Raw genomic sequence first — 256,154 nt, 5'->3', positions numbered from 1 at the left:
ATTTATCACCTATTCAATTGAGTGATAACACCTATTCGAATAGGTGATATCATTTATTTAAAATGATTAGGTGATATCTCCTATTCTGTTGGGTGATATTACATATTCGAATGAATGATATTACATATGTAATGGATGATGTCGCCTATTTTAAATGGTTTATGTCACCTATTCAATTGGATGATATCACCAATTCAAAATGAATACTAGAAGGTGTTATTATACCTCAATATGATAATTCTATACAACACATTATCTGATTGTTCTAGACAGCCATGTGCAAGGGAGGATAAAACTTCATACCCCTTTGACAGCCTCGCACATTTTCCATAAATTTTTACGTCCAAGTAGACATAGTTTATAGTGACATCACAATAAATCCGAGTCATAGTTTGTAAGAAACAAGATATGCAGGTCTCTGATATACAGTTGAATTTCCTGATTTTGGTTGATACAAAAATCATGTAAGTGCTCTGCATTTAAGGCGAGAGGCAATACTAGAAATGGTTATCATATCACTGAATTTCATAGTTTGTACCTTCTAATACGTTGAAGACAAACAAGAAAATTTTGCAAGAAATAATTCCACCACATTGATGCATGAAAGGTGACGGTAACAAACAGTGATTAATCTCACAACTCCTGTTACTTACTTATGCCTGCTACCCCTCCTGGAGCATAGACCGCCGCCGAGATCTCCACGCGTCTCTATCCTGGGCCTTCTGTTCAATCTGTCTCCAGATATATCCCCATTTTCTAGGTGTTGGCATCGAGGTCTCAGCGTCACGTCTTTCTCGGCTGGCCTCTGTTTTTCTTTCCTTGGGTATTCTAGGTCAGTGCTCGTCTTGTGATGTTTGACGCTGGCTTACGGAGTGTGTGACCAATCCACCTCCAGCGTCGTCCTAGAATCTCGTCTTCTGCAGGAAGTTGGTTGGTTCTCTGCCACAAGTCTTTGTTGCTGATGGTTTTCAGTCAGCGGATTTGGAGCATCCTTCTCAGACAAGAATTTATAAAGGTCTTGGACCTTCTTGACTGTTGTCCTTCAGGTTTCAGTCCCGTAGAAAAGAACTGACTTGACGTTTGAGTTGAATAGCCTGATCTTGGTCTGCAGAGTCAGTTCTTTGGAGTTCCAGATGTTCTTCAGTTGTAGGAATGTTGCTCTGACTTTTCCTATTCTGGCTTTCACATCAGCATCAGTTCCGTCCAACTTGTCGATGACACTTCCCAGGTATGTGAAAGACTCCACCTCTTCTAGTATCTCATCTTCCAGCTTGATTGGTTCGCTGCTGATGGTGTTACTTGAGAATTTTCATCTTCCCCTTGTTGATGTTTATGCCTACTTGTGCTGAGGTGGATGCTACATTGTTGTCAGGTATGGGACAGTAGTGCTAGGTCATCTGCAAAGTCGAGGTCATTCAAGTTGCTTGAAAGGTGTCCACTGGAACCCCATAGTGTCGGAGTAAGTTCCAGAGGGTTTTCTTGTGCAGACTATCGACCGCCGTATAATGGCTGAAATATTGCCAAAACGGCATAAAATATCAATCAATCAATCTAGACTATTGAAAGTCTTCTCATGATCTTCAAAGTTTGTGTAGAGCGGCGAATTCCATTCCAATGACTGCTCAACAATGATGCGGAGGGTATCTATCTGATCTGTGCAGGACCTGTCTACGGAATCCTATTTGCTGGTCCCTTAGGTGAGCATCTACTTGGTCCTTAATTCTGTTCAGGATGATTCTGTTGAACACTTTCCCTGATACGGACAGGAGCGTAATCCTTCGGTAGTTGGTACATTTGCTGAGGCCACCCTTCTTAGGTATCTTTATAAGGTATCCCTCCTACCAGTCTGATGGTATCTGTTCCTCCTCACAGATCTTTCCAAACAATGGAAACATCTCTATAGTGGTGTGCATGTCCGCCTTTTATGCTTTTGCTGGAATACTGTCTGGGCCTGCTGCTTTGCCGTTCTTCAACTGCTTTATTGCCTTACATATTTTCTGTCTGGTTGGCTTGTTGCTGTCTATGAGGAAGTCTTCCTCTGCTGGTGGTGTGTCTGGTGGATTTGGTGGTGCTGGTCTATTCAGCAGCTCTTCAACATGTTCTTTCCATCGGTTGCGTTGCTGGGTTTCTTCCAACAAGTGTCTACCCGTCTTTGCTTTTCACTAACCTTTCTATCTTGCTAAACCTTCCGGACAATTTCTTTGTGGTGTTGTACAAATCCTTCATGTTTCCGTTTCTTGCTGCCTCTTCTGCTTCCGATGCCAGACTATCGATGTAACTTCTCATTACTTTTCATTACTGTCCTATTTGCTTGAGTACTCTTGTTTTTTTAGCCGTGGTTCTACTGTTATTTACAACTGCTTTCTTCTCCTTCCTCATCGTCTCTGCCGACAGCCATTCTTTATGCCGGTACCTGTTGGGCCCTAGAATGTCACTACAAGTCTCTGTCACTGCTTCCTATAAGGAATACAAAATTAAGAGTTGGGAAAACATGGAACCCAGGATATACTAGAGGTTGAATCAGGTGCCAAGGGGTAAGCATATCCTGTCGACCGATCACGCCTGCTGTGTGATCAGGTAAGCGGAGTAATCCGTGGTGAAAATCAGTGTATAAAGAACGACCTAACAATAGATATTGATTGATTGTATATTGTTTAACGTCCCTCTCGAGAATATTTCACTCACATGGAGACGTCACCATTACCGGTGAAGGGCTGCAAAATTTAAGCCTATGCTCGGCGCTTACGGCCTTTGAGCAAGGAGGTATCTTTATCGTGCCACACCTGCTGTGACACGGAACCTCGGTTTTTGCGGTCTCATCCGAAGGACCGCCCCATTTAGTCGCCTCTTACGACAAGCAAGGGGTACTGGGGACCTATTATAACCCGGATCCCCACGGGACTTAACAAAAGATATGAAACATGTCAGACAGCATTTGACAGGTTGTATTGGAGCAATAATTAATTTGATGTGCGCATCAATTCGATTCTTGTGTTTAATATTTCAATTGATGCACACTTCAATTATTTACCACAATTATTCAAATGATGCGCGCATCAAATCAATTATTGCTTGCAATAATTCAATTGATGCACGCATCATTTCAATTGATGAGAACAATAATTGATTTGATGCGCACAATAATTGAATTAAAGATATCTTTGATTATTTGCGTTTATGTTAATTTGGTGCTCCACAGAAACCAACGCATTTATGTAAGTACTCAAACAGACTGAGAACAACAGACTGTAGACATTAACTGACATCGAGGCTAGGCTTGAATGGACTGGATAAGACGACGTGACGTCAGTATTTGGTGACAACACTAGCATGATATTCTATTCACAGACAAATCAAAACCCGACTTGTATAGAGCATACGAAAGCCTATTAGTATCATGTACAAAAAAAAAAAAGATAAATCCACACTCCATAATCTCGTAATTACGAGAAAATATATGTATATAAAGCTGAGCTGCACAACTTCTTGGAAGAGTTTGATACTATTTGATACTATTTCCCTCTATGTTGCTTGATCAGCAAATCGAAATGATCTTATTCAAAGTGTGTTTGACATGTACATTAATATCTCGTGTAGGATTGAGATTTATTGATATAAGTTTGGGTTTTTATTTATTGATTAATGTCATCATATATCTTTAATGATCAAATCATTTCGTACTGGTTACTTTTAAAGATATTGAGTACGCGTGAGGTCGAGGTCGAGAGATTCTTCAATTATTTGAAGATATCAATTCATTTGATGCGCGCAACAATTTGATTAAAGATCTCTTCAAATAATTAATGATATCTTCAATTCTGAATTATTGAGCGCATTAATTGAATTGATGATAGCATTAATTCTTCAGCTGAACTGATGCGTGCTTTAATTGAATTAATGATCTCTTCAAATCTATTATTGCGCGCATTATCAATTATTGCTCTCGTTAATTCAATTGATGCGCGCATTAATTCAATTGATGAGAGCAATAATTGAATTGAAGCGCGCATTAATTCTTTGGATGAGAGCAATAATTGATTTAATGAGCGCATTCATTCAATTAAAGAGAGCAATAATTGAATTGAAGATATCTTCAATTCAATTTGGTGCTCCATATACATGTACATGCATGCTACTAAGATAGTAAAAACAAAAGGTGCACTTAAAGCGCTAGATAGTGGTTTGTTAAAATAATGATATATTCTTATTATACATATTTTAAATTGAAATTTATCAATATATAAAATGAAACAAGTCAAACATGTAATCATTTAATGAGATTAACAAAATGGCGATCACGACCTTCATTGAAAAATGGTATTGGAGTTGCACAAGAATTCCCAATGGTCTGTCTCCAACGACAGTATGTACCGCGATGCAAAACATATGCCTTGTCTCGGCCCATATTATCATGATTATTGTTGGCGACAATATGTAGTACATCTTGTATATGTACCAATGGTGACAATATGTACCGTGAGGGTACGTGCATATCGTAGCCGAGGATGATGTGTGTGAAACGGCAATACATGTATGTATCATCACAGTGTGCACTCAACGGCGGAGTTACACGAGTCTTGAACTTTCATACACAGTTACACTAAGCATTATGATAGTTTAACTTTATCATTAGCTTATATTATCGTAAAACTTGTGAAAATTTAATTCATCTAATTAATTGATGGTGCAGAAACCTACAATAATAAATCGTCGCTTTCCTTCCTTTGTATTTTAAATGCATGAATAAACTTTCACTCGGTAAGTTAACTTTCTAAGAATTCTAATGGTCTACTTGGCATACTTTGAATCGAAAATGATTTCTTATATTTAAAACAGCATCCAAAACACATTGACGAAATGAGGAGAGGAGAAGTCATATAAAGAAAGATATCAAGTGACCAATATTTATATTTCTAATATTTTTCGAGATAATTATCTCGTAATTACGAGATCTTTTTTCATAATTTCAAGATAATTATCTCGTAATAACGAGATCTTTTTTCATAATTTCAATATAATTATCTCGTAATAACGAGATCTTTTTTCATAATTTCAAGATAATTATCTCGTAATTACGAGATAGTGGAAGGTGAATTAATTTTTTCATATGATACTAATCGGCTTTCGTAGCTTTCATAATTGCATGTTCAACTAAGGAAATTAAATTTTCATTCATAACATAAATAATTGTCGTCTGTCATGAATCCAACGTGTGTTAAAAACGGAACATTTTTAAACTCTTCTTGATAACTACCATTATAATTCTTTTCAAATTTGGTATGAAGCATCTTTGGGACAAGGGGGACATGAATAAAAAAATTCCAGGACCCCTGGGGCCTTAGCAGCGGGGTAAAAACTATCAAACATTAACCAGTTTTCAAAAATCTTCTCTACAACCACATATCTGTAAGAAAAACTAAATGCATAGTGATGTAAAGTAGGAAGGCCTCTACCAAAACTGTAAATTTCATGATCCCCAGGGTAGGGGTTCTGACTCCAGGGCGGGGCCAAACCTGTTTTACCGTTTTTATGTAGAAAACATTTAAAAGACATCTTCTTTAATGCTATTGATACTAAATTGAAACTAAATGGATATTTAAAATAAGCAGGTAGCCCTTTACCAAAATTGTAAATTTCATGATCCCAGGGGCAGGGGTGTTGTTTCAGGGTGGAGCCAAACTGGTCAGTGATTAAATGTTGAACAATTGAACATTTTTAACTTCTTGATAACTACCATTCCAATTCTTTTCACATTTCAAAAGCATCTTTGGGACAAGGGGTACCTAAATTGTAAATTCCAGGACTCCTACACTCCTTAGGGGCGGGGCAAAAACTTCCAAAAGATGATCAATTTTCATAAAACTTCTTCTCTACAACCGCACATGTGTAAGAAAAACTAAATGCAAAGTGATGTAGAGCAGGAAGACCTCCACAAAAACTGTAAATTTCATGATCTCCGTGGTAGGTGTTCTGACTCCAGGGTGGGGCCAAACTTGGTATAGTATTTATGTGTAAAACATTTTTTAAAAATCATCTTTATTGCTATTGACACTGAATTTAAAGTAAATGGATATTTAGAATGAGCAGGTAGCCCTTTATCAAAATTGTACATTTCATGATCCCAGGGGTAGGGTTTTGGTATTAGAGTGGTGCCAAAGTGTTCAGTGATTAAATGTGTTAACAACCGAGCTACCATTCTTTTCAGATTTTGGAAACAAGGGGATATATATTGTGAATTTGAGGACTCTTGTACCCCTGGGGTATTATGGGCAGGGCAAAAACTGCCAAAACTTGACCAATTTTCAAAAATCTTCTCTGTAACCACACATGTCTAAGAAAAACTAAATGCATAGTGATGTAAAGCAGGAAGACCTACCAAAATTTTAAATTTCATAATCCCCAGGGTAGAGGTTTTGACTCCAGGACAGGGCCAAACTTTATATATAGTATGTTTGTGTAAAATAATGGAAAAAACCATCTTTTTAATGCTATTGATACTAAATTGAAACTAAATGGATATTTAGAAGGAGTAGGTAGTCCTTTTCTATGACTATTTATTAAAAAAAAAAAAGTTATATCTTTAAATTAAAGAGAAATTTCTTATTTTAAGAGATATCTCTCTAAAAAGATATATCTCTTTCACTCAGAGAGACATCTCTTTTACTTTTAGAGATACCTCTTACACTTAGAGAGACATCTCTTTCACTTAGAGAAATATATCTTTCTCTTTGAGATATCTCTTTCACTTAGAGAGATATCTCTTACACTTTAAGGTATATCTCTTTTAATTAGAGAGATATCTCACTTTGAGAGAAATCTATGGTAGGCCCTTTTACTATTTATTCGAAAAATAAGATATCTCCTTATTTTAAAGAGATATCTCTTATTCTAAGAGACATCTCTTTAAAATGAGAGATATCTCTTAATTTTAAGAGATATCTCTCTAAGAAGACATTTTTTCACTTAGTGAGATATCTCTTTCACTCAGAGAGATATCTCTTTTACTCAGAGAGATATCTCTTTCACTTTAAGAGATATCTCTTTCAATTAGATAGATATCTCTTTCACTTTGGGAGATGTCTATTTCACTTGAAAAGATATCTCTTTTATTCTGAGATATCTTTTTTATTTTGAGAGATATCTCCTTCACTTATAGAGATATCTCTCTAAGAATTCCTAGAGAGATATCTCTCATAGTGTAAGAGATATCTTTTTAATCGTTAAAAAATAGATGTCTCTCAAAGAGAACGAGATATCTCTTTCCAATTTTTTTATTAGTTTGAATACTTAAGGAATTCTCCCTAAACCGGAAGCACGCCAAAGTAAATCTTACCATGATTACTGCAATCCTGGGCGAAGATTTTGCGTTTATCGCATGTGAAGTGTATACAGGTAACAAAAAACAAAGACAATAAATTGATAAAATGTGTGAGCTTGACTGGATTCACATTTACAGTTATACCAAATTTTGTTTCCCCAAACATTTCTTCAATCTTTTCCGCCATTTTTACACTAGAAGTATTATGATTGGTTAAAAAATAGGGTTACGTCATATTAATGGCGATGCAACAGGGAGAAGTCATTATGATCACCGGGGGGAAAGACATATCTCTTATTGAAAATTTAAAGAGATATCTCTCTAACTTAAAGAGATATCTCTTTTTACATTGATAGAGAGATATTTCTTTACATTAAAGAGATATATATTTCTCTTTGAGAAATATCTCACTAGCTTTAAGAGATATATCTCAAAGAGAAAGAGATATTTTCCTAGCGTAAAGAGATATCTCTTTTGATTTAAGAGATATCTTTTAAGTTAAAAAGATATCTCCCTAGCGTAAAAAGATATCTTTCTAACTTACAGATATCTATACAACTAATAGAGATATCTCTCTAGTGTAAAGAGATATCTCTCTTATTTAAAGAAATATCTTATTTTACGAATAAAAGGTAAAAGGGCTTGCCATACTTTTCCAAAGTTTTTAATATCATAATCCTAGGGGGGTTAGGGTTTTGGTTCCAGGGTGGAGTCAAAATTATTATAGCGATTATTATACCCCTGCAAACAACGTTTAAGGGGGTATATTGGAATCATCATGTCTGTTCGTCTGTCTGTAGACATGATTTTGTTTCGTGCTTGTTCTAAGAAATTAGTCCATGGATTTTTCTGAAACTTTATACACTCATTACTCACCATATCTAGATGTGCACCTGGTATTTTCATATTGATTGGACAATTCTTCTTCAAGTTACAGGCTTTTTTTTCTACTTATGGACTAGTTTTTATTTTATTTTTTAAAAGGGGGAGGTTGAGTCTCTTTGTCTGGAGAATATTTCAAAACAAATTAAAAGGTTTGAATCAGACCTTTCACATACACAGTGAAATTACATTTATGTACGGTACATTTTTTTTTTTTATTTTTTTTTTTCAAGTTTCAAGATTTTTATTTATGAAACAAGACAAAAACATATACAAATATACAAAACAAATGAAATACATGTATAAGATACAATGTGTATAAGATATGGTTATTATTTTACCATGGAATCAAAATAGATACAGTATATGTCAAACAATTGTAGTTATTAATTTACATCAACATAATTTCAAGTGACGGAATAATACTGCGTAAGAAACATATTTGGCAGTGTGTGTATAATAAAGATAAGTTTTTGGTTGTTGTTTTTCAAAAACGCCCCGCTGCCACAATGAGTCCACACATATCACGACAGTTCATATCCGACTCATTGGGCAGCTCTATTAGAGGACTGACCCTCTGAATAGTGGCTTCAGATATAACACAAGTATATATAATACACAGATATACACATGTATACATACATGTGCGTGCATAGATATAATAGCAGTAGTAAAAATGTTTAAATTTTATGTTAAAAATTTTGATATAAAGAATATCTATAGATTGGATACAAAATTTTGAAAAAACTTCTGTTCTTTTGTTTTATATAAAAACCTGAGAACTTGACAGTGCGATCTCAAGTATTCCTTGATGGAACGAATAACAAAATCACTCGTCTCATCAACCTGCACAACTCTACAATACATCTTACATTTATAAATTCTAAATGCAATAAAAGAAAGAAAATAGTTATATATCTTTATCAACTCAGTATTATCCAAATAAAACCCAACAGCAATATGTTTCCAAGTAATTGTGAAATTAATACAGGTACTTGCGACCTTCCATATATGTCGTACATTAATACAATCAAAAATAAGGTGTTTTGTGTTTTCGATTTCATTTCTACACAGTTTACACTTATTTGTTACAGTGTTGTTCCATTTGCTAATAAGGAGATTATTACTCAAGAAGTTGTGTATTAGTTTATAATTAAACTCTGCTAAAGATTTGTCTTCAATGTATTTAACTTTCAATAAAAATATTGATTCCCATTCCTTTTTATCTGTTATTTGGAACTCTCTACTTAACCTTGTAAGCGAGGGTTTTTGGAATTTATGCTTTATCAAAGTAGAATAGAAAATTTTAGTTTTATGTTGTAAACATAAATTTTTATCAATATTTTTGGTTTTAATGTAGGGAATTTTAGAAAAATCATATCCGAGTTCAAATTTTTTGAAAATATGTCTTATCATCTTATACTCGCATAGCCAGTTCGTTTTCTTAGTAAGACAATCATAAATTTGTTTACCTGATTTTAATAGCCCATCCTCATTAAAAATGTCTTTAACATATAAAATTCCACTTTTTATCCAATCATCAAAACATATTGATTTACCTTTGAAGAGAAAATTTGCATTTGACCATATTGGCTGAAGAAGGAATTTTTCAGTGGAGTTAAGAGTTTGGTTTGTGTTGTCTTGACAAAGGTTGAAGCAAGAAAACACCTGTTTATAAAACACTGGAAAATTTTTAAGAATGCCATAATTGTTAGTTGATGTTTCAGAAGTCTTAACTAAATAATCAATGTCAAGATTTAAAGTTTTGCTGAAACTTTCTGCATATTTTTTAATGATATGATTACTTGTAATAAGGCGTGGAATCCACATGGCCTTTAGGGCTTTAAGTTTAGACTCTATATCGACTACACCTATCCCTCCATCTTTAATATCCCCTATCAATGTGTTCCTTTTGATTCTATCTTTTTTATTCCATAAAAAATTAAATATCAACCTATTGATATCTTTTATAAACTTAGGATCGGGTAATTCTAAAATGCTTGCAACATAAGTCAATTTTGATAAAGCCAATGAGTTAATGATTGTACATTTTCCAAATAATGATAGTTTTCTTCTCTTCCATGATTCAAATAACATTTCAATTTCGTGATATATTTTCATCCAGTTTTTATTGTAACATTCAATCTTATCTTGACCTATATGAATACCTAAACATTTTACGGCTTTCTTAGTTACCTTTATTCCCTCTACTGTTTCAAGCTGGTTTCTCAGGTTTCCGAGTAAAATACATTCTGTTTTTGTGAAATTTATTTTTGACCCTGCTAATTCACAGAAACTTTTAATGGTGTTTATTGCATGTTTTAGAGAATCGGTATCACTTAAAGCCAGTGTCATGTCGTCTGCATGTTGAATATTTTTAATTTCATTTTCTAAGTTTTTATTTTTAAAACCGTGAATCGAATTATTTGATTTGATTTTATCTGATAGAATTTCTGCAACAAATAGGTATAAAATCGCAGAAATTGGACAGCCTTGCCTAATTCCCCTGTGCATCTGGCATGTTCTAGAGATCCAGCCATTATTTTTTAAACGGAAGATAGGATTTTTATAAAGTATTTTAATCCATTTAATAAAATTAATTCCAAAATTAAATGTTTCTAGAGTTTTGAACAGAAAATTCCACTCAACTGAATCGAATGCTTTCTCAAAGTCGAGAAATAATAATAAGCCCTCTTGATTATTGTTTTCCCAGTAATCAAAAATATCTAATATTAATCGTGCGTTGCTTCCTATAAATCTTCCTTTTATATATGCTGTCTGTTCGTTACTTATGTAATCATCGACAACTTTTTGTAAACGACGAGCAAATATGAATGCAATTATCTTGTAGTCTGTATTTGTAAGGCTAATAGGTCTGTAATTTTTTAATAGGGATTTCTCTCCTTTTTTGTGAATTAATGATATTACAGCAAGTCGTTGGGAAAAAGACATTTCATTTGATAAAAAAATTTCTTTAAGCATTCCAAAAAAAAGTTCCGATAACTGATCCCAAAAACATTGATAAAATTCAGTTGGTAAACCGTCTAGACCTGGCGATTTATTGTGTTTCATACTCATAACAGCTTCTCGACATTCATCTAAAGTTGGAAATTGGTCACAATTATTTCTCGCACTCTCAGATAAACATTTAATATTGCTATTATTTAAATAATTCTGAATGTCAGAAGAATTTATATTTTTAGTATCATACAGATTTTCATAAAAATTACACATTTCACTCAAAATATCTTCATCAGTAGTTAAAGTTTCTTTTCGTTCGTTCTGTAGTTCATTAATAACATTCTGTGATTGATGCTTTTTTTCTAGACTTAAAAAATACTTGGTGTTTTTTTCTCCTTTGTCGATCCACTTAGTGCGTGACCTAATTTGAGCTCCTTTTGCTTTTTTATCATACAAGTCATTTAATTGCGACTCCAAGTCTCTCTTTTTATTCATATCAATTTGGAGATGTGGGAGAGATTCTATTTCATTTATTTCTTTTTCAATGTTTGAAATTGTATTCTTAAGATTTTTCTGCGATTTGATTGAAAAATGTATAGAAAGTAACTTAATTTTATGTTTTAAAATTTCCCATTTTTGCGTGTTTGTTCCTTGTGAGTTTTTTATATTTTGTATAATATTTACAATTTGGTTTTTATATTCGCTACTTTTTAAGTAGGAAGTATTTAATTTCCAGTAACCTGTTCCTCTCTTGTTATCGTGTATATTAAGATTAAATCTAATTGCTTTGTGGTCAGACATTCTGGTTCTATTAGAATGAGTTCCTGGAATTTTCTGTAGCATGGGAGATTTGCATTTATTTAGAAAAGTTTTACTAATGAATACAAAATCGATTCTACTTTTGGGTATGTCAGAAGCATCACACCACGTGAAACCATCTGTTTTATCATGTTTACTTGTCCATAAATCGACAAGATTTAACTGAATTATTATGTCATTTAACACTTTAGAGCTTTTATCTGAACAATTATCTATTTTACAGTTGAAGTCCCCACATATAATAATATTGGATGAAATGTTCGAGTAATTATTAATGAAAGTTCTTAATCTTTTGAAAAATTGGATTCTACATGATTCATTATTTGGTGCATATATATTAACTAAAGTCAATTCTATGTCATGTAATTTCACGTTGATTAATAATTTTCGTCCGTCTTTTGATCTGTGAGTATTAAGAATATTAATGTCTAATCCATTTTTAGTCAGTATTGAAACACCTCTGGTAAATGTTGAATCAGAAAAGCAGTGTATAGCTTTTCCATACCATGAAAAATTATACAACGATTCGTTTTCTTCAATGAAATGCGTTTCCTGTAAAAAGGCAATATCTATTTTTGAATGTTTTAACCAATTATAATATTTTAAACGCTTTTCTTTGGTATTTAAACCTCTTGCATTAACAGACACAAATTTAAGGTTGTCCATGCTTCAAACAAAAAATTCATACTAAAGAAAAACATTTCTATTTACCTTAAACAGAAACAAAGACATTGTCCTTTTTAAATCCGAGTTAAGGGTTTGGATATTATGCGAGCACAAAATGTAAGGTGAAATTAGCCCTTTCCGCCGCGATTTTTAGAGTCAAATGCATTTCCTTTAGGAGATGCCGTTTTGGTTCCCGAGACGACACTCTTCATCTGTGTGAGAGTCGCTTGTTGAGATCTGGTTCTCTCTCTTGGGGTATTCTGTGTCTGTGTGAGAGTCGCTTGTTTAGATCTGGTTCTATCTTTAGGGGTATTCTGTTCGAGATTTATTTGTTGAGATCTGGTTTTCTCTATTGGGGTAGTTTGGAGAGACTGAGGACGATTTGGAGGTTGGCGGAGACGCGAGGCAATTTCTGAGAGAATGCAGCCAAGTTTGTTGGTGCCTGGCCAAGCTTCAGCACACGTGTGAATGGTAGCATCCTTGTCCAGCCCAGAAGCCCAGAAATCATCATATGTGGACTCAACAAACACATGATTCCTTTTTTGGGTTTTGAGAGAATCGGCGAAAACCGGAACTTGTTCAGCTTTGGCCTCTATAATTTCTGTCATAATCTGGATTTGGTTTAACGAAAAACTGGGTGACGGCAAGACGTGTTTCCCAATTTTTTTCGCATCTAGGGCAGATTTAGCTATTTGTATTGCTGAAGCTCTCTGTAGATCACCGCTACGCATCGCTTTCACGTATTGAAAGGCGTGTTCTGCAGACTTATGGTTTACACCAAATAACTGCAAATCACATGGGAAAAAGTTAGACAAACAGTTGTCTTGGCCAGCAAAAGGAATGACGTTGGGTGCTGATTCAGTATAGTATTCACATTCATGGTTTCCAGGTTCGTGACCTTCGGATTTGCAAATTTTGCAACGCTTATTGTTTGGGCATTCCTTAGTGTAGTGGTTTTCCTCCCAGCAATTCATACACCGTGGAGTGCGTTTGGTGGACGGTTGACCGTAGTGGTAAATAGTACATCTTAAACCGGCACAAATAGCTGTACGTGGAAGGAATATACCTTCGTCTAGCGCTTTGGTATAAATGAATCTATTACCGTTAAGGATGCCGGTCATTTTTCTAGTAACCGGATGACGAATTTTTTCGTACTTCAGATCACTGGTGAGAGTAAGATTGAATTCTTGAAGCATTTTGATTACTTCGTTGTCATCAACCGATAGAGGCACGCCTTTGATTGTTATTTTCAGAACATTTTCAGTAGGATTGGATATCCCCGCTGAATAAGGATTCGTGTCGTATACTCTCACATTTTTACTTCTAAGGTCTATTCCCTCTGTAAGAAGTTTTGATCTACTTTCCATTGAGCCGACATATATTCTCCAAAGATCTATGTCTTTTTGAACGCATTTGAAGTCATTTATTTTGTTTCCAACGGAGATCGACAGGTCAAAGTCTGAAAAGCGTGTAGATCCAAACTGAATTTCTCCGTCCTTACATTTTGATTTACAGTGAATGTATGAATATTTCATTTTCTTTTTACATATGATTTTTTGTCATATTCTAGCCATGTTTAAACCGTGTACCAAACCAAGAGAAAAGATAACAAACCATTAAATTCTCTGAAAGTCCCATTTATTGGTATAGTGCATCACAGGAAATATTTTAATATTTGATTGATTCGTTTTTGGAGGGGGTGGGGGTGGGGGGGGGTGATAAAGCAACATTTTCCATAAAAAATATACTTAATGACCATATGATTAGACAGCTTCTGGTTTGATTTGAGGAAGTCTGTTTCATCCATTATGTGTGGGGGGGGGGGGGGGGGGGGGGTATTAGTCCAGTTCTAGAAAGGACAGTTCTAGTTGTCTTTATCATTTGAGAGACTTTAAGTTTGCTAATACGGTATTTTAGGAAAAACAGAAAATGACGTACCAAAATTGTGAATTTCGCAAGCCCAGAGTTTTGACTCTAGGACGAGTCCAAATTACTCGTATTGTTTTGATATTACTTAATATATTATATCATGTAAAGGCTTTCATCAGTATACGCAATTTTGAGGACATTTAAGAACACATCTTGTTTTATACTTTTGCTGAATATTAGCTTAGATATTCAGAACCGGATTTCTTTTTTAGAGTAATTCGTAGCCCTTATCTCCTATTCTCGAAATTGATAAAATATGTTAGCTAGACTGGATTCACATTTACAGTTATACCAAATTATGTTTCCCCAACCACCCCTCAACCTTTTCCGTCATTTTTACACTAGAAGTATTTTGATTGGTTAAAAAATAGGGTTATGTCATATTAATGTTGATGCGACAGGGAGAAGTCATTATGATCAACGGGGGAAATTCTTAAAGAGATATCTCTCTAACTTAAAGAGATATCTCTTTTTACATTTATAGAGAGATGTCTTTTTATGTAAGAGAGATATCTCTTTCTCTTGGAGAGATATCTTTCTAGCTTTAAGAGATATATCTCAAAGAGAAAGAGATATATCTCCATAGCGTAAAGAAATATCTCCATAGCGTAAAGAGATACCTCTTTTGTTTAAAGAGATATCTTTTTAGTTAAAGAGATATCTCTTTTGTTTAAAAAGATATCTCTTTTGGTTAAAGAGATATCTCCCAAGCGTAAAAAGATATATCTCTAACTTACAAAGATATCTCTACAACCAATAGAGATATCTCTCTAGTGTAAAGATATATTTCTCTTATATATAGAGATATCTTATTTTACGAATAGATAGTAAAAGGGCTTGCCATACATCTTAGTAAAACTATCGAATTCAAATCTATATTTGAAAGTAGTGTCATCAAGAATTGAACACCATTTGAATACGAACAATCTAATGGACAGAAAACAATCTGCTTATCGTTCTTGTCATTCAACGGAAACGGCTATGTTGAAAGTCCATCATGACGTGGTGAAGGCACTTGACAATAACTGTTGTTGCATTCTTGTTATGTTAGATCTATCAGCCGCCTTCGATGTGATCGATCATCAGATATTTTTTCAACGTCTCGAATTTAGTTATGGAATAACTAGCTCTGCTTTATCTTGGATACAATCATATCTGAGTGACAGATGTCAGCGTGTAGCCGTTGGTTCCGAACTGTCTGAATCCCAGGAAATTACGATTGGAGTTCCGCAAGGTTCTGTGTTAGGGCCTCGGCTCTATTGTTTGTTCAGCAAACCGATAGGACAAATATGTGATCTTCATGACATGGACTATCACTGCTATGCTGATGACAGCCAGATCTATATTGTAGTCGAACCGCGTCAAAACTGGGATGATGTTTCGAATAGGTTAACACAGTGTCTCTCAGATATCCGTAAATGGATGTGTACTAACCTGCTAAAACTAAATCAAGATAAAACATAATTAATGGTGTTTGTCCCAAAACGAAGCAAATACGATAACAATAATTTCAACATAACTTTCGATGGAAACATCATTTGTGATACTGAAAGTGTGAAAAATCTCGGAATGTATCTCGACAAATCCCTTACAATGGAAAAACAATGCAGTTCCGTTGCAAGATCATGTTACATGCATCTACGTCGGATAGGCAGCATTCGACCGTTTATAACTGATGATGCTTGTAAAATTCTAGTTAATTCTCTCGTTACATCGAGGCTGGACTATGGTAACGCTTTATTGTATGGAATCAACAAACAATTCACAAACAAACTCCAGCGAATTCAAAACACCGATGCAAGGATAATTACACGGACTAGAAAACACGATCATATCACACCTGTTCTGATCAATCTTCATTGGCTTCCCGTTGATTATCGTATCCAGTACAAAATTCTCCTTTATGTGTTTAAAAGTCTCCACAACCTGGCTCCAGGATATCTAACGGAACTCATTATTCCATACAACCCGACAAGAGCCCTGCGTTCAGAAACCGCAAATCTATTAACTGTACCATCAGTCAGAACAAAGACCTACGGTGAACGCAGATTTGACAAGGCTGCATCCAAACTCTGGAACAATCTGCCTAGCCAGCTCAGAAACGACTAAAATCTTGAATGTTTTAAATGTCTGTTAAAAACTCATCTTTTCTGTCAATCCTATAACCTTTAAATAGCTATGTACTGTTGAATTTAATGAACTTTGGGCACATTTGTGTTTTAGATTCCTTTGAGTGGTTTTACTTGTTTGTTTTTCATATATTTAGGACGTTGTATGTTTGCATCATATTTTATACTTTAAATTGTCTTGATTTGTACTTTTTATCCATTATGACGTAATGTTGCATTCATGCTTATATGTGTAAGGATTATTCGTTGTGTATTCTATTGTTTTTCTTTTAATTATCAATTGTAAATTTTAGTATGTTGTACAGCGCTTTAGAGTATTTTTAGATAAGGCGCTATATAAGTGTACTTTTATATTATTATTATTATATTATTATATTATTATAATTTATTGTCTTTGTTTTGTTTTTATCTACGAGGGCTGTTCGATATGTAACGTGTATTTTACCACAGCGTGATAACGCTTTGCACGATTTCGTGGATGATGATACTCTTGAATAGCTCTATTCAATACCTTTCCAACGGTATAAACACGAACTTTCAGCTCCACAGACTTTTAAACTTATAGTCATTTCAATAGAGGCAGTCGTTGACCACTGTTGTAAAAATGGTTGGGAAAAGGGTTGAGAATATTGAAGAAATTGAGCTTATACAAAAGTTCACACAAAACTCGGTCATTCGGTAATGCAGATTTTTACTGAGTTGGGGGAAGTATATGGGTCTGATAAGGTATCTTATGAGACAGTTCGTAGGTGGAGAAAGAAATTTCTGACTGGCACAGAGTCCGTCAAAGTTGCAGCAAAATCTGGCCGACCTGTGACTGTAACAGGCAAGGCAAATGTCTCAAAAGTCCGGGAAATAATTGAAAGTGATGGCAGATATACGATTCGTGATATTACCAAAGCTGTTGGCATATCGCTATCGCGGGTACATTTCATTTTAAAGCGTATTTTGAAACTACGAAAGATTTCTGCCTGATGGATACTGCATATATTGACAGATGACCAAACATGGGTATGAGTACAAACCGCTAAGCAATTGCTCAAAATGTTTCCCAAATTCAATCAAAGACAATTTGCAAACATTGTTACTGGTGACGAAACATGGGTTCGCTATTTCGAACCAGTAAGAAAAATTGGAAACAAAATATGGCTAACTGAACACGGTAGAAGGCCTGTGGTTGCCAAAAGAACCATAAGCACAAAGAGGGTTCTTTATTGCATATTCTTCTCATGCGATGGTATAGCCGTACAAATTCCGGTGCCGAAGAGCAAAAGTGTTACAGGTCGGTATTACCGAGACTAAAAAACCTCAAGAAATATTATCATAAACGACGCCCTGTGTCAGGATTTAGGCATGTTCGTCTACTTCATGATAATGCTCTATCACATACATCGGAGCTTGTGAAGCAATTTTGAAGTCGGAGAAGGTTACCGTCTTGCCACACCCACCATACTCTCCAAATACATGTATAGCCCCATGGGACTTTTTCCTTTTTCCAAAACTTAAAAAGTTACAAGTCCCGACAAGCCCATGCCTCAGCCATCAGTCAGTGCCTCAGAGGTCTACCTAAATCAGCGTACCGTGACGCATATCACAAATGGATTCAGAAATTGAAATTATGCATTTCAAACCGCAAAGAATACTTTGAAGGGATGTAATGTTCATTTCACCATTTGAGTCGAATGCTTTTGAGATATCGTACAATACACATTACATATCGAACAGCCCTCGTATATACACTTCACATGCGGTAAACGCAATTTATTCGCCCAGGATTGCAGCCATCATGGTAAGATTTGCGTTGGCGGGCTTCCGGTTTAGTGAGAATTCCTTAAGTATTCAAACTAATAAAAATATTGGAAAGACATATCTCTTTCTCTTTGAAAGATATCTCTTTTTCAACGATTAAAGATATATCTCGTATACTTTGAGAGATATCTTTCTAGGAATGCTTAGAGAGATATCTCTTTAAGTGAAGGAGATATCTCTCAAAGTAAACGAGATATCTTTCAGAATAAAACAGATATCTCTTTAAGTGAAAGATATATCTCTCAAAATGAAAGAGATATCTCTCTATTTGAAAGATATATCTCTTAAAGTATAAGAGATATATCTTTAAGTGAAAGAAAGAGATATCTCTAAGTGAAAGAGATATCTCTCTAAGTGAGAGATATATTTCTCTAAGTGAAAGAGGTATAAGAGATATCTCTCATGTTAAAGAGATGTCTCTTTGAAACAAGATATATCTCTTTGATTTAAAGAGATATCTTATTTTTTGAATAAATAGTAAAAGGGCTTGCCATAAAGATGATATACGTGATTAAGTCAGGGTTGGGTTGTGTGGGTTTTTTCTGTCTATGATTTTTTTTTACCAAAGTACTGCGGGTAGGAGGATCAAATTACAATTACAAATAAACGATAGATATTTGAAGATGGTTTAAAAAATGCAGTGTACATACATGTGATTACAACGTGCAAAGAAAAACACCGGGAATTTTAATTCTTCATTTAAGGTCGATTTCTATCCGACATGGCTCTATTATGTCTCTGGTATTACACAGTAAACATAAAGATCACGTCGACCCTGAACTGTTTATGAAAAAATACACACTGTACATTTGATTACTACGTGCAAAAATAAGGGTAAAAGGTATTACTAGTACTTTAAATTTCTTCGTCTTTCTGATTATGACGTAACATGAAATAAGATTGATTTCTATCGATATGATTATCATACAATCATTTCTATGTGAATACTTTAAGCCTATGTACTATTTATGGTTCTTGGTAATAAACAACACAATACGTAGCGCGTAAGTATTAATGACCCTTTTAATACTCTAACTGATTTTAAGAAAGCCAGTGTCCGGTGGATACTTCGACCATAGGACGGGGTATTCTCAAATTAATTTACTGACCATTAACTCGATCGACCTGTATACGTGCTTGTTATGGTAACAAGTATATTTATTCATAACAGTCAAAACTTGCACGCCCTGGGGAAACAGGTTGACTAATATTTATTACCAAAATTGTACATTGTACTTTTAGAATAGAGAAGGAGAAATATATACAGGTCGGATATGTGCAAGCTGTGAATAGCGCGCACCAGAGTTCGTCAAATCTACTTGCCTCCGTCTGCCTTCTCTGGACAGTTCTACCGCAACATTCACTTTGGAACTATCGTATAGGTTTGCTCTCTCGAGATGATTTACACCCCATACAATGTGTGTAGTGCAGAGGAGGAGGTGTGCGAAGTGTTTCGCAATCTTCACACACTGGATGACAAAAGGGCAACTATTTTAGTGATTCTAGTTCTTGTAATGATTTTCCCTCTTATTACCAACGGGGTAGTCTTATTTATTTATATCCGATTCAAGTGTTTGAGGAGAACCCACGATAAACTGATTATCACCTTAGCCATTCTTAATATCATCATCGTTCTAAGTGTACCCTTTTATGCATCGTCCATCATTTTCCCAGAGTATGTTCTGACCAATAAGCATCTTTGCCTTTTGAATTTTACTGTGTTTCGCAGTGGAATTCTGACTTCGTTGTTTGTTTTGCTGGGCCTGGCCTTAGATCGACTAGTGTGTATCATCATTCCTTGGAAACATCACAGAATTAAATCTTGCCATGTGATTTCATGGAACGTCTTTTCTTTTATTTTTGGATATGCGTACTTTTTACTTCCGTTTTTTGGATGGAATAACTGGAACACGTACGGAGTGTGTACCATGCACGTCTTTACCAATTCATTCCGCATAGGAGCGGAGGCGTTAGTCTTGTGTCTCTTGATCGTCAATTTGTGTATTCACTTATATCTCTTCTGCATTGCAAAAGAGCAATCAAAGCGAATCGACTCACTTATCAAAAGTGTCCGACTTCAACACACCGGAAAACGAGGGTTTCGAATACGAAAAGCACTTGTGACTGTCTTCATGCTTGCTTTCATGTCGACGTTATGCTGGCTACCTCATATACTTATCGCATGTTTTGTTATTTACTTCAAAATGAACTTTATACTCAAACAGATTTTAATGGAGGTGTCTTACATTCCCGTCCTGCTTAACTCTGGTTTTAGTCCGGTCTTATTCAGTTATAGAAACCGCCACTTTCGCTCGGCCATCAATTCTTTTTTTTGGCAGGGAAATCACGAATGTGTGTGCTGAATGTCACGAATGTGTGTGCTGAATGTCATGGATGTGTGTGCAGAATGTCATGGATGTGTGTGCGGAATGTCATGGATGTTTGTGCTGAATGTCACGAATATGTGTGCTGAATGTCATGGATGATACATATCATTACAGTAATTTTCTGTGGGGAAAAAGTGTAAATGCTAGATAGCTTTGTACACGTACATAATATCAGACTGTTGTAGTTTCTCAAATGAGATAGTCCGGTGGCATTTTGTACAAATGAAAACTACATATCAAAACACATACTAGTGTTTTCAATTAAACTTTGTAAGACTAAAGAGATATCAATTCTAGTAGACCTGTACGTATGAACGTTTTCTACAGTCAGTTTTAAAGCATGACCATGAAAGACACGGTCTAGACTGACACTTAAGTTATATTGCAGCAAAATAAAACATACAGAATTATGTATCTATATATAATAGTGTGACTAATTTTTATCATATGATTAATCCTATCATTTCTCCTATAATTTATTTTGGGGTTGCCTTCCCCTTTAAAACGAATAAATTCTACAATATTTATAACACTACAAATCAAATGCGCATCCAGCTGTGAAAATGGATAGGCCTAGGTAATTTTTAGAACTATATCCATCATTTCAGAAATTCATCAAAACCCAGGTGTGTTTTCTATTTTTCTTTGTCAGAGCGAAGTTCTTTTATGTAAGTAATGAACAGTTAGCGTATTGTAGAAATAATAAAAGCTAAACATTCTTGATAACCATTCTCAGTTTTAGTGGTTATCGTCCTCTGAAGCTACTATATGTCGTGTAGACAAGAAAATGTTCTCTGCATAATATTTTATTAATGTATGATTATTTGTTCTCACGAAAATGATATTATCTTACTCTCCTGTTTGACGTTAATATTACTTGATAAATTATTTTTCATATCATTATACATCATGGCAGACTTTATATAACTTTTATATGAAATATTTGTGTTAACATATTTTGATGTAATGAAATATGCAAATCCAACGCAGAAAATTAAACTTGCTCTAAATGTTGTATGTTTTACAATGGATTAAATAGTAGCATTCTGGTCTATCCTAATTTTATTCTAGAAAGTTACCAATTGATCCTCTCCGATATTCTGATGTCGCTAATACAAAGCGTATGATGATTAGCGACATTAGAATATAGGAGCGTTAATAAAGAAAGAAATTTCAGAAAAGATTACATTAATGTAGATACAGAATATGGGTAAATAAGTACATATGATTTGCAAATCAGGTGTAAACAAAAGTAAATAGAGAATATCAGTGTTGTACCAACATATGAATGAACTAGAGGGATTTTTGCAGTTTTATAGCATCACCTCTTTTTCTGAAGTTTTGACTTGATACTCACCCAATTTGACAATAACTGGTTTGTCTTCATTAATATCTTTGGATAAAAATTTTGTTGAGCTTGGGTATATCATGAAAAAACAATATTTTTCTCTTCAACATAGAATGGACAATCAGTAAGGAAATGTAATTCATTTTCTATACAATTTAAGTTCCACATTTCACACATTCTTTTGTTTCTTTCTAGAACAAATTTCTGACCAGTAATGCTTTTTACATATCTTCCGCTTTCAATTCTTAAGTCATGTGCACTTATTCGGAATCTACATACAGTTTTTCTTAATTCTAGAGATTTTATAAACACGTACTTTTCCATTTAATGGATGTAAACATTTTGTATGCTACTGGAAATGTAAACGAATGTGCGCATCTAGATATAGAAGTACATATAATTTAAAGAATTTATAATTCAAAGTATCAGGAAATATGAACGGAGTCGAACTTCCCAAGTTCTGTCTACTCTACCGCACGACGACCTCAGACGGGCATATTCCCCGATACTCAGCCAATGAGCTATGCTTACAAGTCTTTAGGTGGAATATTCACAAGTCGTATGGCTTATCGATATCTGTTTATCCCCATATACTTATGTCATGGTGACTGTGTGATGCTTGTTCCTTTTCATCGATTGATTAGATTTATTGATTAATTGTTTACGTCCCGTCGAGAATCTTTTTAAAATCATACTGCGACGTCACCTGCTGTAGGTGAATTACCACACATTTAGACCTATGCTTAGCACTCAGGGTCGTAGTAGCGGGGGTTCTTTAACATGCCAACTCCTGTCGTCGCGTGACCCGTGATTCTCTGCATTTATAGATTTTAAACAGGCTTTTGATACTGTTTGGAGAGATGGACTCTGGTGCAAACGTCTGAAAAGTGGAATAAACGGTAAATGATTCACATATATATGTACAAAGATATAAAATCAAAGATATGTGCTAATGGCATATTATCAAAATATTTTAACTGCAAAATTGGAATTCATCAAGGAGAAAACTTATCCCCATTTTTGTTCTCATTATACATAAACGATTCACAGTTAGCGTTGGACGAATTTCATAGCTATTTCTAAACTATGGAAACTTACTTTGACAATTAGTAAAACATAAATTGTAATATTTTCAAAAGGTCGAAAATCATAATGTGTCTTCACTTACAATGGTTTATATGTTGATAAAGTCAATGAGTTCAATTATTTAGGAGTCATTTTATCACGATCTAGTTCATTTTGTAATTACATTACAAGTAATATGAGATTATTAGATTTACCATTTGAATGTCAGTTAGATTTATTTAATAAAGTTGTGGTGCCTGTTTTACTATATGCATGTGAAATTTGGGGTTATGAAAATATTGATATTATTAAACGTGTTCATTTACGGTTTTTTTTAAATGCATACTTAATTTAAAAAGTAGACACCAACTACAACCCATCACCTTCCTGTTGAGGTAGGCAGATGGAGTAATATTGAAAGGGATGAACGTTTTGGTACATTGTGCAACTTTAACCGGATTAGAGATGAATTTCATTATATTCTGGAATGTAAAGCATTGTGCAAATTACGTACAACCTCCCGAACGTTCTATCACTGAGCTACCGCAACCAGTCAGTCGTTTGGATACTTGGATTTTGTTTATGTTGGTTGAATTGCTTGGCGTTGGGGGTTAATACCTCTAAAATATATCAAATGATATCATGTGAATGGTGTAGGTATATTTTCCTATCTTTTTCAAATATCAAGAATCTTATATCTTATGAAATTTGTCAAAAGTACAATTTTACTTCGTAGCCCGATTTCAGCTGATAAAGAATGATTACGAGTTCGGAGTACACGAAAGGTACAGATATCTTAGACAAATATATGTAAATCTTATAATTTATTTATCTTGGAAGAAATGTTAAGCACGAAGATTTTTGGATTGAGCCAAATCGCATTGATTTAGAATGCATGTACTTTTAACATTTTTAATTCAGTGGATTCTTGAACTACATATTACCGGTCGACAGGGGATGCTTACTCCTCCTAGGCACCTAATCCCACCTCTGGTGTGTCCAGGGGTCCGTGTTTGCCCAACTCTCTTTTTTGTATTGCTTATGGGATTTATGAGATTGATCACTGTTCGTTACCTTCATCTTTCATATCGACAGAGACATGTTGTAAATGTCTCTGATATTGACGTACATTATTATGCTCTGCAAATGAAACAAAAATGTTTATACTCTTGTAAAAATTTGAAATTTGTCATTTGTTGTAAAAATCAAGTTTTGTTTTTTGCTTACAAAATTTCGTCAAAATGTTGTTTATCTTTTCTTTTCTTTATCCAAGTTCTTCAAAAGCATCTCACAGCAAATGATAGAGACGAACTACTTTTTGTTACCTTTGTGGTGACTAGTTTTGACCTATATAAATCAACGCGTTTCTATATTTGGATTGTTCTTACACATATCAACATTACTTTTGCGGAATTCTCTCCCAATGGCAGTTTTTAGATCCTGGAGGTTCTCAAAGTTGGAGTATATTCCCTGCCCTTCCAATAGCCCCAGAGAAAAAAAAGTTAAATTAATCGGAAAACCATGTCCTGTCGATGATCTCCGTGTTGTCAGTCATCCATTACGCAAACGAAAGTCTCAGTATAACACCAATATCCTTCAAATGTTGCATCGCTGACAGTGTGTAGGGCAACTCTCAGGTGCAAACCTCCTTAAGATCAATTAACTGGATATTTTTCCTACGTAGTTCTAATAACGACTTTCACAATGATTTGCACTACATCTGTAGCCCTCTAATTTGAAAGTGGCATTTTCACATAAAGTCATATATCTATGGTACCCCATTGATACTTTTGCAATAAAAAATATTGCTGTCCTATCAGTGTTGAAAATTTAAAAAAAAGTTGAAGTCCTATCAATATGTAAGCCAAAAAATAAAAATTGTGTCCTATCGCATTTTGCACCGGTCCCAACTTCCCGATAGATATTGACCGGTCCCTAATAGCGCAATTAAAACACTTCTAATGAGTAACGTTTCCTGATTGGTCTTGTGGTGGTGTCCATCACTCTAGTTCCAACGGCTTTTTGAATATTGTTCGTGAATCTGAACATCTCCAATGAATTCTTTGGTTGTTGGATTTGGATCCTTTATGCTGCACTATTAGATATGTCAAGTATTCTGGTCAAGTATTCTGTTCTCCATCTTTTTGGGAACTGTTCAATAATTTGGAATTACAATTTTGCGCATTTTGTAATACACACGTGATTAAATGAAATACTCGATCTCCCTGGAGCACCGACATTACCGTATGGCAGCGTGGATTTGATAGTATTACCGACATTCCGAATTCAGAATCCATCACCGTTCAGTGTTACAGGAGTAAAGTTAAAAAAAGGGAATGAAAGCAAAACTAAGGTTCATATTTGCCTATTTACTAGAGCAGTTCATTGACAGATAGTAAGTGACTTATACCCAAGAACTTTGTTCTACAAGCTTTCCGTTAATATGCTCGCTGATAAACATGCCAAGTCTGATGGTTTCGGACGTTGCTCTCTTAGTCTTTTTTATTATTATTAGGATTATGCTGTAGCTGCCCATACTACTGTATATCACTAATTCAAAAAGAAAACCCAGACTATAGGAACTCTTTAATGAAAAGGTGAAGATAACGAACATTGATCAATCTCATAACGCCTATAAGCAATACAAATTAAGAGTTGGGCAAACATGGACCCCTGGAATACCAGAAGTGGAATCAGGTGTCTAGGAGGAGTAAGCATCCCCAGTCTACCGGTCACACCCGCCGTGTTAATACTCGTAAATTGATAAGAGGTCCACAAATCTTATTTGTCACCCGAGTTAGTTAGTCAAAAGTATCACTAGTATCACTATGAAATTTATAATATTTTTTTTTTTGTTCTGCATAGTTTTATATAGAATCAGGAAAATGAAAGAAGGCTTTCAAATGAGAAAGACATTCAGTCACTATGACCATTTTGCCCAACCCTGGTACCAAAACCCCTACCCCAGCTAGGGATCTTAAAATTCTAATTTTGGTAAAGAATATATTTCAAAATTGGTCAACTCTGGGGTGCATGAATCCTGAAATATACATTTTATGTACCCTTTGTCCCAAAGATGCTTCAAACCAAATTTGAAAAGAAATGGAAGTGTGGTTATCAAGAAGAATTTAAAAATGTTCAATTGTTAACGTACATGTATGACGGGAGTCGGTCCATCATGTACGATGATGGACGCAGACAAATAGCAATAGGCCACTTAGTAACTCCGGTGACCTAATTAGAATTAATCATTGTTACAAATACTACTGAGCTCATACACATACGTGTATAATTAACGACAAAACAACTAGAGAGTTTGAGTATTGCTTAATGATGTATAATTTTTTAAGGAGATGTGATGAAAACTATTTGAGTCATCATGTCGCATAAAAAGTGGACGACAATGTGATTATCAGGAGATAAAAAATCACGACAGTGGATTCTACATTTGAACGGAAAATTTAGTGACTGTTTTTATTTTGGTGTTTTCATACCTACACGGTAAGCAATGCAGCATTAACAACGATACGGAGTTAGTTTAACAGTCAAATCACTTATCTGTAGTGAACAGTCGTGTCACTTTTAATAAAAGTATACATTAATTGCTGGAACCGGCCGAGGTTGAATGTGAAATTATCAGCTGAAATTCTTCACCTTCACCTATACGTAGTCTGGTTGACCGTTGGGGCACCACTGTCGATTTTGCAACCAACTTTCTCCATTCCTCGCGGTTCTCAGCTTTCCTCAATACGGTGTTCCTGTCAAAGCCAGTCCACTCTTCCATGTTGTCTTCCCATCCTTTCTTCTGTCGTCTGCCTATTAGTCTCCGTCCTTGTACCACTCCCTGCAAGGTAGTCTTAACCAGTCCAGGTGATCGTGTGACGCGCCTATATCACTTCAGTTTGCGTCTTTTCACTGAAGTCAGAAGGTTTTCATAGGACCCGATAACGTTTCCAATTCTGGTTTTCACTACCTCATTGGTTATGTGATCTCTACACGAGATACCAAGAAGTTTGCGGACACATCTCATCTCCAGTGTCAATATTCTTCTTTCATTGTCTGCAGTTATGGACCACGTTTCACATGCATATATTATTACATTCTACCCAAACGAAAAACAGAGAAGTCTGTCTCTGCACGGAATTGTTTTGCTTTTGGACGCTTATCTTATAAAGGGGTCCGAGTTTGTCCAACTCTCTATTTTGTATTGCTTATAGGAGTAATGAGATTGATTACTGCTCGTTATCTTCACTTTTATAGGAGTTATGAGATTGATCACTGTTTGATCTCTTCACCTTTGTATAAGATTTGTATAATATTGCAACGTTTTACACGACATTTTCGTGTTCGTGATTATTTCATTTCTAACAGCTGGTACCTGGTGTCTGTGACATTCGATGGCTGAATAGGTGCATTCTTTCGTGTAGACATCCTCTTCTCCTTTCACATATCTATCGTCTTCCTTTTTGCACTTGCATAGAATAACGATGTTGATTGTCCGATTCATCTAACCTGGTAGGGCAAAGTAACCTTACGAGTATTTTACTCACTTTTTCGGTTATGACAGGCCTTAGAAAACCACAAGATTTCTCCATGTTGGATGAAAAGGTAAAGATACGAACAGTAATTAATCTCATAACTCCTTTAAAGAATACGAAAATTAAGATGGGGGCAAACATGGACCCCTGGGCATACCAGAGGCAGGATAAGGTGCTTAGAAGGAGTAAGCATCCCCTGTTGACCGGTCACACCCGACGTGAACCCGAACCAGTATTGGTAGAATCATTTAATATGTACTCTAGAACAACTACCAGAACCAGTATTAACAGAATAATTTAATGTGTACTCTAGAACAACTACCAGAACCAGTATTAACAGAATAATTTAATGTGTACTCTAGAACCACTACCAGGACCAGTATTAACAGAATCATTTAATGTATACCCTAGAACCACTACCAGAACCAGTATTAACAGAATCATTTAATGTGTACCCTAGAACCACTACCAGAACCAGTATTAACAGAATCATTTAATGTGAATTCGTAGGTAAAAGGGTATATACTTTAGTTTTCCCTTTACGATTATTTGAAGATATCATCAATTCATTTGATGCGCGCAACATTGAATTAAAGATCTCTTCAAATAATTAATGATATCTTCAATTCTGAATTATTGCGCGCATTACTTGAATTGATGAGAGCATTAATTCTTCAGCTGATTTGATGCGCGCTTTAATTGAATTAATGATCTCTTCAAATGAATTAATGATATCAACAACTTTGTAAAAAGGGATTGTATTATGTACGGTACATACTCAGTACACAAAGACCTGCAGGATAACCGCATTACGACATGCAGGTATTTTATACAGGACAGGCACGTACATGTATGTAGCATAATTTTTCAACAGGGGGAGTGGAAGCCGGAAAAAATCCCTACACCATTGTCTAAATTTCTTGACGAGCATATAAAAATAAATAAATGGATACATGAATAGATAAACCAAAAACATAAAAAAGTTCTTCTTTAGGACAATCAGCACTTAAATTCTCCAAACTCGGGGTGGGGATGCGGGAGTAACGTGCAACCTTTGAAAAATTCCGAAAATAAATTTTAAATTCAGGTTTGTGACATGTATTAGCACCGACTCATAAATAATCTCAAACTTCGACTTCTTAAAAAGGGGGAGGGGTTGTGCACCTTTCAATACATGTACACAAGTTCAATTCATAACTTCGACTTTACATTTTTATATTTCAATACTATCATAAAATATGGGAAGGGTCACCAAATATATCTTTTAACATTAAAAGGTGTTGAGAAAAGTTGGGGGATGGCAACACCCCCTCCCCCTATTCTACGTGCCTGCAGGAAACACGTTTTATGTTCTATGGTTGAACACCCCAGGTACCGTGAAACCTCACAGGCATTACTTTCTAATGTGATTTCTCACTAGACGTTGCCCAGTGTCTGATCGGAAACTTCTTCAGTCCGATGAGAAAACGGCTTGAATGTGAGACACATCAGCGAAAAAAGTGTCGGTGCCGATGGTGTAGTTTTCTATGCGTGATCGAGGCGAGACAGTGTACGCATTATTTTTATAATATAAATAGAAAAAATTCAGTAACAATTAATTTAGATCATATAACGCTGTAAATATATGGTACACTGTTTTATCAATATATTCACCGTCGCAAACCACGCCTAATGTACATACGTACGGTACTCCCGGACTTAGTAAGCGTGACTAGCGCGGATGCAATGTACATGTATTTGGCTTATTGTATTATAAACGAACTAAGCTATTGACGCATTTATGATCTACTGAACAATATTATATTAGAATTTGGAGAGTAAAGGTATTAATTTCTATAGGCATATGGTTGTATGTATTGTAGGTTTATAAATCTTGCATGTATATTTGAACTTGTACTGCTAGTTTTCATGATATCATTACGTACATGACGTAAATATTGTGATAGTTTATTGAACAATTTTTCTATTCCACGGGAAGAAAAGGATGAAAAACTCATTTTAGCGATTTATGGGTTATTGTGTTCCCATGGCAACCATAACATCAGATCATACTACATAATTCAAAACTTAGTGTAGCAGTTTACTGGTTAATTTGTATTTTCATGTGAAGGAAGGAATGAAAAATCAACAACAAAAATGTACCGGAAAAAAACCAACAACATATTTTTGTCATTCATGGACTCATTTAGTTGCCATGGTAACTGTAAAAATTCGTTACACTGCATAATTAGAAACTTATTTTTTCATTTTGAAATTTTTATGAGTTATATTCTAAAAGAAAGTTTTAATTTTCATTAAAAATTTTCTTCAAGTTTTAAGGAACATTTTACAATAATTACAGGCAGTCTACTGTAACTTATGCGCATCTTGTACTTCAATGTTTATGTACATGTATAATTATATTTACAATAAATGACACTTAATTTCATGAATGCATGTAATACATGTATATGAATACAACTATTCCTAAAATTTATTTAAATGATGGCTGATAAAGATTCAATTTGTGTGTTTTAGGTGACGAAACTGGTGAAAAAACACATTTTTGGGGATCTGTGGGGTATTTTTGTTGTCATGGCAACAGTTACACCACATTTTAGTGCATAATTAAAATCTTCAAGTTAACTACCAGAAATTTTCGAGTTTTCCTTCAAAGCAGATACAAATATTTCAAATTGAAATTAAAGCATTTTCTAGTCACATTTTCGTAATATAACCTATGCATATTCTGAAAGGAAAAATCTTGAAGATTTTAATTATGCACTAAAATGTGGTGTTAAATTAAGATAAATATCTAGTTTGTTTGAATGCCGATTAGGTAGTGTCACCCCCTTTGGATGTTGTTTTTATATATCCCATCATACAGTTTTCAACTTCAATACTATAATTTATTCAAAAATTTATATTTTCACACTGAGAAAATAACAAAAGTTATATCTTCACAAAATAACAACCACTAAAAGAGGTAAACGGAGAGAGAGAAAAAAAAAACCCAACAAAACAACAAAATAGGTGAATGCAAGGTGAAGATAACGAACAGTGATCAATCTCATAACTCCTACAAGCAATACAAAATAGATAGTTGGGCAATAAACAGAAAATTCAATGTTATATTGTTGGATATAGAATTTATTTCAAGGATGAGACAAAATGAAATGATCCCAAATCATTTGTAATCGACAAAACATGGGAAGCGTTCATATCAACTTAAAGCTGATTGTCATTAACATTTACTGCGGTACTTAAAGCTGATTGTCATTAACAGTTACTGCGGTACTTGTTTTTCTTCTCCATCCCAGTACTGCGACCACAATAGCGACCATGGCAACTGTGCCAGACACACCGGCGATGACGTTGGCAATCAAAGTGGAAGTATAGGCTGCAATACAATGCATATCGAGGAAATATTAGTACTGCTTCATATCCAAAAGTCCGTGGAATTCTTCCATAACTTTTTTAAACAGATATAATTCCAAAATTATTCCAGTCTAATTAGAATTATCCTTTGATCCGCTCATCTACTATCGCTACACCTATGTGTAGCGATAGAAGATGAGCGGATCAAAGGATCTAATTTTGATTAGATTGAAATTATTCATAATAATATCTAACCTACTTTAAATTTTTGTACGAAATGTTTTAATGAACTCTGGACATTACCGCATTGACAGTTTTCATAGAAACGGATGTTTAATTGAACCTATCTGTAATTGAATTAAACATAATTCATTTAGCCCTATGAAGATATGTACAAATATTTGAATGTGAAAATCGTACCAACCTTGTCATTTATTAGATACATGTACTTACCTTTATCAGAAACAAACAGAAGAGGTCCCATCGACAGTAAGTGCGAAGGTTCAGAGTTGAGGTCACGCTTGCTTCGACTGCTGGGTGTACAATCCGGGGTACACTGAGAGGTTGCTAGACAGACAGAAGCCTGACAATGGATGTAGACAACATTAGACTGACTAGAGGTAAACTCAAATGCACTCAAACTAAACCTCGTCTCATTGACTGGCGACGGAAGAAGGTGAACAAAGTTGACTTTCGGACACCTAAAGAGATGAAAAATGTAATCATCAGGAAAGACTTCTCTTTCTCTCTGGAATATCTGTGGTACAGGTGTTCAATAATTAGAGAAAACGTTCACAAATACTCGTGGGCGTTATCCTAGGAATTTATTTTTCTCTAATAATAAATGTATTTCTAATTCCTTTGATTGTCTGTATTTTTTCTATTTGAGGGGCCAAAGTAGGTCCTATATAGTTCTTTAGCATTGGTTTTTAATATTTCACTAAAAGTAGACCCTATATAGTTCTTTTGCATTGGTTTTTTAATGTTTCACTACACTAGTTGAGATAAGATTAAGGAAACTGACTTACCCATTTTCTATTAATTTTATAAAAACGTTATCATATGGAGTAGAAGTTTTCGTTGCTATGCAGGTGTCAAGGTGAAGTCCCAATTCAGCTGCGCCAATATTTTGCAGCGCAACTTTAAAGAAGATGTCAGAATTAAGTTTGTGTTTCCTCGGATAATTAGATTCCCCTAGTGCATGCCTGAACTGGTTTGTCTCAAACTGTCGCATATCTATATCCAAATGTCCAAATCGCTTTTCATATACGCGCACCTGCTGTCTAAGTGGTTGATATGACGATAGTGTCATTCCCTTCCTAGGATAGATACATTTTACTGGAATAACGTAAGGGTAGGTCCCGAAGTTCAACAAAATATTTTGTGTTATTAATGGATTGGCGTTGATTTCGTTTTCAAAGATAACGTTGTTTTCTGTCAGCCTAACAGTCGTTCCACATTGTCCATGCTTAATAGTAGAGATATAATGAGTACTGTTTTTGGTGATGCTACAGTTGGGGTCTAGCCACGTGACCCGTGACGGAACTGTGAAGAATTGTTCAGGAAGAAATACCTCTATGCTATCAGCATTGCACAGAATATCAGAACGTTCTACTGTCTGTGTGGTGTTGTCTACAATATAATAATAAAGATTTTGTTTTACTCCATGAATAAGATACCTCATACATCTATGTCTATTAATGACATGCGTTAACAAATACAGACTGTTGCATGACTATATCGTAAATAATGAAGCAGAGGAGAATATGCAGGTATAAGATGAAAGAAAGCATGCAAGACGATCACGACAAGATCGAAAAGACGGTTTTGAAAAATATCTCTATGATCTTCTCTGGAAAAGGCCGCGAGACTGTGATGTAGAACTTAATGGCGCTGACATTTCGAAAATACTTGTTGATTATAAAGACCCTCCTGGTGTATAAAACTGAAAAAATCATAATGGTGCATAAACAAAGGAATTAGTTTTTGTACATTTCATACAAATTAATACACAACAATGAATTAAATTCAACGTTTAAGAAAAAAATCACCACTTGCATACACTTATGCTAAGAGTTAGACAACTTACCAGTTTGCTTTTACTGAAGTCAGTTTCTCTCTCCGTGGAATGCCGTTCGACTTATCACTACCTGTTCGTTCTACACTAGGCATGATTCTGTATTATCGTGTAATGATAGGCTCCCCAGTAACACATCTACGGCTTACGCATTTATCTACAGTATCTACAAGGCTTGTGCATCAAGAGACCTTCCCATATAAAATGCGCAGTGAGTGACGATTACATTGCGAATCTTGACCCTTTCCTGTCTTATAAGGACTTTTATTTCCTAAAATTACCACTTGACACATAACAGGGGCACCTGTGTACAATGGCGTTCAGTATAAAAAGCTTGAAACGATAAGGACATAGAAAATTAGTGTTTAGATTTTCATCCCCTGTCGAGAGAAAAATATCAGAATTTAATACACAAAAAAAAAAAAAGAAGAAAAAAAAAAAAGCGAGCAAGGTATACCAAAATCGTAGATGGCTGCCTGACTGACATTTGGTGTCGTCATTTGTTTATACGTCCTTCCGAGAATTTTTCACTCATAAATCTAACTGTGTCTCGGGACAGGTCCTCACCGACTTCCATATATCGTAATGTAGCATCACTCCGAAATTCTTTTACAGTTTTCTAAACAAAATCTGATTTCTGAAATTGGAAATACATGTGTACAAATCATGATATAAACACTACATGCACATATATCAAATGCTTTATAGGACATTAAAAAGATTATTTTTTTTTTTGCTTTGTGTCATGGTGCGGTACTTTTTCTTTTGATATTAGCCATACTGCAGAAATCAAACGTACAATAACCTCCAGGGGGCGGAGCTTAGCTGTACAATAACTTCCACGGAACCGTACTACGACTTCCAAACTATGAACACAGAAAACAGCCATTTTGTAACATTAATCAATGATGAAAACAAAAAAAATACAACATATAAATAAATTAAGCATAATTGATTTGTTCAACTAGACACACAGTGGCGGATCCACTGGTATTAGCCAAAATACTCAGACATTTTGGGTGCCAAATCTGGAGTTTTACTCGCATTATTTCTTATTTCAGTATGTTCTGTGCGGGGTTTGAATGTTTTCAACCTTATCATTTATATATGCCAGTATTGCAAACACGGGGGCTCTCAATCTGCCACTCACAAGTAAATATAATGCATGTAATGATTCTGTACTACAATGGTAACGATTCTCAACTGCAAAAAGAACGTGTTGTATGTAGCTAAAGCCTGCGGAATACTATTAGTTACACAGTTAGTTAGTGACCTGATACAGAAAAATACTTGGTGTGAAAAGAAAACCCGTACACGGATTTGTTTTTCACACCATGTATTTTTTCGTATCAGGTCACTAACTAACTGTGTAACGAATTTATCACGTCGTATATGTGGGGGTCTATATCATACAACTTATCGCTTCGCCAATTTGTCAATACGGATTTTTCTCGCATGATGCTTTTTTTTCACGGCGTCATGTGACCAAGATCTGACCAATTGGATTTCAACAATTTTGTCTGAGGCGTGATAATAAATATTTTGTGACCAATCCCTCATCCGCGCTTTTTTGTTATATTTTATCATGTATATAAGAGAAAACATAATGTCATCCAAGTCATTTTGAAACTCTAAAAGGTCAATGTCACCGATCTCCATGTCGAATGTAGCGACTAACTTGACAACCCCATACGTATGACGTCACATCGCGAGCAACTTTGCATTGATTCATGACACAAGACATTTACATTACTTTCTTTCGTTAATGGAATTTATTGTACAGAGGGGCGTGGCAGTTAAGTCGCGCCCCTCTGTACAGTAAATCGTATACAAACGAAAAAAAGTAATGTACAATGTAAATATAACTTGTATTTTGTTGCTTAGATACAAATTCTCTGCTTTATAAGTATTTAAAACAAACATTGATTAAATTCTTTCCAAAGCACTTGGTCTTTTGTTTATGTCCTAACAGCAACAAGAATTTACCAACACAACCACCCTGTTTAATTGACTGAATTTTGCTGCAAAGTCTTGCATTGAATTTGGTTGGATTGTTTTCCTTCATGCAACTGACAATGAACGTCACTGGGTCAGCATCTCTTCAGGCAGGAACCTCCAAAAACACACCCAATACTCCACATATCTGACTAAACATTACCACTTCTTCGATCAAGGAGTACTTCAGAAGTCTGACAGGATGATATTCCGGGTTGTGTTGTTCCAACTGATGTTGTAATCATAATTGTTTTCATGGTTTTGAATTTGCTTATTCCAAGGTCACACAAACGAATTCTTTTAAAATCCCCCGATACCAGAATGTTTTCAAGTTTAATGTCTTTATGGATGATAACTGGAACATGATTGTGTGTCATGGCCTGTTTCTTGCAATGTAATGTTTAGTTTCACAAGAAAGTTGTTTCCTCATATTCCTCACCAAATATGACATCATCAAGGTATTTTTCCATCATTTAACTCTGAAATCATAAACATGTGTTTTTTCCCCCAAGACATCACGTGTATAATGTTTGGGTGTCTTACTGTACTGTGAACTGCTCATTCCTGCTGAATGAATGGCTTAGCTAGTTTCATTCGTTTTACTTGTTTTTCTTTGACTGCTACTTCTGTACCCAGTCACTCTGCCTTCTTCCTGGTTCCAAATGCTCCTCGACCAAATTCTTCACCGAAAACTCTATCTGTCATTGCTATCTTTGGTAAATAACAACATTCCATATCCATGACCTGGTGTCCCTGCTCACTGGCATCTGACTGTTTGTACTAATGAATCTTAAATGAAGTTACCTGCCTACTTTCAAATATCGGTAGCTATTCTGATTTTTCTGAAACTTGTCCTGAGTGAACTATCATAATTCTGTTGATAAAGGAGCGTAATCCGCATTTTGAATTGAGACTTCCCTCGCGATAGTGTTTGAGGGCACTATTTGCTCTGAAGGAAGAGCTGTTCACAGCATTTGTTGAACAAATGCTTTCAAGGGAGTCTGTGTGTCCATAGTGTTCAGTGGAAATTGGTTCTGTTTATTCTGTAAATTGTTCCAATGGAGTTGTCATAGCAACATTTTAGTGTAAAAGTGCACATAATATTTTGACATGTGTAATTCGGTCCCGCTGCTACATGAATCTGTATGTAGATAATTTGCTTGTCCGGATAAATATGACCCTGAATATCCTGACCTTGTTGTATTTGCTATTGTAGAGACTGCTGATGTTCCATGTTACTCACAATAGTTGTGTACCTACTGAAATTTATGCGGAGAGAAGTTTCTTAACAATGCAGCTATTAACTTGTATACTAATTGAATATTCTCCTGGACTTGTAACTTTTAACATAGATACATTGGGTCCCTCAAAACATAACGCTCCGTTTCTGAACCACTGGTAGTTTAGGTGCTGATTATATGTACCCGTGTTATTATTCCCAATACTAAGTCACCATCAGATGTCCCATTGATTTCATCTGGTCCATTATGGCGTGTAAAACGTTGCAATATTATACAAATCTTGATTTATATATGCGAAAAATCTTGATGTATATTCGATAATCTTGATGTTTATATGCCTCGATAGCTCTTCTTCAGGAAAAAGGTTAGGCCCGCGACTCCTGCTCATGTCTAGAGTACGTTGTCGCATGCGAGTGGTGTAGCGTCAATCTTTCTAGAATGTGTCTACCTTACTTTTGAAATCATTTATGTCCTTCACAGCAACCACCCAGTTGTTGACATCTCGTGGACCAAACGAATGCTTCCTGGTGTTGAGTCTTGTAAACTTCTTTTCCAGCTTAAGCGAGTGACCCCCTAGTTCCCGTTAAGTGTGACAGATGTAGGAACTCGTCCTGGTTGATGTTTTCTTTGCCAGTCAGGATCTTATACACATGCATCATATCTCCACGCTGTCTCCGAAAGTGCAATGGCGGCAGTTTCATACTCTCAAGTCTCTGTTCATAGGGTAGATCCCTCATGTCTGTACAAAGTTTGGTGGCCCTTCTCTGTACTCTTGTCGTCTGCAAACTGGTGTAGTCGTGGTGCATTCCCATACTCGAGTATAAGCGTTTGATGTTTGATGATATTCCTGTCCCTGCCGACAAATGTTCGCTTGATGAGGCCTAGGGTTCTATTGCCTTTGGTCACTGCCTGGTTCACATGTTGATGGAATGAGAATTTGTTATCAATATGCAAGCCTAGATCTTCCTCCATGTCTGCGAAAATCTTGATGTATATTCGATAATCTTGATGGTTATATGCGTTAATCTTGATTTGTATTCGATAATTTTGATGCTTTGATTTACATTGTCGAATATGAATAACAAACTCCGCCATGGCCGGTCCAAAGCCCGGATGAGAAGGGAGGAGGGTTGTGCGCAGGGCCAGCAACCCTGCCATGTAAAAAACCAAACCCGCTACAGAAACCAACACTGAGGAACTTGGAACTGGGGAGAGGATAGACGCTACCCAGGATACTGGATCCATGACGGATGACAGCCAAAGCCGACAGGACACTGACATCCAGACGGCAGACGTTCTCACCCCTAAAGACGTATGTAGAGTTGGATGCTGGAACGTACGCACCCTCTACCAAACAGGAAGGCTAGCACAAGTCATCAAGGAGATTGAGTTGAATAACATCGAGATGCTAGGAGTTTGCGAAACGAGGTGGACTGGAAGTGGAAATGGATCGGACATGTCCACAGGATGGGAGCAACATCAATCCCAAAGATCGCCATGAGATGGACACCAGCAGGAAAGAGAAATAGAGGGAGACCAAAGGAAACATGGCGGCGATCAGTAGAGAAAGAGATGAAGGAGTGTGGATGGACTTGGGGCCGGATTCAGAACATGGCAGCAGACAGACAGAGATGGCGATCCTCAGTGAAGGCCTTATGTGCTTCCTAGCACGAAGAGGATTAAGTAAGTAAGTAAGTATGTGAATAACAAGATTATTAGTCCTCTACCGACGAAGTTGAAAGGGACTTTAGGTTTGTGCTCCGTCCGTCCGTCATATCAGTTTTCCGCAATGCTTTCTCTGTTCTTGCAGATATTTATTTGATATATTGCTTTGCTATAACAAGTAACAGATCAAGTTCGAATTCCGTCTCGGTTCATAGATTTTACACTTAGTTATGGCCCTTGGACTTAGAAAAATAGCATGAATTATCAGTTTTCCGGACTTTTAATGTTGTTGTACTTGCAAATATTCATTTGATATTTGGTACATTGCTTTGCCATAACAAGTTACAGATCAAGTTTGAATTTCGTCTCGGTCCATTTGTTTTTCACTAAGTTGTTATGGCCCTTGGACTTAGAAAAATAGCATGAGTTATCATATATACCGGTCGGTATATATATACATGTATATATATCGGTGTTGCTGGCAGAGTCCGACGGATAGCCTAACCGATACAGTCGGTGTCAGCGCAGCTGCAAGAGTTGCCACGTGTCGCAGTGCTCAACCCACCGCTTAAGGGGCTCCACTCCTGATTTTTTGTTGGGGTTAACTCCCCTAGACTTGGACTCTCTCGAGCCATCTACACGGCAGTGGAGCTATTTGACCCATAGTTGGGGATCTGGTTTGTATGCATCCGGGCGTGTCCATACGCCGGTTGGCCATGCACGCCGCACGATTAGGGGTCAGACCTCCTCCGAGTCCCATGAAATCTAGCCTGGCTACAAAGTGTAGCCACTTGACGTGAGTCGCAACGGGGCACTACATAGGACTTGCTGATAGGGAGGCTGTGTACTGGCAGGGCAAGACTTACTCACTCGACTTGCCCATTTGCGTTGCTGCAAGCAGAAATGCTAGCCAGCGGTGGAGGCTGAAAGCAAGGAATGACAAGCACATAGACACTACGCCAACACACTAGACGCATCACACCAGCCATCAAGACTGGACACCCCAGGATCTCCATATCATCTGCCCAGGCCCGCACCTGGAGAGGTCACTCTAGCTGGAACCTACACGTTCTTCTGACAGAGGAAGAAAGCAGATGAATCCAGGATTCACGGCGTGGGTTTGCAGTAAAAAACTCCCTGCTGTCCAGTATACAGTTCCCAACAGGGGGACAGAGAGACTCCCGACCCTGCAGATGGCTACAGGTTCGGGTGTAGTCAATTTTTTGTGCGCCTACGCCCCAACTTTGAGCTCCATTGTAGAAAAGAAGGACCAGTTCTATGATGCCCTTGACTTTATCGTCCATACCATACCCAACAAAGAAGCACTCTTCATCATGGGAGACTTTATGCGGAATTTGAAGCCTGGTCTTCAGTCATTGGACATCATGGGATTGGAAAGATAAACGACAACTGTTAGAGACTTCTCGGGCTGTGCTCCAATAACAACCTGGCTGTGAAGAACACCTTCTTCCAGCACAAAGATAGACACAAAGTGTCATGGCGCCATCCACGATCCAAGCATTGGCATCAGCTCAACATGATACTGACCAGGAGGGGGACCTGAACAATGTGAACACCAGAAGCATGCACAGTGCTGACTGTAACACGAACCACATACTAATCCACTCCAAGATCCACCTCATCCCACACAAAATGCACCACATCAAGACCAAGAGCCTCCCATGCATCAACTAGCTGAGCCTCGTGCAGTTCCTTTTCCCAGAGACTACATGAAACTTCAAGAACGTCACTGGAAAAAAAAAACTCCAGGTGACACAGCTGCGGATGCAAAGAGGAAGCAAATGCGTACATTCCTATACCAGGCTAGAGGCCCTTGGGAAGAAGGAGCATCGGAACGAGGACTGGTTTGAGAACTGGGAAGAGATGGAACTTGCAATTTAGGTCAAAATGCTGCGCAACTAGGATATGAGAACAACCCGTGCCAGGCCACAAAAAACGCACTCAGGGTTGCCCGCAGCAAATGCCAGCAGACAGCTTGGTGCTGCACTTATGACTACTGGCTCAAGCTAAGCCAGAGGATACAGGCAGACGCAGACCACGGCAACACAGGCGGTATGTATGCTGGCATCAAAGAAGCCATGGGCCCATCCACCACCAAGAGTGTCCCGCATAAGACCAAGACAGGCGAGAATATCACCGACAAGAAGCAGATGGAGCGTTGGGTAGAGCACTACCTTGAGCTCTACAACACGCAAAATGTCGTGACCAACGCAGCGTTCAGCGAGACCAGCCAGCTACCCACTCTGAACAAAGAGCCAACAACAGAGGAATTTGGCATGGCCATGGACTGTCTCGCAGCCGGCAAAGTCCCTAGCGAAGATGACATACCACTAGAGCTGATCATGGTGGGGAATGAAGAATTGATCAAGGACCTACACAAACAGCTCTGCCTGTGCTGGAAAGAAGGCTCTGTACTATGAGACATGCGTGGCAACAAAATAGTGACTCTCTACAAACACAAAGGCGACCAGGGCATCTCCTTGTTGAGCAATTTCGGCAAAGACTTTGCAAGAGTCATTTTGGCCTGACTGCAGATCATAGCGTCAAGAGTTTACCCTGAATCTCAGTGCGGATTAAGGGTATCGACATCAACCATCGACATGATCTTTTCAGTGAGACAGCTGCAGAGTGAGCTACAATGGCTTAACATCAGACCTGTTCCCCATCATCAGCAGAGTCATGCAGGGCTGTGTACTCACCCCAACCCTCTTCGGGATCTTTTTCTCGATGCTCCTGACCCGTGCCATTACAGAAAATAAGGATGGAGTCTACCTGCACATGCGATCCGACGGCAGGCTGTAAAATCTGGCCAGGCTACTAGCCAAGACCAAGATCAGGCATGTCACCATCAGGGTGACCCTCTTTGCCAATGATACTGCCTAAGTAACACACACCAAAGCACTCCAGAGGCCGATTGACCGCTTTGCTCTTGTGTGCGATGAATGTGGCCTCACAATCAGCATAAAAAAGTCTGAAGTGATGGGGAAGAGAACTGACCTCCATCCTCCTTACGAGCATCCATATTGGGAGTCAGGAGCTCAATGCAGTTGACAAGATTTCAGTACTTGGGGTCCAATATCAGCGCAAACCTCTGTCTTGAGTCAGAGATCAACTCCTGGATTGCCAAAGCAGCCGCAGTGATGTCAAAGCTACACAAGAGAGGGTGGGCCAACAACAACCTGATGATGAATACTAAGATGCAGGTGTACAGAGCCTGTGCCTTGTCCACACTCCTCTACTCTAGCGAAACTTAGACATCATCCACCGCCCAGGAAAAGCAACTGAACAGCTTCCATCTGCGCTGTCTAAGACGCATACTCGGGGTCAGATGGCACGACAGAATCCCCAACATTGACGTGTTGGAGCGCGCTGGACTGCCCACCACCTACACCCTCCTGAGTCAGCACCGCCTCTGCTGGCTAGGCCACATTTGCAGAATGGAGGATGGCCAGATGCCTAAGGATCTGCTGAATGGGGAGCTCTCAGGAGGTTCCAAACTCCTAAGGTTGCCCCAGATTGCGCTTCAAAGACACCTGCAAAAGGGACATGAAAAGTGCTGGAATCGACACTCAGTCGTGGGAAAGCCTTGCAGGATACTGCGACTCCTGAAGAGCCACTGTGCAAAGCGGCACCAAACAAGCTGAGCAGAAGCGCATCAACTGCCTGAAGAAGAAAAGAGCCACCCACGAGTCCAGCTCCACAGACCAGGTGGTGACAATCTACACCTGTAACCTTTGCGGCAAAAACTGCCACTCCTGCATTGGCCTTCACAGCCACACGAGGAGATGCAGCGACTGGACATGGCTTAACCTAGTGTAACCATTGTCTCTTGAGATGGAGGGAGTCCAACGATGACAATATATATATATATATATATATATATATATATATATATATACACACACACACACACACACACACACACACACGCACCATATAAGTGCTAGTACTGTAATAGAGACATACACAGGATTCAAGAATTCACTTTATGCTGTTATTTTTATGACAATATTGTTTATTCAAGTTCTTACATCACAGGACAACATTTGAAAGTACATGTTCCTTATATAGAAGTGCTACTTGTTTACAGGAGAAAATATGTAGTCTATTGCATTCCTCTCTTGATGTGTTATGTCTGGGTGCCAGAGATCCACAATAAACACACACCGAGAACCATCCTCCTCTCCACCCTTGTGATGGACTTCATGGGCAAAAGAGTCATTGAACAACAAACATTCTCCCTTCTCCCATTTTCTCTGTTGCCCAGACACTGTCAGAGAACACTTATCAACAGTTACTAGCCCTGAAAGACAGAATGTGACAGTATAGTGTAAAACAATAAATTAAAATCATTCAAAATCAATCATTGGTTATAATCCAAAGTAAAGAACTGACTGACAATTTATTGGAGTCTGTATTTTCAAAGACATACAAAACAGAAATTAGCAACTTCCCCAAGTCTCGTATTATCTCACGGTTCCCCGTTTTTCAGGAAAATTGCACACATATTTAAATTACGCATATCGACTTAAGAATGAAAGATATCAAGTTCACACTTTCCAAATTTTATCACTAAAACATTAAAAATACAATTTTTATATATGTCTATGGTATTTTACAATAGTTAATTGAACTGTAAAAGAGTTGCCCCTATCTATAATATAGAACAAACTAAGGATTTAATTAGTCAAACTGATAAATCACATATAATTTCTATTATACATCTTACACATTTTCAGACTTTCAATAATTGGAAAGTTTTTTTAAGGCAAGTCTGCAAGTGTCACAACAAGAGGTACTGTGAGCAATGCTCACTAAGAATACCCCCTACCCCAATCTCCCATAGGTGTTGTTATAAATTACCTCTTTTCCAAGTGTAAAAAAGAAAGGGCATGACAAAACCTTGGGTAGTCTCTTCTCTACGAGTGCACTTGACCTTTGACCCCAAAATCAATAGGGAAAATTTTTGTCCCATGGGTAGTCCATATGTATATGGTGACTGTCACTGTAGGTGGAAAGGATAATGCTTTAGAGCCCGGAACCATATTGCTACTTCGATATCAGTGAGCTTGACCTTTGGACCCCAAAATCAATAGGGAATGTATAAATGATGTGATTGATCTCTTAAATTCAAATATCTTTAATTATTTACAATGATTTTGTATAAGGAATTAATTCTTTTTAATAAAGAAAGCAACAATTCAATTAAATAGATCATTAATTCAATTGTATATATGTTGAATTGAAGATATCTCAAATTAGATAGTTGCTCTCTCTAAAAGAATAGTTGCACGCATCAATTGAATTAATCATAATGATATCATGAATTCAAATGAAGAGAGCACTAATTCAAGTATTGCACACATTAATTGAATTGATGCACGCATTAATCAAATTATTGCCATCTTCAATTGAATTGTAGTGCTCATCAATTCAATCGTTCATATCATCCATTCATTTGAAGAGAGTAACAATTCAATTGATGTGTGCAGTAATTCAGAATTGAAGATTTCATTAATTACTGTATATGAAGAGATCTTTAATTGAATTGTTGTGCATATCAAATGAATTGATGATATCTTCAAATAATTACCGATATCTTCAGTTCAATTATTTGAGTTTATGTTAATTTGGCACTCTATATTGCCTAATAAAAATTGCGAGTTCTTTAAATAAAAGAATAAAAAATCATACTTTATTACAAGTAATGGAAAATAATGTACATGAATTTTAAACAGGGTCATTCAAAACATCACATCAAATTACATTATGAATATGCAAGGTAGAGTCCAAACACATCTTTTCCAGAAGAAAAATGTTCTAAACACTGAATCTGTTTTTATTTCAGTGGAAAGATAGTAAAGTTTATGCTAATCCATTCTCTCAAATTCAATTCAAAGTAACTCTATGGGCACAGGTATTGCCTATTCAAACTTGCCAATCAGCCTCTTTATCAGAATTTCGATAAGCCTAGTTAATAAAAAATACTGAACCCAGACATTTGTGGGGAGTATACAAAAAATATTGACATGATGAAGACTAGCACTCAAAGTATTACTAAATGCTCTTTCATCACAGAAAAACGAAAACCTTGAAAGCATGTTGACATGTTTTTCAAGCTGTGTTTTCGTTGTTCATGTTGTTAATAGTCTCAGCTATATGTACATGTAACATAGACACTCAACTACTTTTGTTGTACAGTAACAGTCAATTTTTTCTTTCTAACACTTAAAATGACAAAAGTGTAAAATTACTATAGAATATGATATATCGATAAAAAGAAAGAAATATTATAAATAAAAGATGATGTAAAATTGTAAGATTGTAGTGTTTTTAGGGGAGGTTACTCTGTCAAGTTGTAAATTGTCTGTGCTATTTTACACTGACATATTAATGTTCAAATTACCAGTACTACTCTACAGTAATTTTAAGTAGCATCAAATATATATATTACACATATATTTATTGCTTTTAATGACTAATGTCCACAAAAAAACCCCCACCATTTTCCATCTTTTTGAAAAAGTTTGTTATATTCTGGGCCATGCACTCATGATTTTCCCAGAAAATGTAATATTATAAGCGTCATAAATATCTGAGAGGCATAAATTTAAAAAGCTGGGTTATAGCTATCTGAATTTAAAAACCTGAAACAGTAATAATTGTATCACACACCTAAATGGCATCTAATTCGGATATTGGTTGGTCCATAGTGTCTAGATATTGTTGTTCCTGGGTTGACCACAGAAAACAGCACATTTCCAAACACATTCCTATTCATTACATTCTTTAAATTGGATAGCAGGGCAAATGTTCTTTCACATAATGTAACATTATTTTCCACCACTTTCCCTTGGTTAATGAGATGAAATACACGCCAGTGCCCATTTGGGGTGTCATTCTTCAACCAGAGATGCTGATACTCTGGCTCATTTACTGTCAGAAAATCTGAAAAAATTGTTTCCTTTTTCCCTTCTAACATTTTAACATCATCTGCTAACTTTTCACATGAATATGGGTTGTAAAACTCTTCAGAGTTTAGATCTTTTAGATCGAAAACCTGAGGATTTGAACCCCTGTCATCTGACATATTTCCACTTGAGTTATGTTTCGAATTAATTTGCAGAGATTTTTCTATTCTTTGTGTCCAACCTACGAATTCTGTCTGAAGTTTGCACAGTTGTTTATATCGCTCACAAGCTCTCACTATAACTTGTCGATACCGGATACATCTAACACAATTAGGGTTAATGCAAGATGAAAATTCACTACTGCTATATATCAACTTTCTTTTATATGACCAAAATTTATGTGAAAGGTAAAATACACATAAAGAACAGAAAAGTACTATCCCAGCAAAAAGATACTCGTAGTAGTCGTGCGGCATCGCGTCGTGTACTCTCCAGTCTACTTTCACTTTCGATGCGGCATCCGGAAACCTGGGGTCGGTGTAATGACCTGATAAGTGTAATGACCTGATTGACCTGATGGGGTATAATTCAATCTCCGCTGAAGTATATATCAAAAAGATTATATTTTAAGATTTGTTCTGATTAAATATACACCTTTCTTTCATATGATAATGATTTTAAAAAATTATATGCGTCTTAATGCATTATAATTCATAATTTTCAAACCCGAGGGGTGTAATGACCTAATATTTAGTGTAATGTCCTGATGGGACATTTCTACAAAAATGATATATTTCTACGATGTTTTATGCACCCAAATCAGTTATGTATATGAGTTGGTATATATCTTATGATATTCAATTATTTTTTTTATAATACCCGGTTATTTTTTATTATTTTAGATTTCAACTAAACCTAGGGTGTAATGTCCTGATATCGGAATGACCTGATGACACGATAGAGGGTTATAGAGTAATGTCCTGATGTGCTGTTTTTATAGTAGACAAAGCTTCTTTCGGCGTTATTTGTTTTTATATTGAATATTTTCACAAACATTAATTTTTTGAAATGATATTTAAAAAAAAAATCGAAGATTTATAAATTAACGATGGTTATTTGTTATTTTAAATTTGCAGAGGTGTAATGACCTGATATTGGAATGACCTGATGAAAACTGTTACGAGTATTATTGATAAATTCAAATTAAAGGATAGATTTGTTTAATGTTAATAATGATATGTTGATTGCATAATTTAGATAGTGATAGTACTGAGCGAAATGAAACAGTGGACAAAACATTTGTTTCCTGAATTATATATCAAATAAATATGTACATTCATATGTTCATGTAGCTGGGAAAAACATTGACCAAAAACATGTAAGAAGTCAAAAAAACTTTTTAAAAAATAATGTTTCAATTTCTGCTTGTGTGTAGAATGAAATTAAACAAAAACTATTTTATTATGCATGAATTTCCAAATTGGAACCATACAGAATTGGCATCCAATGATTTTGAATACTTATAATTTGGAGAAGTTAATAAAGGAAAATAAAGTATCCAATCCCGATAGTCCAAGTGACGCAAGCTAAATAATTTGGCAATTGTGAGTAACTACCGTTTACCTGGCTTATTTCGACTTCAAGGCTGAAATACTGCGATGTAAAAACAAATTAATTTCAATTTAGCAATTAATTTTCAGAATATCAAAGGCACATCTTTAATCGCTGAGGTTAAAGTATGAATGGTAGTAAAGAATTCGGTAACATCAAAAATAATTTAAACTATCACGTCAAATACAGATAACAAATTGCAGTTAATATTGCAGTTTTATACATATCTTGATTTATATTCGATAATCTTGTTATTTATATTTGAAAAATTGAACAAGATTGTCAAATATAAATCAAAATTTCCGCATATAAATATCAAGATTATCGAATTCAAATATCAAGATTATCGAATTCATATGAAGTAAGATTTGTATAATATTACAACGTTTTACTTGGTAATTTTTCATTAATATTTTCAAAAGAAGAACTTGAATAATAATAAACACTGTTCATACGATAAAAACATGTATAACTCTGGTATAATTCGTAAATTATACATATCTTATATTGTCATGCATCGTACATGTGTATGTCATAACATATATTGTTGTGATTGTGTACTTATCTTGATTTTTTTCTTCTTGAATTTTGTATGCCCAACATAGCCCAGGATTGGATGAATGAATAAATAATTAAGATAAACGTTAGAAATAATAAATGAAAAGTATTACCTAAAATATTGCATGCGACGCACAAACAAATAATTTCAATATACCAATTTTTGGAATAGCAAATATACTCCTTTCAAAATGCCGAAATTAAAATAATCTTTATGAAAACTTTAGAAATAATCAATATATATAAATACTACTTCTTTCATATAACTTTCAAATCAACTTGTTAAAGTAATAAAGCTATACGACACGTCTTATCAGGTCAATCTTCATCAGGACATTACACCGCAGAAAATCTCATCAGGTCATTCTTCATCAGGACATTACACCACCGCGGAAGAAAACTCGTTATAATACTCGTTTAAACAATATTTAATAATTATGTTTTACAACATATTAAATATAACTATTCGTACAAAATAATGACTACAAAAAATAAAGATATACACTTAACATTACAGCTCAGATTGGTAAAATACTTCATCAGGACATTACACTAATTATCAGGATATTACACCCTTCGCTTTTGCTAAATGCGATAAAAAGGGTATTAAAATAAATTCTTGTAATTTCTTCTTTTCTAATATCATAAAGAATGATAAAACAAGATATAAGAAACAAAAATTATTTCAATACAACGTTTATTTCCTTAACAATATTACTTTATACCCCATCAGGTCAATCAGGTCATTACACTTATCAGGACATTACACCCACCCGGAAACCTGCACCGGGAACCAGTCTAAAATCGACCTTGACATCCCTCTATGTACATTAGATACGAATCTCAGTTAGTCAATATATCTCAGAATGCCTTTGAAAAAGAAAGGAAAGAAAAAGTAAGCTTGATTTCTCTTACATTTTTATAGAATCTGATAAGTTTTTACTTTAGAATGATAAAACATAAAATTTAAAAGGCAGATCTACATCGGTGAAATTCAACAGCTAGAATTTACTCGGATTTTTTTAAATTTGCGTCTCTAGTGATTAACATTGTTCTATTTCGTCCGTGTGTCCGAAACACTGAATTTACATAACTTTTGTAATTTGTACTACAACAGTTTTCAGTCAACTTTATTTAAAACTTTGCACAATAATAATGATAATTATTAAATAATAATTTTTATTTTTAAAGTCGGACATACATAATCAACAAATGACATTAACTATATACTAGCTATTTTACCGACTTTCACGGATGTTTGCGCTAGGGGGCCTTTAAGTGGGAGGAAACTGGAGTACCCATAGGAAACCCACAATGCAGTGTCACACATCACATTGGAAATGCACCAATGGGATTTGTCACATGTATTTATCATATTGATAGGTAGCACTTACTTACTTACAGCCCATGACGCCTTGGGCGTATGGGGCAGTAATGAGGTTTCTTCATCCCCTTCTGTCAATGACTAGCTTCTGAAGTGTGCCCTAATTCCTTTCGTTGCTAGGTGCCTTTGGGTCTCCCTCTTTTCCATTTTCCCTCTGGTGTCCAAAAGAGCTGTTTTGATAATACTGTCTAAATCCCTTCTGAGTATGTGACCAATATGCAAGCACTTTCCATTGTTCTCTGGTGATGATTGTGGCTCTGTCCTCTTGATGGCATCTGTTGAGGTCACGTTTTGAGATAATATTTGGACAAAATATTCTAAGTGTTCTTTTTGGGGACTTGTATCAAACATTGACAGCTTCTTTAGGTCACTCTCCATCATTTGCCAACACTCTAACACCTATAAAAGGATGGGCAGAATGTATGATTTTAGTTTTGTCCAGATGGTGTGGTGGCTGCTTTAATAGGTTCCTAAAACTGTTCTTGCATTTGAGAGTCTCTGCTAGATATCTGTATTTGATCCACCATCTGTTGTCACTTTATTACCCAAAAAGATGTTAATCAGTACTTGGGAGGATACAATTGTTTACTGTGACCACCGATATACTGTTTTCATTCAGGGTCATAACCTTTAGATATAGATCACCTGTAGTTGAGGGTAACATTGAAAATTTTCACCCTAAGAAAAACCATATATACATGTATATTATAAAACACCACAAGGGAGGATGCTCAAACCATCCAACACTCACTGGCAGTACCTGCATTGGATGCTTGTATTTCACTTCACTCACTAGCAATACCTGCATTGGATGCTTGTATTTTACTTCTTTGTAAATTGAATGCACAATGATTAATAACTCCAAGATGATATGTAACCACAAGGCCATTTGATACTTTAACTTTCTGAATCACATTCATTGTTATTTTAATTCAAACTAAAATTACTATTCAGGTAATTTTCAGAACAATATTGTTGAATGGTATGTCATGCTTTGAAATTGTCTAACAATTGACCGACATTCAATTTTTGATTGACTAATCACAGGGGCTAAGCCCGTTTTGGGCCCAAACTCTGTGATACCATAAATATAGAATTCTATATTTATGGTATCACAGAGTTCAGGCCCAAAATGGGCTTAGCCCCTGTGTGACCAATGACCTGAGTTTACTCAGATGAAATCTTATACATTAGTTTGGAGTTAAACCACTGTGCATAATTTACATAGGTATAAAAGTAAGTATATAGCCCACAGAAAGGATACAGGTATCAGTACCAGAAGTGGGTTGGAAAAGGGGTGGGGGTGTTTTGAATCTGTGGATCTCTCCTTCCCTTGTGGTGTTATAGTTAATATCAATATAATCAATGATTATATGTAAACAAATCTGCCTTGTGCACACCTCTTATTATGGACAGACTGAAAAATATTTGCCCACTTTCTCTGTGTTTACATTTTAATCATGGCATGCTGGCAGCTGTGGGGGTATTCTCTGCTGAGAATATGCCAGCTCATTGTGTTGTCTCCCTGTCAAATGGGGAGAGACAATAAGAAAGCTGTTTTTCAATCAACATCATTTGTGATTGCTTACACTTTAGATAAATTAATGTATACCTGTTGTTTTTGACACACCATGTATTTGACTAATGATTAAACTATGGTTAGTGATGTGTGGTGATGTTAAACTATGGTTAGTGATGTGTGGTGATGTTAAACTATGGTTAGTGATGTTAAACTATGGTTAGTGATGTGTGGTGATGTTAAACTATGGTTAGTGATGTGTGGTGATGTTAAACTATGGTTAGTGATGTGTGGTGATGTTAAACTATGGTAAGTGATGTGTGGTGATGTTAAACTATGGTTAGTGATGTGTGGTGATGTTAAACTATGGTTAGTGATGTGTGGTGATGTTAAACTATGGTTAGTGATGTGTGGTGATGTTAAACTATGGTTAGTGATGTGTGGTGATGTTGTGGCAACTTATTATAGTTACATGCACACACAAAAAAAACCAACAAACAAAAATTAATGAAAAAGACCTTTCATAATTCAAATTGCACAAAATTGGTGTTGTATTATATATATCTATTATCAAGGATATTTCCTTATTTCCAGACCCAAATCAGCCAAACGCAAGGATGGAGATAAACTGGATACTACTCCTGGGGTTGATGGCGATCCAGGAACCTTGATTGCAGATGGTACAACTGACCTTGGAAAAGAGGGCAAGAAAAAGAAAGGGAAAAAGAAAAAGGCAAAATTATCCAAATCGGAGAAAGCTTTGGTAAATATAAAGAATTTGATTAATTACATGTTGACAGTTCTACCACATAGTGGGCAAGCGCAGCAGATTGCACAAATTCAGGGTGCAAACTTTCCTCTGTTGGATTTGCCATTTAAACTTTAATATATGACATCAAAACAAAAATTGAACATACACCAATCTGATTAGAATAAGATCTTTGATCTGCTCCATTATTGTTATGTCGCTACACAGATCTTATTTTAATCAGATTGAACATACACAAAATGTATACAGAGATGGTATAGCATTTGAATTGAATGTTTCTCCGCCTACATAAGATTTTAAATGCAATTGAAATTTCAGAGGGACTGTTTGCAGAATATTATGCACACGACTTGACTTGGACTGGTAGGGGATATGTATGTCTATGTAATACTGACAACATGGTTGTTTTTCTTAAATCATGATGGCCGGTATATACTTTGTAAATTCTAGGAAGGGGTCTTCATTGACCCCCCCCCCCCCCTTTCTAGATCCACGCATGTGTTAAAATTTAGTAGAAGGTTGACCTTCTAAGTTTGAAATTTAAAATGCTCCTCTTAGATTAGCATGTTTAATAAGAATCTAATATGAGCTGTAGCTTAATTGATAAAATAATAGATAAAATAGAAATACATTGGCTATCTAAATGAAATTTTCTCTCTTTCCTCCTCTCTCTCTTTCCTCCTCTCTCTCTTTCCTTCTCTATAGTCCCGTTGGGATCCGGGATAGAATAGGTCCCCAGTAGCCCTTGCTTGTTGTAAGAGACAACTAAATTGGGTGGTCCTTCGGATGAGACTGCAAAAACCGAGGCCTCATGTCACAGCAGGTGTGGCATGATAAAGATCCCTCCCTGCTCAAAGGCCGTAAGCACAGAGCATAGGCCTAAATTTTGCAGCCCTTCACTGGCAATGGTGATGTTTCCATATGAGTGAAATATTCTCGAGAGGGACGTTAAACAATATACAATCAATCAATCCTCCTCTCTATTTCACACACACACAGTGCAACTGAGGACCAGATTATACAATTTACACCAAGACATCAATATCATGTTTGATTTAATTTTGAAGATTTTTATTAACATGTCTTCTTGTGAAATTGTAGGAAAAAATTGAAAAAGCAACTGAAAAGCTGAAAAACCAGAAGGAATTTTATCATAATTTCATTCAAGAGATGGATGCATGGTTAGTTAGGAATGCGGATAAGATTGTAAAAATGTTCAAAGAACTTGATGAGGATGGAGAGTGTATCATTACATATGATGAGTTTAAATCAGGTATGTAACCACATAAACAAATTAGAATTATACAGAATGTGTTTTCAGGGCTGTGCCCATTTTTTTTTTTTTTTAAATTCAACAATATCTCCTAAACTTTGAATAATGTTGCACTGCATGTTGTTCAAAATTAAGTATACTTTGAGCTATGGATGAAGACCAAGTAAAGCGAGTTTGCCATCATGTATCACTTAAGTTGACAAATGTTGTCTTATGATGGAAATGAAGAACCTTGGTGGACTGTTCTGTTATATTGTCTTATTCCACCCAGAATTGTTCTGTCTGTGATAGGAGGGATCAGCCCCCATCCCACCCAATATTGTTCTGTAATGTGAGTGGTCAGCCCCCATCCCACACAATATTGTTCTGTAATGTGAGTGATCAGCCCCCATCCCACCCAATATTGTTCTGTGATGAGGGATCAGCCCCCATCCCACCCAATATTGTTCTGTGATGAGGGATCAGCCCCCATCCCACCCAATATTGTTCTGTAATGTGAGTGGTCAGCCCCCATCCCACCCAATATTGTTCTGTAATGTGAGTGGTCAGCCCCCATCCCACCCAATATTGTTCTGTGATGAGTGATCAGCCCCCATCCCACCCAATATTGTTCTGTGATGTTTTTGATCAGCTCCTATCCCACCCAATATTGTTCTGTAATGTGAGTGATCAGCCCCCATCCCACCCAATATTGTTCTGTAATGTGAGTGATCAGCCCCCATCCCACCCAATATTGTTCTGTGATGAGGGATCAGCCCCCATCCCACCCAATATTGTTCTGTAATGTGAGTGATCAGCCCCCATCCCACCCAATATTGTTCTGTGATGTTTTTGATCAGCTCCTATCCCACCCAATATTGTTCTGTGATGAGTGATCAGCCCCCATCCCACCCAATATTGTTCTGTAATGTGAGTGATCAGCCCCCATCCCACCCAATATTGTTCTGTGATGAGTGATCAGCCCCCATCCCACCCAATATTGTTCTGTAATGTGAGTGATCAGCCCCCATCCCACCCAATATTGTTCTGTGATGAGGGATCAGCCCCCATCCCACCCAATATTGTTCTGTGATGAGTGATCAGCCCCCATCCCACCCAATATTGTTCTGTAATGTGAGTGATCAGCCCCCATCCCACCCAATATTGTTCTGTAATGTGAGTGATCAGCTCCCATCCCACCCAATATTGTTCTGTGATGAGGGATCAGCCCCCATCCCACCCAATATTGTTCTGTGATGAGGGATCAGCTCCTATCCCACACAATATTGTTCTGTAATGTGAGTGATCAGCCCCCATCCCACCCAATATTGTTCTGTAATGTGAGTGATCAGCTCCTATCCCACACAATATTGTTCTGTAATGTGAGTGATCAGCCCCCATCCCACCCAATATTGTTCTGTAATGTGAGGGATCAGCTCCTATCCCACCCAATATTGTTCTGTGATGAGTGATCAGCCCCCATCCCACCCAATATTGTTCTGTAATGTGAGTGATCAGCCCCCATCCCACCCAATATTGTTCTGTGATGAGTGATCAGCCCCCATCCCACCCAATATTGTTCTGTAATGTGAGGGATCAGCCCCCATCCCACCCAATATTGTTCTGTGATGAGTGATCAGCCCCCATCCCACCCAATATTGTTTTGTGATGAGGGATCAGCCCCCATCCCACCCAATATTGTTCTGTAATGTGAGTGATCAGCCCCCATCCCACCCAATATTGTTCTGTAATGTGGGTGGTCAGCCCCCATCCCACCCAATATTGTTCTGTGATGAGTGATCAGCCCCCATCCCACCCAATATTGTTTTGTGACGCGAGTGATCAGCTCCTATCTGTACAGAATTTACCCTGGACTGTATGCCATGGCCCCTAGGTTGCATATGTTTTACTACCTGGGAATATATAACTTGATGTCACAATACATTGAATCATGAAAAATATCTTCTAGGGAACAAATGTCATTAAAGTTTTTCTTCTATGCACACACACTTCATTTACTCCAGCTTCAGCAGAGTGTACAGAAATTTACACCCAGCTTGATATAACTACAATGTAATTAGAACTCGTCTTACAAGCTACATATGAAATAATACATTAACTAGTACTTGATATTTCTTTAAATGTGGTACATGCATTTTGTCAAGATAAGCTATTTCAATTTTGTATTGTTTTGAAATAGGTATGTTTGACTCAGGAATAGCCCTAAATGATACACAAGTGCATCTCCTAGCAAAGTTGTTGGACCGAGATAACAGTGGTGAAATTGACTATACAGAAATATCTAAAGGACTGCAATATGCCAAGTAAGTATAAAGCCTGGATCAGCCTCTGTTAGTTAGGGAATCTTAAACCTATAAAAATGTAGCTCAGTGTATGTTATCAAACTGTATTGTGTTACGTAACCAGACTTTGTGCTCATCTGTACACATCTTGGAAGTGGCACATTGTCTTCTCTGAAGGCACCCTAAGGACCAGTATGAACAATCATGGTACCTTATATGATTCACAAGGTTAAGAGGGATATTTAGGCCTTTTGAAATAGGTCTTGTTTTGTGAAATCATATTCCTGGATTTATTTCTGGTTGTATCATTGATTATTGATTGTGTATTGTTTAACGTCCCTCTCGAGAATTTTTCACTCATATGGAGATGTCTGTTGTAACATTTGATTAGATAAACGTGTAGGCATACCGGTAATATAACTGTAATATAAAGAATTTTTAATATATATATAATTCTGTGATCCTGAGAACAGCCTTTTTTATTGTAGAGAATTGGAGGAGATAGACAGAGAGCAGGAGGAAGCTGAGAAAATCCTGACAGTACTGCCAAAAAAAAGCGAGAAATGTCCAGGATGTAAAATGGGTATAGATGAGCCCTACAGAAATAAAAACCCCAAGTATGTATTACTGCCAAAATTGAGGTCCATTTGTGTAAACAAACTTTTCTCCATCAGAAGTATTTGCTACATTTCCTCACTAACAAATTTATCTGTTGTCCTGAACCCATTAGATCAATGCTTGTTTGTATTGAAAGTTTCTCCATCACAAATATAATAGGTCATGGACTGCATAGCTACTTCACAAATAATATTTAGTTTATGGGAAGAAATGTAGAATTATCATACATGTAACACAGAATATTTGCTTTTCCTCATGATTTACATGCTGTGATATTCAATACAGGTTCATATGGTTAGAGCTAAGACTTGTGACTTTTGATCGAGAACTTCGGAATCACCCAGCACATCTGGAAGTGATGGTCCAGTCAGATGCAACAATTTACAGCATTTTGCAGTTAATCACTATGGAAACAGGAATTCTATCCACAAAGCTGTCAGTTTTCTCGGATGATTCCCGCAGTAGGGAAGCCATGCTCTTCCCTGAGGCCACCCTACAAGAGCTGGGTTATGAGGGGGACTCTTATGATGACCCCCAAGAAGTGACTCTATATTATGACTACAAAGTAGAATTTACAGAATGCCCAATTCTGCTATGTGATCACTACTTAAGAGATTTGGCAGATGATTAGATATTTTAGGGTGTCTATTTTTAGATCTTATTTATTGTACTATTCAAAGTTCATAATGTGGAAGCTGACAAAGTTTTTACATTGTTGTCAGCATTAGACACTAACCATAATAGACTGACCATTATAGACAAGAGAATTGTCCAGAGAAATGTACCAGTCCCACTGCATAGACAGTTGGTGGAGTCATAAAGCGTCAAAAGTGGCTTCCTTTTTTGCTTCCATAAAGAAAATAATGATAATTCTGCAATAGGCTTATAGAGTGTAACCGGAATCAGTATATCAGGGCCAATAACTCTGTGATTGTATAAAGATATTGTTAATTCTGGTTCAAGAGATAGCTTAACCTGGGCTGCTGAAGAAAAGGGATTCCCAAACTATGGTTTACATGTCTACATGCACTTTTGAATGAAAAGACCAGTAAAGAGTTTTTAACAGTTGATTGGAGTTGACTTTTGTATAAATAACAAGTTGTAAAGGAATAACAAAGTGTAACAGATGTAGAAATCAATCAAAAATGAATACTGTCAAAATAATTACTTTGATGATGTCGCTACTGGACTTCCATACTTCTGAAAAATCTACTTGTAGACAGATGCCACTTTGTGATAAAGGAAAATCCTGGTCCCTAGCTCTGCAAAAATCATGCTTAATTCATGCTAACTAAAGAAAATTCAGAACATTAAAACCAGAGATCATATATAATATATGTCTCTGATCAACTTAGAGGGTGAATATACCACACATGAAGTAGGCTAAGATGGACCAAACACGAAATTATATACCCAGAATTCTATTCTTTAGGATTAGCCAATCAAAACCAAAGAAACTGGGTTATTTTTCTTATCCAATCAGAAAACAGCTAACACTGAAAAGAGTGTTAACCTGAATGCCACTTCCTTCCTAATACCAAACAATATACATGTACATTATGTAGAATGCATGCATAGACTATTTCTAAACCGAAAAAATTACAAGAAAATAATTAACTTTAAAGAGAGTAATTGTCTTTCAGTGCAATGATAAGGTGACTCCTATATCAGAACTATAACTTGAGGAAACTATTTGTAAATATTTCTATGAACAAGAGTATAATTTTAGGGTGAAAAACTGTCAAAATAGAAAAGTTCAGGTTGAGTTGCAGTTTATTAGTAAGATTTACTATATATATATATATATATATATAAAGCACTAAATAATCACAACTAGGTACTGAAAATTTTCACCCCAGCCCGGGGTCGAACCAGCGACGTACGGCACCCACCGTGGGTGCCGTACATCGCTGGTTCGACCCCGGGCTGGGGCGAAAATTTTCAGTACCTAGTTGTGATTATTTAGTGCTTTATATATTAATTAATTGATTTTCACATGTATCGTTTAGATCCTAGGGGTAAACGTAAGGTTGGGTGTTATAATTGTTTGTTTGTGCTTTATATATATATATATATATATATATATATATATATATAATATACATTTACATTTGTATATATATATAATATATACACACATGTATATACTTATTTTAAAAAGTTTGCAAAACATGGGTTGGTGTTAAACTGTATATTTTGTTAATTTTAAAAGGTCAGAACAGATTTACTAGGATAAAGTAAAATAATATATATAAATTTTTTACAATTTACAGAGAACTGAAGAAAAAGAGTTTACCCTCTCTGTTTTGTTGAATCTTAGGAAGTTGCATTAAAGTTTCATTTTCATAGAAAATACTGGGTATTAATTTTACATTTAAATTATTTGAGGATACATTTAGGGAATCAATATAAAGTAAATCTTTCACTCATGATTTAAATTCATTGTGGAAAAGAAAGCATTTTGTAATATCATACTTTGATCAGAATTTGAAGATTTTAATTTGACCATTCTCAAGTAGTGTTTCATCATTAGTTTGTATATTTTAATGGTCAGTGGATAAACACCAAGTTCTAGTTTAATAGCCAAGTTAGAGGGTTTACTATGAACTTCTAAACTGTTTTTCAAAATGAAATTTTGGATTTTTTCAAAAGGTGCCTTATCTGACTTCAAGTTGAATGTTAAAATCAGAGATCTAAATTTCTGAACTGTATGTCAATATCAGGACAATCATGGATTCATGCAACTTTAACCAAACATTACTGGACAAATTTGGCTTTCTGTGCTCCTTTTAGTGCTCTGAGGCCGATTTTAATGTACCATTTGATGTAAATATGACACCAAGATATTTGTACTCATTTACGACTTACCTCTACCACATTTTCATTATAGTAAAATTCTCACATAGATTGCATTGGTTTTTTTTAATTAGAAAAAGTCATGACTTTGGTTTTTTTCAAGATTAACTTTTAGTTCCATTTGGTACAGTATCTATTTTTAAAATGTGTTTAACCTATTTTGCAATCCATTAGCGTTTGCAGTTTATAAAACTAAAACTAAGCCATCTGAAAACAACAATATATGATTTAGTTTAATACCACCAAGACTAACATGATCATAAAGGTCCTCATCAAAATAACTCCTAAAATCACCAATGAAGACATTGAACAGGGTGGGACTTAGATGATCTCCTTGTTTAACACCAAAATTTACATTGAAAGGTTTACTACACATTGAAGATTGTTTGAAGGTGTATTTTGAGTTTTCATACATATTCTTTAGAAGTATATATAATTAACCACCTATAAATATACATTTCATTTTTAAACACCAAAGCAGGCCTTCATAAAGAGTGAAATGCTTTAGAAAATTCACAAAGCACACATATACATTTTCCTAAAGGTTCTAAAGATATTTGTTCATTATGATTTAATGATGAAAACATTATAAGTGGTTCTATAACCTTTTCTAAAACCTGCTTGGAAAGGCCTTAAAAGGCCGTTAATGGACTCTAGATGATCAGTAAGTGTTTCTTGGTTGAATAGTTTACAAAGACAACTGGTTACGCTTATTCTACTGTAGTTATTACAATTATTTGGGTCACCAGGTTTCTGAAGAACTGAAATTAATGAAATGTTCCATATATCTGGAATTACACTAGTACTTAGTATTTTATTGAATAATTCTATATGGGTGGGGAGTAGGGTATTGGATCCTGTTTTGATAAACTCATTGAGTATCAGATTTTTCTATTTTTATGTTTCCCAAACAAAGTAGTTACTATTATCATGTTATAAATATCGTTTTGTTGTCTTTCCACATCGAAATAACAAAAAGACGATAAAGTGTAAAATGGCACAAATCAGCCCCTTGTTGTGAATATATTGTCCAGCCGTGTTGTGTAAAATTGACGATTTTTAATTCGCACTACCCATGGAGGAAACTGGTCATTAATAAAATGCTTACTTTCAATTTATAATCTATTTCTTTAGGGGGTTTGGCCTTGGCTGTTCCCTGAACCCAGATAGTGCAACTTCCTTGTGCGTTTCATAATGTACCCTAAAGCCGAGAGCGTGATAAAGCTGTGGTATCACTCGGCTAAAATCTCAACAACTTGACCATTAGTCAGATACGAGGTAGCTATGAAACCGTCTACATCTGGCTTTAAGTCTTGCTGGTACATGATCAGTCCCTTTCTGGCGTTTATTAACGACTTTCTTGTACGGTTTACAGTTTATCAGCACGTTAATGCACTAGCAGTGCAGCTGAGAACGATGCCGCACACAAGTGTAGTCATCCCTCTCTCCATGTCTTCTGTTGCCGTGGAAAGTGTTGTTCAAATGATCGGAAATGGCATCGTATATTGTATGTGCCTGTGTCTCCGACCATCAGCAAAACTTGCCAGTTTGATATTTAGAGGAGTTAAAAGTTTCGTACAACAAATTACTGGAGTCGACCCGACACATCTGACCTGTAATCAGCCGTGTTATATCATGGATTATACCTATATATACATCATTAACATTGCTACATATATTCTGAACGGCATGATGATGCTCATCACTTTCCTGATCGTGTTGACGATGATGTTCACTCTTTTGCTCACCCCTTTTGTGCCTATCGTGTTAATCGTTACTGTTGTGGTCACTCTTCTTATTGCGTTGTCTCTCATTGCCGTCATTTCACAAATGATCAAGAGTCTTTCTCGTGCTCTCAGTACAATTAAGAAGACGATTGGAATAATTTTGCTTACATCAACTGGCGGGATCTTTATGGTGTTCGCATCATTTATATCATGCGTTGTGGTACTGTGCTGGATATTTATAATATCCTCCGTGCAGATCATTTGCTTCGCTTTGTCCGCTTTTATGATTCTTTCACTTTTTACAACAATTCTTATTTTGACAATCATCGGAAAAGCCATGGAAACCAATGCGGAAGAAGCACAAACGGATAAAGCTAAACTATCTCTGACTTTCTCTAAAACGTGATATTTATTGAAAGCGTTCACGTCATGGTAGTTCATATACTGAGTGTTTATTTTGAGTTCACATCGCATTAAAATATACACATTATAATGATACATGTATAACAAATCAAGGGGAAAAAAATCTACGATGTCACTTTCCCGAATTCATAGTTCTTTTTTGTTTTTGTTTTTTGTTTTGCAATGCTAGCTACCGTGGGTTAGGTTATGAATTTTTTCTGCAATGCTAGCTACCTTCATCACCCGATAAAACAAGAAAGAAAGCATTTCATTGTGTAAGTGACTAATACAATTTATAGAAATATCAAAGACAATAACATTGGAAATGTAAATACAATTATTTATTGGGACAAACACAATTACAATAATTGGCAAAGGCTCATTGAACATCATTAAATGATGTTTACATAATTTTTATGTAGTCGTAGGTAATTGACTTCTGTATTCAAAACAGTCTCTAATAAATTTCACAGTAATTTTCAAGACTTTATGTATATCACTGTTAAAATATATCTGCAACATGTATCTTTCATTGTCAATCGAGACAGGCTATTAACAAACAAGTTGATGGTGCAGGGGTTTCAACAGTGAGTCTCGTTTAAAGTCATCATTTCGAAAATTCTATGGTCGTTACATCATCGGAAACCCTTGGGTTCCCGACGATGTGGTCGTTATAACAATCTACTTTGCCAATACAACCTACCATTGGGTCAAATCTGTCTGACTTTATTGTTATGCCGTTTTTGGCACAATGATTTTGAATACGGATAACTCCGTTTGCCAGATCAAGATATAGTGCTCACGGCGGGTTTGACCGGTCAACAGGGGATGCTTACTCCTAATAGGCACCTGATCTCACTTCTGGTGTGTCCAGGGGTTCGTGTTTGCCCAACTCTCTATTTTGTATTGCTTATAGGAGTTACGAGAGTGATCACTGTTCGTTATAGTCCTAATTGAGGATTCCATAGAGAAAAAAATATCTTCTGGTGTCGATGTCATATCGACTTTGTACGGTGGAATACCATAAAGACACTAATAGGAGATTTGCTTGTAAAGTATTGTCTAACACAATATATCATTTCTACAAGTTCAGTCATTGTCACTAACTACAGCTGCAGAAGAGGAGCATTTTTAAAAAGTCATATAGTGGACTAAAGAAGAGAATAATTTGGATCCTTCGAACTGGGGCTTATCAGAAGTTATCACTGCTTTCAACAATTCTTGTATCCGTTAAATATAGATTACCAGTCGCCCCAGATAAACTTTTGAACGTTATTCGCTGTAAATGCAAGGCAAATTGTGACACTAACCGTTGTACTTGCAAAAAAGATGGACTGAACTGTACTGCAATTACTTAAATGATCACTAAAATAATTACCAGGCACGTAGCAACAATGGATTTACCCCATTTTATCATTACATGCAAAGTTGGTTATTTTTTACGTACAGATGTCGATCTTTAGACAGATTGATTGCCCTCCCTCCTCTTTTTAAAAAATAGCATTGTCATGAACTGTACACAGCGAAAGTGTAAAACTTTTATCGATAAATTGAACCGAGAGAACAACCTTTGCCACCTCCCCCCACGATAAAGGCTTTCGAACTTTGGATTAAATTTACTTGTCAATTTTCAGGCAATATTGTGAAAATATCCTCACCCCCCCCCCCCCCCCCTCCATTTTGTTAAACGATGCTACATGCCCGATTTATTTAGCTTTTAATTCTAGGCGTCTATTGTTTTTAAAACCGACTACTTTCTGAAACTATCAGTATTAATTGCACAATAATTTGGATAGAACTAAACGTCAAATACGGCTATAACCCCCCAACCCCCCCCCCCCTTCTTTCCCAAACTCTACAATTTGACGAAGTGCGCGTATTAAAAATTTCTTTATAAAATCGAAGAAACTGAACCATGTTTCGTCATAGATATAGTACAAACTGTTAAAACTCAACTCAATAAAGAATTTGTAGCGTAAGCTTAACGGTTTGTTTCAAATACTATTCATGTGAAGCTTAGGACCGGAATGGTAAGCGCGCCTCCAACTTCCGGTGTAGGAGAGTAACTGCAAAAATGTAGGCCATCTTTTTAACAGACCATTTTTGAAGGGGCACTTGTTTTGTGTTAACAGTTTATTTTAATTAATGCATAAATCTTGATGTGGTAACTCATATATTAGCGGAAAAAAGAAACTGCATTATAAATTTTTTCTATATTTATAAAATCTAAACAATCGATAAAGGTGGTATTTTTGAACAATATCGAATAGTATCCGACTCATTCGGGGACTTTTTCATGGTTAGTGAACACGTGTTGTTTATTGAAGTGTTCGTACGCACGAATTTTACTGGCCAATACTCTTTTGAGTAAGAAGTGTAAAAGGTTTGTTTGGACACTAATCGTTAATGAAAGCACTTTAATTTTGACAAAATTTACCCTTCTGCCATGCCACAACTCATCGAAAACCAACGTAACGTGCTGTTGGGATGCTTCAAGCTGGAATGGCACAAAATATCGTAGCAAGACACTTTGGAGTTCATCGGAACACCATCCAGTCATTATGGAGGCGTTTCCAACAATCTGGTAACACTCGGGATCGACCACGTTCTGGGCGTCCTCGTGTCGAGAGGACAACCACATTAGACTTGTGCACCTGAGAAATCGTTTCCAGACGCTCGTAGCATTCCTGAACTTCGACCAATCAGTCCAAGAACTGTGCGTAATTTGTCTGCGCGAGCACAACATCGGACCAAGACGTCCAGCGGTGCGCCCAATACTGCTTCAACGTCATCGTATAGCTAGACTAGCGTGGTGCAGACATCTGCGATTCAGAATACAGGACTGGGCCAATATTCTGTTCACTCATGAATCCAGATTTCATTTGGATAGCCGTTGTAGAGTGTATCGTCGCGTTGGGGAGCGGTACCAGGACGCTTGTGTTGTGCAACGTCGACAATTCGGTGGAGGTAGCGTTATGGTGTGGGGTGGAATAACAGCACGTGGAAAGACCCCTCTACAAATTGTCAATGGAAATATCACCGGCGTACGCTATCGAGACGAAATTATTTAGCGCCATATGATACCCTTCATAGAGACAGCAAAATCACATCACTCTGTAGCATGACAACGCAAGGCCACATGTTGCACGTGTAGTCAGGGACTTTTTTGTTCAACAGAACTTGCCTTGCCTTGGCCAGCTGTTTCCCCCGATTGAGCGCGTCTGGGATGAAATGGAACGACGTCTACGCCGATTACCAAATCAGCCAGTGACATTGGTTGATTTAGGCCAGGCTTTAACCAACATCTGGAACATCCCTCAAGCATTTCTGAACACTTTAGTGGCATCAATGAGGCGCCGCTGTCAAGCATGCGTGAATGCAAATAGTGGTTACACGCGCGATTAACTTTGTTAATTTAAAGCTGACATGAATTAATAAATATAGTATAATTATATATGTCCGCCATATTTCTCTGCTAATCCGCCATATTAGTTGGATATTCTATTGTTATATGTATCAGGGTTCGCATGGTATATAAGGGGACGAGCGTTGCTACGCTTCACTTCATATCCGTGTCTTCGATTTACCTGTGCGGGTAGCTTCGACAGGTAACACGTACATCTCCGATACTAATTTATAGGACATCAATAAGAAATGAAATCACGTTTTGAAACACCACGCAGTGCTCAAAATTACAATAAACATATCGTACAGTAGTAAATCATTCTAAAAGCTTTGGATAAATAAATATAGAATGCCTTTTCTTTACGTGAATGTGCGTACATTTGCAATAAATATGTCAAAACTATACAAAAACGCGGAGAAATATTTCATCTGTTATCTATTGATGAAATGGAATAAGCAAAGGGTATAAAATCTATACCATTCACACACAAGCAAAATGCAAATACATAAATGCTACTGTACGTATAAAGAAGACATGGTCATGTATGCTCGCCATGAAAAAGCATCGAATGCGGACGACTATTTACCTGGGTCTACTCGTAGTATCAGTAAAGGACCGCAGATGTACGTGTACACTTGTCGAAAATACTCAAAGTAGTAGTAAAACTCCCTTTATTAGCATAATCCATGAAACAAAACGATACACTCCATTTGTATTCCAACATTAAAACATTGTTGTGACGTCAGTTCATTGTTTTGACAGTACTTTATTTTTCATACTGTACTGAACATAGTCCAGTATTATTAAGAGCAGTCCAGTATTATTAAGAGCAGGCCAATATTATGAAAAATACTGGACTGACAGTAAAAACCAGGAACAAAGACCACTCTTTGTTGTTCGAGAAAACATATTTATTATTTATCAAATACAATATTCAAGGCATGAAATATTCCAGTAAATTATACGAAATGAGTGTTTCATGAATAATCCGATACAATCCGGATATGAAATCGTTAAGGCACCACAGTTATAAATCCATGTCACAATCATTCATTTAAACACATGCACATTAAAGTCGCAAATTCACTGTTACATCCCCGGCAGTGATGTTTATTTCTTTTCTCGATCCGAAGGAAACACTTTCATTGAGCTTCACTTTTTTCGGCTCCGGCGGGGACACTGTGGACGGTTTCTGAATTAAATCACTAGCACTCTGTAATTGTTCATCGGAGGTGCGAATCGCAGATGACATGACGAATCTTTTATTTGCTCTCAAATGATGCTGCAGTGATATGATTATTTCATACACTGTATTCGGATAGTACTCTTTTCCTGCCTTATTTCGTACTTCAAGAATAAAGAATTTCAATGCCGAATTCAAATGTTCATTTGACATAGTCAGAAGTTCGCCGTGCCATTTCCGCGCGTTTTTCCAAGAATTAAAGACGCTCACTGCCCAACGTGTCTTGTTAATGGTATTGACAGGTTTGGAGTTCAAAACAAAGTCTTGTACATCGTGTTCCTGTAAAGGCAATGCAAATCGCTCGAAATTGTCCACTTTCTCTATTTCCTGTGAGGCCTGAACTAAGAGGTCATTGTCTGCATCTGATATATCAGAAAAACAGTCACTTTTAAGGTCAAAGTTCAATTTAAAATTTGGTTTCTTCCTTCTTTCTTCCTCTAAATCCAGAATATCATTCAAAATAGCATCAGAATTCTCGTCTGCTAAATCCGTAGTAGTATCGCGAAATTTATTTTGAGTAAGAGGGTAGTCATCATCTGAGTCCATTTCTTCAAGACACCCGGACTAAATGCTAAAAGAGGGATGCGGCTTCTGTTTTTATACCAGTTATAAGCCTACGTGTCAGTATCATATTATTAGGGTTCCCAGAAAGGAACGTAGGAAATCAATGTTTTGTTTTATCTAAAACATTCTTTCCGAACACCCTTTACGTCCCCTCATTCACCCAAAAAAGAAAACCTGTTTTGTTGAGTACAGTCTTCAGACAATAGAAGCGTTCGAATCGCTTTCCATGAAGAACAAAACCCTGTTTTGAGGAGTACCGTATTATGACAATTGAAATGATGAGCTAACAGTTTTTTGTGAATTAAAGACAAGATTTGACCGTGTGTGCCATTAAAGTTTATGAATTCCTAATATATCAAAATCATTAAAAACAAATCAGAAACGAAAGGTGTAAATATATTTGTCTATACCAATGATTATTTGTACGTGGGTTTTGTGTGTGCGTTTAAATGCATTTGTTTTTAGATAGAACAATGTTTTAAGTAAGATACAAGACTCGATGGTCTATTGTGTCAGATACGGGACTGATCACTCGCCGCTACGCGGCTCGTGCCAGTCCCGTATCTGACATAATAGACCATCTTCGTCTTGTATCCCTTACGTAAACAACATTGACCATTGTGCAGACTGCGACACACTTAGCCCGTGCCGATCAGCTATGTTCAATCAGGGGAAGTATCAGAGTAGAATATTTACCCTGTATAGTGCATGAATCCTTATACCGTATGATTTACTGGTCAGAGTATTGCAGATTTATAAATCAGGAAATCATTTAGGTACATAAATTGTTTGTGCATATATAATTTGCATATACAACACTGTGCGAGTGTATGGGATGAGAGAGAGAGAGAGCGAGAGAGAGAGAGAGAGAGAGAGAGAGAGAGAGAGAGAGATTCAAACGATGATCTTGTAATAATCGCGCTCTTATTAAGACAAATGATATCGTTAATTCAATATATAAGAGAACAGTAACTCAATATTGCTCTCATTAATTGATAATACAGATTTATTTGATTCATTTAAAGCAGGCAATAATTAAAAATTAAACACATCTTTAACTAATGTTATTTTCAATTACTTCATTTTATGCTAATTTGGCGCTCAATAGATCTTATATATCTATGCCATTTTGCGTTATTACATTCTGCGTTGAACTCGTATCATATTTATTTATTTATCATATTATGCGTCGTTATCAAGCAAATAGAATCAAGGGGAGGGGACAAGAGTGTATGTCCCCCACCTTTGATAACAATATCCTTTTTTTTTTTTTTTGTTATTTCGTAATGCAAATAAAAGATATATTGGGACCCCCCCCCCCCCCCAACTTGTTCCAGTTTAAAAGTTCTGATATAATAGTAGAAGGCACACACCACCACCAATTAAGAAAATGAAGATATTATGAGGCACTCATAGTAGAGGACTCTAACCACCCCATCCCACCCCCAACGATTGAAGAAAATGAAGTGTAAAGAAAAATTATTGAGGCAGTCAAAGTACAAGACTCTTTTCACCCTTCACCCCCACATTAGGACTTTGAACATCCGATAAAACATCTTGGTTTGTTTGAGTTTTTTGTTTTATTTTATTGCTGTTTTCGTTCATCTTTCTTAATTATTTTGAATGGCAAGTTTTAAAGGATCCAATTTTCCATTTTTTTCCTTCATGTTGTACCCCCCCCCCCCCCCCCCATGAAAAATGACGATACATGTCTGGTTATTACATGTACATTTTGCTTTTCAACACATGCATGCATGCATACTAATTGTATGGTGTAGAATTGCACCCTTTACCAAGTTTTCCTTCATTTACACAGTGTAAGGAATGGTAAACCAAAATCACAAAACAAAATGCATAAAGGCCAAAATAGTTTTAAGCGTAGGAACTTCATTCACGAACACATAAATACATGTATTCAGAAAAATCGCATGCATGCATTGCAGGACTATAGCATATGTGTGTTTTAACGTATCTGTAACATGCCATAATGATTACTTTCAGGCTTGAGTGTAATTCATAAATATTTTCATTTCGTAGATCTGGCACAATGGATATATTCTGAAAATAAACATACCGCTGTACGTCGAAATTTCAAATGTATTCGATAAGATGTTAGTATTCATAAATCAGTAAAATTCGTGTTGAGGTTTTATTTGATATGATACAGTGTCAATCTACTGTAATGCATTAGTAGGATATGCAAAAGGCAAGAGTATAAACATTTTCTAGTATCGATATCTATATGATCACGAAAAAACGTTATATAATTTATATCCGGATCCATATGCCGATTTCTATATCAATAAAAACAAAGCTGCATAGTTTGGGGGAGGGGGGTTCTAATGAGTCTGATGAAATTAAAAGAAGGAACCCCACATTTGCATTCAAACTAGATGTACTTCAAAATGAATTCATTTCTGCTCTGACTGAAAGCATGATTCTAAATTCGGAAACGAATCTTGCATACAAAATAATTAATAGGGGAACACATAAATTCGAGCTCCTTTGGAATTTAATGAAATGCAGATATGCACCTTTCTTTCAACACGAATTGATATGTTGTTTCAGGCACGTATACAGGGGGTTGGGGTGGGCAGGGAGGCTGGGCTGGTCTGCTCTCCCCACTTTTTTGACAATTTACTTTTTTCTGTTATTCTAACATACAAAGTCAGTATTTTCTACATGCACAGTTTAAACTAATATTTTTTTTAAAATTTGTAATGAATTCAATTATAAGCATCAACTCCTGTAAGTTTTCAATATATTGTCAATCAAATTTTTTTGAAAAGCTGGAAATTTTTAATGCTTGTAAGCTTACCATTATATCAGTGATCAATTTTCTTTCCTTCTGTAAAATGATATACTGTACATCGAAGTAGGACAGTCTCTCTCTCCTGTTCAATCAATGAATATGGACATAGAGACCGTAAATAATTATGTGGTTCTCAAAGAGACAATAAAACTATATTTTCGTTTATACATTTCCTTTTACATGCGTCTTTGTGTAATCAACTGTTTATTATGGATTGCAAATGTAATACCCGCATTTTCAAACAGATGTATATTTTCGATCATTATTTCCTTATTTGTATATCCAAGTTTGTATATGATCATCGATAAATTTCGCAATATATCCAACCCACAGGGGCTAAGCCCGTTTTGGGCCCGAACTCTGTGATACCATAAATATAGAAAGGGGTCTAACTCTGACACAGATAAAAAAAACTAACCACTCGCTTCAAATGCCTAAAAAAATCTTAAACTAGGTAAGCTATGCGTAATTTGTCGTTTTCCTTGCATAGATTAATGTTTTAACTACTTGCATGCCAAATTTCAAGTCACTGGTTCTTAAAATAACAAAGATATACGTCATCGTTCTCTCGATTTCACTTGTATATTTTTACTAGGACATTTACCGGTCCAGGTCACGGAGTCGTTTCTCGCCTATGACAGTGGAAGATTTCGGACCTGTCAATTAAAATTTCACATCAATTATACGCTACTTACTTCCTCATATTTTAATATGTTCTTCGTGTAGACGTTACACGACTTATTTTTCCTCAGCAGCGTCAACTGTTGACAAGAGCTGCCATTTTAATGAATAAACTAAATACTCGAAATGTCTAAAACTTTAAAGAAGGGGAAAATGGGTAATAATAATCTAAATGAAATAGAATAAACAAAAACAAAAAATTAAAAAAGCCAAGAAATAATGTTCAATTTCCTTCTCTAAGTGCAATATCACAAGAATAATGTTTTGATAAGTTTTAAGGTATTTGAGATTTTAAGTCTATCGGGTATTTAGTGCGTTCATTAAAACGGCAGCTCTTGTCAACAGTTGATGCTGCTGAGGAAAAATAAGTCGTGTAACGTCTACACGAAGAACATTATTAAAATATGAGGAAGTAAGTAGCGTATAATTGATTTGAAATTTTAATTGACAGGTCCGAAATCTTCCATACGAGTCTGAATTTCGCTACTGTCATAGGCGAGAAACGACTCCGTGACCTGGACCGGTAAATGTCCTAGTAAAAATATACAAGTGAAATCGAGAGAACGATGACGTATATCTTTGTTATTTTAAGAACCAGTGACTTGAAATTTGGCATGCAAGTAGTTAAAACATTAATCTATGCAAGGAAAACGACAAATTACGCATAGCTTACCTAGTTTAGGATTTTTTAGGCATTTGAAGCGGGTGGTTAGTTTTTTATCTGTGTCAGAGTTAGACCCCTTTCTATATTTATGGTATCACAGAGTTCGGGCCCAAAACGGGCTTAGCCCCTGTGATCCAACCAGATGCTCAAGTGTATATGATTAGATTCCCGATTTCTATAAACTGCAAATCCTCGACCTGACAAGCATTCAATACAGGAAATTTTTTCGACTGACATCTCCCCTGATTGAAGACAACCTGTTTGGCACGGTTGAACTGTGTCGCAGTCTGTATACTGGAATGACAACGTGTTGTAAAGTTCTAACGAGATAAAATGGAGTTTATCATTTTGTTTCATGGATTTATCAGAATAAAGAGAATCTAATATTTTCGGCAAGTGCACATCTCCGATACCTGTTGAATAGACGTTCGTATTTGATACGGTTTTTTGGGGGGCGAACATGCCATGTGCATTACATAGTATGCATATGGCATGGACCTGTATTTTGCAAGAATTGATATAAATAATATATTTTATGCTCTTTGCTTATTCCATTCTATCAGTATGTAATTAGCAATTGATTTCTCCGCATTTATTTCATAAGAAACTGCAAATACTTGCAAGTATGCAAGAAAAGCTTTTTTTGGGGGGCATTTTTTCCTAATTTATCTAAACTTTCGGAATGTTGCATTGGTATACAATGAATATTTTGTAATTTTGAGCAAAGCATGTTTTAAAGTGTGATTTTTTTTGTTTCTCATTCCCTATATAATACGTACACCCTCATCTTATCCGCCATATTTCTCTCAGGTAGCCTAATTTACGCTACCTGTATATACCCCAAATGTGATTGTCACACCCGAGTGATTTTTCTAGGTGGACTCGACCAGTACACATTTCCATCTTATCCGCCATATTTCTCACAGGTAGCCTAATTTACTCTACCCGTATATACCCCAAATGTGATTGTCACACCTGAGTGATTTTTTTTAGGTGGACTCGACCAGTACACATTTCCCAGATAGTAATTATTAATTCATGTCAGCTTTAAGTTCGAATACCAGTGTCTTTCGAGTGTGCCGAAATTGACGTTATCATTAATGGATTATGAAATGTTGTAACGAATACATTTGTTAACAGTATTACAAAAAAATAACATTTGTTCAGTGTTATTTTTTCATATATTAAATAATGCAGTTTCTTTTCCTGCTAGTGTATATGCCTAATGATCAGGAAAAAGTATTTTCTTCCAAAATCCAGTTAACGATTTTTGTTGGAAAATGAGAGTTTCAGCCCATATAAACTTAATATCAATTACCATTAAAGATATTGTTTTACACTTGCACATTATATGCCAAGTTTGGCCCCGCCTTGTAGTCAGAATCTCTACCCCGGAGAAGTGAAATTTATAATGTTGGTAGGTCTTCCTGCTCTTTATCAATATGCATTTAGTTTTTCTTAGATGAGGTTATAGAAAACTCGTAAATTCACGAGTTTTTGCCCCGCCCTTGCAGGATTCCTGAAATTTAAGTGAGGGTGGCGGACCAGACAGACAAGTAAGCTCTCCGGAGAAAATAAAACCAGAGATTTCATTATATTTTGGTGTCAAAAGCTATTTTTAAAAAAAAAGAACATATTAATATGAAAAGTTTCACAACACAATGGAGGAAAAGCTCACTCTATCTTTCAGATAAAACTGAACAAACCAACAATATTTCGCATTTCTTTATTCGAAATTCATCACATCCTCCCAATTCAGTTACATATCAAAGAATGGATTTCACTGTCAGAATGTGAATGTTTACGAGAATCAACAGGACTAAGGTTCTTACACTGTCACGGTCAGACACTGGCACAATTACTAAAGTCTTACCAAGGAAATAATGCCGATTCATAAACATCTGCCTCAATAAGCAAATGACCGTGGACCACAACGCTCACCCGATTCGTCTTGCTTTCATTATATGAATCTTCAAATGATCACAGCTGTTTTTCACTGGTAAAACTGCTATAGTTGTTATTCATGTTAAAATAGCAATTTCTAAATGTTCTTGAAAAAAGTTCATGGCATAACCTCATGTCAAAAGCAACCCGTTTTTCTCCTTTCAATACATTGTCAAAATTAAATATATATTCCTACCATGAATAAACAATCACAATTTCTCACAGGAAGTACAATCAAACCCAGCAATACTACCGGTAGTTTGATCTTTCTAATTATTGTAATAAATTAAATTTGGTTCATTCTGAGGAGGTATAGTTGATGACATCGAAATTTTTCGCAAAATAAAGGTTTTCTAAAATTACTTTTGGTTGTAGTCATGGCATATCCTATTATAAGCAACCTTTCTGTGCTCCTGACAACATAGGGTGGATAATCAAGTTTGCATAATTATTGGCCAGCCTCCTCGCAGTATGAAGAAAGAGACGTTTCAAGAGTGTGGTTTTTTTTTTTTTTTTTTTTTTTAGCTCAGTACTACAAACACAGGTATACTAATACAAATGTACACTAGCATCAGTTCCCCCTGGTATCTCTACCCAGCATCCAAGCCTGAAGAATTTCTTTATTTCTGAAGAAGGCATTACACCTAGTACATCTATGCACAGAATGCCAGGTTTTTAGTCCTGTAACATCACACCTACAAGTTTCAAATATTTGGTAGAAACCTACTTAGTGTTCAATAAAAGAATCTTATAATTTTTCGTAACTTTTAGTATTTGATCATTTTATCCTATAGATAACTACAACCCCTTAAAAGATGCCATAAATTTGGAATAAGACCCACTGCATATTATAACAAGATGTGTTTGTGAAACATTGATGCTCCTATGACCAAACTCAAGGTCATAAATTTTGGTAGGAAAGAAAGGTCTTCTCACAAAACAGACGCCAAAAAAAGTTGATCACTTACATGAGATGTGTAATGGATGAGCTGAAAACACAAATTCAACTTTACAATGCATAATAAATCTAAATGATTTATAGTCCCTGCATGTTTTAAGTTCATATTACTGTACAAAGCACAAGACTTTATTTTACAACCAATACATTCAATCAGTCTAGCACACCTGCGATCTACGCTGGAAGGTAAACTCAGACTGTGGTGTGCAAAAGACAAAAGTTTACAGATTGGCTTTGCCCTAAAATCAAGCATTACAAATTCCTTTAATTTCAAATCTGAACTAGATAGCACTTAGAAAGCATGTATTTCTGTCGATCCCATCATCCAGAAATGAACACATTTAAAAGTTCAACAACATATTTGCTCTATGGTTGTCTTAAACCTTTGACCTTGAAATGAAGATCACTACTGGTCAAGGTCATAATCATATTGCCTCTGAAGTTTGATGACTATCAGAAATGAATGCTCCACCATCTTTTGACCTGAACATCAATGGGGGCATCTAGATGTTGATCTGGAATCCCAACGAAATATATTTGCCAATATGATCATACACTGTCTGACATCCATATTCCAGCGGATGTGCCTCTAATCAATTCTTCCTGGACTAAAATCCTACAGATCAATTATCTCAAGAACAAACTGGTAGAAATATTTCTGATCGAGGTAATTGATGCATACATATCTTATTTGATTTTCGTTTTTAAATAAAAAGATACATGTGCTTGTGAAACATGCCAACAATTGCACAAAAGTAAGAAAAGCATTGTCACAAGGACTATACCCACTAAATACCAAAGCTTGCTCTCCATTTGAGAAGTGGACAAAGGTCAATGAGCATAATACTTCTGTAAAAGCCCAATATCAAATCAAAGCCCTCTTGTAAATCAAAAATTTTCCAAATCAAAAAACTACAAAATTCCAAATTTTCAGTTCCAAGAACACAAAATGAAATGTACAATAAGCTACCAGAGAGGAGGAGGAGGAAATGCCAATTACATTTTTCTAGTGATGGTGGGCATGTGACTCCATGATTTTTACATTGAAACTGGCAATTTAGAAAAAATATTCTATGGTGAGGGGCAATCTGTCACAAGCCCAAACAAAAAATATGTGCTGTACAGCTGTAAAATGCCAAACATTAATAAAGGGAAGCAACTACTCAAACACAAAAGCTTAATTTTGCATGAATTGTACTCCAAGAATTTTCTTCTTCTTCACTAACTGCAAAGCTTTATGCCAGCTTACTTTAACATTGCACTTTACTTACGTGAAGTGTTGCAGTTCATACCCTCATGTATTTTTGAATTAATGAAATAAATTTTTATATTTATAACCCATTTTCACTACTAACAGAATTCTTAGCCATTCAAATAGATGTACTATATTCATCACGATTGTTAACAACTGCATCACATTGGAAATGTACATATTTGAAAATGATGGGTGGTCAAGGCACCAAATAAGTCATGGCCTTTCTTGCCCAAAATGATCTGGAGAGCCTGGCATTAAGATTTTTACTAAACAAACTTTTACATAGGAAGCCAGTTTGTATTCATCAATCAACATTGTTATTTGTTAACACACGATAATCATCTGAGAAATATAGTGTAGTTAATAAAATTAATATAATAATTGAATCTACGATACTGGACTAATCATGAACACTTGTAATTTTCAATGAAAATGACCAAAAACAAAAAACAAAAAAAAAATTGAGTACATGATTACCAGAAGACTTTTTCTGGGGGTTCTTTTGGTTGTGGTTGTTTTTTGTTGGTGTTTTTAAATGTTAATCAAGAAATGGCATTTCCCCATCCAAAATAAATTGAAATGGAATAGCTCCAACAAAATAAATTTACAATATACTGTAAACCAACTTTTATTCAAACTTTATTTCATGATTTTCAGTGATAAACTGGTTTGTGTCTACAAATTTTTATGAAGATTATCTTAAACAAATGCAAGACATTAATGTACTGGTTTGTGGTGAGAAATATCTTCTTGCACACATTAAAAGTTGGTTTACAGTACCAAAAATAAACTTTTTGAAGAGTTATTAACAACATTTTTGTCTGCAATTTTTAGTCAAGGATTACTTTGTATGAATAAATATAACTGTTGCTGTGTCCAATCCTTCATAATCTAGTCCTCCTCTTCTTCAAAAGAAAATACATTCGTAATCCCATGCAAGTCTCACTGTGCAAATGTTTACACTAACCATGTATGCAATAGCACCATTATCTGTTGCATACAGTCTGTTACAAATTAAAGAGCATTATGACAGTGCTGTTGGTTACACAGTATCAAGTTCATTTATTGCAACTGTTTGCCACTCTTACTAAATTGCTTCTTCAGGTGACAATAGTCGCTAGAGTTGAAAATATATCACAAAGTTTTCAAATGGGGATTCTCTTTGGAAATTCACAGAAACTGACAGTACATGAAAACATAATCTTCCAAATGTTTGTCGCCATTAAAGGACGCTCCCCAATCTAACGTCAGCTGCCTTCTTGTGACCCTATCTTTTCTATCCATGTTTTCATTGTTGTCTATGACTGTGCTGCTGCTTTCTGAAATACAAATACATTATGGTTATAGCAAACACAAAGAAAGCCACCAGTCTTAAATGGAAACGAAACATTAAATGTTCACATGGATAATTAAGAATCTATGCCGTTTCCAAACTGCTCATCAGTGATGCATTTCTTAATATTATTGTGGAATAGACCACTATCTGTGCAGACAGCTGTGTGCAGGCAGATCATAAATGGCGTCCGGTAAATCTGGCCAAGATGAAAGATGATTTTCATTTTGTTTTACCTGTCCTTTAAAATTGACAAAATTAAAAATATTATAACAATGTGTGACTTATTTATATACTAAACAAAATTAAAAATATTATAACAATGTGCGACTTATTTATATACTAAACAAAATTAAAAAATATTATAACAATGTGCGACTTATTTATATACTAAACTGCATTCACTATTATTTGGTTCTGATATATAAAAGATGGAGAGTTCATGCAAGTAGAATGATGGGTGGAATTAAATTTAAATTAATTTTCATCTTCAAATTTACCTGTAGTGTTAACTGCAAATAATAGGAGAAAATGGTAACTGACATTGAAATCATCAACATTTTCTCATAAATTTTCATATACAGTGCTCCCTTGATATATTGCCACCCCTGCTGATTGCCTGAAAATCCAAAGGAACAGATTTCTCCCTATGTTAACACCCCCTTTATAATGCCATATGCCACTTATTTTTACAGACAAAAGGTCAAATTATATAGTTTACCCTCAATAATAATGCCGATTACATAACATTCCTTGGTAATCACACCTGTACATTGAGAGCAGTGGGGGTGAAGTGTGACAGGCTGGACAAGGTAGTCAGGTTAATTACAAATAACTGCTGAATTAAAATCAAGATTATCTATATGTTTATACAGAAAGGAGACAAAATAAATTTAGGGAATTGAATTTCTTTTGACTGTTCAGTGAATTGTCAGTAATGGTGTATCCGTCATAATGCCACCCCCTCTTTATTGCCCAAATTTGTCTTGAACAAAAGTTGGCAATATATCGAGGGAGCATTGCAAGTTTGATACCAGTAAGACAAATCGTGGCTGAGATACATGGTTTTAAAAATGAACTGTCAATATTCGTAAGATTTAATCATTAATGCAGCATTGGCAGCCATATCATGGCAAAATTTAAGGCAACAGCTTAAGGGTTAAAGAAGATATCATTTAAATGCTTTCCACATAAACCTTGACAAAGTTTGGCCTTGCTCTGGAATCAGAACCTCTAATCTGGAGATCATGAAAATTTACAATTTCGATAGAGGCCTTTCTACTCTACTATGCTTTTAGTTTTTCTTACAGACATATGGACTTTTTGGTTGTATAGAGATTTGAAAATTCGTAAATTTTTTCCCTGCCCCTAAGGATGCAGGATTCTTGAAATTTACAATTTATATCCCACTTGTCCCAAAGATGCTTTAGACCAAATTTGAAAAGAATTGGAATGGTAGTTATCAAAGAGAAGTATTTTTTCCCTTCAATTATTGAGACATTTAGTCACTGTGACCATTTTGGTCTCACCCTGGTACCAATATCCCATACCCTAGTATCAATAGCATTAAAAAAGGCATTAGTTAATGTCTTACACATAAACAAAGTTTGGCCCTGCTCTTCAGTCAGAACCTCTACCTCTAAAGCCTGAAACGATACGCCTACTCAACGATACATATTTTAATACTTATACCACAATTCAATATTTTTAATACATAACATTTCAAGGAAGAAGTTGGAAATAACTTTAAAAGCAAACTTTCCAAACCGCCAGATGCCTGTTGGCTCTGTAGTTTAGACTGATTAAATGCAGTATTGTTTTCGCCAGACCTGAGGCTGACAAAAGTATATCGACGGATGCCATTTTTTCCCTTATGTATGTAAAAATAATCAGTACAGGTCAAGCTCAATGTATTTTACCAAACCATTCTTAACAAGAGGCCCATGGGCCACACCACTTACCTGAGTCACCGTTACCCATATTTAATGATTTTTTCCTTAATATTTGCATGTAAAACTTTGATCCATATTGTTGCCCTAACCTACCCCAGGGGGCCAAGATGTTAACTTGAATCTGCACAATGTCAGAAGCGTTCATGTAAATGTAAACCTTTCTGGCCCAGTGGTTCTTGAGAAGAAGTTTTTTAAAAGATTTCCCCTAAATATTTGTATGTAAAACTTTGATTCCCTATTGTGGCCCTCCCTCATCTGGGGCCATGATTTTAAACTTGAATCAGCACGAAGTCAGGAAGCTTTCATGTAACTTTGTACTTTCCTGGCCTAGAGGTTCTTGAGATTTTTAAAGGTTTTTGATTTTCCCTACACTGTATATTCACGTGTTAATTTTTATCCCCTATTGTGTTGTGGTCCTCCCCACCCACCCTTGGGGGCCACGGTTTTATCAAACTTGAATCTGTACTATATCAGGAAGCTTTAATATGAATTTCAGCTCTTCTGGCCTAGTGGTTTTTGAGAAGATTTTTAAATGACCCCACCCTATTTTTTGATTATGTTCCCTTTGAAGAGGGCATGGCCCTTCATTTGAACAAACTTGAAAACCAAGATACATTTTGCAAGTTTGGTGGAAATTGGCCCAGTGGTTCTGGAGAAGATGAGAAAAGTTTACAGATAGATGGACAGACAGACATCAGGTGATCAGAAAAGCTCAGGTGAGCTAAAAAGGTAATCAAAGAAAGGCATTGTCACAAGGAATATGCAATTTGAAATATGTGAACCCTATCCCTCACCATTTAAAACTAACGAGCAATGTTAATGTTTTGGACAGAATGACAGGACAAAAACAATACGTCAATCTAGGATAAAAAAAAACCCCCAAAAAACCAAAAACAAACCCACTATTGAAGTGTTTTGTAATTTCATATTTTTATAACTAGTTCATTGCAAACTTACCCTATTATTGTTTCCCCTTCTTTCTATGCCTGCTGCTTCATAGTCATAATCATAATCCACCCATCCCTGACTTCGACTACCACCGCCACCACCACTGGATCCACCTCTACTGTATGATGGCCGGAAACCTCCTGCAAAATAGCTCGAGTACATCAACATCTATGCAAAACAAAGACATGACTAAAACCAAGTATACAAACACACACATGGCTCATGTGCATTTTAAGTCTCTAATCTCTAAGTGTGACCTAACCATTAGGCAAAACCATTTGAACTTAAATTGCTTTGGTTTAGAGAAAACTCTCTCCTACTTTAATCCCCCTAAGATATTGCTCTTTGGAGAGTTATTGTGCTTAACCTTAAATCGCTGTAACATAATATGTCCAGTCTACAGATGAGAATTACAGGGTGTCAAGGCACTTTTAGTCAAAACAAGAGGCCCACAGGCCTTATCAGTCATCTGAATACTAGTGAAAGAGTATTACTACTTCCATGGGCTATGAAATGCCTGTTCTGAACATCTAAGCTAAATTCTAATGTTCACCAACAGTATAAAACTAGATGTGTTCTTAAAACTTCACTGCCCTCAAAAGTGCATACACTGATGAAAGGCTTTAAATAATAGGTGTATTAACATTAAAACATAAAAAAATATGACTAATTTGGGGTACCTGTAAAGTGCGAAGCGAAATCTACCGAAACGAAACGAAATCTGCCGAAACGAAACATTGTACATGTATAACCGAACTTTTTAAATTATAATAGTTAAAAATGGTATCTTAGGCCCCTGTGAAAGTTACCACATATAAATAAAATTCGCCTCCCCTTTGATGTAGGCTTTGGGCTTGACTGATACAAAGTTTTAAAAGTTGGAAAGGGGGGTGAGTAAGCACAAAGTACATATCTGAAGTTGATTAAATACCATGTGAAATTAGTTTCGGATCAATAAATTTCAGAATGGAGGGTTACAGTCTCAGAGGTCTGGGGAAACACACTAAACGAGGGGTGGGTCACCGGCGTTGGATCCGCCTTTGGGTATAGATACATTGTTTGAAGCAGCTGGTGTCTGAGAAAGTTGAAAGCAGGAAGAGCTCTTAACCTCTTATTTTATCTCTAACTGCTGAGGTGCGAGTACTTTCAATAATGAAAAAAAATTAAATAGTATACCATATTATATGAATGCAATTCGGTAAGATATATATACATGTATTATTAAAATTATTATTGATATGTAGTGAGTCTAAAGATAACTCTATACATTTGGGGTATTGCTAAGACGTGGAATTGAAAACGGGACGGAAAACGGAATTTTTTTAATGCAATAATATCAGGAGGAGGTCAACATTTTGTAAAATCAAAAGGCTTATGAACAAGGGAAGCATAAATTACAAAGAGAACGGGAGGACATACTCAGAATCCACCGTTTGATATACTACATACAAATACACAATATCCACATGTATACATAGATTTGTCTTTAGAGCAAAAAACACTGAAACATGTATTTATGCCAAAACGCAGATCCAGTGCCGGCGACCCCAACCTTCGTTAAGTGTGTTTCCCCAGACCTCTGAGACTGTAACCCTCCGTTCTGAAATTTATGGATCTGAAACTAATTGCACATGGTATTTAATCAACTTCAGATATGTACTTTGTGCTTACCCCCCCTTTCCAACTTTTAAAACTTTGTATCAGTCAACCCGAAAGCCTACATCAAACGGGAGGCGAATTTTATTTATATGTGGTAACTTTCACAGGGGCCTAAGATACCATTTTTAATTATTATAAAAGTTGTACAATCTGTTTCGTTTCGGTAGGTTTCGTTTCGTTAGATTTCGTTTCGCACTTTACAGGTACCCGACTAATTTGGACTTATCCTTAAGTCATAACCCTGGGTTGTGAAATTCACCATTTTTTGTACATCCTTTTCTGTTATTCTTAAGTACTTAGATTTTATATAGTATCAGCAAACTTACACAAATACTATATACTTGAAATATGGCCATAACCCTGGGTTGTGAAATTCACCATTTTTTGTACATCCTTTTCTGTTATTCTTAAGTATTTAGATTTTGTATAGTATCAGCAAACTTACACAAATACTATATACTTGAAATATGGCCCCACCCTGGGGTCAAAACCCTTACTCTGAAGAAAATCAAATTTACAATTTTGGTAAAAGACTACCTGCTCTTTCCATTTAGTTTCAAAACCCTACCCCGGGGGATCATGAAATTTACAATTTTGGAAGAGGCCTTCCTGCTCTACATTACTATGCATTTAGTTTTTCTTACATGTGTGTGGTTCTTCAGAAGATTTTTGAAAAGTGGTCATTTTTGCCCTGCCCCTAAGGCCCCAGGGGTGTAGGAATCCTGAAATTTACAATTTATGTTCCCCTTGTTCCATACCAAATTTGAAAAGAATTGGACTGGTAAAGTTAAAAATGTTCAATTGTTAACGCACGACGGACGAAAACCAATTGCAATAGGTCACCCGAGTTTACTCAAGTGACCTAAAAATATAGGATTAAAGTTTTTTTTGTTTTTTTTTACAGTTTATATGGCAAATATAGGGATTTTTATTAAAGGATTTGTATAAAAGTTTCTTTTCTGCATAAAATCTAGCACGCACAGTATCTTACTGGAGAAGAAATAATTAAACATAAAACAAAGACAAAATCCTTTCAGATGTGGAGTTTTCCATCCAATAGACAGTTCTTATACAATCATCATAGTTATTCTTTTCATAACAATCTAATTAAATATCAATCTAGCATCATCTCCTGGATTTAAAAAAAAATAAAAAAAATAATTCTTGAAAATAGGACCGTCATTTTTTTGGGGTTATAGAGGGCTTCATATGGATTTTAATGATTTATAGGAAAAATATAGGAACCTTCGAGTTTATAGAAAAATATAGGAATAAATAGGGACTTGACACCCTGACAAGATATTGATGACCGACCTCTAAAGCATTTGTTTGAATCCGAGTTTCTTAAAAAAATCATATAAGAAAAATCCGGATAGAAATGGTTGTTCAAATCCGTCGTTCATGTAAGCATTTGTATGACTGAGTGCAAGTTAAGAAAATCCCTAAAACGCATCAAAGATGCCTATGGCAGATTTGCAGTTTGGAAAATTATGCACGCTTGCATTCACGAAGTAAAAACATGCACATATTTAATATAGTTTAAGTATGAAGCTTTGAATGGCCGCAATAGGTATTTAGTGTGATAATGACCTTGACCTTTGGATTTCAAAAGCAACATGAATCTTGAATGTCATCAGGATTTGAAGTCTGATAAACACGCACCAACAAGTACATGTATAAAAGATAGAGGCAAACTCAAATCTACAGTATATAGTGAAAAAGAGACCTTGACCATTGGACCTCAAAATAAATAGGAACCTTCCTCTTTTCGATGTGATCAAAATATGCAAGTCTGACAAAGACACACCAAGTAGTATGAAAGTTAGGGATCGGACAAGCTCAAATCTATGGCTTTAAGTGACAAAGTGACCTTGACTTTTGACCTCAAAAATAAATAGGAACCTTCCTCTTTTAGATGTGATCATGTTATGTAAGTTTCACAAAGATGCCCTTAGTAGTATGAAAGTTAAGAGACCAGACAAGCTCAAATCTATGGCATTAAGTGACATTGACTTTTGACCTCAAAATAATTAGGAACCTTCCTCTTTTGGATGTGATCATGTTATGCAAGTCTCACAAAGATGCACCAAAAAGTATGAAAATTAGAGACCGGACAAGCTAACTGTGGACGCCACCCGCCTGCCCATCCTTCGCCAATTTAAAAGCCGAGAGTTGCTATGCAACTCGGCTAAAAAGTGAATAGTGCATCATCGTATAAAACAGATATGATCATGGTTTATAAATCACCACTCGCTAAGATTTTTGAGTGTCCAATATTTTTACAATGTACTTGCATTTTGTGAGTATTTCTCGCTAATTTCGAGTCCTGCACGGTGACCCACCCTCTACCCAAGATGTATCAGCTGATAGTTTGATGATTCTAGGTCTCATAGTATTTGAGTTACTAGCCGGACCAACTGACATGATTGTCATACCATAATACGTCCCGTCTAAAGACGGGCGTATAAAAAAGTTACGGCCTGGACAAACTATGTATGAAAAATGGAAGAATTCATAACAAAACACTTCTAGGAAGGGGAGATGAAATACGCAAGATCGTAAATATCGAGTTAGCGGAACTCTCTTGTAAAGAAGTCCAGAAAAGCGTGTCGATCTTGGGCATTTTTTGTTTATTCAAAACATGGGATCGGAAGAGGATTTAATATCTATGTGCCTTCCACAAATAAAAGCATTTTTAAATGAAAGGTGTGTAAAAATGTCTGGATACAGGAAAAACGAACTCCTGAATTTAGCTCGCGAAGCTATATATTTTGACGCAAGCTCTTCTCAGCTTTGGAAATTTCCTGGCTGACAGCAGCGGGGGGAAAAATCCACCACATTTTCATTAAAATCTATCATTTGTGGATATTTCTGCGTATTATGTTTCTTTCTTAAATCATTACTACAGTCTTATGCAATGCAATCATAGTGCACCATTGTTAAAATCGGGTGGATCGATCACGACAAAAGTTGCAGAACTGGTATTATTTACGAACATGCCCAAATTCTCGCATACTCTGGGTCTCGCGAGACTTTGAAAGGGGAAAGTAAAAATTAAAACCAAGATGGAAAAAGTAGTCGCGATCTTGCGTATTGTTTCTTTAAAAAAATCAACAGATTATCTTTAATTTTCTCTTACCTCTGAATCCTCGATAATTGCCTCGGAAGTTATCAGAACGATAACCATCATTTCTGTATCCTCCACCTCCTCCTCTGTTTCCTCTAAATCCTCCATAGTATCCCCTTCCTCTGCCCCTAAAGTTTCGACGGGGGTTATCTGACATGCCAAATGTCTCAACATTTAACTTGCGTTCTTCTCTCCAACTTGGGCGGGTTGACTTCCTGAAATGAAAACTTTCTATCAGTGTAAGTTACCTAGCATCACATAAGGACCTACAATAAGCTAATCATTGTTCATTTGAGCAGCTGCATGTACCAATCATGCAAGTCTTTAATCAACATTCCAAGTGGACATTTACATTCTATTAAGAGAAGAAACATTATCCTCATAACTTTAAATTTTTAAAGTGTCCTTACCAGCAAACGTAAAACTTTAAATTTTCAAAAGAGGCCTTAACAGTGAGGTGAAGGTAGAGATTTTACATTTCGTTGGATGTTACAATGAACTTGAGAAAGAAGTACCAATGTGAAAATTCAAAGAGCTACATCCTAAGACAATTTTGTGCTCTTTCTTGGTTTGATAAAACAATGGATTCACAAAAATTAATAGGCAAACAATGTACATTACCACTATTTCTTTACAAAAATTCAAAATGTACCAACCCTTTGGCACGCTCTGTTGCTTCACAACTTATGTTGTCAAAGAAGGATTTGCTTTTATCATAATACAATTCATCATCTTCTTCTGGACCCTCCTCCTCCCCATTTTCCACACTGTCCTCCTTTTCACCATTGACAGATTCCTTCTTTTCACCTGAAAAATTTGTTTGTATTAACTAATCAGGAATTTGTTTATTCTAAACTTTGGTGCTGTGCCATAGACTTCCTATTAATTGTTACTGATGCAGGACTAGAAATAATAATTTTTATTCACTGGTCATCAAGACACATCAGCTGAAAATGCATGTTCTTAGATATGTTAACTTGGAACTTCTCCTTAGACTCGTTCCTTTGTGTAAAGTGTAGAGGAATCATTCAAGGATTGCCGATTGTATACTCCACTTAAGACAACTCACTCTTAGAAACATTCGTTAATTCAGCTTCATTGTGTTACTTCATGGTACAACTTTATAAAAAGTGAATGTACATGTGATAAAAACTTCAGTGATTGGGAAGGCCAAAACGGCCTATGGGACTATGGCCCCTCGGTTCAAGTTTTCAATGGGCCATTTTCAATAAATAGCAAATGTGCAGTAGAACATTATTGTTTTAATTGAAAATCTGAACCATGACCACGATCTTTTCCACCGCTCTTGAAAATGTTTCTACTTTGTTTCAATGTCCCCTTCTCAATGGTATCATTGCTTTTACAGGCATTGGTATTTGAAGACGGTTTCTCGTTTTTTGGGGATGTCCCCCCCCCCCCCCCCCCCCCCCCCCACTTTCTGTCGTTTCTATATCTGTCCTTGGACTTCCGAAACTTAAACGCTAAAGTATAAGCATGAGAAGACGTGATGAGATGTGATGCAAGTAGAAATAGTTTATTGGTTATCTATTTTGATTTGTATTACTTCAACCAATGAGATTCGGTGTATCAGAATACCTAGGAATTAAAAATGAAAGTACAAAAATAAGCAAGTCGTACCCAATTCATTCTAGAGAAGAAAAAAACACCTTAAGTTACAATTGATAATGAATGCGCACTTTGGCGCATTGATTAGATAATTTAATGCGCCAATTTTCACCTGAATGGGACTATGGCGCAGGGCGCATGGCTTTCCCAATCACTGAAACTTGTACACACACCTCCAATATTTACTACCCCGATCAAGAAATTTTGATGTTTTAAAATCAACTTGCCCCAAGAGCACATGTTCTTTACAAATCACTAGCCCTAATCCATAATTTACTGGCCTTGGACCATGGGCTATATATCATTCTGAGCCCTGCAGTGATGACCGTTTCAGATGTTCTCCAAACTGCTCTCCAGCGTTCGAAATTGGTTTAAAACTTGGTATAGACCACAGGTCTATGCCAAAACAAGATGAGAAAGACCTCATCGAATTGGCATAGACCGCAACATTGGAAAAAAAATCATCACAAAAAACCATTTTCATTTTCTTCTAATGTACTTGGAAAGCAAAGTTTCTTTCCATTTCTATAACAATATCCTCCTTTCCTCATAGCATTTATCAGATGTCAACTGACCATGTAAGATCCTTTGGGATAACTTTATTGCTTTAAATATAGAAAATCGGCATAGACAATTTGGTCTATCTCAATTACAATTGGCATAGACCAGTGTCATTTAACATACTCGGTCTATGGTTAATTTCGAACACTGGCTCCCTACCTCACAAATAGGTAATTCGTTTATGCTTTATACTCTTTCCTGTATACCACTTTCTAATATGTTCCAGTAATTCTAATCAAATTGCTCAGTAGACATTTATATTATAGAAACCATATAAATCTTAATCTCTTTCCTTTCTTGATGGGAAAGCTATGAAAGCAAAGCATTCTGTTAAAATTCTTTTGACATAGCTGCAGCAGCAAGAAACTAACAAATAAAGTCTATATTACTTTCAGATACGGTTTCACTTAATTCATATGAATATACCCCATATGCATGTAACATTTGACTGATTTTCTAGTCTAGAGCAGTGCACAACTCTGATGGTAATGTATTGAGGTGAGAAACCAAGGCTGTGGTTAATATTTGAAACCTTAGGGGCCATGTGGGCCCCTTACTTTCTAAAGTCTACGGGCCCACAATTTGATCCAAGGGCCCATATCAATTACCAGTAAAGACCAAATAACAGAATTTATTTAGTGACAAAGCATTCTGTTTGCCATGTATAACACTCATGTCCAATTAACAAGCCTATTCTACGAATACAATCTTGATCATTTGTTCTCAAATTTATGGAAGTAATGGTCTGTTAGTGTTTTTCTTCTGGGGTTTTGAAATCTACACGGCTAGTCTAGGTCACATATATGCTTGATGTAACCTGTGCTTAGTATCTGTTTTGCACAAAACACGAATAATCTTGGTTAGTAAAACATTTTATTGAAAAGGAACGTACATCATAAAATGAAAACGTTCCTGGATAAAATTTGGTCGCTATTTGGGCGAGGTGATTTTTAATATCTAATCATCCACAGCAAATATTACTCGCATTGGTGAGTGGTTATCCACAACCCTGTAAAAAATATATCAAACTAGTTCTAATAATAACGAGGACCATTACAGATGTTCCCCATTTACAAAGTGGTGCCATTTTGTTTGATCAAGTTCTACTGAATTGCTACATCTTGATGCATGCAGAACCTCCACAAGTGGAAAAGTTGTTTATGATTTATAAAAGTTTGTGAAAGAGCGAATCCATCAATCAAATAGGTGTGGGACAAAGTGACATCTGTGTCTTTCCTGCTTTACAGACATCATAAAACGCCCCTGTGCCAGAAAACTTCCCCAAAGAATCAGAATATTAACTTTCTATTGATTGTTTTAGAAATGAACTTTAGAAGTCTCACCTATTGTTAATTTCTCCTTTAATTCCCGTTCAATCTCATCTTTATCGAATTGAGCATTTGCCTCCTCAAAGTCGAACTCGCCCTCAAATTTAAGAGGTGATTCCACTTTCCTGTTTGACTGATATCTGCCTCGAGATGACTGACCCCGCTGGTTACCCCTATTAGGCCCTCTCTGTGCTGTGTTACCTCTTGGTGGTCCTCCTGTGTTTGGAAGGATAATATTAATGCAACATAATGTTTTATCATGAAAAGTCCAACTGTAACAGGTTTTTTTTTTGCACTACTGATGTACACATGTTAAATTCATTCAAAAATATGAAGATTTTTTTTTTAGTTAGGTCCCCCCTAAAATAAAGTTAGTTTCTCAAGCTAACAATACATAAATCAGTATACATTTCAAACTTTTTGTGATTTTATTTTGGCATATATTCTTCTCTACCATGTCTGCTCATGGAAGGGACAAAGTAAAAATTAGTGCAATGTCAGAGGTATGAATCAGCAAGAATATCAGATGTACGTCAGCTTTTTAGTAAGAATGCATAACATGGAAAAAGAAAATGAGCGACCACTACAGGAGTCCTGATATTCACAATTTATGCCCACCTCGTCCCATAGATGCTTCATACCAAATTTGAAAGAATTGAGAGTGATAGTTATCAAGAAGTTAAAAATGTTTAATTGTTAAGTACGACAAATGCTGACCAATTGCAATAGGTCACCTGATAAAATATGAAACATTTAATTCATTGAAGACCAAATCACATACAGATGTACATGCTATTCACTGTTTGAAAAAGTTGGTGAATTTTGTTCAGAAGGTGCAATCTACATTATTTAATATGAGTGTTTTCCATTTTAAAATATTCATAACTTCCCAACACCCAATTTCAGAGCAATAGTACATGTACTCAATCCCAATTCCATCATTTTAATGACTTCGTATTGTGCTTAGAGATTTAGGGTTTTCTTTCCACCCTTTTCTACCATTTCATTTGAAATGAACACCCTTGGTTTACTATGTAAAAACAACTCATTATGATTTGCTAAGTTCAACAGATAATATTCTTAGTTCATCCAACTGTAAAAACTTGATCCCATTAGACCAATTATATTCTCGAGATCTCGACACGCTTAATCAGTAACAGTGGATTTGGAAACCACCTATCATCATTCCGAGATAAATCCTAGATTAAAGTAATGTAAAAATTCAAAATTGCTGTTATTCAAAGGGAAAAATGGTGGTTTGGTATGAAATTTCATGAGTGCTGACAGCATTACACAGGTGGCTGCTTAGTTATATGGGAATAAAATGACTATGAGACAAGTGACCAATTCACAGAGGTGACTACTATGGCAAGTTTGACTGCAGATGGGTGTAAAAAAAATAATAAACTCAAATTCTAGGTTCCCTGCATTTCATAATCAATGGATTACACTTACATTGAATGTCGTTAAAACTTGAGACAAAAATTCAGATGACAGTGCACGTACAGAGACAAGGACACCAGTAAAAAAAAATTCTCAATTTGACTTCCTGTCCTCTATCAATGTTTCTACAGAATTTAAAAGGTGACTGACAAGTTTACATTTATGACACAGATTGGACATCTTTTGATCAGGGAAGCTTTTTGATGCTCTGGCTGATGCAAGTTTAGCAATAAAACATAGTACATATCCCCAGATCACACATTTTGGTCAATTTACCGTAATAAGCATGTTTATCTGCAGGTGCTCCTCTTCCACCCCTTGGACCTCCTCTCTCAAATCCACCCCGTCCTCCCCTGGAGTATGTATTTGAAGACTGAGGTCTTTGCTGTTGGTTTTTTCTTGACCTATCTCCAATTTGATGTTGACTGTTGTTCTGTTGATTTTGTAAACTGTGCTGTTGTAAACTTTTCTGCGACTTTTCTGGACTCATCTGAAAAGTACACACAATTATATGCCTTTTCATAACACTAAATTCTTTTAAAATCCCCTCATTATGATGCAAGCATTTTCATTCAATGGTACTGTTTGTTCAAACTCTGAACCTACACAATCAGTCATCTTCTCTATAAAAGAGTTGGTGACCAAAGAATTCTCGCCCCTTACTTTCAATAGCAAAAACAACAAGAGACCCACAGGCCGTATCAATCACCTGAGTAAGTTAAAAGTATGGATGTCAAAATGAGTAAATTTCTTAGTCGATTATTGATAGCTTTAGTCGAAGAATATTTGATTATTCGAACTTTTTAAACCACTGTTACAGTAATGTTCCTTTGTACATATATAAATATATACTGTTCAGCATAACTTACTCACATATTTACGTACCTTTACCAACAATCAGATGCGCATAATACAAGCTACTTCAAGGCATATTAAATCGAAATTTAACGTTAAAGATGTTTTAAACAAGATGTGTTTGTGAAACACAAATGCCCCCGATAATGGCCAATTCCGAAGATGGCCAAGGTCACAAGGGCAAATATCTTGGTACCAGTAGAAAGATCTTGTCAAAAGAAATCCTCATGTACAATATTAAAGCTCCAATATTTACCATTTAGAAGTTATGACCTAATGTATTTTTTTTTTTAAAAGTAGGTCAAATGTCAAGGTCAAAAGGTAACGGAAAGGTCTTGTAACAAGGAATACTCATGTGAAATATCAAAGCTCTATCACTTATTGCTCAAAAGTTATTAGCAAGGTTAAAGTTTTCAAAAAGTAGGTCATACTCCAAGGTCAAGGTGTCAAAAATGTTGGTACCCAAGGAAAGGTCTTGTCACAAGGAATACTCATGTGAAATATCAAAGCTCTATCACTTATTGTTCAAAAGTTATTAGCAAGGTTAAAGTTTTCAAAAAGTAGGTCAAACTCCAAGGTCAAGGTGACGGGGTCAAAAATGTTGGTACCCATGGAAAGGTCTTGTCTCAAAGAATACTCATGTGAAATATCAAAGCTCTATCTCTTATTGTTCAAAAGTTATTAGCAAGGTTAAAGTTTTCAAAAAGTAGGTCAAACTCCAAGGTCAAGGATGTTGGTATCCACTGAAAGGTCTTGTCACAAGGAATACTCATGTGAAATATCAAAGCTCTATCATACTGTTCAAAAGTTATTAGCAAGGTTAAAAGTTTTCAAAAAGTAGGTCAAACTCCAAGGTCAAGGGGTCAAAAATGTTGGTAGCCACAGAAAGGTCTTGTCATAAGGAATACTCATGTAAAATATCAAAGCTCTATCACTTATTGTTCAAAAGTTATTAGCAAGGTTAAAGTTTCAGACAGAATGAGAGACAGGACAAAAACAAAATGCCCCCCAGTCTTCGATCTCGGTGGCATAAAAATGAAATAAAGATTGTCATACAAAGATGTTGAGGGCTTTACCATAAAGAATCTTTATTCAAATTATGAAAACCCTACCTTAAATAATTCAGGAGATATTGAATAGGTTAATTCTTTTAAAGTAGGTCAACCTCCAAGGTCAGAAGACAGACTTTAATTGTAGGGCATAAAGCAAATATTTGCATTTGATTTAGTGTGGCCATGCTACTTTTGAAAAGAATATATTTTAACAATTGCTTGATTAATTTCCTGTATATTCCCATATAAAATTTTGATCCCCTATTGTGGCCCCACCCTACCCCCGGGGACCATGATTTGAACATGTCAAGAAGCTTTCAAATTTCCTCTTATATGACCCAGTGGTTCCAAGGAAGATTCTTAAATGACTCCACCCTATTTTAACCTTTTTAAAAAGATAATTTCCCCTTTGAAGGGGTCAAGGCCCTTCATACAAACTTGAATCCCCTTCACCCAAGGACGATTTCTGCCAAGTTTAATTGAAATTGGCCCAGTGGTTCTGGAGAACATGATAGTGTGGAAAGCTTTTGGCTCAGATGAGCTAAAAACAATAGGGTACCTGTAAAGTGCGAAACGAAACCTACCGAAACGAAACAGATTGTATGATCGAACTCTTTTAATTATAATAATTGAAAATGGTATCTTAGGCGCCTGTTAAAGTTTACACATATAAATAAAATTCGCCTCCCCTTTGATGTAGGCTTTCGGCTTGACTGATACAAAGTTTTAAGAGTTGGAAAGAGGGGGGTGGGGTGGGGGTAAGCACAAAGTACATAAATACCATGTGCAATTAGCTTCGGATCCATAAATTTCAGAACGGAAGGTTACAGTCTCACAGGTCAGAGGAAACACACTAAACGAGGGATGAGGTCGTCGGCGTTGAATCCGATTTTGGGCATAAATACATGTTTCAGTATTTTTTGCTCTAAAGACAAATATATGTATACATGTGGATATTGTGTATTTGTATGTAGTATATCAAACGGTGGATTCTGAATATGTCCTCCCGTTCTCTTTGTGATTTCTGCTTAAAATCCCCTTGTTCATAAGCCTTTTCAGTTTACAAAATGCCGACCTCCTCCTAATATTATTGCATTAAAATAAAATCCGTTTTCCGTCCCGTTTTCAATTCCCCGTCTTAGCAACATCCCAAATGTATAGAGTTTTTCCATTATTGAAAGTACTCGCACCTCAGCAGTTAGAGATAAAATAAGAGGTTAAGAGCTCTTCCTGCTTTCAATTTTCTCAGACACCAGCTTCTTCAAACAATGTATGTATGCCCAAAGGCGGATCCAACGTCGGCGACCCCACCCCTCGTATAGTGTTTCCCCAGATCTCTGAGACTGTAACTCTCGGTTCTGAAATGTATGGATCCGAAACTAATTGTACATGGCATTTAATCAACTACGGATATGTACTTTGTGCTTACTCCCCCCTTTCCAACTTTTAAAACTTTGTAACAGTCAAGCCCAAAGCCTACATCAAAGGGGAGGCGAATTTTATTTATATGTGGTAACTTTCACAGGGGCCTAAGATACCATTTTTAATTATTATAATTAAAAGAGTTCGGTTATACAATCTGTTTCGTTAGGTTTCGGTAAATTTCGTTTTGCACTTTACAGGTACCCAAAAACAATATGCCTATCCTTTAAAGGGGAGACCTAATAAACATACTTTCAGTAATTTATGGGGAAATCACATTTCATTAATTATGGAATTGGATGGATTTCTTCAATTTGCCAGTTTCAAGATAAGGGTTTTTTTTTTTTAATAGGAGGTACATTTATTGGAACTTTGAAGGCCGAAGTGGGATAGAAGGGGGAAGATGATAAAATGTATTAAAAGCAGCTTCTCTTTCAGTATCTAAATGTAGGAAATACAAAATACTATCGAAACAAATGCTATACTAAGTTGGAAACATAAATACAATGTCATATTTGCACGTAACATCCTGGATAACAGTCTACGCAAAAGACATCGGACTGTCGGACCTGACCGATGTGCAGTTCCTCAGGTCCGAAGTCTCAGTGTCCGGTTTAGAGCTTTATCATTTTGACGTGGAGTCATTTAAATGTTTGTTATGAGCAATAAATATCACAAATCCAACTACGTCAATGAATGTGATTAAAACCGCATGCAGTTCTCCAAGTTGCGAGTAAAACAGTTGCATTTGCGACCAGAAAATCGATTTTGCGACTAGAGATTATTGTTAATTCCCATTTTCGCGAGTGAAAATTTAGGCATCCAGTAAATTTTTTAATCGGGATTGGAAGTCTGAATAAATATTTTTCAATCTCGGTCAAAGTAGCGTTTGAAAGAAATCAAGATGGCGGGTAAATGAAGTTTAGAGCACACATTATCAGTAGTAAAAAGCAGATGCCTCAGCCTAGTACATGTAACGAAGAAAGTCATGAATCATGCGGAGAAAGTCCAGCATCTAAAGATGACATAGCAGTGCCTAAAGAAAAATAAGTAAAGGAAGAACCCCAGTCCTGAAGGAATTTTCGTGGTTGATATACAAAGATGGCAAAATGTTTTGTAAAATTTGTGAGGCCAATCAGCCAGCAATGTCCACCATTTCTGGACACCCATTATCCGATTTCGCCACGACCGGGTGCACATCTTTCAAACGTGGAAGTGTGACTATTCACAGTAACAGTCATCTTCACAAGTCAAGGGTTATTGATTCGTTACCTCGCACTATTTAAAAGTTGGGCTCAAGAAGAAGGATGACGCAATACGCTAAAATAAATCAGCCAATGGGCTTTCTTGTTTCAGATGAAAGTTTGGTAAGGGAATAAACAGAAAGTAAAAAATGGCGTCCGTTGACGAAAAGATATGTGAAAAACATCAAATCGATCATTTGACTGAAAACCAAAAGCTTTCGATATCATGTATCAGAGAAGGAAAAGATGTTTTTATTGGGACTAAAACCGGCAGTGGTAAATCGCTATCTTACGAAGTTGTTCCCATTATTTTGGACAATTTGTTGAATTTGTCAAAACAGTCGACAAACGTACTTCGACAATCCATCATTTTCATTCGGCTCATATCCCAAAACCTTGTCTAATTGTTTCTTCAAGCAAAACAACTGTTTCTTTTTTTGTCTTAGTCTAAGTAACAAGACAAATTTTCCACTCAAGAAAGAGGGGTAGAAGACCCAAATGATACTTCCCCAAGCAAGAGTACAACCAACAGTACAAAAATGGCACAACATATGACCATTAGACCTTCAGGGCAATATCTGTATCATGAGAAAATCCAGAAAATTATTTGACATACTTCTAGCCCCAAAGTAGGTCACGGTGCACCAATCAAGTTGAAGTGTGAACTGATCATGTATTTTTCTGAGAGGGAGGTTAGAAAACTCAGGGCAATACCTGTATTCATAATGAAAAAATTGGTTGACCTACTTTTACCCCTAAAGTAGGTCGTGGTGCCAATCCAGCTGAAATGCAAACTGAACAAGATTTTCCTACTAAGTGATACTATGACCTTGGACCTTGAGAAACAATAGACATTTTCCTCTCATTATAGAGATCAAATGTGCCAAGTTGTAAGATCCTGGAGCTTGCAGTTCATTTGTCTGCAAGGTCCAGACAGATGGACAACTCCATACCATAACTGACCCGTCAAAAAAAAAAAAGATAAAAAAAGATGGGTGTATACCCCCACTCCAAAATAGATCAAAAGGTTGGAGGGTGGATGGGCATTTGCAAACCCCTTCTAGATCCGCCATTCCCTGCATAAAAGATTTAATCTTTAATAAAATAGTAATGCTACTATCATTTTAAAATTAAGCTACTATGCACAGGCCTTATCGGTCACCTGAATACTAGTGAAAATGTATCACTATACTTCCATGGGCTATGAAATCTAGAAAAATTTTCCTGTTCTGAATATCTAAGCTAAATTCTAATGTTCACCAACAGTATAAAACAAGATGTGTTATTAAAACTTCACTGCCCTCAAAAGTGCATACACTGATGAAGGCTTTAAATAATAGGTGTATTAACATTAAAGCATCAAAATATATGACTAATTTGGACTCATCCTAAAGTCATAAACCTGGGTTGTGAAATTCACCATTTTTTGTGCATCCTTTTCTGCTATTCCTAAGTATGCATTTAGATTTTATACAGTATCAGCAAACTTGCACATAAATACTATATACTAAGTTTGGCCCCACCCTGGGGAAAATCAAATTTACAATTTTGGTAAAAGACTACCTGCTCTATCCAAGTATCAAAAACACTAAAGAAAATGTTTTTATGTGCTTTACACTATATAAGTTGGCCCCGCCCTGGGGTCAGAACCCCTACCCTGGGGATCATGAAATTTACAATTTTGGTAGAGGCCTTCCTGCTCTACATCACTATGCATTTAGTTTTTCCTACATGTATGTGGTTCTGGAAAAGAAGATTTTTGAAAATTGGTCAATTCTGGGCAGTTTTTGCCCCATCCCTAGGGCCCAAGGGGTGCTGGAGTCCTGAAATTTACAATTTTTATGTCCCCCTTGTCCCAATGATGCTTCATACCAAATTTGAAAAGAATTGGACTGGTAGTTATTAAGAAGAAGTTAAAAATGTTCAATTGTTAACGCACGACGACGGACGAAAACCAATTGCAATAGGTCACCTGAGTTTACTCAGGTGACCTAAAATTCTAGTACCCATTCAAGACCCATGGTTACTGTTTCGATTATTGGCCATCATCAGTCTGTTAGAGTCAACCTATGCTGCTGATTAATCAATTCTAAACTGATTTAACAAAACTAACATATATTTATATGCCATTGAGCAAGTTTTACCTGTGTTCCTTGATCAAGAGTTGGTGATTTGCGATTGGACTGAACATTTGGAGGAGTTGGACCTCTTGATCCTGAAAATAAGAAGACAATACCATGTAATAAAGTATCTTGCTCATAGTGAAACACATTCAATGTGTTCACTGTTCATATCAAAATTTGTGCATATATGTAATACTGCACAATAAAGACCTCACTGTTATTAGTAATCACTCACTCATTTCATTATATCCTTTTTTCAGTTTAGGAGTAAATTGATTAACAACCAACCTTCCAAGTCAAGACCAAAACTGTCATGGTCTTCCAACTCATGCTTTTCTGTAAATCAGTGAATAAGTGTAATAAACAATCATTTTCAACTTTGTGCTGAACTGTTAATGAACATCTTCACCTTCACCACTGATTAAACTGACAAAAAAGTGTATTATCATATAAACAAAACTGTTAACTATGATTATCGACGAAGAAAGTTTTATAAAATTCGAACTTGGTAGCAACAAATCTCATGACAAGAATTCCTCATACAATGCTGAGCCTTTTATTCATTAAGCCCATCAATACCATTGGAAAAAGCAAACACTGACAGTCATGTGTGTAACAAAGGATAAAGAAATAGCAATACCCATCTATTCAAATGCAGCAAATTTATTTGATGACTACTTGTAACTTCAGAGACAATATAACAGATCACTCTCTAATGCACCATGTTTTTTTTTAAATTATTATCCTGAATAGCAATACAAGGTACAGAGCAAAGGACAAAGAAATGAAACATATATAATTCAAGATACATGAAGCTTGTGTATAATTAAACCTTTACAAAACGAGGCCCATAGTTCACATTTTTCACCTGAGCAACAACATCTTTGCAAGTAAACTTTAGCCCCCCCCCCCCCCCCCCGGTGTGAACAAATTTGAATCATTGTTTTCATTTAATAAATTGGGTGGGGAATATCAAAGATTTCAAAAAGAATTGTCCAGCATATTATATTGTACTTTAAACCCTTACTGTGATCCAACTCTAGCCCTGCTACAGTCAAGGTTTTAAACTTGGAATCTAAACTACATGGAGCATGCCTGAATATCAATTGGGACAAATTGTGGGTCTAATCAAAGATTTTTTTTTAAAAAAAGATCCCTACCACCCCTATGTAAAAGCCTTTTACCCATTGTGTGCTATTCTGATACTTCACTTAAAATTGCATATCAGTTTGAGAATTTGTACCCTTGTGGGTCTTGTTGAGAAGATTTTTCCTATTCATTACAAAGTAAAATCCCCGCCATGACCTCACTGACCCTTGAAGGTCATGATTTGAACACACCATCAAAAAGGAAGCTTTTAAGCCAATTTCGGTTTTTCCAGAGCAAAGAATCCTGGTAGTACCTTTTAAACACTTTCTTCTTTGGTTCTTTATTGGAACATACAGCACTCCCTCAATATATTGCTAACTTTTGTTCCAAGACCAATTTGGGCAATAAAGTAGAAATGGTTATAAAATGAATTCACCATTACTGACAATTCACTCAGCAGTCAAAACAAATTCAATTCTGTAAATTTATATGGTATTTAGGGGAGGGAGAGCAATATATTAAGGGAACACTGTATTTGAATCCCTTCCATCCCAGGATGCTTTGTGCCATGTTTTGCTTGAAATTGAATCTTGAGAAGACTTTGAAAATGTGATTGATAACACATGACAGACAAAACTTTGATCAGAAAAGCTCACATGAGCTTTTAGCCAGGATCTGTCCACTTTGCATAATAATTTGTGTTAGGATTAGTGATGCTCTGTGGTTGAATTGTTGGATGAGATGCCAGAACTTAGTGCTAGTTGCATGCAAAGCTGGAAGTGGATGCCATGTACTACCCACCAGGGCGTCGTATAGCTTGTTGAGAACCCACTTGTATGCTCTGATCCACTGTAGGGGAAGCACGGTTAAAACTGGGAGATGGACCTCGGGAACCTGCTTTCAAATTCAGCATTTTTTAACTCCTGCCTTCCACGTACATATAGCTGTTATAACTTGTATCACCAATGACAACAAAATCTAGTTAAAATATTTTGTAAACTTCACTACCTGATTGATTTGGGATAGTTCCAAAAGGTTGGGGAGCTGCTCCTGGTGCTTGACCATATTGACTATACAACTGAGGGCCGCAAAAGTGTTGGTAAGTGGATCCTCCAAAACCGCTACCGCCACCACCCTGCTGTTGATAACCTGATGACGTTGGCTGAGAGGACTATACATGAAAGTTAAACATAAAATACATTGTTACTACCAAAAGTCAACTGATCTACTATGCATACTTTTATTACATGAGATATAACATGGTATAACTTAATCAACAGGCCCATAGGCCTTATCAGTCACCTGAGTACTAATTCAAAGTATAACTATTTCCAAGGTCTACGGATCTAGAAATTTTTTCCTGTTCTGAATACCTAAGCTAAATTCTAATATACAGCTAAAGTACAAATATATAATTAGAGGTGCGCGGTATTACCGGTATACCGGTATTTTTCTGGTAGCGGTATGTACCGTGGTACACGAGGCGAAATACCGGTATATTCAAGTCTGATAACTCTTAACAAAAATATAAAATTCAAACAAGAAAAAATAATTAAAGAAATTTGTGTACACAGTGACTCACTTTATCTACATAGATCCCTCGTTGTAATGTAATGAAAGGTATGTCTAATAACTGCACACAATCGGTAAAACATGCGAAGTATAAAACGCGATGATTTGATTATTGATGATGTGAAAACAAATCAAAATTAAAGAGAAAAATAATAGGAAACATTTCATTAAGTAATTATTTTAATATACAAGGTAGATTATAAAAAATGTTATTATGTTGTTTGGTTTATGTGGGTCAAATACCATTTCTGCTTATTAGGCAAACCCCGAATAAAAAATAAAATAAAATGGCCGATGCAGACTTGTGTGTTCGAAACCACCGTTCTTCGCGCGAGTACAAATTCCTGCCGATTATGAGCGTCGAGTTAATGGGTTTGAGGTGCAAGAATATAGGAATTGTGGTCGAAGAACAAGAACACATTCGTGCGCACATGTTCTGGACAGACGTATCCAACAGGTAAAAGTTCTCGTCATTCCCGACTCCAAGTGTAAGAACTTCTAGACTTTGAGATCGTGTCAAATAAATTCCACAGGTTTCCCCCTATTAGTTATTTTGATAGTCGTTCCAGTCAGTAGTCCAGTCACAGTCGATTCTAGTCATGATACAGAGAGACTACTATATTGTATGTACAAAATAAGCTAACTTTTATGTATCGATTATACTTTTGTTCTGTTAACTGGTTTCAAAATAGATTTAAATAAGATATTTTCCTTATTATTTATATTTGAATAAATTAAGTGCAATTTACAATCAATAAACTAATAACTGTTCATTATTTACAATAAATCGCAACTAAAATCCACTAAAATTGAATCATAAAATTAAAAGATTAAATCTGCGGTATACCGTGGTATGTACCGCGGTATTTTGCAAATACCACGGTATTTATTTTCTGCGGTACCCAACTCTATATATAATTATACATAAACTAAGATGTGTTCTTAAAACTAAAATGCCCTCAACAGTGCCTATACTGATGAAAAGCTTTACATAAAATGTAACATAAATACAATGTGACTAATTTGGTTTTTCTTATATCAAAATATTTCCACACAATACAACGCGTTGCATCGCAAGATCTCAGTGTCGTCGGCCATTGTAAACAATTAAAGAATTATTGCCCGTTCCGGAAAAAAACCCAATCCAACAAAACAAAGATTAAAACCGGTATGTCAGATTTCAGCCATCGGTAGCAATCTAGCGACGATTTTTCGATGGTCGGTGACCATCGCTGAATCACTATTGAGAACTATAGTTTTAAATAGCTTCACCCTATTTTCACCTTTCTTCCCCTTGAAAGGAATCTTTGGCCCTTAATCTTAACAAATTCTAATTCCTTTACCTACGAATGCTTTATGCCTTTTTTGGTTGAATTTGGCCCAGATGTTCTTGTGAAGTCAAAAATGTGAATTTTTTTTTTACTGAAAACATACAAAATTTGATCAGAAATGTACAGCTGTTCAATAAAATACACAATTCGAAATACCTTAACTATGGCAGGATCTTGAGGTGGCATTGATGCTTGCAAGGACTGTGCTTTTGGAGCCTCACAAACATGAAGATCTTTTATGTCACTGCCTCGAAAGATGATGTACTCAAAGATTTCATCCCGTGGTGCCACAGGACGATCTGTTGGCCTGTCCTCTGTACCAAATGATCGAACTGAAACAAGAAAGTAGTGTTGTCCAATCAGTTGAAAATCATAATTGATTAATCAAGAGTATTGGTTCAGTCGTCGCAAAAACTAACTAACCAGACGCTACTAGATTTCATGCCGGGCTAGTAAAATCCTGAGTACGCACTGGCCTGACGTGCTAATAAAAATATGACTTATATATGGTACAAATTGTCTTTAGAAATAATCGGAGATCAAAGTCTTTAAAATGCTTCAGTCAGGGACTCTACTCTAATACTTCGACGAGCGTCTCGATGACATGATAATGGTGACTAAGTAAAAATAAACACTTACACCATGAATGCTTTTGAAATTTTTTAATCGGGAGCAAGAGACAATTTAGCAAAGGAAAATCCGATGTGGTGCAGAATAATAAACAGAAAATTTACAACACAGAATAGAGGAAGAGATTTTTCCTGGCTAGTAGGTTCAAAGTTTTCGTGAAGACTGTTGGTTGACTCCAGACGACTGATGGAAATGGTACCATTTATCGGTACCAGATATATAAGGGGGAAAATGTTGACAAGAAACGATCTAAACGTTTATCCTCAAATTTTCAATAACAAAAGCCTGTCCACTTATTTGCAAGTTCAAGTAAGAGCATTTGTCATTTCTTGTTAATGTTTTCTCAGTGTTAAGTGACTAGGCATATAAAATTTCTTATGTTTGAGCTAATTTTATCTATGATTTCTTTAAATTTCCAGACTTATAAAGAAAATATTGTTTATGTTCTGTCATTCATCCCAATGCCAAAAAAAAAAACACTGTAGATTTTTCCCAATTTAAGACTAAAAATTTAAAATTCACTTGCTGAAAAATAAACTGCTGACATTGTAATTTACTTAGTCTGAAATGTTATACGAGTTAACTAGTTCACTTTCGGTATTAAATCGAAAGTACATATCATGGCAGGGTTGGGCGGTTAAAACCGCCCCGGTTAATAGTCCCTAACTGGTCAATTGTGATTTAAACTGGCCATTTTCCTATTTTTGTACATTTCTTCCATTATATGTATCAATATTGTTGATTATTATTTTTCATTAGATAATCAAATGTAATTTCATAAGTTTAATATATTTGGTTTGCTGAAACAGACCAAAATATCTTCAGTACCTACCAGAGGGTCACAGTTCTATAGCATAGCTTGACAATTGGAGACAGACCTGTTAATGCATGTACCTGAGCACAGTTGACAGGTGTTAATAAGCATAGGCTGGGACCAGATGATAAGTGTGTGTGTTATTGTTATGAAAACATTACCAACCCACCCCTTCAAATGTTTATTCAACAGTTAAAATGAAGATTGATGAAACAATACTTAGAGGCAGTTCTTGTTAAACTAAGGAATTTCAACAGAAACTTTTACATCTTCCCCAATTCAACAGTCATTTGTACAGTATTTAATATTATGACTTATAAGTATATTATAAACTGATAGTGCATGTTATGAATTCTGGACTCGCGCTGCCCATCGCATTTGTCGCATTTTGAGGGAATTTTTTTTCCAGTGCACCGCACAGCCCTACTTTCTGTGTTCGAAATTAAAGCTTAACCCGGAATTCATCTGTGAAATATTAAGCATAGATTGATATCCATCTGGCATTAAATTATGCACTTCTGTTGACAAAAACCCATTTGTCATTAATATTTTTCCAAGAAAATAAAAAATAAAATCCTCCCACCCACCCCATACTTTTTGGTGACCCTGGATGATAATCTACTAATAAGTTGAATTGGCCTAATGTACAGAGAGGATGTGATGCCAAGTAAAGCTACGAGAGATTTTAAAGCAGCAAACAGAAAGAGAACATTATATTTTGTTAGATATGAGTGATAATCATATATATGATTAAGACTCAGTATATCAATTTTACAATTATTTCACTGTGGGCCAGTAAACTTGGACATTCCACTGGTCCAACTAACCAGCAAGTTTTCGTGAAGACTGAATTGAACAAAATTTACTAAGTGAAAGGGGCATAACTCTGCCAAAGCAATTTTGACTGGAACACGAATCTGCCCTCAGCATATTTCAATAAAAAATATTTATAAAAAAATATCTGTATAATTATATATGTATGTCTGATATAATGAGCAAAAACTACAAATTATATGAAATTTTCAAAGTTCAAAGAACAACTGTCAACTTTACAATGTAAAAAAAACTATTTAACCAAGAACATATGTAACTGAATATACCAAATTTCAGTAAAAATGTGCTTGCATAAGCATTATAATACGTTCTACAAGTAGCAAGATACATTTCTTTCAGTTGGAATTTTGCGAGTCAAAAGCATGCATTTGCAAATTCAGCTTTTACTTGCTTGAATCAAATTGTACACATTATGTAATATAGATTCACTTGGTGTTACAGAACCCTTATGCTGTGTCCTTGATAATTATAAACAATTCTGCTTGCAGCACGAATTGAAATGTCAATTTCCTTTCATGCTGCGGTCGACTGGGGAGTCTGACAAGTGATTAAAACATGTTGTGTATGTCAAAGGAACACTAAATTCGCAAAGAAAATGCAATTCCTTCTACGTTTCAACTTGAAAGAGTAACCATGAGTAAAGTAACATATTCATGCATATGCTACACATTTCAGTGCAAAAGATCAGGATACCTTTGTTTACTTATGACAGCTGACCAGTTTGAGATTCTCGTAGATTCCGACATAAACCGCGCGTCAAGAATGACAATGGTGACATTGAATGAATTATTCCTTTATCTGATACCAACTTCTCTACAAACAACAGAATACTGCAGTTAAACCTAAAGAAAATGTTACTCAAAGGGTACCTTTACGTACCTTTCGCTAAAGCAACAGTCGATTCATTTGGATCAATAGTGTATAATATGCCCTCATAACGAATTCCTGCCTTCGATATGAGGCTTATTTTACTGCCAAGATATGGAATCCCCCCACTCATGACGCCTTATGACATAAGCGTCCACAATAATGGAGGATGGCGGCCGATTTTCAACTTTGTGTCTATCGTCCGTAGTCTCTATCAGTCAAAATGGCGATCTATTATGATTGGACGGTAGATGGCGCTAAACTTCAAAAATACTTCCCATAATTCTTGCGACAGAGCATGCGTACTTCAGTTTAAGTTGTGCTGTGGAGTGAAATGGCGACCACGAACACTCTCGACGATATTTTGTCAACAGAAATCGACGAGAATGCTGTTAATGCCTTAGTTGGTTCTCTGGAGTCACAGCTAGCCTCCACAACACACAAGGACACTGCACATTCTATTTCTGATGCTTCTATGAACAATAACCACATAGGCAATGCGAGTGCTCCGGTAGCATGCACTTCAACTGTGTATTTACATAGCATCCCAACATCAGCTCCGAAAAATATGACAATTCAAAATAATGTAGCATTGAATAATGCAAATATATCTCATCTAAAGGCATCTCAGTCTGAGTCTCAGTTACTAGGTTTAAATTCTATTGTGTCAAATGTGAATTCCAATGAAGGAGGAGATCTGTCAGTTAATGTCAATAGTATCAGAAGAAACTCGCCAGTGCCTGTGAATCATGTAAGAATTGTTTCTCAATCACAGACCATCACAAACTCTCGTAACTCGCCATCTCCATCTGTACCAGGACAGCTTAACAATGTCAGTGTGGCAAGTGTTCGTTCATCAACACCAAATCAAGTTGTAATAAACAATGGACAAAGTGTACCAAATGTGAACAGTAATGTGAATTCTGCAAATAGTGCTCATTTTAATACAGCTGATCATAAACCTGTTATACGGTCTAGACATAACAGTCCGTTAAACCAAATTTCTAGTCAGGATGTGAAACCTAGACCTTCTCAAATAGTGAATATTAAACATGAACCTTTGGGATCACCTCAGACGGGGGTGTTAAATGTGAAACAGGAGACAGGATCTCCAAGCTCAGGATTCGGTGTTAAACAGGAGCACCAATTAGCAATACAACCTGTGCCTGGTGCACCACACAATGTGCCTCAACCAAATGTTCAGTTAGTGCAGGGAAAAGGACAAGTTGTTACAGGAAATGCAAGTGTGATCACAGTTAGGACACCTGGGCAAACTCATCCATCTCAAGTTGTTATGCAACCTCAAATAATTACAACTCAATCCTCTAGTGCACAGATGCATGTAGTGTCTGTGAGTGGATGCACTGTTGCCACTCGTCCAACAGGAACAGTTCAAATGACTCAAGGCAAAAATATGAATCCCAGAATGGCAACTGCATCTTTTAGACCTCAACAAATTAATATTGCACCGAGACCAGGAACAACGGTGTGCTTTTTTTTCTTTGAATGTTATATATTAGTGGCTTTATCTAGACTTTTAAGCTCTGAGTCTCATAAAGTATTTTATTTATGATGAGTGAAACATGCTAGCAAGCTTTTTGATCGAGAAGTTACAAAAATGTTTAAGAGTAATTTTCTAGAATCAGGAATGATTAAAAATTCGTGAACAATAATATGTATAGTGTATTTCTGTAAGTTTTTGTCAAAAGAGGAAAGGTACCTTTTACTGGTAGTAAAAAGAACCTTGATAAATTCCTTGAAATTCATTAAAAACTTTTACAAAAGTCAGTAAAAAACGATATATTTGACTTGAGATTAACCAATAGGCCAAAATGAAATATATGTGTGTTTCCTATTTCGCTCCCCCTAAAATAGGTAGGGCAGATAGCTAGGTAAAACATTTGATTAAAACAATGTTTTATTTGAAATCTTAGTTTTTGATACACTTTAAATACGTAAATGTCTATTATGTACATGATATACATTACAATTACTTTTTAAACATTTTGAAGATCAATAGTAGTCGAAATGTAAATCAGAAAAACTTGAACACAAAAAGAACAAAATTCCAGTTTGAAAATTGCAGATTCTGTCAATATAATCTTTAGGGTTGGCAGCAAAAAAGTAGGTAGGGTTGGGAAATCAAAAACATGCATATATTTTATTTTGGCCTAATTCATATTAATTTTCCAGTAATATCAATATCCTAGATAGGTTATATATTATATCAACAAAACGTGATATAATGAGATTTCATGTTTTTTAATTACTTTGTGACTGGTAGATTTTGGAAATTTTCAGTTGCTATATAAATATTGAAATTTTAGTAATTCAATATGTTTGGTTTGTATGATAACTTTTAATCTTAGATTAATATATTTTTATGTTATGATTTAAGTGTGTCTGTGTGGCTTCTCACACTTCCAACTCCATCGACCATTTTAAATTGAACTAACCACAAACTATTCTTTAGAAATACATTGTCATAATATAATAATAATGTCCTTTATTTAAACAGGATAGCACGATTAGTTTAAAACTAGTTTGCATTGTGGTCCTGAAAACATATACACAGACAGCAGTATTATACAGATACAATATAAAATAGTATACATGGTATATGAAGGTATGTTGTATACATACATGTATGCTATTTACATATTTAAAACTGAAAATAAAACAAAATAAATAAATAAACAAATAAAAATAAAACTGAAAATAATCAAAAACAAATCTATATGGTTTTAATTTCCCGAATGAACAAAATTTCTAAGATAAGCTGATTTAAAAGTTTCCAATGTTGGGCAATAGTTTAAAAATTCTGGCATATTATTCCATAACTGCGAACTGTAAATTGTTAAAGATCTTCTAAAATATTGTGTCTTTGCTCTCTGGATATATAATGAATTACTTTGACTTAATCTGGTAGATCTACTGCTAATTTCATGAACATACTGAAAAACATCTAAGTAATCGGGGGTTAGACTATGTAAAACTTTGAAGACAAGAATGATAGTTCTATATACAAAATAGTCTGACAGAGGCATCCATCTAAGTTGCTGCATCATTTTTGTTGTAGGTGTATAAAATTTTTTAATGTTGAATGTTCTATGAAACTACGGATCTATATGTTGAATTTTATATATATATATCAGACCTGTGCTTTCGTAAAGCGGTAATTACGTGATGGACAACCTAAAAGGTTTCAATATTCCAAAACAGCTACATGATTTATTTTCACTATCAAGCAAGTTTTTGTCACATGATTTGCAATATTGTACAGATATATAGACTAGTGTGCAGTTAAATAATGGGTTTGGCACTCTGTGCTTAGTATAGGTCTACAATATATATACACAAAGCTTTTGGATTCGAATAGTTTTGAAATTATTAACTAGATGCTGTCATAGACAATAATACCCACACATAGCTGTTTACCTCCTTAGTACCTGAGTAACTAACCATTCCACAATAGTTTTTCTAAAATTATTATAACAAATATATATAAATGTATCAAATTGGACATAAAATGCTCAGGTGACCATGTGGCCTATGGGCCTCTTATGTAAGTATTTCATATAATGAATTCATTGTCAGTCTGTATTTCTGAAATGAACGAATTTGATGAAGAATAAATTCAGTTTAAGGTCAAACATGACATTTTTGCCAATTTTTTTTTAAAAAACTAGTTTTTTCATCTTCTCAATATGATGAATCCTTGTATGATTTCCGAAAAAGGTTTAATTTTATATTGTAGTAATATTATTTTATATTGTCCTGGTTAGCTTAGTGTGTAGATCACCTATTAAACTAGTAATGCAAGGGTCCTGGGTTTGATATCCAATTGATGCAGAGTTTTTATTCTCCTTCTTTGCTACAATAACTTAGTAATGTTCACAACGTCCTGTAATACACAAGCATTGACCTTACATTTTTACTTGCCACAACTGAGAACTATCGTATCAAAATATATATGCTATGTCTATTAATAGTACCCCAATTTTTGGGTAGAAACAAGAAAGGATGCAAGTGAACTGTACTTATTTGCCATGGAAAATTAAGAATTTGTGTATTTCAAAATATTATTTAGTTACTATATAAAATGTAAGAGGAGTTCTGGGAGTGTGTTTTTTTTTAAAGACAAACATCATTTTCGGTCCCAGTGGGCCTCTTGGATGAAAATTCAGAGTCTTTATGACTCGTCCTCAGGCCACCACCAATCATATTCCAAAAGATTATTTGGCTACTGCATAAAATGTCGGACCACTATTTTTTTGTAGAAAAACATTTTTTGACACCCAGTTGGTCCCTAGCATGAAAATAAAACTTCTGAATCCTTATTACACATCTACATAGGACACCACCAATCATATTCCAAAATATGAATTGGCTACTGCATAAAGAAATAAGGTGTTTGAGGAAGAAGATAGTGTGAAAGACGGATGGACGGACGGGGGGTAACAACAATCTACCCAAACTTTCTATAGAAAGTGCAGGTTCAAGTAGAAAAACATCAGATTCAGGTGCTACTGAAATCAGAACAAAGAGAAATTTTTGAAATTTCCATACTAGTAATATAGACCTTTTCTACTCACGTTGAGAGGGAATCCAAACTTTGTAAAGCATTTGTTTTCTTAGCCGCTGTTGTCTTGAAGTTATATATGTGTAACATAAGTGAATAATTGTGCTTTTTAAATACTTATAATTTTGTTATGAAAAGGAGTTTTTTGTCCATAAAAGTGCTTGTGTATATTTACAAATTTATGTCAATGATTTTAATATTTAGGAGTAATTTAAGCACTGAAAAGGAATACTCACTACACAGTGCTATCTTTAGTTGAGTCGGACTCTGCCAGTAGCCAACAATGTATCATAGGACTGTGTGTATATAAATACATATATATATATGTATAATATGTGTGATATTGCGTAAGCTGTGATGAATAAGTGAAATGGGACTCTTTCATTTGAGTTCTTCATACACTGTGATTAGATTTTGGGAGACATGGAAGAGTTTGTTATACTCTTGTTTTAATGACGTTTTACTTTACATTGTAGCAAAACACAATTGCACTGCCCCCTGGTGTTCAGATACCTCCTGGAGCTCAGCTGGTCAGAAATGAGCAAGGACAGTTAGTTTTTGTCATTCAGCAACCCCCAGCTACCAGTTCAGCAACTGGCCACCGTATGTTTGTACGAGTAAGTGTAATAAATACTTAGAAATCATTGTATGGGGAAACCATGCTGGAATTCCTTTTCCTTGGATCTAAAACCACAATAAAATGTACAATTTATAACTATTCATATGGACTAGAAAAAATAAACAGATCACCAACACATCATGAGATTGCATGAGTAAATTTATTTGATTGACCAGTTTCGACCGTTGGGCAGTTGTCATTAACTGCTAGAAATGGTATAACGTTAAATTGAACAACAATGTCAGGTACAATGTGACATGCACTTAAAACTAAGGTGTGGATCTCGGACGCAACATGAACTATTGTTATAATAATTGGATTTATTTCTGAAACAAAATAAATTTTATTCTTTTTACTGAAGTAGAAAATGTGGTTGACTTTGCTACAAACAAACAAAAAAAATGCAGAAGGGTTTGTACATATCAATTGTGGATTTGCTTAACGAGGTTGATTTATACATGACATGACTAGTTTACCCTGTCTCTGAAGTTTTGTGTAAGAAAATGTAGTACAGAAATGTGATGTTCATATTATGTGATTAATTGAATAGTGCATGAATTGTAACAGTTCTGTTTCTTATTTCTGTTGGAAGATCATTTAGGCAGATTGTTCCAGTGGATTTGTTTTGTTGTTGATTGTGTAGGTGCATATGAAAATGGCTTTTTGGCTGGTATGGTAAATTGTGATTGGCTTTCAAAGAAAGTTTCCCATTTTGGAGGTTTTTTCCCCTACAATTTCCATGGGGCTGAAACAAGTGTAGAGTTTAGAATTTACAAGATTTTTAATTATCGTGTCCCCTTGTTCTTTTTATAAAATAAAGATTTTATATAATCATCACAGTTGAATTTTAACATATTTTTGCTATAGCCTTCAAGTTCTGCAAGCCCGGTTCGCCCTCAGCAGATTGTGACAATACAGCCCCCCAACTCGGCCATCACACCGCAGGGGATTCCACGACAGGTTCATCTTAGTACTGTTGTCACCACTGCTACCCCTGTACCTAGTCTGGTCCGCACATCAGCCCCAGGCCCAGCCATTCACACAACGCCATCAGGTAAAAGTACCACTACTGCAAAATTTCATAAAGTATTTTATTTGTTGAAGAAGTTTTAACGAGGATCCAATTTTAGTAGTTTCGGCGAGTTTGCTGAGATAACTAAAATTGGATAATATTAGGCCAAAATAAGATATATATGTGTGTTTTCAATTTCACTCCCGAAAAAATTAGGTAGGGTAGGTAGACAAAACATTTTATTTTATTGATTCATTTTTATTTGAAATCTTAGTTTCTTTCAAATGTTTTTGCCTCTGATATCCTTACAAATTGTAATGATAGCCATTTCCTGATGAATTCACTGCAGTTGTGAACAATGCATTTATGAATTATGATAAATACATTACACTCAAGGGTCAAAAGTTTCTCCACAAAATGGCCGACATTATGTTCATCACTCAGTGATGTAAAATTTAATCTCTGATCTTCTTCTAATTTTAGCAATCCCGTAACTTTAGGTTTTTTATAGGTTTCCAGAAGTTATACTAAAATTAGAGTTATTGCTCTTTTATTTACTCAACGTCTGCTGCTTTCAAAATGGCTCGAAGAAGAGAATTGTGTGGTAACTTGAAAAATGCTATTGTTAAATTAGATGAAGGAGGACATATCGTTTGGAAAATATTTACTATGTTAGGAATTAATCCTGCAGCAGATCAAAAGTTTTTAAAACTATTTCGACCCAGGAATTCTGTAGAAAATAAGTGAACGACCTAGAAACTGATGCAGCTTGTGAAGACATAACGTAGAAAGAATTTGAAAGAAATAGCTAACGTTTTAAATGAAAAATCGCCTGTGAAAATTAAGTGAATCAACTTTTAGAAGAAGAATGATGTTCTATGGATTTAAAAGAAGGGTTGTAAAGAAAAAAAACTGTCTTAAGTAATATCAATAGATTCAAAAGGAGGGCATGGTGTCGTACAAAACTGCATTATACCATTAACAATTATTGGGAAAAATAATTTTCTCATACGAAACACAAGTACTTAATTTCATGTTTGGAAATGCATAATGGTATGAACTGCTTAAGCACTTCATGAAGCATGCCATTGTGAAGCATTGCCGTTCATACCGTCATGTATTTTCAAAAATGAAATTTATTTCTTAAATGTTGCTTATCGAAGGTTGATTGAATATGTCTGTTGTGTATTTCAGTAATATATCTGTCTATACGAAAGTCACCAGACCGTGGTTTTTTGTTTTTTTTTTGCGGTAAAATTTGGGCCGGTAGAAAAAATCTGGATACAGGACCGATTGTCCAATGAAAAAAATACCACCAGTTGCCATTTTTTCCTTCTCACTGCTTTTAAAAACAAGTTTTGAAATTAAAAGAATTTGAAACCTCATAAATTTGCATGAATTAGAACATTTTCCCTTATGATAATAAGATATATATATGCTTTGCTAATCTGTCGTTATTTACTACAGGGCTCGAAATTAATATATGCCCGTCAGTCTGTGACTGGTTAAAAGTCTGGCGGACTGACTGACATTTGTTTTAGTCAGTCTGATGGGACTGGTTAATTTTCTAAAGCATCATTTTGGAAAATATACTTATGAAATTTCTTCGATCTGTAGATATCAGATGAATCTGATTCGTAAATATAAATCCCACATTTATGTGTTACAATATTGTCTGAGGCATATTGAATTAAATTTCATTTTAATAATATTAACGAAATATGTTAAATTATTTCTGGAAAACTCTGGACTGGTAAATTTTTCTGCGGACTGGTTGAAATTATACCCCATCAGTCCGACTGGACTGGTGACATAAAAAGTTAGCTTCAAGCCCTGTACTATATTGATTTCACCCCAGCACTGATAGAAATGTTACATGTCATGTAAAGGTAAACTGCAGTGATCCGGTGGACCATATTCTTTTGGTATTTGAGTAGTGAAAATGCTAAATTCCAACACAGTAGTGATTTAAATCTCTGTTGGATAAAAATCCACATGTTCACTTGGACGCCATATTTGTTGTTTTTTGGTGTGTGTGAAATCTAAACTGAACCGAAATCTGGAATTTGTAATTGAATCGAATGGTACTGAAATTTTCATTACACCAAAGCCCTAAATTATTTCCTTTCCATGCAATAAATCACATTAAGCCCCCCCAAAAATTGGTGTGTTTTCGATTACGTCTTGAAAAAAAAAATAAGGGTCGGCAGTGATTTTTTTGGGGCCAAAATGCCACCGATATTCGGCTGTTTCCCCTCGCTAAAACTAGCTATTTTTCCCCAATTATATACATATGTTTTTCCCAATTTCAAATCTAGGGAAATTAGGCCATTTTATAAAAAAGGTTACCGTATATTGCTGACAAAGAGTAAATACGTTTTTTTCTTCAATTTTATTCTCCAAACCACTGCACATGCAAAGTGTTTTGTAAAGAATATGTAAAACAATAGAGGCATCCATATAAGCAGATATGCAGCAAAGTATATAGTTTCCAGATACACATTAAGCCATGATATTGTTGACAATTTAGTTTGACTGCCATTATATGTAGGGTCAGGCTAATAACAGGAAGTGGCCAACAGTATAGGGTTTTTAACTAAAATCCGAAAAATACAAGCAGGAGAGACATTCTGGAAACTTGATTATTAATATGATATTTACAAGATTATGGGTACAAATGCTGGTGAATTAATAATTTATTATTTGCTTTATGAAATTAGACAATAAGTAAATAATATCTATATACAAGGTGTGACTTCCAATACATATTTAATGTTAAATCATGATTTATTTTATGATTTTAAATCAAATCTGAAATAAACCTCAAACAAAAAAATTGTTATTTGATTATTTTATGCATCTTTACCATTTTAATTTACTATGAATGATTTTTCCCAATTTGAGGAAAATGTCGCTAATTTTTCCCAATTCAAAAGGAGGGGTGGAATTTTGAAAAACAAAAAAAAATCACTAAATTCGGTAAATATTTGCCTAGTATCACCGGGGAGGAAAACTATACACGATACATTTGTGAGTACTGACATGTAGCATCAAGTGTTCAATATTGGAAAAAATACTAAAATAAACCGAAAAATGATATTTTGACAACTGATTTTACCCCATTTAATATTGATTGCATGTATATCTGTGTAGATCATTTACTTGCAGTAAGCATGCATGATGCCATTTTGAAAAATTCCAATAATTTGAATATCGAGCCCGAACTTGTTAGATTTTTTTTTTTTTATTTGAGAGACTGGAATTTATCCGGAAAATTCGAGTTGGGAGAAAAATTTAGGGTCGGTCAGGTAATCGGAAACACACCCTTTTTTTGTTCGGCCTTATACACTTCATAAATATTTCAATTTTCTTTTTTAATTTGTTACAGTTGATTGATATTCCATAAATCTAATTCTATTGGGAAAAGCTTGGTCTGGTAAAAAAAAAAATAGCTTGGTCTGGTAAAATTTGTATTTTCACCAGACTGTTTGTCTTGTAAAAATGATTGACTTTCGCTAAGACTGATATATACATGCTGTATGTATATGTCTAACATCAGTAAAATAATATAACATATAATGAGGCACTAAACTTTGATTTTATTAATTATTATAGATTTCTACTTATAGGTCATGTAGGTTTCTTCACTGAGTTTGTAATCATTCAATACATGACATGCATTGTTGAACCAATTTCTTCATTTTAGGTGCACCTCAACAACCTCCTGACAATGTCAAAAAATGCAAGAACTTCCTTTCTACTCTTATAAAACTGGCTCAAAGTCAACCACCACAAACAGTCAAGAATGTTCGAGAGTTGATACAGGGACTTATTGTGAGTAATACTTAGGATAAAAGTAGACAACTCTTGTATGTTTTAAAAAGAGTGGATATAACTTTCTTCTTCTTTTTTTTTCGTAGGATGGAAAAGTGGAGCCTCAGACATTCACAGAGAAATTACAAGTAGAACTTCGTTCATCACCTCAACCATATTTAGTGCCATTCCTTAAGGTAGAACATTCATTTGCACATCTTTATGGAAGTAAAGATCAAACATTGTCAAAATCATAACCATCATTACTAATGTCTTGTAGAAAAGTCTGCCAGCCTTGCGCCAAGCATTAATAGCCAATACCATGACAATAGATGGAGTTAAGGCACCTCCTATGGAGGTCCTCCATCCTGTGGTATCCATGGCAACTCTAGTCCACCCTCCAGTTCCTCATCATCCGTCCACTCAACATGCAGCTGTGCGAGGCCAACATATTGTGAGTTTATACAAATGCTATTTATTTGAGCTGTGTTAGTTGAAATGATGCATGAAGACAACATATTATCAAACCTGAATTTGGGGGAAATACCACATTATATTCACTCCACATACAGGAAATTAGGATCAAATGGATATGGATAAACTCAGTTGTCAATTCTGCACACTATGTCATGGATAGTTGCAACTTGGGAATTGTTTGCCCTTCAAAAAATTGTAATTTACCTAGTTTTGTAGGATGACCTTTTTTGTGAATTTTAATACAGGTATCATCATTGTGACTTCATGAAACTTCTTACCTAGCTGCAATCTGTAGAACTGTAGCTCTCTATTACCAGAGAGACTATATCACATATATACATTGTACGTTACCATGCAAATATATCATGTTGCATTGAATTCAAATTATTCACACTTATTTATCCCCATGGCCAAGATAGGCCCATAATTATATTTCACATATGAAAATGCAATTTGATACATAGGAAAATGCAATTGCTCAATTGAGCAATATGGCCCATGGTCCTCCTGGTATGTTGTGTAATACTATTAATGAATCTCTATTGAAGTCAATTTTCTTGTAATATAAAGTCAATGTAGGCTGGAAGCAATCTTTTCACATTTTACCCAACAATGATTATGGGTTAACTTATCTCAGGGTTAACAAAGTGCATTTTGAAAATATGCATTTTAACATCATTAGTTGCTGTTATATGATGCAGCTTAATAGCAAACCAGTATATTTGATATGAATTGTTTTGAAGCCGATAAGTCAAATCAATAAGCTTACAATGATATTACAATGATACAGTGTGCGAAAGTAACTTTGAAGTCCTATAGACTTTCTGTCCGTAGTCATTTCATTTCCTATAGACCACAACGAATTCCTGTAGACCGAAATTTAACATGCAGTATTCATTGTAATCACAGGGGCTCGTCACGAAATTTTTCTCTTATTAAAATTTGACATCGTCTATTCTATAAAATTTACAAATAAATGTAAATATAGAATAGAGAGGGTCAACCTGTGTTGTTATTAAAAAATAAATAGCCTAATAGACACAAATTCGATTTGGTAATTCGTTCATAGTTTAATTATATTCTTTTTCAATATTTCATGCATAAGCTTTTCAAATAGAATTTCGTTTTCTTTTTCATTTTGTTCTGACCAGCTCAGTTTCACTGTCTGATTCTTCACCTAAGTCATTTCTACTACGTTTCATTTTCTCATAATTTTCTGCGACTTTAGCCTTGCTGGAACTTATTGTACTGACTGCTTTCAGTTTAATTCCAGGGCGTGCACTGATTGCTTCTCATATATATTTAATAAGCGGTGGAGAACTAGTTTTTTACTCAGAATTCCTATCTAGACAAGTCGGTCTATAGCTATTTCGATCGTTATAGACCGTCTCAATTTTCTATAGACATTGTCCATCAGTCCATGGTTAATTTCGCACACTGATGATATTATATACTGTAATACATTCTATGGTAATGTTTTATATTCTTTGATACAACTCTACATTTGTTTTCCAATTAGATTGGAATTCCCAAAACTGTGACAGCAATCTCGGGGAAAACACAACACCTACCAGGTGTGGCAGGCATATCTGCTTCGTCTCAGTCACGAAGCAACACCCCACATAAAGAGAAAACCAAGTACGACTCTCTCAAGTAAGTATTCCACTGTGCCAAGGGTAGAAAACAGCACTATCTTGCTACTCTGAAGTCCTGTATTAATTACTCACAGATTATAAGCCAATACCCACAAAATCCACAAAAAATATGACCCGACAAAATATAAGGATTCTGTAGTATATACAGTGAGTCTTGGTAGAATGCATATTACTGATATGGCTACCATTTTAATTTTAGATCTATGCATGAGGTGGCATGGTATAAAATCGTAGCAATGTATCATGGGCATCACCATTTTGTATTTTAGCTCTCTTGGACTGAAAGTTCAAGTGAGCTTTTCTGATCACCTTTTGTCTGTCTGTCTGTCCATAAACATTTCACCTTTTCATCTCCTCCTCCAGAACCTTTGGTCCACTCCAATTTCAATCGAACTTGGTACAAATCATCCTTGGTTGAAGGGAATTCAAGTTTGTTCAATTGCCCATGTTCATGTCCATGCCCCATTCAAAGGGGAGATAATTACGAAATAGCAAAAGAAAAAATCTTTTAAAAATCACAACCGCTCAACAACGTCAGGGCCAAGGTGACTCAGGTGAGTGATGTGGCCCGTGGACCTGTTGTTTTGTAGAAGCAAAAAAATGAAAGCCCATTAGTGGTATTTTGAGTGTAATAAATTGGGGGCAGCAGCCCCCAATAGTTACTGAAATGAAAGGAAAATATGCCTTAGTCATCAAATAAATCCATGCTAGCATTCATTTGGTCAGCATTGTTGTTAGTAGCCAGTGGCCAATGGTTGTTTTCTTTAAAGTATTTTTTCCTGATACAGTATTCAATTAAGTAAACTGTCGTAATGCTGTTTTTGTGTCCAGGTTTTTGGTAGAGATTTTTTAACTGCATTCCATGTACACTCAGTTATAAGGTTTGTACATGCTCCAGTCTCTATATTTTTAAGTGCAATGGAATGGTCAGGTTTACAGTTAGATGTGTTAGCCTTCTGATTTAAAATTGGCATAGACTTTCCAACAGTCAGACAAGATAACAGTTCCAAACTCCACTAATTTCTTGATATTAAAGAAGAATTAAAGTGTTTGCCGATCCTATCCTCTACACATCAAGGAAACACTTTTTGGACTCCCTTTCAATCTCAGCAAACACCGTCCACTCTCTTTCCACATTGATATTTTCTCTTGCCAAACTAACTCGAGACTATCTCCACATGTTTTCCCAATCCACCGATCTTCTCACTGTCTTGTTTTAAATGCAAAGACAAACCTCTCTTGCAAAGTTTTTCCAGTTCACAATAATGTAGTGTCTTCCAATCCTTTGAAGTAAAGTCCCTGGATAGCTCGTAAACCCAGTAGTAAGTTAGCTTCACGGCCTGCTTGAGTAGCAAATAGATACCCGAAAACCAAAAGATCCTTCTCTTGCAGAATATTTTTTGTTACAATGCTGATTACTGCACATCTAAACAATACTGTCCTTACTTTTAGATTTGTCTTCCACTTATTTAACATTTCCATCATTACAAGAGTCACATTTACTGCTAAAATTTCCCAGAAATACCAAATTTTGCCATAAATCTCCATTCACAGCAAATTTCATACAGATCATCATAAACAAAGGGCATGATACTGCTATCAGCTGCTTCACTGTTTGTGCTTCACAATGTCATGACTTTGGAGTGGCTGATAGGATGAAAGAGAAAGGTGTTTTGAAAATGCTTTGAGTTTCTTTTTTTGCATTTTATTGCCAATTTAACAATATTGCTGATGCATGACTTTGATATAGGAAGAGCATGTGTTATTTCCATGTTTTTTGTACATATTGGTAAAGTGCAGTTGTCCCATGAGTCATTTTGCTCTGTTGTGCTAGTTTAAGCATACTATCGACTAGGACCCATAATTGTGCAATATGTACATACTAAAGGATGCATTCACTTCTAGAAAAAATTGTTATAGATCATCATTTGTGTGTAGCAACTCATTTTAGTGTTTTGGCCCGTAGGCCGCTTGTTTCGATAGGAATGGTATACCAAAATCATGTATAAGTTTTTATACATATGTAAAAAATTTCAGTGAAAATTTGAAATGTTGAAATATTATTTTTCATACCATCTTCTGCATTACAGGGATGATGATGATATAAATGATGTAGCTACCATGGGTGGTGTCAATCTGTCTGAAGAGAGTAAGAATATCTTGGCCAGTAATGCAGACTTCATTGGAACACAAATTCGTTCTTGTAAGGATGAGGCTTTCTTGCATCATGGCCCGCTACTCAGCAGAATCACAGCAATAGGTATTGATCATTTTGTCTCACTTTAAACACATGTAATGTCAAAACTATAGACTCATAGGTTTCCTGTCCATCTGTTGATCAGTCAAACTTCTTTTGCATACTTTTTAGCTCACCATATCCTGGTTGAAAGCTCAAGTGGTTAAATGTTAAAAAATCAACACTTGTCCACAAGACCGTTGAAATCAATATAGAAATGTCAGAAGAGTCTTGGGCTGAAATTTCCTGTGTACAGTATTTTGATGACATTCTACATCCAGTGTCAATGACACTTGCAGGACCAGTCACAGTAGCTTAGTGGCTAGCATTCACTTCACGACTAGAAGGTTGTGGGTTCAAGCCTCGCTCATACCTTGACTACATCAAACCTAAGACGTAAAAAATGGGTAGTGAATGCTCCTTTACCAAACACTTGTTATTTAGAAGTAAGAGCTGTAGATAATTCTGATCCTTAAAATCCAAATTCCGTGGCAGGCATTAGCAAGATAAAGAACTCTCATTGCCCTGAGCACAATGCATAGGTCAGAATTTGTGGCACTTTATGTACAGCTCGTGACATCTTAATAAGAGTGAAAAATTCTTGAATGGGTATTGCATCTCAAGCAACAATCCAATTCCTGTTTATTTTCAGAAGTAATTGGAAAAGATGGAGAATTTCCAAAACTTATTATCCACAAGATTTATATAACATTTCAATGACATTTGTATGAATTAAATATACACAAAGAAAAAGGCTGTGTGTTGGGAGGGGATTTCTTACTTTGTTTTGTTCAACATAGACTGTTTGGATGGAATGCAAGGGTATGATTTGCCAAATTTATAGTCAAGCTTCTTCAAGTAGCATAAAGTCTATTTTTTCATTCCATGACTAGGGGGCCAGAGCAGAGCCATAATATAGCAATTAAGAAATTAAGAAATTTCATCTTCTCTGGTTCACTGACTTTCCTGCAGCGAAACAAAACCTTATGAATGTTTGCAACGTCTCCATGACGTTCTTTAACAGCACAGTTTTCAATAAAAAAAAAATCAGTGTCACCCTCCTCATATTTAAGTAACTGTTGTGATATCACAGTGAATTGTGTGAGTTTCTACAAATAGAGATTTTGTTCAATAGGATTATGGACAAATTTTGAATCCAAACATGAAAAATTTATGTGCTTTGTGAACCAAATCCTTTTCACCTATAATCCAAGCAGTTTCATTTTGATACACAAGGATCTAACAACAGTGCATTGAGAGCCACATTCTGCTCACCTGAAGAACTGTTAACACATTATTTTATGCAAGTAATAATTGATTGTGGTAATTTGCAAGAACCCTCATCACAAAATCAAAATTCTTGCATTTATTTATCTGTGATTTGTTTAAGTGATGTGTGTCAAGAGAGAGATCTTGTGATCTTGCATTCTTGCAAATTAACATTGATCAGTAACTTCACCAAATTAAGTACTTAAGAGTATAAGGACCCAACAGTATTGAATAATCATTTGTTTTGAGCCAATTAGAGCATGACTTACTTTGTCAATTAAATTGCATGTAGTGCGACTTTTCAACTTTCTGTCCATAGTGTTTCCCCCCCATTTGTTTATGATTATTCATAAGCTTTACTGATATCAGACAAAGAGACTGCTTTTATAATTTTATGGATTTTCCTTACAGTTTATAAAGAAATTGGTATTCATATTATATTGATTAAAGAACTGAAACATTGCTTTGGAAACAAGAAATTGAGTATGTGTTTTGTGGTGTCTTCTACAGCCAAAAAGCAGGGGTTAGATGACATCTCATCAGATGTTGCTAATCTGGTTTCACATGCGACACAAGAACGTCTTAGAGATCTCCTGGAGAAACTCGACACCATTGCTGAACATAGAATAGAAATATACAAGGTAAGCAACAGAGAATTAGTGAAATCTATTTGCTCGACTTTATTGATAAGGACATGGATCCACTTTAATTTGATTGATCTTAGCCTTACAAAGTTTGATCCTTGCCTTTACAAATATAGTTAACATAAAATCATGCCTTAAAGATGTGGCTATTGATTCACTACAAGGTTAGGTCCTTTCCTTACAATTAAGGCCATTGATTCACTAAAATGTTAGATCCTTATCTTACAAACAAGGCCAGTGGTACTTAAAGTTAGATACTTCTATAACAAATAAGGGTATTGATTCATTTTATTAAAATGAAATCTGCTTTTCAAATATTCATTTCAAGTTAGATCCTTGCCTTACAAATAAGTTTATTGATTCATTTTAAGTTAGATCCCTGCCTTACAAATAAGGTTATTAAGTTAGATCCATGCTTTACAAATAAGGTTATTGATTCATTTTAAGTTAGATCCATGCCTTACAAATAAGGTTATTAAGTTAGATCCTTGCCTTACAAATAAGATCATTGATTCATTTCAAGTTAGATCCATGCCTTACAAATAAGGTTATTATTAAGTTAGATCCCTGCCTTACAAATAAGGTTATTAAGTTAGATCCATGCCTTACAAATAAGGTTATTGATTCATTTTAAGTTAGATCCATGCCTTACAAATAAGGTTATTGATTCATTTTAAGTTAGATCCCAGCCGTACAAATAAGTTTATTGATTCATTTTAAGTTAGATCCTTGCCTTACAAATAAGATCATTGATTCATTTTAATGTTTGTGAATTCCCTTACAAATAAAGTAACTGTTAGATAATAAAGGTCAAGTTAGATCTGTTTAGTACATCAAGTAAAATTATTGATTTACTTTCAAGTGAAATTTTTGCTTTACAATAAAGGTCATTGATAAACTTTTTAGATAAATCTTTGTTGTATGAATAACATTATGGATTCAACAAGATTTCTATAGTCTAATCACATGTCATACACATTGGAATTAGTAACGATTACATTTTAATTGTTTTTCAGATGAATGAAAAGTTTGAGGCTTCTAATGATGCCAAATCTCAGCTGAAGTTTCTGGAAGAGCTTGATAAACTAGAGAAGAAACGTCATGATGACCAGGAGTGGGAAAAAATCATGAAGGTGGCAAAGGTAAACTTAGTTTTGAACATTAATGTAGGTTGATTTCAGGATCATTTCAGTGTTTATGTTACACATCAATACCTATCATCAATAGATTAAGAAAATACTGCACAGATACAAGTATATGTTAGCCTTGAGACTTTCCCTAAACAACATATTTGATTCAATTATTCAGAGTCGGTCAAAAAATGAAGATCCTGAGCAGCAGAAGATTAAACAGAAAGCCAAAGAGGTATGAGATACCCTTGTTTGTCCTCTTTATAAAATGTAGCTATTTCAGGTCACCGAATAACTCAGGTTGTCTATTGTGATCTGTATTTGTCCATTTAAAAAATAAATTTTATATATGAAAATACATGAGGAGAGGAACTACGACATTCTTTATGAAGCATGTTAGTTATTTGTTGTTTGATACTCAGGAAAGATAATCATAAAGGTCTATAGACATTTTGTTTAGCTCCCCCCTAGTTAAAAGCTCAAATGAGTTTTTCTGATTCAAAATTTTTCCCATTCGTCTGTTTACAATGAATATTATGATTTACCCAGAACCACTTTTCCAGTTTTTGAGTTGACACACATATTGAGCTTCTTTTTGGCATGGGACGCATCTTTTTGGATTGTCCTCTTCACAGCCTCTTTCATATGCAATTGCATATAGTTTGCCAGTACCTAATGGCTGTATTTGTGCAGTTGTTTTAAGTAACTGTCATGCACATTGAAATAAAAATATTTTGAATATAACATACTCTTTGTTCGCTAGAAAACATAATGTTGTAGAATCGGTGGCATGTCAGCAAAAGCTTCAAACAGTTGGAAGACGAAAAAAAAAAACAACAAGATTTAAAAGCAGACTCTACCTGCTTTTCATTCAAGTTTTAGATGTTTTGATTAAATTTTGTGTGATATCTTCAATTCAAAGCTTCACAATAGCCATGAAAGTCTGATTATTGTCAAAAATTTCCAAATATGATATCAGACACACATGTTTACGTATTCATGCATGCACAGAGGATTTTGGGAATGGAGACTTTGTATTGTGTATAGTGATAGAGACGTTATATTGCATTTTACTAAATATTTCCATCTTATGTAGTGTAGTGGTTGTATTAGATTTCATTTCAATTATGGCCCTTTGGGTACAGGAGGGGAACACAGTAAGGATGAGGGTGTAATAAACAGATAGAGGAAAGGAAAAATATGTATGTAAAAAAAATATTTTTAATCAAATAAAATCAGATATAATAGATTTAAGCTTGTTTAAACTATGCCCCTACTAAAGAAGTCCAAGAATTTCCTTATATAGGGTTTCAGTGCTTCAGAGTCACTTTTCTATATGAGCAGTATGACTCAGGTGAGTGCTGTGGCCCTTGAGTTCTTGCATAAATGATTTAGAAATTACATATAGGTAATTTTCTTGATGTCTGATTTTCCTAATTATTTAGATTATCTTCCTTATCTCAAAGGATTAGTCTTTGTCTTTGTACCAAAAAATGCCATGACAGTGTCTGAAATTGCTTCCCATTTGGTTACAGTTACAACAGGCTGAGATTGAGAGGATGAGGCAGGAAGAAGCCAATCAGACAGCCCTGGCAGCTATTGGACCGAGGAAGAAGAGGAAAACAGACTTTGGAGAAATTAGTGCAGTAAGTCTTCAAAGATTTCTCAGGCTGGGATGTTTCTGCAACCACATTACACATTTTACATGTATTCTGTAGATTAGGTTAAAACCCCTACATGGTTGTCATTTTGTGAACTCATGAATAATAAAATTCTGGTTCAAATCTTACTAAAGAAAAATACATTTATTTCTAGACAGTCACTTGGTTTATCTAGAAATTGCCAGAAATTCATAGCTTGCTTACCCAAGCCAATGATAAAAATTGTAATTGTGGGAATGTTTTTGAATAAATCCCTCATAGATCTGAAACATCCATGACAGCTTGGGTAGGTTAGTTAATCGATTTACATGGTATTGTCTAGTAGAAATGAAAATCAATAGCCTTACTTATTTTACTTGCATGTAAATGTATGTATTAAATGTATTATATATATATATATATATATATATCATACTGAATTTAAAGACCAATACATCTGGGAAATGTTATATTGAAATTCCTTTTTTATGCCCCCGTTATCAGAAATTCTGGGGCATATAGTTTTTGGTCTGTCTGCAAAAACTTTAACCTTGACCATAACTTTTGAACACTCAGTGCTAGGACTCTCATATTTCACTTGTGTATTTTTTGTGACAAGACCTTTCTTTTGGTACCAAAATTTTTGACCTCATGACCATCACATTGGAGTTTGATGTACTTTGAAAATCCTTAACCTTTGAACGCATAGTGCTAGAGCTTTCATATTTGACTTGTATATTCTTTGTGAAAAGACCTTTCTTTTGGTACCAGAATGATTACTTTGCTACCATATGGGGACACCAGTGTTTTATACATGTCTAATCTATCATATGAATAGAAGTAAAGAGGTGATTGGAATCTCGGTCACAACATCATTTAAAGCTGAAGTGTAGAATTATTACACAATTATATATTAGAATCTCTGAAAAGAACCTTTGAATTATTGGTTCTATATAATTTTAATTTACAATGAATGTTATATGACTGAAGTGATCAATAAACATCTTTATTTTAAACTGTCAAATTCATAGTCTGCCGTACCAAATTGTAAATAATTATATAGTGTGTGTTCACTAGAATAAAATTTTGCAAATTACCACTCCTGGCAATGTAAAAATAAAGTTTCCTGGAATTTTCCTGATTAACAACATAAGGTGAATTGTATATTATTTCTATTTTTCCATCCAAATATTTTCTTTTTTAAACTATGGTATGAATACTATAGATTTCTTACATGTCTTATGTGAGTACTAATATCACGGAATGACTTGTAGACATCAAATCGTGAAAACATGCATTCATGAGTGATTGATGAGGTTTTACATTTCAGCAATATAAAATTAAAAGCGAGTGATTTTATTTTGCGAGTGATGCTCCTCGCTAAATTCTGTGATAATGAATTGCTCGCTTATATTCAGGTATCTACAGTATACACCTGTAAAAGGAAACAGCATGCTGAGGAGATCTATGTTATTATGTTCATTGTTTATTTACAGACTAGTACTGGAGGACTGAGTACCAGTAATGGAGGCAGTTCTTCATCTTCCAAAAATGTAAGATGTATACTGAGCATATTGTGCAGTGTCACCCCTTTAGTTACTTCCACACTGCAGCAGAGGGTCAACAACTCTGTATATTCTCATAGCCACACTGGTGCATGCAGTGATGTACAATGAAGTTTAATTCGGAGTTATCACCCTTAAACTTCCATTCAGCACTCATCCTCTACCTCATTAATATTGAACACTCTCTTATCTGTCTGATAATGTTACTCTCATCCACTGATTGATAATTAGGTTAATCTACAGTAATACTCGCTATATTCCAGATTACAACACTCAAGGAGTGCCCTCAGCTTAGTGGTTAACCGAATTTTCCACAATTCTTGTGGGAATGCCTTAAATGCAATAAATCTTTTAAAGTAACTGGAGTTTTAATAGCAAAAGAAATCACACAATGGTAATCACGCATGTTGAGAATTATTATTTCTTCGATTATGAAATATGAAAAATGAAGTAAAATTTTATAGAGTGCAATTTTTAGATAAATATTTAATTGTTTATCACTGGTTTCAGTACAAGATATTCATCTCTATTGATGTCACTAGATTTGTCAAAGCGTGATCATTCGAGCATCTCTAATCCCCTAACAGACCAGGAAATTTACACACTGACTGCCCGGGCTAGTCTAGGTGTGAATGACTGATTATCTTGAGAATCACTATTGAATAATTAGGAGTTTATTATGTTTTTGTCAAAATTTTTAGGATGTAATACCAAGTTGTGGCATCTTCGGACAATGTAATAACCAGTTCTATTTTATATAGCTTTGTTAAAAAATGGTTTTGTGCTTTATAATTCCAACATAATAAATGAGGAACGTAAAAACGAGGTTCCTCTGTAGTTTATAACTTTGACATTTATGAAGACCATGCACTATTAAGTTCAATTAATTCATGCCAAATATTATGACCTGTAAAAAAATTTTGTTATTTCATTTTTGAAAATTCATGAAGGTATGATCTGCAACACTTCATGCTGGCATACTTTTGATGAAGTGCTAACCTGCTTAATTAAGTATGCTGGTGTGAAATGTCACAGGTCATACCATTGTATATATTATTTCTTGTCTTTACATTCTACTTTCATTTTTACCAGAATATAGACATACTATAATTATCAAGTAGTTCTGTAGTAATTTGAACAATATTTTATTCACAAATATGGGAATGGGATCTGTGTTCATTAATCAGGGGTGTGATTTGCTCAATTTTCGAAAAAATGAAACACTCTGGATTTGATCTAAAGTGGCAGAAAATGATATTTTTCCAGGTAGGGTGAGGTGTTTTCCTCCCTTTTTGACCAGTTTTCCTCTGATTTCTGAGGAATTTATGTGAAAAGGGCTCTCATTACAATTTTTAAAGATATTAAAGGCAAAAACATCAGGGCTGAAATGATATGCTCCCTTCTTGATACGATACATACTGCAATACCTATGCCACAATTCAATATTTTCAATACGATACAATTTACAGAAGCAACCAATAATAACATTGACGAAAAATTTAATTACGAAGATTCAGAATCATAATTTTAAAAGCAAAATGTTTCCAATCTGTCAAACGGTGAGATACCTGATGGCTCTGTAGTTTAAAAAGTTCATTATTATTTTTGTCAGCCTCAAGGCGAACAACAGTCTGAACGTTATTCAATGCTATTTTATCCCTCTTGCAGGTAGAAATAATAAGTACAGGCCAAGCCTGATGTATTTACTGAACCCATTTGTAATAAATGTCTGGAATCGAACATTGAATCAAGTGTTTATATTGAACAGTATCGATATTTCGGTGAATCGTTTCAGCCCTATTGGAAATGTAAATATTACATCATATATTGTAAGAAACATGTATGTAGACATGCATTTCATTATAACTCTTAAATAGCACCTTTAATGTTTGTACTGTACAACTATGCAACATATTTTCTTCGATAGTGTTTTTAAAAACTGAAATGTTTTAAATGTGATTTGTTTTCCCTCACAGACAAGCACACGGCAGCGAATCAAAAGAGTGACATTGCGAGACGTTTTATTCTTGATGGAGCAAGAGCGCTCTTTGGGAAAATCAACTCTTTTATACAAAACATTCCTCAAATGATGAGTATCCAGAGTTAGGAAGGTCCAAGACATAACAGAAGGCTATAAGGCATTCAATTTAGAAGTGTGGGATGTTTTCTGTGAACGCAGGGCACATATTTTTCCAAGTTTTCTAAGCTTTGATGGACAGAATGGACTGCACTTCATTGTGTAGACAAACTGTAACAGGAAACTAGGTGATACAGTCCTATCCAAAGAGGACAGTCTTTAGAGGGATGTCCAGGTCACAGGATCCATGGAGTAAGCAAACCAAAAAGTGCTGAGTTTTTTCAGCTGTAAAACTACAAAAACACGATCTTCTGTGAGGGAATCGTTTACAGTTCTAAAATGCGAGAAAGACTTGTGTGAAACAATGGGTGATAGACAATTCGGGTATTAGAGAAAGACTTGTGTGAAACAATGGGTGATAGACAATTCGGGTATTAGTTTATTTCATCTGCTGAGTCTCCTTCACATATCCAAGCTCTCCGTTCTTAAAATCAGCATGCTAATACTCATATACTGTAAGTTTGTGAAGTGCTGTGTGAGGGTAAATGGTTTTCTGCTACATGTATAAAGCCTTTAGAAAAAAAAATATTGTTGGGCATTTTCTGTAAGGACTATTCAAGGAAAAATTCATTGGAGGGGTGGCATGCCCAAATCTCATGGTGTGAATGGGAGCAGTTTTTGTTTTATTCCCGAGGGGTATCAATTTGAAATATTTTACCCCTACAAGTGAAGGGAGGGATAGTTAACCCTGTCTCTCTAACTAGCTGTCTGTTTTGCATCTGTGTATAGGCCATAGCTTTGTTACAAAGAGACATTAAGTGTACATATTTTGCATAAAGATTGCTTAAAATCTGAGGGGATGTCATAACCTTTTTAAGAGCAGTCTTTTCCTTCTACAAGTTATTTCTGAATTTAAACTAGAACTTATATTAAACATAAAAACAATTTCACAATGTTTACAAAATTTGGCAGCTAAAGGGTATTAGGGGCAATTGTACAAAGTCAAAATTTAAAAAATGCTATGTATTTCCAAATATATAACAGAAAAACTCTGTGCTTGATCATAATGAGCAAAAATACCATGAATTTCATAGCTCTTGGAGTCAGGGATTCAAGTGCTAAGATGGTGCTTTGTAGCTCATTTAGTGAAAGTGCATTGTTTCTTATAAGTAACTCTTATTTGACTCGTGCATATTAAACAACCAAACTGAATCATAATACTATTGAACATGTACTGAACTGAAACTTATGATCCCTTCAACTATCGACAGCTGTTCTGGTCTCATGATTAGGGTCTATGGCTCTTAAACTGAAATTGCATTACATTTTTATATGTCCGTCTATAGATGAGACGTTTCATGGTACAGCAATGTCTGTATGTCCGTCCATCCTTTTGGGGTTTTCTTTTTCAATTTTTATTTCTTTGTCACATATCAAGCTGAAACTTGCTACTGTATATCGCTTCTTTGTGGGTCATTCTAGATCATGTTGGAATTTTGATCGATTTCAACTTCTTATGGAGGAGTTTTGCCCCTTTATTTGAAAATTAATTTTATTTGGAGAGTGCATAATTTATCTGGCTAACTCTTCAAGTGATGACCTTCTTATTTTAAAGTGTTTGTATGGGTATTGAAGATGTGCATGTGGCAAGCATTTTGATTTTCTTCAATATTTGAGAAAATTACACATTGTTGAACTTGGTCAGTTTTGAGGAAATATTACTTAGAGAGTACATGATTTGTCCATGTAACAAGTGAGGATCTTTTTTTCTTTTTTTTTTTGCAGAGTTTTTAAATGGGTATTGAAGATGTGCATGTGGCAAGGATTTTGATTTTTTTTCCATTTTGTTGAACTTAGTCAGTTTGAGGAAATATTATATTGGAGATACATTTGCCAAAGAGTTTGTCCCGACTCTAAACTTAACGGTATGAAAAAAACTAGAAAATTTTCTCAGTTTAACTTTGTAATGAACTGTTATTAGAAGTTCATGCATGTCGCAAAGGTTGCATATGATAATACATTGTGTTGTGACCCAGAAGTTAAGAACCAAGGTAATTTGACCATCATCACAGACATTGGTATATTTATTACAGGCTTGAACTTTGTAATAGAAAGACACTAGAAGCTCATATTTGGCACAGAAGTTGCTAAGGGCTAGTATGTGATGACCCTAATTCAACTGGTCAAGAACTATGTCCCCCTTCCACCCAAATACAAATATTTGTCCAGGTTATAGCTTTGTAATGGAGAAACATCAGAAGAATTACATTTAAATGTCCCATTTGACCATAAGATGAGTTAGGAAATTCAGATCAGAGTTCTTGCACCATCAACATGCAATACTTTTAATTTAAGCTTATGGGTATATTGTAGGTGGGGTGTGTGTGTGTGTGTGTGTGTGACAAAGTAAAAGCATGCAACCTCTCCAAAAGAAGTTTGACTGAAATCGCCCTTAAGTAAACACAAGTTATTGTATACATGTATATATATGTATATATATACACACTCATAAAAGGATGAGAAGCAAGTTCTAAAAACTTGTGGGTTCTTAAGAGAGAGGTGTATATACCCTTAACAGATTAATTATTGTGTTCAGCAGGAAGGTTTTGTACAGAGGACAAAAATTCATTCCTCTTTTATGACCACACTAGATTTAAAATAAGCAAATAATGTAAATTTATGAAAACTAAACCATTTTTGAAGGTAAAACAATATCAGATCATGTCTTGTATCAATACATATCCATACATATTAAACTATTTCACATTTATGTGCTAAGATATGATACTGGTAGGTTAGGTAAACAGACAGTCAAGTGAAGTCCTTTACAGTGATGGGCGTTGACAGAGTTGGCAGGGTTTTGACTTCATAAATGAAAAATTCTGACTTCCAAGTATGTTCCGGTATGTACTTCATACCAAATGAAAAAGGAATGGGGAATCTGTTTTTCATGTTATAAGTAACTTTTTAAAAAATAATTTACAGAAAAATGGGAGAACTATATCGGATACTTTGTACTCTGTGATGCAACATGTGATAATAATCGAACAAATTGTGATGAATGACATTTCCTGAGTAAGATGATCATTCATTCAATGGTACTTACACTGATTGAAGAAAAGAACTTACAAATACCACCCTAGTACATGATTTTAAAGTTTGTAGTGTATACAAAACCATGGTCATTTGCTATTTCTTCAAACAAAAAGTCTTTGTTAAGGACACTTTATACAAGCAAAGAAATGGAAGCATGGGTTGATTTATATTTTTTGCTTAGTTTGGTTGTAATAAGTACGAATATGAAATATTAAGGGACTTATAAATTTTCTATGATGTTCAAAAGTCGCATTATATTACCATGCTCTATTTAACTCTATACAAAATCCCCCACTGTTTTGGACATAATTGAGAAATCATGCAAATAAATTACATTCCATAAGGTAAACTGTTTTCATTTTCACCATCTTTGGAAAAAGTCTGTTTGTACCAAGTGTCGTTTAGCTAGGTAAATGAAATAGAATAGCATGACTTGATACTTTAGTTTTAATCGGGCAGCATCAGTTTGAAACCTTTACACTTGATAGAAAAATATTTTCTGCAATAAACCGACTAATTTTGAAAATCTTGGAGGTAAATTATCATGTTACAAATTTGGTAATTTTCATCCATAAGCTGTGATCATTTGTGTATGTCTGTAACAAGTCTTATTTGTTATAAATACAAAAACTCAAAAAAATAATAATTTTCATTTATAAACTGAATGACAAAAATTAGCAGGAACTTTCCTGCATATCTATTACAGATTTAATCACTTTGCTCATTGAGTTGACAAACACAGAGAAATAAAATTGGTCTCAGACTGACTTAGTTTTCAGATTGACAAAGTGTGTTGTGGGAAACATTTGGCAACAAAGACTGCTTGAAGAGACATTTGAGAGATAGCAGTGCTTTGCTAATTTGAATTGCTGCAGAGTTCTGAAGTCTGCATTTTAATTTTATACTGTCAAGGGGTGTTATAAACTGTTGTATTACATTTATCAGTTAATACAAGAATTGTGTATGTCACAGTAAATGTGTGTGGGAGTTTACTATATATCTCAATGTGTGTAATCACAGTTGTGAGTGTACTATGTTTCACCATAGTAAATATCAATTGTAATGATAATTTATTGATAATGGTGTGTACAAAAACTTAATGTTGTGCATCCTGTGTTTTGTACAGATACTTTTATATTTTATACAGTGTTACATATTTTGAAAGCTAATTTTATTTGTAAATATCACTCATATGACTGTCATGTGACATGTTGACTACACCCTCTAAACATCTTGAACAGTAGGTTTTATTTATGAAGTATTGAATTTGTATCCAATGATATGAGAGTTGTCATTTGTTTTACAATATATACTAGAAAATTATGTGAAAATTTAGTTTTCCAGTTGATTGGATATCTGAGGAACTAATAAAATTTAAATGCTATATATAGATTGTTGCTGTTATTTATGACAATGGGATGTTATGATATTGGAATGAAAAGAATAGACTGAATGACCAGCTGTAGTCAATTCTTTATGTGATTGTGTGATACTTTAAAAGAAATGTAGACATAAATCTGGCTGGAAAATGCACATTGGAAACACTTTAAGAACTATTAAAAATTTACTTAAAGTTCATTATATACTACTCAAAATTTGATAAGGATCACTAGGTTATATGTGTGTAATTTACCACTAACATAACAAATGACATAAATTTGACTCAGAAACGTGTTTACTCAGGTTATGAATGAAAATTCATGAACGGCATGAACTTTTATCAATACGGAATGCTTGAAATCTGATAACAACACCAAAAGGCATTTCATTACAAAAAGTTAGCAGCAAACCAGAGAAAGAATTACACAGTTTTTGGGGATAGTCCATCATTACACTTAGTTGATGAAGTGTCAATACGGGGTATGGCCTTCCCTTGCATCAATGACGGCTTGACAACGTCGAGCCATGCTGTCAATAAGCACCCAGATGTTTCCAATGGGAAGGTTCTTCCACGATGGCGTTTCCGAGCTCTGCCAAAGTCGTGGGTTGTGCTCTACAGTGTGAAAGGGCAACCTGCAGCATGTTCCATACATGCTCAATCGGGTTCAAGTCCTGCGAGCGCGCTGGCCAGTCCATATGGACAATTGTCTCCTGCTGAAGGTACTGCTCCACCACCCTGGCGCGATGAGGACGGGCGTTATCATCCATCAGGATGAACTCGGGGCCAACAGCACCAGCGTAGGGTCTGACGTAAACATCGAGGATCTCATCCCGGTACCGCACCCCCGTCATTGTTCCTCTCTCTTGGACATGAAGATCTGTTCTTCCATCCCTGCTGATTCCACCCCAGACCATGATGGAACCACCATTATAACGGTCATGGTCGCCACACTCGGTGCCTCCTGTCTGTAAAGTCCAAACAATACCTGGACGTATCGGTGAACAGAACTTGAACCCAATCATTCTGTGTCCAAGTGACATGATCTTCAGCCCAGTCCAATCGCATGCATGTCTGTCCATATATTTCACGCAACTCCATATTTTAGTAAAGTTGAGACAAAAGGATTGTCATTGCTCTAAGCCAGCACCCAACTGTGTATTGCAAACATGAATATTAATTTGAAACATGTCAGGACTCCCAGTAAAAGTGTTAAATCCCCTGAACTTAGGTGAAATAAGTGTTTTTTGCATGTGAATTATTATGCCCCACTTCAAAGAAGAGGGGCATATTGGTTTGCACCTGTCGGTCGGTAGACCACATGTTGTCCGCACAATATCTTGAGAACCATTCACTTGATCGTAATATTTCATATGTGGGTTGGTTATGAAAAGAAGAGGACCCCTATTGTTTTCAGGTTAAAGGTCAAGGGTCGATCTACTCTGGACATAGGAATATAATGTCTGCTCAATATCTTGAGAACCCTTTGCTTGACAGACATCAGACTTGGTACACTGGTACATCTTAAGGAGTAGATGACCCCTATTGATTTTGAGGTCACATGGTCAAGGGTCAAACTGGACATAGGAATATATTGACCACTCAATGTCTCGAGAATCCTTTGCTTGACAGACATCAAACTTGGTACACTGGTATATCTTTAGAAGAAGATGACCCCTATTGATTTTGAGGTCGCATGGTCAAGGGTCAAAATGGACATAGGAATATACTGTCCGCTCAATATCTTAAGAACCCTTTGCTTGACAGACATCAAACTTGATACACTGGTACATCTTCAGGAGAAGATGACTACTATTGATTTTGAGGTCAAGGGTCAAACTGGACATAGGAATATACTGTCCGCTCAATATCTTGAGAACCCGTTGCTTGACAGATATCAAACTTCGTACATTGGTACATCTTCAGGAGAAGATGACTACTAATGATTTTGAGGTCGCATGGTCAAGGGTCAAACTGGACATAGGAATATACTGTCCATTCAATATCTTGAGAACCCTTTGCTTGACAGACATCAAACTTGGTACATCTTCGGGAGTTGATGACCCCTATTGATTTTTAGGTCACTCCACTCTTGACATAGAAAGATATTGTCTGCTCAATATTTTGAATTGATGATACTACTCTCAATTAAATGATGTTTGTGTGTATAACCCTTTTTCAATTTTGCACCATGGGGGGCATATGTGTTTTACAAACATCTCTTGTTTTGATGGTGAATTTATCAATTCTCTTCATAGGAAAGCTAATACATTTATCAAAGTACATTATGAAATCAGAAATGTAGAACGTTATGAATTTTATACGCCCATCATTAGACGGGATGTATTATGTTATGGTGCTGTCCATGCGTCCGTCCGACTGGCTGGCCGGCTGTCTGTCCGGGGTCATGTTTTCCGGACTTTATTCCGTAACGGATGCATGTACAACTTTGAAATTTGGTCACAATATCTTCCTCAAGAATTGTAAGAGTGAGTTTGCATTTCAGCTGGATTGGTCCATCCTTGACCTACTTTAGGGCTATAAGTAGGTCAAACAGTTTTCCAGACTTTTTTCATTACAGATACAGATATTGCCCTGAAATTTACACATAAACTTCCTTTCAGAGGAATACAAGTTCAGTCTGCATATCAGCTGGATTGGTCCATCTGTCCGTGACCTACATTAGGACTAAAAGTAGGCCAAACAGTTTTCCGGGCTTTTTTTCATTATGGATACAGATATTGCCCTGAAATTTAGTCAAAGGCTTCCTCTTGGAGGAATACAAGATCAGTTTGAATTTCAGCTGGATTGGTCCATCCTTGACCTACTTTTTGGAAAAAATGGGTCAAACTGTTTTCTGGGCTTTTTTTCATTATGGATACAGATATTGCCCTCATATTTAGTCAAAGACTTCCTTTCGGAGGAATACAAGTGCAGTTAACATTTCAGCTGGATTGGCACACAATGACCTACAGTACTTTAGGGGTAGAAGTAAGTCAAACAGTTTTCCAGATTTTTTTGGTATGGTCACAGGTATTGCTCTGAAATTTAGTCACAACCTCCCTTTCAGAGAAATACATAATCAGTCAACATTTCGACTTAATTGGTGCACCATGACCTACTTTAGGGCTAAAGGTAGATCAAATGGTTTCCTGGACTTTTTATCATCACAGATAGATATTGCACCAACATTTTGTTTCAACCTCACTCTCAGAGAAATACATAATCAGTTCACATGTCAGATGGATTGGTGCACCATGACCCAATTTAAGGCTTTTCCATTCAGAATGTGTGTTGTATCAATTCAGAGTACACAATATGCTTCCAGGTTGAATTTCACTGTCCGACGGGTGTATATTGTACCGTTTGTTGAATTTCACTGTCCGACAGGCATATATTATTTTCTGGTCTGACATTTCCGTTGTTGTATGTAAAACTTTAAAATATTATTTGTAGATGTTGCATAAGAAAATATTTAAATCAACTTGAAAAGTTTCAAAATATGTAAAATTTCATGTACATTTGTGCAATTTAATAGTAATGTGTGCTGAACAACTGCGATAAATATGACGGAGATTGTCCACGTAGTCTGCATGAAAATCTTTCTATCATTCATGATTGGTCCATTTTTATACTTTACACAGGATTCTATACTTACAGAATGTATGGAGTTGTCCATTTCCTTTTCGACTAAAAATATATTCCAACATGATTTTTAGGTCACCTGAGTAAACTCAGGTGACCTATTGCAATTTGGTCTGCGTCCGTTAACAATTGGACATTTTTAAATTCTTCGTGATAACTACCATTCCAATAACAATGCACTTAGTTTTCCTTATACATGTGGGGTTCTATAGAAGATTTTTCAAAATTGGATACTTTTTGCCCCATGCTTAAGGCCCCAGGGGTGTAGGAGTCCAGAAATTTACAATTTATGTCCCCCTTGTCATTAAGATACTTCATACCAAATTGAGAATTGAAATGGTAGTTATCAAGAAATTAAAAATGCTCAATTGTTAATGCATGACAGACAACGACCAGAATTTACTCAGGGGACCTAAAATTGAAATTCACCTCTTATGCATACATTCTACTTCACTTCTGTTGGGATTCGCAGTCATTATACATACTATACCAAAGATTCATATGCACATTGTTCACATCTGCATTACATTCCTGAGGACCTGACTACCATTACAGTTAAATAAGATATTGAAGCAAAAACATTTGAGATGTAAATACATGTATCAATATTTGATAAATGAATGAATTCACCCATAGCGTAACCAAAAAAGTAAATTTAAATGCTCAACCAATCTTCTCGAGTTTGATTTAACACTACATTTTATTTGTTAGAAGATGCATGTTTCAGTGGTAAATGTAAAGTGGAGATGACAAACAGTGGTCAATCTCCAATGTAATTAGATTGGTCAATCTCATAAATCCCATTAAGAATACAAAATAAAGATAGGGCAAACCAGGGGTGGAATTGGATGCCTAGGAATAAGTATCCCGTTGACCTGTCGCACCCACCGTGAGGCCTCTACCTTGATCTGTTAATGGAGTAATCTGTAGTCAAAATCAGTAAAGAATGGCCATACAATTGGTATAAGACATGTCCCATCAACTCATTTGTCAGTAGCTTGCCTCAATTTAAAAATTGATCATATGCAGAACATGCTCTTGTGTATCGAATCCGCTGAGAGGCAAACACTATATGAAGGTGTACACATAATGGGAAGCTGATGATTAAGGACCTGAAGTAATCCTGTTTGTCATAAAGTTGAGTTGTTAATTTGCCATTGATGTCCATGTTCAATAAAATATCTAAAAGTGAAGCAGATATGGAAGACTGGTGTCTTCTCTTTCGAGTTAACTAGGACATATCAAATTGACACATGGATGAAAATAAACATTGTTAATAGGTAAAACATCACTGATGCATCTAAATGTCTATGAAATTTTCAAATGCCATCAAGTAGGACAAAGAGAAATTTAACTTTTCAAAATACATTTTTATTTAATTTCTTCAATTGCACATAATACATGTATATAACTATAATCAATTACTTCCAACATTTTTGAACAATGACAAGTTTTTGTATACTTACATCATTCATTCACACAATTTTCATCAAAGATTAACAAGTTATAGTTGCTTACTAAACAATTGATGCCGATTGGCTGCCAATTTAATAGTAGTTTTAATAACATCTTATTCTTTAAGATAATAACATACACTTCAGGAAGAATCCTATAAAAGATTCTGTATTACAACCAGTGTACAAAAGAATCAGAATGTAGTCTTAAAACAATCTTTAATGTAGATATCCCCAAGTTCACAAGGAGACAGCTCCAAACACTACAAAGGAATTGTAGGAGGAGACAGCTCCAAACACTACAAAGGAATTGTAGGAGACAGCTCCAAACACTACAAAGGAATTGTAGGAGGAGACAGCTCCAAACACTACAAAGGAATTGTAGGAGACAGCTCCAAACACTAAGGAATTGTAGGAGGAGACAGCTCCAAACACTACAAAGGAATTGTAGGAGACAGCTCCAAACACTAAGGAATTGTAGGAGGAGACAGCTCCAAACACTAAGGTATTGTAGGAGGAGACAGCTCCAAACACTACAAAGGAATTGTATATGACTGTATCCTTCGTATTTTAACAACTCTATATCCTTCTCTGTAAACTTTACATTCAATAAGAGTTTCAAAATACCATGAAAAGTAAATACGGAAAGCACCCCCTTGTTGACAGATCTGTACATCAATATTTTTGTTCTAGACATTTTGAAACTGCACTAAATAACACTTATTGCACTAAATAACACTTATTATACTGCATTACACACACACATAAGGAGTATCAAATTTTTGTTCAAAAACAGTGCATAAATATCATTACCCATGGATAAGAATATTTGGTCACAGCCCCAAGGGAACAAGACATTTGTGAAACACTGATGCCACCATACGGCAGCAAGGCAATTCTAGTATTAAATGACTTGTCACAAGGAATACTCATGTGAAATATGAATGTCCTATCACAAAGCATTCAACTGTTACAGCAAAGGTTGAAGTTTTTCAAAAGTAGGTCAAACTCCAAGGTGAAGGTTATGAGGTCAAACATTTTGGTACCAAAAGAAAGGTCTGTTCTCAAGGAATACACATGTGAAATATGAAAGCCCTAGTACTAACCGTTCAAAGGTTATGGCCTTTGTTAAAGTTTTTGCAGACAAACCAAATATCATATGCCCAATTTTCCAATTACGGGGGCATTAAAATTATGTGGGTTACATGGCTTGATAATGGATATGTTTTTTTATGTAACCTACTATATAAATCTTCGTACTGAAAATTAAATGTTACAGATATTGAAACTAATGTTAATTTGATAAGCGATATGTCGATGTGATGTCACAATTGTGCAATTATTTTTTTAAAGAAGCATGGACATGATTTTTTTTTTTGAAATTATGAATCTCTCTTTTCTTTTCTTTTTTTGTTTGTTATAGAAATAAAGATCTTTCATAAATTGGTGGATTAGAATTATTCCTACACAGGATACACTTCATATTTATGTAAATTGTATAAATTTGTAAATGCTGTGTTCATATCTTAGTGAAACGAGTGTGCGCTTTCATAGGACTATAAACAAATGTCTGTCATCAGCCAAGAAACCTCACGTGGAGGTAAAAACACCAAAATTTACAAAAAAATTATGTCGAAAACATTCAACACAGATTAATGATAAATCGGTTTAGAATGGGTGTACAAAAGAAAAAGAACTGAAAATTTCACCATTAAAGCTTTTTTCCTCCCGAAGCTGTCAACTTTTGTGCCATGTTGATAGTTGAGTCGTACCGTAACACTGGGCATGAGCCTTATTTTGAAAATCTCATATACATGTACATCTTTTCGTCAGCTTTTGGGGTTTGCTACTGTTTTAAATGTAACTTTCATTCTAAATAATTTAACTTATCAAAATCATGTCCATGTTCCTTTAATGCTTGCATGCTGAGGTCTTGGCCAATAGTTACAAATATCTGTCAATAGCCATAAGATCTCGGGCAATATCTAATATTTACATTCCTCCTGTATGAAATCCAAGTTTCTCAGGAAAAGACAATTATTTCACTATAATTCATATAGTGGGTTATGTAATAAATTTTGATATAAACATAAATTTGATCTGTAACTCATCAATATACAATACAAATATATGTAAGCATAGTCAAAATAGTCTGGAAAACTTCTACAAAATATGACTGAAGGACAGATGGATGGAAAGCGGAAACTGTATGCTCGGTCCATTGGGGGGGGGGGGGGGTTCATAAAAAAATCTACATGACTAGACATTCCTGGTCTTAGGAAGTACTTAACCATGATATGGTTTACAACTAACAAATTGTAACAATTCAGATACAAAATGTACCTGTCACAGCTTCAAAAATTCTTTATGCACATAAAAACACATTTTTATTGCATGCATGAACGATTAATCTTCAGCATATATTGATAAACAATATTGTCCAACAATATTTTGCCTGTCCATATATGGAATGCTGTTCTGGTCAATTATCATGACACCATGGTCTGGTCAGTTATCATGGCACCATGGTCTGGTCAGTTATCATGGCACCATGTTCTGGTCAGTTATCATGGCACATGGTCTGGTCAACTATCGTGGCACATGGTCAGTGAAGCACATCCATTTGGTGCCTCCAGGGAACGATAGCGACTAAAGAAATGAGAGACAATCCTCACAAGTTCCATTGAATATTTTTCTTCACACTTTACAATGCACTGAAAAATAATTTTTAATAGTTTTATTTAGAAGTACATTACATGATTTCATTTCAATAACTAACAGTGAACTGACTTTACTCTGAAAAATATTGCCAACAGAAATCTATTTTCAGATAAACAGAATAAACCACATTGATATTATATATCATACATATAAACTCGGAGACAGGGTCACTTCCATCCTCTGATCGTAGTGAGCCTGTGATATCCTTGCATTCGATGAGAGGTAGAAACAGCTGGCCAAACTCAGGGGTATAGGGTGGGGCAATAATGTCCAGAACCTAAAAGTACACAGGGATGTCATTTCTCATCTCACTATTATAGAAATAGCTTTCTCCCATTTATACTGCTGTGTGTTAAAACACTCAGATGGGGTATAGTTTTGATATTCTTGATCCACGATTGTGTTCTCTTACTATGAGCTTTAACTCTGCTTGAAAGTTTTGTTTCACTGTTAATACTGCTGTGAATTTTACATGCACAATAAATGTTGATTTTATTTAAATATTCAAATAAAAAACATTTGCTGATTGAAACATAGTCCTTGGACACATTTTAGAATCTAAATATTATTTGAAAGAGTAATGAACTGAAAGATTGTACAATGGGAGAAAAAGATTCCACAATATATTGCAGAAATAAACTTAAAGAGTTTAAAAAAAGCCTGAAACTAACTATAAAGTTTTGTGGGACTTCTGTATTGGGGCAAAAGGTCCTGGACCAATAGATGGATGAAAACTAGATGTGTTGAAGTGACATGAATGCCTCTGCCTAAGGGTCATAACTCTGCCAAAATATATCTGACTGGAACCAAATAAGTTCTTAACCTGCTTATTCTCATGATATATCTATATCCCAAATTTCAATTCAACATGTCCATGTATGACTGAGATGATGATTGGAAACTGTGATATGTTTTAATTCTTCAAAGTCCAAGAGGTTCAACTCTTCCAAAAATTATTGGACTGGAATCAAATATGAATTTGACCTGCATATTTTCAAAAATGTATCTATATCCCATAATTCAATTCAAAATGTTCATGTATGACTTATATAATGAGCAGAAACTGTTACTTGTTTAAAATTTTCTAAATCCAAGGGAAATTACTCTGCCAAAATTTATCTGACGGGGGTCATAATGGCAACTGAGCCGGGTATTCTTATAATGTATCTGTATCACAATGTTCCTTTTGTGGTGGAGGCATAATATTAAAGGATTATTGCAGGGTTCTTACCTCAGTAACAAAATGTCTAATGAGTGAAATATCTGTGTCCTGTTTGTCGAGACAGTTCTTGATGTAGGTCACGACAGGAATGACAAAGCCTCGGCTAAACAGGTGGACCATTCGGTCAAGCACTGCCTTCTTCAGCTCCAGCTGCATATACATGTAACATGTTCTATATCATACCTCTGAAGATTTTCTGTTTATATAAATGTTTTTGCAAACAAATCAGCTGCTTCATGTGCATATAAATAGTTTCAAGAATATTTTCCTGTTAGGTGAATACCATTAGTCTTGAAAAATACTTAAAAACAAAACAAACAACAGGCTATTAATTTGTGACATCATTTGAAATTCATGTTGCCTCCTGTATCAATTTCATTTTTTTTTTTTTTTTTTGGTAGTTTAATTCAGGTTCAGTATGATAAAATACCCACTAAGGGATTTACTGGCTATGCAAATAATAGCAAGTTTTTGTCCTCAACAGCAACTATAAACCAGCTATCGTTCTCACAACCAGTAGATAGGTACGTAAATAGAGGAGAGTCAATGTTGGATTTAGAATTTATTTCACGAGTGAGACAGGATTTTATTGATATTTACATGAACGTGAAGCAAGATTACCAGTGTAATACTGAGCTTGATTGGAGTTAATAGTTTTATAAATCGAATTTGGTGTTGTCACTGAGCTTGCTTCACCCACACTAGAACTTACCCTAAAGAGAACTTCTAGCTCCTCAAATGAAGATTCAAACACTCTAATGAAGAGATCTAAAGCTTTTTGGTGAAGGAGAACATGGTTTGTGACAATCTGTAAAATATTTACATTTCACACTTTAATACTTGAAGATTTGTGCACTACCTAAGGATGCTTGCATATGAATCTGACTAACCATACCCTTGCTGTTCTTAATAAAACTTTTAAACGTTTACCCTATATATTCCCCTGTCAAACTTTGATCCTCCATTATGGCCCCACCCTACCCCCTGGGAGCCACGATTAGAAAAATATAAAAATGGGAACTAACTGAGGATGGTTTCAAAATAAGTTTCATCCTTTTTGACCCCACTATTTTTTCATTATTTCTTAATTATCTGCAATAAAAGAGGGCATGGCTTTTCCTTTGAACAAAATTGAATCCCCTTCACCTAAGGATCCTTTAATGGAAGTAGCCCATTGGCTCTGAAATTTTTTTTTTAAATTTTAAAAGTTAATGGACAGACGCTGGACAAAAAGTGAACAGAAAAGCTTACTTGAACTTTAAGTTGCACTCAGCAACTGAGGCAAGCATGGTAGTTAGCATCCCTGCAAGTTAGGTACATGTAGAGTCTAAACTGTGACCAAGTCCTAAAACTTAACCTAGAAATTTTAACTTGGTCAATTATCTGGAATATATACACAACGCCCAACATCTACAGTAAGCAAGATTACTAAAATCCATAAATACGACTTCATGCAGTTTGATCCATATTAAGCCTATACTGCAGCAGAAGGACAGAGTTGGGAGTCAAGTAATAGATGGTCACAAAATAGAGCATACTGTTTGAGACCTTACGTGCAGCCCAGTGTGAGGAAGATTAAGTATTTGGGAATGGGACCAAGTCCCAATACATACATATGTACTTTATTATGTTCCAAAAACTGTAACTTCATCAGCAGGATGAAATTAAACAACTGAACTTCACCCTACAAAAGGTTCAGCAGTGACACTTTTATTCTATGTTGTCATGTATATGTATTTTTAGTTCCTTATCAGTGGAGCCAAAGGAGACTCCAAGTTTGTTTTTATTTTCATTACATTTTATTTTCATCTTATTTCATTTCATTTATTCTTATAACCAAACAAGGCGTCAATGGGTCACATCGCTCACCTGAAAAGTTACATTTTCCTCCCCATAAAAATATTAGCAACCCCCCCCCCCCCATCCCTGTAATCATGCAGAGTATAGTGTTGAATCTACACTACAGAAGGATTCTTGCATTTTAGTTTGACACATTGAACCCTTGTGATTCTTGAGAAATTGATTTTCAAGGAATTTTCAAGTACAATCTCATTTTTATGTTGAACCCAGAACTCCGAACCTGATCCATGCTAAATAATGATGCTTGCATATCATTTTCTTTTTAATTTGCTCTTGTGGTTCTTCCTCAGAAGATTTTTAAAGAATTGTCCTATATGTTCCTATGTAATACTTGAAATCCTTCTGTGGTCTGATCGAGTCACCATTGGGAATGAAAGTAAAAAGAAAAAATCGTGGTAAATAATAAAAAATAAAATCTGTATATCACTCACTTCATCGATAAGAACAAGGTGTAATGGTGTGTGGTCTGTGTTGAGTTTGAAATAACTAGCATCTGACACAGTGTAATCCACCCAACGTAAGACTCCATAGGCAATCACAGGAAATCTGTTAAATTCAAAGCACAGTAGTGGTTTAAGTTATCTTTTTAGGATATACATATGATTTTAAACATTATTCAGTTTCTCGGCATGATCTACAGTCACCAAATTTCATGGTATGCCCTCATGCAAACCAAGTTAGGGGGATACACTAGATTAATCATGCATGTATGTTACACTCTAAATCGTCGCCCCATCCCAAATTGTTGCCGGTGATGATTTGGGATGACATTTCACCCCAAATCGTCACCCGGCATCCCAAAATCGTCGCCCTAGCACACTATCATTAGGGGCGACAATTTGGGATGTACTATAGTACACCCCAAATTGTTGCCCGTCCTAAATCGTCGCCCATCAATATTTTATTGACGTTTTTAGGATAGATTACACAGAAGTTATTTTATTGTACCCCTTCTTAAATGGGGGAAGGGGGGTACATAGGTTTCATTTGTTCTGTTTGTTTGTCCGCACTCATATCTCTGGTGTTTGTCGACTTATTCAAGCTATTGGGCTGAAATTTGTATGTAGATTACAAGTGACCCTCTGACATGCCTCCCCAAAAATGAGAATTCTGGAATAAGTTTAAAGCGCTGCGAACTGTGCACAATTTTCAACAACTCTGCAATATCTCTGGTGTTTAATATCTCTGGTGTTTGTGAACCGATATGTGGGTTACATGTGTTTCTGGCATGTGCTTCCCGTAACATGAAATCTCTTGATCGCGAGCTCAAAGCACCAAGAGCTGTCATAGTGAAGTATTTTCAACTGTCACTATGGTGTTTGCGAACCGATTGAGCTGAAATTTTGTATGTAGGTTATATGGGACTAACACATGGGTTTCATTTCATAGAGAGAGAGAGATAGAGAGAGAGAGAGAGAGCAATGACTTAAACAAAATATTGAAAAATAAAGAGGAAGGATGGGTGTTTCTCGAGGTTTTCACGAGTGTCCAAATGGTGGGAGAGTGTTCAAATGGCTGCTAACAGGCGTAATCTAATATAATCTGAAGTCACCAACAAATCTGCAGTGCACAAGACCTAACAATCCCATGATCAACAGAATGACGCTACAACAAAAGGCAAAATGATTTAATGTTGGACCTCTCTCTCTCTCTTTCTCTCTCTCTGGAGGGCTGAACGAAAAACAGCCATATAGACAACGATACCACCAACAACAAATACAACTCTTTCAATAGTAACAACACCACTACCAACTAAAACAACAACAACAAATACAACTCTTTCAATAGTAACAACACCACTACCAACCAAAACAACAACAACAAATACAACTCTTTCAATAGTAACAACACCACTACCAACCAAAACAACAACAACAAATACAACTCTTTCAATAGTAACAACACCACTACCAACCAAAACAACAACAACAAATACAACTCTTTCAATAGTAACAACACCACTACCAACTAAAACAACAACAACAAATACAACTCTTTCAATAGTAACAACACCACTACCAGCCAAAACAACAACAACAAATACAACTCTTTCAATAGTAACAACACCACTACCAACCAAAACAACAACAACAAATACAACTCTTTCAATAGTAACAACACCACTACCAACCAAAACAACAACAACAAATACAACTCTTTCAATAGTAACAACACCACTACCAACCAAAACAACAATAACAAATACTGTGATCATGATAAATCTTTTTAAAAATTATACAACAGAACACGTAAAAGACGAAGTAGAAGATTAAAATGTCTTGCTTATTAGGTCCAGAGAACCTTTTGCGGTTACAGCTGGACCACAGAAGAATAAAGAGGAGGTGGGGAGAAGGAGTTAACAAACAGGGCCAGTTTGTATGTAAATGATGCTTCCAAATACTTGCAGCAAGGGGGACGACAATTTGGGATGTGAGGTTATGCCTAAATTGTCACCGGCGACGATTTAGGATGGGCGACAAATTGGGGTGTTACATAAGAAACCCCAAATCGTCATCCATATCAAATCGTTGCCGGCGATAATTTGGGGTGTAACACATGTCTATCACTGCTGTTTGATTTTCCCCTAGTGTTTGTGGAAATGTTATATACCATGTAATTCTATGCACTTAGTATTTTCAGATTGATTCAAGAGTGTATGAAACAAAACAAAAATCCTTTATGGACACCAGTACATTAAACTTATTTCTAAACTAAAAATAATTCAAATTTTATCCTTTTAATCAAATGTAAATTCTCTTTTCTTGTTTTACAACAACATTAAACCCTTCCCCCAAAATATGCTTCAGATTTGCTAACCAAATGATAAAACCAGGAAAAACATATTTCTGATATGCATGTAAATATTCTAAATCTAGACATGACTGGGTCAAGTCCCCTTCCTATAAAAGCTTCAAATCAGATGAAAATTCTGATAACAAAATTTTAATTTTGATTTTTTTCAAAATGAAATATTAACACATATGAAATTAAGATCTTTGATCTGTTCTTGAATTTGATATGATGCTTTGTTTAGCATTGGAAAAAATTGAAAAGGTGTAAAGTAAGAATTCAAACTTTTGTCAGTATTTGAAATAAAAATATCTTATGGTTTGAAAGTGTCCCAACTATTAAGGGTAAAGGCCCCATTAGGGCAGGTGTTGATTAAATGGTAAGAAAACTAAGGAAGAAATATTTGTAAAATAATATACCCCTCTTCCCCACATCACAGTATACCACACTATATAGTGAAGAATGAAATCTGCATGGTGAAAAAGAAAAACAGACGTAATTTCTGAAACTTCAGACCCAAGATGCATAACAAGGACTTCCAGTAGAAACGGTACAGTAATGGTGTGCTTTTTGTGTAACATGTAATGCAGACTTTTTAGTCCTTTCCAATGATATATTGTCACCCAGTGTTGTATGATACGACAATCAGATGTTTAATAATCATAATCATAAATGATTTATTTCTTCAAGTTTTTATAGTTGTTAGGTTCCTATAGCTCAGCATACCAAAGGTCAAGGTCACTACCAAGTTAGACAAGTTTTATGTAGGCATGGCAGTTAAACACAAAATACCAATCGGTTATAATATTTTGCACACCATTACTTTGTTGCTAAAAGACATTCATGTACTTTTTATGGAAAATAATTTTGTGAATTCAATAGACAAAAATGTAACAAAAATTACACATTTATGATATCATTGATATGTCGCTCTTGATAAAATGAAAAGCATACTTGATATTGAGGAACAGTGTACTGATGTCCGAGATAAGCTCAGATGAGCTTTTGTTCTCTGCACACAGAGCTTGGACTCGTTCTAAAGCCTGAGTTGTCGGCTTTAGCTCATCCTTATTGATACTCTTCCTTTGTCCCTACGAGAGAGGTACAACAACATGACAAAACATTTACTGTAGGGCAGAAGTACAGGCAGGAATTCTTGTGTAGTTGGTAAAGTAGAATCAGAATAAGAGTTTTAATAGTTATTTGATATGGTTTTATTATATACTGTAACGCAATAATAATATTGACATAATTAAGAAAACTAACAACTAAGACCAACATTTTGACTGCAGATAAATTTTGTAAAATGACTTCATAAAAATTGAACTTTGTATGATTTTGCTGTTTACAGAAACAACAACAAAATAAATGGACAGAATGAATCAGTAAAATATCCAGGTTTGTATCTTCATTGTTAGTTATGCTCATGTGATGTTTTCCAAGGTTTCTGTTAACATGCACTATTTGTACAGTTGTATCAGAATTGACAGACCAAGTCCTTTCCCATAGCATCAGCAATGATGGGACAATGTTTTACTCAGCAAAGTGCCTTGAGAAATAACATTCTGCATTTAACACCTTTGAACATACATCAACTAACCTTTTTATACACTTCAGTGACACTTGCTGCATACGACAGGACAAACACATACTTAGGTTTGTGTTCAGGATTCACTCTGGATGAAGGTTTAAAAAGGGCATCAATTAAAAGCTCTAAAAATATAATAAAAGAAAGTTCATCAAAATATAGAAATTTTCCCTGCATAGCATGTACATTGAGCAACTTTTATGTGCTGCATGTTCCAGCTATTACTCTCATCATTCTGTGATATTCAGTTACACTGATGATTTGCATTAAAAAAAATTTGGTTTGCTGAAATTGAAAGTTGCACAATGCATGTAGGTTCCAAACTTTTTATTAAAATTGATAAAACATTCTTTACAACACAGAAATATTTATACTGGGAATTACAGCAAGACGCTACAGGGCAACAATAATCAATGACTCAAGTTTGGGAAACTAATAGAGGCCCACGACCTGTCACTGGACAACTACATGTATATAACAACCTGTCTCAGGATGTCACTGGACAACTACATGTATATAACAACCTGTCTCAGGATGTCACTGGACAACTACATGTATATAACAACCTGTCTCAGGATGTCACTGGAGGAATAAAATGTAGGTGTACCCAGGAATTCCTTATAAGCAAGTTTTACTGCCATCTGATTTATCATTAACTGGCAGGATTCCAAATGCTTTAATTACCTAGAAAAGCTGGAACTCGGATGAGATCGACAGGGGGTGGATTCATTTCCATGTACATTTTGTATAACTGGAATAGACAAAAGAACTCAATCAGCTTCCTATTACATTCATTCATATTTAGATAAATATCGAATATTTTTATCAATACATCATTCAAATTCAATGTTGTATTTATGACTGTTGTATATGTGAAACCCAATTTTTGTGGTTTATGGGTATTTTGTAGATAAAAAGTTAATACTCTAATGGAAGATTTAAATTCATTTTTATGTCCACTGTACCATGACCAGCAGCAAAACAATAATTTGACAATATGATTTGCTCTGATATCCATGAAAATAACTTACAATGGTGATATCTGCTGGATTGAGAGCATTCCTAGACAACATTGAGGACAGAGCCTGGCATGCACGAGGGTAAGCTGCAGCCCCACTAAGGGCCAGGGTTATAGGGGTCACATCCATCTCCCTGTCAGAAAATAATTTGGTAGTTAAACCCTCCATATCAAAATAATTTGGCTATTAATATACATGATTTTTTCAAATAATATAAATTACTACTGTATGAGTTCTTGCATTCAGTATTCAGCAAAATTGCTATAATACTGTGGTGGGCATACAAACTGAATATTAAACTCTATTCCATTTGTATGCCCACCATGTTATGATTATAGCACTGTATTTTTTCAAAATATTTTAAGTCCTATTTTAGTGTTTTTGTGTATATTACAGGTTTATCGTAAATCAGTGCTATCAGTGTCTCTTTGTACAATAATACCGATATATATCTTTATACTGATCATAAATTAATGCTATCAGGTTCTCTGTAAAATGTCCATCCATATCTAATTTTGGTGCTGATCATAAATTATTGCATCAAAACAAGACTCCTGCTAAGATAAGGACACACACAGTATGTATTTGTACTGCTGATTGGATGATGAATTCAACTGAGGAAATCCATGTACTCATTTAGAAAACAAAGCTGCTGATTGAATGATTAATTTAGCTGAGGAAATTCATGTACTCATTCAGAAAACAATAAGCTGCTGATTGGATGATGAATTGAGCTTAGGAAATTCATGTACTCATTCAGAAAACAAATAAGCTGCTGATTGGATGATGAATTGAGCTGAGGAAATTCATGTACATGTACTCATTCAGAAAACAACAAGCTGCTGAAGTTCCTCTGACCTGGCTTGGGCACTTTTCTGTAATTCCTGACACAACCGCCTAATGTTAGATCCACCCTTGGTCTCCTGGGCCAGAATGTGCATCAGCACCTGGCTGTATAGATAGGTGTGTTCACCATGACAAACCATTTTCTGAAGAGTATAATACAATACATTGTTAAAACTTCAGTTTTGAAAGCTAAGCAGAATGAGGTATCAAAGTACGGCTTCTTTCTGAATAAATACAGATCTATTATGTTACTATTGACTACAGTAGCATCTCCAGTTTTTGCATACAATTCCTGAGAGAAATTAATAAATAGTTATCTTCAGTCATACTATCTAAACTAATCTGCAAAACTCTCCAGAGTCTGAAATTCTAGAGATACCAGAATCCTCAGTTCTCGCTAGAAACAGAAAGCACAAGTACGTTGTATCATAACACACAAATATTACAGGAAATCGTACATACTGTGAATTCTGGGAGGTTTTTAGTGACAGTCTCCTCTCCTCCCTCTAGCATTCCTGTGATTGATGTTCGAAGAACCCGAGAGAAAACCTCAAGCTGGTGGCAAGCTGTGGAGACAGAGGTAATCTCCCCTTGGTAGCCAGCATCAGATATTAACTGCAGAAAAAAAAAGAGAAATATCATTCCAAACAAATTCATTCAATCTATAGATTACAGGGATATTCTAGTTCTGGTATAATTTGCTCTGATAGTTTATTCTGCATGGATCATGTTCAGCTCAGTATAGCCACAGTTACTCTATAGCTTTAACATTCCAAGTAATAAAAATTGTCACCTTCACTGTGAAGTTAAGCATTAGGCAGTCTGGATACTCCTCTGCCAGCTTATAGAACAGTTCTCTCCACGTCGGAAACTCAATCATTTCAGCCAGCCAGGAGGGCGTCTGCACATGTTAAACACTGTACTGTTACATTCCCTCAAATACAACCCACTGTGCTTTCATTAATTTTTGTGGGCATCAAAATACATGGTTTTATGAGTGATTACAACTTTGTTGACTCATGAATTAATGTACAGCTACCCTTTATTCTTTCATCTTAAAGAAGCAGTATTTGCCAAAGTCACATTTGTCAATTGACTTGCCATGAGGAACAATTAAGTAATATTAGAATTCATACAGTCTGCAACCTTGTGTTGTCATTTTGCCGTAAAGTTTTCTTTGTTTATTCATTGTAGAGATATTTTCATCATTTTCACAGAATTTAACCAAAGCATTTTTCTTCACTCTGAGGTTTATTTTTCTTTATTCCATATATATTCACATACTCCAGAAATTTAACAATGGTTCAGATTTAAATAGTTTTCATTGCCTTATATACAGCTAACACTCCTTTTCAAAAAACTCAGTACTTTGTTGATTACTTCATCCTAACCACAAGAACAACAAAATTGCTGAAACCAGTTTACATCATTGATACACAAGTTTACATCCTATGAAACAAAAGTTAAATCATTTACATACCCTGTTTAAGCTCAGCTGATAAAAAAAGACATTAATTCACAATAGTCTGTTTTTCTTACCTCCCCCTCATCAGTAAAAATGGAATCAGCCTTCTTTGGATCAAAGTGTTTCATAATCATGGACTTTAAATGATTTTCTACCATCTCTTGAACAATTTTAATATCCACACCTGCACATAGCAAATATTGTTCATTATTATTACTCCTACCTATTCAACCAGGTATTCATTCAAACAAAAATAAGAAATTCCGGAAAGACCACGTTTACTTATTATATTTTATTTGCGAATGATATGTACTGTAGGTAAGAAATATCATACACTAGCAACAATTACGATCAGGTGTTATTTTATCTTTTATATGGCTCATATGAACAGAAAATTCGTCGTTGAAAAAACAGCGAGGATGATAGTAACAGAAGGAATGATGATAGTAACGTAAGAACTTTCGTTACTATCATCCTCGCTGTTTTTTCAACGACGAATTTTCTGTTCATATGAGCCATATAAAAGATAAAATAACACCTGATCGTAATTGTTGCTAGTGTATGATATTTCTTACCTACATATCATTCGCAAATAAACAATACAAATAGATATAAGTAAACGTGGTCTTTCCGGAATTTCCTTCCGCCATCTTGGGATGATAGTAATGATCGTTACTATCATCAATTTAATACCAGTGATCAGTGCAAATAAGTGAAAATTCCTTCGAGACAAAAACTTTTTACTAGAAAATTGTTCACCTGTCAAATAATTCCTCTAGAAAACACAGGTCAGATACAGCATCCAAATCATAAAATGGTTGTGTAGTTTGCATCAAGTATGGTTAATAGTTTGTAATTGAAAATAAACCTTCTTAAAAAATTCAACCGGCTGATCATAAACTCCAACAGTAGTTCTCCAAATATTCTGTTCCAATGAGTGAAAATTTTGCTAAAAATTCATCTCCAATTAACAATATTCCTCTATCTGATTCACTGACGTACTGAGCCATACCTGCTTGGATGAGCCACTCGGCTAAAAGGTTTACAGTCTGGGCAACAGCTGTATAGTTGTCAGACAACATCTCCACCACTTTTTCTGGGGATCCACCAGCTTGTAAAAATCTGAGGGAAAATTAATTTCAATTTAAATGTCCACATATAACTATTTCCATGTACTGGTACTTTATCCTGATAATCTATATAATATGAATACAGATTCTATATCCTTGTCATTGAGGAGTTTAATTTTCCATACTATTATACAAAAAGAAAATACACATATTAAAAAAAAACATGTCCACAGAACGTGAGTGCAAATGGAAAAGATTTTCGAACTGGATCTGTCATATTCAAAAGTTTACTATACTTTTGCATTATGAGAAATCAAGTAAAATTTTAAAGAAAATAATCATGTACAAGTTTCTTCTATCAACTTGGATTGACCAATGAGAATGCGAAATGGAATTGATGGCTAAAGTTACAAAATGCTTTGAATATTAATCAAAGGTGATGGTTGTCACAAATTCAGTTGTAAATCAAAATACAGTAAAAAAAAAAAACCACACGGTTACAGCAAACATGTTTATAACAAATTCATGCTTAGTGAAGTGATTTTTATTCCCTGCAGTGTTAAAACATATTATAAACTCAGACATAACACAGATTTCCTCAAGCTACTTACCTTTTCAGTGTGCTAAACACTCCTGGTTCCATGATGTAATCTTTACCAGAAAACAAATCCAGGCATTCCTGTTGTGCAGCCAATTTCTCCTCTTCATCTTCTTCATCTTCCTCTGGTGACTAGGCAAAGAAAGAGTTTCCTAAGACTGTTAAGTTCGTGCAAAATGGACATTTGCTCAGTTACACAAATTTTAATACATTATATGAATTTCATATTGAAATGCCATGCAATGGAACAAAATTTGTACAAGATGCCCACGGGCCATATCACTCACCTGAGTCACCTTAGCCCATATTTAAAGATTTCCTTACTTATTCGCATGCAAAACTTTGATCCCCTATTGTGGTCCCACCCTACCCCCATGGACCATGATTTGAACAAACTTGAATTTGCACTATGTCAGAAAGCTTTCATGTAATTGTAAACTTATCTGGCCCGGTGGTTCTTTAGACTGAAGATTTTTAAATGATCCCACTCTATTTAGCATTTTTGTGATTATCTCCCCTTTGATGGGGGCAGGGAACTTAATTTGAACAAACTTGAATCATCTTCACCCATGAGTGATCATGTACCAAATTTGATTGAAATTGGCCCAGTGGTTCTGTAGAAGAAGATGAAAATGTGAAAAGGTTACGACACCAACAACAGACAATGTAAAGTTTTGATCAACAAAGCTCACTTGAGCCTCGGCTCAAAATAAGATAATAATATTAACTTAAAGTATTCAATGCAAATGTATAATGACCATTTTTCACATCTAGTAAATGGATGGTGGGAATCATGGTATCATTTTGAAGGGTTAATCAAATAAAAAGAGTACGAATTTTCAAAACTTGGATTTCTGCTTGATTTATTTCACCTAGAATTTTACATTGAAGTTTATGATAAGAGCATGTTTTATCAAAATGTTTTTAAAAGAAATTAAATTTTCATACAAATTTCTTGGTAAAAAGTTACATACAATTTCTCTTAATATGAAATAAAATTAATCATTTACCACACACATTTTTAGAAACTTATATTTTTCTTATTTTTACAAAGGGCAGATAACTCTACAAAAAAGTCTTTAGTGCAAAAAGATCAGCTTCTAAAGATGCAAATTTGATCCACTTCACTTTCATAATCCTTTAACAATAAACATTTCTTATGCTTTAAAGCATTCAAAATTGTTCATTATTCTTTCCTTATACATGTATATTGAATACTTATAATGTAAATGTGTTGATAATTTCGATCATGAATAAACAAAAAGTAGGTCAACATTTAATAGAAATACAGATACTCCAGTGAGAAATGACATGGATCACTAAAACGCTTTAAAAATTTACAGCAAAGTTGAAATTTATTGCAAGTGCCCAGTCTACTTATATGCAATGTCAAGTCGAACGTGCAATGCATTGATGAATTGAATTGGAGTATCGAAAAGTTTGTAACATTTAGCGAGAAAAGAAAGGACTCCGACTGCAATAATAACAATAATCGATGTATGACAAAATGAAGAGAAACCAGGAATATCTCATATCATGGGAGGAAACTTGGACATGGCTTTATTACAATGAATAACAGATATAAATGAACTGATTGATAAAATTTCTCTTAAATAGTAAGATATATTTGATCAGTTAGGTTTTCTTAAAAGCAGGTCAAACTCCAGGGTGAAGGTTAAAAGTTTTTTTTCAAAAGGAATGCATATATATGAAATATGAGAAGTCCTATCATTCAATATTCAAAAGTTATCTGTAACACTAAAGTTTTAAAATTGGGGTCAAACACCAAGGTCAAGATCATAAGGTCAAAGACATGTCAACAACAAAAAAAAACACCATAGATACAGACCAAAAACTTACAAAAGCAAAGATCAGAAAAGTTGAGTTTGCATTGCAAGATGGTGATCAAGGTACACAACTTTTGTGATCTGTTGATATGTCTATTAGAAAGAAAATTTTTTTTTGTTTAGAACAGACTATTTCAGCATGTAAATTACTCAATTTCACATTAAATGAAAAATGCTAGAATAGTGCAGATGGAAACCACTATCATTGCACTTAGTATAGTCCTTTTGCCTAGGACTAGAGACATTGTGATTTTATGGTCTTCAGTACAATAATTACTATTAGCTTTTCATATTATATTCAATCAAAGAGTTGTGTTTATTTCGAAGTAAACAGTTACAATCTTGGTCATGCCTTGAAATCCACATTTGAATGATCTCTCCCTCCAGACACATATTTGTCAATGTATGGGAATAATCATATATGTATCAGTGCTGAATTAACCTCCTGAAGTTCTATATAGTACTGTACTGTTTTGTATCATGGACTCCGACAGAAATTCTAGATTGTTTACCCCCTGAAAGTCAGGGTGGAATATACACAACACTACAACTGTCAGTTGAAAAGCTCTACAGAGCTTGTATTGGTTTGTTTGAATGTGTATAGTGCTGACTTAAAGTAACTACAAGTCGATCACAATCTTTTGATTTAGCTATATAGATTTATTAAGCTATATAGCTTTATAAAGCTATATCAAATAGCTTGATTTAGCTATTTCAAATCTTTTATCAAATCAATTTCTAAAAGCATTAAAGTCGAATTTCACTGAATGAACATATTTCATTCCTTGAATTCCATCCAACACATTGTAAACAAAAAAATAATTCTTAAACTATGTCCCTTAGGAAGAATTTTGATTCACAATTGTCAAATGTTTAGGAATATTAAGTTGTTGAGCAACAGTTATCCAATTTTCAGAATAGAATAAAAGTCAATGAGAATCAACAGAATAATGGGTTGGCAATCAATTTACACAATGTAAGGTCACCATCCTTTTCTATGCTTCAATGCACACAGGGTAGTGGATAGTTAACAACACAAAATAAATTCTCTTTTCATGAGAAATCTTAAAACGACGTAGTCAGGGTTGTCACTAGAAATTCTTGAAGACGAGTCCTGGACTCGTGGTTAATAAGTAGCTTGAGTCCCACGAAAATTTAATGAGTCCCATGAAAATTTGATGAGTCCCATGAATATCTAACGAGTCTTTTTTTAAATATAAAACAATTAAAATGGAAGCAGTACAAAATATATAAATTTTAATGATTTATTTTTAATCATTCGCGACTTGGCCTCAGACATCTAATTATCCACGCCAACAGAATTATTTCCCCGAATCTCCTATCATCACAACAACTCTATTCAATATTGAAAAGCATTTTAATCAAATTATTATTGTGATAAAATAGATGTGTACTAGTTTTGTTTGCCGATGATCTGAAAAACCTACCAAGTTTAAAAACTATACGCTACTTTCGATTCCAATAAAAATGGCTACCGGAAGACAAACATTTTTATTTTAAAATTGATCCCGATTTGTAAAACAAACAAATAAATAAAAAAAAAAAAGAGTAAATAACTGCCAGTGGCAAAACGTTCTTCATTTTGCATGTTATCTAATTATCTTTTGAATTTTATATTATAATTCGCACCTAATTGACTGACGCTAAACAAACAAATATTAAAGTCGGATTGGGACACTTAACTCAGTGGGGTATTATTTCTGTTCACTAGATCGTAACATTTTACCTAGATTTTTTCCTACTATGAGTTTTAACTAATACACAATATCAGGGCTTCTAAAAAAAATTATGATTTATCTGTGACCGTCACTGACGCGTCCGTGGGACTCGCCATATCAGACAAACTTGCATCCCAATTGAATTTTCTGCGTCTAGGACGCATATTCTTGCGCTAGTGACAACCCTGGTTGTATTGTTATGAACTCTGATTGGAATAATGTTGTCACAAGTATAAACACATTCAAAAATTATGCAACCTTTTGGCTTTAACACTGCACATGAGAAATTCAATTTATACTAGCTTAATCAAGCTATTTCAAATAGCATTATAAAGCTATATATCTTAATGCTATATCGCTTAATCAAGCTATATAACTAAATCAAGAGTCTAGAGAGTGTGCTGGACCTGTACTAACACAGAGTTAACTGTTGAGTAATCGTTAAGCAAGCCAAAATAACAAAAATATGAATTACATCATGTCCACCTTCCCACATGTTCTCCTCATCATCCTCATAATCGTCCATTATGATTACAAAAACAGATTTAATCTGAGGTTGTTTGTACTCAAACTACAAAGACCGCCTGAGAGCTGCCATCTTGAAAATTTGATAACTTGTTCGTTATATTTATTGCGATCTATTTATGTTATTAAATTTTCTAAGAAAAACAAAAACAACCCATTTCAATATTTTTATAGTAAAATCCTTTAATTGTAGGATTGTATGCTGACATTTTTTTGTGGCTTTTAACTTAGGCCTAATCTCTGTATCTCGAAACACCCTGGTAAAACTTAACAACGTGCTTTGTTGCCGGTTCGGAGAAACCGAAAGCATATTGTGACAGAACGGTGATAGATCAAACATAAACATTAAATAAGGTAATGTTACCAGTTAAGTTACCTGTGATATTTAGTCACTGACCTTTCTACCAGTGTCGTTTAACTTCGAAATTCCCACAATTCATTAGATTAATTCATCGTCAATGTTGCACCGCAGGGACTTGTCACACATAATAATGTACTAATAGGGTGCATAGAATCACCGAAATTACCAAAGAAATGACCGAAATTATCAATAAAGGGACCGAAATTACCCCATTATATGTTAATTTATATACCATCTAGTCACACATCTGATCTGATTTCATGAAGATTGGTAACGATTTGAAGGAATTGTTTCCATAAAACCGATTATTGTTAGCGAACTATAAATAGGGCCTAGCCAGTAAGTTCCAAATGGCAATTTTAAATTCAGGACAAATATTTTATTTCATTTATTTATAACACTTTATTGTATAAATCAATACCATGAATACGATATATTTAAAACATGGGAAAGAACTTGTATTTATGCTTCACATTAATCGGTTTAATGACCATAATTCCTTCAAATCATTATCAATCTTCATGAAATTTGATGTGTGACTAGATGGTATGTAGATGAACATACACTAAGGTAATTTCGGCCCCTTTATTGGTGATTTTGGTCATTTCTTCGGTGATTAGTGGTAATTTCAGTGATTCTATGTAGCGGTATTAATATGTCTTACGGTGTGACCGTGTTTGAGGGCGAAGCAAAAAAGTATTGGCATTAGTATCTAGATCCATAACAGGACAAAAAATATCTCAAAGTTAGCACCTAACGTGTGAAGACAGCTCAATCAAAGTAGAGCATCGCGTTCAAAATCATACGGCCTCTCACCTCTGGTCGGCGTGGGTTCGAATCCCGCTCGTGCCGGTAAGTGAGAAAGTTTCCCTGTTTACTTCCAGAAGGTCGGTGGTCTCTTCCCAGGTACATTGTGTCTGTGTTCTCTCTTCCACTAATAAAAACTGGGTGCCACCAGATAAAAGCATTTGACACCGTGCCACACCATAAGCTTCTTCAGAAACTGAAAGCTTATGGAATACAAGGCCGCCTACACCAGTGGATCCAATCATTTCTATGTATCCGACTGATGAGGGTAGTTGTCGAAGGGGAGTGCTCAAAAGAAGCCACGGTGGACTTGGGAGTACCCCAGGGTACTGTATTAGGCCCTCTCCTATTCCTTTGTCATATAAATGACTTACCTGATACAGTGCAGTCTATTTCCGCTTATTCGCCGATGACTGCTTGCTATACCATGAGATAACATCACACAAAGACCACCTAATAATGCAGCAAGACCTTGCTAACCTGGAGCAGTGGGCAAAAAAGTGGGGGATGCATTTTAATGCCACTAAATGTTATGTGTTTAGTATCCGACAGAAGTCTACATTCTTTTACCAGCTAAGCGGAACCATCCTCAAAAGTGTACAGACTAACCTGTATTTAGGGGTCATGTTGTCATTAGACCTTAAATGGACAACCCATATAAATAATATAATTATGTAAGAAAGCAAGTACCACACTAAGCTTTCTGAGACAGAATCCTTGCCACAGCCCTTCACCTACTTGTAGAACAGCATACATCTTCCTAGTACGTTCTACACTAGAATAAGGGGCTATTATATGGGATCACTTCCTTCAATCGGATATCATCAAGATGGAGAAGATACAAAGGAAAGCAGCTCGTTTTATTACTGGAGACTATAAGAACCGGACCCCAGGGAGCATTACCAACATGCTGAAGACCTTAGATCTTCCATCTTTACAAAAACGAAGGAAAGAATTACGCCTAACATTCCTAATCAAGGTGGTTGTGAAGGGCTAGTACCAGCGATACCGCCTGATACTTACTTGGTAGCAGCCACCAACAAACGACGAATCAAGGCCAAGAAATTTACTGACTTTGAAACACGGAACATCATCCATAGTACCAACAATAGCCTTTGTTTCAATATACCATCGTGTAACACACCTATCAGAAGAAACTCATTCTTCATACTACAGTCATTGACTGGAATGAACTGAGTGACCACCAAGTGTGTTCAAAGACTGTAGAAGGCTTTAAATCAAACCTTCAGCGTGAATAAGATTTGCATGCGCTCTCTCATTTCCGTTGATCATGTGCCAGGAGTGGTGATTCAACGTACCTATACAGATACAGAACTGAAAAATTGTTGAGTGTGGCAGAAAACAGCAAAACAATCAATCAATCTAACGTTAGACATTTTGATCCGCCTATTCGATGAACGCGGGAAACTCAATGCAACTGATGTAAACAGTGCATTATGATGTCATATCCAGCATCGGTGTTTAGCAAATTTACAAACATAGGAGACATGGTACAATCGCGTTAATCGAGGAGTGATTATATATGATTAATAAAATAAGATTTACATGCTTTTATGGATTTTATGTAACATCTCAGAACGACGTGAACATGGGTACACAAGATTCAAAATGGAGAAATACATGTCCACGCGCTAGTATTCGAATCGACGCCATTGGGTCTGGGATCAAAATTTTCAAATTCCATAGGTATAGTTTAATTTTTCATTAGTTTTCTATATTTTCCTTTTAAACATATATATACGTGTTACCTATAGGGAGAGCTCCGCTCTCGCGGCCCTTCGGTCTGTGAGAGGGCTTCGCCCTCTAATATTTTGATGATACCACTGTAAGGATGAGCGCAGATATATGACTACGTCAATATCATTTTATGACCAAGATGTAGATATTTTGCTTTATATACTGTTCTTAGTTAAAACACAATTTAACTTTATCTAATATATATCTTTATACTAACGTTTGTATAATTCTTAGCACATAAAACTGCTGCATTGGTTTGAAAACACTGCACAACAGTCTGTCGACTTGTGGAAATTGAAATGTGGTGATTAAGTGCCTGCTGAAGGCCATTTATCAAATTTTGAAACACTAGATTAAGTTTTGAGGGATTTTTTGCTCTGAAAGGTAATTTAAAGCTTCAATTTGAAATACCAATCATTTGAATTAATTCAAATTAACCGAATAAGATAACCTTAGCAATTTTTCTCAATGGTCATATATTTCTGTTGTACATTTAATTACTTTCTCCCATGATGTAGGAGAGATTTTCAAGATACAATAGACACAACTGGAATTGAACTGGTGATTCAATGACTTTTCAGTTAAGTACCACTGAGGTACATAATCATTGATCATGTTGATAGAACAGGTCTTACAACACTATATTTCATAGTTTAGACATATCTCTTCTTATTTTTTAAATTAACTTATGAATAGGTTTATGTTAAAAATGTTGATGTAATACATCCTAGTATTAAATTCAAATACAAATTACTAAGTTGTAATTACAAAATAAGATATTTCATATTATTTAAGAGTTGTGGTAAAATTTGAGGGAGACAAAGAGTATTAATAAAATGATAAGATGGCTGTGTTAAACATCAATAAAGTATAACTTGAGAAGCAAAATTATTACTTTTCAAAATATACTTGGCACCAACACTGCTGGAAACATACCAATTTTGATGATCCTAACCTTATTATTACTATTCCATTATGATTACTCATAAATGTATGACTTTGACATTGAAATATAATACCGTAGTAGACATCTTCCTCTCACAATGGGAAACATGTTTACCAGGTTTGATTATCCTAGCTTTATTAGTACTCTTTTTTTTATCCTTCCCACAAGGTGCTGACACATACCATTATATGATTTTCGATTATGTGTATATTGATTATCCTTGCATTGTTAGTACTCTTTCTATCTTGTATCACTTTTAAATCACTTGAGATTATCTTTATGTAGATGTAAAAGTACATGTTTATGCTCTGCAAAGACTGCATGAATAAAACAAGCAATGGAATCGTGTGGAGTTGTCTTAACTCCTGGTGTTATGTCGTGATCTATTGAATATATGTGACAAGTCTCTGTGATTTCATGAGAACTTTTTGTTTTACTTGTAGATAGGATGATGTAAAGGTTTGACTTTTTTTGTTTCAGAAACAGATGATGTAAGGATTTGAAATTATGTAATGGATTTTCTATGGGAAAAGCTCAAATTGGTGAACCCAAACCACTTTATATTTTTGTTGCTATGTGGTGTCATCGCTTACCTTTTCCGAGCCAGTGACTCGTACAATCTGAAACCAGTATGGAGAAAAAGAAGTGAACCACATCATTTCAGAAACAAGTTAGTATTCAGATTCATTCTTTGTATAGAAATCTATTTGTAATTGTTGCTCTTTGTTTGTTCAGTACCTTGATACACATGTGTATAATTATAAATATACATGTACATACTGATATCTTATCGAAGTATTTAGAAATTCTTTTTATTTATCTTGCCTTTTTGCATGTCTTTATAAAAAAAATTATGACGTAAGATGTGAAATTTACAGTGGTTGATCTAGTAATTTTCATAGATAAAATCTCTGTTAAAATATAATTGTTTTACAAATCTTTTTATTTTGATATATGTATTAGAAAGTTAATATCGACACTCTGACAAATTAGAAGGCATCAGTCATGTATTTTATTTAAGGCAATGAAAGGAAATACATGTCATAAATAAAAACAAATACCTAGTATGTGATAATTTCAGCATGAATTCACTTCATATGTGACTGATCCAGTTTCAAGAGAATATCTCGGGGATTATTTAATATAAAAATTATTTTACTAACTAAGTCTAACCCACTTGCAAAATGTATGTAAAAATTTTGTGGGCCCATAGAATTGGTAATTTTTTCTCCCACATGGTGATTGAATTCTTCATTGAGTTCTGACAATTTGTTACTTTTTGGATCACTGACACTGACTGCTGTTAATTTACCTTTGTTAGGTAGTAGTAAACTTATCAATGGGTATCTATATGTAAATCTGAAACTGTTGGAGCCCTTATGGCTAACCCAAGTTCTCAATATACAATAATGATTAGAACCTAACAGAAATTAGATGTAAAAAGATCTCCAAAAGCAAAGATTATCATTGTCTTTCATTAGGTATGCCTTACTTAAAAATGTATTATGAAATTTCATCGGATTTTGTGTACATAAGGACATAAAAGATCATCTTGAAACAGGATTCTCAAAGCCACAAAAAGATAGAAAATTATAATCCCGCAGACATATATGTAGTTTTTGTGTTGCAATTGTGGAAATGTTCATCACATGCCTAAAAACTCGGAGGTTTTTTTAATATGTGTAGTAACAGAAAATTGCATAATTAGATATACTTTGTACATTGAAATTCAACATCACCAGTTGCTAGACTGATAAAGAGTAAGGGAATAGGGGCATTGGTCTTCATATACAAGAAAATTGAATTTAAAGATTTTTAACTTTGTTTAGTTTAAAATTATAATGACGATACTACAGTGTCTAAAATTTTCACATTGTACAATGATATAGATGTTAAAGCATTTACACAATCAGCAAAAGAAATGCTAGTTATTCCTCCTCAATTTTATGTACAGGATATTCCCAACACTTGAGGATCGTCTCCCTTCACCTATAATTACTGACCTGGATGGCGATGGAACAAATGAAATTCTGCTGATCACTCATGACTTTAAGTAAGATAATTAAGTTAACAAAATTTTTGTAATATAGATAACCTATATTACATGGGGTAGAGTTACTTGAACAACCTGTGTAATTTTTGTGTGTGTGTGGGGGGGGGGGGGGGGGGGGGATGTTCATGTAAAGACATTCTTTTCAGTGTTAAAGCAATTAATTGGGTAACTCTAGTGTAACATTTTCTTTATTTACTAACTATTCCTAAAAGTAGTTTGCTTGTTTCCTACAGGTTAAATGTCCTGGCTTTACCTGACCCAGTCAGAGAAACTGACGATGATGATACACTTCCTCACATTGTCATTAAACAGAAAGCCGTCTTACCAATTAATGTCTCAGAGGTCAATCGACCAGTTGCTATGGAAACGGGGTTTACTGTTCCTTATAGTTCGATGATGCAGATAAGAAAACAGGTGAGAAGAATGGGAATTAAAAAGGACTAAACTTGAATGAAAGTTCAGTGCAGCAGGCAATAAGAGATCGTGGTTTTGTAAGTTGGCAATCAAAAATAGTATAAATGAAGAATTTGTTGGGTTTTTTTTTTCCAGATTGTTGTGGTTGTAACAGATGATTGGCAGGTTGTGTGCTACAACCACAAACTGGAGTTACTGTGGCACAAAAGACTGATGGATGTTAGTCGTGTAAGGGAGACATATACGATTAAAGCCATGGGGATTCTGATTACAGCCCACAATGTGAAGAAGAAAGACACGGGACTGGTTATTGTGGGTGGAAGCTTTACCCACCTACTGCACACCTCACCAAATGCCGCACCCGAAAAGTAAGAATTTGTTACTACTGGGCACCTCACCAAATGCCGCACCCGAAAAGTAAGAATTTGTTACTACTGGGCACCTCACCAAATGGTGCACCCAAAAAGTAAGAATTTGTTACTACTGCACACCTCACTAAATGGCGCACATGAAAAGTAAAAATTTGTTACTACGCCTACCAAATGGTGCAGCAACCAAAAAGTAAGAATTCGTTACTATTGGGCAACACATATTACATGAAAAATTTTCAGATACCTTCTCTTATGATGGCATTCACATGGCATCCTGGATGATGCCTCAATACCAGAGTGATCACAAATACCTGTGTAGAGCATCACAATGTGTTACATCACCTGTACCCAATTTTGTATTGGTGCCACAGAAATTTTAAGTTTTGTGAGTCTTGCAAGGCAATTAACAACTGATATATAAGATGCATACATTTACCAAAGTTTGTCAGTAATAAATCTATGCTATTTCATTTTTCTGTAAAAGCACTGACCTTTCAGATTGACATAAAGCATATATAGTACAAAATATAAATACACTGTATAAGGAATAGATGTCTAGGTTGGTTGTATTATGCAAGTTAGCATGGGGCGATTTCTGCATAATTGGCAAATCCGATTATGTGAATTACATCTTACTTTCAGTATGTATATACTTCCATGATATAAACAAATTAGACATTTATTCCTTATATCATGCAAGAGCATGTTTAATTTAGTATAAAAACATTCTTTATACCAAAAATGTATCACGTTTCTATTTGTAATAAGGATTCCAAAGATATTCATGCTAAGCTATTTACAAGTACATGTGTCGCTTTTTCTTGATAATTAATCATTTCAAACTAGATGTTGATACATGTATGTGCAGGATCTCTTGCAATTACTACTTGATGTAAAAGCTTTTACCATCGGTGATGCACAAATAAAAGTGAGTCTACAGTATCATGAGATGTCAACGTTTTAACACATGATTACAGTATTACATGTAACTTCGTTTTCGTTTGTAATTTGCACGTGCTTTGTCGTTACAGTGGGAGTAAGATGGAGGAAAAACATGGAAATTCTACTGATGACAATACACTGAGTCACTTCAGCTCTTTTGCTGTAAGTGCGGCAGACGGCACTGTCAGGTGGCATCACTTACCCGGGGATTTTGGAGAAATAGCTACCAACATCAAGGTACTGCTACCTGATAGAATTACTGGTATTTCATTGTTTATTGTGAATGTAACAACTTATGGTAGTGTACAATATGATATTATTCATAAGTTGAATTGGGTTTTTTTCTCCAGTGATAATTAATGTTAACTGAATTTTTGATAGGATATCCATGGAGATCATCATTGGAAGCTAGCCTTGAAAAGACACAGGCTGCATGTTGGGGAGGCACCCTGGTCAATGTATAAGGAGGAATTTAACAATTTTACAGTACGATCAGATCTATTCAGAATGAACCATACCCTGATTTTTAATAGTCAGATAGTAATTGGTCATCTGTGTAATCACTTTGAGCCAAATGAATGACTCTCCCTGACATTTTAAAGACTTATATACCAATATCACTGCCATTTAAAGAAAGCAACAGCAACAATATATGTACTTGAAAGTCATTTTGTATGTTATTCATGACACTAGAATCCCAGTTCAGGACTGTAAATTGAAAAATAAAGATACTATTTTCCTTTTTTTTTTCCCAGATCATTTTCATCTGTTTAAAAATAAGAATTTCTGTTTGCAGCCTCACTTGTGGGTAAATCTTGCTGACACAAAGCTGACATTAGGGCAAATTAGAAAATCAGAAGAGGGCAACCAGCAAGAGCCCCCCTCCTCACACAGACTGGCCTTGACCCCAGAGCATGTTATAGGGTATGCCTATGGTGGACATCGACCTCACAGTAATCATGAGCATGTGGAAAATCCTAATGCTGTTGTTATCCACACCCATAATGGTATAGAAGTCCTGAACCTTTTGAGTGGTCAGCCAATCACAGAGCTCCGTCTGCCGGGGGATGGGGCAGTGTATCTAGACATTGATTCAGATGGAGAAATAGAGCAGATCCTCTGGGGTCAGCAGGATGACTATAGTCCGTGTTACGTTGAGATCTGGCGGATTAATCCAGTAAAGGAAAGGCTAGAGCAGATTCCAGTTTGTCGGATCACTCGTTTGTTCTTCACTTCCTCGTGGGCCTATGATGAAGATAACCTTAAAAAGATACCTCCAGTTATTTTAAAAAGGTATTTTCTGAAATGTTTCATTAATCACAGAAATTGTTTAATTCTTATTCTTTCTACTCAATTGGGCATGGACACAATTTGGGTAAAAGAAAAATTACTTAGATATTCAATCAATAATATGAAAGTATATGATATATGTAAAACATGCAACAAACCTAAATTTCACAAATTGATGTAAAGATATATTTGAGACATCTAAACTTTTCATTTTCAAAACAAGGCATGAGCTCTGTTAATGTTTACATGTTGCGCAAGTCAACTATCAACATGGCACCAAAGTTAACATCATCAGTGAAAAAAGCATTTATACCGAAAATTCTCAATTTTTACCTTCTTTGTGCATGCACCTTGAATTGATTCATCATTAGCCTATATTGAAATGTTGCATATATTTGATATACTTTTTCAGAAATCTTGGTGTTCTTTCCTCCACATGTGGTTTCTTGACTGATGACAATCGTTTGTTTACAGTCCTATGAAATGCGCATACATTGTCTCACTCTAGATATAGACCATGCTTTTTACAAACACATTTTGTGAAAAAAAAATTATATAAATAAGTAGTGAATCTTGTTTAAAAATAATTTTAATTCACTTATTTATAAAAACATCATTTTTATAACAAAACCAAAAAAAATTTAAATTTCAAACAATCAAAAATTGTTCATTCATTATAAAATTCATCACAAACATTATGTCATTTGCATTGGTTTGGACATGCTTCAAATTATATTATCTTAGCAGGTATACAAAAAGCCATTAAAATTTCTAATTATGAACTAGATGTGTCAATTGGATATGAATGGCCTCACCTGACAACGAAGTAAAAAGGGTGTATAGTCGATGAATTACCATGTCAATGATAACAAATCAAGTTTGATCTGTAACTCGTCGCATTTATACTGTAGAATCATTTAAATTCGTGGGGGCCAATTTTCGTAGATTGCTCAATTTTTACGGGTTCATGGGGACGTAATTTCGTGGATTTACATATTTGTAAGAAAGATAACTCTGGAATGTCTTTATTCGTTGAGGACGTAAATTCGTGGGTGAGGGGTACCCACGAATTCCACGAAAATTGAGCCACCACGAATTCTAATGATTCCACAGTACTCCGTAAATCAAGTCAACATCTGCTTTTTTGAAATTCTTAAAGTACATAGAACATAGCACTGCTGAAAGTAATTCAGTGAAGGGAAGCTTAAACTTGATCTGTAATTTTTCCATGTACAACTATACTTCAAAAATTAGCTTAGTATTTGCAACCACAACAAAAAGGAGTGGAGGGGGGATAACTGTGAACTCTATCAGTTATGAAAGTCAAAGGGTTATAACCTCTGAAACTATGTCAATCACAGCAAAACCTAAAATCAGCTCAATATCTGCAAGCATAGCAATACAATATCTAGAAAACTAAGAAGTAAAGAAAATATTTAATTCATAAAACTATATAAAATATTGGAAATTTTCAAAGTCCAAGGTCCTGAACTCTGCTAAAGTCAGTCAGTAACTTTTCAATATGCAACTACAAAAAAAAAAATCAGCTCAGAATTTGCAACTATAGCAAATTTAAAAAAAAACACCCAAAAATTGTAAACTTCTTGAAACTATCAAAATCCAAGAGCTGCGTTCAAGATCGTAGAAACTATGTAGTTCTAGATAGTGTTATGAAATTGAACGAACATCTAAGCTAGCCCTACGTAGGGATAACAAGTGTTAATTCTTACAATGTGTTCAATAGATCTAGACATCTAGCCTAGCAGCAAGGCTAGCCACTACAATCTTGAACGCAATGCAGAACACCACCGAAATAAGGTCAGTCAAAGCAAAACTGAAGTTGAGCTTTCACTATCAACATATAACTTCTCCCCAAAAAATAATGCAATATTTACAAGTACATAGCAAAGGAGTCAAGAAAATAGTGCTACAGTACATTGTATGACATCAAACTGTGAACTGAAGTGCAAGGCTCATAACTACAATGAAAATAAATCAACCGACAGTAAGTGAAAATTGAACATACAACTGCACAACAAGCTCGTTAACTGTAAGTATAGCTAAAAAGTTTGGAAAACATCTAATTATGGACTGACAGGTGGACAGAAAAGCGCAATAGTACTTGCACAAGCCTTTTTAAGAACAATCCTTTCTCTAGGACCCTTCAAGAATGTATATAATATCAGTAAACAACTTGGTTGATTCTTTTGAAATTCAAAGCAAGATCTTTGTACCCTTCAGTGTTGCAAGGAAAACAGGACTTATAAGATACTTGATGGGTCACCATCTGCCCAAATTCTCGCATAAATTTGACATCGTCACATTTGGAGGAGTGGGCAGAGTCTCTTCCTGGGACCGGGAAGGAAATGCAAATTGGCAGGTAAAAAAAACTTAATTCTTTTAAACCTTTTTTAAGAAATTTGTATTCTAGAACAGGATTACTGTAAATGAACAGTGAATATTGTGTATCAACATATGAGGAATGATACTGTTGTTTATCTGGTTTATGCTATTCTTTAGGCTGCTACATCAGCTAACTGGGCCAGGGCTTCAACAGACATGAAAAAAGGCAAAGAAACGGATCCCTCATCTTACAAACAATTTATGGAGGAGTTCTGGCCTAGTCGAGTTCTCATGTCTATACCTGTGTATGGACAGAAGGTATCAACTAACAAATACTGCACAGTGCCACAAACTTCTATTTGTTTTACTACTTCTATTTGTTTTACTATATACATGTAATAACTTTCACACCATTAACAACACAATTCAGTTTCTGGTCTCAGTGTCTTAATGTTTTCCTGAACAGCCATACATAATATATGATTGTAAGAGCACCACAAGGTTTTCGTTACACTCTTATAAAGGATTATACATGGAAATGAGGGGCTAAAGTTTCAGTAGTCATATTTCTGCAATTGTTGGACAAAGTCTTAAAAATCATGGATAGAATTTATGTCCAGATGTTTTGTTATAAATGCTTTAAAGAAGTATACTTTTAAACTTAGATTCCTGGGTGGCCTAGTGGTTTAGGTGTTCGGTAATCTTACACTTAAACTAACCTGTTCCTTTGTGCACAGGATTTTCAAACCGTAATGTGGCTGATGAAAAGCTAAACAAAACTACAAGAAAAGGGGCACAAATGCACAGCATGTAATAAGTAAAAATAGGTCAAGGGAGGAAAAGAACTGTTATACAGTTTGACTTCTCTAAAGTAAATATAAAAACTCATGTAGCAACTGTCATGATATTTAGGCAAAGCTAAACACTCGAATTATCAACCAAAGGCAAATGAACTGATGAAATCTATTAAAGGTGCTGCAGCCATGTCAGAAAAAGACAGAGAGCTAAGTAATGTCATATGTAAAAGGGTTGTTTTGTGATATGAATGCACCTATGAAAATATTGTACTGTTCATCATTCCACACAGGAACATGGTTCATTGATTAAAGAACGACTCATATAAATGTCAGTAATGCTAAACTGCGGCAGTTATTTATCTTGGTTAACGAAACATTAAAAACGTTGGCCTTACATTAAAAAATAACATGCCAATCTATGAATGGAAACCGGTGTTTTTCCTTTAGATTTCTGAGTCAGCGGTTTTGTCAGCAAAAGCGCTATACCTCTTTCATCGCAAAAATGAGTTTAGAATGATTTTACAAACAAAGGTTATTTTTCATTCATTTAATTTTACATGTTGCATTCTTTTTCATTGGTTGAAAAATGACTGGAATATTGTATCTAATGGAAAAAAAATAAATGGCTGGAACTACTTTCTATTGGAATGTTGGGGATTCCTCTGGATGCTTCATATTTATATATAGATTAGGGAATCCTGAAAAGAAAAACTGAACAATTCTATCGATCTATATAAATTTATTAAACAAAAACAAACAATTATCAAATATAAATAATGATTAATTATGCAAAACGAAATAAACATGGCTATTTGAGGACACCCCCCCCCCCCCAATATAACAACACACATCTGCTTCTGCCACAGGCGGTATATATATCCCTCTGATCAATCATATAACAGCTTTTTGATAGAAATTCAGAGGCCTGTGGCTTCTGCAATTCTGGGCTGAGAGTTAAATGTATTCAACTGAGGATGACAATAGTCCAGTTTGCACCTTGCAACAACTTCCTTCATGTCACGAACCCAAATACCAGATACACCGCACACTGCCTCAGAAATACTGCAATATTGTAGCCCTTTAAAACGACTATGGTTTCGAACTCTGGCATAATATGTTCTTCCACAATCCTGCCAGCCACGGTAAATATCAAAATCATAAAAAAAAAGCCAGGAAAAAGTCAAATATTTCAGACTAAATATGTTTATGAGTGGGCACCAAAACGAGGCTTCCGTACGACATTACAACAGCTGTGACGCCTTAAGAATTCACTGATAAAACTCGAAAAACCCTCTGTAACACTCACTTGTCCACCTGGAAGCCGTGACAACCCTCAAGAGAACCCTACCTGGCATCCCACATCTTGATTATGCACGTGTCCCACACTTTCCGTTAGTACCGACATCGAACTTTGCACTTTATTCCAGTTCTACTCAACAAAATTCCTGCAAATTTCTCTCAACAGGACTTATCTCTAACTCATCCTTTTAAAACTGCATTCTTCAGTCCACAAGAAACCCGTTTTCTCAACAGTAAACAACAGTTCGTGGAAGTTGCCATTAGGCCTAACGGATTTAGGGTTTTTTTTAAGTTGTGTATTCACAAATTACTACGCCCATCTCGAAATGACTTAGAATGTAGTCCAAGAATAACTCGTTAATTCAACTCAAATCAAATAATGTTTTATCGTATAAACTCAATGTTTTAAAATATTAAATGATAAGGAATGAATTTATTATTTTTTCGTTGGATGGAGGAATTCCATGGAAAAAAAAGACAGAAAACTTTTGCATCATGCGCTACGCGCAATGATGCAGTTTTCCGTCTTTTTTTTCGTGGAATTCCTCCATCCAACAAAAAAATAATAAATTCATTCCTTAAATGAAATATATAGCATAAATCACGAAAGATGACTCATTTATGGCACTACACTATACTTTGCATTTTAATGTAAAAAATATTTCTTATCAAGCAATGTGAACAAGCAATGTGAAGAGCATGTCTCATTTGTCTTAAGACTGTTTTAAAAGTTGTTGTATTGCAAATTGTACTGTAAAATCTCTATTTTCATGGGAATCTATTCATGTTTTTTGTTGTTTGCAAAGCTTTAACAAACTACCCTGAACATTTGACCCCTGAAAATACTACTGTAAACAAACTATTATCTGCAATGTATACTTTGAATTCATTAGGGAATGATGATAAACTGATCTGCGACATTAAATTTTCATATTTTACGAATTTTGTGAGTCTTTAATGCCGTTACAGTGCATCACTCCCACTTTATGAATAATGTTACAAAGTGCTTTATACACCTACTTGGCTTTTTCTGCCATCCTTTTGTGTCATTGGCAGTTATGACACAGACTTGACAGCATTTCCTTACATCAATACTTTATAACAAATATTTTACAAAATTTCAATCTTTATACTGTCCAGCAGCTTAGAAAAAATAAAATGAAAAATTTTGGTAGTAGCATCCACATAAATCTTAAGTTATAGTGGACTATTAAAGAAATGATATAACTGAGTTGTTCACCTGTATACAGTAAAATTCAAATAAAGCGAACACGGATATAGCGAATTTTCAGATATAACGAAGTAAATTTCTATTCCCCTTGAATTAAAAGTGAACGTATAAATCACGTTTTATAACGGATTTGTTTTTTATTTGTTGTTGTTTTTTTCATTTTAAACTCCTTGTGATTTGTAACAATCGCTTTCCATTGCCATAAAGGATCCACACTTATATGAAATTTCTGTTTGTATTTTTTTCAAAAGAGGTTGTTAACGCAAAACAATACCTACACATAGGTGTCGGTATTGTTTACTATTCTCATTAATTTGAAGTTTGATTGCATTTATTTTATCGTACACTCCTTTATTTGTGTAAAGCAACAAGTAAATGACAACTGCGATAGACTGTTTGTATGTATTGCACATAATTTTGCTGACATTTTTCTTCAATCTAATTAAAATCAGACTTCTTAGAGCCGCGCCGGATACTTTGCATAAGAAGATCTGACATAAACCGATTAGGGGTCATGTTCAGATGAACCAGCCAATCAGCGCATTGGCTTTGAAACCATCGGTGTTTACATTTCAAGGAAAACTGCTGCAATTGTTTGGTTTGAAAGAAAACACATCACAGTTAGATGTGACGTCACAATGCACCGTTTACGTCGACTGGCGTTGTATTCCTTGCGTTAATTAAGTAAACTATTTTGAAAACTATTCAAATCGTACCCATCCCTATTCATACATAAATCGCAATTCACAATTAATTTTATTTCGGTGTATTTTATATTGTACGTCTTGTTGTTTGTATGAATGGAATAGATTCGGCATTATTGCGAAAGTTTAGAATTCCTTATGTGAGAACAACAATTTTATAGTGTGCAATAAACTTCGTGGGAAAGTGATTACTGCAACTTGTTTACGAATTGCCAGGAACCGCCTGAATAGCCATCATTGTCTGTATGGCGCAATCTGACTGGCTGATAGTTCTCATGAATATTCCAAGCAAAAGGTCATGTGGACATGACCCCCAATGGGATTATGTCAGATCCTATTATAGCGATTGTGAGCGTATCCTAGGATCTGATTTTAATTAGATTGCATTTTTCTTTTGACATGTTCTTGCGTGACTTAATCATGAATTATCATATATAAATCAGTGTGTATTTTTCTTGTATATAATATTTCTTCTTGAAAATATACAGGCTTAATTTCTCTTAGAGACTATACAAATGCAAGTATATCGATTGCTGCTTTCTTATACCACTGATATACATTTGTAGAACAAATCAGTTTTATAATGAATTTGTTATATTTAATTTATGAATTCACTATAAAACGTATAGCGAATTTTTATAGAGTTTCCGCAGAAATTCACTATATCAGAGTTTTACTGTACCATAATATTATGATATTTCGATCATTACAGCCTTCATGTCAGACAAAGTCATAATGAATGAATGGTTCATGACAATAACTATCTGTGAGGTTAAGTTTCTTGCAAATTTTACAAATATTTTTCATACACACATAAAAGTTGGTTTTCAGCTGTCTATAGAATGTCACTTAAAACTTTGAAAAAGTAGAGGGATTGATGAGATTGTATGATTTCCAAATATGTTTTATGAAATTCAGAATGTGGTGGCCCTGAGTGGTTACTCTGAGTTTGTCCTGATAGACCTGGTGAATGGTAACCTCCTGGCAGAACACTCCCTTCCCTGCCACCCCACAGCTCCCCTCATTGTGGGCGACTTTGATAATGATGGAATCAATGATGTTGTAGTCACGTGCAGTCTTGGGTATGTAGAGAATCATTTTTTGCTGCTTTCTATACTAATTTGTACAACAGTAATGTATTCATCAGAGTGAAGATTTGGGAGACATATTGTTATTGCTGAGCATGTCTGTTTGCAGCTTTAACCTTAGTCATGCCTTAACTACCTTAAAAGACAGAGACTTCATACTTGGGGAATTGAAAGGTCATACCCTAACAGTACATACCGAGTGTAAGGGGGTCAATGTAAATGTGTGGTATCTAATACATACCGAGTGTAAGGGGGTCAATGTAAATGTGTGGTATATAATACATACCGAGTGTAAGGGGGTCAATGTAAATGTGTGGTATCTAATACACACCGAGTGTAAGGGGGTCAATGTAAATGTGTGGTATCTAATATGTTGGTTTCAATTTGTACTACCTTGTTAGGTGGAAAATAAAATTCTCCAAGCACTTGATTCTGTGACTTATTTACATGAGTATGGGTGCTTTTATTTATCAGGTACATAGGATTTTCTCTGCATCACAAGACAAACCACATCTTTACTGCCCTGTATGGACTGACAGTGTTTAGTCTCATTATCCTCCTTAATTGGTTGTGCTCACCTCAGTCATTTTATGGAGAGGATGAAGAGGAAGATCTCAGTGATGATGAAGGCAATGATGACTGAAATGATGATAATGATGATGAAAGTGAGAACATAGTTAAAGTGGAAGAAGACGCAGGTTGTAAGACATTAAGACAGAGAATGATATGGAGTCGTGAGGGAAATTCATTTGTGTGATGTTATTTGCAATTTAACTACCAGCAGGACAGTGCAACCAGAAAGAGAGAGAGAGATTGTGTGAGAAAATCACCGTGCTAGGAGACAGTACAGTTACAAGAAGACATGTCTCATGCTTGTTTAGCTCACCTGAGCTGAAAGATCTGATCAAAGTTTGTCCATCATCTTCTTCATCAAAACCACAGGACCAATAAACTTAACTTGGTACAAGGTATCCTTATATCAAGGAAGTTCAAATCTAATCAAATGAAGGACCAAACCTTTGAAGGGGAGATAACTATGAAAATAGTAAAAGGAAGATGGAGCCATTTAAAGCAAGTCTTCTCAAGAACCACTGGGCCTTATAAAAACTTAAAAAATAATCACCTCCTTATATAATGTGGTGGCATTCCATTTTTTAAAAAATTATGACCCCAGAGATCAAGATAAGGTCATAAGAGAAGTTAAAATTTATATGGATCAAACCTTTTAATCATAATATCTACAATATGTCCAAACAATATGCAAGTACCCCCCTGTGGATTCAAGTTTGTTGAAGTCAGGTTGGGGCCACAGTCAATCTAATCAAAATTAGATCCTTTGATCCGTTAGTAGGTGAGTGGATCAAAGAATCTAATTTTGATTAGATTGGGGCCACAGTACAGTAGGGACTGAACATTTTACATAGAAATGGAAATTATAGGAAAATGTCTTTTGAAAAGTTTTCTAATGGTAACACTAAAATTTGTAAATACGATATGCATGCCTCCTCCTGTAGTATAGATTCAACGCAGTTACATTAGAGGACAACCACTCCTCAGTCACGGAATCAAGACCACACAGACATATATTACATTAGAGAACAACCACTCCTCAGTCACAGAATCAAGACCACACAGACATATATTACATTAGAGGACAACCACTCCTCAGTCACAGAATCAAGACCACACAGACATATATTACATTAGAGGACAACCACTCCTCAGTCACAGAATCAAGACCACACAGACATATATTACATTAGAGGACAACCACTCCTCAGTCACAGAATCAAGACCACACAGACATATATCACATTAGAGGACAACCACTCCTCAGTCACAGAATCAAGACCACACAGACATATATTACATTATAGGACAACCACTCCTCAGTCAGGAAATCAAGACCACACAGACATATATTACATTAGAGGACAACCACTCCTCAGTCACAGAATCAAGACCACACAGACATATATTACATTAGAGGACAACCACTCCTCAGTCACAAAATCAAGACCACACAGACATATATCACATTAGAGGACAACCACTCCTCAGTCACGAAATCAAGACCACACAGACATATATCACATTAGAGGACAACCACTCCTCAGTCACGAAATCCACACCACACAGACATATATCACATTAGAGGACAACCACTCCTCAGCCACGAAATCCACACCACACAGACGTGTATTTCTCAAACCATCAAAATTTTGACTTAAAGAAAATAACTGATAACTCACGAAAAAAATCTTCTCAAGAACAAGAAGCATCTTCATGTAGTGTAAGGATAATTTCATTAAAAACCTGGGTCCTAGAGACTTAAATGGGGACAGCAAGAGGAGTTCTGTATTACATAAGATTGTTTGGGGAAATGTTATATAAAAGAAAAATTCTTAAGAACATTGGTAAATCATATGTATGCATCCTTAAATAATTTAGATTAAATATTTTTTTTAACAAACCATGCCTCCCTTTCCCAGGGCAAATGGAGTAACTATGAAAATGCAGTAAATGTTTACGCTGGAATTCTTTTAGAATCATCTCTTCAACGAGTTGACGATATGATCAGACAACATGATACTCAAACACGTATAATGCTAGGTAGTATACTAGCTTCAGTTTGGTTTGAAATTTGAACTTCTAGGCCAGAGTTGACCTGTAGTAGAGATCCCCAAAATATTTTGTGGGAATTTTTAAAACCTTTCCATTTATAATAAAGTAATTAGTTTGTCAAAATAGTATACAAACTATCTGTAGTGTATGTAGATATTCAATGACAAATCTTCAATACAATTGTTGTTCAGCCATTCAGTTTTCTAGTATATGAATCATTTGTTTTTATGAATAAGGTGATTCATTGTGGTCCATGGACCTATTTTTTAATATGTTTTGTAAAAAAAATTGTAATACATGTACTTACCTTTGGGCTAAGTAAAGTGGCATTTCATCTGATACTGCATTATGACTTTTTGAGGAAAAAATTTAATAAAACATTCCTGATTACTGTTATTATCACTCAGCACTCACTAGTCTTACTTATGTCAATCAATAAATTATGAAATATACTGGAAATAAGCAATGAGATTCGGTGCCTTTTAGAACTAATGTGTGCATATAGTATTAGTAATGATAAACACACATTTTGCAGTCATTTTTGAAAACAAGAAAATGTATTTCTGTTAACTTGAACTAACACAAAAACCAATCTGGGTTTTTTTTCCAGAGATTTTTAATCATCCTTGATTAAAACACTAGAGATTTGTGTACTGTGTTCTTTATTCATTAGTGAAAATTCACAAAGGCTACAAAATTAAAGGAATTTGGAATGAGAAAAGGAATTATATAGGTTTTATCCACATGTTTATTACACAATTCAGATAATTATCTCAAAATCTTAATTTTGATGTAAAGGATTATTTGCAGCTGTATTTTCTGCCCCTTCTAAATTTCATTTTGAAAAAACTTTTTTGGCCATTTAAAGGTCAAGTACGGTGATTTTCCTAAAACTTGACTTTTACACAGAAAAATGTCTGTCGTACACTTATGGATTAATTTCCATGGCAATTTTGATAAAAATCACTTGGCGTGAAGTACACGGCGCTATCAAACTTTTACCTGAGCGATCGATAAATGTGTCGTGACGTGAGTTATCTCTCGTAGCTTATGACATCATCTGAGACAACTTTCGATTGCATTGATAGGGTTTTATAGTGTTTACATAGAAAAGTCCTGTATTTATGGTACAATGTGCTGCTTTGAACTGCAATGTCAAATCGGGACAGGGATTAAGTATGTTTCTTTTCCCAAAAGACCCTAAATTTCGAAGAATTTGGACACTGAAACTGAAAAGAGACACTGAGATTTGTGACAAGCCACAAGGATCAGTGAGTGACACTTTAATTAACGAGGATCAGGTTTCCATCAACCCCGACGCATCATCCTGTTTGACTATAAACAAAATGCAAAGTGATGATTAACTGGACATCCTACAAAACAAGTGGAGGGATGTATTTTAATTATATAAAAAGTTCAACCCAAATTTAGGGGGGATGCAATCCATCCCTCTCTACATCCACCACTGAATGCTTTAATGCGACATTGTATTCAATAGGTTTGCGATTGCACATAAATTAATGTCACCCATTACCTAGTTCAAATTGATTTTATTTCTTTCATTAAATGAAATATCTTTTGAATATTGTCGTACTCATACTATATTTATAAGGGACTCATCATTTCATTTCTTCACTATATACATGTATATTTTGAAAAAATAAAATATAGTAAAAATCGAAATGAATTCAATTTAAAAAACCCATTTTGATAAAACCTTATTTATTAGGTCAGTCCAATTTCCAAAGCTTTTTCTTCAAGTTCATTATGAAAACAAGTACAAGTTTTTCCTTTTCCTAATATGGTTTTAAGTACTACAGACTGTACATTAATTAATATATCATGAATCAATAAGGCAAAATTTCACACCTCAAAATGCTACAATTCGTTAACTTTGTGCCGTAATATTTCAATTTCGCATTTGACGTGTGTTGTGAAGAAATTACATGTACTAATAGGCCTAATTTACATTTTATGATATTGTATCTACATGTAGATGTTTTTCTTTTTTTAAAAAGGGGGGGGGGGTTGTTTACAAATAACGTTGTGCACAATAAGTTTTTTTTCTTTTGTTTTTTGTTGTTCTTTTTTCAAAAAGGCATTTTTCAATTAAATATATATCTAGCTAAACACATTATAATCTGAATCTGATCAATCTCATACCAGTAAATTCCTTTAAAAAAATACAAACGTGAGAGTCAATCTAGTTAAATACACTCACAATCGCTACAATAGAGTATACGGCGAGTATCTATGAAGTCTGATTTTGATTAGCCTAGATTGTGTAAAATACAAAGGTTATCTTTTGATAGAACATTTTTTCCAATATCATTCCCACTTTTCTATGGACTGGCTCGGTAAATAATTTCTAACTGAGATTCCTATGAGATATTTGTCGAACATAGACTATCGGATGGTTTCGAAACGGGTGCAGGTACAAATATAAAAGGTTGAATCCCTAAACTCAAGTGTATCTACGGTATTTCACCGTCACTATCCATGGTGTTGCTAAAACTGGCAATTTCTCACAGAAATTAAAACGATGATATACAGGCGTAAACAACTACAATTGTCTCAGATGACGTCATAAGAAAGGGCGATAATTCCTTCATTCGTTTCTATAAACAACGATTTTGGAATAGGTATTTTGCGCATTTACCTGGATTTAAAAAAAATAATAAACACATCAATAAACTTTTCAAAATGGTTTTTAATGAATTATAAACTTTATTTTCAAATCTATTTTTATTACACTAATTAACCTTTAAAATTTATGAATACCACCTTGTTTCAACACAGTGAATGTTTCTTTGTATGGTGTCACTATTTAGTGGTATTGATATTCACTAATGAATGTCTAGTTTGATTGTATTATGGAGATGTAAAAACATTAGAGGCATAGGAGTAATTTCTGTGTTACCACATGCTTCCATTATTTATATACTTCCATAATACAAACAGACTAGACATTTATTGTGTAAATCCTAGCACAAAAATAACTAAATGATGCAGAGACTTCATATGTCCAGAATAGTCAGACCTGTTTGCTATCCTTCAGGTATCTCACAGGTAAGAATAATTCAATATTGAAATTATATCTCTCCTCTTTCAGGGGGAGACATATTTTTGTACTTTCTGTCTCTGCCTGTCCATCTGTCACAAAATCTTGTGAACACTTCTCCTCCTAATTAAATGGCTAATCGGATAGACTTGAAACTTTGTACATTGCTTCATTGCCATTTGTAGATGTGCATATTGTAGGGACAGGAGGATCCAATTATTTTCCTAAAAGTTATAGTGGATCTAAGAGGGGTGGAGGATGTAAAAAAAAAAAAAAAAGAAAGCTTGTGAACACTTCTCCTATATGGCTTATCTGAGAGATTTGAAACTTTGTACAGTGCTTCACTGCCATTTGTAGATGTGCATATTGTCAAGACAGGAGGATCCAATTGTAACAGTTATAGTGGATCTAAGAGGGATGGAGGATATTAAAATTGCTTGTGAACACTTAATTCTCCACCTATATGGCCATTTGCAGATGTGCATATTGTAGGGACATGAGGATCCAATTGTTTTCCATAAAGTTATAGTGGATCTGAGGGGTGGAGGGTGTAATATATTTTGTGAACACTTCTCCTATGCGGTTATGGGAATTCATAATATCTATGTTCCTGCTCATGCTTTCTCCATACCATGCAGTACATAAAGGGGAGGGGGTTTCATTTAGAGCACTTCCAATTTGGGAAACAGGGGAGACATTAGTTTTTCATAAAAACAATCCCTAGTTTGTTAATATTCTCACATTGCATAAAGGATGCCTAGGCTATATAATGATGCATGCAACAGGACAGTGCAGTTACTGTTGGCTGGAAACAAAACACTGTGGCAAGAGCTTTAAATGACCACAAAAGCAGATATCTTTTCTCTACGAATGCCTTAGACTGGTACAGCTGCGAACTGGCCGACTGAAGTTTACAGCTTCTCATTAGGATCGTTTCATGAGGTTACAGCACTTACACAACCGGTTTAGAACTGCACAAAGAATGTAAATGAGACACTAAGAACACATTATCTAAGAAGAAGCTGAGAGACTATGCTGAGGTGTCTCCTCTCCTAAGGCATCAAGCTGCATCACGTTATAGTGGGAATGCACCCCAATAGTCATTTACATGAATTATGTCAGACCCCAATAGTCATTTACATGAATTATGTCAGACCCCAATAGTTGCAGGGACACCATCCAAGTGTGTTCTTTGCAAAGGTGGAACTAACATTGTTCTCTTCTCTGATTCAAGTCAAGATTCATGCTTTACTTATCAGATGGGCTATGGCATGTTTTTCAACATCACGGTGAAAGTAGCTCTGCAACCTGTCATTGTACCGTTTGTCCACCAGCACAACTGAATTTCATCAATGCAATGTTTGGTGTTGTGTCGTGCAATGGACTATATTCACCAAAGCAATGTCAACACGTTACCTTGGCCCCCATAGCAGTACTGATTTCTTGCCAGTAGAGCACATGTGAGACATGTTAGATTAATGCATTCAAATGTGCCCAAATCCACCAGAGTTTCTACCTACTTTATATCAGGCACTTCTGAAAGAATGGTAGACCATATATATTCCCTGTGGCACAAATAAACTGCAACGAAATCCTATGTATAGCAGAATTTGAGCAGGAACCAATGCTAATAGGGGCATATTCATTATTTCAATGGCTACCACCGCTTCAGCTTGACATTTTTTGCCAGAGTGATGATTACTATATCTCAAGTCACTGTGTTATCCAGTAGAATAAATTGTGTATCTTCTATTGGTTATAAAAATTAAACAATATTATTATTGCAATTAATGCATTTTGTTCTTGGTATCTTTACAAATTGTATCGATAGCCATTTCCTCATGAATGCGGTGCAGTTGTGAACATTGAATTATGAATCTTGATAAATACAGCATGTCTATTCTAACAGCTGGGAATTCTTGAAGAAATGAAAGTAGAATGTAGATATAAAGAATAAATTTCATTTTGACTCACCTTGGCAGAAAGCTCAAGTGGGCCTTTTGATCACATTTTGTTTGGTGTCCATCTGTGAACTTTCTTCAGAACCACAGGGCTAATTTCAGCTAAACTTATCACAAAGCCTGCTTGGATAAAGAGGACTCGAGTTTGTTCAAATAAACGATTCACACCCTTTTTCAAGAAAATATTTATAAGTAAAAATTTTGTGACATCTTTTAAAAATCTTACCATGGGGCCAATTTCATTTAAACTTGGCACAAATCATCCTTGGGTAAAGGGGTTTCACAAGTTTGCTCAAATGAATTTAAGGGCCATGGCTTCTCCAGAGGGGAGATAATCTAGAGGCAAAATAGGGTGGGGTCATTTAACAAGAGGCCCATATAGGCCTTATTGGTCACCTAAATACTAGTGAAAAAGTATCACTATACTTCCATGGGCTATGAAATCTAGAAAAAATTTACTGTTCTGAATATCTAAGCTAAATTCTAATGTTCAGCAACAGTATAAAGCAAGATGTGTTCTTAAAACTTCACTGCCCTTAAAGTGCATACACTGATGAAAGACTTTAAATAATAAGTGTAATAACATTAAAACATCAAAATATATGACTAATTTGGACTCATCGTAAAGTCACAACCCTGGGTTGTGAAATTCACAATTTTTCATATATCCTTTTCTGCTATTCCTAAGTATGCATTTAGATTTTATACAGTATCAGCAAACTTACACATAAATACTATATATACAAAGTTTGGCCCCACCCTGGGGTCAAAACCCTTACTCTGGGGAAAATAAAATTTACAATTTTGGTAAAAGACTATACCTGCTCTATCCATTTAGTTTCAATTTAGTATCAAAAGCACTATAGAAAATGTCATTTAAGTGTTTTACACATAAACACTATATAACAAGTTTGACCCCGGGGATCATGAAATTTACAAATTTGATAGAGGCCTTCTTGCTCTACATCACTATGCATTTAATTTTTCTTACATGCATGTGGTTCTTGAGATGAAGATTTTTGAAAATTGGTTATTTTTGGGCAGTTTTTGCCATGCCCCTAAGGCCCCATTCGTGCAGGAATCGTGAAATTTACAATTTATGTTCCCTTTGTTCCAAATATGTTTCATACCAAATTTGAAAAGAATTGGAATGATAGTTATCAAGAAGTTAAAAACGTCTATTGTTCACACATTTAATAACTGATCATTTTGGCCCCACCCTGATACCAAAACCCCTACCCCTGGGATTATCAAATTTACAATTTTGGTAAAGGACTACCCGTTCTTTCTAAATATCTATTTACTTTCAATTTAGTATCAATAGCACTAAAGAAAATGTTATTTAAGTGTTTTACACAGAACCCCTACCCCGGGGATCATGAAATTTACAATTTTGGTAGAGGCCTTCCTGCTCTACATCACTATGTATTTAGTTTTTCTTACATGTGTGTGGTTCTTGAGAAGAAGATTTTTGAAAATTGGTCAATTTTGAGCAGTTTTTGCCCCGCCCCTAGGGCCCCAGAGGTGCTGGAGTCCTGAAATTTACAATTTATGTCCCCCTTGTCCCAGTGATGCTTCATATCAAATTTGAAAAGAATCGGACAGGTAGTTAAAAGAAGAAGTTAAAAATGTTCAATTGTTAACGCACGACGACGGACGAAAACCAATTGCAATAGGTCACCCGAGTTTACTCAGGTGACCTAAAAATCTTCTGATGATATTTGGTTGTTTTACATCCTGTCGAGAATTTTTCATTCATATTGAGACATTAACAGCTGTAGGTGAAATACCACAAATTTAGACCTATGCTTAGTGCTTGCAGCCATAGCAGTGAAGGTTTTTGATGTGCTATTCCCTGCCGTGACATGGGACCTCTGTTTTTAAGGTCATATCTGAGAGACCTGTAATTCTCACTTCTAAATGTTGAGCCTTTGGCAAAGGAGCAATCACTATGTTTAAATTGCATCTTGGGTTTGATATGGCCATGGCACAAGCAAAGCTCAAACTCACGACCTCCTGGTTACGTGAACATTCTACCTGACTAAGTTACTGCGACCTGTTAATGACAAGAGCCACTTAGACAGAAAAGTACATAAAAGCTTCCTGACATAAAGCAGATTCAAGTTTATTCAAGTTAATTAACCCCCTAAGTTTGGGTGGTGCCACAATGGGGTATCAAAGTTTTACATGTGGATAAATAGAGAAAACAAAATATTTGAAAATCTTCTCAAGAATAACAGAGACATGATTAGTCATACTGGTATGCAAGCATCCTCAGTTGGTGCAGATTCTAGTTTATTCAATTCATGACCCCAGCCCCAGCTAGGTTGGGGCCACAAAAGGTTATCATAGTTTTACAGTGTTGAGTCACAAGAATTAAACCTTTGTGTCAAGTCTGAACTCCTAGTAAACTGTCACAAGCAATCTTTGTGTCAAGTATGAGCTGCTAGTGTCTCTCCATTACAAAGTAGTGGTCCAGACATTCATTTCAGTTTTCTTTTACTAGTGTCTTTGACCTGGAGGCCTTGAATTTAACACAAGTCTGGAAGCTCCATAAAAATTGCCGCAAATTTTTTTCTCAGATGTTCAGGAGAAAATTTGGTGCATTTCCATAATATGATCCATACAGCCCGCCTTGCTACACTCTAATCATGATAATTCACCAGGGCGGGGATGTTATGAGTGACATTACATAGGTATAACCACAAACAGAAAATCATACTTGCATGGATTTATTACCATAATAAACTGACTAAATATTTCTGCATTTCTTAAAATATTTTGAACTTGTATCAGATAAAAATATAACTTGCATTGTTTCTGTACAAAGAAAAAACAAGATGAGTGAGCTAAGTACTGCATGGAATGTTACAGAAGTGTTCAATATACAACAGCAGTAATAGCTCACCATTTAAAATAATCTTACAATACAAGACATTAAATGATTTACAATGTCTAACAATGTACTTCAAGTAACAGAAATAATACTTCATAAATAATGAATAAGTACTTATTCAGTATCATATATGAACAAAATTTAAGATATAATTTCGAAAACACAAAAATATGCAGCTTTGCATGTAATGCTGAATCAAACTGACAGGAGGTAAATCCCCCCCAATCACATATACAGGAAGCAAGTCACCTCCCCAATGTGCAGAAAGGTGGCAACCCCCCACCCACAAAGCAAGCAAGCTCTCCCAGCTGTAATGAAAGCAAGAGATTCTATGAACATCCAAAATAAAATGACAAAAGCAATACATTGAAAAAATTTGTACAAAATAATCTGTGTATTTTCATTACTTTATAAAGTGGTCCAAGGAACATGTTACCTGCACATGATTTAGATTAATTTTACTGTTACAAATTACCTCATCCTAACTAACATCCAAATATACCATTAATGGAAAAAAAAGGCTCCAACAATATTCTTTCAACACTCTAATATCAGAAAGTATATATATAAAAAAAAGTGTTCATTCTATGACAGATTTGTTAAATATCAAATTGAAGAAAGACTTCACTCAAATTATAAACTGAAAAGCAAAATCATGTCACTTTACAAAATATACTGAAAATGAGTTTGACCTTGAGAAATAACCTCTTCTTCTCACCATGGGAAATGTGATTATCCTAGCCTTCAATTTGCACTCTTATTTTTCCTTCTATTTTGGTTGAATATGTGCATTAAGTTTGATTATCACATTATTTTTTTTTAGAACTGTTTCTGTCCCATCTTGTGTACATAAAATTACACATGTAAATTCAACCTTTGGTCTAGAAAAACTACAGCCTTCTTTCTCTAATCACTGGGAACATGTATACAAAGTTTGATGATCTGAGCCATACAAGGACTGCTTTTATCTGACCCACAAAGTGCTAACAGACAGACAAGATAAACACACTGAACCATATCAATATACAATCATCCACGACAGGTGAATAAATCTTAATAAACAAATAATAATACAGCACCAAGCTTGAACTCCAACATATATCTGTGACCAGCACATACAAAAAGCACAACATATTTAGACTACAACCTTAAGTTAGTAAAGGGAAGAGAGATAATAAATTGGACCAGACTGGGATTCATACTCAGGACCCCTAAATCTCCAGTCAGATGCATTACCAATTGAAGTATTTGATCACTGCCAATCATACTGATCTGACCAACACATTCCTCCCTGCTTTAATGTCTTCGCCATTGAATAAAACCAGGCTCTACCCTGGCAGGCAACTTCACCTGGTAGTTCCTGTGGTAGTTAAGGAGGCAGGCAACTTCACCTGGTAGTTCCTGTGGTAGTTAAGGAGGCAGACAACTTCACCTGGTAGTTCCAGTGGTAGTTAAGGAGGCAGGCAACTTCACCTGGTAGTCCTCGTGGTAATTAAGGAGGCAGGCAACTTCACCTGGTAGTTCCTGTGGTAGTTAAGGAGGCAGGCAACTTCACCTGGTAGTTCCCGTGGTAGTTAAGGATACCAAATGTAACAGGAACAGAGCTGGATAAAATCTATGACCCAGACCATGTTTCAAATTCATGCACTGTAAATCTCTAGTCAGGTGCTCTATTACCTGGGCTATCCACCATTGGAATGCCACATCCAACTGCCATATTCCTTTTCCTTAATTATCCTGCTCTTCCAATGCAAGCATTATCCTTTCCAGCTACATTTTGGTGTCATGACTTGCTTCTGGAATTGACAGTTGAAAATGTCTATCAAGGGAGATCCTAGTTGGGGGAGGAAGGCAAAAAAAAAAAAGAAGTTTAATGTGGTGGTCAAAAAGGTTTGGTTTGCCTGTGCTCAGCTGTAAAGCAACTGCCTTAAAAGATTCAGGGGAGTACGAGTTCAAATTCTGGTCTAGTCCTTTGTATTTCTAACTTCGCTATTAAAAACTCTCAAGGAAATATTGGTTACACCAAAAATATTGTTCTTTTCTGGTTTCTTCAATTTTGTTAAATGATATTGTTAGAAGCAAAGCAATGCTATGACATGGAACTTGAATGTACAAACCAAAGACAGACATGTTGAAAATAACACAACAAAGTAAACATAAAGGTTGTTAAGAAAGTTTAAAGACAATGCTGATAGTATCTTACTCATCTGATATAATTACATATCAAATATTTACAATTTTTTTCTTAATTCTCTTCACAAGAATAAATATATGAAATATTTTTTCATACTATTTTTCACAACTCGTGGTAATTATGAACTTTCTTTACATATCCCTTGAACATGTACAAATATGATTTTGAGCATTTTGAATATATACTTAAGGTAACCCATACTTGCACTATTACGGGTTGAAATTAGAAAAAACGGCATTTATTTCCTTTTAATATAGTTCAGTTTAACTAAACCTTAAAGAAAATGAATATGTTGCCATCAGTTTTTCAACATCATAAAAACTTGCTCAAATGACATAATTTTAATCTTAACAGTTTCCCAAAAAATGTTACTTTAAAAATCTATATAAATTTATTTGTGCACATCAGGGAAATCATTGTAAAATGGACATACAATATAGAAAATACCCAAATAAGAGTTACTGCCCTTGGCAACATTTTAAAATGCAAATAATTGATTATTCATTAAAAAAAATATTAACTTTTTAAGTATCTTATACTAAATCAGATATTTTATTGTATCTCTTGAGTAATACTGCTACCAAAGATACATATCTATAAAGATAAAAGGTTGATTAATTTGTAAAAACTTATGACATCACAAGTTACCTTAATTTAGTGAGATTCAAGTTGGAGCATCTTTAGTGCTAATGCAAGCTAGAGTTCAAATATGAAATTTTCTTTTTAAAGCTGTATGACCCGATGTTCATGTATTATTTTTGTACATTATTACTTTAAAGCAGATTGATTACTTTATAAAGTTAATAACTTTCCCTTAATTACATGCTTGAAAACATCTGCATGTAAAAGAAAACTGAGAATATTATTTAAAAAGTAAATATAGTGTGGTACATATATAAATCATCCCATAATAGACGTCTATAAATTGACCCACGCACGTCAGGGGAATCCCAACATGATGTATTAACTCATACGCAACTGTCTAGTTTTAAGGCTGAAAGAGCGTAAAACAACGAATTACTAAGAGGTATTTGATATTTTTATTTCTATTAAACCTATGGCACGGTACTGTTGTAACAAAATACACAGCTTTACACAGATGAGACCACTGATGATCTGAAAGTTTGAACTGGTCACGTGACTGTCACTTGAAATGGTAGAGTGACGTGGTTATTTGTAAACATCGATTTAAAATCAAATAATTTAGGTTAAAACAGGTGAAATAATGTATGATATGTCATACAGCCTCATAACTACATACATGTACGTGCGATGATTTATTTGCGTTTTTACGAGATGGAAAAAAATATTGGTAATTCGGACCATACAGCTTTAATATCTTTATCATAGTAGTTCTAATTCAAAATTAAGCCAAATAGTACAGCCTTTCCAACTGGGTTAAATTTTAAACAAGCTAAAACAAGTATACATATATTTATAAATTTTCTCTGATTAAAATAGTCTAGCTTAGTATGGGTTTCATACAAAAATACATAAAGATATGAAAAGTGTGTGGACATCACTTGATAATTATAAATGGAATGAATATCCTGGAATTTGGTTCTTAGATGCATACCTTCACACAGAACATGACTGCATCACATTGAAAGAGCATGTGGTGAAATATTCAAACAAAAACATCTTCACTGTCACAAACAAAGGTAAGGATATCGTTATTTCTTTCTTCCTGAATGTTTGACAAGTCTGGATGGGACTGAGTTTGCCGTCTGGCAGCCTGGTTGTACCGACGTCGGGTCAAATCTCCTAATGAGGCTGATGCTTGTATTGGTGTGTTAGAACTTTCAGATGATCCTTCATTCTTGTTTTCTTCCAAGTTCAAAGGTTGTAAATGTGAATGTATGGGGAGATTTCCTACTGAGCGTGACATAGGTCGATCTGCATCTAGAAGGCATGGCTGTCGAAGGGCATTCTCTTGTCTAGTGTTTCCTATTGGCAGACCACTGGTCAGTCCTCCATTGGAATGGTCAGAGTTTTCCATCGCTAAGCTACTCCTGGAAGTAACACACTGTGTGATTGGCAGGTGTTGTAAGGACATAGCCATCCCTCTCCTGTCCTCAGTCCATCTCTCTAAGGAATATAGGTTGGCAAGGCTGGCTGAATTTGTCTTTGGTGGTGAATTTTGTGAACTATCATAGTCCTTAAAAGCTTGATTCAGTGTGCCCCTATTCTCTCCATTAGTGAAATGGTCCTCACTAAAGAGCAAATTCTTTGAGCTGCTATCAGATGCTCTGTTCCTTTGATTACCTTTTGATTTTGTTTGATTTCCCGCCCTATCACCCTTGTGATGATTTGCGCCTTTGGAGTAAGATTGACATGGGGGAGAAACCGAAAATTGGGGAGACATCTGACTTGATGTATTAGGGGAGTTCTGTGTTTCAGTGAAATTTACTTTCCCTCTGCCGTCCTCCCTCTCTAACATGTGTCCTTGCTTCTGGGGTGGAATTCCTCTTCCACTGACTGTTGGAACTGAGTGACTTTCATGTGGATTTCTCTCTGAAGCTTCTCCTACATTGTTCTTATGTCTGTGGGAATCAACCTTTCTTCTGTCTATTTGCCTTCTATCTTTTGCTTGACTTGGAGCCCGCTCTGTAAACTCATGCTCAGTACTCTCCCTGTTTGGAGACCTATGATAGGGTACCTCTGTGTAAGTGGGACTGTAAATTTGTGAGACATTTTGGTTCAATGAGACCTCAGTAGACGACTCAGAGCTGTAAGACATACTATATGTATGATTCACTGGTCGGATTTCTTCACTTTCTGCGGATGAAGTGTTGGATGCTTGGGTTTCATTGTTTGGCAATGATCGGTCTAAGGTACTGAAGTCTGGTGGGGGATACTCCTCTTCAGGGTACTCCTCTTCAGGGGGGTCTGGAATTTGTCCAATAGCTTCATGGTATGTGGGGGGTTTCAGTATACCATTTTCACATGCCTGAAGAGAGTGTTTAATCATTATAAATCTTAAACAGAATGACTAATTTAATGTACACAAAAATGAAATGTTAAAGCAATCAATGGAAACTTTAATGAAATGTATAACAGAAAACAATATTTCCATGTAGCCTACCAGAGGAGGCTCTTCGTATGGTGGACTCTCCAGGGCTTCCTCATAGGTTGGAGGGAATTCTGCAGGTCTCTGTGTTTGCCTATTTCTACGACCTCCTAAAGGGATAGAACTTTTCATTACTGTATATACATGTTAACGGTATATAGAGAGACTGTCCATGGAAAAACTAAGCAGAAGCCAATACAAGCATATATAAGTGGCACATGGTATAATGATAATACTTTAAATTTTGTTTCTCTTTGAAGGTGACTGGTCTCCCCTGTCTAACTTATAATGCTATACAGCAGCAAACAAAAAATAAAACAATAATGCAACAACAGCAAACAAAAAATAAAACATATAATGCAACAGCAGCAAACAAAAAATAAAACATATAATGCAACAGCAGCAAACAAAAAATAAAACATATAATGCAACAGCAGCAAACAAAAAATAAAACAATAATGCAACAGCAGCAAACAAAAAATAAAACAATAATGCAACAGCAGCAAACAAAAAATAAAACAAACAACAATTCTGTAGATGTAAAATACAGTGTATTAAACACTCAAATAGATGTAAAATACAGTGTATTAAACACTCAAATGGATGTAAAATACAGTATATTAAACACTCAAATAGATGTAAAATACAGTATATTAAACACTCAAATAGATGTAAAATACAGTGTATTAAACACTCAAATAGATGTAAATTACAGTGTATTAAACACTCAAATAGATGTAAAATACAGTGTATTAAACACTCAAATAGATGTAAAATACAGTATATTAAACACTCAAATGGATGTAAAATACAGTATATTAAACACTCAAATAGATGTAAAATACAGTATATTAAACACTCAAATAGATGTAAAATACAGTATATTAAACACTCAAATAGATGTAAATTACAGTGTATTAAACACTCAAATAGATGTAAAATACAGTGTATTAAACACTCAAATAGATGTAAAATACAGTATATTAAACACTCAAATAGATGTAAAATACAGTGTATTAAACACTCAAATAGATGTAAAATATAGTATATTAAACACTCAAATAGATGTAAAATACAATGTATTAAACACTCAAATAGATGTAAAATACAGTGTATTAAACACTCAAATAGATGTAAAATACAGTGTATTAAACACTCAAATAGATGTAAAATACAGTGTATTAAACACTCAAATAGATGTAAATTACAGTGTATTAAACACTCAAATAGATGTAAATTACAGTGTATTAAACACTCAAATAGATGTAAAATACAGTGTATTAAACACTCAAATAGATGTAAAATACAGTGTATTAAACACTCAAATAGATGTAAAATACAGTATATTAAACACTCAAATAGATGTAAAATACAGTGTATTAAACACTCAAATAGATGTAAAATACAGTGTATTAAACACTCAAATAGATGTAAAATACAGTGTATTAAACACTCAAATAGATGTAAAATACAGTATATTAAACACTCAAATAGATGTAAAATACAGTGTATTAAACACTCAAATAGATGTAAAATATAGTATATTAAACACTCAAATAGATGTAAATTATTGAAAATGAAAATCATTGTTCTTCAACAATTTACGAGGGCTGTCCAAAAAGTTCATGGACACATGATATTTTTCTCTCAATATAATAATTGTGGTTATTTTGTGAAATATCATTTTAATATGATATTTTCTTAAATATTGAATACGAACTCAACCTTGCATCAGAAGTAACTTATTATTCTATGTTGCAAATATATAAAAGAACATGTAAAGTCTTAAAACATAACCATTAAAATATCCTAAAATAGCCATAACTTTCTAAAATTACAAGCTGCACTGGTTTACTTGGCATATCATAAATGTATTTCCACAGATTTTGTAGAAAAATTATTCAGCAGCATTTCTCTCCCACAAACTTTGTTCAAAGTGCATGTTTAGGAAAATTGTCTTTCTATGTAGTTGGTGTGATATATTGATTGATTGATTGTATATTGTGATTGATTGATTGCATTTTGTTTATCATCCCTCTCAAGAATTTTTCACTCATAAGGAGACATCACCATTGCCAGTGAAGGGCTGCAAAATTTAGGCCTATGCCCGATGCTTATGACTTTTGAGCAGGGAGGGATCTTTATCGTGCCACACCTGTTGTGACATGGGACTCGATTTTTTGGGGTCTCATCCAAAGAACCATCCCATTTATGCCTCTTACAACAAGCAAAGGGTACTGAGGAACTATTCTAACCCAGATCCCCACGGGAATTCCTTAAGCTCTTACTTCTGCTAATTCTTCCACTGATGGTTGGTATCCCTGCTGCCCTGTCCATTTCCAGTGCCTGTGCATTGCGACATCGTCGGATGAGGAAGAAGAGGACACATAAAATGATGAGGAAGAAGACAGAGATGACGAGAGGAACGATGACGCTGACTGTCATGCTGTAGTTACTGCTGCGAGACCAACCAGAACCTCCACCTGTTGAAATCAAATAAAAACTGTAGTTTAAATAGGTTAAACAAATACATGTAGATAGCCATGTTGGAACAGTGGGAATGCTACCATCAGCAACCAAGTTACCAAGAATACTGCCAAAAATAGGGCATCGCTATAAAATAGGGCATCACTATAAAATAGGGCATCACTATAAAATAGGGCATCACTATAAGATAGGGCATCACTATAAGATAGGGCATCACTATAAGATAGGGCACTGCTATACTGCCCCAAACATCAGGGTCCCAACTCTCGAGTACAAACTACGATTCATACCCTATCTCATACCACCACCAAATCATTGGAATCCAATATAGCTAAGAAAATGAAAACTGCATAGACTACATCCAAAGTTTGAAACCCACATGTACAATTTCATATACTATCATTTGTACAATTTCATATACTATCATTTGTACAATTTCATATACAGGTGACTCTCGATAACTCGAAGTTCAAGGGACCTTGATAAAACTTCGAGAAATCGAGAGTTCGAGAGATCAAAATTCGGAAATTGAAAGTCCGCCGGTATGGTTCATATTTTACAGTAATCGGAAATGTATACCAACAAGATCATATCGTATTGACATGTTTTCCTTCATATTCCTCAGGTACTTTGATATCAAAATAAAAAAAACTTATTTTGCATTAATAAAAACATTTCAAAGTTTATGTATTTATTTGCTCTTTAATCATGCTAAGATAGGCATACAAAACCAAGTTCAGATGATGCTTTACTATCGCAAACTAAACAGTGCACAATGTTATGTCGCTTTACCCAAAACACAAATTCTAACAAATGAGTAAAACGATGTTTTAGAGAAACTTTACACAGAGAACAAACTCGAGAAATTTAACAGTCTGTAGATATCTAAATCATGTATAAAACTTACTCTCTTGTTGTCATGTCAAAACAAACTATAGATTTTATTCATAGTTGGATTATATATAATTTTAATCATCACAACTCAAAACCCCAGTGCAAGGTGTAAACTGACCAATTAGCCAATTATATACTCAGGCTGTCACCTCCACAAAGAAGCACCATTCTCACTTAGCTAAAATTCTGAAATTGTTATTCCCACTTAGCTAAAACTGATTTTCACACCTGAGTGGTCCCTGGGTATAGTCTGTTAATTCCTCTCTCATTTTGTAACTTACAAATGGGGATCACGTTTTGACAGAAAAAAAAGGGTGTAAAACAAGAAATGAACAATGTTCAGTAAAAAAAAAAGTGATTCAACTGGAATGTGGAATGATTACTAATTGTAATTGCAATTGAAATAATTTGGATCACACATGTTACAAAATGTAAACACTATGAATATGTACAATGTGCATGTAAACAAAGGGCAGGTTGACTCAAAATAAAACATAGGAGTAAGTGTCAAATTTATAATGTGAATAGGATACATTTAGGCAAGAGATGAAATAATCATTACGTACATATGTTTACACCGCGGTAATATTGTAAAGAAAAATGATCTATGACATGCTTGTAAACAATACACTTTGAAGACGAATTAATTAAATCTTTAACTTAGTAATATAACTCAAGTTTTTCCGAATCAAATGTAGTATTTTCTTGTTCACACCAAATATTTACCCTAGACCAATCTCAAACTATTTTTCTTTCACACAATAAGCCCAGTATTTGTTACAATTTTTCATTCTATCACATTTGTAATATGATTTAGCAATTTCTAATAAATGATTTTCACTATGTAACACTTTAAACAAAAATTTGAACATCCTAGAATATGGAATAATTCAAGAACACTGAAAGGTTTAGTGCATGAATGGTTTATTACTTCTGTCATGAATTTTGAAAGTGATTCTCTCTCTCTCTCTCTCTCTCTCTCTCTCTCTTAGTTTATGAGATCGCTTGGTTAGAAGAGCAGCTGTTCTCCCTCTGATTCCTGAACACCAAGTGGAGGATGTGTGGTTTCAGGCACTGGAAGATGATGGCCAGGATGTCCTACGTTTCAAGGACTATGTTAAATATACCACATTGTCTATAAACGTACTGAAACAACTTCTCAGAGTCCATTTGAAGAATAACTGATACCTGTTCCGGATATATACATACACATTTGATGTGTTTACATCAGTAAAAGTAAGCAATGCTAGATTTAGACTGAATGTCGGTGTATACAATGGCATGCTCACCGACTGATATAATTTTCATTTATCAAAGATGGAGAGAGAGAGAGAGAGAGAGAGAGAGAGAGAGAGAGAGAGAGAGAGAGAGAGTTTTAGAACTACTCTTTGTTGACGATTTAGGGAAATGTAAAGATATAAACACGGACACATTTTTGTGAGGTTTTTAAATATATTTGCTATATAAAATATACCATCTGAAGTTACATGCATATTACTTGACGTGTTTTGCGGTACCCAAGAAAATTATATCCCATTCATGCAACATAAATTTGTATCGTTTAGTACCTCTATTCAATGTATTTTGTAAATACCCACAGCAGGCAGACATATTATATTCGTATGTACTGTAACATGTACATGTATATTACATACACATGTAAGCAGACCTGTTACATAGTCCTTGGTGTACATGCCATAACAAGTAATTTTATCTGACTCAATCGACGTTTTCAATCGAAGTGTTTATATTTATCACCAAAAAAAATAAAAAAAATTTTAAAAAAAATTAAAAAAGAAAAAGAAAAAGAAAAAATTCAAGAGCCATTTTATTTTCCATAATTCATTTGAATAGGAAGACATTGAACAGCACCTTCGAAAATATGATTGCGTTCTACTCAACAATTTTTGGCAAATACATGCATTATTTTCCTCACTTTAATTAGCACAAGATTGCTCTGCAAAATGTCTATGAACACGATAAAGTTACATGTAAATGCATAATGTATTTTCCATAGGATGCCAGTTTTTAATACTCTTTGATCTCAATTAGTATTTTTATATAAAAAGTGAGAATTATAACTTTTAGAAAAATATTCTAGAAGAATCGGGGGACTGTAAATCCTGTAAGGTCGATGACGTTGTTCCGAAAAAGCGACCGTCGGAAGACAGCGTCAGAGTTAACAATGCAATATTGTAACGTTATTTTCTCAATATCAGCAACAAAGAAATGGTACATGTGATATATGAATGAAACGTGAAAATTATCATCTTTCTACCTGCAAAAATATGGTCGGCTTTTGAAGCGCGACCAATTTTGGCCAATAATGTCCCTTGTCCTTTTCTAAATGTGTTTCATGTATAAAAATAAAGAATTAATCTCAAGTCTTTCTTTTTTTTTTTTTGAAATGGAATTTTACTGACCAATTTTAATACTAAACCAAATTACCTGTGATATGTTACAGAACAGACTATAGGTTACCTGTAATTATTTTCCTTTGTTCTTTGACACCCTTACCTGTGCACCTTTCCCATCTAGCTAAAACCAGTCACCCATACAAATTTCAGAATTTTAGCTAAATGGGAAGACACCAACTAGGTAAACACCTAATTACCCCTCCAGCATTCAACAAAATCCAGGTAAGGCCAAGCAGAAATTATTACACTTCTGGGTAACAGTGGGTATACGCAACCACCACTTCTCGAGATCGAGAGTGAAAAACATTGAAATGTGTTTTATGGGACCCAACTTCACTTCGATAGATCGAACGTTCGAGAGATCGATAGTAAATTTGCTTTGTTACATAGAGAAAAAAATCGGGACCATGATTTCACTTCAAGAGATCGAAGTTCGAGCCATCGAGAGTCACCTGTACTATCATTTGACGACATCAAATTAACTGAATTTGTTATGTTTCCAAAAGTAAAGTGCAGACATGATTTTTGGACTCAAACACACTACTAGGGCCAGATCCCAAGTTTGAAGTCCAAATGGCAAACTAGAATTCATATCCTATCTTACAATACCATCCAATTATTTGAATCAAAGTTACAGAGAAGCAAAGATATGATTATGCAGACAACTAATGAAATGAACGGCCCATGACCCTTCGCGGTTACTCGAGTTATTCTCAGATTACAAGTATTGCATGTTGATGGTGCATCAAGTGCATCTTCCAAACTCCGACAACTGATTGTTTGCAGTTCATTTAAGGACAAAAAAACGATGTTTAATTCTTCTGTTGTTTCTATATTACAAAATTTTGGCCTCATCAAATACATATATCTGTGACTTTTTGGCATAGGGAGAGAGTGACCTAGATCTTGGCAACTGACCAATTGGTTCTGGGTCATGACACATGGAATTCAATCACACCCATGATCTATATGTACTTCTGTCAATCCACTTAACCTCCTTCATTATTTACACACAAATTAAGCTATTAAACACATTCAATTTTCAGTCAAATATGCCCATATCAATGAAAAAACAACAAAATATGAATTTCTGGAAATCAAAAAATATACTCTGTTCCTCAAGATGAATGGTATGAAAAAACTTTGCAGCTGCATGGATCGTCATTCTAGAGTGAAACTTGCAGAAATTATATAATCGTTTATGCAGTGCATACACCATACAGGAAACAAACATTGGGTTTCCATATGGTTTAAGTTTTGTGGAAACTAAAGAATTGTCCATTTTTCTTTGCAGAATATTTCTAAGCTTCCATAGAAAACACTTTCTTATCCATTATGGAAGGATCGAGGTACTATCAAAACAGAGAGTCTTACCTAGACACTTAGTGTTGCTTTCATCTGAATTATCTCCACAGTGGTTAAATCGATCACACTCCAGTTCTGATGGGATACATCGCATCGTCTTACAATAAAACATTCCCATCCTGCTGCAGTCTGTCAAATAATTATTCATATATATACAGTCATTTACAGCAAGTATACCTGAAATAAAGGGTACAACAAAACTTCTTGAATATATATCGTGTACATATTCTGAAAGTAACAGTGTTAAAGTCCAGTACCGGGTAATGATTGATACGAAATTGTAGGCTTGATCCATAGTTATCAATATTCTGGGAAGTGTTTCTGCCAAATTCAATGGTAGACTGATCTTATAAATGAATAGAATGACACTGCATGTCTAAGAAATTTGTAAAGACCCCTGTATACATCCAGACGACTCGCTGTTAATCATTGTCCCAATTATATACATGTACAGATAACTCTTCCACAGCTCATTTCCGTTTGTGGATGGATAGTAAATGATGATGATATTGTGAGCTCTATCTTTACAAATCTATAGTTTAGTACTTTGTGGATAGTAAATGATGATGATATTGTGAGCTCAATCTTTACAGATCTATAGTTTAGTACTTTGTGGATAGTAAATGATGATGATATTGTGAGCTCAATCTTTACAAATCTATAGTTTAGTACTTTGTGGATAGTAAATGATGATGATATTGTGAGCTCAATCTTCACAGATCTATAGTTTAGTACTTTGTGGATAGTAAATGATGATGATATTGTGAGCTCAATCTTTACAGATCTATAGTTTAGTACTTTGTGGATAGTAAATGATGATGATGATATTGTGAGCTCAATCTTTACAGATCAATAGTTTAATACTTTGTAGATAGTAAATGATGATGATATTGTGAGCTCAATCTTTACAGATCAATAGTTTAATACTTTGTAGATAGTAAATGATGATGATATTGTGAGCTCATTCTTTACAGATCTATAGTTTAGTACTTTGTGGATAGTAAATGATGATGATCTTGTGAGCTCAATCTTTACAGATCAATAGTTTAGTACTTTATGGATAGTAAATGATGATGATATTGTGAGTTCAATCTTTACAGATCAATAGTTTAGTACTTTGTGGATAGTAAATGATGATGATGATATTGTGAGCCCAATCTTTACAAATCTATAGTTTAGTACTTTGTGGATAGTAAATGATGATGATGATATTGTGAGCTCAATCTTTACAAATCTATAGTTTAGTACTTTGTGGATAGTAAATGATGATGATATTGTGAGCTCAATCTTTACAGATCTATAGTTTAGTACTTTGTGGATAGTAAATGATGATGATATTGTGAACTCAATCTTTACAGATCTATAGTTTAGTACTTTGTGGATAGTAAATGATGATGATGATATTGTGAGCCCAATCTTTACAGATCAATAGTTTAGTACTTTGTGGATAGTAAATGATGATGATGATATTGTGAGCTCAATCTTTACAGATCAATAATTTAGGGCTGTTCCAGAAATGATCAAATGGGGGGGGGGTCGGGCGGCAAATGATATTTTTTGTGTGGGTGGTCGTATTTTTTCATATTTTAATTGGTCCGTGGTTGGACTGTTAAAAAAATATTTATTATGGGTAGTGGGTAGTTTCTATTGTTTTATTTTGTGCCACGTGGGTGTTGAGTTTTCAGAATATTTTTATTGTCGCTCTTGTCGTGTTGGTTACAAAACGTCGGAGGGAAAATTGAAAACGTGCTTTCGAAATGCTGCTTTCGAAATCGGAAATCGGAAGTAACATAGAACTATTCGAGTTGTCGCTCTTTGCAGTGCATAACTTTCCATTACGGCACTCTTCAAATTAGAGGCGCGTTTAGTAGGGTCCCTTTGGATGTGATGGCGGCGAACTCTGTTCTGTAGATTATTACAGTTTACAGTGCATCGATTTTGGGAATATTTTGAAACCAATAGGTATTCCGTTTTCTAATAAAAATAGCCAAACCTTAGTTGGTTTATACAAGGGTACCGATGCATTATATTTATCAGTGAGTGTGATGGTGATATAGAGGCCTCCGGGCGCGGGCTCCATTAGAAAACAAACGATTCGTGGAAAAACATATCCGTACCCATTTCATGATAATAGCATCGTTTGGACTCCCAATCTTTCCAACATTCCCGCCATAGATGCCTTTGATTGTTGATGTGACATCGTTTCTTCAGAACTACTGTGATACAATGTCGCACAGGCATTACTGCGTCATTGACTAGAATGTTTGTCCCGAAAACCTCGCGAGATTTGTACTGTTTTCATTTTTAAAAATATTTTTGTGGTGGGTCTGGTTAGTTTTTTTTTTCATTAGATGGGTCATTGTAAAATGAGTTTATTAATTTGATGGGTCATGGGGTAATTTTTTATTTTTTTTTATGGGTGCTTGGTATATACAAAAGGTGCCTCCCGACCCCCCCATGTATTTATTTCTGGAATAGCCCTTAGTACTTTGTGGATAGTAAATGATGATGATATTGTGAGCTCAATCTTTACAAATCTATAGTTTAGTACTTTGTGGATAGTAAATGATGATGATATTGTGAGCTCAATCTTTACAGATCTATAGTTTAGTACTTTGTGGATAGTAAATGATGATGATATTGTGAGCTCAATCTTTACAGATCTATAGTTTAGTACTTTGTGGATAGTAAATGATGATGATATTGTGAGCTCAATCTTTACAGATCAATAGTTTAGTACTTTGTGGATAGTAAATGATGATGACATTGTGAGCTCAATCTTTACAGATCAATAGTTTAGTACTTTGTGGATAGTAAATGATGATGATATTGTGAGCTCAATCTTTACAGATCTATAGTTTAGTACTTTGTGGATAGTAAATGATGATGATATTGTGAGCTCAATCTTTACAGATCAATAGTTTAGTACTTTGTGGATAGTAAATGATGATGATATTGTGAGCTCAATCTTTAGACTACAAATCAATAGTTTAGTACTTTGAAGATCACATCAGTCACTTTTCTGGAACTTTCAGGTAATGGTTTGAAAACCTCCAACTCTAAACTGCATTTTCATTCAAGTGGACAATACTGCAATCTGTACATGTAAACATCCCTTGCTTTTTTTATACAGCAGAGGACTTTTCACACTGACCTGCGGAGCCTCGGTCTCGATAGGAGGTGTACACAATCCGTAGATTGTCCATAGGGCGGACCTTTCCTCGGAACCGTATGTAAAATCCTCTGTCACTAATGTAGTGGCCTTTGTACACACTGTTGGGATACACTTTGTCCTCAAGTACTCCATCTGATGTCAAACCATCTCGAATTTCTACCACCTGGTTGCTGTGGCTGACTGTAACAAAATACTATGTTTATGTAAAGATTTATATATATCTTTACTGATACAATTAATTTACATTTTCTTTATTGCATATCTACCCTACATCCTTCAATGACACCATCTTTCTCTTAAAATCAACTCTTGTCAAAGCATCCAGATAGGACAGCAAAAATTCCATATTAACAATTTGTAATCATCTTGTTACTTTTGGTCAATTTAATTCAATGGCTGTTAGCCAAGTTTAATTGAGCTTTGAGCAATTTAAAAATACATGTCCTAGTACATTCAAATTATTATTTTGTAAGTAAGTTGAAGTTCAGCAGAAAATAAAGTGATTTTAATGAAAAGGTTAAAAGGCATTATAGGAATATTTATGGATAAACATATAGTATTTGTGGATTTCTAAGCTGCAAATGAACAATTCAGAGAGCTGTATTAACCATGAACTACTTAAGACTGTATGTAATATAAAATCTAAATGTTTCTTAAATCAATCAAGTATTCCTCAATTCTTTCAAATCTCAATGGTTTCTGAAAAGGATGGCAGGTATGTTATTGAAATTGACATTAGGTTGAGAGTCAATGTATCATTTTAAGACATTAAAGTTATTCATTTTCATCAATAATGTCATTAACAATCTGAATCTGTCATTTTTAAAAATACTGTACCCATCAGGTCTGTTCTGAACTTCAAAATTTTCAAGTACATTCTGTCATAATCAGGCTGTTTTTTAACAATCCATGTGCAGTCATATTCAAAATCTTTTATACTGTTAATCATCTCAAAGTCAATGACTCCTCCAGCATTGATCATATCATACTTCCCACAGTCTGAAATATAAAACAGGTAATCATATTTCATCTGAGACTTTATGCTTAGCTACCTCTTACAAACCAATTATTACTGGAACAATGATGAAAAATGAAGTAAAAATATGCTTAAATGACTCCTTTACCATAACATCACCAGTTGTTTGACTTTTATTACAACTTTTTGCATTCCTGTTCAGTTTTCATACAAGTTTTGATAGATGGACGGACAGATATGACGGCAACTATATGCTCACCCGAAAAATGAAAAAAGAATTCTGGATTGGTTTTCTTGTTTACCACTAACAGAGGTGTTGTATTGATAGATTTTAAACAGTGGGTCTTAAATATCTAAACTTTATAGATGATTTTTTTGCTATAAACGAAAACATCATATTCACATTTTTTTGGCATGATTTAGAACAATTAAGGATCAGTCGGGCATATTTTTAATCCAATATGTTACAATCAATAAAAAGTTATAACTTAATTAAACATTATAAAAACTTCTACTGTATATCCCCATAAAAAACTTTTTTCCCCTGGGGTCATTATGGTTTTAAACAAGATGTGTTTGTAGAACACTGATGCCCCTGTATGGCAGCAGAGTAATTCTGGTAAACATAGAAAGGTTTTGTCACAAGGAACACATATATTTGAAATATGAAAGTCCTATCATTAACCATTCAAAAGTTAAGGCCAAGGTTAAAGTTTTTTCGAAAGTAGGTCATGAGGTAAAATATTTTGGTACCAAAAGAAAGGTTGTATGATTGATTGTATCTTGCTTAACGTCTCTCTCAAGAATTTTTCACTCATATGGAGACATCACCAAGACTGGTGAAGGACTTCAAATATAGGCTTTTGCTCGGTGCTTACGGCCATTGAGAAGTGAGGGTTCTTTAGCGTGCCACACCTACTGTACACGGGACATCCGTTTTTAAGGTCATCTCCGAGGACCCGTGACATTCATATCTGATGCAGAGCATTTGGCTCTTACCTCTAAACCACCAGGTTGATATACATTTGAAATAAGAAAGCACTATCCATTCAAAAGTTATTACCAAGGTTAAAGTTTTTCTCCTCAATTACCGGGGCATAAAAACTAATCTACACTACTATGAAATGATTGCATTGTTTAAATTTTCTTCAAGTTGCATCCTTACACTACCATTCATACATTAAAATCTGTGGCATTTCAGCTGGGCACCGGGGGTATTAGTACACAAGCATTAGTACTCTACATTTAGATATTATTCACAATCTGTATCTGTGCAACTCTTGTTGAGAAAATATTTTTATAAGATTTTCTTATCGTTGTTGTTCTTTCAAACTTTAAACCCTTGCTGTGGCCCTGTCCCAGTGTGATGATTTCCTGAACCTTTGTTACATATAGAGGCTTTCATGCAAGTTTGGGTTTTTCTGGTTCCCTGGTTTTTGGGAAGATGATTTTATAAACACTGTACCCTATTTTCAAATTATCTCCCCTTGGATATGTTCCTTCATTTATAAAACTTTGAATCCCTGTTCCTCAGACATTTCAAGACAGAAAGATGACAGTCATATCTCAGTCAGAATAGTGCCAAAATACATTAATACAAAGATCCTTACCTGTTAATGGGACAGTAATGGATTGTTAGAATAGTGCCAAAATACATTAATACAAAGATCCTTACCTGTTAATGGGATAGTAATGGATTGTTAGAATAGTGCCAAAATACATTAATACAAAGATCCTTACCTGTTCCAGAAATGATCAAAAGGGGGGGGGTCGGGCGGCAAATGATATTTTTTTGTGTGGGTGGTCGTATTTTTTCAAATTTTATTTGGTCCGTGGTTGGACTGTTAAAAAAATATTTATTATGGGTAGTGGGTAGTTTCTATTGTTTTATTTTGTGCCACGTGGGTGTTGAGTTTTCAGAATATTTTTATTGTCGCTCTTGTCATGTTGGTTACAAAACGTCAGTGGGAAAATTGAAAACGTGCTTTCGAAATGCTGCTTTCGAAATCGGAAATCGGAAGTAACACAGAACTATTCGAGTTGTCGCTCTTTGCAGCGCATAACTTTCCATTACGGCATTCCAAACTCCCCGTCGAGGCCTCATTACGTCACCTACGAATAGACCTCTCCTATGTGACGCAGCACAATATACAGATTTGTATATTGTGAGTCCGCGATTATCACGCAGGCAAATAAAACTAAAGAAGTAGTTCACAGTTAAAAGTTTGAAGATATTGATATTAAGAGCATTAATATAAAAGTATGGATTTTATTTTAAACATAAAATGACCAAAAGATCATTAAAAAGTAGGGAGACTCTGTTCAAATTATTGTGTAAAGTAATGAACTTGATGTTTAGGTTCTTGTTTTGAAAGTTGTTTACGTTTGACGTTATGTTTTTACGTCATTCTACAGTGACGTCACAGTATACGCGGCCTAAGAAATCGCTATCCCATAATGCCTAAGTGGAAGAGTTTGGTTTGTGAGCAAACGAACTCTGGTGGAAGTTTGTACGGCATTCTTCAAATTAGAGGCGCGTTTAGTAGGGTCCCTTTGGACGTGATGGCGGCGAACTCTGTTCTGTAGATTATTACAGTTTACAGTGCATCGATTTTGGGAATATTTTGAAACCAATAGGTATTCCGTTTTCTAATAAAAATAGGCAAACCTTAGTTGATTTATACGAGGGTACCGATGCGTTATATTTATCAGTCGGTGTGATGGTGATATAGAGGCCTCTGGGCGCGGGCTCCATTAGAAAACAAACGATTCGTGGAAAAACATATCCATACCCATTTCATGATAATAGCATCGTTTGGACTCCCAATCTTTCCAACATTCCTGCCATAGATGCCTTTGATTGTTGATGTGACATCGTTTCTTGAGAACTACTGTGATACAATGTCGCACAGGCATTACCGCGTCATTGACTAGAATGTTTGTCCCGAAAACCTCGCAAGATTTGTACCGTTTTCATTTTTAAAAATATTTTTGTGGTGGGTCTGGTTAGTTTTTTTTTTTTAATTAGATGGGTCATTGTAAAATGAGTTTATTAATTTGATGGGTCATGGGGTAATTTTTTTTAATTTTTTTTTTTATGAGTGCTTGGTATATACAAAAGGTGCCTCCCGACACCCCCCCCCCCCCCCCCCCCCCCCCCCCCCATGTATTTATTTCTGGAATAGCCCTTAATACAAAGATCCTTACCTGTTAATGGGACAGTAATGGATTGTTAGAATACTGACAAAATACATTAATACAAAGATCCTTACCTGTTAATGGGATAGTAATGGATTGTTCATGATCAGCTGAAATAGAGAGTTTGATCTGTTTACAACTACAGTAGAAAACTATATAAAGAATGCTGTTGATTGATAGTTTACTTCAACATGCTAGGGCCATGCACTTCAGGCAAAAATTGCCATACATGAATAACTTTAGATCAATGAAAGTTTTCTTGAATGTCCCTACTTTTGTAGAAAGTGTATGTGAATTTGAAGCCCATGTATCTGTTTTGGTCCTCTAGCAAATGATTCCCTGTGTTGAAGATGACTTTCATCTCTGGGCCCTTTGACAGTATTGCAGAACGACCTGATGCACCATTAATAGGCAATCTCCTGTCACTATTATCAAACTGCAAAATAATGAAAAGGTGATAAATCCTGTAACTCCTATAAAGAATACAAAATTAACGAGTTGGGCATACACGGACCCCTGGACATACCAGAGGTGGGATCAAGTGCCTTGGAGAAGTAAGCATCCCCTGTTGACTGGTCACACCTGTCGTTAGCCCTATATCTTGATCAGATAAATGGAGTAATCCGCAGTCAAAATCAGTGTGTAAAAAGTGGCCCAACAATTGATATAAAACATTTGACACAATGACAGATTGTATTGGCAAACTAGATCTTGACAACAACCATAGAATTTGCAAAATGAAGACTTTAAACATGATTGTTGAAACCCTTAAAACATCAACTTGTTTGTCAGTAGCCTGCCTCATTTTAAAACTGATCATATGCAGAACAAGCTCATGCATATCTAGTAGTGATGGGCAAAGGGACTAAAAACCATAATCGATTATCAGTAATAATCAGACACATGTAATCGATTATAATCGGAATTGTCATTTAAGTGTGTTCCCCTTAAAAATACATAACAGAATCATTAAACATATGGAAACATTTGAAAACTATTAGAGCGCACTGGCCAGGAAACAAGGTTATTGGTACTTCGCGGAACGGAACCGATTGTGGGGTACCCTAAGGGGGAATCCACTGTAAAAAAAATTTGGTTTTTTTTACAGTGGATTCCCCCTTAGGGTACCCCACAATCGGTTCCGTTCCGCAAAGTACCAATAGCCGGAAACAACAGCAATTCAAATAAAAAGAAGAGCATGGCAATGGATAGGCCACAGATGGAGAAAACCCCAAAATAGCATCACCAGAGAGGCACTGGATTGGAATCCACAGGGACACAGGAAACGAGGACGACCACTGCACAGTTGGAAAAGAACAAGAATGAAAGAGCTGGAGAATATTGGAAAGACCTGGAATGAGGCAAAAAGAACAGCCCAAAACAGAGTGAGGTGGAGAACGACTGTAGCGGCCCTATGCTTCACAAGGAGCGAAGAGGACTAATGTAAATGTAATGTAAACATTTGAATTCTTCTTTGTTTCTTTTGTTCACAGGTTAACAAATCAGAATTTCATTATATCAAGTAATGTAATTTATTTATAATCACAATGTTTCAAAGATATCAGAGACAGACTCCTTTATCTAACTGTTGAAAATCGTTTTTGTTACTGTCCTTCACTTCTGCCATTTTGTTTGCTTGGTTCTTTTTTATCAGGTTTGACATACAGAAAATAAAATCTGAACAAAATTGAAGTGATTTCCTGAATTTTTTTGGGTCAACAATGTCAGCGACTTTTATTTTGTAATCCATTACATGTAGTAGCATCATAGATCTCTGAACAACCGACAATTGATCATTGGCGACAATCCTTTCATCACTAGCATCTAGTCAATGGAGAGACATAACACCATATGCAAGTGATAATGGAATATTGCTACAATATAAAAAGATGACGATGGAGATGCTGAAGTCATCCCATTTGTTGTAAAGGTGATGTTCTTAGTTTAACGTTAACATCTATGTTCAATAAAATATCAACAGATGAGGAAGACTCTTGTGTCTATTATTTCAAGTTTACTGGGATATATCAACATATGGATGAAAATAATTATCTTTAATAGATAAAACATTGTTGATATATTCAAATGTCGAGTTGAAGGCCACAACAAAAAATGTTTTCTTCTCATGTAGAAACTTTTGAAAAAAATTCTACCTTGTTAGGATATAAAAATAGGTCAGTCAATAAAGGAGCACAATTCATGCCCATGGGAATTCCATCTGACTGTTGGAAGACCTGATCATCAAAGACTACAAAGATATTGTCAATGAGAAACTCCAGCATCTTTTTAATTTCACCTTCAGAGTACTTGTGTATACAATCAGAGTGGTGTTTCACAAAGTAATTTTTTGGATGACTGAGCACAAGATATAAATCTGTGTTCCATTTTTATTGAAGAACATTCCAATCAAAATCTGTATCATAATTAAATCTACTATATACCGATTTAGAACTGTGAATTGATACAATTCTGGCTTGAAAAGTTAGTTCAAGCAACAAAGACAAACCAAGTTCCATCTATAACTACAAAAATTGTCAAAAACTGCCAGTATAGAAACCAGCAATTTCCATGATTCTGAAAGAAAATTCACGTGCAATATGCAATTAAGCATATTTTTAATATTCAAACAATCACTAAGTGAAACGCAGTATTAAGTCTTCCCCGGAAGACATGTGTCGTCTGCTAGTTCATTCTATATGTAATATATCACGTATAATGTTGAAAAAGTAAATTATTCAAATGGTTTTTGTCAAATGGAATTTGTGGGAGAATCTGTTTGAAATTAAGACATTTATTAAATGTAGACTGAATGAAAACATGTGTTTGAAAATATGTATCAACCTGTTACTGTGCTCTTCAAGACAATGGTAATAACCATAAGTAATTATCTGTTGGGTTTACTGCTTAGTCTTGTTGTCTTTTTATATATCCAATTTACTGTTTCTCAAAAAAAATCATAATTAGTGCTGTTCTGAAATCACATATACTGTCCTTCAGTATGGGAATTACAAATACTGTCCTTTTGTACATAAAAATACTGTCCTTCAGTTAATCATAAAATACAATCTTCAGCAAAAATTTTTTTTGCTGTAAAAAATTCTAAGTCCCGGCAAACAGGAAGTTGATAAGTGACAGATTCGAAAATGTCTTACACAATACAGTTGGCCACACTGATGCTCTGTGCCAAATATCAGGGAGTTGCCCCATGTGGTTCTTGAGAAAAGTGTGACAGAAATTTTTTTGCTGTAAAAAATTCTAAGTCCCGGCAAACAGGAAGTTGATAAGCGACAGATTCGAAAATGTCTTACACAATACAGTTGGCTACACTGATGCTCTGTGCCAAATATCAGGGAGTTGCCCCATGTGGTTCTTGAGAAAATTGTGACAGAAATTTTTTGTGACGACGACGACGGATAGTGATCCCTATATGTCGCCACTGCATGTAACGCAGGCGACACAATGATAAGGCCTATCTTAAAAACAGTGTGAAGAGTATGACAGACAAATTATGCACCCTCTGATGCTGAAATTCTTATCAAATCAAGCAGTTTCCATGACATTAAAGAAAACAAGAGTACCGCCAACGGTACATAATATGCCCGTGAAAAGTTAATATAGGGTGTTTTTCTTACACCATGATTTGTAGAACTTGCCTTCAAGTAATCATCAGGATGTGACATACTTTCTTTGCATCGAAAAAACAAGATAAATCACGTATTCTCTATGTAATATTTTCACTCGGCATAAGATGTATGTGTACCAAGTTTAATGGTCCTTGACCCCACGAATCGGTCTGCATCCTGCTACTACAACCTTGACCTTTGAAAACAATAGGCATCCTTCACTTGCCATAAAGTGTATGTGTACAAAGTTTGACAGTCCTAGCCCCAACAGTTCAGTTTGTATACTGCCTACAAGGTTTTCCAAGTGATACTGTGACCTTGACCTTTGACCTTGAAAAATAATAGGCATCTTCCTTTCATCATGGTGATCAAATATACCAAGTTGCAGTATCCTGGAGCTTACGGTTCGGCTTGTATTCTGCTTACAAGGTTTTCCTACTAAGTAATACTATGACCTTGACCTTTGACTTCTGACCTTGAAAAACAATAGGCATCTTCCTCTTATCATGGTGATCAAATATACCTAATTGCAGTATCCTGGAGCTTACGGTTCGGTTTGTATCCTGCCCACAAGGGTTTCCTACTAAGTGATACTACGACATTGATCTTTGACCTTGAAAAACAACAGGCTTTTTCCTCTCATCATGGTGATCAAATGTACCAAGTTTTAAAATCCTGGAGCTTACAGTTCAGTCTGTATCCTGCCCACAAGATATGGACAGACGGACAGAGCCATACCATAATACGTCCCATCTTCAACGGGCATATAATCAAGCAGTCTTACAAACAACGAAATGATAATGTCCTCATGGTCCTAAAAGCTTAAAAACTGTAAAAATTGTGAGATTAAGAATCCATATAACCTCTACAACGTTACATAGAAATTTTTCTAAAATTGACTCAGTTCAACATCCTACAAAAATTTCCATGAAAGAAAATATAAATTCATACAATATGCATACTTCCAATACCTTACAAAGCCTGTGATAAGAAACAGACATTTCTGCTGTATTTGTTTTGTATGGCCAATAATCATCCATGTACATAACATTATGTCTTTTTCTTACAAAATGTCATCAAAATCTTAAAATTTACACAGCATACATGCATACAAATACAATGACGTAAACAAACCAAAAAAGTTTGTTAGATAACAAGAAAAAACAGTAGCTATCAATAAATATTTATATGTATATATATTTTTAAATACTTCAATTTTTAGGATATGTAACTGCTGGGCCTCCTAAGATCCAAATTTGAATCATAAAATGTACAACAAATATATCACTGACAGCACTATAGAGAAATGGTGACAAATCATGGTTTATGTTTGACTTTTGGGTAAGCAGTAATTCAAAAGGAACTGTTCATGTCAGTTTGTATCTTTAGTCTTCAAGGGTGAAGAGGTCTGATAAAATAAATCTCAATAAAACCATTAAAATTTGTCACGCAAGTGTGAATCCTTTATTTCCTCTAATAGAACATTTATAATTGCTTTATTAGTACTTGTCTTATAAAACTTAAAGTATCTGCTTATTTCAAGTACATCCTTAAAGATTGCCATTGTATATTGGTGAAAATTAGTTTTGTAAATACTTGCCATATTTCAACTACAACATACTGGGTAATTTTTGCTACCACAGTTTACATATTGAAAGTACAGCCATGGAAAGTTGTTACTTACAAAAACTTCACTGAACGGTGAGATATGCCAATCATCAAACACTACTAAAATCCGGGAATAAGCTTCATTTCTAATGACCCAAGTGTACTGGTCTCCATTCTGCAAGTATCCACTTGGAAAGTTAAGAGAGCGTATGTGTCCGATCTTGGACGACAACGTCTCTTTGTTGGCTATTAAAAAAAATTGTCTAGATTTACAACAAATATGGAATTGTCAAAATTAACCAGTTGCCAAATTGCATCTAGTTTACAATGACTCAGCTTATAGATATTAAATGAATAGTGATCAATCTCATGAATCTTATAAAGGATAAAAAATTGAGAGTAGGGCTAACATGGACCTCTGGACACACATATCAGGTGCCTATAAAAATAATATCTATGAATTTACATATCATCACACCTACCTATGACACTGAAATTTAAGGATATGTTGGGAGGAGCTTGATGGGAGCACAAGCCTACAAACATCGCACTCGACGCTGACTTAAACTGACCACTGGGCCACATGTTGTTTTTGTAAAACTTCAAAGTTTCATTCATGTAGGCACTGTCAAACATGAACAGATAGGAACAACTGCAAGGAATAAAAGAAAAGTAAGAATTATGAATTATGAAACCTAATTCAAATTTTCTAGCTCTAAATCGCTTGCAGTCTAATGTCAGATCTCTGTTTGTCTAATGTCAGATCTGTTTGCTGTCTAATGTCAGACCTCTGTTGTCTAATGGCAGATCTCTGTTTGTTGTCTAATGTCAGATCTCTGTTTGTTGTCTAATGTCAGATCTCTGTTTGTTGTCTAATGTCAGATCTCTGTTTGTCTAATGTCAGATCTCTGTTTGTTATCTAATGTCAGATCTTTGTTGTCTAATGTCAGATCTCTGTTTGTTATCTAATGTCAGATCTCTGTTTGTTATCTAATGTCAGATCTCTGTTTGTTATCTAATGTCAGATCTCTGTTTGTCTAATGTCAGATCTCTGTTTGTTGTATAATGTCAGATCTCTGTTTGTCTAATGTCAGATCTCTGTTTGTTATATAATGTCAGATCTCTGTTGTCTAATGTCAGATCTCTGTTTGTTGTCTAATGTCAGATCTCTGTTGTCTAATGTCAGACCTCTGTTTGTTGTCTAATGTCAGATCTCTGTTTGTTGTCTAATGTCAGATCTCTATTTGTTATCTAATGTCAGATCTCTGTTTGTTGTCTAATGTCAGATCTCTGTTTGTTATCTAATGTCAGATCTCTGTTTGTTATCTAATGTCAGATCTCTGTTTGTTATCTAATGTCAGATCTCTGTCTGTTGTCTAATGTCAGATCTCTGTTGTATAATGTCAGATCTCTGTTTGTTATCTAATGTCAGATCTCTGTCTGTTGTCTAATGTCAGATCTCTATTTGTTGTCTAATGTCAGACCTCTGTTTGTTGTCTAATGTCAGATCTCTGTTTGTTGTCTAATGTCAGCTCTGTTTGTTGTCTAATGTCAGCTCTCTGTTTGTTGTCTAATGTCAGCTCTCTGTTTGTTATCTAATGTCAGATCTCTGTTTGTTATCTAATGTCAGATTTCTGTTTGTTATCTAATGTCAGATCTCTGTTTGTTGTCTAATGTCAGATCTCTGTTTGATCTCTGTTTGTTGTCTAATGTCAGATCTCTGTTTGTTGTCTAATGTCAGCTCTCTGTTTGTTGTCTAATGTCAGATCTCTGTTTGTTATCTAATGTCAGATCTCTGTTTGTTATCTAATGTCAGATCTCTGTTTGTTGTCTAATGTCAGATCTCTGTTTGTTATCTAATGTCAGATCTCTGTTTGTCTAATGTCAGATCTCTGTTTGTTGTCTAATGTCAGCTCTCTGTTTGTTGTATAATGTCAGATCTCTGTTTGTTATCTAATGTCAGATCTCTGTTTGTTGTCTAATGTCAGATCTCTGTTTGTCTAATGTCAGATCTCTGTTTGTTATCTAATGTCAGATCTCTGTTTGTTGTCTAATGTCAGATCTCTGTTTGTTGTCTAATGTCAGATCTCTGTTTGTTGTCTAATGTCAGACCTCTGTTTGTTGTCTAATGTCAGATATCTAGTGTCTAATGACCTTAGACTAGGACTATACATGGCACATCCTTCATGTCATCAAACAAACCTGGCATTAAGCATGAGCTTCATTTTCTTTCGCAAAGAAAGGGCCTGGACAAAACATTGTCCATATAACCTTATGTAAAGCCTGGTTTACACTTGCCATGGTGCTTGTGCAATTAATTTGTGTACATTTTCCACACAATTTGTAGGGTATCATAGTGAGCTAATGCATTTATGCTTACATTTTACACGGATATCACACCATATTTTGCATGGACTCTCGTAAAGAGGTCAGTTTAAATCTGTACTATGGCTGTGCAGGTACTATTCAAACATAGTGCAATAAATAGTCCCATTAAAATCTCCACAAGTCTCCTGGAAATCGTACAGAGTCCTTGCAATAGCTGTGCGTAATGTTTTGCACATGTTGGTTGGTCAGTCAGTTGGTCCATCGGTATGTAGACCAGGTCTTGTTCGCTCAACATCTTAAGAACCCTTTGCTTGACAGACGTCAAACTTGGTGCACTGGTGCAGCTGAAGGAATAGATGACATCTATTGATTTTGAGGTGATCAAAGGTCAAGGGTCAAACTGAATATAGTTATATTGTCTCCTCTATATTTTGAGAATCATTTGCTTGAATGATTGACACCAAACTTGGTACACCAGTACACCCCAAGAAGTAGATAAAACTTATTTTGAGGTCACGTGGTCAAAGGTCAATCCACTCATAGAAAGATATTGTCCGCTTAATCTTTTGAAGTGTTTTGGCACTATTATCAATTAAATGATATCACCATGGAGGGCATTCATGTTTCTGAAACATTTCTTTCTATATTTTTTTTTCTTTTGGTGCCTTGTTTCTTGGTTGAAATTGGCCCAATGGTTCTTTAGAACACAAGTTTACAAATGACAGACAAATGACAGAATTGATCACTTGAACTTGCAGTTCAGGTGAGATAAAAATCCAAATTTCTCAAATTGGACAACAACTGTGTTTCTGATTACCTTGACATGAAAAATAAAGTTTCCATAAACAGTTTGTAATTTTAAGAATTCATCGTTAAATAAATCGAATGTTTACAAAAATCACACCTGATGGTTAAATATGACAAGGCTAGATTGCAGAAATAAAGTCTCACAAAATATGTGTGATTTTCAGAAAACAACATTTCCACAAATTTTGAGGGAACCATTTAATATTGTGAAGTATACTGTATATGTCCTTATTTTAGAAGGATTTGAAGTTTAGTGGCTTTGGCAGTGAAGCAAGAATGCTAATCTACAGTTGTGCTAAAATATCAATTATGATTACACCGAATATTATGCAGCAGCATCTGTGCTAAATTTTATATATGCTAAGATATATACACATACAGTAATCCTGGACAAAAAAAATGTCAGCAGGCAGACAGATAGGCACGATGATTCCAGTATACCCCCTCAATTCATTAGCAATAATACTTGCATTATGAAATCACAGAAAAGGGTTGGCAAACAAACAGTTAAAACTGATTACTGCAGGGTTCTCTCATTTTCATTATTGCTGCATAATGAACATCTTTTCTTTTGAGTTTTGAACTAGAAAATACACAACTGAGCTGTACTCTCAAAAAATGTTTGAAATTACTGACATCAGACAAACAATTCATGGATTACGCACCCTGGTGTACACTCCTTCAGTGAGTTGCGCTGGGGATATGAAGAGGCACAGTTTGAAGAGGGATCCTGAGGGAGCTCCCAGTCATTTCCGACCGGATGTAGCTGGATGTGGCAGTTACTGCAGCCCTTGATACGTAGAATACATGGACCATTCTCAGTGGATCCAGTGTCTGTCGTCACTCCTACAATGCCTTGTTCTCGATCAAATGGCAGGGTTATGTACTTGGTTTTGCAGATATCTACAAGTCCTACAAATACATATAAAACTGTGTTCAAATTTGAACACAGAAAACCCATGGGCCACATTGCTCACATAAGTAGTGTCATACTCCGCATCACTAAGTGTACAACTAAGCACAAGTAAAGAATGGTAGAAAATGTAATGCTTCTCTAACCATTGTGTATTGTAAGTCAAGGTGAAAAGGGATATCACTTATGACCTGAGATAATTTTCCAGTATAAGTATCTAGTTTCCTTTACCCTTGACCTCTTTTAATTAAACTATTTAAAACGGGTCATCTTCATGTTACGGTGATTATCTGTGTGATGTATGGTGACTTCAGTGATAGGGGAAATCAATTAGGGCCTGGAAACAGTTTTCCTATACTTGTGTCCAGTTAAACTGACCTTTGGACCTCAACATTGATAGGGATTCCTCATCCCACGATGAGTCTGTGTGTAAAGTATGGCGACTCCAGATAAACAGGAAAATCACTGAAACCGATCCCTATACGGATAAACTGACAGACAGACCGACACACTAGACAAAGGTTGATCACAAAACCGATCCCTATATGGATAAACTGACAGAGAGACCGACACACTAGACAAAGGTTGATCAGAAAAGCTTCTTTGAGTCTTTGACTCAGGTGAGAAAAAGATAAATCTGCACTATAATGACTATTCATTGTTGCAATTATTCAGGACCACATTTTAGAACAGGAGCATTCAAATGCCCTTTACCTTCGTACACGGTCTCCAATCTCAATTTGTCTGAATGGAGTAAAATTGGTAGTTATGATTTAAATCTTGTCCACAGATAAATACAAATAAACACACATTAATTAATGCAAAAACAAAAGTGAAAAAGAATGATTTTGATAGATAAAATTATATAAGTAATATTATAATTATACATATCAAGTGTTCACACCCACCAAATCGTTGTCTTATATAACTAGACATTTAACCCAAAAAAAATTCCACATGTAATTTTTTTTCAAAGGTGTACTTACCAAAAGTGTACGAGGTGCAGTATGTTAAAATTGCTAAACCTGCAAAATGAAATATGAACAGATGAAATCATTTTACTATAGATAAATAAAATGACACATTTTTAATGCATAGAAAATGTAATTTTTCTCACAGAGGCCTTTACATCATCCAAATGACATTGGTCTAGGATTCTGACAATGAAATGGTCTCGTGCAACTTTTGTGGCACATATGAATGTTTAAAGACTACCAGTAATGTATCCGTATTATTTAAAAGTTTGGTTGAAAATAGTAAAATTCATTCTTGAGAAGAAGTCGAAAATGTGAAAACTTTACAGAAGAACATGTGGACATTCGCCAGACAAAATGTGGTCAGAAAAGCTCACTAGTGCTTTCAGCTCAGGCGAGCTAAAAACCAATACATACCAAGAGAAACATTACCTATATTAATGTACTGGATCCACATTTTTATAGTTTGCTTTACCATAACTGAATTCAGACGGTTTCATCCCTGATCTGTAAATAAAAGACAACTGGTATTACATGTGTAATTCTTTTTTTTTTTTTTTAAAGAAAATGAAAATAAACTGTCCTTACTTTCCAGATTCGGGGTCTTTTCAATGTGCAAGAGTATAAGAGCATTCTAAAAAATTAATGTGCAGTACTTTCAGTATGTTGCTGCTTCCTGAAGCCGAAGAAATTAGAGCAAGGGTCATGAATTTCACTATTTCAGCCTCCTTATAACCATATATAGCATTTTTTTCACAATGCACTGAAGTAACGAGGATAATTTTACTGGATCCAATCGTTTTACCCAATGATTTAGCTCCCCCTGATCCAGGGGTAAGGAATTTCACAATGTTGGTAAAGGGCTACATGCTCTTCATAACCACATTATCTATCCACAATACACTCAAGTCAAGAAGACGATTTTAAAATTAAATGTGTACTATGTACCCTTTTAGGGCCTGCCCTTAAGCCTATATTCTTTCCACAAGAAAAGGAAAACTCACAATTTTGGAAGACAGCAACATATAAGCTTTTTAAAATCATGCAAACAGTATTTCTTCAAAACACAGGAGTAAATGAAGAAAATATTTAGAAATTGAATGCATTTTCACTACCAGTATATACTCATTTGGGCTTCATCCTCCATCCTAGAGCCTGAACCACTGGCCCAAGTTTTCACAATTTTGGTACAGGGCTCCTTGCTCTTCATATCCATGCATATATAGTTTTGCTGTGCTGGGGGGAGAGAGGAATTTTGAAGAATTATGAGCCATGAAGCCCTGTCCAAGCACCAAAACCTCTGACTCATGGACCATGAATTCGCAATTTTGGTATAGACATCTTTTCTTAACTAATTCATAATCATATAGTGTTTTTTCCCTTGGGTGTTAAATCTGGCAATTTTCTAGCTCATGTGTACACAAATAATTTTAGTGCAAAATATTTTGACGAACATGGCATTTCAAAACATAAAAATTGATAAGCAGTGTAGTGTTGATTACTTATCTGTAAAACGTTAAATACCGTCGTCAGAAACAACTGACATAAAAACAGTAGTTTATTTACCTCCAAACCTGAAGAGTACTACAATACATGTACCTTTGACATAAAACACTGCTATACAGAGTTATCTTTCTTGCAAAAATCATCCCCAGTTGACTGGTCATGTATTGATTGCAGATACATTTGGGTGCTTTAGCTATTAAAAATTTGGCGGTATGAAATCCAATAGCTAAAATAAGCAAATATTTTCACCTCGTCGAAGAAAGACTATATGGTATTACTATACACTCAGTTTCATTGACTGATGTCAAAGGAGTAAAAAAAATGTTTTTAAAGAAAATCTGATTTTTTATTTTAAAATGCATTTTTACCATTTGAAAATCTATCCCTGTCCTAACACCAAAACCCCTGAATCTGTGTCTATGAATTTTACAATTCTGGTAGAAATATCCTTGCTCATCTTGACCATTATACACATAGTCTGTCTGCTAGATGTCCCTGAGCAAAGGGGGATCGATAAGGATTGCATAATTGATTAAAGGATTGATAAGCCTCTACTTTTATATTTCAAAACAACATTTCTCAACCTTGGAGATTATCCTGTAACATACACGAAGATGTGTACTTTATTTCTCAAATATCATCAGATGAACAATGGACAACAGAGGATATAATCATCAATCCTGATCCACGTGTGTGACTCAGGGGACCTAAAAATATAAGCCTGCCTCATGTATCATTGTACCTGTCACTGTTTTAACCTAAATCCTCCTTTAAAACTTTCCCCAGTATTTGTTCAGGTTTAATGGTCCTAAAATATAACTTTATGGCACTACTATAACATTCAGTGATAACATGGCTTAACATAAATCATGTAAATCAATATGTAACAGCATATCGAGACTGAAGTCACATTCTTATACTTGAAACATATCATGAATCATTAAAACAATGTCCTTTACATGGGGTGAATTTCACTGTAATTAAAGAAAAAGGTTGTGTTAAGTTTAAAGATCAACTTTCTCCGTAAATAACACACTTTCAAATCTGAAAATTTTATTTCTACAGATGGTTTACAATGAAAATCAAGCAGAATGCCTAGTGACTATCTCCAGACAGAATGCCTAGTGACTATCTCCAGACAGAATGCCTAGTGACTATCTCCATACAGAATGCTTAGTGACTATCTCCAGACAGAATGCCTAGTGACTATTTCCAGACAGATAAACTAGGTAGCACTGAGCTGTGGTCATACACTTCATCTTTCAATATGCCAGTTTCGAAATAAGAGCTCTTCTGTGTAGGTACATTTAGTGGTACTTTGAATGCCTAAGTGGGACAGAGTGGACCTACAGTCAGTGAGAAAGATGATAAAATGTATTAAAAGCGACTTCTGTTTAAATATGTAAATGAAGTGAATACAAATTACTATCCAATCTGATTAAAATCAGCTCCTCGATCCGCTCCTTTATTTTTATGTTGTCGCTAATGGGGCGGATCGAGGAGCAGCAGCTGATTTTAATCAGATTGATTACTATCGAAAGAAATGATTTACTTAAAACTGAAAACATAAAAACAATGTCATATTTAAAAGTAATATCCAGATATGGTTCTTACGAGCAACAAAATAATGTGATATAATAAGAATTTCATGTATCTAATTACTCCCTGAATACTTATCAATTACTTAGTTTGTGTATCAATCAAATTCGGGTGATGAAAATGCATATGAAAAACTTACCGAGGACATTCACTTATGCAGTAATGGGTATTTGTCCCATTCCCGCAGGTAAACACATTGTTTCACGCCTTAATGTGTACGAGACTTCTCAAAAGGGAAATAACTTGGACACATCTCAAAACTTGCGTATTAAAGGACCAACCTCAATTCTGTTGAAAATGCCATTAATTCATGACTGTTGGGTAAAAGTAAAAAATTAACTCTAGAGTACAACTCACAGTGATTTCAAATACAAACTTTCAAAACACAAAATGTTTGCAACATACATAGAGTAATTCAGTAAATTTTGTACTAGGACTCTTTAGTTTAGGAAAAATTCTAGAACTACATTGTCTATGTTGCAGTTACGTCTGATAATAGTAACTGCCCTTCATCAATACATTAAAAGGATTCTGCAGAAATATCTGACATTACCTACTCAAAATCAATACTTGTACAAGGATTCTAGGAAAAATGTCCAATTTGACTTAGATCTCCTACCTATAATACACTGTATACAATTGGTTAATGCAAATATACATCACCTACCAAAGGTCAATACATGTATAATATGGATTAATTACAAGACAGATTATGAGCCAAATGAAATAAAATTTGAACCAAGAATATCATGCATGCAAGTCTAATGAAATTTACTTTTAGACTTTATCTTTTATCAAGGTTACTGCATATCATCCATCCAAGATGTTTATTGAGCAGATAATACCTTATTATGTTCAGTTTGACCCTTGTGACCTCAAAATCAATAAGGGACATTTCTCTTTCAGAGAAATTACCAGTATAACAAGATAGATATCAGTCAAGCAGAGAGTTCTTTAAGATATTGAGCAGAAAACACTAATAAGCCCCTTTCACACATTCACTGATCAGGAGCTGGTCATCCAGGATGATCCAGCATCTTAGGGTTCTGTGATGTCGTAATGCTGGTGTCAACATGGTCTTACCACAATGCAGACATGTAAAACGTTGGTTTCTCTATGGATAAGTACGGTAGCTACCCGTACATCTCTGAAAAATATCCAGTTGGTGCTGGTGTGATCACGGAGCTTTCTGTTGATACATGGAACCTTCATGGATCAATATGGATGATTCTCTTCCAGGATGATCCGGGGGAAAATTAAACATTCTTAATTTCATTTTCCAGATTGGCTTGACCAAGCCAGATGGTCCTGGATGCCACCGGATGATATATGGTTTGTAAACGGTGATGACGGATCGTCCGGACCATCACGAATTAATGATCCGGGATGATCTAGCATCTCATCCGTGAATGTGTGAAAGGGGTTTTAATGGTCTACCAACTGACATACCAACTGACCATCCGGTTCGAACCAATATTCTACTATCATTGTCCACCTTCAGTCTTGCTACCCAGGAAGTTAACTAAACTATGACAGAGACATAAATGGTTCCATTTATGTCCGTTTATAATCACATATAGTCCTACTGAACCTTAACACTTTTGTGTTTCCTCATTTAGTCAAACTACTCACTAACCTTTGCCTGTTTGACAGTATTTAAGACTTCCAATAAAGGTATTTCCTGCTAGTCTAATCAGTTTTACCTTTTTATCAGCAGCTGATAACGTATGTTAAAATATGGCATACCTAAAAATATATTCCTTACACTTGGGGGGAAATTCAATTTCAAACATGAACATCCATATACACTACTCTCTACTGGCAAACCAATGACTTTCCGTACACGAGGACTAGATCTATTATTTACATATCCGGGTCCCTTCATAGAATGTGAAGACCTGTCATGATCAGATGATCCGATCTCAGATTACAGTCCATGAGCATGGTACCTAGCGTGTCGTATTCTTAGGTTGGGTACATCTCTCAACATTGAGAGGCAAAGTTCCCCACTCAAAGAAATGACTCACCTCAAAATATAATTAATAGATATAAAGTCCAAAAGACACCTCCATCTTTCATTTTACAGCTCAGGTAACACGGCACATCAGCCTGTCAAGCGCAGGTTACACTCAACCGGAAGCGGGCAGGTGCGAAATGAAATCTCCAGGGTTATCTGTCCCTTAATCTCTTGCATATATAAAGAATGAGGTGAAAATAACGAATACTATGCATCAAGAATGTATTCTATATAGCATTTTCTTTTCAATTGTTGGAGAATTTTCAAATTTTTGTAAATGGATGTCTACCTAGTCCTCAATGAAAAAATGTGACTTATTTTTAAAAACACATGATCCAAATTTTTCATAATGATTGATTTAAAACACATGATCTAAATTTTTCATATAATTTTTGGAACTTGCTTCTTTTATATGTACAAGCTGTGCATGAACTTATAATAATCATAGATCATTTGCAGTAGAGCTTATTAATTTGAAATTAAATTTTGAATACATGTATGTGTTATTTAAAATTTTATACACTATATAACCTATCGTTATTTTCATTTATCTAAAACTGACGGAGAAATTTCTAAAATATTTTTTATGTTTTAATTGAGATTACGATTTTTATTTTGTTTCATTTAATCTATTTTTGTCCTTAAAAATCTACACCAATAACATAAATCATAATTAAAGGGATTGGTTCACGATTCTTGAGGGAAAAAAAACATTTTTCATTTTTGATGTTAAACATTAAAAATATAACTCATTCAATGGTGACAGCCAAGATTTTAACCTTCTGAATGGAAGAATAAAAGTTATATTTTAACCTTAACTCTGTGTTATCTAAACAAAGACTCAAGTCTTTTTATGTAAACAAACAAACCAGTAAAATACTAATTTTGTAATATAAAGCATTTTATAATTTTGCAGAGTAACAAATTTCGACTTTTAGATGATACATTTTACCTAAAGAATGCTTGAAATACGATAGATATTATAAACTTAGAATGATATCCATTTCTTTTGAAAATTTCGTAAACAATAATTTAACATAGCACAGTCTTTGTTTACAAAACAAATAATAAACTCTCTAGAATGAGCTTAGAACTGTGATAATGTATAACCTTAATTTTTGGGGTTTTTTTGTTGGTTTTTTGTTTTTTTGTTTTTTGGGTGAAGATTTTGATCATTAAAAGTGAAAAACAAGATTTGGGGGGAAATCGTGAATCAGTCCCTTTTAACAAAGTAATTGATCAGTCATCAATATTCATTACAGTTTTACGTTTACATATGAAGTCTATACATATTCATTTTCTTTCTTGACTGATTACACACATGATAGAGGAGAGAGAGAGAGAGAGAGAGAGAGAGAGAGAGAGAGAGAGACCAGAGAGTAATTTTAAAAATTGTAAAGTTAACTGAGTGGGAATAAGAATTTTCAGAATTTGGAGATACACTTCTTAACTATTTATCTTGGGTAGAAGTCAAAAAGTCAACATACCTCTGGCACTTTTCGTATGACCAATATGATTTGCATAAGAAAGTTTTGATATCTTGTTTGAACATGGTTTAAATTACATGTATTTACATTTCCAAAGTTTTTGCCTTTCATATCTATACAAATTGTACTGATAGTCATTTCCTCATGGATGCGATGCAGTTGTGAACAATATGCATATGAATCTTCATAAATATAGTATACGTCTATAATAATGGGAATTCGAACAGAAATGAAAGTAGAATGTAAATATCAGAAATAAATAAAGAAAATACATGAGGGTATGAATTGCAGATCTTCTCCGGCATACTTTTCATGAAGCGCGAAATTCACAAATGAAATGTATATCTTTATTAAAAAGGATCGGAAACAAGTTCAGATAACTTACTAATTCCTCAAATATAAATGAATATCATGCAAAGAAATCATAACAAAATGTAAAGTTAAGATATAATACATGTTTATGATACACAAACAATGCATAGTTATCAATCTTTTGAATCTACAAGATTCATCACAGGGACTCGTCACGATTGACACTTACACAAATAGACGGTGTCAAATTTTAATAAGACACAAATTTCGTGACGCACCCCTGTGGATTCATCAATAAAGTGCACAGTAGCAAAATGAAAAATGATATAGTTTACTTTGAAGACAGATTTCATCGCCTTAACATCAAACTTGTGCACGTATAGTGTTTAAATCAAGCCTAGAAAAGATTGATTTCAGGTAGTATATTACTTCTTCTCTTTAGAGACGTGGACAAGCATAGCCTCTATATACTTATTCCACATGACAAAATAATAATGTCATGTTTTCAACACAAACTGAAACAATAATGTATTGCTGAAGTTCGGGAATAAACGATTGATTGATTGATTGTATCTTGCTTAACGTTTCGCTCGAGAATTTTTCACTCATATGGAGACGTCACCAAGACTGGTGAAGGGCTTCAAATTAGGCCGATGTTCGGCGCTTATGGCCATTGAGCAGTGAGGGTTCTTTAACGTGCCACACCTACTGTGACAAGGGTCATCCGTTTTTAAGGTCATCTCCGAGGACCCGTGACATTCACACCTGTACACTGATTTGCAATTGTAAGATGCAGTTGTTCTGCTGTTAGAAATATCTTCTGTATACGAGTATCAAATGTCTCGTAAATTATACATTTCATTTCCGAAGGGAAGATAGGCGTTCTGTTGGTTTTCAAAAGTTCCCTGGATGCAATATCATCTTCATCTGAGGGATTTTTTTTTATTCCAAAGAAAACAATAAGGTAATGCAAATTTTTAAGAAAATTCTATCGCCAAATCTAGATGTCTAAATACATGTAATCATGTTGATACAATGGTGATGTATTTCGCCTAGGAACTGGAAACCATCCCTCCAACCAACCCCGCAATCTATTAGTATTTGATGATTGTTTGACAATGTGTTCTCCATGGCCGGTTTAAAAGTATCACACACAAAATATTAAAATCATACACTTGTTATGGTTTATGTTGGTATCAATTCATCATCTAAAAATAAACTAAAAGACTTCGACCCCCCCCCCCCCCTTGCCGCTAAGCACAGTTGGTTTACATATGAAAAGTCCGTCGTCAAGTAATTAAGTCTCTTGAATATATTGATGGGTTTCAAAGAAATATATGGAAATGAGGCACACTGTCCCAGGTACAGTCCCAGGCCTTCAAAACAGCGTATCAATGTCCGTAATATGCTTGATCAGTGTTGCAGGACATATGTATACACACAATGATTTAAATAAACTAAATATATCCGTAAGCAATATGAATTTAGAATCTCCGTTTCAATTTTAAATTGTATTGATTTTTTTAAAGGTAAATTGTATTTTATAGAAATGCAGGGTTTTATACGATCCGACTACTATATCACGTGTTCCGGTAGAGACAGCTATCGCAAAAATCGATATAGTTAATACTGTGTAACAGCTGGTAAAACTCGTGAACACGAGGGACAGCAGTAGTCCAAGTCCCCATAGTGCGTCATGTCGTCTGTGGTATTGTTGTGGATGTTATATGTCTGGGGTGGTTCGGGGGTACAGTCTCTCTTCCACGAGGACGAAGGTAAGGCACACAGTTTCTTGCATATGTTATCTGTTAACTTCTGGAACTGATGATGTTCGGTGTTTTAACAATCTATGTAATGAGACAGTCAAATGAGAGAGAGAGAGAGAGAGAGAGAGAGAGAGAGAGAGAGAGAGAGAGATGGTGATGTATCTATGTGTTTTTACGCACAACATACATTGTATGTGTTTTTGCTTTCGACTCCTAAAGACTGATTAGAATATATATATACTACATTATTGTACACATAACAGAGTTTTCTGTAAGTATTAAGAATTGAAATCCGCGTCGATCAGCTGAGTAAAGATTGTCGATTAACGGATCAGCTGAGTAAAGATTGTCGATTAACGGATCAGCTGAGTAAAGAGTCGGAATTGTCTATTGTCGATTACTGTTACGTGCAATGAACACTTAAAAAAAAACTGAAGGAAGAAGTACATAATTAATTTCCTTTGCACAGTAACTCGCAATTTTGTCTAAATAACTCTGTAAGCTCTTTCGTTAACGAAAATGGTACATCCACTGAGCGAAACGAGGAGTTTCACTATTATTGCTAAACGTTTGACTTCAATGGAGAACTGTAGATCAGGTCATCTAAATTAGAAACAACAAAGAATTAGATATTATGGCAAGTATATTCATTGCCAATTGGGTCGATAACAACTGTTGCTTGTACGAGTATCTTGTTCGTCATGAGTAGAAAGATGATACGTTACCCGGGCTTAATATTATCGGTTGTTGAACATATAATGTGTTAATAAATCAATTTCATGAATAGACGGTGAAATGATTAAACCTGCCTGTACCCTAGGAACTTGACCCCCCCCCCCCCCCCCTATTTTAAGTCTATGCCTATCTAAACTTCCACTAACGCTTTTTTTTGACCTCGACTTAAGCTGCATTTGCTTCTTTCAACAAGTGAACATATGATAAGAAAGACCACCTCAATCAGCTATGGTTGAATACAGCGTGTATTGTCCATATATGGAGATATACACGTACAATAAAGCTAAATGTCGCTATCAATGCTTGCTTCGGGGCATGCCACAGTCTGCTGGTTACAAATGTCCAAGATTAGATCGAAATTTGTTACAGCGATACTAGTTGTCGTGTGCAAACGTTTATAGTTCATTAACTTTACAATAGCATGCTATACTATGGTGTGCCGATAATACCACTTGCAGCCGCGCGCTGTCACAGAACAGGCTGACACATCTGTACACAACGCGCCGTCACACTGTCATAGAACACGCCCATACAACTGTACACAACGCGCCGTCGCACTGTCACACAACACGCCGACACATCTGTACACAACACGCCATCACAGAACCTGCCGTCACACTGTCACAGAACACACCGTCACAGAACACGCCGTCACACTGTCACAGAACACACCGTCACAGAACAGAACACCCTGTCACACAACACGCCGACACATCTGTACACAACTCGCCCTCACACCGTCACACAACACCCCGACACATCTGTACACGACGCGCCGTCGCGCTGTTACAGAACACGCCTATATACAACTGTACACAACGCGTCGTCACACTGCCACGGTACATGTCTTCGCGTAAACACAACTGCACAACGAACGGTTGACCACACCGTCGACTTCGTACCAACACAACGCACCGTCGCGTCGTCAAAGAGCACGTAATGGTAGCACAACTTTATAAATCAGAAATTTTTAGATATTTTCCTCTGACTTTCAAGAACTGACATAATGATTTCATGTTTCCCATGTTCACGTGAACAATAGAGTCCCAAAAGTGTTTGTCAAAACAATATGCAAGGATCCTCAAATGGCGTAGATTCCAGTTTGTCCAAATTATGACAATTAAGGTAAGGATATGGGTCAAAGTTTTAAACAGGAATAGCGGTGAAATTAAGAATTTCTTGATTCCTTCAAAAATGAAAGTAATCCTCCTCCTAACAATGAACCCTGGTGCCAGGATAAGGCCACAGTGTGGTACAGTATAAGCAATCATTAAAAATATAACAAAACTACAATTACTTATAACAATGAAAGCAACCTCTAATATTGTACACAGGCACCTGATGTATGAACATGCACTTCCTTTGATTCACCCCTCCCCGTGCAAACTAATAAGAAATACCTAGTTACTTACTTTTGTCCATCGCTCCCTATGAAACGTAGGACATCAACGACTCTCACCAACGCATTTTGTTCTGGGCCGTTCTGGCCACACCCAGTCCAGCTGTTCCCTTGTTGTTGACAATACTCCCAGTCAATTCGTGTATTTTGTCTATTTGTTTTCTTCCCAGCGCCATTCTGTGTTTTTATCAAACTTTGAAGATGCACAGATTTATATATTTAATCCCATAAACCTGTGTAACGTAAAAGTGTAAGGAAATTAATCGCAAAATGGAATTGTGAATTGAAAAATAGATATAAAGTCCAAGAATTTGCTGGAACTTTTTTTAATTATATCTGTTTTGCATATAAAAAGGGGGGTGATCAAAGAGAGTGTGGGTCCAAATGTCAGGTGCCTGTGATATTGTATAGTGCAGAATGCAGAATTAACGTCAGGTGCCTGTGATATTGTATAGTGCAGAATTAATGTCAGGTGTCTGTGATATTGTATAGTGCAGAATTAACGTCAGGTGCCTGTGATATTGTATAGTGCAGAATTAATGTCAGATGTCTGTGATATTGTATAGTACAGAATCAATGTCAGGCGTCTGTGGTATTCTGTAGTGCAGAATTAACGTCAGGTGCCTGTGATATTGTATAGTGCAGAATTAATGTCAGGTGTCTGTGATATTGTATAGTGCAGAATTAACGTCAGGTGCCTGTGATATTGTATAGTGCAGAATTAATGTCAGATGTCTGTGATATTGTATAGTACAGAATCAATGTCAGGCGTCTGTGGTATTCTGTAGTGCAGAATTAACGTCAGGTGCCTGTGATATTGTATAGTGCAGAATTAATGTCAGGTGCCTGTGATATTGTATAGTGCATAATTAATGTCAGGTGCCTGTGATATTGTATAGTACAGAATTAATGTCAGGTGTCTGTGATATTGTATAGTACAGAATTAATGTCAGGTGTCTGTGATAATAATAATAATAATATTTATTGATATAGCGCCCTATATGACTATAAATAACCACTCTAAAGCGTTGCACACAATAAAAATGATACAGCATGTTCTAAACGTAGTAAAGGGAAATTATAATAGCATTAAGACAGATAATATCAAAACAAAGCTAGAAAAACATCAATAATGTGAAGTAAAATTACTAAAATCTAAAACATGATGTGCATGAAAAAAGTTCCACGCCGTACAATCAAATGATATAAAATACAATAGTTGAAATAAATATACAATTATACACTTGAAAAAGTCATGTTAAAATGATGGTAAAGAAACTATAAAGATTTAACCACCTATAATACTAATAATATGCAAGTCTAAAAAGATGTTGTATAGTGCAGAATTCAATTATCTGCATATAGAAAATTCTAAGGAAACCTTGGCAACAACCAATCAAAATGAGAAGTACAAACACCAATTAAATCCTGTTTTGTTCTGTGGCTGGGTTGGATCTACACATGCATTAGAGGTGTATACTTTTACATATCAGAGTATATAGGAAGAGTCATTTTAAAACGGATCTCTGTCAATTTCACAATGATATTCAAAATCAAACTCTTTGCTAATTATGATTCCCATGGCTATAATCGGCCTATAGTATAGGTTTATAGAGATGTACATATATACTAGCACTGTTAATAATGCCTGTTTTTGAACTGAAACTGATACAATAAAGTCATTATTTTGTTGTTTTTGTCTAGCACGATGTCACCCTGAAGAAGTCCATATTGCGTTTGGCAACAAGGTGTCAGATGTTGTGGTCATTTGGTCGACAGTTGGTAATTGCTCCACGTCGGTGGAATATGGTCCCGGACCATGGAACTTGTCACTCACAACATCTGGAGAAACAAAGCTGTTTATAGAAACAAATCCTAGTGGAAAACACTACCTCCACAGAGTAGTAGTTAAAGTGAGTAACTTTACAATTTACATATACACAATGAATTCCGATAAATTTAAGCCTCTTGTGAACACATTTATCAAGTTTATTTTATTATCACAGGACTTGGATAATTCCTTGACGTATTTCTACAGACCAATTAGTAACGGGATCAGCAGTGGACCCTTCTACTTCAAAACACCACCATCTGGGAACGTACGCAATTCTTTTCTCTGAAAAGTACCCAAAAAAAAACGACAACGCAATGACAATTGTTAATCAATTTGTCTCAAATTAGATAACACATTATAAATCAGAAACCCCCAAACTAAATTTGTATGTGTGTATAAAGGAATAGTTAAAATGGATAACCTTGCTGCAATCCTTTTTCAAACTTATTACACATGTAATTTGAATACAGGGACTAGACGCATATAACGACCTTACTTACAATGTTACTGTATAGTGTTTCTGTATTATAGTACATCAACATATCTTCTAGGACTGGCATCCGGAATTTTTGGTGTATGGTGACCTGGGCATCGAGTCGCATGCTGTTCCTGCTCTTGAAAAAGAGGCCTTATCAGGGAGATATACGGCAATTTTTCATGTCGGTGATTTCGCTTACAATATGGAGGATGATGGAGGAAAAGTGTGTGACACCTCTCTCTCTCTCTCTCTCTCTCTCAAGCAGTGAATGAGCTTATCAACAAATATTATTCTTATTCAATGGCTACCAAAGCGTTTGTTTGCAAGTAATCTGATTGAAAAATAATCTCTTTGATCATGGAGACATAATAGAAATTTTCACAGAGGTAAAACAATTCATACAATATACTATAATGAGGATTTTAGGAAGGAAAAGATTTACCGTAAAACCACAATTATATCGTCTTTCCAGCAAAAAATATGGTGAATTTGTTACATATACATCCTGATCTTCATTCGTATATAAAAAATGTATAGTAGTAGAACAATGAAAAATTGGTCTGCAGTAAAAGTAATTATTTTTAGCTAATTTATGTACTTGAAATTCCGATAAATTAGTGGAAAGAATTAACTTCCTGGGTGTCTCTACGTTCTCATTATCTTCAATATGTTGCATCATCAATAAAATCCTATGTTGATGATATGTATGAAGGTCTGTAAATAACACGCAGTTACACCTGCTTAAAAAAGTTGTCACTGCTGTCATTATACTCAGCGTTTGCTAATTTGTGCGAACTTCCATCCGTGATTATGTTATATTGACTTAGTTTTGGTTCAATTCCCTGCCCCTTCGATTGCTCTTTTTCAATAAGGCATAATCTGCCCAATTACCGAATTCTCTGAAGAAAAACAGTTAGATTCAAAGATTGTTGTTGGTGTCAAGTTGTAAATGTTGAATACATATATGTACTAATGGGTTTTGATTCAAAATCTACAGGTTGTCATGCTAAAATACCCTTGAGTGCTAAAATGCCATAACAAATCTTTGGGAGTACAATTTTCATAGTTTTTTGGGGTGAGGGGATTGGGGATCTGTATATACCCATGAATTTATCTGCAATAATCAAATCCCCATCGACGTGCTTAAAATTTATTCTCAACCACGAAAATAAGTTATTCACCTTGAGAACACCCTGTCAGTACTGTACATTAACTCTCCATTGAAGTCTTCGATGTCACCACTTTTGAGTATCGTTATGTTCAATATATTTTACATAAAATACCATTTTTTATCATTTTTCACCACTATCTAGCAAATAAATGACACACACAAAAATGATTCTTCTTCGGATCTGTGTGATTCAAAGGTGAGACTAGCTGCTGTATAGGTCAACGCTACAGTAAGACGAAAACCCTTTAGGAAATTTGCAAGATTTTAGTTCTACCAAAATCTCGTTATCCTATGGATTCCGAAAGAAAAAATCTCGTTATCCTATGGGGAAAAAATCCTAATGGGATGAATACCATTATTTTCAATCAATCACGTTACGATGAAATATCACATACTTGAAGTGGTAAGATCGTAAAAAATTAAAAATTTCTTATATTTTTTGAAAATATTTTTGATTACTTTTACTTAGCTGAGAACTCAAATAAACTTGGGGTCTAACAAGACTTTACTAGCGTGGTTTGTAACCTTTCCTTAGATACCTTTACTAGCGTTCGTTTGTAACCTTTCCTTACATACCTTTACTAGCGTTCGTTTGTAACCTTTCCTTAGATACCTTTTCAGTTGTTATAAAACTACAGCAATTATTCTACTCGAGTATAAAAACTTCTGGGGAAATTTCTCCCATTTAAGTATTATCCTATATGATATTTTCTATCATATACGACATTTTCTACCATACAATAATGATAGGATTTTGGTAGGATTGCAAACCTACCTATTCTCCGAAAGGATTTTCGTCTTTAAAGGACCTATATTATTCTACAAGCATGTGCACGTTCACCCACGAGCTGTGAGATACTGACAAAAAATTCTGATTTCACTCAATATCACTGTTGTAAAGGGTAGCAGTAAAGATTTGACTTTGTCGTGCCCGGAGTTAAATGTCGCATTACCATAGTCATTTACATCCATATCTATTATCCACGTCATATCAAGGGAGGGTTGCATGTGGTACTGCAAATGCATGCATGAAGCTTCATATGCACTTGCAAAATCGCCGGTTTTGGATCATCATACATGTTATTACATTACAGGCAGAATATCATGTTAACCGAGTTCAAATCTACTAGAGCTGATCAAGAGGTTATGAGACAAGGCCATAATAGAACACATGAACCATTAGCTGTAATAATGTAGCCCTCTCCGATTTTTTAAAATTATTTTTTTTATTTGGGAGAGGTCTACAACTCCTTAGGATCTCTGTAATGGTGCAAATGCGGGAGTGATTCACTCCCGCAACATTTTTGATCATTCTAAGCATTTGCTGACTTTCTTTACGTAAATAAAATGATATTCTATGTTTCTTAGTCATTATGTAAATTTATAACCTGCAACTTACGATTTGTGAGGCTCTATTCTACCGTTTTCAACAATTTCGATATATTCCAATTTCTCGATTTATATTTGTGCGCCATGTTTGATGTACTGAAGTTTCAACTTCCGATTGTCAAGTTATTTGCATATGCCATATAGGGTAGTCTTTACATCAATGGACAAGTACGGAGGAGAAAGCTATTTCGTCGGTATCAAAATGGTTTAGATTTCATATCAAGTTGAAAAACGAACAGCGGAGTGTAAATTTTTTCTGCAACCATATGATTTTCCTTTCTTTGTCGGAGTGGCTCGAGTAACTACATTTTCGTGCAGATTGTCAATGTCTAGGTTTTTCAGTAGATCCACCTACGAGATCTCGCGATAACAAGCATGGTGGAACTGACGAAGAATTATGCATGCTGTACATGATGTATAATGAAAAACATCTATTTTAGACATGCCCATGCACAAAGTTGGTACTCCTTTTGGTGTAAACAATCTTTGGGACTATTACACGGAGCTTATTATCGGTTATTCATAACATTATTTTGCACCATTATGGATATCCTATGAAATTGTAGCCATATCCCGAAAACGTCAGAATAAAAACAAAATCGGATAGGGATACATTATTGCAGCTAATGAACCATATATCATAGTCCAATAATCAAATTATGAAGTAACGCATCGGTCGAGGTAGCTCAATGGTGGAGCGTTCGCTTCGTAACCGAGACGTTGTTGAGTTGGAGCCCCATCCATCAATCGGATCACGCGCTCGTCTTTTTCCGTAACCGGTTACGGAAATAGCCGAGTAGTTACGATTGCCCCATCCATGCCAAAACTAAGACATTGGTTGGTTGGTTGTATATTGTTTAACGTCCCACTCGAGAATTTTTCACTCATATGGAGATGTTAAACCTAAGACGTAAACATAGTTTGTGATTGTTCCTTCGCCAAACGCTCGGCGTTTAGAAGTAAGAGTATGATATATGACCTTAAAAACGTATTGCAGCAATCGTTGGCACGTTAAAGAACCTTCACTGCTACGACCCTTAGTTCTAAGCATATATTTAAATTTTGTGGTACTTCACCTACAGCTGGTGACGTCTCAATATGAGTAAAAAATTAACGACAGGACGTAGAATAAACAAATAACCAATCAAGTACAGTGTATTATTACAAGTGCACTCTTTAGCTTTAGCATGCAGAGGATGCTATATTGAAAAGCCGTGACGAGTTGTAACTTTAGTGATAAATCATGATTCTCGCATGTTTCCAGCGCCGCAGTCTCGTACTAAAATTGCTTACACAGAATAAATTTCGTAGACACCACTGATATGTAGTTTTACTATAAATCTATAGTGCCAGTCTTAGAACTTTTTGATCAGTTAAGTGGAGTTCCTTAGCTTAATGATCCAATGAGTTAAACTGATAATCGAACTTTCCCAGCATGGTCACTTGAAGTTTTACTCAGTTTTTGGTCGAGGATGTTATGGACATTCCTCTGTGAATGGGTTTCGGCCTTGTTGGGTAACAATGAATATGGTTCTGTGTAGCTTTGCACGGGTCTTAGAATGTTAATGACCATTAAGAAATGCGACTGTCATTTTATGGTGTATTAGAATGTAACTCACCAATACTGAAATGCATGGGATTTATCTTCAGAGAGGAGACACATTTCTCCGTTTAATAGAGGACTTTTCCGCTAGAGTGCAGTATATGACGGCTCCAGGAAATCACGGTAAGGCTATAGGTCGGCGGTTTATCTCAACAAGAGTTTGATTTTAAGTCACTCAGGTGAAATGCCACCCGTTGCTGTTGTTGATTTTTGAAAATTATCAACCTTTTCTCAAATACAACTAGTTCATTTCATACTAAAATTGTTGCTCTTCTTAGAAGTAGAACAAAATTGTTAAACTGCTCCTTTGGAGTGATGTAATATCTTTTGTAGAATTGAGTGCTAAGTTATCAAACTACTATACCTTTACCAGAATTCCGATATTTATAACCTAAGGTTCAGGCCTCAGAGCGGGGCTAAATAGGTCATATAGAAAAAAGGCATCCTCTTTACTGCAGAACATGCAGCAAACTGAGTGCATACTTATAATGAACATAGATACTTGCATAGTTAAACATAGATACTTCTACCAAAATTCTGAAACCTATGGGTCAGGAGTTCAACATCTACTAGACAAACTAGATGCACAGTCAATAGGCCACGCAAACTAAGTTTGGATGATGTATAGAAAATACCATGTACGTACATGTATGTGTGTTCGTCTATCTGTTGAACTTCTATCTTTTCATTCCACTTTTGTCTAGCCATAACGTGTAATGGAAAAACACTAAAACCTCACGCTCAACATTGAGCAAAGGTTACCACCTAGAATAAGATTTGTTTTGCAAGACTAGACGCATTGCCTTGAGTCAAAGTCATTTGATGAAGGTCAAGGTTACAAGTGACAAGGTGTACTACAAACTTTGTGGCAGGACACACCTTTGTAATAGAGTAACATACTACGGGTAGTTTGCTTATGGACAGCCAGTATGCCTTGTTCCTCAACTAATGGCATAAAGACTTTTCTCTGAACAATAAGTTTGTTATGGAGAGTATTTAAAAGCTCATACTTGGCATAAAGGGTTCGTGTGGTCCAACAATGAATCAAAGACACGTGCTTAATTAAAATCAATATCACTGGTTAAAAGTTCTTGAGACATTGAGTCATGACTTTGATCCATGATCACAAAAACTGATAACATCCTCTTAACATATTTTGATAAATAAACTCTTGCGTCATCAACATCCATCACTTCTAATTAATTGTTTATGTGTGTTCCTCAAGTGCCCGTTAAGCCTCTTGTTCACGAAGTATAAAATTTTTAAAAAAAAACTATCGATTTACAAATGTTTAAAGACTGTTTTACTCTTAAAGAGATGGACGGAGGAAGTTTCTCCCACTACCGATATCGGTTTTCTACACCAGGCACGGAGTGGCCAATCCCAATGAACAAGATGTGGTATAGCATCGACGTGGGGCTTGTGCACTTCATCAGGTACACAGATAATTATTAAATAGAAATCAATCATATTTCCAGGTACACAGATAATTATTGAATAGAAATCAATCATATGTCCAGGTACACAGATGATTATTGAATAGAAATCTGCTTTTAAATGTTTATGAAAGGTCTGAATCTGAAGAGATCCAGAGATCGAGAGCAATGTGCTTGAATGGCGTATTCAGGCAACCGAGGATTTTTATCTGTTTACATTTTAAATCTCTGAATTCCTTGTATAATGTTTTACTTTGAAAATATGTAAAACCCAATATGCAAGTTGGACACATGATTTGTTTTCAATAACAAATGCCGTTCGCGAATTTATGTTGGGGGAATTTACTTTTAAGAAATAAATTTAATTTTTGAAAATACATGAGGGTATACAGTTAGCGCTTCATGAAAACTGTGCCGGCGTGAAGCGTTGTCGTTCATACACGGATGTATTATTTTTTTTAATGAAAATTATTTTTTATCATACTTTCATTTCTGTCGGAATCCTCAGTCGTTAGACGTACTATATTTATCAAGATTCATACGCGCATTGTTCACAACATTGGCGCATTCATGAGGTAATGACTATCATTACAATTTGAAAAGACATCAAAGGCGAAAACATTAGAAATGTAAGTTTCTAAATATAACTGTTAGTTTATTTCAAAATTGCACTTGAAGTCATGCTGGATTGTATAGCATTGACTGATGGGTTCTTTTCCAGTTATTCCACAGAGGTGTTCTTCATAGCTGACGGACAACACATAGCCCAACAGCAGAACTGGTTAATGGCGGATCTAAAACAGGCAAACGACAACAGAAAACGCCGTCCCTGGGTCATAGCCTTAGGTCATCGTCCTATGTACTGCTCCAATAGTGACGCGGACGATTGTACAAAGCCCACCTCCAAGGTTCGGGCGGGGTGAGTACTGAGTCAATCATATTGTGTGTCATCTACTGATCATATAGTGACGGGAAAGGCAACCATGCGGTTCATTATTTGGCGAATTTCATTTCATTTTCCCACCATGAATGAAATTGGTATTAAGAAAGTCATCTTTTGATTTTTATAATGTAATATCCATTTGTTTGGAAGAGCCGCTACGTACTGTTCTAAATTCCAGTAATTTCACTAATCTTAAATGTAGATTGGAGGACATATTCTACAAATATGGAGTCGATATAGTTCTTCAAGCACATGAACACTCCTACGAGCGACTGTGGCCCCAGTACAAAGGGGTGGTATTGAGCAAGAACTATACTAATCCCCAGGCGCCTGTCCAGCTGATATCTGGAGCAGCAGGAAGCAAATATAAGCGAGATCCAGAAAAAGCCCAAAGAGGTAATTGTTAGTAGAAATAGTCATTGAAATAGAAGCACCCATGGTACCTGGTGATTTGTCATGGGTTTCCGTTGTAGCATTCAAGTAATATGAAACCACTTCATATACTGCAATCTGAAATCATCTTCATTGTTACTAATATGCAACTTTTAAACCAACACATATTTTTAAAAAAGACATCTAGTTAAGAATTTTAATGATTTGGAATGACTCACAGCGGGAAATTGTCTTTAGAAGAAATATAATTTTTCATCGTTCCGTAGGAGGGGTACTCTGCGTGACACATTGATGCATTTCAATATCACGGTAACTGAAGCAATGATGAATGTGCGTAGTACTCAAAACACAGTATTTTGAATATTTGCCCCGGTTAGGTGAAGTATTGGACTATCAGAGTAGTTAGGACAGCTTCAATTCTATTATGATAATAAGAAAACATCGTGTCGAATTTTGGAAAAAAATTAAGTTTTATGATGAAAGTTCGTTCATGACAGACTTTGTGATTCTCTACCAATGCACAGGCAATTCCATGCCACAACCAAACTACATATAGCTACAAAAACAAGTATTATCATTCAGACAACAGCATGACAGTTCGCTTCACTGAGCGTGTGAGATTTTCATACTACGATTACCATGACCTAGTTTGATCATCAACTATAGTAACTAGAGTTGAACCATAGTACGATCGAACTGCCTATGGTCGAAACTGGAAGAGGTGTTACTGCGTATGTCTGGTCTACCAAACAGCCAGAATGGTGAAACTTTAGTAACCAGACATACGCACAGAAGGTCCGGAAGCAAGCTAGGCATGCTCAATTAAGTTTCGGAAGTCATCTACTATGGTTGATGATCGAACTAGGTCCATATTACTCATCAACTGGTCATTTGGTTTCAATGAAATGAACACTATTTAGATATCAAACACAGTACCCGACCATACCACCGGTAGAACTGACCAATCGGATTGAATGGCTGTTTACGAGAATCTTATCACACCATTCTGTGGTAAACAACAACACGTGGTCTGTCAATGACTACATATACTTGTAAACTAAACTTTGATACAAGAACGAACCATCTGATTGATTGATTTTACTATCGTCCAATAACAGCGTGCCACTTATGTAAATTTCATTCGCTAATCGGCCGTATGGTTTCAATAAAAGTAAGTTTGAATGACCACGCCATGCCATTCTTTCAATGTGATAGGTCATTAAGAAATCTATGAGACGTTTGCACGCTCGATCAAGTGAAGTGACACGCTGTTAGATCGATAGTAAATTTCTTTAATTTCTAAAATCCAACAATAGACACACTCTCTATTGTTCAAGAAACGCTTTCAAGATGAGGTTGTAATTTTGTTCATTAATCTAAGCGTCACTTACTAATGTTATAATTGTTTTGTAGGAGAATGGTCTGCCTTTGCAAACACAAATGAATCTCTAAACAGTATTGGTAAACTGAAAATCCTGAACGAATCCCATCTGTATTGGGAACAATATAATTTGTTAACAAAACAAGTGATTGATTCAATTATGGTTGTTCAAGAGAGCCACGGACCATTTAAGCAACAAAAGTTATCGCATGAAGTTACTCAGAAAATCGAAAATATTAAGGAGAAAGAGAAAGAACAGATAAAACACAACGAGGTAAACCCGTCCCCGCCCGATCACAGTCCTGGCAATACCCCAGGAAGGAACAAATCTATAGGCACCGGTCAAAAAATAAAAGAAATGTTGAGTCATGTCGATAAGAGGACAGTAATTGGGGTTTGTAGTGGAGCTGGGGCACTAATTTTACTAATCGTGATAATAGTTGTGGTAAAAAAGAAGAAAGCCGCCAAATCAAGAAAGTATCGGAGATGGGACGACAAGGTAGATTATGGAAGGAAGTTTTACTCTAGTTATAACCATGTCGAATCTGGAGAAAAGGAAGCAGACGACTTTGAAGTTGACGTCAGTGATGGTAATTTACCGACGGCTAAACTTTTAACAGACGACCGGAAATGACGCAAACTGACTCAGGTATCGTAATGATGAAAAGTCAATGGCTTTTGCATGGTTTAAACCCTTATTGATGCTGGTTCTTGCCAAACTGGCAACTATGTGCCAAATTCCAACAGAACAAATACCAGTGCTGAGTTTCAAGAGCTTCCATGGAAATTCAAATGTTTTCACTGGAGACGTCTAATATTGTACAGATATTGTAATATACCAACAGTATATAATTTTTGACGATATTAGATTTGTGATGTTGATCAAATGCAAAAATGCCATTTACATACTGTATGTACACACCAGGTCAAACTGTAGAAATTAGTCAATATTTATTTTCGTGTTGATCTGAGAGATGGGACTGACGGTCAGGAGGTTTTTTAATTTTAAAAGCAGCCGTTGTCAATGTACGGTATATATGAATCATACCACGACGTGCACAAAATGTCATGTGTTAATCTCTGTGTTATGCGGGTAAAACAATACATTTTGAAATGATAATCATATGCAATATCTGCTTACTATGCACTATATTCTTGATTATAAAAATACAAATGGCTCCCTTTAGCTCGAAGTCTACGAGACTGCACAAAGTCTTGCAGAGTAAATGTTTAGTTTAATATGGGAAAGGTCTCAAGAAAATACGAATTTATAATGCGAGTACAGGATGTTTTATGTATATATGAATGTGTTGTTTTAGAATACGGCAGTTTCTAAGTACATACTACAGAATTTCAGTTGGTATGGTACAACCGATTTTAGATTATATTCATCATTTCATAGAATAGGGAAGTGGATTCTGTATTGATCATGACAAGTGTCGTTTTGCTCCCAGAAGATCAGTTAACGGTGGATCTAATTCTACAATCTATCAATGAGCTGTGTACGGCTGGTGTTCATCTTTATGTTTTTATGAATGTCTTTCCGATGTAAGAATGTAAGGTTTTTGGTAAATTATAATTGTTGTTTGATTATGTGGTAAGTGTTGAATTCGTAAAGAAGTTTGTTGTATTTGAGAAGGTTTAGTGTAGTTGGCATTTGTGATGTGGTAAATCTGTTGTATTGGTGAGGGGTGAATGTTGTTAGATGGTAGGTATTTGTGATGTGGTAAATCTGTTGTATTGGTGAGGGGTGAGTGTTGTTAGATGGTTGGTATTTGTGATGTGGTAGATCTGTTGTATTGGTGAGGGGTGAGTGTTGTTAGATGGTCGATATTTGTGATGTGGTAAATCTGTTGTATTGGTGAAGGTTTAGTGTAGTTGGTTTTTGTGATGTGGTAAATCTGTTGTATTGGTGAGGGGTGAGTGTTGTTAGTATTTGTAATGTGGTAAATCTGTTGTATTGGTGAGGGGTGAGTGTTGTTAGATGGTAGGTATTTGTGATGTGGTAAATCTGTTGTATTGGTGAGGGGTGAGTGTTGTTAGATGGTCGGTATTTGTGATGTGGTAAATCTGTTGTATTGGTGAGGGGTGAGTGTTGTTAGATGGTTAGTATTTGTAATGTGGTAAATCTGTTGTATTGGTGAGGGGTGAGTGTTGTTAGTATTTGTAATGTGGTAAATCTGTTGTATTGGTGAGGGGTGAGTGTTGTTAGATGGTCGGTATTTGTGATGTGGTAAATCTGTTGTATTGGTGAGGGGTGAGTGTTGTTAGATGGTTAGTATTTGTAATGTGGTAAATCTGTTGTATTGGTGAGGGGTGAGTGTTGTTAGATGGTCGGAATTTATGATGTGGTAAATCTGTTGTATTGGTGAGGGGTGAGTGTTGTTAGTATTTGTAATGTGGTAAATCTGTTGTAATGGTGAGGGGTGAGTGTTGTTAGATGGTAGGTATTTGTAATGTGGTAAATCTGTTGTATTGGTGAGGGGTGAGTGTTGTTAGATGGTAGGTATTTGTGATGTGGTAAATCTGTTGTATTGGTGAGGGGTGAGTGTTGTTAGATGGTCGGTATTTGTGATGTGGTAAATCTGTTGTATTGGTGAGGGGTGAGTGTTGTTAGATGGTAGGTATTTGTGATGTGGTAGATCTGTTGTATTGGTGAGGGGTGAGTGTTGTTAGATGGTTGGTATTTGTAATGTGGTAAATCTGTTGTATTGGTGAAGGGTGAGTGTTGTTAGATGACTGGTATTTGTGATGTGTTAAGTCTGTTATGCTAGTGAATGGTTAGTGCTAGTAGATATTTCGCTGATATATAGTTTTTTTTTTATGAAGGTTCAACTTTGTGGAGAAAGATGGTAGTGTTTAGACTATATGTACAATAAAACTAGTGTTTTTAGATGTGGTTTATATTATTCGGGTGGATGATTTTTATTTGAAGGTGCATGCATATGACTGTAGGTGAATGGCCTGCAATACGTTGTAACTCACAAAAAGTCAATGCGAGATGTTATGTCTAGGAGAAAATTTTAAATTTCAAAGGTAATTAATTGTTCCATTTTAAGTACATAAAATCCTTAACTTTGAATATCTTAATGGGGCATGCGTCCCACATGCCCCCCCCCCCCCCCCCCATATACCAGTGTCTTCTGCAAAATAGCTGCATGATCAAAATAAAACCTTTCAAAATTACAAACAGAATTCGCCTTTCATAGACATAGACTAACACATGTATGATAGAAAGTATCATTCTGAATATATTGTGAAGAAAAGCCCAGCGAAAACAAAATTTGAAATGCTTATTGTTAGCTGTAGAAGGTGTTACAATGATTAACCTCTTCTCTACCTGTCTAGATCAGATTATACGAAATATAGATACACCAGAAGTCTTACTAATCATCAAGGGGCGCGAGGCGTGTTACATTGTAAATTAACGAGGGTGATGATCTTTATAAACAGTGTCATACTTTATATTCCATTGACCTTTACCAAGGGCAAGGTCGTAGATAAGAGTCATTCTTTCCTATTAGTAAGCACCATTATGCCAATGCTTTGGCAATGGTAAACCATGGTGTAAAATTTCTTTGTAGTCCAAAACATATCATAGGAGATATAGAGTTCATGATTATAAGGATGGATTGACAGACAGACGCAGTGAAAACAATAAAGGTCTTTCATCTTGGAGACATTGATGTGATGTTCGGACAACGTATCTGTCCATCAACTCTTCCATGTTGAATCGTTCAAATTTCATAGCACAATACCTGATTGATAATTCTAGGAAGATAGAATATTAAGATAATCATAATTCATGATCACAAAGGTAGACAGAATTAGAAATATTGATATGTTCATTTTTTATTGCTATTATTTTGTCTTTCATGACGTATGTCAAAGGCTTTAAAAGTTTTCAGCTATTCATAAGAGAAGACATTAGAACAATTCTGGCTGCCGAGATATATTGACTTCCGTCAGACCTCTATTTTGATGGTGACAGATTTTGGCTACTGAGCCTCGATTTGTTACAAAGGTTTTATTGTGATGCTAGCTGTGTGATTTTTATTTGAATGATGAAATGTATTTGCGTTAATGATAGGTATTTACATATAGGTTTGAATTTTCCCTTCAATTAACTGCAGTTCCAAAATGCATGTTGCTGTCGGGTTTTTTCTCTCTTTTTTTTTTTCTTTGCATTTTATATTGATACTCAATATTCTCTCTATATCAATATTTTCGTATTTGTGAAATTATTTTCAATAACTTTACTAAATATTACAATAGTGTTCTTTATTGCAATAATTCACCAAAATAATTGGCGTCGGTGTACGAGATCGAGACTGACCTGTTTGTTGCCAACGTTTGTTTTTGTATTACTAGTGTATATATTTAATGATGTTTGACAGTTTATCATTGAAATGTATATTCATTGTGCTATTGTGAATGATAATCTTTCAGTATAATATACATACTGTATATGGTATATGATACACATGCTTTATATGATAGATGTAATGTATTTGGTATATGATACACATGCTTTATATGATAAATGTTATGTATTTGGTGTGTGATACTTGCACTACAGATGATGATGTGTGTGTAAGACACGTACTACATATGACACATGATTCATATATATTGTTTATGGTTTATGATAAGACATATATCTAATTCATTCTTGTATATTTGATATACTTATTGTAAGGTAATATTGTTGAGGTGGAGGTTTTGATACGTAAGTAATAAATATTGAAACATTTCTATAGTATTACGAATGAAAGAAAACCACATTACATCTAGACTGGTGTGTGAAAATCCGCCGTGTGTCTCATTTAAATAGTACTGGACATGATGCCTCCTTCCCAGAAAAGTACTGGTGTGTCCATCTTAGTTATTAGAAGAGCTACACGCAGAATGTAGATAGATGACGTGTGAGGACGATAGTCACTCTTGCACCATCAACATCGCACCATCGACCTACGAGCTATAGACAATAGCACAGTAAGCATAGTCTCTGATAAATCTGCCCAATCCCAAGCGCTGAATTAATAACAAGAATGAATGCATTTTTTGAAAATTCATCAAAATGTAACTTATACAAATATATAAATGATGGATTTAAGTGACAGTCGTGTTTCACAAAAGCAATTCCAAATACAGATATACAATATATCAGTAAATATCGGATGTCATCACATAGACTAGAGGTTATGTATAATATAGCAGTAAATATCGGATGTCATCACATAGACTAGAGGTTATGTATAATATAGCAGTAAATATCGGATATCATCACATAGACTAGAGGTTATGTATAATATAGCAGTAAATATCGGATGTCATCACATAGACTAGAGGTTATGTACAATATAGCAGTAAATATCGGATGTCATCACATAGACTAGAGGTTATGTACATACTAGCAGTAAATATCGGATGTCATCACATAGACTAGAGGTTATGTACAATATAGCAGCAAATATCGGATGTCATCACATAGACTAGAGGTTATGTACAATATAGCAGTAAATATCGGATGTCATCACATAGACTAGAGGTTATGTACAATATAGCAGTAAATATCGGATGTCATCACATAGACTAGAGGTTATGTACAATGTATCAGTAAATATCGGATGTCATCACATAGACTAGAGGTTATGTACAATATATCGGATGTCATCACATAGACTAGAGGTTATGTACAATATATCAGTAAATATCGGATGTCATCACATACACTAGAGGTTATGTACAATATAGCGGTAAATACCGGACGTCATCACATAGACTAGAGGTTATGTACAATATATCAGTAAATATCGGACGTCATCACATACACTAGAGGTTATGTACAATATATCAGTAAATATCGGACGTCATCACATAGACTAGAGGTTATGTACATACTAGCAGTAAATATCGGATGTCATCACATAGACTAGAGGTTATGTACATACTAGCAGTAAATATCGGATGTCATCACATAGACTAGAGGTTATGTACATACTAGCAGTAAATATCGGATGTCATCACATAGACTAGAGGTTATGTACATACTAGCAGTAAATATCGGATGTCATCACATAGACTAGAGGTTATGTACATACTAGCAGTAAATATCGGATGTCATCACATAGACTAGAGGTTATGTACAATATATCAGTAAATATCGGATGTCATCACATAGACTAGAGGTTATGTACATACTAGCAGTAAATATCGGATGTCATCACATAGACTAGAGGTTATGTATAATATAGCAGTAAATATCGGATGTCATCACATAGACTAGAGGTTATGTATAATATAGCAGTAAATATCGGATATCATCACATAGACTAGAGGTTATGTATAATATAGCAGTAAATATCGGATGTCATCACATACACTAGAGGTTATGTACATACTAGCAGTAAATATCGGATGTCATCACATAGACTAGAGGTTATGTACAATATAGCAGTAAATATCGGATGTCATCACATAGACTAGAGGTTATGTACAATATAGCAGTAAATATCGGATGTCATCACATAGACTAGAGGTTATGTACAATATAGCAGTAAATATCGGATGTCATCACATAGACTAGAGGTTATGTACAATATAGCAGTAAATATCGGATGTCATCACATAGACTAGAGGTTATGTACAATGTATCAGTAAATATCGGATGTCATCACATAGACTAGAGGTTATGTACAATATATCGGATGTCATCACATAGACTAGAGGTTATGTACAATATATCAGTAAATATCGGATGTCATCACATACACTAGAGGTTATGTACAATATAGCGGTAAATACCGGACGTCATCACATAGACTAGAGGTTATGTACAATATAGCAGTAAATATCGGATGTCATCACATACACTAGAGGTTATGTACAATATAGCAGTAAATATCGGATGTCATCACATAGACTAGAGGTTATGTACAATATAGCAGTAAATATCGGATGTCATCACATAGACTAGAGGTTATGTACAATATAGCGGTAAATATCGGATGTCATCATATAGACTAGAGGTTATGTACATACTAGCAGTAAATATCGGATGTCATCACATACACTAGAGGTTATGTATATACTAGCAGTAAATATCGGATGTCATCACATAGACTAGAGGTTATGTATAATATAGCAGTAAATATCGGATGTCATCACATAGACTAGAGGTTATGTACATACTAGCAGTAAATATCGGATGTCATCACATAGACTAGAGGTTATGTACAATATAGCGGTAAATACCGGATGTCATCACATAGACTAGAGGTTATGTACATACTAGCAGTACATATCGGATGTCATCACATAGACTAGAGGTTATGTACATACTAGCAGTACATATCGGATGTCATCACATAGACTAGAGGTTATGTACATACTAGCAGTAAATATCGGATGTCATCATATAGACTAGAGGTTATGTACATACTAGCAGTAAATATCGGATGTCATCACATACACTAGAGGTTATGTACATACTAGCAGTAAACATCGGATGTCATCACATAGACTAGAGGTTATGTACAATATAGCGGTAAATACCGGATGTCATCACATAGACTAGAGGTTATGTACAATATGTCAGTAAACATCGGATGTCATCACATAGACTAGAGGTTATGTACAATATATCGGTAAATATCGGATGTCATCACATACACTAGAGGTTATGTACATACTAGCAGTAAATATCGGATGTCATCACATAGACTAGAGGTTATGTACAATATAACGGTAAATATCGGATGTCATCACATAGACTAGAGGTTATGTACATACTAGCAGTAAATATCGGATGTCATCACATACACTAGAGGTTATGTACATACTAGCAGTAAATATTGGATGTCATCACGTAGACTAGAGGTTATGTACATACTAGCAGTAAATATCGGTTGTCATCACATAGACTAGAGGTTATGTACAATATATCAGTAAATATCGGATGTCATCACATAGACTAGAGGTTATGTACAATATAGCAGTAAATATCGGATGTTATCACAGAGACTAGAAGTTATGTACAGTATATCAGTAAACATCGGATGTCATCACATAGACTAGAGGTTATGTACATACTAGCAGTAAATATCGGATGTCATCACATAGACTAGAGGCTATGTACATACTAGCAGTAAATATCGGATGTCATCACATAGACTAGAGGTTATGTACAATATAGCAGTAATTATCACGCCTCAGACAAAATTGTTGAAATCTGATTGGTCAGATCTTGGTCACATGACGCCGTGAAAAAAACCGTATCATGCGAGTAAAATCCGTATTGGGCGAGTAATTTTATTTATCGTCGGGTTCGACTTGCAGCCGTTTCAAAAGGAAAGACATTTGACTAAGTTGGATGATATAGACTCCCACATATACAGTTAGAGGTCTTCGACGTGATAAATTCGTTACACAGTCAGTTAGTGACCTGATACGGAAAAATACATGGTGTGAAAAGAAAACCCGTATCGGGCTCGGCTTCGCCTCGCCCGATACGGGTTTTCTTTTCACACCATGTATTTTTCCGTATCAGGTCACTAACTAACTGTGTAACTAATAATATCGGATGTCATCACATAGACTAGAGGTTATGTACATACTAGCAGTAAATATCGGATGTCATCACATAGACTAGAGGTTATGTACAAAAAAGCGGTAAATACCGGATGTCATCACATAGACTAGAGGTTAAAGTACCAATCCATCAATTATTATCATTTTGACACGATGTGTCGTAGTTATTTGCCGTATTTTGATTTTCGTTTTGTTTAAAACATATCATTTAAGTATTTTTACTCAGAACTCCGAAGGCATTTGGCAGCAAAGTATGATCACAAAGAAAAGCAAGAAAACTTATTGACGGTGACGATTTTGCCTTGCACCATTTCCAATATTACTCCGAATACCACTGTAACCATCGTCGCAAGCCACGACTGAAATGCAGTTTTCCTTTTCAAAAGGGAGAGGAACGTACATTTCAGCCGTGGCTTGTGACGAGTCGTGCAAGTATAAAACATCCAGGTATGCTGACAGCCAATGATATCTGAAACGAGAAATATAATATGATCGAAAAAGAAGCGTGATTTGGATGGGTATTTTTCTCCGCTCTAGTTTTTTTTTTTACCGACCTTTTCGAATGGAAAAGGAAAGTAACGCTGCGGTAAATTTAGAATGTTATTAAAGTCCGGCGTTATATAATGAGACTTCCCCCGAAAGACTGGCTATATAGTGAGACTTTCTCCCGGAACTCGGGCTATGTAGTGAGCCTTCTCCCGGGGAAGTCTCACCATATAGCCAATCTTCCCCCTTTATAATTCATAATTAATAACTTGATACATTGTCAGAATGGATACTGACAAACAAGTTGATGGTACAGGGGTTTCAACAGTCTTGATTGAAGTCAGCATTTCGCAAATTCTATGGTCGTTATAACGATCTAGTTCGTCAATACAACCTATCATGGGGTCAAATGCTGTCTAACGTGTTTCATACCGATTGTTAGGCCGTTCTTGGTACACTGATTTTGACTACGGATAACTCCGTTTACCTGATCAGGATATAGGATTCACGGCGGGTGTGACCGGTCCACAGGTGATGCTTACTCCTCCTAGACACCTGATCCAACCTCTGGTGTGTCCAGGGGTCCGTGTTTGCCCAACTATATATTTTGTATTGCTTATAGGAGTTATGAGATTGATCACTGTTCGTTATCTTCACCTTTCATCAAAAGTATAAGAGGAATATTACAATCCCGCATTAGGCATATGAAAGAAAAGTACGTACCATCTATCCTTCTGTGTTTAGTAAACCAGAAGTGATAAAAGAATTAGATAGGTTGCATGAGGAATATGTTTTGGTTCCAGCTGACAAAGCTTGTAACAACATTGTCTTTGTAAGGCTCATCGTTACAACTGTATTTGAAACGAACTTGGCATTACTTCCACTTTTGGTAATCGTACCTGTACTCCAACTGCCCTTTCAAAAGACGAAGTTCTTCAAAACCATGCTTCAGTTTTAGACACATTTAATATCCCAGTCAATGGGTCTGATGAATATGAGTTACCGTACCTATATTGGATTCCTAAACTTTATTTTAAAAAAAACTTACAAACAAAGATACATTGCTGGATCCAGTAAATGTTCTACCAAGCCCCTATCTTTGTTCTTCGCCAAAATATTAACAGCTCTGAAGGAGAATCAAACACAACTAGGTTACATAACAAACGTACTGTGCGACTACATATGCCAGAAGTGGTGTAAATCAAATGTGGATTCTAAAAAATTCTAAAGAACTTTTAGTTAACTTGAAATCACAAAACTTTTCTCAAATCAACAACACCAAAACGTAGGACTTTTCAACTATTTACACAACCATTCCTCACGATAAATAAAAGACTAGACTTTTTGACATCATAGACAGTTGCTTCTTCAACAAAAATAGAAAACGCAAATATTCCTATCTAGTAATCAGTCATCTAAAAAATTACTTTGTTAAACGCCACTCTGATTCCACGCACAGGTACTCTGAAGTTAAATAAAAAATATGCTGTAGTTCCTCATTGACAATATCTTCGTGGTCTTTGGTGATCAGGTCTTCCAACAGTCTGTTGGAATCCCCATTGACACGAATTGTGCTCCTTTGTTAGCTATTTTTATATTCCTATGAAGCAGAATTTATTCAAAAACTTCTACGTGAGAAGAAAAAATCTCTTACTGTGGCCTTCAATTCAAAATTTAGATTTATCGACGATGTATTATCTATTATCAACAATAATTTTCATTTATATGTCGATTGAATACATCCCAGCGAACTCAAATTAAAAAACACCACAGAGTCGCCCACTTTTCCTTCATACTTAGATATTTTATTGAAAGTAGACATTAACGGCAAACTAACAACTCAACTTTATGACAAACGGGATTATTTCAACTTCTCCATCGTCAACTTCATGCCAATTGTTAGGGCGTTCTTGGCACACTGATTTTGACTACGGATAACTCTGTTTACCTGATCAAGATATAGAGCTCACGGTGGGTGTGACCGGTGGACAGGGGATGCTTACTCCTCCTAGGCACCTGATCCCACCTCTGGTGTGTGCAGTGGTCCGTGTTTGCCAAACTCATTATTTTGTATTGCTTATAAGAGCTAATGAGATTTATCACTGTTCGTTGTCGTCGCCTTTCATACAGGAGTCCTACCACGAAGTTTCTGACACGACTTTGTACCAAATTGATGTACAATGTGTTTAGTACGTCTGACTAACGGCCCCGTTCAACGATTAACGAGGCGAGGAACTAAAGCCGGACGAAGATTAATCCGTAGAATACCGACTGTTATTGAATTGCATGACAATTTTTACCATCATAGTCAAAATGGGATTGACTTTCAAAATATTGTCGCTATTCAATGCAACGATATGCTTCCAAAATATAATACTAATATTCCAACGATAATAACATATCGCACTGTAGATCATCGATCTCGTGTTTGTACAAAGAAACTGTCAAACAACTTTTAAAAGTATACCTATAATACAATAGGAAAAGAAAAACAATGCTCTGAAATTAAATACGCTGAATTGCAAATCTGTCGAAAACAAGGTGTTAGCAGTCTCCGATCTCATAATCTCAAATGATATTGACTTGATTGCCCTAACAGAAATCTGGTCAGGAACCGACACTGATAAAGTTGTTCTTGTTCCTGAAGGTTATCATATTTATCACATACCGAGAAAACATCGAGGTGGAGGCACAGCTCTGATTCACAACAAGATTCTATGTGTAAGATCCCTGGCATCTGAGTTGAAATGTACACAGTTCGAACATCTGGAAATCATCATTTCCTCGCACAACTCAATATGGTGTATCTGCACTGTACATGTATATCGTCCACCTCCGTCAAAATCAAATAAACTCAAAGTACCTGCATTTTTTATGAATGGTCACAATACTTTAAAAGTCATCATGCTTTAGCACCAAAAGAGCTTGTGATTACAGGAGATTTCAACTTTCATTTGGACATTCAAAACCACCAACACTCTCAAAAATTTCTACAATCATTGCCTGAACATGATATTTGAAGATATGATGAGGATTGATATTTGTGAATTTGCGAAGGACATAAAGGAGTCAGTCACATCGAGTTCAGACTTGGTTAACAAACCAACTCATGTCCATGGACATATTCTTGATGTGGTAGTTACCAGAGGAAATAGCCGTGTTCTGCAAACACCAGCTGTGGACGATCATTTTATGTGTGACTCTAGGGGATTGTCATCTGGCGATCACAAAGGCGATAACTTCTTTGATTCACTTATGTAAACCACCGAAACAGCGCAAAACAGTGAGTTTTAGAAAATTCCGAAAGAGTGATATTTGTGAATTTGCGAAGGACATTAAGGAGTCAGTCACACCGAGTTCAGATAATCTTAGTCTTAAAGATCTAGTTGATTTGTATTATGAGGGCATTCGGTTGACTGTACAAAACATGCACCAATGCAAACCAAAACATTTACTATACGACCAAACACGCAATGGTATAACGAGGAGCTACATTCCGCTAAAAGGGAGAAACGTAAAGCCGAAAGGGTTTGGAGACGAACCAATTTAGAAATACATCAATCTCTACCCAGAGTTATCGTTCCCGCTACGCTCCACCTGTAGCGCAGCGTAATACGCCCTCTGGTGAGAGATTGGAAATACATCGTCACATTTACAAGGGAAAGTGTCTTCAAAACAGTAAACTGCTTTTCAAAAGTAAAGAAGAATATTATTCAATAGGCATATTGGAATGCGGAAACGATAGAATAAGTTGTTCAAATGTATAAACAAGCTCCTTGGTAATAACAACGAAGTTATTTTACCAGTGGCTGATAGTAACCGATCTTTGTCGAATGATTTTGGAAATTATTTTCTTGGTAAAATTCAAACTATCAACCTCAATACGATACGACTGGAAATTCCCCATATGTCTTATCAGCTGATGTAAAATTTACTGGTTAATTGAATTTTCTCCGATATCTCCTGATGAAGCTTTTGATGAGTTCGCCTTCCAAGAGCTGCGAAATTGATCCTATACCAACATACCTATTAAAACAATGTATAGAAAGCTTCATTCCGATAGGAACAGCTTTAGTCAACAAATCTCTTAGTGATTCGTCTGTTCCAAAATCTTCAAATAGGCAACTATCCGACCACTCTTAAAGAAACCTGAATTAGAAAAGGAAAACCTGAAGAACTATCGCCCGGTTTCAAATCTCTCTTTTGTGTTGAAAATTATTGAAAAATTAGTTTCGGCGAGAACTGATCAGTAGCTAAACACACACAACTTAATGGATAGTAAGCAGTCGGCGTACCGGTCTGGTCACTCAACCGAGACTGCTTTATTGAAGGTGCATCACGACGTAGTTGCAGATTTGGCTAATAATTGTTGTTGTATTCTTGTGATGTTGGATCTCTCGGCCGCATTTGATGTTATTAACCATCAGATTCCTTTTCAACGAATTGACTATACCGTACTAGCTTTATCTTGGATCAGATCGTATCTGAGTGGTAGACGTCAGTGTATGGCCATCGGTTCTGAATTATCCGGACACCTACACCCCCCCCCCCCAAATAAAGATTGGCGTCCCGCAAAGTTCCGTTCTTGGGCCTCGACTTTACTGTCTTTTTAGTAAACCCATTGGTCATATATATGTGATATTCACAATACAGATTATCATTGCTCCGCTGATGACAGTCAGATTTATATCGGGGTTGAACCACGTGACAGCTGGGATGATATTTCAGAACGACTTGTTATCTGAGAGAGACACTAAATCACTATATGTTTGATTCTATGATATCCTACGACTGCTTTAAGTGAATATTTGTAATTATTGGGAAATATAGACCGAAGAGACGAAAGAAAAGTACAGGCAGCACCGACCAGAGCAGTGCCCACGAAGAGTCATCAGAGCCACCAGTTCTTAGTTGAATAATAAGCGAGGCGAACAATGTGCTACATTGTATATGAAAATCCACCTGTGTCTCAGTCAATACACAATCCTACTTCATCACAAGAAACTGAGTCAACAAACAATTCGAAAGTAAACAGAAAACTTGATTACATCTTAAAGAAGTTGGACAAATTAGACCAGATTGTGGAAGTTATAAACCGATTGGATGTAAGAGTTTCACAAATGGAGAGAAAATCAAAACAGTTGATGGGAAAACAGTTGAATTTGAAAAATCTGTTGAATCTGTATCTTAAAAAACCTTGACGAATTTTGACTACAAATGCAGTGAAATGTCTGTACGGCTGAGCCAGGAGTAGAAATGCGAAATACAAGCTGTCCGTAAAGATTTTTGTAGCATATTGAAAGAAAACAGTGAGAATAGTAACATAAGCAGAGACATTACTAGTTTAAAAGAGTCATCAGTGTTGGATTTAAAATGCAGATCTATGAAAAATAACTTGGTATTCACTGGACTTGGTGGGGAGTCAAACAATGAATAGAGAGCAATATAGAGTTTGGGAATGTTCACCGTTTTGGATGCTTTGCAAGTGGGAAAGATATTAGTGGCACGGTTCCTCTATAATGGAGGTTTGGTGAACGTAAAGAAAAGTGCTTACAAACTGAAAGGAAAACCTTATAGAGTGCATGAAAAATATCTGAGGTAGAAGATAGACGACGCAATTTGTACCCCCATTCCGAAGCAATTTAAACAATCAGGACACAGGACTAAGATGGTCAGGGATCGGCTATAGTTCTACTGGGGGAGGAAAAATGTGGCAATGGACGACGCACCCACTGTACAGTTAGTTATGATGATGATTTATTCTAGGAAAACATTGTACAAAAGGTATAGAGAAATGCAAATACTGCAGTATACAATACACAAAGTCAGTATCCAGAGTAGAACAAAAGAGAAAAGGAAAAAAGGAAGAAAGAAAAAACAGAACACATACATACACACACATATACATACACCTATGCATATACCGTACATAAAGAACATGTACATGATGCAATGTACATATTCTGGAGGACTAGCGCATAAAAGTTAATTAATCAAAGTGTTGATATAAGTGTATTTGATAATATTAATATTTGTTCTGTTTTCCAAATTAATAAAACGATTTCTGTACAAACATAAGTGTGGACAAACTAAAATATAATGAAACTCATCACTTAAGTCATTTTTGTCACAAAAAATGCATTTTCTTTCATTTCTTTGAATTTCGTCTTGGTACGTTGATTTTTCACTTGGTTATGACCCTTGGACTTCGAAAAATAGCAGGAATTATGTTTTCCGGACTTTTTTTTTTAGTTGTTCTTGCAGATATTCATTTGATATTTGGTACATTGCTTTGCCATAATAAGTTACAGATCAAGATGGAATTTCATCTTGGTCCGTTGATTTTTCATTAAGTTATGGCCCTTGGACTTAGAAAAATAGCATAAATTGTTAGTTTACATCCAAGTTTCTTATCTCTGTAGATAAGAGTACTACACTCATTAAAACTTCTAGCATAGTAATACAACAATATAGCTAAATTATTCATGATCATCTACATGTCACAGTTTATTGACTTGGTTAAAGACCTAAACCTAATTATAAATTGGCATTTTTTTGGTCTAGTCTCTACTCGATTAGTAGTTGATTTTCAACCATTCCTATCCTGGTTCCCCAATTTTCCCTTTTACCATAACCTACATAATGAACTTTGAATATTGTTGTGGTACAGTAACTTTTGCAACCGGTAGGAAACTATGTATTGCCATGAAATACTCTCAGAATGCTTGTTTTTTCTTATCAGGGTATGAAAAATTTGTTTTCTCTTGAAAGGTTAGAAGTGGTGGAATTGTTATTTTTTACAAGAACTCTGTAAATAACAAAATTAGTATTGCTGAAAATATTTTAGAAAGTATTATTTGGATGAAAATAGTCACGGGTAATCCGGATGATGAGTTATATATAGCTTTCTGTTATTTGCCCCCAGAAAATAGCGTATTCTGTTATAAGACTGATGTTGATATTTTTCAGCTACTAGAAGATTCTATTTGTAAGTACAAAAATGATGGCACTGTATATATAACTGGGGATTTCAATGCTAGAACTGGAGAAAATGATGACTTTATTCAGAGTGATAATTCATCAATTTAATTGATGAGAGCAATAATTGATTTCATACGCACATTAATTCAATTATTGCGTGCAATAATGTATTAATAATGATGTTAAGGTATTTTCAATTATTTGAGTTTGTTAATAAGATGCCATCGTCAGTATTCCGGCGGAAAAACAAAATCCAGACCAAGCACGTAGGTGGGAAGCCTTACTATTTATAGTTTGGGGGGAAGTCTCATTATATAACCAGACTTCCCCTGGGGGAAGTTTCACTATATTGCAAGTCTTTCGGGGGGAAGTCTCACTATGGGGGGAATTCTCACTATATAACACCGGAACAGATTTCCGGATTATACAACGCCTGGCATTCATGCCTGAATTAACAACATGGTCTGCCTTGGATTAAACAACACATACAATCATCATGAAATAACACTCCTTTACTTCATATTACCCATAAAAGAGGGGGGAGGCTTAGAGAACGACACATATTTACAGACAAGCTGAAATATGTTCAAATATTTGCAGTATATCTTTGATCTGCATTACATATTTATTAAAGTCCATATCATATGTGACGTAGTATATACTATATTTTTCTATTTTGTACTTATCATGTTATATTGTCTCAAAACGTTAGCCAGAATATTACTGTATATATTATATCATATTTATCCCATTTCGGAACTGTTCTGTGTGAAATTCCAGTTTGCTAGTATCATATATGATATATATTTGTAATCATTTACAATAATCAATAAATTCAAATATGTACACCTCTCATTAACATGTAAGCCTATTGACTTGTTTCCCGATCCCCCCCCCCCCTCCCCGCCCATTTTTTTCTTTTATAATCTTGAATGTTTTCACATGCAGCTGAATATTGTTTACAGCTTACATTGTTTAAACTCACATTCGGTTGAGTTAAGGATCAGTGTTTATGACTATAGTTTAAAAAGTACGCTGGGCATAAAACTTCATAACACGCTAATTAACACGTGTTATTTGTATGTCCACCGCCACGTTGTAATGATAACGCAGCTTAAAAATACAATCATACAATGTTCAATACACGTAGTGCATAATGACATTAATCTACAAGGATCTCAGCAGTAGGTCACCTGACAACGTCGCATAAACAGAACTGCATAGAAGCTGTCAAAGCAGTTACGATTCGATGATATGAAAAGGAGGCGGCATTGTAATTTTATGAAAATGATTTTTGAATCTGTACAAAATAATTATATGATACTTGGACGTTGTAGGTCTTTAAGAGAAGACTTTAGAATGTAATTTGTACGTCCACCGCCACGTTGTAATGATAACGCAGCTTAAAAACACAATCAATTGTTTGAATTTGTAGTATGAATAATATATATTAAAAACATATAGAGATGATTATACAGTTTTTTAAATAATCGAATCGCATCGGGTTATAGTACAAATATTCGTTCCAGTGATTTATAGTTTTAAAAATGTGACGTATTTTAAGTGATTATTATTATTCAAATAACAAAACACGCGCGTGCATGCCAGCCACGCGACGGGATGCTTCGTGTCAACGTTTGATCTATCAAAGAGATCAATTAAAATGGAAAACAATTACCAAAATCAACACTGTGAATGGTGGCCAGTCACCCCTCCCCCAATCCACAATGTGAATGTGAATGGTGCTCAGTCAACAGGATTAAAGGTTTAGCATAGTCGCAGTCCGATATATTTCTGATGAAACAGACCTGACCTGTGTAAAGCAGTCCAGTGACCAACAGAAGATGAAGACGATTTCTGAGGCACCAAGGTCTCCCTCTTCTCTATCGGGTGCAGCGTTTGCAGAACGGTGTGCTGTTGAATCGGTTAGTATTTTTTACCGAAAGATTTTTTTTTACCTGGCATGGTAGTTAATATTTTGCTCTGTGAGGATTGTTTTGACGCCGTAATACCTATTCATAAAATATGAATTAAAACGCTATTTTGAATAAATTACTTTGTTGAACGTGTAGTCAGACTACATTTGTCATTTGTATCTGCCATGTCTGAAACAGAGAACATCTAGAGTAAGAAATATAAAATAAACTATTTATTTGAAAAATATTCATTTTGTTAAGATAAAACATGGTTGACTTACAGAGTAAGTGTCAGATTTGTGAGGGTTGTCAGGAACCAATTCTGGATAGATATTTCCTTCTTGTCAATGACGCGTGTTGGCACATAGACTGTCTCCGGTGTTGTGTCTGCTGCGCTTCTCTTGAGCAGAAGGAAACCTGTTTCATCAAAGGTGACAAGATTTACTGCAGACAGGATTATGCCAGGTACAGTGTATGTTTAATGAGTGTTAGTTGAAACTGTAGAAGTATTATGAAATGTTTGTTCATTTTATTTCATCATTGCCTGCCATGAATATGGTCGGGGCATGTATAGTGTTTGTCATGTCCGTCTTCCGTCCGTCCGTATGTCCTTCCGTCACACTTTGCGTTTAACTCATTTTCAAAGAAATTGTTCAAGACATTTTTATCAAACCTTATATGCTGACACATATTGATGACATCTTTTCAACTGCATTAGTATTTTTGTCCTTGACATTTCCTTTGACCTTTGACCTCACTTTTCCCTGTTTGGTCTTGAGCTCAGTTTCTAAGCAAATATTGACAATGATTGATTGATTGTATCTTGCTTAACGTCTCACTCGAGACTTTTTCACTCATACGTAGACGTCACCAAGACCGGTGAAGGGCTTCAAATTTAGGCCTATGCTCGGCGCTTACGGCCATTGAGCAGTGAGGGTTTTTTTAGCGTGCCACACCTACTGTGACACGGGTCATCCGTTTTTAAGGTCATCTCCGAGGACCCGTGACATTCACACCTGATGCCGAGCGTTTGGCGATGGAACTGTCACTACCTATTTTAACGACTTAGGTCTGTCGCGGCCGGGATTCAAACCCCGGCCGGAACAGACCTTAGTATTGACAATATTTTTATTAAAATTCCTACACTTATACATATTAGTGGAGCTATTCCACTGTGGCATTATTTTGTTTACCTTCACCTTCCCCGTGACCTTGACCTCACCATTCCCTATTTGGTGTTTAGCTCAGTTTTAAAGCAATTAATGAAAAATTGTTTTGCCCTTTTCTGAAAAGGTTCGGGGCATATAGTGTTTGTCATGTAGTTTGTGATATCTATGATCTGCATTTCATGTATAAATTGGTGGTTTTTTTTGGTTGTTAGAAGTAATTTTGAATAATGATAACCTTCCTATTTATTGCTAGGCAACATTTAACCAATGCAAATTGCTGTCTTCATAGCATTTTTTTTTTTTAAAGAATTGGTAAATTTTATGAATAATATTCACAGTGAAATGAATGAGTGATACAAAAAGTCAAAAAGTTTAAAGATTTAAAAAATGAAAATGGGGACATTCTTTTTAATTAGATCACCTCACTCTGCAATAGAAATAATGGATTAGATTGAGGAGGGAGAGTGTTTGAAAGATTTTCTTTTTTATGTGTGACTTGTAAACAACTGAGATTTAAAACTGTAATAAAGCTTTTAGAGCAAATAGCAATAGAAAAGAGTGTTTCAAAGGTTCTCTTTATTTTGTACACATTATGATATGACTTGAACACAGCACATATTTACCTGTATAAAAAACGAGCACCACACCTGACTAAGTTCACTGAAGGTTTAAACTCTGGTACTAACTCCCTATTGAGAAAGCACTGCATTTCTCCTCTAATAAGGTTGATAAAGTGAAGGAAGTGTGCAGCAACTTTCTCTCTCCATTGAAAAGCTGTATATATAACCCTTTTTTTTTTTTTTTTTACATGGAGCTACTTCCCCTCAATCGCCCCCTATGGTCATTCTCAATCTGCATCATTTTCTTTTTTTTTTATTTGGGGGGGGGGGGTCCGTTTCGTAATTATTTTTCCACAAAATGGAAAAATTCAACCCATTTTCCATCGTGAATGAATGGGGCAGAATATCGGGCCATAAGCAGGTACTAATAAATCCCTGGGGTGTTTTTCATATTGCATTACAAATGTCACATTGGGCGGGACATTCATGTCTTATGGACATATTTCTAGTTCTCTTTTTTTAATCATAGTGAATTTGGAATCAAATGCTCTAAATGCAATCGGAGGATACAGGCATCAGACTGGGTGAGGAGAGCCCGGGACAGAGTGTATCACCTCGCCTGTTTTGCATGTGATGCCTGTCAACGCCAGCTTTCAACAGGAGAAGAATTCGCCCTGACTAAGGACCAAATATTGTGTGTACGACATGACATATCTCGTGTAGTGTGTGACGCGGGGGAAGGTATGAACTTTCTACTTGACCTTTTCATTTAAAAAATATTTCAGGGACAGGTCCCCACCTTAGGGTCTTTAGTTAACAATGGGTCACTTTATCGATATATCTTATCTACATTATAACTACTTAATTAGTGCCAAAAAGTAGTCATCAAACTGTTACAAAATTGATAATCTTGGTCTGGAAATCACCGGTTAAGTGTATATACCGTAGAACCGGTTGTGTTGCACCGTTTTCCTCCTGGCAGACTGGTATATGGTGCCAGCGAGCTGTAGTAATCTGGCTATAAAGCCAGACTTTCTCCTGTCAGGACCATATCTTTCTGGGGAAATCTACTAGAATTATAGTAGGTTTTAACAATTTAGTATGTTTCGGGTAAGATTATGGTGAATCATTTCCTGCATTTAATGCTAGATTAGCAAAGGAACTAAATAAAGAGATGTCCAAATTCGTGTGAATGGAGTTCCTACAAAATAAAATACCGCGAATAGCAATACCGTAAATAGCTTCTGTTAAAAAGGTCTAATTATGATAATACCATATAAGGTTCTCTTAAACAAGTCAAATACCACCTAATGTGATTCTGCCAACATTTGACATTGCACTAGATCAGTAATAGAACCACGCTACGTACATTGTATTATAATGCAACTTTTTTTAAGCCAAAAGGGTTTACAGAAAGATAATTAAAATCGCCTGGAAAATTAATTTTTAAAATTCATATCGAGTCCATGCTGTAATTTAACTTTTGTAAAATCTTACAGACATTTTGATATGACACAGAAATATAGAAAAGGCCAGTGCAATAAATCACAATGTAGGTGCAAGTCTTATCCTTTTGTGATGCCATCAAATTTTTTATCAATTTTGTAGTACTTTACCTCTTTTCATAATAACGACTGACTAGATGTAGTCAGCGATAATTGTTGGTTATTTCCATGCCTTTCAATTTTTTACCCCAACGTCTATTTATATATTTTGTGGAAAATAGTTGTAATGGAATTGGTCTCCTATAGCTTATGAACAATGATAACTGAAAACTTGGCGCGGTTTCCGGTTCCTGTGTATAGTGTACCGATTGGGAAACAGTTGCATGCATATACATGTGTATCTACCAGTACCTTTATTGGAACCTACAGTTGATAAAATACATTGTTTTATATATGTTACAGGTAGATTTATAGCCAGTATAATGCGATATTGAAGATGACTAATTTATATTTTAAGTGAGCTGCAAACAAAAGACCAAGCGGGTGCGGTCTTCTTTTACGGAAGAACAGCTTCAAATACTCCAAGCCAACTTTCGTATTGAGAGCAACCCAGACGGCCAAGCTTTAAACAGAATTGCTCTTATGACGGGCATCAGTAGGCGTGTAACACAGGTCTGGTTTCAGAACGCACGTGCCAGGCAAAAGAAGCAACAATTGTGCAGCAACCAGACATCTCAGCTGAGCTCTAGTTGTCGTGAGTCTAAAAAACGCAGATATTATTCAATTTAGACAATATTTTATTCACTAATAAGTGAATGGGATTGGGCAGCAGGCATATCCTAATTCAACCCCCTCCCTACATCAAGGTCACAATGAATCAAACACGTGCATAGGTAGATATAATATATGAATAAGATAAAATGTATAGAAAAAAGAGATAAAGAGATACACACACACATACATGTACACACATATATCTATCTATCTATCTACAGTATCTATCTATCTACAGTATATATATATATATATATATATATATATATATATATATATATATATATATATCTACAGTATCTATCTATCTACAGTATATATATATATATATCTATCTACAGTAAATATATATACAGTGTATATATATACACATCTACAGTATCTATCTATCTATCTATCTACAGATATCTATCTCTCTATCTACAGTATCTATCTATCTATCTATCTATCTATATATATATATATATATATATATGAAAATAACCCTGAAACAAGAGAAGAAGAAAAATAGTAGAAGTAGAAAAAAATTATGATAAAAGGACAAAACATAAACACGCAAAAAGAAAAAAGAAATACCGGTTTGAACATGAATGAATAACAGTAGATTATTTAACATTTTTAAACATGAAAAATAATTATTGAACAAAACGTTTTGTTGCAGCGATATAGGCTTATACTGCTTCAAATATTTTTATATTAATTTTTTGTCCATGATTAGGACTACCATATAACAACAGTTCAGGTGTAGGTTGTTGATTGTAGCAATTTGTAATGTTCGGTATGGCGTGGAGCAATGCATTTCTGCAATGTGTATAATTTGGACAAATAAAAAAGTAATGGTAGGCATTTTAAACTGAATTAATACAATAGTACACATTGGATTATCTGATGAACTGTGATGATATAAATCTGCTTTCAAGTTACTGGCATTGTTTCTTGACAATGTATTATATTATATTGATGGTTTCCAAAATTGAAAAGTTCATTACTTTGTTTTGCAAAAATAAGACTTTTGAAAGATGATATCCCAGAGGCATATTATTATTGTTCCTAGTTATTCTCTCATCAGAGGGCGCGTTACGCAAGCTTCACTTACACCTCTGTCAACACTTGGAATCACGTGACAATATAATCACATATATGATATAAACAGTCATTGTCGTTTCTTTTCCCTTTAAAAGTGCTGACAACAGGTGGTACATTAGGCTCTTTTCATAGCCTACTGGCACTTCGTTAAATACATTACCATTCAGCTGTTCGTCTCTTATCTTACAAGTTTTATCGTATTTTTTACAGCCTTTCTTACTTTTGATTCCATGTTTACATTAAAATCTCAAATCTCCACCACGTGTATGACGTACATTCATACGCATATTACGAAGTAGTTCCAAATTTAGAATCAGGAAACAGCGATTTTAAACAAACAGTAAGCATCAAAATAATTGCACCAAAAGCATTTCATAATATGACTATATCTTTTAAAAGATTTCTGTAAATTGAGCGTTGACAGGGTGTATAGTGCGAGTAGCACAAGGAACTCTGGGTAGAGAATGGCATGAAGTACAACCGCCCAAACTCTTTAGATAAAAATATGTGAAGTTACAAGTTTATGTGTATTTATTGATTTCTTTGTTGCAGTTCATGTTCAATGGTCAAGCGGATCAGAGGGCCAGTTCAGCGACTCTACGTCAGAGTAAAGATTCCCTTGATCGTTCCTTTACAGCAAGAACTGTGTTATTTTGTTAAACTATTTATAAAACTGTGTTACTTTTGTTAAAACTATTTACAATACCTGTTTTTGTATACTGATTATGATTCTTCTTCTGATTTCTTAATTAGAATCTAAAATAAATGATCGGATAACCTGGAATTTGTTACGGATCTGTAGGCACGTATATGAAACGTTTATTCAGTATCTATACTTACCTGCATCGAACATTTTGCTATATGTCACGGACTCCTACTACTATACCTGAATAATTTTTAGAACGAGTTATCTTCCTTTAACCCACTCTTCAATACCCAACATCCGGGTACCTCAGTTTACGTTCGGGCAGCCAATTTGTTTCACGCGGATTTTTCTCTGGTGAAAAATTTACAGGCTTCTTACCTACTACTGTGCATTTATCTTTCACTTACTTGACATAAATCTTGAGCTAGAGTGTTCTGTCGATTTAAGAGCATATTTTGAACCGTATTTGCTTTTATACTCTATTTTAGCTAACATTATCGTTCCTCGTGTCGACCACGCGGTCCAAGCATGGCAGAGGATTCGTATAAGGAATGTAAACGATTTTGCAGGGAGATGTCGTGTATTGATGAGCATGAAGATTGTTATCGACATCGGTCTTGCTCAGAAGCTCTTCCTTGTAAGGTCTTTAAAACTTGGTCTAAAGAGAAACGTGGCGCTGTGGCGCGCATAATAGAAAAACACATGCAGAAAAACAAGAAGCCTGCGACAGTGTCAAGACCTTGTGAGGAAAGAACAGGGGTGACGCAAGTGGACCCTTTTAAAGGTAAGAAAGTTGCCAGGTCCGTGGAGTTTTCGCTGGACACGACCATACCTATTCGTGTTCTAGATGTTGAGCCTACGTTTCCCACTGTTCTGTCCTCAGAACAGATTCCTGTTACTAGCAACGAAGCTGCTATGTCCAGTCATTCCTATGACATCTCGGACAACTGTACGACCGTTCCGTCCTCGGAACATGAGAGCCCTATTACTAGGACAGGTCATTCCTATGATCAAATGAGCCAAAATGTTGCAACTCCA

The 256,154-nt window shown here is 35.3% G+C and overlaps 10 protein-coding genes across 22 annotated transcripts; 5 read left to right on the top strand and 5 right to left on the bottom strand.

Annotated features, from left to right (window-relative positions):
• Positions 1–30,959: 30,959 nt before the first annotated feature.
• LOC125650626 (zona pellucida sperm-binding protein 2-like) lies at positions 30,960–33,509 on the bottom strand. 2 transcript variants are annotated; one of them, XM_048879091.2, is made up of 4 exons: positions 33,298–33,509; positions 32,237–33,153; positions 31,662–31,909; positions 30,960–31,230 (listed from the first exon to the last, which is right to left on the bottom strand). In XM_048879091.2, the coding sequence occupies exons 2-4, from the start codon at positions 32,890–32,892 to the stop codon at positions 31,094–31,096; spliced, it is 1,041 nt and encodes a 346-aa protein (XP_048735048.2). In that variant the 5' UTR covers positions 32,893–33,153; positions 33,298–33,509; the 3' UTR covers positions 30,960–31,093. The 2 variants fall into 2 exon arrangements, with proteins under 2 accessions (XP_048735048.2, XP_048735039.2); XM_048879082.2 differs by having other exon boundaries at positions 30,960–31,080; positions 31,116–31,230; positions 32,237–33,498.
• An 8,695-nt stretch (positions 33,510–42,204) lies between these two features.
• On the bottom strand, positions 42,205–45,648 carry LOC125650650 (aspartate beta-hydroxylase domain-containing protein 2-like). Its single transcript, XM_048879111.2, has 2 exons — positions 44,883–45,648; positions 42,205–42,510 (listed from the first exon to the last, which is right to left on the bottom strand). The coding sequence occupies exons 1-2, from the start codon at positions 45,592–45,594 to the stop codon at positions 42,284–42,286; spliced, it is 939 nt and encodes a 312-aa protein (XP_048735068.2). The 5' UTR covers positions 45,595–45,648; the 3' UTR covers positions 42,205–42,283.
• A 2,427-nt stretch (positions 45,649–48,075) lies between these two features.
• Positions 48,076–56,200, top strand: LOC125650642 (uncharacterized). The gene is made up of 6 exons (XM_048879099.2): positions 48,076–48,182; positions 50,785–50,953; positions 52,061–52,232; positions 54,412–54,535; positions 55,003–55,131; positions 55,418–56,200. Exons 1-6 carry the CDS (start codon positions 48,154–48,156, stop codon positions 55,761–55,763), a joined length of 969 nt encoding a protein of 322 aa, XP_048735056.2. The 5' UTR covers positions 48,076–48,153; the 3' UTR covers positions 55,764–56,200.
• Positions 56,201–71,197: 14,997 nt separating this feature from the next.
• On the bottom strand, positions 71,198–101,607 carry LOC125650589 (protein LSM14 homolog B-B-like). 6 transcript variants are annotated; one of them, XM_048879003.2, is made up of 12 exons: positions 101,467–101,607; positions 98,466–98,641; positions 96,415–96,577; positions 96,208–96,303; positions 94,606–94,653; positions 94,339–94,409; positions 87,898–88,111; positions 86,194–86,394; positions 83,320–83,470; positions 82,676–82,878; positions 77,887–78,017; positions 71,198–74,963 (listed from the first exon to the last, which is right to left on the bottom strand). In XM_048879003.2, exons 1-12 carry the CDS (start codon positions 101,585–101,587, stop codon positions 74,943–74,945), a joined length of 1,596 nt encoding a protein of 531 aa, XP_048734960.1. In that variant the 5' UTR covers positions 101,588–101,607; the 3' UTR covers positions 71,198–74,942. The 6 variants fall into 6 exon arrangements, with proteins under 6 accessions (XP_048734960.1, XP_048734968.1, XP_048734979.1 ...); XM_048879011.2 differs by having other exon boundaries at positions 96,208–96,300; XM_048879022.2 differs by lacking the exon at positions 94,606–94,653.
• LOC125650680 (transcription initiation factor TFIID subunit 4-like) lies at positions 101,606–128,655 on the top strand. Its single transcript, XM_048879159.2, has 14 exons — positions 101,606–102,940; positions 106,513–106,653; positions 107,523–107,709; positions 111,374–111,501; positions 111,588–111,677; positions 111,761–111,934; positions 113,477–113,610; positions 115,703–115,872; positions 117,628–117,758; positions 118,778–118,903; positions 119,070–119,126; positions 120,427–120,537; positions 122,028–122,084; positions 124,073–128,655. Exons 1-14 carry the CDS (start codon positions 101,789–101,791, stop codon positions 124,184–124,186), a joined length of 2,772 nt encoding a protein of 923 aa, XP_048735116.1. The 5' UTR covers positions 101,606–101,788; the 3' UTR covers positions 124,187–128,655.
• A 4,986-nt stretch (positions 128,656–133,641) lies between these two features.
• On the bottom strand, positions 133,642–153,123 carry LOC125650688 (negative elongation factor D-like). Of its 2 annotated transcripts, none has more exons than XM_056153511.1 (16): positions 152,987–153,123; positions 148,939–149,057; positions 148,270–148,379; positions 147,332–147,441; positions 146,586–146,693; positions 146,255–146,407; positions 145,805–145,935; positions 144,959–145,079; positions 144,612–144,678; positions 143,940–144,052; positions 143,294–143,430; positions 139,981–140,095; positions 138,402–138,497; positions 137,699–137,839; positions 136,615–136,744; positions 133,642–136,460 (listed from the first exon to the last, which is right to left on the bottom strand). In XM_056153511.1, exons 1-16 carry the CDS (start codon positions 153,035–153,037, stop codon positions 136,444–136,446), a joined length of 1,719 nt encoding a protein of 572 aa, XP_056009486.1. In that variant the 5' UTR covers positions 153,038–153,123; the 3' UTR covers positions 133,642–136,443. The 2 variants fall into 2 exon arrangements, with proteins under 2 accessions (XP_056009486.1, XP_048735130.1); XM_048879173.2 differs by having other exon boundaries at positions 133,642–136,395.
• Positions 153,124–153,299: 176 nt separating this feature from the next.
• LOC125646256 (uncharacterized) lies at positions 153,300–172,714 on the top strand. The gene is made up of 12 exons (XM_056153501.1): positions 153,300–153,390; positions 157,389–157,578; positions 158,863–158,961; positions 159,195–159,375; positions 159,511–159,743; positions 160,778–160,925; positions 161,070–161,174; positions 161,485–161,981; positions 164,220–164,358; positions 164,499–164,639; positions 169,271–169,434; positions 169,915–172,714. The coding sequence occupies exons 2-12, from the start codon at positions 157,421–157,423 to the stop codon at positions 170,081–170,083; spliced, it is 2,034 nt and encodes a 677-aa protein (XP_056009476.1). The 5' UTR covers positions 153,300–153,390; positions 157,389–157,420; the 3' UTR covers positions 170,084–172,714.
• A 7,089-nt stretch (positions 172,715–179,803) lies between these two features.
• LOC125650701 (uncharacterized) lies at positions 179,804–215,277 on the bottom strand. 4 transcript variants are annotated; one of them, XR_008799826.1, is made up of 15 exons: positions 215,145–215,271; positions 210,445–210,519; positions 210,025–210,063; positions 208,791–209,037; positions 205,473–205,642; positions 205,067–205,236; positions 200,033–200,195; positions 199,834–199,869; positions 196,423–196,584; positions 195,565–195,765; positions 192,420–192,539; positions 187,536–187,730; positions 185,263–185,357; positions 181,695–185,127; positions 179,804–181,660 (listed from the first exon to the last, which is right to left on the bottom strand). XR_008799826.1 is itself a non-coding variant. In XM_048879199.2 (15 exons), exons 3-15 carry the CDS (start codon positions 210,488–210,490, stop codon positions 183,805–183,807), a joined length of 2,967 nt encoding a protein of 988 aa, XP_048735156.1. In that variant the 5' UTR covers positions 210,491–210,519; positions 211,128–211,248; positions 215,145–215,254; the 3' UTR covers positions 179,804–183,804. The 4 variants fall into 4 exon arrangements, 3 of the variants coding, with proteins under 3 accessions (XP_048735156.1, XP_056009459.1, XP_048735167.1); XM_048879199.2 differs by adding an exon at positions 211,128–211,248 and having other exon boundaries at positions 179,804–185,127; positions 215,145–215,254; XM_056153484.1 differs by having other exon boundaries at positions 179,804–185,127; positions 215,145–215,277.
• Positions 215,278–218,480: 3,203 nt separating this feature from the next.
• LOC125650740 (acid phosphatase type 7-like) lies at positions 218,481–236,214 on the top strand. 3 transcript variants are annotated; one of them, XR_008799825.1, is made up of 11 exons: positions 218,559–218,708; positions 222,538–222,746; positions 222,840–222,932; positions 223,219–223,368; positions 224,459–224,512; positions 227,356–227,431; positions 228,624–228,744; positions 229,466–229,663; positions 229,890–230,083; positions 231,494–233,342; positions 233,453–236,214. XR_008799825.1 is itself a non-coding variant. In XM_048879270.2 (10 exons), exons 1-10 carry the CDS (start codon positions 218,630–218,632, stop codon positions 232,093–232,095), a joined length of 1,776 nt encoding a protein of 591 aa, XP_048735227.2. In that variant the 5' UTR covers positions 218,481–218,629; the 3' UTR covers positions 232,096–236,214. The 3 variants fall into 3 exon arrangements, 2 of the variants coding, with proteins under 2 accessions (XP_048735227.2, XP_048735375.2); XM_048879270.2 differs by having other exon boundaries at positions 218,481–218,708; positions 231,494–236,214; XM_048879418.2 differs by lacking the exon at positions 224,459–224,512 and having other exon boundaries at positions 218,508–218,708; positions 231,494–236,214.
• Positions 236,215–249,679: 13,465 nt separating this feature from the next.
• On the top strand, positions 249,680–255,173 carry LOC125664903 (LIM/homeobox protein Awh-like). The gene is made up of 4 exons (XM_048897700.2): positions 249,680–249,901; positions 251,695–251,906; positions 253,128–253,364; positions 255,023–255,173. The coding sequence occupies exons 1-4, from the start codon at positions 249,705–249,707 to the stop codon at positions 255,079–255,081; spliced, it is 705 nt and encodes a 234-aa protein (XP_048753657.2). The 5' UTR covers positions 249,680–249,704; the 3' UTR covers positions 255,082–255,173.
• Positions 255,174–256,154: the final 981 nt, after the last annotated feature.

Source organism: Ostrea edulis, chromosome 1, assembly GCF_947568905.1.
Source record: "Ostrea edulis chromosome 1, xbOstEdul1.1, whole genome shotgun sequence".
NCBI classification, from domain to species: Eukaryota; Metazoa; Mollusca; class Bivalvia; order Ostreida; family Ostreidae; genus Ostrea; species Ostrea edulis.
Note: the sequence above shows the minus strand (reverse complement) of the source record. Positions and strands in the feature narration are given on the sequence as shown.

Excerpts from the sequence above, each read along its gene's own strand:
- LOC125650626 (XM_048879091.2), bottom strand. The coding sequence starts at position 32,892 with ATGAGGTATCTTATTCATGGAGTAAAACAAAATCTTTATTATTATATT. Across the intron at positions 31,910-32,236 it reads ATAAAATTAATAGAAAATGG|GTGTCCGAAAGTCAACTTTG; the intron begins GTAAGTCAGTTT and ends TCATCTCTTTAG. Across the intron at positions 31,231-31,661 it reads TCTGTTTGTTTCTGATAAAG|CCTATACTTCCACTTTGATT; the intron begins GTAAGTACATGT and ends ATTGTATTGCAG.
- LOC125650650 (XM_048879111.2), bottom strand. The coding sequence starts at position 45,594 with ATGCCGCACGACTACTACGAGTATCTTTTTGCTGGGATAGTACTTTTC. Across the intron at positions 42,511-44,882 it reads CCGAATTAGATGCCATTTAG|GGCTAGTAACTGTTGATAAG; the intron begins GTGTGTGATACA and ends TCTGTCTTTCAG.
- LOC125650680 (XM_048879159.2), top strand. The coding sequence starts at position 101,789 with ATGGCGACCACGAACACTCTCGACGATATTTTGTCAACAGAAATCGAC. Across the intron at positions 111,935-113,476 it reads CTGTGCGAGGCCAACATATT|ATTGGAATTCCCAAAACTGT; the intron begins GTGAGTTTATAC and ends TTTTCCAATTAG. Across the intron at positions 118,904-119,069 it reads AAATCATGAAGGTGGCAAAG|AGTCGGTCAAAAAATGAAGA; the intron begins GTAAACTTAGTT and ends TCAATTATTCAG.
- LOC125650701 (XM_056153484.1), bottom strand. The coding sequence starts at position 210,490 with ATGGTAAAGCAAACTATAAAAATGTGGATCCAGTACATTAATATAG. Across the intron at positions 210,064-210,444 it reads GATCCAGTACATTAATATAG|GTTTAGCAATTTTAACATAC; the intron begins GTAATGTTTCTC and ends TTCATTTTGCAG. Across the intron at positions 185,358-187,535 it reads CAGTGGAAGAATTAGCAGAA|GAGGTCGTAGAAATAGGCAA; the intron begins GTAAGAGCTTAA and ends CTATCCCTTTAG.
- LOC125664903 (XM_048897700.2), top strand. The coding sequence starts at position 249,705 with ATGGTTGACTTACAGAGTAAGTGTCAGATTTGTGAGGGTTGTCAGGAA. Across the intron at positions 249,902-251,694 it reads TGCAGACAGGATTATGCCAG|TGAATTTGGAATCAAATGCT; the intron begins GTACAGTGTATG and ends TTTTAATCATAG. Across the intron at positions 253,365-255,022 it reads TCAGCTGAGCTCTAGTTGTC|TTCATGTTCAATGGTCAAGC; the intron begins GTGAGTCTAAAA and ends TCTTTGTTGCAG.
- LOC125650740 (XM_048879270.2), top strand. The coding sequence starts at position 218,630 with ATGTCGTCTGTGGTATTGTTGTGGATGTTATATGTCTGGGGTGGTTCG. Across the intron at positions 222,933-223,218 it reads AAACACCACCATCTGGGAAC|GACTGGCATCCGGAATTTTT; the intron begins GTACGCAATTCT and ends CATATCTTCTAG. Across the intron at positions 228,745-229,465 it reads GGGCTTGTGCACTTCATCAG|TTATTCCACAGAGGTGTTCT; the intron begins GTACACAGATAA and ends GTTCTTTTCCAG.
- LOC125646256 (XM_056153501.1), top strand. The coding sequence starts at position 157,421 with ATGGATTTTCTATGGGAAAAGCTCAAATTGGTGAACCCAAACCACTTT. Across the intron at positions 158,962-159,194 it reads CTGATCACTCATGACTTTAA|GTTAAATGTCCTGGCTTTAC; the intron begins GTAAGATAATTA and ends TGTTTCCTACAG. Across the intron at positions 164,359-164,498 it reads AAGGAAATGCAAATTGGCAG|GCTGCTACATCAGCTAACTG; the intron begins GTAAAAAAAACT and ends GCTATTCTTTAG.
- LOC125650688 (XM_048879173.2), bottom strand. The coding sequence starts at position 153,037 with ATGGACGATTATGAGGATGATGAGGAGAACATGTGGGAAGGTGGACAT. Across the intron at positions 138,498-139,980 it reads ACCTTGTTCTTATCGATGAA|ATTGTCACAAACCATGTTCT; the intron begins GTGAGTGATATA and ends AATATTTTACAG. Across the intron at positions 136,745-137,698 it reads TTAGACATTTTGTTACTGAG|GTTCTGGACATTATTGCCCC; the intron begins GTAAGAACCCTG and ends GTGTACTTTTAG.
- LOC125650589 (XM_048879003.2), bottom strand. The coding sequence starts at position 101,587 with ATGAGTGGGGGGATTCCATATCTTGGCAGTAAAATAAGCCTCATATCG. Across the intron at positions 98,642-101,466 it reads GACTGTTGCTTTAGCGAAAG|TTCGATCATTTGGTACAGAG; the intron begins GTACGTAAAGGT and ends TTCTTGTTTCAG. Across the intron at positions 88,112-94,338 it reads CTCTTGATCAAGGAACACAG|ATGAGTCCAGAAAAGTCGCA; the intron begins GTAAAACTTGCT and ends TGTACTTTTCAG.
- LOC125650642 (XM_048879099.2), top strand. The coding sequence starts at position 48,154 with ATGCCTTTGAAAAAGAAAGGAAAGAAAAA. Across the intron at positions 48,183-50,784 it reads AAAAAGAAAGGAAAGAAAAA|ACCCAAATCAGCCAAACGCA; the intron begins GTAAGCTTGATT and ends CCTTATTTCCAG. Across the intron at positions 55,132-55,417 it reads TACAGAAATAAAAACCCCAA|GTTCATATGGTTAGAGCTAA; the intron begins GTATGTATTACT and ends TATTCAATACAG.